General features: G+C 38.8%; 7 protein-coding genes and 1 pseudogene across 9 annotated transcripts; 3 read left to right on the top strand and 5 right to left on the bottom strand.

Moving 5' to 3' along the window:
* Positions 1-30,202: 30,202 nt before the first annotated feature.
* PYROXD1 (pyridine nucleotide-disulphide oxidoreductase domain 1) lies at positions 30,203-66,141 on the top strand. Of its 2 annotated transcripts, XM_010361366.2 has the most exons (12): positions 30,203-30,423; positions 33,288-33,368; positions 42,323-42,442; positions 46,325-46,453; positions 49,066-49,139; positions 52,488-52,648; positions 53,340-53,440; positions 58,328-58,457; positions 59,289-59,401; positions 60,032-60,154; positions 62,635-62,772; positions 63,718-66,141. In XM_010361366.2, exons 1-12 carry the CDS (start codon positions 30,340-30,342, stop codon positions 63,964-63,966), a joined length of 1,503 nt encoding a protein of 500 aa, XP_010359668.1. In that variant the 5' UTR covers positions 30,203-30,339; the 3' UTR covers positions 63,967-66,141. The 2 variants fall into 2 exon arrangements, with proteins under 2 accessions (XP_010359668.1, XP_030794825.1); XM_030938965.1 differs by lacking the exon at positions 49,066-49,139 and having other exon boundaries at positions 30,314-30,423; positions 63,718-64,132.
* Positions 44,246-44,585, bottom strand: LOC104660886 (annotated as a pseudogene).
* RECQL (RecQ like helicase) lies at positions 64,123-97,594 on the bottom strand. Its single transcript, XM_010361365.2, has 15 exons — positions 97,128-97,594; positions 95,495-95,555; positions 87,835-88,032; positions 86,504-86,683; positions 82,820-82,926; positions 79,350-79,548; positions 72,851-73,017; positions 71,952-72,033; positions 70,480-70,628; positions 70,272-70,389; positions 69,626-69,764; positions 68,370-68,461; positions 66,314-66,533; positions 65,874-66,003; positions 64,123-65,239 (listed from the first exon to the last, which is right to left on the bottom strand). Exons 2-15 carry the CDS (start codon positions 95,508-95,510, stop codon positions 65,087-65,089), a joined length of 1,950 nt encoding a protein of 649 aa, XP_010359667.1. The 5' UTR covers positions 95,511-95,555; positions 97,128-97,594; the 3' UTR covers positions 64,123-65,086.
* Positions 97,595-97,707: 113 nt separating this feature from the next.
* GOLT1B (golgi transport 1B) lies at positions 97,708-114,013 on the top strand. Its single transcript, XM_010361367.2, has 5 exons — positions 97,708-97,891; positions 102,825-102,916; positions 104,320-104,498; positions 108,174-108,255; positions 111,553-114,013. Exons 1-5 carry the CDS (start codon positions 97,867-97,869, stop codon positions 111,589-111,591), a joined length of 417 nt encoding a protein of 138 aa, XP_010359669.1. The 5' UTR covers positions 97,708-97,866; the 3' UTR covers positions 111,592-114,013.
* An 8,331-nt stretch (positions 114,014-122,344) lies between these two features.
* Positions 122,345-128,481, top strand: SPX (spexin hormone). The gene is made up of 6 exons (XM_010361369.1): positions 122,345-122,500; positions 122,900-122,980; positions 123,143-123,200; positions 123,711-123,773; positions 124,992-125,075; positions 127,128-128,481. Exons 1-6 carry the CDS (start codon positions 122,495-122,497, stop codon positions 127,184-127,186), a joined length of 351 nt encoding a protein of 116 aa, XP_010359671.1. The 5' UTR covers positions 122,345-122,494; the 3' UTR covers positions 127,187-128,481.
* Positions 128,482-132,335: 3,854 nt separating this feature from the next.
* Positions 132,336-208,494, bottom strand: GYS2 (glycogen synthase 2). 2 transcript variants are annotated; one of them, XM_030939928.1, is made up of 16 exons: positions 208,078-208,494; positions 180,031-180,212; positions 174,963-175,154; positions 172,863-173,045; positions 166,617-166,761; positions 160,537-160,654; positions 160,235-160,355; positions 157,461-157,567; positions 156,729-156,788; positions 156,172-156,250; positions 154,959-155,072; positions 142,838-142,964; positions 138,674-138,769; positions 136,597-136,760; positions 135,447-135,527; positions 132,336-133,295 (listed from the first exon to the last, which is right to left on the bottom strand). In XM_030939928.1, the coding sequence occupies exons 1-16, from the start codon at positions 208,196-208,198 to the stop codon at positions 133,200-133,202; spliced, it is 1,986 nt and encodes a 661-aa protein (XP_030795788.1). In that variant the 5' UTR covers positions 208,199-208,494; the 3' UTR covers positions 132,336-133,199. The 2 variants fall into 2 exon arrangements, with proteins under 2 accessions (XP_030795788.1, XP_030795787.1); XM_030939927.1 differs by having other exon boundaries at positions 132,336-133,347.
* Positions 208,495-215,553: 7,059 nt separating this feature from the next.
* Positions 215,554-217,971, bottom strand: LOC104660890 (programmed cell death protein 7). Its single transcript, XM_010361370.2, is given in 3 exon segments — positions 215,554-217,683; positions 217,686-217,709; positions 217,712-217,971. Coding segments are annotated over 3 exon segments (1,413 nt in total). The 5' UTR covers positions 217,920-217,971; the 3' UTR covers positions 215,554-216,502.
* A 20,764-nt stretch (positions 217,972-238,735) lies between these two features.
* Positions 238,736-262,184, bottom strand: LDHB (lactate dehydrogenase B). The gene is made up of 8 exons (XM_030938578.1): positions 262,062-262,184; positions 258,201-258,335; positions 250,117-250,234; positions 247,956-248,129; positions 245,331-245,504; positions 241,795-241,912; positions 240,446-240,569; positions 238,736-239,104 (listed from the first exon to the last, which is right to left on the bottom strand). Exons 2-8 carry the CDS (start codon positions 258,327-258,329, stop codon positions 238,937-238,939), a joined length of 1,005 nt encoding a protein of 334 aa, XP_030794438.1. The 5' UTR covers positions 258,330-258,335; positions 262,062-262,184; the 3' UTR covers positions 238,736-238,936.
* Between the last annotated feature and the right edge of the window lie 26,174 nt (positions 262,185-288,358).

Here is a 288,358-nt window from a genome sequence, read left to right on the forward strand (position 1 = left end):
TTTATAATTATAATTAGATCTTCATTCAGCAAGAAAAGAGTGGTATTCCTGCATAATGCCATGTTTAAAGATGAAAAAGAGCAATGGATTAGGGATTTTAATGTTAAAATAAAATGTAAAAAACTGTGAAAAATAAGAGTAATGTTAGGTTAAAGAAAAACTTTTTTTAAAAAGACAAAAAAAATAAGAAAATATAATGGAAAAAAATTAGAGTCTACTTCTTTAATAGTACAAATTTACACAAAGGGAAAAAATACCATAAATAAGTTTTTTCAAAAAATAGAGAACATGTTTGAAATGTATATGAGAGGTAAGCTTTATAACTCTAATGTAAAATAGAGAACTTCTACAAATTGAAAAGAAAAAGCAAACGTGGGTAAAATGTATGAACTGGGGTTTATAAAAGAGGAAAATGGCAAATAGACAAAAATTATTATAACCTTTTTATAAAAGATGCTAAATCTCACTGGTATCCAAGGAAATGTGATTGAAAAGTAGCACAATACCCTCATTTTTGCATATAGTAAATTAAAAAAATTTTTTGAAAGATTTATCACATACAATGGAATGGGGTGGAGAAGTGATGGGATTGTATATTGCAGTACACGATGTTTCTTCGTTCCACTTTTGGAAATTCATTCTGCAGAAATAGATATTCTTATCTAAGGGTTTATGGACTAACCATGATTTAGATATACATGCTGACCTAGAGGGATGTCCATAGTTCATAAATGATTACAGCAACAAGTCAAGATATGTATGTAATGATGATCCTATATTTGTGAGTAAAAGTTGTAGGGGAGCATATGTGTATAATTACATACATCATGTATGTTTTACATGAGCATAGAAAGAAATGTAAAAAGATATGTGCAAAATTGTTTTTTTATATACTCCTCTGTTACTTGGCTTTGAAAAAATAATGTTCTCATTTTTGAACTTTAATAGAAAACTAAAAAAAAATGTGTATATGTGAGTGTTAAGTGTGTAGCTATGTACGTTATAGACAACTAATGTTCTAAGATTTCTAGAGAGAGAGAGACATGTGAAGAACACGGGGCTTGATCAGAATTGGAACAATGGTTGTGGAAGAAATGGATAAACAAAAAGGGACTTTCCAGGCCAATGACAAGACAGGAGAAAAACAACATTATCCAGAATCATTTAGACATACTTCTAATGCTCCAAGCCACTTGTAACTACATATTTAAAAACTCAAAATGTAAACCTGTATCTGTGCATGCATAAACAAACAATATTATTATTACTGCACAAAACGAATCCTGCATTAAACAGAATTGTCATTGCTATAGGAATGTATAAACAAAATAATTAGAAAACCCAAAGAATCTTATAAGTAAGCATTAAATCTCCTTACATTTTTCCAAGTAAAAATGACTGAATTGCAACCCATTAAACTTCATTTAACCCAAATAAATGAAGGACTTTTACCTTAGCATTCACCAACATCACCATTCATTGTTGCTTCCATACTGTAAGATCATCGGATTTTTTAAAAATTACATATTGAGTAGCCAGTATGAATAAAGCACCTCAACCGTGTAAGCTGGAGCTTCTTGTTCATCAGAGAAGCAGAGTTGTAAATAAAAGGATCTTTGTTTACGTAAGTTTTAATCCTTTAGTTAAGTTTCTTTGGCTCTGATGGTTGCATAAAACAGGTTATAATCTTGGAAACAGGTTCTAAGATTACTGTACTCACTTGGAACCAGAGGCTCCTCCTTGCTTTTTTGTTTTCTTTTTTTTTTTTTTTTTTTTTTTGGTTGCTGTTTTTTTAAACAGTTCACTCTTATGTGGCCTTGGCTCCAATATCCTGTTGAAAAACCTCAGTTAATGGCACTAAACTTTGCTGAGCGTCAATTTTCTCAGATTCTTTTGTGATTAAGGTGACTTTAACAAGTCTCTTATAAATCAAAGACAACATGTTAATTTACTCATTGAGTCAATTGATACACATATATTTGAGCATGAGTTCAATTTTCATTGTAGCTGGATATCCAAGAAAAAATGACACCAAAACGGGAATGAGCTTGAAAACAGAGTTGATGTAGACAAATATATTAATTTCTATGGGATGCCACTGACATTTTTGAACAGTAGACTGAGATGCAAAAACCAGTGTCTACAGATTATTCTATCAGTAACTTTCTAGCTGGATGGGATAAGTAAAAGATTAGGGGCTATGTAAAGTAATTAGGTGGTCATATCCAGGTGTAATTTGTAATGGAGTGGATAAAATACTGGGATTGATTTTTTTTAATTTTATGGGGAAAAGAAAGAGAGATCAGACTCCTACTGTGTCTATATAGAAAGAAGTAGACATAAGAAACTCCATTTTGTTCTGTATTTGAGTTGCTGTTAATCTGTGACCCTACTCCCAACCCTGTCCTTGCAAGAGACATGTGCTGTGGTGACTCAAGGTTTAACGGATTTAGGACTGTGCAGGGTGTGCTTTGTTAAACAAGTGCCTGAAGGCAGCATGTTTGTTAAAAGTCATTACCATTCTCTTAATCTCAGGTACCCCGGGACATATACACTGTGGAAGGTCGCAGGGACCTCTGCCTAAGAAAGCTAGGTATTGTCCAAGGTTTCTCCCCATGTGATAGTCTGAGATATGGCCTCACAGGAAGGGAAAGACCTGATCGTCCCCCAGCCTGACACTTGTGAAGGGTTTGTGCTGAGGAGGATTAGTATAAGAGGAAAGAAGGCCTCCTGGTATAGCAGGACGAGCCACACACAAAACTCCTCAGACACCGAAATAAAGAAGGAAGGGGTTTATTCAGCTGGGGCGTCGGCAAGACTTCTGTCTCAAGAGCCAAGCTCTCCCAGTAAGCAATTTCTTTCCCTTTTAAGGACTCACAACTTTAGGGGTGCATGTGAGAAGGTCGTGATTGATTGAGCAAGCAGGGGGTACGTGACTGGGGGCTGTGTGCACCAGTAATTAGACCGGAACAAAATAAGATAGGGATTTCTATATAGTGCATTTCTATACAATGTCTGTAATCTATAGATAACAGAACCAATTAGGTCAGGGGTGGATCTTTAACTACCAGGCCAGGGTTCGGTGCCGGGCTGTCTGCCTGTGGATTTCATTTCTACCTTTTAGTTTTTACTTCTTCTTTCTTTGGAGGCAGAAACTGGGCATAAGACAATATGAGGGGTGGTCTCCTCCCTTGCTGGCGGTTGAGATAGAGAAAGACATCTGTCTCCTGCCCATCCCTGGGCAATTGAACATCTCGGTATAAAACCCGATTGTATGTTCTATTTACTGAGATAGGAGAAACCCGCCTTAAGGCTGAAGGTGGGCCCTGCTGGTGGCAATGCTGCTCTTTAAGGACTAAAAAGGTTTATGAAGACGTTTGCATATGCATATCAAGGCACAGCACTTTTCCTTAAACTCATTCATATCACAGAGATCTTTGTTCATATGTCTTTCTGCTGACCTTCTCCCTACTATGATCCCATTGTCCTGCCACTTCCCCTTTTCTGAGATGGTAAAGATAATGATCAATAAATACTGAGGGAACCAGTGCTGGCGTGGGTCTTCTGTATGCGGAGCACTGGTCCCCTGGGCCCACTTTTTCTTTCTCTATACTTTGTGTCTCATTTCTTTTCCCAAGTCTCTTGTTCCACCTAAGGAGAGACGCCCACAGGTGTGGAGGGACAGTCCACCCCTTCATAATTTTAGTTTATATTCCAGGATACATGTGCAGGGCATGCAGGTTTGTTACATAGGTAAACATGTGCCATGATGATTTGTTGCACCTATCAACCCGTCAACTAGGTATTAAGCCCCGCATGCATTAGATGTTTATCCTGATGCTCTCCTTTCTCCCTGCTCCCCAACAGGTCCCAATTTGTGTTGTTCCCTCCCTGTGTCCATGTATTCTCATTGCTCAGCTCCCACTATTAGTGAGAACATGCAGTGTTTAGTTTTCTGTTCCTGTGCTAGTTTGCTGAGGATAATGGCTTCCAGCTCCATCCATGTCCCTGCAAAAGACATGATCTCATTCCTTTTCATGGCTGCATAGTATTACATGGGGTATATATACCATATTTTCCTTATCCAGTCTATCATTGGTGGGCATTTGGGTTGATTCCATGTCTTTGCTATTGTGAATAGTGCCGCAATGAACACACACCTGCATATATCTTTATAACAGAATGATTTATATTCGTTTGGGTGTATACCCACTAATGGGATTGCTAGCTCAAATAGTATAGTATTTCTGGTTCTAGATCTTTGAGGAATTATCACCCTGTCTTCTATAATAATTGAACCAATTTACATTCCCCCCAACAGTGTAAAAGCATTCCTATTTGTCCACAACCTCTCCAGCATCTGTTGTTTCTTGACTTTTTAATAATCACAATAGGACTGGAATGAGATGATATCTCAATGTGGTTTTGATTTGCATTTCTGTAATGATCAGTGATGCTAAACTTTTAAAAATATTTGTTGGCCACATAAATGTCTTCTTTTGAGAAGTATCTGTTCATGTCCTTCGCTCACTTTTTAACGAGGTTGTTTGCTTTTTTTTTTTTTTTTTCTTGTAAAATTAAGTTCCTTGTAGACTCTGGATATTAGACCTTTGTAAGATGGATAGATTGCAAAAATTTTCTCCCATTCTGTAGGTTGCCTGTTCACTCTGATGATAGCTTCTTTTGCTGTGCAGAAGCTCTTTAGCTTAATTAGATCTCATTTGTCAATTTTTGCTTTTGTTGCAATTGCTTATGATGTTTTAATCATGAAATCTTTACCCTTGCCTATATCCTGAATAATATTGCCTAGGTTTTCCCATAGCGTTTTTATAGTTTTGGGTTTTACATTTGAGTCTTAAACTACCATTAACATTTTTCACTGAATTCGAAAAAAAAACTACTTTAAAATTCATATGTAACCAAAAACACAAGTATAGACATGTATAGCCAAGACAATCCTAAGCAAAAAGAACAAAGCTGCAGGCATCACCGTACCAAAACTCCAAACTATACTACAAGGCTACAGTAACCAAAACAGCATGGTACTGGCACAAAAACAGACACATCGACCAAGGAACAGAAAAGAGATCTCAGAAATAAGACCACACATCTGCAACCATCTGATCTTTGACAAACCTGACAAAAACAAGCTATGGGGAAATGATTTCCTATTTAATAAATGGTGCTGGGAGAACTGGCTAGCCATATGTAGAAAATTGAAAAGGACCCCTTCCTTACACCTTATACAAAAATTAACTCCAGATGGATTAAAGACTCAAGTGGATTGATATTTTAAAGGGAGAAACATGATGCAATGCTATGGAATGTTTAAAAGCACTAGCTGAACCTGGCACTAGCATTGACTAGCTGTTATCTTGGACAAGTTAATTAACCTCATTTTTAAACATATACCACAGGATAATCATAGCACCTACCTCAAAGAGTTGCTGATGTTGTTATTTCATTCAAGAAATACTTATTGAGCACCTATTCTATGCCAAATATTTCTAGATTCTAGAGATATTGTTATAAGCAAAAGAGTCGAAATTACTACTCATGGATTTTGGTCTGGTTGAAGGAAGAAACAAAATAAGTCAACAAGTAAGATTAAGAGGGAATCCTTTTCTTTTGCTAGATCAAATAAGTAAATATATTTAAAATGGGCTGTGTGTGTGTGTGTGTATGCATGTGCACGTGTGCAATGCTTGGTAACCAAATCAGAACTTTTTTTCTAAAATCCCTTTTAGAATTTCTCAGATGTTACTTGTACTGCTTCTCAGCTGCTGATGATGAGACTTCTTTCACTTTTTCCAACTATTTAAGTAGTTTGAAGAAAGACAGACAGAAATATATTTGCCGTAGTGAAGCTCTGTGGACAAAACCTGGGAACTGCTTCAAAAGTAAGGGGAGGAGCCCTGATCACTCCTGCCACCTCATCTGGAGTGGAAATGGACATTTCAACCTTTCATTTCTCTTGAGAAGCTTCAAGCGCAGGATTGTTTTATACTCTCTGGTAAAAATTAGAGTTAACATTTGTTGAATATTTATGATGTGCCACAGGTTATTCTAGGAACACAGGGCTGTTAACTAATGTAATCCTCTCAACAAATGTTTAAAATAAGTACTATTATTATCCCACTTTTACGGATAGGACACAGGTACAGATAGGCTTTATCATTCCCAAGACTTCACAGCTGGTAAGCAGAAGAATGGGAATTCAGTCAGCTTCAGAACACTACACTAAACTGCCTCTCAGTAGTTGATACTAAATTAGCAAATAGATGTGAAAGAGACTTAAAATAATTTTGGAGACAGCTGCATGTTCTTTCTCTTTCTTTTGTTGAAATATGTATAAACTCTTAGAATGTTGAAAATAGTGAAGAACCAAACCACAGAAAACATATGGTAGTCTATATATCCCAACTTTTCTCAAAAGAAAACATTTCTCAAAAGAAACCACATTGCCTATGTTCAAAAGCACCCTGGCTCCATGCCTGGCCCCCACCCACCTCCTTGTTTCACTTTTTCATCTTCTGTCAAGATCATCCAGGGCTTTTATGAAACAATTTAACAAAATAATTTCAGGAAGGCAAAAGTGCTATGAAGACAATCAAACAGAATGATGGACTTGGGAATGCCCAGGGGTTCACATTTTCGGGGTGTGGACTGGAAAGTTCCTTGATGAAATAATGCTTGAAATGAAATTCAAAGCATAAGAAGGAAAAAATGTGTGAATATCTAGAGACAGAATGCTTCAAGCATGGAGATCAACAAATGCAAAAGCCCTAGGACAGAAGGAAACAAGCTTGGCATATTTGATAAGAAGGTTGGTGTAGTTGGAGAAAGAGAGCTATCCTTACTGAGGGGAAAGGGGAACAAGATGCAGCTGGAGAGTTGAGCAGAGGCCAGGTCATGTACCGCACTATGCCCAGCAAGGAGTTAGGATTGTATTTATTGGAAATGGGAATCGATAGGAGGGTGTGAAGCAGAAAAACTACTTGATCACATTTGTGTTTTTAAAAGGCCTATTTGGGTCAGGTGCAGTGTCATATGCCTATAATCCCAGCACTTCGGGAGGCCAAGGAAGTCGAATTGCTTGAGCTCAGGAGTTCAAGACTAGCCTGAGCAACATGGCAAAACCCCATGTCTACAAAAAATACAAAAATTAGCCAGGCATGGTAGTGCGTGCCTGTAGTCCCAACTGCTCCCTACTCAGGAGGCTGAGCAGGAGGATCACTTGAGCTTGGGAAGTCAAGACTGCAGTGAGCCAAGATTGTGCTACTATACCCCAACCTGGGTGACAGAGACCCTGTGTTATAAAAATAAAAATAAATTTTTTTAAAAAAGCCTTTGGCTGCTCTGTGGAGACAGGACTGGCCAGGGAAGGAAGAGTACAGCCAAATCGCTACTGCAAAAGCCCAGGCAAGAGATGGTCAATGGGCGTAAGTTTGGTATCACTGACAGTAAAAATTTGCACATATTCGGAACTTATTTGGGAGAGAGCCTGAAAGGTTTACTGATTGAGCTTTTCTGGAAGGCTTTCTATAAGGGGAATATTTAGAAAATTCTGTGGCAACTCCTTGGATAAGGAGTTGTTAAGGAACCAAATTATTTTCCCTAGTACCTTAGTTACTCTGGTAAGTTTTTACACAAAATAATGTTCGTGGGACTTAGACGGACCTGTCCAAAATGCACAAAAATGCCTGTTTTATATGACAAACGAATTTATTAACCATGCATAAAGAGTTTCTAAAACACTGATAATGTCCCTTAGTCATAAAAACACATTCTTCCCTTGCTTCTTTGTGTCTATCAACCTCCCTTTTTTTTTTAAATCAGAAACAATACTCTTCTTTGAATAAATATCTACCCAAGGTCATCATCCCTCTCTCGCAACAGTGAAACATAGAGTCCTTTAAGTTGTCACTGTTGACCCTCACTCTACTCCCAATATTCAATACGATTTCTTAACTTTCAGTACCACTTTACCACATATAATGTTGTACTTAAAGACCTATGTGCATACTCCTCTTCAATTTGCCAGTGAGTCTACCAGAAACCTGCAACTGCCCAACAAAAAGTGTCCTAGTCCCCTTCTCTGTTGATGAAACTCAGTATCGTGTTGGAGACACTGGTCCTGTAAGCTGGCAAGTAAAAGTTCTAGACAAGCATATATATCAGGGAGGCAGCTATGAAGATGTTTGGCTGCCACATGCACGCGCGTGTTTGTGCGTGTGTGTGCACGCACTCACACACACATGCACTTATAGATAAGACAGAGAGTAGTCATGGCAAAAAGTGAGCTTGTTATCCATCCTAACAAATAGGATGGAGAAAATTGTGTCCAAAGACCACCAAAAATCCCCAACGCTCTTCTAAAACGACTTCCAAATAACTGGTAGAATAAAACTTTTTAATGACTGGTAGAATAAAACTTTCAAATTTTGTCCCAAACTTATAAATAGACAGGCAGCAGAGGTAGACAGAGTTTGTGGATCACCCTCAGAAAGGTTTCCTGGGTTTTAAAAGCGACCAAGTTTTAGCTCCCAAAGAAAACTGAGAATCTTCCTTTCAAATTCTGTTACTGTTTGCTTCTCATCTCAAATTCGGAACTCTGTAGATAGTGTCACTTGATAAGAAGTCTGTTGGAGGGACTCCTGTAGTGTGGATCCTGAGGTTTTGTTTCTTTTCATATTGGAAGATGAAGCAACTGCTGTGGTATAACTTATTAAACTCTAAGACATGGGATAAAGACGATCAAATCATATTGGCAAGCATGTTGTATTCATAGTCTGCCTCTGCAAGATACAAAGACCAACTATGGGATAGATAGTATAAAACTAGGTCAGTCTGTGAGTAGAATCTGGCCTGCCACCTGATTTTGTAATTAGAGTTTTATTGGAACACAGCCACGTTCAATTATTCAAATTTTATCTATGGCTGCTTTTGCAAACACAAGGCAGGTTTAGATATTTGAAACAGTGATATTATATCTAACAAAGCTTAAAATATTTGTAATATAATAATATATTTAGACCTTTACGGGAAAATGTTTGCTGATCTCTGGTGCAAAACAATGCTTCTGGTAGCAGTAGTGGCCAGTTTGTGGTAGTGTCTGCAGAAGCTCTAGTAAAAATTGGGACCTATGGCTAAACAGATGAATCCCAATGGAAAGTATTGGGTTGAATTCACGTGTCTATGGTGACACATCTACCGTTGTTGTCTTTGAAAACAACCTCTGAGATCACAGGCTTATATTTGAGCTGTATAGTACACAGTCTTCCTTCAGAGTCTGCACATCCTGTTATGTCACTATAAACATCAAACACATTAGGTGTGTTCTCTTCACCCCATTACACAAGTTCTTTCCTCTCAATGAGCATTAATTAGTCAGGTGTGGTGTCCCATAAATTTTTTCTGTGCTCTATTTTTTTTGTGTGCTCTATTTTTAAAATGTGGAAAGTAAGCTCTCTAGGAAATCCTTCATTTGGAGAATATGTTATTTAATGGCTCTCAGGAGCATAACATTGAATTAATCATAATCCTTGGATCACCCCCTTGGTCTCACCATTTTTCAGGCATGGTGTACTTTTATTTATGAAATCTAAAGCTTTGTCAATAAACTAAATCTAAGAGTCAGACTTCCCCCACCAACCCACCCCCTGTCTCCTCCAGTCTGAGGAAACCTCTACCTGAATCTTGAGTCCATCATGAATCTTCTGCTTATCACTCCCTTACTTTTAATTTTATACAGTTTTGCAATTGCATTTATGCATATTCCTAAAGAGAGAGAGAGACAGAGAGAGAGAGAATGCATGTGTGCCTGTGTGTATGTGTGTTTAATTGCTTAAAACTTTATATAGAGAGAGATTGAGGCTATATATAACTTGAAGGAACATTTTTCTCACTCGTTGCTATCATTCATCCATGTTGTAACTATCCATTCATCCACATTATTATATAATTCTCATTAATTTATGGTTATAGCTGTAGAATACTATAATGGGTGAATGCACCACAATGTAGTCATCTAATTTTACCTTTAATGAGCATTTGGATTGTTCTTTGGGTTTTGCTATTTAGAACAGCTCCTACTATGTAAGTGCAAAAGTTTCTTTTGGGACTAGACTTGTCTGTGAAACGGTGCATTAAATGGTGTGTTAATGCTCAACTCTAAGAGGCAAATCCAAACTGTATTCTAGTAGTGATACCAATTTATGCTCTCAGCAGTAATGTGTCAGTGTTATTTAAACATATTGGTATTTTCTAGGTTTTTATTTTTCTCAAATGGTTAGGTATAAAATTGTATCTCATTATTTCAATGTGTATTTTTCTGATCATTAAAGAGAGTAAACATTTTCTTCATATGTTTATTGGCTATTTGCATTTCTTCCCTCTGATGTGCCTGTTCATTTATCTTGTCTGTTTTTCTATTGGGTTATTTGTCCTCTTTTTATTAATGAGTAAAGATTCTCTGTGTATTATTAACTGTAACCTGTTAGTTTGGTGCATTGTAAATACTTTCTCCCACCTGTGTTATTTGTAATTTCATTCTTTATGTTGGCTTTTGATAAACAAAAATTCTTGTTTTTCAGTAGCCATCTTGGACCTGAGGAAGAAAAAAAAATCCTTGCTTTTAATACAGTCAAAATTTTAAATTTTTTTCTCTGTAGCCAATGCTTATTTGTTACAGGTTTAAGAAATCTTACCCTCCCTAAAGATGTTAAAAAACAAAACTCTAAATTTTTAAAAGATGTTTGAAAATGTTGTTTTTGATATGTATATCTTTACCTGGGGTTTATTTTTGTATACGATATGAAACAGAAATTCAATATTATCTTTTTCCATATAGATATGCTTTTTCCAGCTCCAATCTCTTTTCCTCCTTGATCTCTCATGCAACTGTGATCATATGCCAAAATCCCAAACACATTTCGACCTGTTTTTAGGCTCATTCTATTACACTGTGTCAATTTATCTATCCTTGCACTATTACCACACTGTGTTCATTATTATGGCTTTTTCATAAGCATTAGAATCCAGTAGGTAAAATCCCAATCCACCCCTCACAGACTTCCCTTTAGAAGTGTTCTGTTGGTGATCTTTTACTTGACTGTGTAAACTGGAAATAATCTTATCAAATTTTATGACTGTTACTTACTTTGAACCTACAGATCAATATGGGGAGAAATGTCATCAGTATAATTTTTTTGTTGTGTTTTTTTTTGAGACAAGGCTTCACTCCATTGCCCAGACTGGAGTGCAGTAGCACAATCAGCTCACTGCAGCTTTGAGGACCTCCTGGGCTCAGGTGATCCTCTCACCTCAGCCACGCAAGTCGCTGGGACTACAGGCGCACTCCACCATGCCCAGCTAATGTTTTGTATTTTTTTGTAGAGATGGGGTTTTGCCATATTGCCTAGGCTAGTCTCGAATTCCTGAGCTCAAGAGATCAGCCCACCTTGGCCTCCCAAAGCACTGGGACTATAGGTGTGAGCCACTGCACCTGGCCATCAGTATGATATTAAGTTTCATCCATGAACATGATTTATCTATTTAGGATTTAGTATTTTCTTAATATGTTTTTAAAAGTATTATAATGTTACCTATAGAGATATCAAATATGTTTTGTAAATATCTATGAAGACTGGGCACGGTGGCTCATGCCTATAATCCCAGCACTTCGGGAGGCCGAGGCGGGAGGGTCTCCTGAGGTCAGGAGTTTGTAGACCAGCCTAACCAACATGGAGAAACCCCATCACTACTAAAAATACAAAAATTAGCTGGGCATGGTGGCAGGCGCCTGTAGTCCCAGCTACTTGTGAGGCTGAGGTAGGAGAATCGCTTGAACCCTGGAGGCAGCGACCCGAGATCACACCACTACACTCCAGCCTGGTGACAGTGAGACTCCGTCTCAAGAAAAGAAAAGAAAAAAGGTATATCTATGAAGTATCACTTCATGGAGACTTATCAGGTCAAGATCCTTTTCCTTCTATTTCTAAGTTCCTTTGAATGTTTATCATGATTAGTTATTAAATTGTATCAAATGTTTATGAAATGGTATTTGTAGTCTATTAATGTGATTAATTGCACTTATGAATTTGTCTATTTTGTTAGGTTTTTAAAAGACCAAATACTTGCCTTTCTTCACCGTTGAAAGGTAAGAGTAAATTTGTCCAAGACTGATTCCCTGCAGGGTACCTCCTGCAGTGCTCCACTGGAAACTAGCTATTGTTTAATACTTAAGGCAATCAGTCTTGTAGAGTGTTACAGTGAAGGCCTCAGGTTCTAGAAGGTTTGAATTAAGATTCATACCTTAGCCCCTCACCATGACAAAGGAAGTACTAGTGTTTCCTCATTAATAAATGCCATGATCAAGGAATAAGGATATAGATAAAAATGTTGCCAAGTCACAGTGCTATGACCTGTACACTTAGAGTCCATCACTTCATATATCAGGAAAGGGACTTGTGCTTCCTTCACAGTCCAAAGCCAGAGGTCCTCTCCCCAAATCTGGTGTCCAGTTCTGCCAGATATATGTAGAATGCCTAGATGATAGGGGACCTGCTCACCTGTTAGAATTTCTATCCACCAAAGTATCCTTCAATAAATGATGTTCCAGAAATATTTGTGTGCCTCTTAATTTTATTTTTGTATTATTTTTTGTTGATTTTGGTATATATGTACACATATTCCTTTATTTCCATATTATTTGTGCTATTGTTTTGTGTTTATGACTTTAGATACCTAGTTTACTGATTGTAATACTTTCTTCTTTTCTTCTTTCTTTCTTTCTTTCTTTCTTTCTTTCTTTCTTTCTTTCTTTCTTTCTTTCTTTTTTCTTTCTGAGAAGGGGTCTCCCTCTGTCTCCCAGGCTGGAATGCAGTGGCACATTCTCTGTTCACTGCAACCTCCACCTCCTCCTGGGTTCAAGCGATTCTCCTGCCTCCTGAGTAGTTGGGACTACAGGCGCGCGCCACCATGTCTGGCTAATTTTTGTATTTTTAGTAGAGATGGGTTTCTCCATATTGGCCAGGCTGGTCTCAAACTCCTGGCCTCAAGCAATCCACCCTCCTTGGCCTCCCAAAGTGTGGCAGTCCAATTCTTCCTGACAATCCCATAGACAGGCCTGCATGACAGCCACACAGACAAGCCTGCATAGCACTCCAGTTACATGGACAAATTTCCACAGAGCTGCCTTAACATTGAGCAAATAATCGGTGCCCAGACATCAAAGCTAGAAATGCAAACATGGCCATCAGGAGCCTTGCATAGCCTTCTCCCTTGCTGGAGCAAGTCAAAACAAAAGAGACAGCCTTCCTAGTGCCAGGACCCGTCTTGGGTTGACAGTATCTGAGATGAGTCAAGGTAACAGAGGCAACTGTTTGAATAGATTTACTGGAGAGTCTAAGGCAGCTCTTTGGACCAAGCTGTAAAGAAGATAAGCTAGAAATAATCACTCTGGTACCACAGTAGACAGGCCTTGAAGGCACTGGGGCCCTCACAGCTTAATTGGATTTAGCAAGCATTTTTTTTCCCCCTCTGACCTTCTAGTTGAAACAAAATTAGTTACCTATAGATTTAGGCAAATGCTGTAGTGCACATAGGCACATAACCCCAACCTATATAAGCACTAAGAAAATTGTAACACTTTGAGTTGGTTTGGTGGAACTATCTCCAACCTTCTCCCTGTATTCAGCAATAGCAATAAATTCCCTTCTTTCCTAGTTTGTCTGCTTCTCGTTATTGGGCCAGGAGAAAATGCAGCCAGACCCAGCTCTGTTCTGAGAAGAAAAGTGTTGGAATTACAGGAGTGAGCCACTGTATCCAGCCTCTTTTTTTTCTCTTTCTTCTTTTCTAGTGTAAGTCCTTAAAGTTATAAGTTTCTCTTGAAGTACAATACACGTTGCTAAGTAGTGTTTTCTTATCATTTACTTCTAGACAATTTTTAATTTTCATATGATGTTTTCCTTAACCTGTGAGTTATTTGCTAATATTTTTTTAATTTCCAAATATGTGGAATTTTGTATTTACATTTTGCTATTAACTAACTTAATCACATTGTGTTCAAAGACTGGGATCTGAATGATGCTTGTTTTTTAAAATTTATCAGACTTATTTTATTGCCTGGATTCTGATCAGCTTTTGTAAATGTCTCCCATTTTCTTCAGAGAAATGTGCCATCTCTAAATGTTAGATGCAGAACAACTCTATATCTGCCTATCACATCAAGTTTGTTGCATGTATTGTTTAGGTATTTTAGTGCTTAGATATTTTCAATATTTTCAAACTGTTATACATTTAACTTACCAATAATGAAAGGATGTACTGAAATTTTAGTATAATCCTGGATTTATAAACATTTCTCTCATATTATTAATTTGGATTCATGTATTTTGAGGCTTAAAATTTCTACACCTCCATAGTGCATTTAATCCTTATTATTATTTGATGATATATTGTATTCCTAATCATTATTTTGTACTTTAAAGTCTATTTTATCGGATATAAATAGCTACACTAATTTTCATTTGGCTAACATTTGCCTGATGTATCTTTTCTTCATATTTTTGCTTTTGACCTTTAAATGTTCTTATCTTTTTGGTACACATTTGGATTATTTACTTATCAAACCATATCTTTTAACTGGTGAGTTCAGTCTAATTTTATTTTTTTAAATTGTTGATAAACTTAGACCTGCTTTTATTGTCTTAATTCATTATTTCAGTTTGTCCCACTTTTTGTTTTATATTCTTACTTTATTTTAAAATTTACATCTCTATTTCCCTCTTAATGAGATCAGAACTATCCTCTTGATTCTTACCATACTATCATTATCTAGACTTTCAACTTTGCATCTGGGTTTTTGGGGAGAAGGGGAGTTAGCAATTTTTGAAGCAGCAAATTTTTCAAACAGCAAATTTTTAAAACAGCAACAAATGTTTATTCTTTTAATCGTCTTTACCTCATACATTTCATGTATTTCCTGGATTTTTCTCTATTTTTATTTAAGTATTTTATCCAAAACTGTTTTTAGTAGGAGCTTTTGTGTGGCAAACCTGAGATCTTGTCTGCCTGAGAATATTATTTTTATATTATACTCTCATTTCTGAAGAACAATTTGGCTCACACTAAATTTAAGATCTCTTTCTGTGATATTTTTAAAATATTGCTTCATTTATTCTTGACCCGAGTGCTGCAATTGAGGAACCTGAGATTGATATTTTCTTGTCCTTTTGCATGTCAATTTTTTATTCTCTTCAGAAATTTTTATATTTTTTCTTTGTCTTTGTTAGTCTTGAATTTCACTATAGTATTTGTGTATGTGCTTTTCAATATTTCTCTTTTTTAACTTTCTACAAGCTCTTTCAATATGAAGACTTGTAAAATATTTTAATTCCAAAAAGTTAGCACTTTTCCATTTTCCTCCTCGTCTCTTGGCTTCTCTTCTATATTTTCTTACTTTTTGTTCTTGGCTTCTTCCTTCTGGAGGATTTTCTCCATCTGATATTTTCTTTCAATACTTCATTCCTCAAGCTTTATCCGTTCTGCTACTCATCCCATCTGCAGCTTTCATTATGCAATTATTTTTTATACATAATATCCTCTGTTCTTTTGGTGTTTTGCTGTTCTTGTCTCATATTGTTAGTAACTATACTTTTTCTCTTTTATTATGTTTATTACTTTAATTTTTTGTAACTGTTCTGATATTCTGATTCGGTTTGTATCTGTAACCTAATCTGTTATTTTTTAGTTCAAATGGCTGTGCTCTCAAATGTCTTTTTATTTGAGTCTGGGAGCTCATCTTACCTTGAAAATATTGGCTTATCTGTCAGGCAATGGTAGGAAGGAAGACCAGACCTCATTTTCTGTCAGTCACAATCAAATCAGGAAAGGGAAATAATGAACCTTTGGATACAGAATCTCAGGTACCCACACACACACACACAAAAGACAATAAATCACTCGTCCTCCCAAACTAACTCCACAGATCAAGTTTATATTTCAATTGTTGTTCCCCAAGTTTAAATATTATATCATTAGGAGGATTTTTTTTTTAACATTGTAATTCCCCAAACTTGAGAACCAAGCTAGCTTCATGGGTATGTGTGACCTGTTCATGCTCACTGAGGGTGTCATGCTTGGTTTAATTGTCTGCAGGCTGGTCTTGTTTAACTTTTGTGTTTTTTTTTAAGAGACAGGGTCTCATGGCATTGGACAGGCTAAAGGGCACTGACTATTCACAGGAGCAATCCCACTACTGATTAACACAGGCTCCACATTTTTTTTTTTTTTTTTTTTTTTTTTTTTGAGATGGAGTCTTGCTCTGTCCCCAGGCTGGAGTGCAGTGGCACGATCTCGGCTCACTGCAACCTCCGCCTCCCATACTTACACCATTCTCCTGCCTCAGCCTCCCGAGCAGCTGGGACTACAGGCGCCCACCACCACGCCCAGCTAATTTTTTTGTATTTTTAGTAGAGACGGGGTTTCACCATGTTAGCCAGGATAGTCTCGATCTCCTGACCTCCTGATCCGCCTGCCTCAGCCTCCCAAAGTGCTGGGATTACAGGCATGAGCCACCGAGCTAGGCCTGGGCCCCATATTTTTATTCAGCTGGGCATACTCATCACAAATGAAGGAGTCAACCAAGAAAAAAATACATCATTGAGTTTAGGAAACAAGCGCTCTTATTCAAATGAATGGAATTTCTGGAATGAGAATGAAAAGAAATTACTGTGCAGCAAAAATGGAGAGCAACAGTTTAATTGGATCAGGAGGATAAATGTCTCTCAAAAGGAAATTTCCAAGGAAAAATCAAAACTAGTATTTGTTGAATGTATTAAGCTGGAATGTTGAGTCTTTGAACTTAGTGATTGAGAATGTTGAGTCTTTGAACCTACTAATCTAGAATGTAAGGTCCGTGAATGCAGTAAGTAGCACACAGTGGTACTCAATGTATTCTTTTTCAATATTCCTGATATGACTTCACTTTTTCTGGCAGAGTTGGAAACAAAGTGATAGAAACAAAGAAAACTAAGTAAAGAAAAAAAGCAAGGCAATTTTAATTACAGGAAAAACAAAAAGTTGCATAAGAAATGTAATTATACTACAATATATGAATCAGCTATGAATAATATTTACATAGTCATAATTACATAAACATTGAATACTGATTTAATCAAAATTATAAGGAACTATATTGAGATGTTTTCAAAAGGAGTAATGAATATATGGGGAAATACGTTATTTAAGAAAGCTTTTTTTAAAAGTTACATCTTTCATAGTGTTTTAAAAACTACATCTTTCATAGTAGATAAAAAGCAGAAGGCCATTACTTAGATTTTCTTTTTAAAAAGAGGCAATACCAGAAGAAATGAAAAATATTGAAAATAATTGCCTTAAAAGAGGGGAATTTGGAAATGGGAAAAAGTGACAAAGGGGATTATTATTTTTGTTGTAAATCTTATAAAACTATTTTCAGGCAATTTATGCATACATAATTTATTAAAAGTCAATTTAAAATAAAACATAAAAATCCTATATGGAACTAATATACTCAATGACAAAAATTATATAGAAGATGGGATTTGGTGGATATCAAAAAGTTAAATCTCAAAGTTTCCTAAACTGTTTGGGAGAATGATCGAAACATTGACAAACTTTAGATCTTGTTAGAAAAATATAATGTACATATATATTAAAATGGAAAGAGAGTCAATAGAATTGTAGAAATAGAACACTGACCTTTGCTTCCAGTAATAGTTCAGAGGAGAGTTCTGCGAGACTTTCCCACTAAAGAACACAGCTTCTGTAAAGAAAACACACTTTTACAACACACCGTGGGTCTCTATTGAGGTAGGGGAGGTCTAAAAATATCCTAAAACTTTATATCTTCATCCCCACACCTGACCTGCACCTGGGTTGCTCTGAAGGGTGAAGACAAGAGAGCAACACTAGTATTTGGATACTATACCTTAAGCCAGAGGCAACAAAGGGAAGCTAAACATGAGACTTCTGCACTGAGCCAAAATCTAGAGAAAAGATTCCATGTCAGTGGTGCCCCCGGCTATCAACAGAAGCAGAAGAAAAGTCTTCCTGTCTGGAGAAAAATGTCCCTCAACTTAGGTATATGATTAAGATCAAATAATCAGCTCCAAAATAATGGAAAGACAAATCTTTTGAGAGAAAAGAAATAACAAACAGAATCAGATTACTGAGAACTGCAGGTATTAGAAACCTCAGGCACAGAGTGTTGAACAGTCATTGTATTAGTTCATTTTCACACTGCTGATAAAGACATACCTGAGACTGGGTAAGTTTTAAAGAAGAAGAGGTTTAATGAACTCAGTTACATGTGGCTAGGGAGGCCTCACAATCATGACGGAAGGCAAAAGGCACTTCTTAGATTGTGGCAGACAAGAGAGAATGAGAGCCAACTGAAAGGGAAAACCCCTTATAAAACCATCAGATCTCACGAGACTTATTCACTACCACAAGAACAGTATAACAGAAACCTCCCTGTGATTCAGTTATCTCCCACTGGGTCCCTCCAACATCACATGGAAGTTATGGGCGCTACAACTCAAGATGAGATCTGGATGGGGACCCAGCCAAACCGTGTCAGTCATGTATAAAAACTTAAAGAAGTAAGGGGGTTTCTGCTATTAGTAGTGATGGTCTAGAACAAGGGATTGGCAAACTATCACCTCTAGGCCAAATCTGGCTTATGATCTATTTTTGTATGGCCTGTGAACTAAGAATAGTTTTTACATTTTTAAATTATTGAAAAAATTTAAGAATAATATTTAGTAGCACACAAAAATTATATAAAATGCAATATGTTCCAGCTCTGGGAATATGAAATAGATATACTTTTCCCTATTTCTCCCATTATATAAGGCTAATAATTCAGGATATTACATATAAAATCAAACATAGGAAGATTCTGCTTACTATTTAACCCAGAAATACCAGTAAATAAAGTTTCTTTGGTTTCTTTAGCCAAAGGACCAGGAAAGGGGCAGTTTACCTGCACTGGAAAATTTTTTGGATAATAATCTCTCCACTCCTCCTAAAGACCACAGAAAAAAAACAGTGGTCTCACCCCCCTTAATGCCAACAATGGTGGAATAAGGGACCTAGATGTCTACCATTGAGAGGCTATAACAAGGCAGTCCAATATCTGCTTCCCACCTCCCTGCGGTTTTGTCAGAAGAGTGAAAGTAGGAACCAGGAACTTCATCCTTGCTAACCAGTATGAGCCCCCAGCCCCATAATGTCAGTGGAGATCACATGGTGAGCCTAAACTTCTAACTAACTCAGTACCTTTTCCTTACTGGGTGATGCCAGAAGAAGTCTAGTGAAGAGTCAGGACTTTCACCTTTGCCCAGTGGTAATGAAGCAGCTCCCACTGAAGAGACCACATAAAGAGCCAGAACACCCATCCCCTCCCAGTAACAAAGAGAAGGCCCCCACCTCCCACCCCAGCTAGCTACCAATGGAGGCCATGTCAAGAATTGGGACTTTAACTTTTACCTGGTACTTAAGTGGCAGTGTCATCCATTGCCCTATAAAAGTCATTGTCAGAGAAAGCCAGTTAAAAAGGGTTTAACTATTAATACATGCAACAACCAACATGAATATTCAGAACATTATGCTGAGTGAAACAAGTTAATCCTAAAAGGTTACTTGCAGTCTTATTCCATTTATACAACATTCTTTAAATGACAAAATTATACAAACAGATATTAGATAAGTGGCTACTAGGAGCTGAAAAGAGCACACAAGTGGGAGGGAAATGGACGTGGTTATAAAATAAAAACATGAGGGATCTGTATGGTGATGGAAAAGTGCTGTACCTCGCAAGTATGAATGTCAGTATTCTGGCTCTGTTATTGAACTAGAGTTTTTCAACATGTTACCAGTGGGGGAAACTGGGTAAAGAGTACATGCATCTTTCTGTATTATTTCTTACCCACTTCATGTGAATCTTCAGTTACCTCAATATAAAAAGTTTGGTTTCTAAAAGGCATGCAGAAATTATATGAAATTCAATTTTCAGTGTCCAAAAAACAAAGTTATGTTGGAAAACAGCCATGTTAATTCATTTATGCATTGCCTATGGCTGCTTTCATGCTTCAGTGATGGAGTGGAATCATTAGAAGGGATACCATAGGGTCTACAAAGTCAAAAATATTTACTATCTGGACCTTTTTAAGAAATGTTTTCTGAACTCTGATCTAGATAAACCAGACCAACCTTCTAACTGAAGTAGTAGTAAAAAGTTTTTTGTGTATGTGTTTACATATATTTAAATATGATAAATTTACTCACCAAAATTTAGCAGAAGATAAAATTAAATGTAGTCCCAACATTGAACAATGTTTTTGTCCAGAAGACATTTTTTGATCTAGAATAAATAACAGCAAAACTCATCTATTTCTGTGGATCATGGGGGCAAAAGGCTGACTCAAGTGGATCTAAGAGAAAAGAAGAAAAAAAAAATTTCTGCAAATGGTAAAGAAATTTTTTTCATGGTCACTAATGACTAGGGTGACCTTATGTTCAGTTTTTCCCAAGACATTTTTGTCTTATGCCTATGGTTTTACCATCATAATTAATACTCTCCCCCTTTCTGTTTTAGAAAGGTTAAGTTTGAATTATAACCAATATAGTCACCTTATCAATGACTTCTCCATTGCTAAATCCAGTAGATGTTTCTCACTGTTAACTTATTTGACTTAGTGGCATTTGACAAAGTCTATCATTCCCTTCTCCTGGAAACTTTCAACATTGGGCTTTTAGCACACCATACTTCATGGTTTTCCTACTATCTTACTGATTCCTTTTTTCAGAGTCTTTTGGTGGACCCTTCTCTTCCACAAGATCTTCGAACACTGGAATACTTCATGGTTCACTTCTTGGTCCTTTTCTCTACTCCATCTATATTTATTTCTTCAGTGATCTCAACCAGTCTAATGACATTTGAATACGACTTATAGGGTGACCATTCCCAGATCAATATATCGAGTCCGGACATTATTACAGAACTTCCATCACATGCTTACTCAATAGCTCCACGAGATCTCTAACGAACATACCAAACTCAACATACATAAAACAAGACTGTTTTCCCTCTTCTTCCCTCTCCCCACTGACTCTTCCCCCCAAAAAGAAGACCCAGTTCAACCTGCAGGTTTCCTTATCTCACTAGACGGCATATTATCTCTCTGCCTTCTTAACCAGAAACATTGGGACAATACTTACTTTTCCTTGTCTCTCAGCACTTTTTCTCTCAGCATGCAATGCTTCATTTGACCAGAGGACATTTTTCTGCTCTAGTACAAATAACTGCAAAACAATCTATTTATATGGCTTCTGGAGGCAAAGCCTGACAGAAGTGAATTTAAGAGAGAAGGATAGTAGAAGTTGTTCTGCAAAGAGGGGAAAATGTTCTTTTCAAGGGCACAAATGAATACAATGGGTTTATGTCCAGGACAATTCTGGTTTATGTCTCCTTTTTTTTTTTTTTTTTTTTTTTTTGAGACGGAGTCTCGCTCTGTCACCCAGGCTGGAGTGCAGTGGCCGGATCTCAGCTCACTGCAAGCTCCGCCTCCCGGGTTTACGCCATTCTCCTGCCTCAGCCTCCCGAGTAGCTGGGACTACAGGTGCCCGTCACCTCGCCCGGCTAGATTTTTGTATTTTTTTAGCAAAGACGGGGTTTCACTGTGTTAGCCAGGATGGTCTCGATCTCCTGACCTCGTGATCCGCCCGTCTCGGCCTCCCAAAGTGCTGGGATTACAGGCTTGAGCCACCGCGCCCGGCCCAATTCTGGTTTATGTCTCCTGCCTTGGCATAATACTTAATAGCATCCCTAGATAGTTTTAGAACTATCTAGTACAGATGCTAAAAATTGTATCATCAACCTCCTCAAATCCTGTTGATTGATTTTGTCTTCAAAACAGATTCAGAATCTAAGTGTTTGTCACCTGTGCAAGTCACCATCTCGTCTTACCTGCTGCATCTTCTCTCTCTCTCTCTCTCTTTTTGTTTTACGCTCTTTGGAGCATGTCACTCTTTCACTCAAAGTCCTACAGTGACTCCTTGTTTTATCCAATAAGTGCCAAAGTTCTTACATGGCCTACAAATGTCTATTTAATCAGCCCATTCCTTCCCTGATCTTCTCTGATGTCATATCATACTTCTTTCCCCATCATACACTCTGGTCCAATGAGATTGGCCTCCTCCATGTGAGAAAAGCTATCATTTTTAGACTGTTTGCCCACCACCCCACCCCTACTCACCATCTATAAAGTTCTTCCCCCAGACTCCACATGGCTTTCTCACCTCTATCATGTCATAGGTCAAATATCATCTTTTCAATAAAATCTACCTATTGATCTTATTTAAAATTTTCAACTCTGCACATATGGATCCCACTTTCCTCTTTCAAATTCTTTTCCATATTCTTAGCACTTTTTGACATACAACCCTGTGTATTCATTAATTTTTTTTAATTGACTGCCTTTCCTCTTGTACAGCAGAAATTTCTGTTTGTTTTATTCACTGATATATCTTAGGTGCACATAGCAGGTACTCAATAAATATATGTTGAATAAATTAATGAGTGAAAAGGTAACAATTTTAAAACTTTCAAATAACATTAGAATAGTCTTACTGATTTGCATTTGCAAGGCCCAAATGTAATTCTCTTAATTCGTTTTATTAGTTTTTTAATTATAAAATTAAAACATGCTTATTGAGCATATTTAGTTAATTTTGATAAATACAAACTTCTAAGAAACTGAGAAATGTATTCAGACTTAGAAAATTACCACATTAAATCATTAAATAGAAATCCATGGTGGTTGGGGAAAAAAGCAAAGCTATTGCCTTGGAAAAAGTTAAATTTGTATAACTATTTGATATCTCAATCACATACATAGATATAAATGTAGATGTAGACATAGGTGTAGATATGCCTATAGATACACACAGGTAATTAAATATGAGTTAGTTTGCACAGTAGCCTGCTTCCTGCTCTCTGCTAAGCAACCTCAATAAAGAAAAGGTGGCAAATTGGAATCTACATCTGATGAAATATATCATGCCTAAATTAAAAAAAATTAATTTGGACCAAGTATGTAGGAACAATTAACATGAATTGACACCAATATGGTCAAGTAATGGTATAAGGAAATCAAATGTCACCAAGGTTCCCAAATTATAAACCACGTCATGCCAACAGCAAAAGATTGCAGAAAAATCACACTGAGAAATGTCAGAATAAATCATTGAACTCTTTTGAACCAAAAGTAATTTATTTGGCTTTGCAAATGATACAGAATATTGCCTTCAGTTTTTTATATTTTCAAATAGTACATTGAAGAGAAAGCAGAGATGAGCAACAGAAATAAATATGGCTTGATCAAGCATAGGTGTCCTTAGGCAATTAAATAAAAGCAAACTCAGTATTATACTCAGTGACCACCACAGACAAGGAAGAGTGGATTAAACATATAGCAATTTGCCTCAGGGAATAAGAGTCCTGGAGATAGACAATCCAGATTTGTAAAAGTGGTTCAGTGAAGCCTTTAGAGAAGGATCACTCTATCTCTTCTCTTGACATCATTACTATATGTGCCTTTATCTTCATACTTGCCATCTCCTGGTTGTAAGACGACCGCTCTACATCACATCCACATTCCAGACAGGAAGAAGGAGGAAGAGAAGAGGTAGAACTAAAAGCCTCAAAAGAGCAAAAGCTTTCCCCAAATCCCTGGCTGACCATGCATTATTCGTTAGCTAGAACTGTGTCCCATGGCGACCTCAGTGAAAAGAGTCTGGAAAGACAACTGTTTTTGGATGGCACATTGTCAATTCAAACAAAATTGGGGTTCTTTTAGTAAGAAAGCAGGGAATAATGAATATTTGATAGGCAAGTAGGAGTAAATGTACTGATAAAGGACATATAGAAAGAGAAGAAAATTTGGTAAAGAAGATGGCTTTGAGAAACAACTACATTTAGGGGCAGGTAAAAAAAAATGAATAATCACAGGAAAGAGAAAAAAAATAACCAAAGATGTAAAACAAAAATAGGAATATTGTCAAAAAGTTATTCATGTTTTTGCAATATTATTAGGTTTGTAAAATGTTTTGACTTATTTCTCTAATTATCTTTGAATGTAAGGAAGGTAATTATGTTATAATTCTATAAGTCATGACCATCCAACAATTGACAGTTAACATTCCTCTTCAACAGGTAAGATTAATAAATACAGAAAAGCATAGTGTCGGTTCCTGAAGCAGACAACTGAGGCAAAAGAAAGTTCTTTACAGACATCTGATGCTGTAACTGTTAGTCAACTGACAAAAATTTAGATCATTTCAAATCACAACACAGTCAGCTGATGTGTCCATTTAAATAAATATTTCTTTTTATTGAGGAAAAAAAAGTTTTTTCCTTTGTGAATGCAATTTCACGGCCAAAAGAATAACTATTTTTGCTGTTATATCAAATATGTTTTTTAATTGCTCTTTTGCTAAATGTACTCTATGCACTAAATGACCTGACCTGAATCAAGCCAGAAATTTGTTAGACTTGTAACTCCAAAGTTTGAAGATGAAATTAGAATGTTTCTTTTCATTTGTAGCTTGCTGCTTTTGGTTAAGCATTCTCAATGTGCATCATTGTTAGCATAAATGAACTGATTAAAGATATTTTGATAGCTAAAACTGTAAAATCTCATGTAAACTTGAATATATTTTCAAAATTAAAAAGGAAAATTTACTTAAATGTTCATATACATATGTTTGGGGTTAATTTAAACTTTAAAAAGTTAATGTGTACTGCAATAATATTTGGAACAAATGTGTTTCATTTTTCTTTCCAGAACAAGTAAAATTAAGAGATAAAAACTCTTTAATTTCAGTACTGTCGGTCAACAGAAATAAATTAGCCACATTCATTTGACACCATAATTTAACATTTTACTCATTACGAATAAATTATGCTCTACTTTCTTTGCATCTTATTTTTTAGAAAACACAAGTTATTTTAATCAACAAAAATAGGAGTAGAAAGTGTTGCTTCTTCCTTTTTCTTTAGTATAATAACTAGCCTCAAAGCAGTTTATTTTATTTATTTATTTATTTGAGACAGAGTCTCACTCGGTCACCCAAGCTGGAGTGAAATGGTGCAATCATAGCTCATTGCAGCCTTGCCCTCCCGGGCTCAGGTGATCCTCCCATCTCAGCTTCCAGAGCAGCTGGAACCACAGGTGTGCACCACCATGCTTGGCTAATTTTGTGGTTTTTATAGAGACGAACTTTTGCCATATTGCCCAGGTTGGTCTCAAACTCCTGAACTCAAGCGATCCACCAGTCTCAGCCTCCCTCTCAAAGTGTTGAAATTACAGGTGTGAGTCACCATATCTGGCCTGATTTTATTTATTTATGAAAAAAAAAATCTGAAGTTCCCTGATCTTCTATGTAACTGATGTTAAAATGTTACCTGATATGTTAAATAGAAAATAATTAAGCCTCAGATCATTAAATAATAATTCTTTCAATTGCTGTCACAATAATTTTATATATGGAAAGCATAGCGATTAATGAATGAATGTCATGAAACATAAGTATGAATGTTTTTTCAAAACATCATGGAAGTTGTAAATCTATTTCTTTATGGAGGATATAGAAAAGTACATGCAAATTATCTTATAATATTTCATACTATGAAGGACATCTTTTAGAAGTTTTCATCATGATTCAAAAATTATAGAAATGAGATGTGGATAATAAAAAAGATTTTATATTTGGCTTTGGAATTTGTATACTTACAACTTAATAAGAGTATTTCCTGTTGATATGGTTTGAAACTTAAATTGAAATATCAAGCTCCATGGTACCACTTGTGAAGAGCTTAGAAATTTTAAAAACCTATCAAACAGCATTGGAAACCCAGGAGGAAAGCCTCTTATTGTAATAAAGAGCCTGATTCCATTGTTGATGTTTGACTGCTGGAAGTTTTCAAGCCTCATGACTCCCCTGTCCCTTGCTGCCCCACATCTGGGCAGGCTGAGAAGTTTCAGTATGCCCCTCCCTTGGTGCCCACGGGATTTTTCAAGCCATACAAGGCCTGGCCTGTATGTGCCAGAACTCTCACCCCAGCTCGATCACCTAATCTCATTAAAAACAGGGCCTGTCACCTTTCTCTGCTCTCCAAGCCTTTTTTGGATCAGCTTATAATCCTGTCCTATTCTCTCCAGAAAGCCTCATTATGTAAGTAATAAGCCTTTTCATTCCCTCATGGGGTGTGGTGTGTGTGTGTGTGTGTGTGTGTGTGTGTGTGTATGTGTGTGTGATCAGTAATCTTCACATCCAAATCAAATTTTGGATGGAGGTTCCTTCCTGATACTGTGAGTTCCTTCCTGATACTATGGGGTGACTGTAACATTTATCTACCTAGAACAACAGAGCAACCTGGTCTCAAAATATCATATCAAACTATTGAAAAAGGAACAGCAGTATCTCATAAGGCAAATTCATATTTCACAATCGTAGATTCAGCCATACTATGAAGCCTGAGTCTTTATAAGATTGTGCTTACTATGCTAATTATAAAGCCTTAAGAAACATTTACTGAATATATATTAAATAGCTGTGCTAAATTCTGGAATTAGGGGCATAAGCAAGAAAATCAAAGGTGAATAAAATGCATTCCCTTTTCTCAAAGAAGCCCAATAAGGACACACCAACTTAACATAAGAAACACTGCTCAATGCAGTAAAGTACTACAGATTTGGTCATTTCTCCCTGAGAGTGGTAGGTGGCATCTGAGCTTGCCATTCTTAGACCCATAGATTTCTATAGGCAGAGCAAGAAAGCCTGTAATGAAGGAAACCAAAATTTTTTTTTTTTTTTTTTTTTTTTTTTTTTTTTTTGAGACAGGATCTCACCCTTTCTCTCAGGCTGGAGAACAGTGGTACGATCAAGGCTCACTGCAGCCTCAACCTCCCCAGGCCCAGGTGGTCCTTCTACCTCAGCCTCTGGAGTAGCTAGGACCACAGATGCTTGCCACCACACCCAGCTAATATTTGTATTTTTTGTAGAGATGAGGTTTGGTCACATGGCCCAGGCTGGTCTTGAACTGGGCTCAGGCGATCTGTCCACCTCAGCCTCTCAAAATCCTGGGATTACAGGCAGGAGCCACCAAGCCCTGCCTGAGACAAGAATTCCTGATGCATTCAGGGAACTGGGAATGTTCCAGAAGCAGAAGTGGTCGAAAGGCAGAGGAACCACATTTCCCTTTTATAAGATTACTCTGACGGCAGCATGGAGGATAAGTTTAAAGACAGTGAATGGAGGAAGAAAGACCAATCAGGAACTCATTTTAACAGTCTAAGTGGGAGAAGAAGACCAAAAACAGTGCAGTTACATTCAAAACTGAAATGAGGGAACTAACTATACTTTGAAGTTGAGGGAATATCGTATAAGAAATGCATTCAGTTTTCTAGATGGTATAAGTTTAATATTTATAAAACAAACATGGTATATCATGGGGTTAAATGTGATTTTTCTGGTTAATTCAACTCCAAAAGCTTAAAACAATATGATAGGCACCAAATTGCCCAATGCCTTTAACACAAGGTACTAGACCACATAGGCAACACATGCTAAAAGATTGTAGAATTAGTTCTGCCAGCATTAGTCCATCACATTCACTCCCTGCTCCAACATGCTCACGAAGCATATGGGGAAGGGAAAGGGAAAGTGTTTCACCCCACCACCACCAATTCCCTGTCCGCAGCACAAGTGAGCAGGATGTTAAGGGAACCATTTAGAGAGCTTTACAGGTAGCCCCTGGAGTCTGAGTGATGCAGAAATTGATACCTCATTCCACTGAAGAGAAGGAGGTGTGGCTAGCTAGACATTCTGACAGCAGAGGAGAAGAGAGGTGCTCTGTCCGTTTGGTGTGCACTTTCAGGGTCTAGTGGGGACAAAGGATGAGTGAGTTTTCCAGAAGCCGATTGCGGACCCTGTGTCATCTTAAAAGGGACTGAATCTGGACAAGGAATGGCCCAGAAACTGTAGGTGAGAAATCCCCAGTGATATTGAGATTCTGATGTGCCCATAAAAAACCCCAGCAGAGAAAGAATCAACATTTGGAATCAGCCACACCAAGAAAAGAGCAATGCTAGATTATAACTAATGTTTGTGCGGGCAAATGTTTAACGACTGGCTGTCTCAAAAAACTGCATGTATAAATATATGCGTGTGTATGTATGTATACATAGGTTTATTATAAATTTTATTGAAAGATGCATAGCAAATATTTTACACATAATAATATACAATACTCTTTATGCAAATTCCATAGAGTCAACTGATTCTCACAGAATCCTTTCATTGATTTTTGCTGAATCCTTGTATTACCCAAACTAGAACAGCAATTGATGAGTGTAGTTTGAATGTTGCTTGACTTTTCTATTTACATTAACTAGTAAGATGGAAGTGAAACAAAGGAACTATAGGTTGCAATTCCACTTGTTTGTCTGATATTAGTGAGTTCTTTGCTAAATTGAATAGCAGCTCTCTGACAAAAGAAGCCCCTGTCACAATATACAGGAGGATCTTGACCCTGGACAATGAATCTAGAAGTCTTTAGAAGGACTTCAAGGCAGTTTCATACTGCACCAACTTTCTATTTCATTCAGCACATTTTTGTTGAATATATACTACCTACTAAACATTGGAGATACAAAGGGAGACAAAATAATCCCTGAGATTAAGTAAGGAGTTTATGGTGGTGGTGGGGTCGGGCAGTAAGAATTTACAATAAAGTGGGATAAGTCTAAATTTAGAGGATGACAAGGTGCTATAGGAACACACAGAGAGGACACCTAGTTGTCTTAAGGATGTTAGATAAAGTATCTTAGAGGAAGCAATGGCTTGATGAAACCAAAGGTCGATGAGTTAGCTAGGGAAAAGTAGTTGGGAAAAAGGTATGTGCAAAGGCTCAGAAAGAAATTGGCATATCCTGGGATCTGGAAGTGTAGTGTGGCCCGAATGGACCACAGTGTGAGGGAGATAATGTGAAAATAAGGTGAAGCAAGATTGGATCTAAATGGGCTTAAGGAATGTATTTCCTCCTCCTAGAAATGAATGCTTTGTTTGGCTGCTATACTAGTAACAGGAATTAGACACGTTTATTAAACCGCTTATCATTTAACTTGGTAAATCAAAGAACAATGATTTTTATGGGTATCAGTAAATATCTGTAATTAGATACGTGGTAGGCTTTCCTGTTCATATATAATGGTTATTCTCAGTGTTTAAAGAATTAAAGGGACACTGGTAATTACCAGTTTTAGAGTGAGCCATTTGAGAGATAATACCTTACCATCACAATAGTACCTTACCATTACCAATAGTAAAATAATATGAATAGTGAATAATATAGTAAAAACAGTTAGAAATAATTTAGCAATTTCTTAAAAACAATTGACCACCACGAAAAAAATTCACAATAAAACGGAGACTGGGAATGTTTCGTTCAACTTTCAAACATGCTGCTATTGATTGGAAATGTAAGAAATGTTCATTTGTTTTGACAAAATGGAAAGCAACTGTACATTATTACTGGAAACTTTAGCTGAGGTCAACGTTGTAAATGTAAAGGATAATTTCTTAGAGAACAATTCAGTAGTGTTTTGCCTTGTCATGAAGAATTTTTGTGCTTCCACAAACAAAAACCTTGGATTGTTAGGTGAACGGTGGCAATGAAGTGGTTTTCAGAAGACTGTTTCTTCATCTACAAAAATGACAGGAGTGGCGCTGTCATTCTGCCAATAAGACATTCTGCCAATAAGTGGGGCTCCTTCTGCCAATAAGAGAGAGCATGAGATCTGCGCCTCTAATTTCTCTCAGAAACAAATAATGAGAACTTCATACCAATTCATCTATTATAGGAAAGCTTTGTCCCGTGAGAATACTGGTCTATCTTTAGATATGTAATTTATCAAACTTCTTTGGGCAACCCATCCTCTTTACTTTTTTATTTTTTGGTCTTCTCTTTGTCAGATTTTTATGGAATAACTACATTCAGGTGTAGTAACAGTAACGCAAAGCTCTGAAAACCACGAGACAATTCGTTGCTTCCGAAACGCAGCGGGCAGCAGGCACTCGAGAAGACTAAATTGAGCTCCCGAGCACCCGTAGGTCGGATTCCGTGGATCAAGCACCGGAAGTGACCGCTTCTTGGCTGCTTCCTCTCCTGGAGTCCAAAGTCCCGGTGCTCCGCCGCGATATTCACTAAACAACTGGGAGTCAGGCAGCATGGAGGCAGCGCGCCCTCCCTCGACTGCAGGGAAGTTCGTGGTGGTCGGCGGCGGCATCGCGGGCGTCACTTGTGCGGAGCAGGTAGGGCGGTGCTCAGGTGGTTCCGCCTCTTTACCCCAAAGGCGGTAGCGCTGAAGGCTTTCCTCCCACCCCCTCCCTTTTTCTTCTTCCGGGTTCCTCTTTTGCTGGATCCTTTTCGCACTTACTGCTCCCAGATTTTAGAAACTGCTTGGTGGTCCTCATACGGCCTCACTAGCTTTCTCTCAGGCGCAGGGAGGAGTGGGAGGCAAATTATTGCCGAGAAACCAAAGCTGGCAGATCCGTACTCAGATCCTTGTAATGTCAGAGCAGACATGAGGACTTCGTATTTAGACAAAAAATTCAGCCCTCGTTCTTTTTTTTTTTCTTTTTATTTGAGACGGAGTCTCACTCTGTCGCCCGACCTGGAGTGCAGTGGTGCGATCTTGGCTTAATGCAATCTTTGCCTCCCGGGTTCAAGCGATTCTTCTCTTATGTCAGCCTCGCAAGTAGCTGGGATTACAGGCGCCCGCCACCACGCCCGGCTAATGTTTGTATTTTTAGTAGAGAAGGGTTTTCACCATGTTGGCCAGGCTGCTCTCGAACTCCTGGGCTCAAGCAGTCTGCCTGCTTCCGCCTGCCAAAGTGCTGGGATTACAGGCCTGAGCCACAGCGCCGGGCCCTCAGCCCCCTTTGTTAATTGTCATAGGTGACTGAGTTTAGTTTCCAGATAGTTGCCGAGTCTTTAGTGCACCTTAACTAATTAATAAAGAATCCCATACGTAAGTTTTCTATACTTCGAACTCCCAAGATAGAAGATACTTTATTTCTAGTAATGTTTTGTAAAACAATCAGGAAGGGATTATGTGCATGTAGGGCCTGCTTTCCTGTTGATACTGAATAGCCAGACCGTATATATTCATATACATGTGTGTATTCCAAAAAGTTCTAGGTTATTTTGTTGATATAAACATGAGCAATCGCTGAAGTCATAAGAAATAGTGCAAGAAACTGAAGTGTTTTCATTATTGGATGCGTATTTTTCATTTTTTCACTAAGTAAGCATATATGATGCAGGCACCGTATTTAAGGGCTGAGTGTTCAACTATAAACAGCATGGTATACCATACTAGGGACCCACAGCCTAGTGGAAGAGGCAATGTTGTATGTCTATGCAAGAGATATCAACGGTTATCTTAGGAGTGCCTGTGGAGTAGGTAGGGAGTGAATTAGGGAAGAGGAAATTTTTTTAATCGAAGGAGGTATTTTTAAAATCTCATTTTGAGAGAATGAGTGAAAGTTCAAGTATTCAAGAAAAAAAATGCCATCTCCAGTGGAAAAGGATGGATCATCAGCGAGCAGTAAAGCTTAAAGCATAGATCATAAGGAATCTTATAAATCATGCTAAGAACTTAAGAAGAATTTACAAGTAGTCAAATGTTTTTGAGCAGTGGAGTAACTTGATGATGTGAAAAGGTTTGAAAGATGATTAGTTACAATGTATTTGTGGCAGAGGCAGCTGGTTTATACGTGAAACTGGAGAGTCAATTTCAAGGTGATTTGAGTAGTATAAAGAAGTTTTGAGGACCTCATCTAGCAATGGAAACAAGGAGATAAATTACAGAATATACAAAGGAAAGAAAGATGGAGAGAGTAATAATATTGCCAAATATAGAAAGTTCAAATAGAATGAGACTAAGAAGAATCCCATGGGTGCTGGGCACCATAGCTCACACTTGTAATTTCAGAACTTTGGGAGGCCAAGTTGAGAGGATTGCATGAGGCCAGGAGTTCGAAGCCAGGCCGGGCAACATGGCAAGATCCCATCTCCATTAAAAAAAAGAAAAGAAATAATCCCTTGGATTTTAAGGATTCATAGATACCTCAAACATGCTGTTTTAGTGATATAGTAGGAATAGAAGCCACATTATTGAGGGTGGTGGTGTGGAGGAACCAGACTTTGAGATAAGAAAATGCTTTCAGGTACAGAGTGAAGAAAGAGGTTGTAGCTAAAGGAAAATAATGAAACATTAACAAGTTATACCTCTAAATTTTGTTGAAGCTATTGTTAAAATGGCTTTATCATCCCACAATATGTACTGAGTGGAAGAGGCAGAATAGGAGTGCCAAAGCACTTGGGGAAAGTCAGACCAATATTCTAAGTGTTTAATATTGAGGGTTTGCTTTGATTTCGTCCCATTGAAGACAAATGAAATATTATTTTAAGATAAATATAAGTTGGTTTAACTATTAGGAAAATAGTTTATTCTCATCCTCTGCATTATAACTCTAAATTGGTATACAAAATAGTTGAAGTAAATAACGGATACTTCTTTTTTTCTTTTTTTTTTTTTTTTTGAGACGGAGAGTCTTACTGTGTCGCCCAGGCTGGAGTGCAGTGGCGCGATCTCGGCTCACTGCAAGCTCCGCCTCCCGGGTTTACGCCATTCTCCTGCCTCAGCCTCCCCAGTAGCTGGGACTACAGGCGTCTGCCACCACGCCCAGCTAATTTTTTGTATTTTTTTAGTAGAGACGGAGTTTCACTGTGTTAGCCAGGATGGTCTCGATCTCCTGACCTCGTGATCCGCCCGCCTTGGCCTCCCAAAGTGCTGGGATTACAGGCGTGAGCCACCGTGCCCGGCCATAAAGTATACTTCTTTATATCACTTTTCTTGTTCAGCAGTTCTTTGTTAGTGTTTGCTGTAAATGTATTATTTTATCAGTATCAGAGTTTACCATTATTCACCATTGCCCCATAGATAAGAACATGACGGGGGATAATGGAGACCTTTAGATGAGGAGCAGTGGGTTTTTAATTTTCTAGATTAATTACATTATTAAAGTTGCATCATCCTCAACCCCAAACCATATATGCCAGTACTTAAAGTAATTTGTCCTAATTTTTTTTCTCTCTTTTTAAAAATAAGTTGGCTACTCACTTTCCATCAGAAGATATTCTCTTGGTAACAGCTTCTCCTGTTATTAAAGCAGTTACGAATTTCAAGCAGGTAAGAACCTTTGTATAACTTCTTAATATTAATTTGAAAAAATTGCAATTTAACTTGCATAGCGTTAGGGTAACTATTTTTTTCTTTCTTAAAAATGGACAAGTACAATTATATGCTGTACAACATGATGTTTTGATATATGTATACATTGTGAAATGGCTAAGTCAAGCTATTTAAAAATCTTTCCAATTTTGATGCCTTCTATTTCTTTCTCTTACCTAATTTAATTGCTCTAGCTAGGACTTTAGTACTGTGTTGAATAGAAGTGTTGAGAATGGACATCCTTGTGTTGTTCTTGATCTTGGAAAAGCTTTCAGCTTTTCACCATTCAATATAGTATTAACTATAGGCTTGTATATGACCATTTTTATGTTGAGGCACATTCCTTCTATACCTAGTTGTTGGGCTTTTATTATGAAAAGATGTTTAATTTTGTTGAATTTTTTTTTCTGTATCTGTAGAGATGGTCATGATTTTTGTCCTTTGTTCTGTTAATGTGGTATATCACATTTACTGATTTGCATATTTTGAGCCATGTTTGCATCCCTGAATAAATCCCCCTTGATTATGGTGAATTGATGACTTGTGTTTTATTGTTGTTGTTGTTTTGTTTTTTGTTTTTGTTTTTGTTTCTTTTTTGAGACGGAGTCTTGCTCTGTTGCCCAAGCTGGAGTCCAGTGGCGCCATCTTGGCTCATTGCAAGCTCTGCCTCCCGGGTTTACAACACTCTCCTGCTTCAGCCTCCTGAGCAGCTGGGACTACAGGCGACTACCACGACGCCCGGCTACTTTTTTGTATTTTTTAGCAGAGATGGGGTTTCACCATATTAGCCAGGATGGTCTCGATCTCCTGACCTCACGATCCACCCGCCTCAGCCTCCCAAAGTGCTGGGATTACAAGTGTGAGCCACCACACCTGGTGAATTGATTACTTTTAATATGCTGTTGAAATCAGTATGTTAGTATTTTGTTGAAGATTTTTGCATCTATGTGCATCAGGGATATTGACCTATAATTTTTTTTCTTGTAGTATCCTTACCTGGCTTTTGTATTGGGTAATGCTAGCCTCATAAAATGAGTTTGGAAATTTTCCCTCCTCTTCAGTTTTTTGGAAGAGTTTCAGAAAGCTTGGTATTAGTTCTTTAAATTTTTGACAGAGTTCAGCAGTGAAGTCATCAGGTCCTGGGTTTTTCTTTGATGGAAGACTTTTTATTGCTAATTTAATCCCCTTACTTATTACTGATCTGTTCAGATTTTCTGTTTCTTTGTGGTTTAATCTTGGTAGGCTGTATATAGGTATGTATCCACTTCTAGGTTGTCCAATTTGTTGGAGTGTAATTATTCCTAATAGTCTCTTATGATCCTTTGTATTTCCGTTGTATCAGTTGTAAAGTGTCCTCTTTCATTTCTGATTTTATTTACTTGAGTCTTGTCTCTTTTTCAGTCTAGCTAAAGGTTTCTCCATTTTTTTGTATTTTCAAAATAACATCTTTTTGTTTTGTTGATCTTTTCTATTGTTTTTCTAGTCTCTACTTCATTTGTTTCTGCTCTGCTCTTTGTTTCCTTCCTTTCCCTAATTTTGAGCTTAGTTTGTTCTTGGTTTTCTAGTTCCTTGAGATGTAACCTTAAGTTGTTTACTTGGTATCTTTCTTTTTTGATGTAAGTGATTATTGCTATAAACTTTGCTCTTAGAACTGCTTTTGCTGAATCTTGTAAGTTTTGGTATGTTGTGTCTCCATTTTCATTAGTCTCAAGGTATTTTTAATTAAAAAAATTCTTTCTTGACCCACTGGTTCTTTAGGAGAGTGTTGTTTCATTTCTAAATATTTGTGAATTTTCTGAAATTTCTCCGGTTATTAATTTCTGGTTTTATATCATTGTGCTAGGGAAAAGGTGCTTGATATGATTTCATCCTTGTATTTCTTAAGACTTGTTTTGTGACCTATTGTGATTTATCGAACGTTCCATGTGCACTTGAAGAGGATGTGTACTCTGCTGCTAAGTGAAATATTCTGTATGTGTCTGTTAAATCTGTTAGTTCACATCCAGTGTTTTATTTCCAATAATCTTTTCATTGTTGAAAGTGGGGTACTGAAATCCCCTACTCTTTTATTTTTTGAGACAGAGTCTCACTCTGTCACCAAGGCTGGAGTGCAGTGGTGCGATCTTGGCTTACTGCAACCTCCATCTCCCAGATTCAGGTGATTCTGCTGCCTCAGTCTCCCGAGTTGCTGGGACTACAGGTGTGTGCCACCATGCCTAGCTAATTTTTTTTTGTATTTTTGGTAGAGATGGGATTTCACCATGTTGGCCAAGCTAGTCTTGAACTCCTGACCTCAAGTGATCCGCATGCCTTGGCCTCCGAAAGTGCTGGGATTACAGGTGTGAGCCACCGTGCCCAGCCACCCCTATTCTTTTTATACTGCAATCTGTGTCTCTCTTCAGATCAGTTAATATTTGCTTTATTATTTAGGTGCTCGGATGTTAGGTGCATATATATTTACAGTTGTTATATCTTCATAATGAATTGTTCTCTTTACCATTTTGTAATGACCTTTTTTGTTTCATTTTACAGTTTTTTACAAATGGCTATTTTATCTGATACAGTTACATCCACTCTCTTGTTTTCTCTTTGCGTGAAATATCTTTTTCCCTCCTTTCCCTTTTCCTGTGTGTCCTTACAGGTGAAGTAAATTTCTTGTAGGTAACATGTAGTTAGACCTTGTTTGTTTATTCATTCAACCACTGTTTCTTTCACTTGAGAATTAGTCCATTGATATTCAAGGTAATTGTTGATAGGTAAAGACTTACTGCTGCCTTTTTTTGTTAATTATTTTCTAGTTGTTTTGCAAATCTGTATTCCTTTTTTCTCTCTTCCTGTCTTCCTTCTAATTAAATTATTGGTATCCTACTTGAATACCTAATTACTAATTGGTATCCTTTCCGTTCAGTTTGAAGAGCTCCCTTTAGCATTTCTCTAGTGGTAGCTTCGATTCCTTAATCTTTTTGTATTTAGTGTATGTTTTTGCTTTGTGGTTATCATAAGGCTTATGTAAAACAATTATAACGGATTTTTTTTTTTTTTTTTTGAGACGGAGTCTTGCTCTGTCGCCAGGGCTGGAGTGCAGTGGCCGGATCTCAGCTCACTGCAAGCTCAGCCTCCTGGGTTCACGTGATTCTCCTGCCTCAGCCTCCCGAGTAGCTGGGACTACAGGCGCCTGCCACCTCTCCTGGCTAGTTTTTTTTTTTGTATTTTTTAGTAGAGACGGGGTTTCACCGTGTTAGTCAGGATGGTCTCGATCTCCTGACCTCGTGATCCGCCCGTCTTGGCCTCCCAAAGTGCTAGAATTACAGGCTTGAGCTACCGCGCCTGGCTATAATGGATATTTTAAGCTGAAAACTACATAACTATGACCACATAAAGTAACTCTACACTTTTACTCTACTCCTCTGCCACATTTTATGTTTTTGATACCACAATTTACCTCATATTATATATCCCTTAAATTATTGAAGCTATTGTTATATTTATTAGTTTTGTCTTTATTTAATAGTTTTGTGTAAGCCAAACATGTAAGTGGCTTACACACCACCATTACAATTTTAGAGTATTCTCAGTTTGACTGTGTAGTTACTTTTACCAGTTAATTTTTATATTTTCACATGTTTTCATGTTACTAACTGGTGTCCTTTTCTTTCAGTTTGAAAAACTCCCTGTAGCATTTCTTGTAAGACAAGTCTGGTGGTGAAGAACCCCCTCAGCTTTTATTTGTCTGTGAAAGTCCTTATCTCACTTTCATTTCTGAAGGACAGCTTTGCCAAGTATTATATTTTTAGTTGGCAGTTTTGTTTTTTGTTCCTTCAGCACTTTGAATCTATGATTTATGTTAGGCCTTTCTTGCATTGCCATAAAGAAATACCTGAGGCTGGGTGATTTATAAAGAATAGAGGTTTAATTGGCTCATAGTGCTACATGCTGTATAGGAAGCATGGTGCCAGGAATGTGCTCAGCTTCTGATAAAGCCTCAGGAAGTTTACAATCATGGTGGAAGGCGAAGAGAGTAGATGTATCCCATGGTGAGAGCAGGAGCAAAGGAGAGAGTGTGAGGGGAGGTGCCACACATGTATAAACAACCAGGTCTCGCAAAAACTCATCATCGCAAGGACAGCATCAAGCCGTGAGGAATCTGCTCCCATGATTTAGCCATCTCCCACCTCCAACAGTGGGGATTACATTTCAACATGAGATTTGGCAGGGACAGACGTCCAAATCGTGTTATTTTTTCATTTTGTCCTGGCCTGTAAGGTTTCTCCTGAGAAATCTGCTGTTAGCCTTTTGGAGACTCCCTTATTGTGATTTGCTTTTCTCTTTCTGCTGTAATGGCCCTCTCCTTGTTTTTGATTTTTGACAGTTTAATTATAATATGTCTTGGTGTAGCCTTATTTGGGTTGAATCTGATTACAGACTTTTGACCTTCTGGTTCCTGGATATTTATATCTTTCTCCAGATTCGGAAAGTTTTTTATTGTTATTTCTTTAAATACACTTTCTACTCCTTTGTCTCTCTCTTCTCCTTCTATAACTCCTGTAACTCAAAGATTTGCTTCTTTGATGCCATCCTTTAAATTCCATATTTTTACATTCTTTTCATTCTTTTTTCTTCTTCCCTTTTGACTGTATATTTTCAAATAATCTGTCTTTAGATTCACACATTTTTTCTTCTGTGTGATCAGTTCTCTTATTGACATAGTCTGTTGCATTTTTTTTGTTTGTTTCATCCAGTTGCATTTTTCATTGCCAGAATTTCTGCTTTATTTTTGAATAACTTGTCTTTTTAAATTTTTTGTTTTGGTTGCTTATTGTTTTCCTGATTTAATTGAATTGTTTGTTTGTAACTTCTTGAAGTTCCTTCAGCTTCTTTAAACAATTATTTTGAATTATTTGTCAGGCAGTGGTTTTTTTTTTGTCTGTGTGCTTTTAGTGGCATGGCTTCTTGGTTTGTCATGTTTCTTTTTGCCATTTCTTTCTGTTCTTTTGGTGGCATGGCTTCTTGGTTTATCATGTTTCTTGTTGCCATATGTTGATGTTTGCACATTTGATGACACACTCACTGTTTTCACAAGTATGGGCTAGTTTTGCTGTGGAAAGACCTTCCCCTATGGGGAGGGCTGCTTGTTGGATAGGATGTAGCAGTACTGGCATCAGTGAGGGTCTATGCAGCTCTGTCAGCTGAGTTAATTGTTGAAGATTGCAGGGATCCTCAGCATCCAACTCTGGATGTCTGCAGTGGTAGTGAGGGTTGTTGGGGTTTTCAATGTCAGTGACTGCTAAGAGCCTCCTAATCACAAGGAAGTTGTGGCTTAGGGGATCCCAATTGGCACTGAGTCTGCCTTCAGGTTCAGTGGCAGCAGCACTGGTGTCTGATAAGTGGTACCTATTGGAACAGTGACAGAGCTGAGACCCAAAACACCAGCATACATGGAGGAACAAAAGCTCTGGGATCTGGGACAGTAATGACATTGTTGCCTAGAGGGCAAGTACCCATACTGCTGTATTGGCAATAGAATGTGCGGTGAGGATGCTTGTGAAGCAGCCAGGGAAACCAAGGATGGGAACACAGGTGTGCTGTGAAGCAGCCAGGGAAACCAGGAATGGGAACACAGGTGTGCTCAAAGTTGTAGCAGCTTCAGTGTCAGGGAAGGGCCTTGCTTTCAACTGTGGCTGAGCTAATGCCTGGATTTCAGACATGTGCAGTGAGGCTTGGTTGCAGGGCCCAAAGTGCACACTAGCTTACCATGATGATGGCTCTGGTGTCTGAGATGTAGGTGGGCCCAGTGCAGGCCGTAGACCCTGGGTCTGATATGTGGGATTGGGATTGGGACACCATGGGGTTGAGAGATGAAGTGACTCCTTTCCCAAAGCATCTTGACATTGGCCACTTCTTTGTGAAGACAAGCTGTGCCGCCATGTCTCCCTCTCTGGGGTTCCCTGGCAGGAATGGTTGTTGGATCGGTCACAGTAGCAAGGAATGCCAGTTTCCTCTGCAGTGCAGGCCACCATGGACCACAGTGCTCTCCACCATGTGACTGATACTGATGGCCTCCGCCTTTCTTTGCTCCTAGCCATTTCCTGGTTTCTCAGGTGTGCCAGGGTCATTATTGATTCTTCTTATGTGGCTATTCTCCATTTTCTTGCTCCACTGTGTTGCTGCAGATTGTTTAATGGGCCCTTGAGCCCTCTTTGGGCGATTTTGGCTTGTGAATAGTTGTCTATATTTGTTTTGTTTTGTTTTTTTTAATAGGGGAATGAAGGCTGGTATCTCCTACTTAGCCATCTTGATGACAATACCTCCATGCATTCTGGAGTGTTTTAATTGTATAAAATTACAAATACTCTTTTGACAGTCATTTGAAAAAACCTCAAGTTGAGAATTATTCACATAGAATACCAAAAGCTCCCAGAATTACACTGAATTTTTAGTCTTCTATTCTTTTTCTCAATTTTCCTTCCACTTAGAATTAGTTTTGAGAAAGTTTCCAATAAAAATTTTCCAGGAAAGATGCTCTGCAAATCTAAAATGGGTACAAATATACATGTAGATATTTATTATAAATATGGGTAGGGGTATGTGTATGTGTGTTTACAAATCAGAAAAGTACTTCCAAGCCAAGTTTATACTTACAGATAATTGGTGTTTCAGATATGTAATAAGCATCTCGGAATACTTTGTATTCCATTAATTTATATTCACATTATAATAGGAGTCTAAGAACAGTGGGGTCATAGTATAGAAAAGCCATCTCCGAACTTTTTTGATCCTGTAGCTCAACTGTTAAAATGTTTTGCCTTGACATCCCAATATATGTATACTAATAAATTATATGCATGAGCTATAGAACTACAATTATAAATGTTATAAAGCCTATGCAAAATAAAATTTATAAAATGGCGAAAAACATAGGTTCTATCTTTCTTCCCACCCTTCAGTGAAGACTACTACCATAGCCCTCCATTTAATACGATGTTTCTTGTAATATCCTGATAATGGAAAATATTTTTCTCATATTGTAAACCTGTAAGACCAAGGGTAGTTTAGTGGCATATACCATGTTGTCCCTTTATAACCTAAGCAGAGATACATATGATATCTTACTAGTTAGGTATAGCCAAAGAGTTATGGAGTTTGGGAGAAATAGAGGAAAAATTATAGCTATTAATCTTTAAAAGGTAAAAGTACATATTTAATGACAGGCTGAGACTGTATCCATAAGAGAAAGATGTGTAGCTGGGTCTCATAATTACCTTTCCAGAAGACCTAATTCAGTATCATAATCCAAGAGTTGTGAGACTTGAATTCAGTTTTTGCCAGTTTTGTAAGTTATGCACAATAGAAGGAAAAAACTTGGTTTCTAGGCCTCTTATTTACTAGTCGGGTAGCCTTGGAAGATCTCTGTAAGCTGCTTCTCCTGTAGTATTAATACTTTCCTTGCTTACTTCACAGGGTTGGGAGCTTAAATGTGCCAATAACAAATATACAAATATCAGCTATTCTGTGTACAGCAGTAGGAAATGGCATTATCTTTATGATTTATTGAGTACCTATGTTATATATTGCCAATGTACTAGGCACATAAGATACAGAGATTAAGGCCGGGCGCGGTGGCTCAAGCCTGTAATCCCAGCACTTTGGGAGGCCGAGACGGGCGGATCATGAGGTCAGGAGATCGAGACCATCCTGGCTAACACGGTGAAACCCCATCTCTACTAAAAAATACAAAAAACTAGCCGGGCGAGGTGGCGGGCGCCTGTAGTCCCAGCTACTCAGGAGGCTGAGGCAGGAAAATGGCGTGAACCCGGGAGGCGGAGCTTGCAGTGAGCTGAGATCCGGCCACTGCACTCCAGCCTGGGCGACAGAGCGAGACTCCATCTCAAAAAAAAAAAAAAAAAAAAAAAGGATACAGAGATTAAAAGTGTAGAACATAACACCAAAAAGTCACTAGTGCTTATCCTGAGGGATTATGGATGAGATTTGGAGAGGGATAAAGAGAGACTTTAACATTTACTCTCTATTATGTATTGTTTGTTTAGTGTTACAAAGAACATGATTCATGACTTGTATAATTTTTAAAGGAGAAAAAAGATTACTACTAATAATTCACATTTATTAAGTGTTTACCATGCACCAAGTAGTCTTCTAAAGGTTTCAAATATATGATCCTTAAATAACCCTAGAAGTAGGTTCTTACATAATTTGTAAGACCATAGAGGGGTCGTGAGACCAAAAGGTTTGAGAACTGTCAAGCCATGCAGTAAGATTTCCATGCAGTTTTTAAGGAGCAGCTGAGGTTGAATATCAATCTGTAAGGCTGTGTGGTCTTTCTGCAGCAAACTGGGCTTAGGATTAGAGCAAGTAGATAGTTTATACGGTTGGGGGTTTTCAGTTTTAACAGTTTAGGATAAGAGAGCAAGGAAGTGAAGGATTTAGGGAAAAGGTGAAATGATTCACAACTGAACTTCAACTGGACAGAAAGGAAAGTGAGTCTACAAGAATACTGATGGTTTTATAGAACAGGAAGGAAGAGTGCAAAGACTAGATGACCATAAGGTCTGCTAGTAAATAGAGAGGGAAAGCTTGAAGGATAAGGAAATAAATAAGCTGTTTGACTAAACTGTAGAAATGGAAGTGGTGTTACCCCTCATTTTACAGGTCAGTTCTTATTATTAGCTGGGAAACAATGGCTAATAACACCTGACTTGCCAAGGAGCGGCCAAGCAAATATTTAAGTCCCTAAATGCTGAGTCCAGTCCTCTTTTCACTCTATATAGTGCAGTTGGCTAACTTTTTTGTTTTACAAACACAAAATAGTGTATAAAAGCAAAGTATTTTTATTATTTAAGATTCTTGAAAGAAAATACTTTAAAAATATACATTTTTAATCTCTTTGATCTGTACAGATTTCTAAAGTATTGGAAGAATTTGATGTTGAAGAACAATCAAGTACCATGTTAGAAAAACGCTTTCCCAACATTAAGGTTATAGAATCTGGCGTAAAGCAACTGAAGAGTGAAGAACATGTAAGATCATTGTTTTCTTAATAACATTTTCCATTATTGAATCTTGATGAGGTTTTGCCTGCCTTCTTTTCACTCCAGCTCTACCACCACCACCATTTAAGTTTTTAATATATAAAGTTTAGTGACATGGATTTCCAGTATTATTATAAAAAATACAGTTTTTGTAAGTTTATTGGAATTATATAATTAGATTTGGGATTTTAGTCTTCACATTTCAAATTACATTATTGTTTATAAAGTGTCCACTGTGTTCTGGTTACTGCATTAGGTGCTGGGATGCAGTAGGGATAATACGAGGTGTCTGCTCCTAGGAACTGTCAGTGTCAAAGGGAATATGAACATGCGTACTATAATTATATTGACATATAAAAAACACGGTCACTGAAATACTGTCAAAGCTCTGATATCAGGGATTTAGGAAGACTTCACAGAGAGAGTAAAATGAGCTGGGTATTAACAGATGAGTGAAATTAAGAGTTCGCCAGGTGGAAAGGGGCATTCCAGGAAGAGGAGGTTGAATGTACAAAGACCCAAAGAAAGGAAAAGAAATATGAAGAATAGAGATGTCAAAGGGATTAGGGTATGGTTAAGTAAAGGAGATTGGCAATCAAGGCTAGAAGCTAAGTAAATAAGATCCTGAAGGGTTTTTAATGTCATCCTGTAAGAAGGTGAGTTTGTTTTATATTTGGGAGAAATTGTAAGGTGATTTTAAGAGCTGGGGCATCAATAATAAAATTGATTTTTTTTTTTTTCTAAGGAAGATGCATCTGATAGGAGTATTGAGAATGAACAAGTGACCAGTAGCCAACCGAATTAGAAGGTGGTTATGATAGTCAAATGTTATGTAAAGGGTCAGGAAATTATGTACAGGCTCACACCTATAATCCTGCACTTTGGGAGGCCAAGGCTGGTGGATGGCTTTAGCCTAGAAGTTCGACTCTAGCCTGGGCAACATAGCAAAAACCCATATCTACAAAAATACACAAAAAATTAATCAGGCATAGTGACGTGCACTTGTGGTCCCAGCTACTTGGGAGACCGAGGTGGGAAGATCACCTGAGCCTGGGAGTTCAAGGCTGCAGTTAGCTATGATTGTGCCACTGCACTCCAGCCTGGGCAACAGAGTGAGACTCTCTCAAAAAGAATAAACAATTTTTTAAAAAATTGATTTGAAAAATGATGTAAGGCCTGAACTGAGACAGGGACAATGTAGTTGTAAAAAATATCCAAGATTTGAGTGAGATTTCTACTATAAATTCAGTAGGACTCAGTAACCCTTTGCATGAGACTGAAGAAGGCAATCTGAGGAAAGGATGTTGTTAGATGATTTACAGTATCCTCAGATGAGCTTTAGGCAAGATAAGAAGTAGGTTTGTAGTTGTTTGTATAAGGCAGTTCTAATATATGAGGTCTGATTCATAAAATAGGGAGATATCCCTAAAGGAGATAAAACACATCCCACATTTGAAACACAAGTAATTTGAGAGAAAAAAGTAAAAGTACTGAATTTTATCAGGAAAAAATAAAAAATCTGAATCCCCAAACCAGTTAAGTTTCTAATACTTATAGTGGTATTGCATATTCCAAGTAATATCTTTGTCAATTTATTTTGTATTTGAGGTGGGCTCTCAAAATATGCTAAATGTATTGTGAGGGAATTTATGTGTTAGGGCATTTGAATGAATCAGGATGCCTCCCATTACCATTTGAAAAATATCTCACACGCAGTGCATGTCTGCCTTCTCTTATCCATTGTCCTTTACATTTTTGGTTTTTTTAACAGTTTATTATAATTTCTTTTATTTAACAATCTAAGAAGTTCACAGCCATCAGCAGTTCTAGTACTATATTTCAGGTGCAGTTGGGAGTTTGGGAACTCGGTGGCGCTGTTAGTGTAGCGAACTTTCTGTGTAAAATACATGCATACTTTTGATAGCACATGTGAAGGTCTCTCTCTACAGTTGACCTCATTGTTTTCTTTCTCAGCAAACTGACCTGGGCCACTCAACATGGCTTTTATGGCGTCTGATGTTAATGCATGTTCTCTTCTTACCGTAAATTCATGGCCATCAGATGATATCAGTTTCACATACTTGGCATCAGGGCCTTAACAGCCACCGTAGGTTTTCTCCTCTCCATCCATTTTTTTTTTTTTTTGCTAGAGACTGAGTCTTGCTCTGTCGCCCCGGCTGGAGTGCAGTGGCCCAATCTCGGCTCACTGCAAGCTCCGCCTCCCAGGTTCACGCCTTTCTCCTGCCTCAGCCTCCCGAGTAGCTGGGACTACCGACGCCCACCACCACGCCCAGCTAATTTTTTGTATTTTTAGTAAAGACGAGGTTTCACCGTGTTAGCCAAGATGGTCTGGATCTCCTGACCTCTTGATCCGCCCCGTCTCGGCCTCCCAAAGTGCTGGGATTACAGGTGTGAGCCACTGTGCCTGGCCTCTCTCCATCCATTTTGTTTTTATGAAATGCTACTGTGCTTCCCCAGGAACTTCAGTAGTTTCCTGATGAGGCGAGGATGCAGAGTGTGTCACTCACTTCCGTCTGGAGAAGTGTCCTTTACATATTTTAGTGAATTAGAGATAGTATGTTTTACTTTCACATCTCCTGGCAAAAATTTAGCAGTATGGAAAGAGTTTTTGTGTTTGTGCTGTTTGTTTTTACAGCAGCTAAATGCAAATTATTTTTTAAGTTTTGTCAGTGCCTATAATTAACTTTTGTTCTTGTCAGATAAAATTCTAATGAGATTATCTGAAAGACGACTTGTATAAAATTTCTATATGGCTTATGCTTATGCTTATGCTGGATTACTGGTTTTATGTATTTGTTTTGCAACTGAAGAGTTAATTTGGGTTATAAATGTCTCATTGGGTATTAAGTGCTATGATACAATTTGCCAAGGTTTGTAAATCAAATAATTGGCACAAACATGAGCGCTTAAATCATTCAAACAAAGTTGAACATCTCTCATAGTAGCATGCATTTATGTTTAAATGTTTTCTAGAGGCTACTATTTATATGTAGTTTTTCTTTCAGTATTAAAAAACGAAAGCAATAGATCTCTGATACGTAGTTTTAGACCCATTTTTGTTATTAAAAATTAATATAAATTTAAAGCCAATACATGCTAGGATTAAAGATTATCGTGTTCTTTACTTATACTAAAGTATACCCCAAAGGCATTTTGTTTGCTAGTAAAGTCATTATTTTTGCTTAAGAATATAAATACTGCTTTTTTTTTATAGCACTTACTAGTCTTTTTAGATTAAGAAGATATACCGTAACTTCTTGCACCACTTACTGCGTTTCCGTACTCATAATAGATACGAAGGTATGATGTGATTAGAATTACTAGGTCGTCTTACAGAAACTTCCCTTGACATCAGAAATCTTCATTAAGGCCTGTCACGGGTATAATGAGAATGCTTTTTTTTTTTTTTTTTTTTGTAGAGACGGGGTTTCACTGTGTTAGCCAGGATGGTCTCGATCTCCTGACCTTGTGAGAATGCTTAATTAAAAAATTTCTTGAAGTTTTGTTTTTAATCTGGGGTCAACATACCTTTTCAACCAACATGAGATTCCCTGAAGTTTAATGTAAAACTTTACGTGAATGTACCTTTTTATTCCAGAGGAGAAAGACCGGTTTTCATAAGATCTCAGAATGGTTCATGAGCTTAAAATGATTAAGAATAACTGGATTAGTGCAGGTATTCTCATGCTTAGTTTTGTAATTGCTGTAACAAAGAACTGAGTGCCACCAAGAGGCAACCTTAATGTATTATGTTTTGCTTTTGCCTTATTGAATTTTTAATTTAAAGTGAAATTGTATCCATGTTGGTTATGTGTCCCCCTTTTCTTTCATTGTTTGGTGTATTTACAGTGCATTTTAACAGAAGACGGCAATCAGCATGTATATAAGAAACTCTGTCTGTGTGCTGGAGCTAAACCAAAGTTGATATGTGAAGGAAATCCTTACGTATTAGGAATCCGTGATACAGACAGTGCTCAGGTAACATTTTAAGGTTGGATCATGGGAAGGAAAATAAAAGACTTTTCTACATTTGAATTAAAGTGTTCCACTTATGATTCCTAAACTACAATGGCAGAAGGGAATTTTGTTTCATGACCAATAAACCACAGAGTGGTTATGTTTTATTCCCACCAATTTTTCTTTTTTTTTTTTTGAGACGAATCTCCCTCTGTCACCCAGGCTGGAGCACAGTGGCGTGATCTCAGCTCACTGCACGCTCTGCCTCCTGGGTTCACACCATTTTCCTGCCTCAGCCTCCTGAGTAGCTGCCATTACAGGCGCCTGCCACCACACTCGGCTAATATTTTTCTGTATTTTTAGTAGAGACGGGGTTTCACTATGTTAGCCAAGATGGTCTCGATCTCCTGACCTCGTGATCCACTTGCCTCAGCCTCCCAAAGTGCTGGGATTACAGGCATTAGCCACTGCGCCCGGCCTATTCCTGCCAGTTTATTTATATTTAGTTGATACTATGTTTTTAAGTTCATGCTGATGTGTTATCAGCAAGAGATAACCCAGATGTAATGACTCCGCTGAATATTAACAACTTGCATTACACACACATTCATTACTCTACTTTAGGAATATGTGATTTGCAGCCTAAATAATATAACTCATACATACCACATTTGAAACACAAGTTTTTTCCGAAAAGGTAAAAGCAATTCAAAAATTATGCATCTTATTCTCTAGCAAAAAATATTCAAAAGATCTTTGTGGTACAAAATCATGGTAGAATCATAGAACAGAAAAAGTCACTTGGCTTACTGTTCTGCCCTAGATAAACTATCCCAGTAAGGTGAAACATCTGTATTTGGAGCATTATACAACTTCCTTTTGGTAATTTAATTCAGGGCTTATTAACACTTATTGCCGAGAAGCTCTTCCTGGTTTCACAATACTATGTCTAACCTCAAGTTTGTTGTTCTGTCTCATGACATGATGATTTTCATGAATTTATATTCTGAAAAATTAATAAGATTTTCTTTCAGCCTATTCTTCTCTTAATTAAATAATTAGGAATTGAGAGAAAATTTAAAGGAACTTGATTATCTTCTTGTAAGCAATTTAAGTTCATATTATCAGAGACTGAGCTCATAACTGTTTCAGCTAGGTCTGCTACATACATGAACTCATTGAATCCTTGTGATAATCCTGTGTGACGATTATTACTCCCACTTTACAAATAGGAAACTGAGAGATTAATTATGTGTCTGTACTAATTTAGCTATTAAGTTTATCAGATACACAATTTAAACTTGTGCTTTTCACTTCTAGGTCCAGTGCTCTTACAGGTCTTTCTTAAATTGCAATATCCTCAATGAAAGACAAACTAAAATAAACTTCAGTGGTTTTTTTTCTTGGAGAATTTCGAAGATATCAGCTTCAGTGAATAGTATAAGTTTGGAGATAAACTTAATAGAAACTTAGTAGGAGGGAGAATTTTTCTGTTCAGATGTCATTTTGAAGCAATAAGACTATTCTATACTTTCCAAAGTGCCCAAAGAATTACCACTGATAATTCCACTGGTAAATACCAGTGGTAATTCCAGTGGTAAAATACCACTGGTAAGCTCATTGTGGTCTTTTTTTCTGGAGAGTGGAGGCATCAATTTATCTGTCTTAGAATGTTAATAACATTTTTTGATATTATTGTGCACCTGCTACTCCTACCAGCTTTGTCTGTATCATCTCACGTAATCTTTACAGAAGCATCAGGATATATAGTCACTTATCATTTCTATTTATTTGGTTGTGTTTTTTTTTTTTTTTTTTTTTTTGAGACAGAGCCTTGCTCTGTCACCCAAGCTGGGGTGCAGTGGCGCGATCTCGGCTCACCGCAAGCTCTACCTCCTGGGTTCACACCGTTTTCCTGCCTCAGCCTCCTGAGTAGCTGGGACTACAGGCACCCGCCACCACGCCCAGCTAATTTCTTTTTGTATTTTTAGTGGAGACAGGGTTTCACGGTGTTAGCCGGGAAGGTCTCAATGTCCTGACCTTGTGATCCGCCCGCCTCAGCCTCCCAAAGTGCTGGGATTACAGGCCTGAGCCACCGCGCCCGGCTATCATTTCCATTTATAGTTGAAGGACCTGAGGTGCAGATAGGGTAAGCAACTTGCAAAGTCATTCAGTTAGTAATTGCTAGAGCCAGTGCTTCCAGAGTCTGCTCTTAACCGCTGTGCTGCTGAGCTTCTCATTCCTAGAAGTTTTGAGTGTTGAGTAACTCTGGGGAAACTGAGAGTCTAGGCAAAAAGAAAGAATAATTGATTTGGTCAAATAGTTGGGAATGTGGTAAGTTAATAGTGCCTCCTGCTGAAATTCTGAAGTACTGTAAATGTAATGACCTAAAAGGAAAGGAAAATCAGGAGAGGCATTGATATAAAAGCAGCTTGGGATAAAGTAGAAAAGGGAACTTTTGTAATATTAATTGAGAAGGATGTACCCTGATAGAGTGGGAAAGTGAGATTCATTTTTTTCTTTACAAATTCAATAAAATATTTACATTTTTCGAATATTATCATTGAAGCCTCTTATTTCAGATACTGCCCACTATTACAAAATACTGCCTCATTATTTTCTTTTTAACATAGGAATTTCAGAAACAGCTTACTAAAGCTAAAAGAATAATGATCATAGGGAACGGTGGTATTGCACTTGAGTTAGTGTAAGTATATATTTTTAAATATAACGTATTTAAATTGTTTAAAAATAATTTGTTTTTAAATTTAACAATTGCTTTGTGATTCATGTGATTTGTTGGCAGACTGGAAAATGTTTTTTATTCTGAAAATCAAAGATAAATATAATTTTCATATGTTTTCAAGGGGAAAAATTCACCTTTTTTTTTTTTTAGCTTTTGTGGACTCCATAATTGTAGAAATTTTATTATAAAATATATATGTTTTAGGAATGCTTTAGGTCTCAAGGTGGTTGGCCAAATTTGGCCCCTCAATGTGTTTTATAAGTATATTCTATGTTTAAAAATAATTTAAATATTTACGCCTTTTGAGATTTCTAGTGATAACCCTCACCACTGTTTTTTTTTTTTTTTTTTTTTTTTTTTTTTTTTTTTTTTTTTTTTTTGAGACAGAGTCTCGCTCTGTCGCCCAGGCTGGAGTGCAGTGGCCGGATCTCAGCTCCGCCTCCCGGGTTTACGCCATTCTCCTGCCTCAGCCTCCCGAGTAGCTGGGACTACAGGCGCTCGCCACCACGCCCGGCTAGTTTTTTTTTTTTGTATTTTTTTAGTAGAGACGGGGTTTCACTGTGTTAGCCAGGATGGTCTCGATCTCCTGACCTCGTGATCCGCCCGTCTCGGCCTCCCAAAGTGCTGGGATTACAGGCTTGAGCCACCGCGCCCGGCCCCCTCACCACCTTTTATTGCTTATATGATAAATCCTGCTTCACTCATTTATGTTAGCTGTCTGGCCAGTGTAACCCAAAATATTTGTGACTCCTGTTTTAGGATATGTGGTTCTTCCAGCTCTTGGTTTTTGGTGGCTTAGGAAGTATGAACACGTTAATTAATATGAAATATTTTCATCTTAAGATGACATTACAAGTTCAAAAACCATTGAGAAATATCCCGCTGTGGCCTGCAGAAGACTGATTCACTTCATGATTTTATCCTCTAGCAGATGATTGACATGACATAGTCTGGATCTTTTTCAGGCCGTAAAGTTGGATCAGACCACAAAGAGGACAAATTTGAATCAAAATAAGGACTCTTCCAAAGCCGTATCTCTACTCACTTGCATTCAATCCAACTCTCAGACTAGGTTTTTGCCCCTCTTTTAGAGGATGATCTGACCCAGTGGAAGCCTGTAGGAGTTCTTAAATTGTCTGAGTACTATGGGTAGCAGTCATTATTGTTGTTATGAAGTTTGTGGTATTGTATGTAGAAATACAGAGAAAGGGTCAAAACCAAAATGTGGGCCAAGAGGGAAGAGGTATAGATTTATTGTAAATGGTGTTTCAAATCCGTGTGTGTAATATATACATGACAGATTTTCTCCATCAGCTATCACCAAAGTATCACTATTATTGTAACTGTCATTATTTACATTTAAAAATTTTATGTTCAAAAATGTTCAGAGTCTTACATTTAATCCGATTCATCATTTTCTTTAAGTTGGAGATTGAAGACAGTATAATAGGATAAAACTTATAATTTTGTATTTAGTAAGCTCTTCTTTGATAATTAAAAATGGACCCACATAATGTTATTCTCTGACTTTAAGTCTGCTGAATGATTAGGTCTTTGTCTGTCATGAAACTTGGCATACTCCTACCTTTTCTACACTGTGTTTCAGTGAAAGTAATACTCATGTTCTTCATTATACATTTTTTTCAGTTATTATCTGTTTTCTTTTTTCTAAGTGTAAGTTAATCCTTTACTTTTCAAACAGATACTGTTTTTCATAACTTCACAAAACTGCAATACCTCATTGTCTGTTTTTGTAGAGTCATTTTAAAAATGAAAGCATATTTCCCCTCTGTGTGTGATGATAATCGTCAAACTTGTGCATCTTGCATAGTTCAAGTTAGGAAAAGAGGATTAGAAGGTGTCTTCGGAGGTAGAGCAAGTACTGAAGTTTCTTGTGGTTGCTTGTAATAACTTCGTCTGCTAGTCAGTCATCAGTATGTTAAACTGCACTGATAGGTGTTATATTGTAATATTACTTTAAATTTTAAAATGGTAATATAAATTCCCAGTTTATCAAAAAGAAAGCATTACATGATAATTGTATGTCTGTATGTAAATTGAAATACAAACTTTTTTTACCAAATGTGTGTGTGTTCCACTTTTCACTGGTCAGTAATGCTATATGACAGAGTAACATAAAATTGAATGTTCACCCACTAATCTGAAATTTGGTGATTAAATGTTTACTGACATAAGAGAGCTGGAAAAGTAAAGACTTATTAGATGAAGCAAGGAGCTCCTTATCACCATATGTTGAAAAGTGTGAATATCAAGTGACCTGGATTCAGATGTACTAAACCTTTTGTCTGTAATCTGTTTATTGGTTAGTTTTGAAAAGTTGTATAACCTAACTATGTTATATCAGTCTGCGAAATAAAGATGGCAATACTTTGTACAATAAAGAAATGTGAAAAATTAATACCTTAACTTTTTAATTACAGTATTTTATTAGTATTGCAAGTTTAGATAAAATCCTATTATGTTAGGATGGCCAATATGTCTTATTTGACTGGGATTGTCTCCATTTCCACCAGTTGTACCAAAAATGATTGTTAGTAGCAGATAGTATCCCAAGTTAGATGATAAATTATATGATCTCCTTAATTATAATGGACTTCAGGGACTTTGTGAAACGAATATTGTTAGGAAAACCACTTCTCAGTATCTAAACTTAGAATAAAATATCACATGCCCATTACCTTACATTAGTGGTAAATAGTAATAGAAGGTGGCTTATATATACCATGTCCATTCTTTCCTTCCTCTAGGATCCTTGATCTTGATCCTTAAGATTTTTAGCTTATAACTCTGATTCTCTCCATTTTCTATCTCCTTCCACAATGTGCTTTGAAGATACAAAAAGTCGTTAGCAAATAAGTGACTGATTCTCAATATTATAGCTATGTACCATCCATGCATTACTGATTACACTATAACCAGCGTTTTTAAAAAGCACTGCTTACCCCTGGGGGCCATTCATATAATAAGTGTGTTGTAGAAATTGAACATTTTCTAGTGATGTACATTGTAATGAAATTACATGTATTTGTCACTTAATACATATTCATATTCAGTACATGTATTTGTCACTTAAAGGTTCTTTCTGTAAACAGCTTTAGTTTCTTTTACTATTCTATTTTTCTTAGTATCTTTAAAGAACGTTAATATTCCTCTTTATAATCAGTTTTTCCCAGTTTACCTTAAAAATGTGTTCCCTGCTTTTGCTTCAGGAGATCATTATTTGCAAATGCAAAGATTTCTTATTTAGACTTTTGAAATTACTCTTAGTAACTTCAATATTGTTTTTAGGTATGAAATTGAAGGCTGTGAAGTGATTTGGGCCATTAAAGATAAAGCTATAGGGAATACTTTCTTCGATGCAGGAGCAGCTGAATTCTTGACTTCAAAGCTCCTTGCTGAAAAACCAGCGGCTAAAATTGCACAGAAAAGAACCAGATATACAACTGAAGGTAAGCGTAGCACCTAGCTCGTTAATTCTCATACAAAACTTTGTTTTAACCATATAGAAAAGGGCTACAAGAAAATTTAATAAAACAAATTTTGGAAATAGTAATGTGGGTATTTATGTATCTTTACATGAAGTTTTCAGATTTTCTATTATATATATTTTATATATGTATGTATTTTATATGTACAATTAAGAAATTTAAAATGAATTGAATAACTCAGTCCATCTGCATCTTTGCAAAGAGATGCTACATTTGGGCAACACCTAAAGAAGTTTTGTAAAAAATGCAATGATAATATAAACATATTTTTTAAGTTTGATGGCCTTAAAAAATTTTTAGATTATAAAATTAAATGAGTTTTGTACATTTTGGAGGTGCTAAAAATTGACAAAATTACAAAAATTTGAAGGCTAATTTTCTTACCCTTCAGATTAGCCAGTGTAACATCCAAAATGTAAGTTGAGTGTGTTTATATACAACTTACACAATTGAAAGAGTATCCATTTTGTAACTCTCCATCAGAAAAATATTAAAATAATGACTAAAATGATTAATAGAGATAACATAGTTTAGTCATGCTGTAATGTATGTATATATAGGAATCATTACATTGCCTAAATGAAAAACTTCAGAACACTTAACATATTTCTCTACCTGGTAATTTTTATATTATTTAATTTCATCTCTTTAGGAAGGAAAAAGGAAGCTAGAAGCAAATCGAAAGCAGATAATGTAGGCAGTGCGTTGGGACCAGATTGGCATGAAGGCTTGAATCTTAAAGGAACAAAAGAGGTATCTTTTCATATACTGACTGGACATGTCAAAATGTAATTTTAAATTCTTGAACCATTTATTAAAGACTGGTTATAGATATATAGTCAATGAACTGCTAAGTCACTTTACTCAAAATCAATAGTGTTAGGAAGAGACTTCCAATCCAGTTGGTCCATTTGGCCACCAAAGAAAAGTGAATGTCAAAGCATCTAAGACTGGCTCTCAGCCTACGTTTTAACTCTTGAGGTGTGATACTGTAATATATATACAGTCATTCCTTGGAGTATTGCAGGTTCAGTCCCAGACCATCACAGGAAATAAAATATCACAATAAAGTGAGCCACATGAATTTTTCAGTTTCCCAGTCCATACAAAAGTTAGATTTATAACGTACTACAGTCTATTAAATGTGCATTAGCATTATGTCTAAAAAATAATGCACATACCTTAATTTAAAGATGCTTTATTAATATGCTAGCAGTCATCTGAGCTCAGCAAATCATAATCTTTTTCTTGGTGGAAAGTTTTGCCTCAGTATTGGTGGCTGATGACTGATCAGGGTGGTGCTTGCTGAAGGTTTGGGTGGCTGTGGCAATTTCTTAAAATAACAAGGAAGTTTGCCCCATCAATTGACTCTTCCTCTCATGAAACATTTCTCTGTAGCATGTGAAGCTGTTTTATAGCATTTTGCCCAGAGTAGAAGTTCTTTCAAAAGTCAATTCTCTCAAACTCTGCTACTGCTTTGCCAACTAAGTGTATGTAATACTTTAAATCCTTTATCATTTCAACAAATACTCATAGCATCTTTACCAGAAGTAAACTCCATCTCAGATAACTACGTTCTTTGCTTGTCCATGAGACACAACTCCTTATCTTTTCAAATTTTACCGTGAGATTGCAGCAATGTAGTCTCATTTTCAGGATTCACTTCTAATTATAGTTCTTTTGTTATTTCTACCACATCTGCCTTTCTCCATTGAAATCTTGAACCCCTCAAAGTCATCCATGAAGACTGGAATAAACTTTTTCAAGCTCTTGTTAATGTTGATATTTTGACTTCCTCCCTTGAATCATGAATGTTGTTAATAATATCTAGAATGGTGAATTCTTTCCAGAAGGTTTTCAATTTACTTTTCCCAGGTCCATCAGATGTATCACCATCTGTGGCAGCTATAGCCTTATGAAATGCATTTCTTTAATAAGACTTGAAAGTAAGAATTACTCCTGGATCTGTGGGCCGCAGACTGGATATTGTATTAGCAGGCATGAAAACAACATTCATCTCTTTGTGCATCTCTGTCTGAGTTCTTGGGTGACCAAGTGCCTTGTCAATGAGTGTAATATTTTGAAAGGAATCTTTTTTTTTCTGAGCAGTAGGGTCTCAACAGTGGGCTTCAAATATTCAATTAACCATGTAAACAGATGTGCTGTGTATTACTTCATTCTCACAGTACTATAAAGAAATACCTGAGAGTGGTAATATTTATAAAGAAAAGAGGTTTAATTGGCTCATGGTCCCACGGGCTGTACAGGAAGCATGACTGGGGAGGCCTCAGGAAACTTTCAATCATGGGGAAAGGGGAATTAGGCACATCTTACATGGCCAGAGCAGGAGGAAGAGAGAGAAAGGGGCTGGTGCTGCACACCTTTAAACAACCAGATCTCATGAGAACTCTATCATGAAAACCATTAAGGATGGTGCTAAACTATTAGAAACTGTCCCCATGATCCAGTCACCTCCCACCAAACTGTACCTCCAACATTAGGGATTACAATTTGATAGGAGATTTGGGCGGAGAACCAGACCCAAACCATATCATGCTGTCATCCAGGCTTTGTTGTTCCATTTATAGAGGACAGGCAGGGTAGATGTAGTATAGTTCTTAAGGGCCCTAGAACTTTCACAATGGTAAATAGGCATTGGCTTCAACTTCAAGTCACCAGTTACGTTATCCCCTAACAGGAGAGTCTGCCTGTCCTTTGAAGCCAGGCATTGACTTCTCCATAGCTGTGAAGGTCCTGGATGGCATCTTTTTCCACTAGAAGGCTGTTTCATGTACACTGAAAATCTGTTGTTAAGTATAGCCACATAAATCAGTTATCAATTGTATTTTTTTGTTATAGAGATGCTTCTTTCCTTAAACCTCATGAACCAACCTCTCCTAGCTTCAACCTTTTCTTCGGCAGCTTCCTCAAGTCTCAGTCTTTACAGAATTGAAAACAGTTAGGGGCTTACTCTGAGTTAGGCTTTGAGCTAAGGGAATGTTGTGGCTAGTTTAATCTCTGCACACCACTAAAACTTTCTCCGTATCAGCAAGAAGACTGTTTCACTTTCTCCTCATTCATGTGTTCACTGGGTTACCACTTTAGATTTACTTCAAGAATGTTTCCTTTGCATTCACAATTTGGCCAACTGTTCAGTGCAAGAGGCCTGGCTTTCCACGTGCCTTCCTCAATAAACCTAATAATCATTGCTAGCTTTTGATTTAAAGTGAGAGATGTGTGATCCTTCCTTTCACTTGAACGCTTAGAGGCCACTACAGAGTAACTGATTGCCCTGATTTCAATATTATTGTGTCTCGGGGAATAAGGAGGCCCAAGGAGAGTGAGAGACATAGGACAACAGTTGGTTGATGGAGCAGTCAGAACACAGAACATTTATCGATTAAGGTCACTGTGTTAGATGGGTGTGGTTCATGACACCCCAAGACAGTTACAATAGTACATCAAAGATTACTAATCACAGATCACCATAGAAGATCCAATAATGATGACAACTGAAATACTGCAAGAATTACCAAAATGTGACAGAGACACAAAATGAGCACATGCTATTGGAAAAATGGCACCAATAAGACTTGCTTGATGTGGGGTTGTCACAAACCTTCAATTTGTAAAAAACACACTATCTGTAAAACAATAGTGAAGTGCAGTAAAATATTGTGCCTGCAGTTTTCTGGCACACAACTCCTAAACTTTTTGGCATCTCCGAAGTGTTGTGTCCTTTTGTATGCTAACGAGTTGACTGGTTAACCCCTAGGTAGCTTCAGAATGGGGACTGGTCACAGGAAAGACCAAGGCATGATTAGAGAATTTAGACTTTTCAACCCCCAGGAAAGGAAAGGGGTTGAAGGTTAAGCCAATCACTAGCAGCCAATGATTTAATCAGTCACCTACATAACACAGTTTCCATGAAAACTCAAAAGGACTGGGTTTGGAGAGCTTCTGGATAGCCGAACATGTGGAAGTTGCTAGAGGGTGGTCTATCTGGAGAGGGCATAGAAGCTCCATGCCCCTTCTTATGTGCTTCGCCCTATGTATTTCTTCATCTGTTTCCTCGTGACATCCTTGATAATAAACCAGTAAATGTAAGTAAAGTGTTTCCCCAAATTCTGTGAGATGTTCTAATAAATTAATTAAACTTAAGAAAGGGGCTCATGGGAGCCCCTTGATTTGTAGTTGGTTAGTCAGACGAACTGGTAAAACACCCAGGACTTGCAATTGGTATTGGAAGTAGAAGACAGTCTTGTGAGATTGATCCCTCAACATGTGGGACCTGATGCTATCTCCAGGTAGATAATAACATCAGAACTGAATTGAATTAGAGGACAGCCAGATGGTGTCCTGTGCAGAATAATTGTTTGCTTAGTGTGTAGAAAACACCCCACACATTTGGTCGCAGAAGTATTCTGTGTTGTGAGAGTATAGTAGGAGAAACTGAGTTTGTGTTTTCCTATATCCTCAGATCAGGGATAGAGCTCTCTATACCCAGACTGCAGTGAATACACCTGCCCTATTTTAAATTAATCTTTTCTCAAAGGTCATTTCAGATGCATGCAGTAAACTTATAAAAGTTATTAGATTGATTAGAAATATACACTTAATATCCTAATTGGATGAGGAGATGATTTGCTTTTCCTCGTTTTGTTAGATATTTTGATTTTGTAATAGTTGTTAAAAGGCTGTGGAAACTAAATGTTGTAAGAAGCATGTATGCAGTCCTTCGTTACTGTGTGTGATTTCTTTAGAGCATTGGTTTTTGGTTTTCAGTAGGTGGGAGGGGGGCTGGCTGCATGGTGTGTCTAATTTTTGTAATGGAAATTATACAAAGTCCCTTCTTTCTGCACCTTCGGATCCCAATATTAATTATATTTTTAACCTGAGAACTTCAACAGTTTAATTCAGTAAGCATTTATTTAGTACTTACTACCTACTTGGGACTTTATTAATGTTCGGGCATATAACAATAAGTCAAGACAGATCTGACCTGAATAAATTTTTATAGTCCATAACTGTTTTTTTTTTTGTTTTTTTTTTTTTTTTGAGACAGAGTCTTGCTCTGTGGGCCAGGCTGGAGTGCTGTGGTATGATCTCGGCTCACTGCAACCTCTGCCTCCTGGATTCAAGCGATTCTCCTGCCTCAGCCTCCCAAGTAGCTGGGACTACAGGCACACGCCACTAGGCCTGGCTAATTTTTTAATTTTAGTAGAGACAGGGTTTCACCATATTGGTCAGGCTGGTCTCAAACTCCTGACCTCAGGTGATCCACCCACCTTGGCCTCCCAGAGTGCTGGGATTACAGGCATGAGCCACTGTGCCCAGCAACTACTGTAATTTTTAAAAAAATATACTTGTAATCATCAATGAGGCCTAGACTAAAAAACATTCCCTCGATGCTGTCTGCTAATGCAGATACCAAATCTCTTAAGTTACTGAATGAATTTTCATTCACTCCCTTCATGTGCATAAAGAGACTTATTTTAGGGCACTCAATGTGTTTTCATTTGTATTATAAGAATTATGTTTTCTATATGTTTCTACAAGTATAAGTTTTTTCTTCATCATTAGTCACCCAGGTCATTCTTTCTGGAAGTATTATGCTAACCAGTGTTTTCTTAATTTTAGTTTTCTCATAAGATTCACCTTGAAACTATGTGTGAAGTAAAGAAAATCTACCTTCAGGATGAGTTTAGAATTTTGAAGAAAAAGTCCTTCACTTTTCCAAGAGACCCTAAGTCAGTTACAACTGACACAGGCAAGTAATGAAATAAGAAGAAATATATATAACCACTTAATTAAAAGGAAAACAATTTAATCCTGCTGTGTTGTATTAAACATAACTTCTTGTTTCCATATAAAATTTAAACATGAAAAGTAAAGACCATAATGTAATAACATTCACTTCATTTCACTATCCGTTTTCTAGTAAATTAAACTGTGTAGGGTATTACATCTTACATAGAGCTCATAGTGTTTTGATCAACAATCAGAATATATTGTAAATCAAAATAAAACAAAAACCTGCAGCTCTTAAAGGTGACATGATTTCACCCAAATTGGATTGAAAATGTATATTTTGGGGACTAAGATGCAGCTTTCCTAACTCCAATTCCACAATTCCTCTGAGAATTGCCACGATTTGAAGAAATACACTCAGTGAACTAGCATATGAAATATTCTGCTGTTCTGAATTCTTTGAATTTTTCCATAGGAAAGGGGAATTTGAATATGAATAGTGAGGGAAAACACCTAGTTGAACTAAACACGAAGTGGAGTGTAAAGTATTACGAAAGATTTTTAGAGAAGTAATTTAAATTTACTTTGTCAAAATGTATGTGTCCAAATTTGAAGGAAAAACATTTGAAATGCCATGGTTTTAAAATTATACCCAAATGAAATGATGTTAATTGCATTAAAATTGCTTTAGCAAATATGCCTCATAATAATTACTAAGGAGCGTGTTACAAAGTCATCTCTTGCCTTCCTTTTTCTTTCTTTCTTTGTTTCTAGTCATTGTAGTCACATGCACTGCTGTGGTGGTGGTTCCATTTGCAGATAAAGTCTGTTTTTCTTTTTTTTCTTAAAGAGATGTGGCCTGTCTATGTGGAATTGACCAATGAAAAGATATATGGCTGTGATTTCATTGTCAGTGCTACAGGAGTTACACCAAATGTAGAACCTTTTCTCCATGGTAACAGTGTAAGGTGAAACTTTTTTGTCCAGCTGTGAATATATCTGAAATATTTTTGTGAAGATCTTTAGTTCTCAAACATGAATAATAATTATTTTAGTATACAACTGTAACTTGATGTGGTTGAAAACAGTTTGGTTAAAACATTGTCTTGATTTACAGTATTTCTTACTGCTTAAAATCCTTACATAGTTACATCCTGGCATAAGCGTCATCAGTAATGGTTTATAATGTACAATTTGTTTATCTAAATGTTGGTAAGAGACCGACGCCTCCTGTGACTTCTCAGAAGTGATTCTTTTAGAGAAACCATCTTGTATTTTTTGCTTTTCAACACTTGAAACTTACAAAAAAAAAAAAAAAGAATATTCTTATAGTTATGGGTAGGGTAGCCAGATAGATGGTTATTGGATACTTTTCATGTTGAAATTCTAAGAATTTTATGGATCAATCTTAGTTGGAATTTGATCCATGGAAATTCGGCTGACGTGTCTGAACTTTGTGGCTATTTTTCATTTTCTCATTAAAGATGAGCATGCCGAAGTGTAACAATTTAATTTGTTTTTACTTTAGAATGGAAAAAATCCTGTTTTATTTATTTTTTTTTACCACTTACGCTTATGGGGAACATTGTTTAGTTTGATCTAGGAGAAGATGGTGGCCTGAAAGTGGATGATCATATGCACACATCCCTTCCCGATGTCTATGCTGCCGGTGACATCTGTACTACATCCTGGCAGCTGAGCCCAGTCTGGCAGCAGGTAAGCTAGCATATGTGATCATGTTTTTATCAGAGATTCTGTCTGAAAATAAAGTGGTTGTTACCAACAAATCCAACTTCTAGTTTTCCAACTTTGCTGCTTAAGTGGAAAGCTAGCACAGAGTTGTTATATATACTTAAAAAAAAAAAAAAAAAAACTAGAATATTTCCCTGTTTGGTAAGTTATTATAATGGTAGACTGGGCTATCTTTTACTTTAAAGGAAATTATGGGCTATTACTTTGTTTTTCATTCTTACATGCTTGTCAGCACTATCCAGGAGAACTTTTTGTGATGATGGAAATGTTTAATTCTGCACCATCCAGTCAAGTAGCCAGCAGTATGTGACATGAGCACTTGAAATGTGGTTAATGTGACTGAGGACCTGAATTTTTATTTTTACTTACTTTTCATTAACTTTAAATAGCTATATGTGGCTAGTGGCTACCATGTTGGACAGCACAACTTTAGATTAAAAAAACGACTCAGATTGCAAATTATATAGATAAAGCATTCTATTCCTGGATGATCCTATTCTGTCCCTGTGGTAATTATTACTACAAAATGTTCCTGGCCGGGAGCGGTGGCTCACGCCTATAATCCCAACACTTTGGAAGGTCGAGGCAAGTGGATCATCTGAGGTCAGGAGTTTGAGACCAGCCTGAACAACATGATAAAATCCTGTCTCTACTAAAAATACAAAAAAATTAGCTGGGCACGGTGGCATGCGCCTGTAATCCCAGCTACTCAGGAGGCTGAAGCAGGAGAATCACTTGAAGCTGGGAGGTGGAAGTTGCAGTGAGCTGAGATCACGCCACTGCATCCGAGCCTGGGTAACAAGAGCAAAACTCCGTCTCAAAAAAAAAAAAAAAAAAGAAGTTCCTGTCGTAAACACCTTTCCTGAGCCTTAACAAGTCCCAACTAGATCTAGACTTTTTCGAACCCTCACAGCTTTACCTACCTTCTAACGGTGGAACAAAAATACTAGAAGAAGATAAAGACAGTGACCAGAGGTGTGCAGAGGGATAGAGACCTAGGTAGATGTTTGAGATAAAGGAACCCTGCAACATTTATCTTTGTTAAAGACCAGCTCCACAATTAGGGACTTGATTCATTCAGATTAACTATGCAGTGTGAAGTAGTAGAAGAGCTAAAAGTATTTCAAGAGGCAGCACCATCATTTTGTGTTCTTGCAGACAGTAGAGACATCAGTCATAGAGTAGTTGCAGTCTTTTTGTTTCTAACCTGCCTCATTCTATGTCATTTCTGTGGCAAGACTATCACAAATTCTTAGAGTTGGAGTTTGTGGGTTTTTTTTTTTTTTTTAACATTTTTAATTCTCCGGGGTAAATTATATCTTAATGTGTTATAATCTGAAAGAGGGAAAAAAAATCCAAAACCAAACAGATGTCCCTTGTTTTGAGTGCACCTTATAGACCCCATAAGGATACTAATTAGTTTATGCAGTTCAAGATGCAAATTTTCAGGCCACTTCTATTAGCTGTTCTCTAGTTCCAGCTGTGCTCAGTTTTTTCTGACCCCCAGCCATAAACTGCCTTTCACTTTATCAAATCTATACCTTGTTTACAGAGGAGATTGAAAAAAAAAATCTGTATCACGTCTGCTAGAAAGACTTAAAGCTCATGTCTATGATTATGATATTATTTCTGCAAACAAAAGATAGCATTAAGTACATATGCACATACAGGGAGGTAGAAGGAAACCAAGTGCTTATTATAGGCCAATCTATTTAATTCTCTCAGTTGTTACAGAGTAGGTAGTGTTATGTTTATGTTTCAGGTAAATGAACGGAGGCTCAAGAAAAGTTAAATATATGTGTAGATCTGGTGATATTAAAATCCACCGTGACTTCCAAGGTCAGTGTTCTTTTATACCAGGGAGTCTCAAAACTTTGTAGAAATAAAATAAAAGTACAATAGAGGATAAATTAATACTGTCATACAAAACAATTTAAATGACTTCCCAGAATCAGTTGCTGAAATATTTATGTTATCCTGGGGTGAGGCACCAACAGTCTGTCTGACCACTGAGGTCAATAGCACGGCAAACCTTAACTAGCGCATAAAAGTGAAGGTTGCTGGAAAACAGAACAAATTCTTCAGTGATAATTTGACATCTCTATTAATGGTGATGACAAATTTTTGAAGAAGGGACTGGTTAATTAAAACATTTTTCTCACCTGGTATAGCTTAATATAGTTTCATTATATTTAATAGAAATGTTACTAAAACAGGCATGATTGGTACTATCTTTTAATTTTAGAGGCAGTAATTTAGATAGAATTAACAAATACCAAAAATCAGTTTGATTGGTTGTCCATTGGTGACTGCTTCTGTGGCAAAGATGACAGAAAGACTGTCCAACATTGAACTCCTTTAAGTGAATTTACGAGGTTAAGATAACATTTTTCAAATAATGATCATGAAAAATGACATTGTGTAACATTTTTTCATTATTTCAGATGAGGCTGTGGACCCAGGCTAGACAGATGGGATGGTATGCAGCAAAGTGCATGGCTGCAGCGAGTTCAGGGGACTCCATTGACATGGATTTCAGCTTTGAACTGTTTGCTCATGTGACAAAATTTTTTAACTATAAGGTAAGATAGTTAAGCATATTAACGCCTTCTCTGCTTGTTAGTCTTATGACTATGATAGATCATCTGATTTTCTTGCTTGAATAAAAATGTACATAGTTTTAATCATCTTACAAAAAAAATGACATTTTTCATTTCTTACAAACCAATACCTGGCATTATTGCTAGTCTTAATCCCTAATCATCTGATAATTATTATCCACCTTACCACTATTCTATTTTAGTTAAGAGGGGAAAAAATTTCTCTCCAGATCTGTTCCCCGTTGGTGCATTTTTAACTTTTACTTGTGATTCATCCTTTGTGAAGGGAACTAACAGCTATTGTACTCAAAAATAAACCAAGTGCCTTCCTGTATGTGTTATCTTACTCAGTCCTCTTTACATCACTCTGACAAAGGTTGTTTTGGGTTTTTTTTCCCCCCTAATTTACAGAGAAGGAGAAACATACTCAAAAGGCCCAGGGAAATTAAGTCACTTGTCCATGAAAGCTCTAATTCAGTTCCTTGCCAAATCTTTAAACCACGACCCCACATCGTTTAATGTATCCACATCCTACATATTTATATATTCACTATATAGTTTTAATGTTCATATAGATTGGTAGAATCACCTACCTATATTCACTAGATATTTTTAGTGTTAAAATACTAATTAACATTAATTACTAATATTAACATTAATTACTAATAAATAACCAAATATTAATATTTCACTACATTCATTCACTAGAATTTTTTAGTGTCAGTGTAGATTGTGTGGCGGTATCATCTGTAGAATTAATGTATGCTATTCAAACATTTTCTTTGGGACTCTCCCCAATAACATTTTTAGTTATAGAATTTTGTGGCATCATTTTTCTGCTGGCTATTCCAACATGACACAAAATAACTACCCATTACATTTTCTTTTTGATACTCATGACAATAACCTTTTTATCTCTATACATAGGTTGTACTGCTGGGAAAATACAATGCACAGGGCTTAGGTTCAGATCATGAATTAATGCTGAGATGTACCAAAGGACAAGAATACGTCAAAGTCGTCATGCAAAATGGACGAATGATGGGAGCTGTCTTAATTGGTGAAACTGATTTAGAAGAAACATTTGAAAACCTAATCTTAAACCAAATGGATCTTTCATCATATGGAGAAGATCTGCTAGATCCAAATATTGATATAGAAGATTATTTTGACTGAAAATGGAATTTCTTTAAGAATCATATAAAGTTCCAGATGACACCAGAAGAATCACAAGTCAATAAAATGAATGACTGCATTGAGTTAATGATGACCACACTGAAAATTACTGAAGTGATAATGGTATTAGTGGAAAAGTATAAAAACATAAATTCCAAGTTTGAAATCAGTTCAAATAGTTTATTTATAATCTTTCCAATACAGCACTGACTGCTTAGATAAAAATCTTAAGTTATTTATTTCTGTGTTCTAAACATAAATATGTTTACTTGTGATTTAGCTTTGAAGCAAATTTAGCTAAGTTATCTACTTAGCCAAATGTACTCCAGTAGACTAGAACCATTCTTTGTGAAATGTCAAAATATGACTGTGGTTTCAGGAACTTTAAAATTGGTTTTATTTTACTTTAAATAGAGATGTAGCAGTATCTCGTCTGCTAATATTTATATTGATGACTTACTCCTTTTTTGTTTGAATTGTACTTCTGGTTTTATAACCTGAAATCATCTTGTCCAACTCTAGCCCACAGGCCTAATGCAGCCCAGGACAGCTTTGAATGCAGCCCAACACAAATTTGTAAACTTTCTTAAAACATGAGATTTTCTTGCAATTTTTTTTTTTAAGCTCATCAGCTATCGTCAGTGTTAGCGTATTTTATGTGCGGCCCAAGACAATTCTTCTTCAGTATGGCTCAGGGAAGCCAAAAGATTGGACATCCCTGATCTACATATTTAACTTAAAGTATCACTCAGTGAGCCTGTCAGTATAATACTGCTTTCAAAAAGATAGTTATGTCAAAAGAAAAAATATAGCTAAGTATATAAAGGCATAAAAAACTTAAGACAATTATATGAACTTATTCTCAAATATTTTACATATAAAGTGTTTTACATAAAAATTTTTCCCTTGTATTATACTGGAAAATTATATAATTCATGATCTCTAATTTTCAAACGTTCTCAAAAGTTTAGATCTTCAGAGATAAGCTCTGAAAATATAGATCCATACATATAAAATATCAGTGAAATTGCTTTAAAAATTAAACTTTTGTCTAACTACAAAAATAATGGCATATACATGCATAAACCATCTTTAATTAGAAAATTTAGTAACATTCATTTCAGGCATCATCAATTTTTCTTTTCTTAGCTCCTGTATTCTTAGAACCCGATTGCTGAAGCATGTTTGCAGCCTTCTTCTGGAAGTTGCCTGAATTTTTTTCCTCCATCTTTTTATCACCTTGTTCAGAATGACAAGTTTGAGATGATTCAGCCTACGAAAACAATAACAAAGCAAGCACTTTGGTAAAAATTCAGCCATTCAGTTTTCTCATGAGATTAAAGATTTCAAAATATTCTTTCTGTATCAGTTGGCTTTTTAAGTATACAGGGATCTAGTTTTTTTTTAATCTGCAAATGTCTATTCAAATATGAGCTCTATTTTGCATAAAAGGGGCTACATTGTGAGAGAAGTTCTAAAGACCTCAAATGTCCTGAGACACAATGGCACCTGACATGCTTTTGCAGACTTGATAGTATTTGGTTTATAACAGTGGTTTTTAACCGCTGGAAGAGCAGAAACAGACTTCTAAACTATTAGTAATCACAACCAAATAAAAGCAGGTAGCATAACAAAATTAGATATTCAAATGGAGTCCTCCCATTCCAAGAGATTGGAAACCCCTAGTTTATGTTAAAAGGCCAGTCTAAATTCTTTCACTTATATCTTTACAGAAAACTATGTTTTCTCTCTTCCATACCCAGAAATCTAATCAGAAAACCAGAAATCTAATCAGAAAACTGGACCTAGGGAATATGACAGAAAAGCATCCCATAGGCTTTAATATACTTTTAAAATAAATATAATATACTTTAAATATATAAAACTGAAAATTAATAGCCAGTTACCCTGAAAGAGTTCTGCGTGGACTTTGTCACTTGCATAGTAATAGCATGTGCGTCATTGTTCAGAAGATTAGCTTTAGGTCCTATTTTCAAATATGAAATGGTAGCATAAGCTGTAAAACTGTAGTCTTCTCTGCATAAAATAAAGGCCAACAATAAGAAAGTTTTTGAAGGAATCACAGAAAACAAATTTATAAAAGAACTGCAATAATTTTTAACACATTGGCTTGAAATAATAAAACAAGAATGCAAATAAAGCCTTTAAAGAAAATATTTTTGTTAAATTTTTTGATTTATAGTGATTAAAGTTTGAGTGTTTTAGGTAAATTTCTATAGCATTTAAAAGTTCACACAAAATAACTGCAAAACCGTGTATTCTGTTGCAATTAAAAAGAAAAACCATGAAGACAACCTGAAAGGATAATGAATGGGTTTGTACATACTTAAGATACTGCTGTATTAGAAAGTGTGCAATAATCTTCTCCAGGTCTTCACGAGGAAGTGTGGGAGCCACAACACCTGCTACTCTCAGTTTTGCTGCACCCTTTCCCATCCAAGAATCAATCAGTTTCAATGGAGTGAGTTTTTCATTCAGTTCCTCTGCCTGCTTCAGGATCTTGATTAGATCTCTGCAGTACTCTGTTATATTCTTTCTTTCAAATGCTGTAATAAAACAAATATGGTAGTAGGTACCTGGGATTTAGAAATGAGGGCAAGGATAGGCTATCTTAAGTGGTTAAACTGGTTTAAAGCTGGTTATCAATGTGAGCCACCCTAAACACTGATTTTTAAATGTATTCTGAATGAAGACTAGGCTATTCCTCAAGTCTCTGTCACTAGACCAAGTTATGGTCTCTACATTGTGGGGTTTACAGTGATATTAAAAAAAAAAAAAAAGGTTATCAGAAGCCCTGCCATATACTCTAGAAATCAATGTGTCTGCCAGATGTGATTATTAAGTTACTAAGAGGTGTGCTGTATAGGAGACCCTGTCTAGTTATAGGCTCCTGTGCGCTCTGATTTAGCAACAAGAATGTCCTCAACTGATACCCCGATTATTAACAGACCAGTACTCTGATTTATATATAACACTCTTGTTATTTTATAAGATGGTTTAATAAACTCGTAAGTTTCTCTGCAAAGTTAAAAATGTAGTGGCTTCCACCTAACAAGGCATCAGAACTCAGTAAGGTCTTACCATGAGGTACTGGCTGGTCCAGATCTTCAAATACAACACACAGATGACAAAAAGTTAAAATACAGTGCCAAAATGATGCAGGCAAATCCCACAATTGGGACTCAGCCCAGGAGGGTTCCCAGTTTCATGCAAGAAAGAATCTGAGAGCAAGCCGACAGAGTAAAGTGAAAGCACAGTAAGTTTATTAGCAATAGAGTATAGAAAATGGCGGCTCCACAGACAAAGTAGGGCTACCCCAAAGGCAGAGTGGCACTGTAGATTGCTCACTAGCGATATTTACAGCTACTCCTTAGTTATATGCTAAATAAGGGGAATATTATTCGTGAATCTTCTAGAAAAGGGTAGGGAGTTCCTAGAACCATGTAACTTTCGGGCATTGTCATGGCATTTCTAAACTGTCATGGTGCTAGTGGGAGTGTCTTACAGTATGCAAATATATTTTCTAGTTCTAACTGGTTTGGGCCAGTTTCTTTGCTACATCTTGTTTGACCAGATCCTGTTTTGATCAGCAGGGTTGTGATCAATGCTCAGAAAACAAGTCCTGCTGATCTACATTTATAAGAATTTTAAGTAAATCTCCTATGACTAATTAGCCATTAACTGGATCAAAAATGATTCTCTATAATAGAGAATTTTGCACTAAATTTTCTTCTCAATTAGTGACTATAAAGTATTAGAGATTATCACATGGTTAGCGTTTTCTTACAGAATAGCATTTCTATTCAGAAGAATTCAAATATTTTCCTTAGTTTCTTAAAAATTTCACATCCTCGGTATAGCAATATAAAATGTGTGCATACACATAGGACTTTCCCTTTTATTCACCTTTGTTTCAAAACTTCATGTTGATACTTTTAATTCTGGAAAATCTGAGTCACACTTTAATCTTTTAAATCCATTTGGAAGTCTAATACTTCTCTCATGTCCCAGCTGTATATACAGTTTTGTGCCACATAATATTTTGGTCAGTGATGGACCACGTACATGCCAGTGGTCCCAAGAGATTATAATACCATATTTTTACTGTACTTACTCTATGTTTAGATACACAAATACTTAGCAATGTGTTACAGTTGTCTGCAGTATGCAGTACAGTAACACGCTGTACAGATTGGTAGCCTAGGATCAATAGGCTATACCATATAACCTAGGAGACTATACCATCTAGGTTTATGTAAGTACACTTTGATGTTTGCACAATGACAAAATCACCTAGTGATGCATTTCTCAGAACGCATCTCCGTCACTAGGCAATATATGACTGTGTTAGCCTATAAAGGTTTACAAAACAACAAACTCACCACTGTCTTTACGGCAGTTATCACACATTTTGTTACATGCTTCTGAGTTCCATACTTCATCAAAATGTTGAGCCATCAACACACGACGACATCTGCAAACACATTTAAAGATACAGATTATTAGAGGATATAATAAAGTTTTAAGAATCTCTTTCAGATTACACCATTATATACTGTATTCGCTTCCTATAACTGCCATAATATTACCATAAACTTAGTGGCTTTAAACAACACAGATTTATTCTTAACATTTCTGTAGTTTAGAAGTGTACTGTGGGTTTCACTGGATCAAAATCAGGGTGTCAGGTTCTTCTCACATCATACAATCTAAAATAATCTCCCGATTTTAAGGTTAGCTAATGAACAGTCTTAACTCCATGTGCAACTCTAATTTCCTCTTGCCATGTGAGGTAACATAGAGGTTAGGAATTAGGACATGAACATCTTTGGGGCACATTGTGCCCCCGACATAGGATTTTTTTCCCTACATATTCTTGATAAACACTTTAAAAAATTGTCTGAGTTCCATTTTTAAATTCAATGTTTTCCAACTATTAGGAGAATATTCTTGACAGTAAAATAGTTTCTTATATTTTTAAGTAGCAATATTTGAGTCGAAGCCTTAAAATATGCTTCATGAGAATCTACTGGGCTTTTAAAGACATTTTCATTTTCTCATTTCTTTCAACTAGATTATTGTAGCAGCTGTTGGAAAGAAAGAACATTTCTATCACTGTCTGTCTGCTATTTACCACCTCGACATTTCTGAGCACTTTTTATGTGATAGGCAATAAGAGCACAAAGATAACTATGACAAAAAGCTTTCAGGAAACTATATAGTCTAACTAAAGCCACCCTAAGTAGATTTAAACTTACTTCTTAAGGAGAAACTTGGTACTTCATTGACACATGAGCTAGCAGGATGGCACATGTTACTGAGCTTGACTCTCAAAATGCCTATCTTAACCATAGACCTTTTCAAGATTATTAAAGCATGTAACTGTACACCAGTGCCAGAGGAAAAAAAGGCTTCAACTGCTATCAGTGGGTCTCCAAAACCTTCAATTAAAAAAGTAGTTTTGGAGGATTATCTCAAAGATAGGGCATCTTTTCTTGATGCCCTACCTACCCTCCAACATCTGCTTTTATAGATCTGTACTTTGGTGTTACACCAATGTATTTAGTAAGAACTTAAAAATGATGTCATATACTTTCATATTTAATTGATAAAAGTTATAAAAAGGTATGTGGCTTACTTGCTTATGTTTTGACAGTATGATACCATCTCATAAAGCTTCTGCTGTCCCACATTTTCCATCACCACCATTGAACTGATTCTGAATATATCTCCAAAGCCATAGTACAAAATACAGTCTGCTTTCACGTCATCTCGACCTGTGGTGTGAGAAACCTTGAGATTGCAGAAACCTTGAGATTGCAGAATTACATTTAAAAATTCAAAATATGCAAAAATGATATATGTAAAATTAGCAGGCAGTGTTTTATACTACATCTAGAAATTTTAGAGATGTGGAAGTTAATTTGTAATGGGTACCCTCAAATTAAAAAACACTCTAAAGAGACATCAATAATCAGCTCTACTAAGTTAAAAAATGTGTCTATAATCCAGTTAAGTTACAGATTTGAAATCACTGATTAAAAATTCAGGAGGCAAAGATGAACATCAAATTATCCTAACACACATAAGAAGAAACAATTCAGATAACAACAGAACATAAGTAAAAATTTCTCCATATGCAAGTAAGTGTCAAACTGGTAAAAATACATTGTTCTAAAAATACTATCCAATAAAGATAAAATATACAGACTTACTAAACATTTATAATGTGTTTTTGGGAAAAGCTTTCTAAAAATTTACTTCTGGATTTGAGTCCTACATACCTGCACGTCCACTCTCTTGGTAATAATTTTCCATGGATTTACTCATTGAATGATGAATAACAAACCTCACATCTGGCTTATCAATTCCCATACCAAATGCAACAGTTGCCACTACTACCTGAAATATTTTAACATTTTATCAGTTAATTAAATCAAGTTTAAATATTTTAAATGTAAATTAGGCTTCCATGGAAGATTTATACCTAACCTGAATTTCATTGGCTGACCATTTTCTATGAACTGTGGTCTTATCTTCTGACTCCAAATTGGCATGGTAAGCACCTGCATGAATTCCCAGATTCTGCAAACTAACCGTAACTTGTTCAGAGTCTTTCTGAGAAAAACAATATATGATTCCTGCAGTAAAATATGTGCATTTGTTAGACAGATATGGTATACTCCTGTAAGATAATTTTCAACACACACATTCGGGACACTGATTAATACAGTGCACAGAGGGAAAACAAGAATTATGAAAAATTTCAAGGCCTTGTGCATATATTGACATTTTGGTATAATTCCAGACTTGAGCACCAGCTTGCTTTAAAGCAGAAATGAGCCTGAGCCATCAGTTTTCATTCCTGTTATCTCTTTTCTCTCTTTATTTCCCACTACACAGTATTTCTCAAACTGATGTCTGTAAGATGTTAACAAATGTGCTATGAATGCAGTGTTCTCTGGATTAATTCCGGGTTAATTTAGATTAATTTGCATGCAAATTAATTTGGAGAACATTGCATTCAACAAAGTTAAATGGGTGTCTCTATTTTCAGGGATGGTCAGAGCTTCTAGTCTGCTGATACACCCTGTGAATGTCCAGGCAGAATAAATACCTACAACCTTTCTCAAATTTATTTGACCCTAGAACTCCTTTACCCAGGACACCCATTACTGCCTCCTGAAAATCCATAAAACAGTTTAAAATGCTACTTTTACACAAATTCTTTGCTTCGGTAACATTTGTTTAGTCATTAAACCCAGAAAACCATGTATATATGGTTTACTGGTTATATGGTGACTTTAAACAACACAAATTTATTCTTAACATTTCTGTAGTTTAGATTTAGAAGTGTACTATGGGTTTCACTGGATCAAAATCATGGTGTCAAGTTCTTCTCACATCACACAATCTAAAATAATCTCCCGATTTTAAGATCAGCTAATGAACAGTCTCAATTCCATGTGCAACTCTAATTTCCTTTCGCCATGTGAGGTAGCATACAGGTTAGGAATTAGGACATGAACATCTTTGTTCATGTCCTAATCTATTCAGTACGTACTACTGGATTTACTTACTGCTTTAATGTGTCCTTTACTATAAGGGAGTATATTTTCTATCCCTTTAGAACATCAGTTGCTTAATCCACTATTTTGTACTCAGTGGATACGTACTAAATACGTGCTGTTGATAATTCATATTAAGTCATCAGGTCTATTCTAAAGCAAGTGTAAATAAGCAAAAATAGATGAGGCAATTTGATGACTCATAATCTATGGCATAAGCAAATGTCACACCCAATTTCTAAGATCAAGTGAATTAATTTTATCACACATTTTCAAGTATCTTCTGCTATACATTAATTTTTTTTGGTGTTATTCAGTTATCAGTATAATTCTCAATATAATATGAAGTCACTTTTTGAAAGTTATCTCTGTCTCCAAAGTTGGTTTTTACATTACCTGATTGCCCTTTGTATCTCCCATTAATGAGCTTTACAATATCCTCAATAAAATCTTCAGTATTTGAGGGCTTCTGCCGAACCTAAAAAAAACTTAACTTATTAAAAAGTAAATGAACGAGTACCATTCAAGTGGCTGTCTACTCACAACTTTCAGGATGCAGTTCTTTCATGACCATAGTGTTTTCTATTACTCTTTCACTTACTCATAGGATTCAACTCATCTGACTCATCTGTTCCTCCTCCCAGACTCTTCTTGATCTTTATTTTTTTAATTTACCAGAGAAGAGCAAGCACAGGAGCAGTGAATAACTTGTAAGGATGAAGACTTTTTTGTTTTGTGATGCTACTTTTATAAAAGCAAACCGTAACATAAATAACTATTGAATGAAAACTCAGAAAAACATTAAATCTATTCTTAAAAGGGTTTAGAAAGAAAAGACAGCTGTTAGGTTATTTTTCAAGTTTATCAAGTAAAATCTAAATAGAATTGGCAAATCTTTAATGGCATATTAATACTTCTATTAATTAGTAATTAATTTGAACAGAGATGTTATTAGGGTCCTTAGTATCACTCCATCCTTTCTCCCCATCTTTACACAAAAAAGAACATACAGAAATTTAACAAAGATATATAACTTACTCATATATTTTATAAAAAGTATCACCTAGCAAGAGTGTCTTCCGTTTAATGTCTTCCGTTTAATCTAACAAAGGATTATGTAGCAAAAGATACATGAATGAAGCCCTAATTACAGAATCTACTTATAATTACCTCCTAATGTTAAAAGTTTTTGTAAAGTATGTAACTGCTGCTCATGTAAACAAACATAATAAAAAGGTAGATCCTCTGTGTGTAATTCTTCACGAAAGTAATGAATGGACATAAAAATTACATACCTCATAATATAGATTTGGCCTATTAAAAGAAGCTGTAAAAGTAAAACACTTTTCAATGCACAAAATTTTCTGAGCATCCGTCAAAACGTGATTTGTTGCAGTCGCAGTCAGCCCAATTAGTGATGCGTTAGGGAACTGCCGCTTTAAGATACCAAGTGCCTTATAATCTGAAAAAACAAATAAAGTAGCCCTTTTTCTATCCTTTAAGAGTTAGAGTAAACTATACCTTTTAACATTATGCAGATAATCGATGACTATTATGATTTTATTTCCACAGCCATCTATAGCAGTAAATATGCAGTTCTGTGTTAGCCTCTTTGATGTGCAGGCTTTATTATATTTATTCCAGACATTATTCTTGGTCACAGTGGACTCAAGAGACAGCGGGTATAGCCACAGTGTTTTAATTTATTACAACTAACAAAAGATAAAACAGGCCATCAGACAAACCCCTGCTACCACCTAGTGTCATCAGACTAAATAAAGCTTGGTAAGGGCAGCACTGCTTTGTATATCACCTATTTCTCGGAAACCATTCTAGGCTCAAACTTGTTATATGCATCTAAATCCCTAGCTAAACTGTCCTTAATCTCCCTTAAGAACTTGAACTATTTGGGGGAAAGTGAAAAAAATGTGGTAGAAATTGCTTATAGGCTAAGTAGAGGACTACTATGAAAACACAGAGGACAGAACAGCTGCTTGAGAAGTGACGATTTCAAGGAGATAATACTTGAGTTATGTCTTAAGAGAATGAGCAGAAGTTCACTAGGAAGACACGAACATCACGCAGAGGAAACAGCATATACACTGCAAATACACTGGCATGAAAGTATGTTCAGACAACAGCAAGCAGTTCACTGGGGCTGTCACAGAGTCTTGTGGTGGATGGATTTATTGTCCAATCCATTAAGCTGGAAATTACATTTCCCAGAATCTCTTTCCTGTTCCAAGTTAGCGCTGACCCAAAAGAGGAACTTGTGCAAGATTTGGTGGCAGAAGTGAACCAGCTAACATTGCTCCTTCAAGGTCTTTACAAGCAGAGAGGATGATGGACAGATGCAGAAGTGCTCAGCCAGTTCTAGGTCATCCTAGTTCTTTTCCACTCCTCATTCAGCTGTTCCTCCCAACTGCAGGTCTTGCCAGTCAACAGCAGACCCACAGAGGCCACAGCTACTCACAGGAAGTAGCTTACCAGAGACCCTTCCACGACCTTCCCTTTAGGGGTCCTCTTTGCCACTGTACATGCCAGCTGCAGATTTCCCTACAGGCTCTGCCTCGTCCTCCTGCACCGGTGCTTAGGCATCAATCCGTTACTTTTCTCTAATCCTCCAACTCCCCTCTTCAGACCTTCACTTCCCCAGTTCCTCCCACAATTGTTCAAGATCTACTTCCTACAGTAAAACCGTTATCCCGTAACATTCATCGTGACTCTGCTTCCCTGCCTGAACCCTAACTGACACTGTTATGTAGAACGCAGGTGAGGAGGCCGAGGCTGGCGGATCACGAGGTCAGGAGATGGAGACCATCCTGGCTAACATGGTGAAACCCCGTCTCTACCAAAAATACAAAAAATTAGCCGGGCGTGGTGGCGGGCGCCTGTAGTCCCAGCTACTCGGGAGGCTGAGACAGGAGAATGGCGTAAACCCGGGAGGCGGAGCTTGCAGTGAGCCGAGATCGCGCCACTGCACTCCAGCCTGGGCGACAGAGCGAGACTCCGTCTCAAAAAAAGAGAAAAGCTATGAACAATTCAGCCAGTTGATTCTAAGCTGAGACTTTATCCTATAGGAAATGAGGAGTCATCATGTAATTTTTTTTTGAAATGGAGTTTCACTCTGTCACCCAGGCTGAAGTGCAATGGCATAATCTCGGTTCACTGGAACCTCCATCTCCTGGATTCAAGCGATTCTCCTGCCTCAGCCTTCCGAGTAACTGGGATTACAGGCATGCACCACCACATCCGGCTAATTTTTACATTTTTTGTAGAGATGGGGTTTCACCGTGTTGGCCAGGCTGGTCTTCAACTCCTGACTTCAGGTGATCCACCCGCCTCGGCCTCCCAAAGTGCTGGGATTATAGGCGTAAGCCACCAAGCCCAGTCCATCATGTAATTTTTAAAGACGTATGCTTCATAAATCATCTTTTGGTGATAGTGCAAAATATAGACTGGAATAGACAAAATACTGAAGGAAAACCAGCATGGCAGTAACAGACTAGAAAAATAATACAGACTATAAAATAAGACATGACATTAAGGACAAATCATAAAGAGTAAAGAGACATACATGAACCTACAGGTCCTAGTGACTACTGGGATATACAGGTGGCAGGGAGGAGGGAGAGAGTGCTAGATTTACCCATTCATCAGTAGATAAATGTTGAACACCTTTTTAATTGGGTGCCAAGCACTTCCCTAGGCACTGAAGATAGAGTGATGAACAAGACAAAAATGCTATACAAATGTGTCTGTAATTCAAGCAAAGAAACAAGACAATACAAAGAGTAAGCCAATAAATACGCCATTAGAGAGTGGTAAGTCAGGCCAGGTGCGGTAGCTCAAGCCTGTAATCCCAGCACTTTGGGAGGCCCAGACAGGTGGATCACGAGGTCAGGAGATCGAGACCATCCTGGCTAACACGGTGAAACCCCGTCTCTACTAAAAACAATACAAAAAACTAGCTGGGCGAGGTGGCGGGCGCCTGTAGTCCCAGCTACTCGGGAGGCTGAGGCAGGAGAATGGCGTAAACCCAGGAGGCGGAGCTTGCAGTGAGCTGAGATCCGGCCACTGCACTCCAGCCTGGGCGACAGAGCGAGACTCCCTCTCAAAAAAAAAAAAAAACAAACAAACAAACAAAAAAAAAAAACAGTGGTAAGTCTCATAATGATAAGCCCAGTATAGCTGGGGCTTAAGAAGTAAGAGAGGAAGAGTAGGAAATCAGGTAGACAGATGGGGGCAGATCACCTACTACCCTATGGGCCCCAGTTAAGAACTTTGGGGTTTTATGCTAAGTACACAGTAGCTACCGGCTAGTTTAGGTAGGGAAGTAACATGATTTGATTTATATTTAGAAAATATCACTGGTTGCTCTGTGGAGAATGAACAAAAAGGGTAAGACTGGAATCACAGACTACTTAGGAAGCTATTGCAGTAGACCAGTGGAAGGGAGCTCAACTGTATGTAAGACGTAGGTGCACAGACAAACTTGAGATTCATTTTAGAGGCAGAGCTGACAACACTTAGTGGTGGACTGGACCTGCAAAGGGAGCATAAATCAAGGACGGTATGTCATCCATCATTTTTTTGTCATCTCTAACCCTACCTTCTATACTCTGCTTTGGGATGCTGCACCAAGGGCTCTGCACACTATGCGTCAGCTTTGCCTGCTGGCCCTGCATGGAAGACTCCATGGCTGCTTCCTCCCTAACTGCTTCCTGTGGGCTTCTTGTGTTCCTGTGACTGCCACCCCAGCAAGGTTTCTCATCCCTGTAGCAGCACTTCTTTCCTTAAGAGCAACTAAATACAGCTGGCAGTTTTTTCAGCCTTTGGAGAACCAGCTGTATCACAGATGTACCCCACCTCTGGCTCTACCAAGAGGCTCCAGCACCAGGGAGCTCAGTTCCACAGGGGCCTCTCCTTTAAGTTTCTAAGTCTTATTTGTTCCAATCTTCCTGTTCTCCCAGCCCTACAGGTGGTTGTTGCTTCTTCCAGTTTTTAACTCCATGATATATTAGTTTTCTTTTTACTTTTTCAGTTATCTATGTAGCTACTTTTTACCTAGTTCACAATTCTTTATAAAAAATCCTCTGTGTTCAAATAACTGTCTCCTGACTGGAATCTAAATGATAAAGATAACTGCTACAATTTTGGCTTCAGCAAACATGTGAGTGAGTGGATGACTTTCTAAGACAGAGAAGACTGAAGGGGAAAATTGCTTGGGATTAGAGAGGAGAAAGGAGAAAGGAAAGGTGAAGAAAATAAAGTTTTTGGTTAGAATGTCGAGTAGAGTTAGGGGAAAATAGTGACTCCAAGTTGGAAGAAAAAGAGCAGTTCTCTTTGGGGGGAATTTAGTTTTGTTCATGCTAATTTATATACACATTTCTGATAAACAATTAGGAGTATAAATTTAAAGTTTAGAAGTTAGATAATTAGATATGGGAATAATGTTTTACACTTCGGCAGCAGATCCACAGAGACAACATAAGTCATGGTAATACTTAAACAAGGGTGATAATCGTAAGTGATCGCACCACTTAGGTTGAAAATAGGGCAAGAGTCACAAATCGGGTAACTTCAGTGGCCACCAGGTAACAACCATGTGGCACTATCTGGTTAAGAAAGTGGGGTCCTTAATAGAAAGGAGTATACATCCTGTTTAAGGCATTTAAATCCATTTAAAATATATAAATAAAAACAGGCCGGGCGCAGTGGCTCAAGCCTGTAATCCCCAGCACTTTGGGAGGCCGAGACGGGCAGATCACGAGGTCAGGAGATCGAGACCATCCTGGCTAACACAGTGAAACCCCGTCTCTACTAAAAATACAAAAAACTAGCCAGGCGAGGTGGCGGCGCCTGTAGTCCCAGCTACTCGGGAGGCTGAGGCAGGAGAATGGCGTGAACCCAGGAGGCGGAGCTTGCAGTGAGCTGAGATCTGGCCACTGCACTCCAGCCTGGGTGACAGAGCGAGACTCCGTCTCAAAAAAAAAAAAAAAAAAAATATATATATATATATATATATATATATATATATATAAAAACAATGCCCATAATAATTCTGTAGGTAGAGAATGCAGTCTTTGGGCTACAAGCTCACTATCCCTGGAGAAATGTAAGAAAGGGTAAAGACTGAGGTCAGAACCCTAGGGAACACTAATATTTAAAAGAAGACAAAGCAAGACGAGCGAAGGAGGTAATAATGGAAAGGAAGACACTGACCTACAGTAACCAAGGGAGTAGCATGTGGCAAGGTGAGAGGTGAATATATAAAATGCTATTGAAGTTAAGTGGGAAGAGGAATGAAAATGAGACCACGTGATGAAGCCACTGGGGGTGGGTCACCGATGACCTGTTTCAATAGTACGGTGGTGGCAGAAGCATATGATTCAATTAGTTCAGAATGGGTTAAAGGTGACAAATGGAGATGGTAAGCTAAGAAGTCTGATGGTGACAGAAAGAACAGAAAGAGGACAGTAACATTAAAAGGTGCAAAAGATCAGAAGGGTGTTTTAGTTTCTGTTTTTAGGGAGGGGACAAAAGAGACTCAAAGTGAAGGAGTGAGGAACTTGGCAGTGCAAGGTCTTAAGAAGGCAGGAAAGGATGAAACGGGAGGGGTCATGGTTATCCTTATAAAGCAGTGGTCTTTTCTGCCTTAACAAAAGAAAAAAACAAAACAAAGATTACTAATGTTTGAAAGTAGAAAGAGGAGCTTTTCATACCTGATGGCATCTATTTCCTGTGAAGCAGAAAGCATCTGCTAAGTACAAGTTAGGGCCTGAATAGAAAGTCAATGATACGAGACATTTGTTGGAAGGAATGTATAAAGGAGTTTAAATAGGGACAAGTATAAGGACAGCTGAGGATAATGAAAAGCTGAACAGAGTTATGCAATTTTTTTTTTTTTTTTTTTTTTTTGGATAATGTTTAGTAGCCAAGCAGCAGGAATAGGGAAAGCGGAAGTCTAGATGAATCCAGCGTCTCAGGCACAACACCTGAAGCAGACTGGCAGAATGGCCAGGCAGTCCAGGGCAAACATAACAGAAGTCAGGGGCAACAGCACAGTGTCTGGACGGGAAAAAGAGTGATTGCTATGTAGGGACGGGAGCCTGGATAAATAAGCAGGGAGTAAAAGAGGGATCCACCAAATCCTAATGAGTGTGAACAGCTTCAGAAGGAAAAGAGGTTGAAGCCAGGGAGTCGGATTTTTGAATTTAAGACTTTTTTTGCATATAACAATTCTGAGTAACTTACTTTAGGCTATGACTGTAGGATTAGGTGGTGGGGTGAAGAAAAAGGTCACTAAAATATCTCATCAAAGTTTAATGCTGAGGAGTTGCAGGTGGGTGCTAAAAAGACCCCCAGAATGATGACTAAAGATGACAACTTTGAAACAGATGCAAATTCCTCAACAAATGTGAAGGAATACCTAGATGTCATAAATGCCAAAAAGATGTCCACTATTGGCTAGAAAACATATGTGTTCATATTTGTCCGTAATTGACAAAGGCAATTAAACTACAGACTACAGAGGGGAATGAAACTAAAGATTCTGCTTCTCAGTCCTCCTCATAATGAGGCAAGATAAAATGAGTAATACAGGCTGATCATCCCAAATTCAAAAAAATCCAAACTTTAAAACCCTTTTGGTTCCAAGCATTCTGGATAAGGGATATTCAATGTGTAACTACTTGAGGCTGATTTTAATAGAAGCCGAGATTTCCATCATGCCAAGCTGAGTAAGGACACGGTCTATGACATCAAAAAGCTTTCTAGATAAAACATACATACCAGGTCTGAAATCATGTCCCCACTGACTACAGCAGTGAACTTCATCCACAGCAATTCGAGTGAATCTCCTTGCTTCATAGGCTTTCTCTAGTCTTGACATAAACATTTTGCTTTTTGCAATTTTCTCTGGAGTCACATAAATCAGCTTTAACTCGGAGTTTTTATTTACCATTTCAGCATGAACCCATTTAACATGCTCCTATTAAAAGAAAAAACAGACACAATGATAGTAAAACTAAGCTGGCAGACTGAAATACTGAGGTGGTAAATGAAAACGTTCATTTCTCCAAAGCAATAATAGACTTCGGCTCTTCTAGGAGCAGATGTTTGGTTCATTAAAACTGAAACCATGTCCCAGTACTAAACATCATGGCAGCTATGTAAATAGCATTCTAGTTATTTACTAACATCTACATTGTTGATGATTAAAAAAAAACTCACTTGACAAAAAAGAACAAAAAAAATGAACATGAACAGATAGTCCAATGAAGAGCATTTATTCTATAAAGGGATAATTCTAAATTGTTCATAATATATTCTCAAATGTGAGCTAGATGCAATTGTTATGGTTATAAAGGTGGGTTTTATTAATTTTAACATTATATTTATAATCCCTTTATGTATGTGAACAAAATTTATTATTTATTAACTTCTTAAATGATGCCATCAAATCTTTTAATCTCTTTATTTAAACATAAAGACCATGGGGTTTCACAAAGTATCACTCATTAAATTAAGATAATAATAAATCTTAAAAGCTAACATTTATTAGCTTCTTAGTACTCTAATACAATTCTATATAATACTTAGCACATTAGATGTCATTTTTTTCCTTCTAACCTAAAGAGGACCAAAAAAGTATAAAAACATGCCAGTGAATGGGATAGAAAGAGACAATCAAACTGCTTTCATCATCCCAGCAAAGCAGTTTGTTTTTTTTGAGACGGAGTTTCACTCTTGTTGCCCAGGCTGGAGTGCAATGGCACGATCTCGGCTCATTGCAACCTCTGCCTCCCAGGTTCAAACAGTTCTCCTGCCTCCGCCTCCATAGTAGCTGGGATTATAGGCATGTGCCACCACGCCTGGCTAATTTTGTACTTTTAGTAGAGACGGGGTTTCTCCATGTTGGTCAGGCTGGTCTCGAACCCTCGACCTCAGGTGATCCACCCACCTCGGCCTCCCAAAATGTGGGATTACAGGCGTGAGCCACTGCGCCCGGCTGCAGTTTGTTAATTCCTAGATATATTCTAGGATACAGATGTTCTTTTTATCTCTCTCCAACTTTTCAAGCAGTGGGGATATATCATGAACTTGTAATTATCTGCAACTTTCTAAACTACTTTCTATTACTATTATGTTCTTTTTCAATTTTAAGAAAGTACATTATTAGAAAGCAGTTTTCTCCACAGACTGATTTTGTTGAATGAAGGAGCAGTTATAATAGAATGACATGGAGTTTAAATAAAACAAAAATATATGGGTAAACTAAAGGAAGCAGGGCTTCTTAGAGGTATGGCTGACTCTAGGTCTGCACAAGAAATGCATAAAATGAACATGGATTATCTTACTGCAAAAGAAAGCAAGGAGCAGAAGCCATGGGGTTAAAAGAAAAGATTCAGGAACCAATTTAAAGAGGCTCTCACTGCCCAAGGACAGGACTATTTCAGCATTACATATATACTGAAATATATATGTAATAATATATAATTGTAATTAATATATAATGTGATTCCAAAGGTGAATCACATTATATCTCAAAATGTCTAAGTTTATAGTGATACTTGGGGGAAAAAAATACCTTAAAAATCTTGTTGACCACCTTTGGAGAATGCTAGAAAACCAACTCTGAAAACTGGTAAAGAAAGAGGAAAAAAAAAAATCAAGCATTTTCATCATGCAGAGTTAACGAGGAAGAAGTTCATTTTTGTAGAAAAAGTGTAGCTAATACGAAGAGTGACAGAATTAGGTATCACCATTTTGCACGTCCCTAATGAAATCATGGCTCTCACGGTGCCACTCAGTGGCTGCTAAAACCATTAGATGAAAAGCTGATAACCAGAGATCAGGCAGACATCACTTGAACCCACTGATGCTTAGCATCACAAAAAGATAACCAGGTACTATGTACCACTTGAGTGATACCACAGTAAGTATACTCTTGCAAAAATCAAAAAAAAAAAAGTTAAAGAAAAAAGAAAAATTCCAAATACAATCAGGCTTTTAGATCTAACAGGATCCAGTTACCTATGTAACAAACCTGCACATCTTGCACATGTACCCCAGAACTGAAAAGAGAGAGAGAGAGAGAGAGGAAAAGAAAAGAAAAGAAAAGAAAAGAAAAGAAAGAAAAGAAACAAAACAAAACGAAAAGAAAAGAAAACACCACAAGGATGCAATCAGGAAAATGTAGAAAGATACAGGACCATTAATGTGGTTTCTTCAACAAAGAATTTGCATGGGAAATACAAAAGAGATAAAGGGAACCTATGAGTATATCAACCAAATACAATACAATGCATGAATATTATCTAGGCTATATTTACAAAAAGAAAACATAAAAATGAGACAGAAATCTGAATTTTTCATAATTCTAAAGAATTGATATTAAAGTTTTTAGATGTGATTATGGCATAGCACTTTTCTTTAAAGTTAGAGATACATACTGAAGAATTTACAATTAAAATATGATGTCTGGAATTTGTTCTGAATAAATAAACTAAGGAGAAGGGGGTAGGGAAAACTGGAGGTATATAGACTAAAAAAAAGATTAGCCATATATTGGTAACTGTTGAAGGGGGAAATGGCTACATGGCAGTTTTTATGCTATTCTCTCTCCTTTTGAAGATTTCAATAATATGCTTTTTTAAAAAGAATAGCTGGGAAATGCTTTATTCTACAGATGACGGTAAAAGAGTCCATCCCTAAATAGAAGAAATTCCACAGGTATAGGGTAACTTCTTAGTAATTCATATTTCATATTTAATTACACTGCATAATTAGAAATTCTCCCTTTACTATTTTAGAATAGATAATACGAAACAGGTCAGCAAATGTTTCCTGTAAAGTACCAGACAAAAATATTAGGTTTTGTGGGCTATAAGGTCTCTATCACAACTACTCCACTCTGCCATTATACTGTAAAAGCAGCCACAGACAACATGTAAACAAATGAGCATGGTGGTGTTTCAATAAAACTTTATTTATGGATACTGAAACTTGAACTGCAAATAATTTTCGCATTTCACAAAATACTCGTTTTAATTTTTTTGGCCATTTAAAAATATAAAAACTATCCTTAATTCATGGGACATACAAAAATAGTGGGCCAGAAATGGCCAAGAGCAGTAGTTTGCAACTCCTGATATAAATAGTTAACAGTTTATAATTTTATAAGCAACTCAACTGCAGGTAAAGCTCTTACTTCAGTGAATTAGTTTATATTAAAAAAAAAAAAAGCCACTGAAACATACCTTAGAACTTGAAGCATTTAACATGGTTGCTGAAATTCCTAACTGTTTTAAAACCATTAATTGGTCTTCCATAAGAGAGATCAATGGGCAAATGACGAGTGTAAAACCTAAAAGAGAGAAAAAAAAAAAAAAAAAAAAAAACTATCTTAAACTTTACACCACCCTCAGAATCAGTTGCAAACCATTCACCTTTTTTTTTTTTTTTAGAGATGGAATCTCGCTCTGTTGCCCAGGCTAGAGTACAGTGGTGCGATCTTGGCTCATTGCAACCTCCGCCTCCGTGGTTCAAGCAATTCTCCTGCCTCAGCCTCCCGAGTAGCTAGGAGTACAGGCACCCACCGCCATGCCTGGCTAATTTCTTTTGTATTTTAGTAGAGACAGGGTTTCACTGTGTTGTCCAAGCTGGTCTCGAACTCCTGAGCTCAGGCAATCCACCCACCTTGGCCTCCCAAAGTGCTAGGATTACAGGCATGAGCTACCACGCCCAGCCCATTCACCTTATTAACTTGTGGGCACCGCCCATTAATTCAGATTAATTTCTAATGTAGCTTTAGTAAAGCTTACTTACTTCTTACTCTCATTAATTAGATATGAATAAATGACCAAACAAGGTAACTATAAGCCAAATAAACAAACATACAACTAAACAGAACTCTATCCTTATAAAAATAAAGACAGATGTTAACATTTCAAATGTTTAATTTGCTATCATTTTAAATAATCACTACTGGTAATTTCAGTGAGGTAACATATCAGTTCAAACACTAAACAGTTTCATCAGAGAAAAATTACTACAAAGCTTTCCCAAAAAAACAGTAATGTGTATAATTAAACATGATAGTTGCATGAGCATTCTTTTACTTTTTATACAAGATTAATTTATGCTGAGTAGAAATCAGTGAACAGTTTACTGTCTGAATGAAGTTATAGTAATATGCCCCCTTCCTTATAATTGAAACTGTTTAAAGTACAAAAGCTATTCTACAGTTAAAATTATATGGCTTTACGTTTCTGTAGTTTGTTTCTTACGACAACCTTTGGCAGAGTGCAGACGTGTTTAAAAAACATAATCAAATTAAGATCTTATTAGGGATTTTGCCCAGTCAGTTATTCTCTCTCCTATTATTTTCACTTTTCCTGACTAGCACCTACTCATTACATTTAAACATGGTCAAGTCTCTCTCATCTTGGAAAACACCCACTATGGTCTGAATGTTGGTATCCCCAAGGAAGTGATTAAGTAATGAGGGCTCTGCTTTCATAAGTGGGATTGATGCCATTTTACAAGAAGTTGAAGTGAGTGCCCTTTCTTTGCCACCATGTGAGGGTGCAGCAAGAAGGTGCCATCTATGAGAAACACCCCATCTCTAAACACCAAAATCTATTAGCATCTTGATCTTGGACTTCCCAGCCTCCAGAGCTGCAAGCGGTAAACTTCTATTGTTTGTTAATTAACTGATATAAAGCATTCTGTTATAGCAGCTGGAATAGACTAAGATAACACCTAATTTATGGCCCCCTCTCTTCTTCCCTTCATAGCCATTCTTTTCCAAAGAGCATCCCACACTCACCAGTTCCACTTCCTCAACTCCTACTCACTTCAAACCACTGCTATTTGGTCTCCACCCAGCCATTTCAATAAAATTGCTCTAGCTAAGGTCCTTTGTCATTAAACTCATTGAAACTTAATCCTTATCGTATTTGACATTTTGCTAACAGACATCACTATTAACCACTCCCTCATTCAAACACATCCTTCCCTAGGCTTCTAGTAACACCATACAATCCTGGTTATCCTATATGTTGCTACTCTTTCTCAGCCTTGTCTGCAAGCCCTCTTTCTGTTTATCCCTAAACTCTTGGTGTTCTGGTTTCTGTTCTAGGCCTTCTTCTCTTCCTATGCTGCTCTGTAATTCATTCCAATGGCTTCAGTGCCATCTCCATACTAACAATCTCCAACTCAGACCTCTAACACCAGGCTTTAGACACAAACATCCTCCTACTCAGGACAATTACATCTGGATGTCTTAAAGGCATCATAAATTCAGCATGTCCCAAATAAATTCATCATCTTCCTTCTCTCCATTCCCAAGAGTTCTTTCTCCAATGTACCCCATTTCAGTGAAGAACCTCACCATTGTCCAAGCCTAAAATTTGAGCATCATTCTTGACTATTCTTTCTCCTTTCCCCACAGACAATAAATACCAAGTCCCACTGAATCTATCTTCCAGATGTATCTGGAATTCATCTAACTGCTAGAATTATCCTTCTAAACCATGAAATAATGAGTCTCTTACCTGTGTAAAACCCTTCAATGGCTTCCTGCTAAAATAAGGAAAAGTTTTTAAAAATAAGACTCTTTCCACGTGTCTTACCACTGACTGCCACATAGGAATTCCTCTAGGTTACTGAATACATCATAATGTGAATGTTCTCTCTTGCTTTTGGATCTCACACATGTTGCTTTTCTGAATGAACACCCTTCCTTCCCTGTCCCTTCTGCCTACTCACCCTTCAACTTTTAGCTTAAACACCACTCCCTCAGAACAGTTTTTCCTGACAGCCCCTAGACTAGATCTTTGTACAGTCTTAATTCCCTATTAAAACCTGTATCCCAAAATTCTTATTGCAATTGCTTACAATTACCCGTATTCTCTAAACCAGGGATCAACAAAGTAAGGGCTGGTTGCCTATTTTTGTAAATTATTTTAATGGAACACAGCTACACCCATGTGTTTACACGTTACCTGTGGCTGCTTTTGTACTAGAATGGCAGGGTTGAAGAGTTGCCAAGGAGACCATATGGACCACAAGCCTGTATTATTTACTATCTACCCTTTCAAGGAAAAGCTCGCTGACCCCTTGCTACTCCCCAATCAGTAATATCAGTAGCACCAGCGAACTTGTTAGAAATGCAGGGTCTTTGGTCTCACATAAAATCAGAATCTGCACGTAATCAAATCCTCAGGCGATTCTTATGTACACTAATGTCTGAGAAAGTGCTACTCTACACTATGAGTTCTGTGAAAACTAAGACCACGCCCATTTTGCTCACTACTGTACCTCCCAGCGCCTAGCACCGTGGCAGACACTCAATGAAGATCTGGGACTAGAATTCAGGTCTACTGATTCTTCTTCTAGAGCTGCTTCTCCTACAACATTTTTGGGGGTTTTTGCCCGTTTTATTTTCTGTTCTAGTGTTCCATAGCGCTGTAGGGTGAATATGATAAACAATAATTTAGTATAGGGTTTTGAAAAGCTTAGAAGATTTTGAATGTTCAGTGCAATATGCTTTTAAATTTATGTTTCAGGAACCAGATAAAAGGATTCATCTCAGAAGTTTTAAAAATTCCCCCTTTAGGGAGAGAGGAGGGCAAGGGTTGAAAAGCTACCTATCAGGTACTGTGTTGACTACTTGGATGACAGATCATTAGAAGTCCAAAGCTCAGCATCACACAATATACTCATGTAACAAACCTGCACATATACCCTGAACCTAAAATAAAAAATAAGTAAATTCCCCCTTTGAGCAAAACTTTAAATTTCTATTAATATAGAAGAAATCAAACAAAAATGCACTTGATTTTTACATATGTATGATTAGAAATTATTTTTAAAAGAATTTAAAATGTATGATGACAAAGCACTTCTTCAACTCAAAATTAATTTTTATTAGTACACACCATCTGAACATAATGCTGGTAACTGGTAACATAAGCTCTTTCCACCTCCTGTAGGCATAACAAGAAATACCTCCTTTCCAGCCATTGTTACGTTAATAGTTTCAAGCTGAAGTGGTCTGAACTTCTGCAGTTTAAAGACATTTTGCAGAACATCTTTAACTTTACCAGACCATGGAAAATCTAGAAAAAGAAAGATAAGAATCAGACAAACATATAAGACTATTATAGAAGTTTGATAAGAATGAGACAAACATATATAAGACCTCTAATACTTATAGACCATTAAACTTTTATGATAATAATTCTGAGATTAACTCACTAGCTAAGCAAAAACAAATTAAATGATGTGTTATAAGACACAGTAGGCGTGCTGGCTCATGCCTATGCTCCCAACAGTTTTGGGAGGCCAAGGCAGGAGGATTACTTGAGCTCAAGAGTTCGAGACCAGTCTGAGCTCAAGCGATAGCAAGACTCTGTCCCTATAAAAAATTGTTAAAAGTAGCTGGGTGTGGTGCTGTGCACCTGTAGTCCCACTTACTAGAGAGGCTGAGGAGGGAGGATTGCTTGAGGCTGGGACTTTGAGGCTGCAGTGAGTTGTGGTTGTGCCACTGTACTCCAGCCTGGGGAACAAAGCCAGACCCTATCTCAAAAAAGACCCTATCTCAAAAAAAAAAAAAAAAAGTAATGAATGTAAAAATTTGCCAGTTGAGAATTAACCCACACAAGAGACGAAGATGTTTGATCAGGTATTTGAAAAATAGTCTCAATGTTGATCAGAGAATTCACAGCATCATCAAATACTCAAATATCAGGAACAAAGTGAACAATTATCTGGAATTTTTGGTGAAAATATCTTGTTTAGACGTGAATCATTGAAAAGCAACATCCACAAAAACCACAATTCCTTCCAGAGTTATTCTATTATAACTATCCTATTATAGTATCCTATTTATAATTGATAAACATGATGTTGGATAAGATCTTGGATCATGAAAGGTTTGTTCACTAGGGCAGGAAAATGATCTAAACTTTGGCAAGGAGTTTGAATTTTTTTTTTCTTGTTTGTTAATGTAGGTAAAGTAAGTATCTCATTTTCTAAGCATGATCAATGTTGCTAGAACAATAATTGGAAAAAAATATCTGAATAATAAAAGCTTAATTTAAAGACTACAGAACATAGGGAAAGAATGATCCACCTGCAAGTTTTCCATTCCACTGGAGAAATGGCCAGTTTCACCTCTAAGCCTACTGGAAAGCACTGACCCAGCAAGAATTCATTCTAGCTTTTTAAAAAATGAGAAGAAACAAAACTAGCAAAAAGAAAAGTTAACCTTCTTTATTCCAAGCGGCAGGTGAAGAATCATGTTCGTTGCTTGCCCCGGCATCCGAATCCTCCAAACACTGCTTTATTTTCTTTGTTAGGACTTTTTTTTTCTGAATAAGCTCTTGTTGCCTTTCCGTTAGTTCTTGAATTTGGATTTCTACTGCATGTAGCTCGCTGGTTATAGAATCCAGTTCCTCAGTCAGAGCTATGGGAGGCAGCGGGGATACAATGAATAGACAGAGTTAATTACAACTTTAGGTTTCCAGATTGATTTGTTGGTGTTCCCACAACTTTAGGTTTCCAGATTGATTTGTTGGTGTTCCCCGCCATATCAATTACAGATGAACCTGAAGTAGGATAGCAGAATGGTTAAGAGCATGTTTTTGAGTCATACAGACCTGAGTTAAATCTCAGGTCCTCCTTTTACCTGCTGAGTGACCTCAGGCAAGATACTTATCTGCATCCCCATTTCCCCTCCTGTAAAATGAGGATAATATCTAACTTTCATCATATTTTTATAAAGAGCTAGTGAGATAATATATTAAGAGTTCTAGACACAGTACCTGGTACACAGTCAAATATTTAATACATGATAATTTTTTTATTATGTTGTAGAGAAGTGGTCTAACAATCTCCTAAGTCATTTAAGTAAAACAGACTTTGAAGCAAAAGGAAGCTAATTCCCTAATTACTTTGCTAGTACTTTATTGAAGGCATTCCTATTTGGGCTCATTTGATGGTTGATAAGGAGTTGGTAATTATAAACAAGAGGATGTAGTAAGAGAAATCAAGTGTAGTATTCGAATTGGCATTTTATCTCCTTTGTAACTCATTTATAAAGAAACCTCAGGGTATGATTCTAATCAATCTAAGTATTAAAGTCAAAAAGTGAGATGTTTTTTGATACCACATCAATGGAAGCTAGAAAAATCTTAGACGTTCTTGGTGCATTCTCATATACCTGCCTGTATTAATCAGTATACAGGTTTAATGTGTCCCTTCATAGGATGTTGGGGTGCCTTTTCATTGTACCAATTGCCATTATCCCTTGTATCAACCCTTCCCTGTATGACTTTGGGTTAAGTTTGGCCACAAGTGAACTCTGCATGAGATTTAGAAGGCAGAAATAAAGCAGCAGCCAGTTTTACATTGGGATGGTTGGCCTAAGGCCGGTTGCTTCTGCAACTCACTCATGATATTAGCAATCTGCTACCTCACTTTGTTGATGTGGGGCAGAAACCAGCTCCCCCAGCTCCTGCTAAATCTTCTCGGTGGAGCAACTTGGCCCACAGCTTCTTTGGCTTCTTGGTCATGTTGCTGAGCAACCCTCTATGACAAGAACACTAGCTTTTCAGCAGGACACCAGCATCCTAACTTTGTCCTCATGAGTTTCAACTTATCCTTGCAGCTTCCAGCTCATCCATACCCTCCCACACTTCACACCCATCTTCCTTTCTCACTGCTGGTACTGCTGACTTCAGGACCAGAAGCTGACTCAGGGATAGCCGCTTAACCAGCTCCCATGATCACATAAGGTTTAATCCCCATAATAAAACTTACAGCACTCATAATGGTTCAGCATACCTAATTGAACCCTAACCAATATAGAATTTTGATCCACAAGAACAGAAACTTAATAGGTTCTCTGAATTGCTTCTGGGCCACATAGAATTGGTTTTCTGATCTGATTAGATTTCAAGGCATTAATAACCCTGTTTCTACTGATAAAGGGAACATAACTGTTCTATGTCACCATGCAGTGAAAAAAGTTATTTAAATCATCATCCATAGACACCAGTAGATAAATACTAGAGAAGGCAAGGCTGTGGGTGACAAAGTGTTTGCTATTACAAACGTTTTGGTGAGAATAATGGGGTTGACTGGTTGCTTCTAAGTGTGTGAAGAACTCAGGGGAAAAATGTAGGATCTGCATTAAGGGACCTCAAAGTTGCTATGACTGTCCTTAAAAAAACCTTATCCCCTATAGGTACAGGGCCAATATTTTGGAAAAAAAGCTGTAAGTCTAAATCCTGCAGATGGCGGAACTTCAGTACAAACTGAATTATCAACGTTGCAGGGACTCTTACTATAAAGTCAGCACACTGGCTGGGAAGGAGACTCTGAAATTTGGAGGGGAACATAAGGGCAGACTCCAATGAAGCAGGTTACCTTAAACCACTAAATTATGCCAAGTCTCTTCTACCCTGCCTCCCCTTTCTGAAACAATGTCCTCCTAACTGAAGTCCCCACAATGGTCCTCGTTGCCTTGTATGGGACTGCTAATCCTCCTAAGAATCAGCCTCTACCATCTTTCAGTGCTTTAAGATCCAGGAAGTCCTACAGGATAAAACACAAAGATGTAACCTGTCGAAAGACATGATATGCACCAAAAAAGCTGCATGTGCCAAAACATATCAACAGAAACTGTGTTCATCCATTTTGCATTGATATAAAGGCATATCCGAGGCTGGGTAATTTATAAAAGAAAATAAGTTTGTTTTCCTTATGGTTCTGTAGGCTATACAAGGAGCATAGTGCTGGCATCTGCTTCTTGTGAGGACATCATGACAGAAGGCAAAGGGGGGCAGGTATGTCACACAGTGGGAGATGGAGCAAGAGAGAGAGGAGGCAGTGCTAGCCTCCTTTAAACAACCAGCTCTCGTGTAAACTAACAGAGCAAGAACTCACTCATTACCATGGGGAGGGCACCAAGCCATTCATGAGGGATCCTGCTCCATGACCCAAACACCTCCCACTAGGCCCACCTCCAACACTGGAGATCACATTTCAACATGAGATTAGGAGGAGACACATATCCAAACTACATCAGAAACCTAGAGAATGTATATGGGAATAGATCATAAAGTACTGAAACAGGGTTTATGGAATACAATGTTGAATTAAGCTAAGCTTATTGATATGGGCTCACTAAGAAATTCTGGATTTAATGTTCTACATAGTGGCCAGGAGTGGCTGTAGTAATTTGCTTGGCTCATTGCCTGAAACCTGGCCTCAAAGATGAATGTCAGAAAACTAGGATGGAATAAAACAGGTGTAGCGTCCAGTGAGGCTGGACTTCTGGAATTTCCTGGGTATGCTCTAAAGGAAGGTATTCAGAGGCTTAGAGAGATAGTAGTGCCAGAGTGGATGATCAAATGGATTGATCATCCACTCCCTTGCTGTCCCCTAGAAGAATCCAGAGTCTCCTTTCACCAAGATGGTGAAAAATAGTCATGAGGGGAGCCCCAGCATCAGCGGAGCTCTTCAGGGATGCTGGGGCTCCCCTGGCTGTTCTCTGTAAGCTAGGAATGACAGTGGGAAATACCATCTTCCAAGTAGACTACCTGATTCAACAACAATGATGGATTCCAAGGTATGGGGGCTGAACAGCGGCAACCGAATTTATGACCAAAAATAAAGTGGATGGGGTTGCCATGAAGGGCAACAGAGCTGAGGCAGCAATCAGAATAGTCTGACCCACACGATCTTGGATTGGCTAGTTGACTCTGATGTCCCTGAAATGGAGATTACTTGATTTGTATATGTAGAATAAAAAGCTCTGATTCTGGTAAACAGAACCAGAAACACCACAACACAGCCCCAGCCTTCGACCAATTTCCAGAATTGAACCAACTTATAGAACCAGAGGCCCTTGAATAAGGCAGAGGTTGGAACCTCTTGGGGAAGGATTCTACCACACAACTAAAAATATATGTAATGAATCTTCCTACTAGTCTTCACTAGAGAAGTTTATTAGGGTAACTGTGCATTAGAAAAAGAGAAAAACTTCTCAGAAACTACTGGACATTAGCTGTGAACTGATGCTAATTCTTAGAAAACCAAAATGCCACAGTAATCCACCAGTCAGAGTAAAAACTCGACTTAAGTGAGGTAATCAATGCAATTTTGGTTGCCAGAGATTTAAAAGGTAGAAATAAAGCAATAGCCATATTTTCTGTATTTAAGAAAGTCAGTGTAAGGGCAGGCTGGTGATCTCATTGGCATGGGGGAGGAGCAGGCTCAAGTCCAGCGGCTGCTAGTGATATACAGCAGAACTTCTAATCTGCTATGTGATTATTTCCTCAGTTCCAGAATGTATACCGAGAACAGATATATTCAGCAAGTGGCAGAATCCACACATTGGTCTCCTGGCCCATAATTAAGGATTATCATTATAGGAAAGGTCAAGTGGAAGCCAGCAAAACTGTCTTTACCAACCAATACAGCAAACCAAAAATATTACTGCCTACATCAAGGGCTTGAAAGATGTAGGGATAATGACGACTTCCACATTGCATTCAGCTCACCTATATGGTGTACGCAGAAGACAATGGATTCTGGAGATTGAGAGTGAATTATGGCAAAATTAATAAGGCTGTGGCTCCAACAGCAGCCACTGTTCCCGCTGTAATTTCATTAATGAGACAGAACACATACCCTGGCATCTGGCTTCAGCTATGGATCTGTTGAATGTTTTATTCTCCATACCTATGTACCTTTTATTATAGCAGAGGGGAATAGTATAGCACAGTAAAAGCAGTTTGCTGAGCCAGCAATGTATCTTTACTCTCCCACCTCAGAGCTGTATCTACTCTCTAGCCCTAATCTAGTCTGCAGGGATCCTTTTCATTCCACTAGACATTACACTCACTCTCTGCATTGATGATATCATGCTTGCCTGACCTGCTGAGCAAGAAGCAGCAGTAGCAGCTACTACAGACAGATTGCTAAGAGAGACTCTTGCCAGAGGATGTAAGATAAATCCTATAAAAATTCAGAGGCCTGAATTTTTCTCACCTTGGTGAGAGTCAAAGGGTATGGAGCATGTTGAGCTATGTCTTCTAAAGTGAAGGATAAGTTTCGACATCTGGCCCCTCCTATTACTAAGAGAGCAGCACAGAGCCTAATGGACTACTTGAATTTGGGAGGCAACATACACCTAATTTACCAAGTAACCCCAAAACTTGCCTGTTTGGAGTAGGACCTCGAACAACAGGTAATGCCATGATACAATCTTCTCTTACCATTGAGCCATATGACCCAACAGATTTGATGGTGCTGTAAGTTTGTGATGAATGGGGGTGTTATATGACACCTTTGGCCTACAGATGAGTCACAACAAAGATGATTAGGATTTTGGAGCAAAGCTTAGAGAACTCTTACCCTTTTGGAAACAATTTCTGGGTTGCTCCCGGGTCTTGCAAGAGACTAACTGACTATGTCACCCGTGCTGCCTATCATCAACCAGGTGTCATCTGACCGATCAATTCATAAGGCAGACCTCCATCATCACAATGGAGCTGGTATATGCCAAAGGCAGCAGGTTCTAAGTGAAGGCATGAACAAGAAGTCTGAATGCTCACGCACCACGCTCCCCTTTGCCTCCTCCTCCTCAACCTGCACCTGTGACCTCATGGCGGGATCCCCTGTAACTAAGGAAGAAACAAAATGCAAGCCTAATTTATAAAAGATTCTGCATGATACATTGTCACCACCTGAAAGTGAACAACTAAAGCACTCTAGTGTCTCTCCAGAGCAGCCCTGAAAAACATTGGAGAGGGCAAATCCTTCCCGTCAGCAGTAAGCAGTTCACATAGTTATTTACTTTGCCAGAGGAAGACATCCACAGTATCATAGGCAATGGTTAATGATTAGCAGGATGGTTAGCAACCTGGAAGGCAGCAAATAGGAAAACTGGTGGCAGTGAGGTCTGAGAAAGAGATGTATGTATAGACCTCTCTGAATGGTCAGTGTGAAGGTATTTGAGTCCCATGTTAATGCTCACTAAAAACAATCTCCACAAAGGATAATCATAATTAATCAGGTAGACCAGATGACCTGGACATGGACCACACCTGTCCTTGCACAACGAAGTCAAGAACAAAGTGCCTTCTGCAACATGGACTGCCACTCACAAAGACCCATCTGACTACATCCATAGCTAAGTGCCCTACCTGCAAACAGCTCATATCAACCTTGAGTTCCAATGGAGGCTCCATTCTCTGTGGGGACAGTCAGATGCTTGATGGCAAAGTGACTGCATTGGAACCGTCTATAATGAAAGGCAGCACTTTGTTCTCACTGATACAGATGCTTACTCTGGATATGAATTTACCATCCCTGCCTGCAGTGCTCTATCATGTCCACCATCCATGAATTCAGGGAATTCCTACTGACTGTCATCGTATTCCCCAGCAAATTACTTCTGACCAAAGAACTCATTTATAGCAAACGACGCACAACAGAAGGCTCATGTTTAAGAAATTAACTGGTCTAACTGTGTTCCCCAACACCCTGAAGCAGCTGGCCTGAAGAAATAATGGAGTGGCATTTTGCAGACTCAATTATGCTGCCGGCTGGTTATCAGCACTTTAAAGACTGGACTAGTAGCCTCCAGGATATGGCATGCTATACATGAGTGAATAGTGCTGTTTCTCCCATTACCACAATTCACAGGAATCGGGGTTGAAATGGGAGTGGAGCCTTACCCTTAGTGATTCACTAGTGAAATTTTTGCTTCCCATCCTTGAAACATCGGACTCTTGCTGGCCTAGAGGTCTTAGTTACCAAGACAGAAATGCTTGTACCAGGGGAAAAAATAGTAGCTCCATTAAACTGGAAGTTGACTGCTACTTGGCCACTTTGGGTTCCTCATGCCAACAAATGAACTGGCAAAGAAGGGGATTACTGTACTGGCTGGGGTAAGTGATCCTGACTACTAAGGGGAAATCAGACAGCTGCCACACTATAGGGATAAGGAGGAGTATGTCTGGAAAGCAGAAGATCCTCTAGGGCACTTCTCAGTATTCCCTTATCTTGTGATTAAAATTAATTGAAAACTATAATAACTAAATATAGGAAACTACTAAGGCAAGTAGTCCCCACCAAGCAAAGACCCATTACCAACTGAGAACCAAGGAATATGGAATGGGGAGTTGAAGAAGGCAGTTGTAAAGTACAAGCTATGACCACAGGACCAACTGAAAAACAAGAACTCTAAAAGCTGTAAGCCATTCTTCCTTTTTAACATTTGTATCTAAACCAAGTTGGGGTTTTTCCTTTTATTTGGTCCGTCTCTGATACATTACAGTATTACCAAGGAGAACATGATTCAGCAAGAAGAGAAATGAGCATCACCCAAAGACGAATAAAGATAATTTGTACCTGCTCTTTTGGGGAAGGAGTCAGTGTATACTCAGCTGTAAGAGAAATAGGCAAAAGAATGATTCTGCTATTGCCTTTATTTTGGACACAAATAAGGTAAAATTAGACACGAAAGGACAAATGTTGTATGACTCCATTTATATGAGGTACCTAAAATAGTCGAGAAACAGAAAGTAGAATAGTGGCTATCAGGGATTAGGAGAAGAGAAGTAATGGAAAGTTATGAATTAATGAGCATAGAATTTTAGTTTGCATAGATGAAAATGCTCTGGAGATGGATAGTGTTGATGGTTGCCCAACAATCTAAATGCATTTAATGCCAATGAATTATTCACTTAATAATAGTTAGCATGGCAAAGTTTGTAATGTATATTTTACCTAAATAAAAAAGCTGAAAAAAATCATTTTATAATCAGAATTTTTAAAACAAACTTTTTTTTTCAAATATCATACAAATAGAAACAGAACAGAAGAAACAAGAAAATGTAATCATTGCTACTAACCTGAAACGGACGCCATTCTTTTTCTTTCCAAATTTGTTTCTAAAATAATCCAAATTTCTTTCTAAAAATAAAAGCACAACAGTGACAACAAGTTTTTAAAAATAGTACTATTAATGATGTTCACTCAACAGTAATCTGTCATTCCTAAGCATGGAAAATGTTAGAAAGTAAATTATATACTGCAGTGACTTTTCAAATAAGAACCACATGGTTCTTTCAACACTAATTTTTTATGGAAAACTCTCTATATTTCAGCTTAATAACTCACAACACTCAGAACAACTAACTCTCTAGATTTAAGAGAGGTGTCCAAAGTCACATAAACGCATACATGACAAATACAGTAGCAATAACACTTAGCAAACATCCACCAGATACAAAGTGATGTAACAAAAAACAGCAAATATTCAACAGTTCTAGCACCAATTGCTATGTGACTAAATTACTGTTACACAAAGTTACACATGCTGTTCCTCTAAGCCTCTTTCCCTACTTGTAAAACTGGGACGACTGCAATCTTATAAATAAATTGGATAGATTCAAGTGTACCAGATTAAGCAAAATACATCAACATAAATAATAAAATTAATCATCTAACATTTTATTGAGCACTTGCTTTAAAGAATTACAATATAAGTTCAATCTTAAAAGAGAAATTGGTATTCTATAGAAAAGCTAGATTTTAAAAGGAGAGAACACAACAAGGTTAGAGGTGGCGGGAGGGGGAAATGGTTTGTATTAATGAACTCTAAATATCTATGAATGCCTAAAACCTAAGCATGCATATAGACAAGTGGAAAATGGGGCTTGAGAGTAGAAACTTTAAATTCCCCATAATCCTAAAAACACCTCTTCTATCTCTCTAATATGGACACTTTCTAAAACTAAGATGCTCTCCAAAAGTCACTTCTGCAACACCTATCCTTAGACTGCTGACATTATGCCCTTTATACACAGAATTCTGAAGCCACCACTAGGCTGGAAAGATAGGCTGACTCTTTCTTGCCTTGCTAAAGAATGTGGAATAACCACACCATTAAAAGAAGGCTAAATAGGAGAGTAAACCAAGGACTTCTGATTCTTTATACAAACATCTCTTCACATAATGAAAATGTAACATTCCTTCCATAGACTGTAAGGTCCTTTAGCAGGGCTGGGGTTCAATCTCTTCACCTTTGTATCCGCACAGCCCAGCAAAATGCCTTGATATAGTGAGGGCTCAGGTTTGCTAAGGCAGCAGGAGCTCTTTCTACCCTTATGAAAAGACACAGTCTATATATCCAATTTCCCCCCACGATTTTAAATGACTCCTTTGATTATGCCGTTAAAAGACTGCTCCTTCCCAAAATGATGTGATTTGTTAGCAAAAGATAGCTCAACATAAAATGTATCCAGAAATTGAACTACAGCGGGTCTGTCACTCAGAAGTGTAAGCTAGGCATCCACAGGAAAAATGTTACAGGGTGACAGCCAGTCATCAATGTTGGAGGAAACGCCACTGAGGTACCATAGGCTAAATCCTCTCTCTCCCCACCACCTGCATTTAGAGGCAATAGTAACTGAATATTAATAGCGCCCTTCCTTCCGCTGCTGTGAAGCAGAGGATGGAAGAAGCATCCCCAGTAGTATTTACCAACAAATGGCAGCTGCTAATAAACAGGCTTCGGTGGCCAAGCCTCCTGCATGCAAAAGAGTGGGGAGATCAAAAGACCGGTCAGCAGACGAACTTGCCCCTAAAGGCCCGAGTTCTCGGAGCAGAGCAGTGATGAACGTTCCGGTTTCTCCTCCGCCAATGTGTGGGCGAAAGGAAGTGACCCGCTACAGACCGGCCTCGCCCTCCAGCAGGAAAGGGAAGGATCAAACAAGAAACGCACACCCTTGACCCTTCAAAGCTGTAACAGTAGTTATCCCAGAGCCTCTCCCCACTGAGGAGCCCAGTCTGACTCTCCGGTGTCCGACTCTCCTGTGTCCGACTCTACGATCTCCGACTCTCGGATCTCCGACTTCAAAGCACCCAGGCCTCGAGGCGATCTTTCCTCTGCTGGGGAGTAAAATCTTCCCGCCACCCAGCTGAGAGCATCCACCCTTCCGGGTCGGTCCGTTCAGCCAATCACAAATAACACCCTTCTCTAATTGGTCAAGGGGTGTGGTCACCATGAGCGTCACCGAACAACATTACGATTTATTGGTTGAGATTGGAAGCAGGTTTCGCCAATAGGAAGCGGTCTTAAAGCGGCAGTGAGGGTGGCTGCGTGTTTCCGGAAGACGTGGCGGCTCTCGCCTGGGCTGTTTCCCGGCTTCATTTCTCCCGACTCAGCTTCCCACCCTGGGCTTTCCGAGGTGCTGTCGCCGCTGTCCCCAACACTGCAGCCATGATCTCCTTAACGGACACGCAGAGTAAGCACTTGCTCCGGGGTCCCCGCCTCGAGCCGTACACACCCATCACCCCGCTGGGTCTTGCCCCTCCACCGGGTCAATGAATGAAGCTCCGGGTTGGGGGCGGCGGCCTGCGAGACAGAGCTAGGGCTGCTGGGACCCTAAGGGGATGCCTTGGGGATGCCGGGGTAGACTTGCAGTGGCGGACCTGACCTGGAAGAAGAGTCTGTGGGGCAGGGTGGGACGCCGTAGCTGGGGAGGGGAGCTTTAGCCGAGTCTGTCTCATTCCAGGGTCGCGATGATCTCCTCATCCCCAGTGAGATAGGCGCTTTGTTCTAGGGGCTCGCCACAAAAGAAAGTTTGCGTGGTGCCCACGGCCCACTCTCGGGATCGTTTATGCGCATGACACACTTCGGGTCCTCTACAAGTCCCTGGCTGGCTGGTTATTTGGGAGGCGGTGTTTTAAATGTCACCTACAGTAGGCTCTTTTTGAAAATGTGCTTAGGCTTAAATGTGGCGTTCTGAATATTCGCTTTTTGCCAGTACTGTAAGCAACCTTTTAGAAATCTCTTGAAACATTCTCACTTTTCTACCTGCTAAAGTTTCAAGCAGTAGAGAAAAGCCACTTTGTGTTCTATTAAAGGATGTATTTCGTTGGTATTGTATTTTGTGCTTTGTGGCTTGTTTTGTTATTTTAGCATCACTCTCTGCCTGCCACAGAGTTCTCCAGGCCTATTTCATCTCTAAAGCTAGCATTGATATCGGTTTCCTTTTCTTTCATTATAATATTTCCACTTTCCTGCTGCTTTTTGTTAATATTAATAATTTTTGTATTTATGTCTGCCCAAGCTCTATGTCTCATCTTTTGATGGTAGTAAGAGGAGTCTCTTTTTGTCTCACTTTGCTTTATCTGCCACGCCTTTCATTTCATTCCAGTTAACTGAGATTTTCAAGATTTTAAGACTTAAACAGTGTATTGAAGTAAAAAATAGAAGTTTATTTAAAATGCCCTATTTTAAAGTGGAGTCTTCATGTGTAAATTCAAGTCATGGCAGACCAACTTCACAGAGCTTCTAAGGCCTCCTACACACACTGCCACCCCCCAATCAGGCTATCTTCCCTCCTCAGGCTGGACTGCGGCTGCTCCTTGGGGCCACCTGCCCCAAGGTTGCCACCCACTTTGGTCCATTGACCTGGCCAATTCTGATCAAAGAAAATAAAAATGTAGTCTTAAGCGGGTAGGAATCTGGTGTAATAATAATTACTGGCAATTACATAAAGGTACTTTGTTTCAGTTTACCATGTGCTTTCATGTGAATCATTATGCATAATTATTACAAGACCCCTGTAAGGCAAACGGAAGCATGCCCCTTTCATAAGTTAAATGAGGCACAAAAGAAATTCAGTGCATGGTCATAAAAAAGTGACAGAAACAAAACTTGATCCTAGGTGTGCTGGCTCAGAAACCTTTTGCACTGTACCCCACTATCACCTAAGAAGACTTGATATAAACTTTATTTGAGATCAGAGAATAACCTGTGCATAGAAATTATATTTTTGAAGACAATATAGTAATGAGTGCCTGCTTTACATCCTTGCAAAAACAAGAGGGTGGCGTTGGACTGTGGGCATTCTCCCTGAGAAGCATTCGCCTCACTTCATTAAATTTTGTGAGAGCAGTGAAACTTCTCTTTGCTGTTCACTTGTCACATGTTTAGGTGAAACAGTGGATTGGAACATGAAACGATTAGTGAAACAAATGCATTTTGGATTTCAAATTGTGTTTATGTGTGAGTGTGTTTAACTGTAGGGATTGGCCATCATTCAAGTGATTTGTCAGGATTATTCTGGGATTTTGGTTTTTAGAGAGAGTGACCAAGCACCGATCAGAGTAGAATAAATGGAAATTCATGATTATTTTAAGGGATTCTAGGACTTTCCTCATCGCCTTCCCACCCGGCCCCAAAAAAAGGCAAGACTTATTCAGAGGGACAGAGGAGGGGCATGCTGCCTCTGAATCTTCATTTCATCACATTGTCTAAAAGTCTAGTGTGATAATTGCGTTCTCCAGTACAGTTAATGTTCAATTGAATTCTTTCTTGACTTCTGTTTTTCAAAGGGCATAGTAAGAAAGACAATGCTGCTTTTAAAAAATTGTGAATAAGATATCAAAATGCTAACAGTGTTTGCCATTAGGTAATGCATGTCTTTCCTTATAAAATTTCCACAGTATGCTCCTTATGTTAGACAGATTCGTTTTACTAAATTGTTTTTATATTTTTTTAAACTTGTGGGTAGTTTTTTAAACGTGGGAGGAATGAAGGAAGATAAGTTTTACTGGAAATGATTCTGGTGGGAAGAAGGCAGCTCTGTGCAGGGCTTTTGATAGCCAGAGGGCTTATGAATGCATAAGGATAGGGAAAAGGGGGATCCTGGAGGTGAGAAAAAGGCATGAGGCCAATTTGAGACTTTTGACCGGTGTGGATCAGGAGCTACTTGGCAATGTCATTGCCAGTGCCAGTTGTGGCAAAGATGTTTTGGGCAATGTCTCCTGCTGGACTGTACTGGATAAAGTAGTGGAATATTTTGGTTCCCATGTTGTAGTTGTAGGACCATTGTCTGTGGAGTGAAAAGACTGGTTGAATGCTGACTCCACAGACTGTTGTACCTGCCTGCATACCACCAGCACCCACACACACATTTTTGCTGCTTCTGTGATCAAGAACAAATTAACTTAATACCTCTAGGTCCACGGTTGCACATATGAACCATAGGACTAGTGCTACTTTTAACCTCACAATTTTGTTAAAGAAATTATAAAATTTTTGTATAAACACTTCATGACATGGTAAACCATACTCAGAGATTGTCCTTTTTCACTGCAGTTAATTTTTAATAGTTCTACTTGGCTATGTTAGATAACAAGCTAATATTAAACTTGAATCCCCTAAAAGACGCGCCCTCCAGACATTCAGTATACTTGTGTCCTTGAGTTTCATGTAACCAAACACCTTTAACCTAAAAACTAAACATTCTTTGGGAAGAACTATGGCATTAATGGTTAAGCACATGAGCTTTGGATTCAAAAGACCTTGGTTCAAATGCTTCATTAGAAGTGTGGCTTTGGGCAAGTGAAGTCAACTCTCTACACTTCATTTTCCTCCATCTTTGAAAAGATGTAATTATACCTGCATTCTAGTAGCACTGGACGTATTAAGTTTTATAAGGTATGTGAAGCACTTCATAAGGCCTAATTCCTGGTAAATTCTCAGTACATAGTAGGTGTCTTTCCATATACTTTCCTTTCTAAAAATGTCTCACAACGTTTATGTCATCATCAAGGTTGCTTGTGAAAATATAGAAATTAGTCATATTCAACTAACAAAGCTGCCGATGTTTAATCCTAACTACTAAATAGTTATTTAATAGAATTTTACTCGCTCTTTTGTCCATATTTTCACCTATGAAATTATGTCCACTATCCAAACAGCTAATTTGGTAAATGCTCTTAAGGCATTTGATCATGAAAGTATCAACCTCAAATTTTCATAGGAATGTGTGTTGAATGCACTTTACTGGTGTATTAATAGACCAGGTACCTGAATTATTTTAGACTAACTTTGAGAACAAAAGATGTCTGGAATGGAAGACACTAGTTATCAGGAAATTGAGCAGGTGGGGAATGTAGAAAAAGCTAAAATTGATACAAGTTTTCAAATTATCGGAACATTTTATCTGACTTAAGATTTTTCAGAGTAGCTGTGACCTAGATTTTAGCTTTCTGGAGCTGAGGCAAAAAAGTTAAGCAGTAGATCAGAAATCAGTGATAGGGTATTTTAAATTGTGCTTCTAAAAATACAATGGCTTCTACTCTGACTCATCTGTATGCAGATTGTGCTTCTAGCTAAACTATGGATTAGTGACTGTTTTCTAAAATCAAAACTAAAATGATCAAGGAGGTAACTTAGTGAATTGCACTTTATAACATTAATAGAAGAGTACATCTGTCACGTTAGATGTGAGATTTTTCATATTAAAAACATAAGACCTAGGGAATGCACAGTCAATATAAGTATTAATTTTATATGCAAGATAAACATAGACTTTAAAGTTTGCACCTCGTCTACCACTATATATTCAGTACCTGGAACAGTTCCTTGCATCTGGCAGTTGATCAACAATTCTTTGTTTTTTAATGAAACACTAAAAACCTAGAATATTAATATTAGGTAAAACAGGATTCTTTGAAACTTTGGAGAGGTGATTTTAGGACTCTAAACCAAATATGTAAGTGGATTTGTAGTTTGGGTAAATGTGTAGATAAGTCCATAATAAGTAATCAAGAAATTAAAAGTGACGCCTGACCTTGTGAAAATTTGATTTTGAGAAGACTGCTACCGTGATTTTCAAAATATTTCTTGTTGCCATTGTGACAAGCAGTGTATAATTGACTAAAGGATATTGTACTGACCTACCGTAACATTTCTAATGGAATAAAGAAGGAATTAATTTTAAGGAGAGTAAGAAGGAACTGTAGATATTGTGCATATAAATAATAATTATAGAATGTGAAAGGAGATAAGTAATTAAAGGAAACCTATACATTTATGTCTTATGTGAGAGAGCTTCTTAGGGGGAAAAAAACAAATTATATATATACAAAACCAAAGGTTTAGAATCCTGATTTATCTTTTTTTATTACAGCTATGTCTGAGAAATGCTATCTCCCATATAAGGATTAGAAATTTTCATTCATGTTTTAAATTTTGAAATAATTTGCTGATAATTAATTTGTTATAGAGCTAAATAAATGTCATTATGAAGTTAACCTGCAGTGTTGAGTACCTGTTTTCTTATATCTGTGAAAGGAAAACTGGAAAGTTTTCTTAGTTTACAGGGATGTTAATGTGAGTTTAATTTTTCTCTGCCCTTAACCATATAACTTATATTGCAGAAATTGGAATGGGATTAACAGGATTTGGAGTGTTTTTCCTGTTCTTTGGAATGATTCTCTTTTTTGACAAAGCACTACTGGCTATTGGAAATGTGAGTTTTTAAATACATATTTTAACTAAATTTATAAGGAAATTTTTACCTACAAATGAATTATTACCTGCTATTAAATTTGGGGAAAATAATTCACTATTACTCATAAGTAATTCCTGTTACATTCTCTATTTCCATCAGGAATGAAACCTGTCAGCTTTCTGTTTAAATAAAAGGTAAACACTTAATGAGGTTTTCTAATTCCATAACTACTCTGTTAAGTGTTTGTCATGAGATTTACAATACATTAAATGAAGGCTGCCTCTAAATAGGAGTTCAAAATAGATGACTTGGTAGTCTCATGTCTTGATAAATTCGCTAAAGTATTTTTACTTTAAACATCCAAGACTTTGCATTTGATTCAGCTGCATAAGATAGATTTTTTTTAACCTTTTAAAAAATATATCTCTATGTTAATGGTTGACTTGCTTAGAAAGGGATCTATGTTGTTTATTTGGAATGTGTACTATGCTATTCATGTGTGGAGGTTATGATCCGGAAATAAATAATAACGCTTCTAAGGCAGTGAAGACACTGTATACACACACACACACACACACGCACACACACACACATATATTTGGGCTTTTAATTGGAAATGGAAAAAGATAAAGGATAGCAAAATTGTTCAAAATTGATGTCTTAATAAATGATAATAGCATTGGTATCCTAGAATATGAAGCTTAACCATTAGGCTTAATATATATTTGTGTGAAATAGTTTTCACTAAAGAATGTTAATGGAGAGGGCAAGTATTTGGAAAGAAAACCTGGGGAAAGCAAGCTCTTAATACATCACCATTTCTTGTCCACAGAATACATTCAAAATATTTGAAAACACATGGTTGTATTTTTATTTCTGCTGCCACCAGATATTCTAGAATTTATAAAACTAGAATCTTCTTGGCTTCACGTTGTTTCTTCTGCTATCAACTTAGCCATGTCAATATTTCTCCCATCCATAGAAACTCCTGTAGCCTATGATGAATATTTCAGAACCAAGAGGAATACCCTTGGGTGACATATTTATGGGCAGCTTTCCTCTTTATGCCTTGCCAACTCATCTGCTTGACTAAGCCTTCCTCATCCAGCTAAAACTAGGAAAACTACTGCAGACACAGATGCCCCTTGGTAACGTCTAATCTTTCTTTGTTTCTCTTTTTCTCCATTTAATCAAGATAGAAGAGGAATGAGACAAGTGGAACAAAACTACAACTTTAACATGCATAACCCCCTCCTTGGTTCTGCTTCTTGGTTGTACATTACAGTTCTGTCTGGCCAGTTGCCTACGTTAAAAGCCAAACAAATGTGCTTCTTTTTTTATATTTAGCTTTGACTTTACTTTTAAAATTTATGCAGTGTGTTTAATTACCTTTTCCGTGTTGTATTTTTTTTCTCTTTTAGGTTTTATTTGTAGCCGGCTTGGCTTTTGTAATTGGTTTAGAAAGAACATTCAGATTCTTCTTCCAAAAACATAAAATGAAAGCTACAGGATTTTTTCTGGGTGGTGTATTTGTAGTCCTTATTGGTTGGCCTTTGATAGGCATGATCTTCGAAATTTATGGATTTTTTCTCTTGTTCAGGTAAGGTATATTATTGTCTCTTTCAGTAAACCAGTGCGTCAGATAGTTAGTACAGAAACTCAGATATTTACAGCACTTGGAGTAAGATGATAATCATTTCCTTAATTTTATTTAAGTTGAATCTTTTATTATAGTTTTAGATGAAGCAACTATAAAAATGTTTATCAAATGTAAATGATTGCCTAAGTAATGGTATAAATTATATTGTATTGTCAGCACAATAAAGTTCATTTTATTGGCATTTTAAGTCACCATCTTTATGTTTGATATTTGTATCAACTAAATAGTGGTTGGTGCCAGGTAGGTAGGTAGGTAGGTAGGTAGATAGATCAAGCCAGCATTTTAGTGTGTAGAATCTTATACTTCGTAGTTGCTACTACTTGATCCAAATTTATTTAGCACATATACATGTTAGAAGATTGTTTACCAAATACACTACTGTGGGAGATGTTGATCAGGTAATATTTTGTAAATGTCAATTAGCAGGTAAGCAATAGGATGTGTATCTATCTATGTGAAAATAACTTTGGCCGGGTGCGGTAGCTCACCCCTGTAATCCCAGCACTTTGGGAGGCCAAGGCAGGTGGATCACCTGAGGTCAGGAGTTCAAGACCAGCCTGGCCAACATGGCAAAACCCTATCTCTACTAAAAATACAAAAATTAGCCAGCTGTGGTGTGCGTGCCTATAATCCCAGCACTCGGGAGGCTGAGGCAGGAAAATTGCTTGAACCTGGGAGGTGGAAGTTGTAATGAGCCAGTCACACCATTGCACTCTAGCCTGGGCAATAGAGCGAGACTCCGTCTCAAAAAAAAAAAAAAAAAAAAAAAAAAGAAAATACCTTTAAGTAGGGTTGGGCTTAATTATTTATTCCAACAATGCATATCCTTTGTCTTCTATCTGCCAGGCACTGTATTACCCACAGGAGACATAAAAATAAGTACCACATCTGCTTTAGAAAATCTCTCATTTCTATTATGGGAAGTAGACTCTAAAAATACCAGTAGGATATAGTCATAATGCCATTATAAATGTATATGCAGAATATTGTAGGAGCATGATTAAATAATTAGTAAATTCAGGGAGAAGTAAGAAATGTTAACTGATAAACTGGGCTTTGAAGAATGGGTAAGAATTTATCCTATAAATGAGAAAGGGAACGACAGTTAACAGAAGGAACAGACAGGGCCATGAAAATACACAGCTTGTTCTGAAAAGAATGAATACTCCTATAGAACAGGAGCATATGATCAGTTCAAGGAGATGGTTGGTAATGAAACTGAAAATGAAGTCTGGAGCCAGGTTGCAAACTTCCTTTGATGACTTGTTAAGAAAAGTATATCTTAACCTGTAACCAAATTTGGGCTGGGGGAGCAGTGTTTGGAGAAGGTTGGGGTACTGAAGCACAGGTATTTTTAAGCCAGAGGTGATATACAGGGCAGATGTTTTAGGGAGGTTGTTCTGCTACCAGGATAAAGTAGGTATTAAAGAGAAAAACTGAAGTCAGGGGAGCCAGTCAAGAGGCTGTTAATACAGTACAGAGTATAGAGTGATAAGATTGCAATCTTGGGGTACTCTTGACATTTTAGGGTAGGCAGAGAAAAAGAAGAAAACACTGGAAGAAACGAGGAAAAGAAGTGCGAGAAGAACTAGGAGTAAAGCTCATAGTGGCTAAGAGAGAAGAGAGTAGAGAAGAGGAGTTTGTGTCGGCAGATGTATCTTGCAGCAGAAAACTTAAGCATCTTAAGAACTAAGAAAATCATTGGCTCTCTTAATTATGTAGGAATTTTAGTAATGAAGGTTAAAAGCCAAAGCTGATCTTTGAGATGAATAAAAAATGGGAAGTCTTAGTATCATTGACAAGCTTGGAGTAATACATAGGTTTCATGGTTTAGAGAGCTTTGTGGTATAAATACTAGTTTTAGTTCTTGGGTTTTGTTGTGTTCTGAGATATTCTGAGCTGGAGATTTAGTGCCAAGGGTCTTTGGCATTGTTTTTCTAGATATTTGTAATCCTAAATAATGGCATTTGAAATCACACATTTTTATGTTTTAAAACAATACTTAAAATAAAAGTGATCTTTTGAATTCATTACTACTAGAAAATAATTGTGATTTTCTTTGAAACACACACATATACCATCAACGTAAATACTTGTCTAACTTAAAAAATTCTACTTTCTGTTTAATTCTTTATTTTGACTTCTGCAGATTCATAACAGAATCTTATTGCTTAATTTCTGAATTCTATTCATTGTAGTATTTTCAAATCCCTATCTAACTCTGTGAAGAAAACAGCTTTTTTTCTGTACTCGTCTTACCACAATCAACACAGAAGACTGCTGTGACCAAATGTGTGGGGGGTTTTCCCCATACAGCAATCAAACAATTAGTTGTCTACAACAGACAACAGCTGAGTGTCCTCCCAATGTAGTTCTGACACTGTCTGCATGGAGATAGCTCCAGATCACACAGGTTGAGGGCTCAGTCCCACAACTGTCCTCTACTCCCAGCGATGCCAGCCACAAGCCACAGGTTGTTTTACCTATGCTTCTGACTGACCAGCTCTAAATTGGGGTTCCCACGATCCCCTGTTTGGATCTAATTTACTAGAGAGGCTCACAGAACTCAAAGAAACACTGATGTTTACTAGTTTATTATAAAGGTATTACAAAGAACACAAATAAAGAGATGCGTAAGACAAGGAAAGGGGAAAGGGTCGCAGATCCCCCCAACCCTCCCCAACCCACCATCCTCTGAGAACCTCCTTGTGTTCAGCTATCCGGAAGCTCCCTGAACACTGTCCTTTTGGGTTTTTATGGAGGCTTCATTACTAGGCATGATTGATTAAATTATTGGCCATTGGTGATCAGCTTCACCTTCAGCCCCTCTCCCCTTCGTGGAGGTTAGGAGGTAGGGCTCCAATTTCCAGCCCTCTAACCTTGCCTTGGTCTTTCTGGTGACCAGCCCCCATACTGAAGCTACCTAGGGGCTGTCACCCATTAATAACTCATTAGTATACAAAAAGACATCACCTTGTAGGGACTCTAAGTCTTTTAGGAGTTGTAAGCCAGAAAATGAGGTCAAAGACCGAATATATATTTCACAATATCACAGTTCATATTTTAACACCCAGGAAAAGTTGACTTTCTTTGCATTTTTAAAATAAACTATTTCATTCTCTGCCTATACTAAGGTAGCTTAACTGATCTACTGTTAATTTTAAACTGGTTAGAAGCTGTGTAACTTCTGTAGACTTGTATTTCTACCAAGAAAGAATGAGACAGATCAGTATCTGGCAGGTAGTCTCTTAGTGTTAACTAAATGTTTTGACCCTTAGTACTTATTTAGTAAATGATAGCTATTATTATTTTCATGGTTCTACACATATGGTCTCAACAGCCCCTTTCTTTTGATCAGTTTCACCCCACACAACTCATAGTTGGAGAAATCTTCAGCAGTTGAGCTAACTCATCATCTAAATTATAGCGAGGCCTCATGTATTTCTCACATTTTTACCAACAATCACAAAATTTTTAATTCAATTTGTAGTTATTTCTAAGTTTGAAGTCCCTCAATTGTTCAGAATTTTAACAGGATACTTTCTTTTTCCTTGGTTAGCAATTATTTTGAAAATAGAAAATGTAAATATTAAGAACCTTTTTTCCCTCTCCCAGGGGCTTCTTTCCTGTTGTCGTTGGCTTTATTAGAAGAGTGCCAGTCCTTGGATCCCTCCTAAATTTACCTGGAATTAGATCAGTAAGTAATCATGTATTTAGCAATATATATTTTAAGCCAACGGAATACGTATTTTATGCTTTTTACTTCTAGAAATTTGAGTAATTGAAACATGGTTAACTAATGAGTTTTGTATTATGATATAGTTACCTCACACAGATCATGAGTACCATGAAGACCAAAAAATGAATATTGCTAAACCTATAAAACGTGAAATTTTGTTTTACTATATCCATTTCTGGATCCATATTCTCTTTTTTAATGTTACTCAGATTTGATATGCTATGCTACCTTTATGAGAGTTCAGGGCATTTTTTATTTAACTTTTATATAATCTCTAATTTTAGTAGCAATAATGTAAAAAGGAAACCATTATTTCCTGCAAATATTTTCTTTCTCAGACTGTATCACCAAGTAGCCTAGATTAAGACAGTTAAATAAGGCTGGGTGTGCAGGCTGACACCCTGCACTTTGGGAGGCTGAGGTGGGTGAATTGCTTGAGCCTAGGAGTTCAAGACCAGCCTGGGCAACATGGCGAAACCCCATCTCTACCCCTAAAAATACAAAAATTAGCTGGGTGTGATGGTATGTGCCTGTAGTCCCAGCTACTCGAGAGACTGAGGTGGGAAGATTGGCTTGGGCCTAGGAGGTCAAGGCTGCAGTGACCCATGATTGTGCCACTGCACTTCAGCCTGGGTGGGTGACAGAGTAAGACCCTGTCTCAAAAAAAAAAAAAAAGAGTTGAATAAAGCAGTATTATACTGGGATTCAGATGGTAAGAGTCTGTTGCCAGCTCTGTTTACAGTTTGAACAAGCTTGTCAAATTTGTTTTCCAGTGTGTGCCTTGGTTTCCATCTTGATAAAATAAAAGGAATCAAATCAGACAAAGGTTAAAGAGAACATTTTCAAAATTAACAAATAGAGTTTCTTTCTTTTATTCAATATTCATTCCACAAATGTTTCATACTAAACTGCTACCTTGAAGGTAGTAACATCTTTTGGTGGAGCCTTAGAAGGCCATTCAGAATTCAGCTTGTTTTTTGCCACCTTAGGAAAATCTTTCCTGACTCCCTGTGGCTGGTTCGGGGTGTGCTGCCATAACATTCCTGTGCACAACTTTATTATAGCATTTACCTCTGTTTTTTTCTTTGTTTGTTTTTGTTTTTTCTTAGAGACAGGGTCTCACTATGTTGCCCAGACTGTTCTCAAACTCTTGGGCTCAAGCAATCCCCCATCTCAGCCTCCCAAAGTGCTGGGATTATAGGTGTGAGCCGCTACGCGCAGCCTTACCTCTCATTTAATTGTCAAAAAAAAAAAAAAAAAGCCTTCAGGCCATACATGGTTCACTCCTGTAATTCCAGCACTTTGGGAGGCCAAGGTGGAAGGATTGCTTGAACCAGGAGATCAAGGCTGCAATAAGCTATGATCACACCACCGCACTCTAGCCTGGGCAATAGAGCAAAACTTTGTCTCGAACAAAAAGGAAAAAAGAAAGGAAAGGAGAAAGGGAGGCACTTCCATGGAAAACTACAGTCCTTGAGGGCAGAGACTGATTGTATTTTAGTCATTGTTCTATCCCCAGTGACTAGCATAGTATCTGGCATATAATGGAAACGCAAAATATTTTCTGCTAAGCAAGTGAGTGAAGGATGGCATTTTGTTGACCTTAGGGAACTTGCTGAATTTCAAGACAACACTAGATGACTGTTTCTTAGCCTACCTCCTCAGTTTCAAAACTAAACAAAATCCTTAATTTCTAAAAGAATCTAGGTGATCTAGAATTCAGCTGAGTTGGCTACAATCCTTTTGGCTCTAGGTCCGACCCATATCAGAAGCGTTCATATCCTTCTTTGGATTGGTTTCATAGGTCCAACTCTTTCCTAAATAAGTAGGATAAAGTAGCTTCAAAGACCACAAGTTCCAACTAGGTTCAGGGAAGTTAATCAACTTTCTAAAGTTGTTCACAGATTTTTATAGATGTTTCGAGAGAGAAAGTTCATAGCATTTATTGAATTCTCAAAGAGCTAAAGAATGGCTTAACTATGGAAAAATAAGTACCACTATAAGCCTAATCCTATTTCCATCCCTAGGGTAATTTTAGGGTCAGAACCTTACAGCCAAGACAATCTAAATATTTCAAATTACCTTTGGGGAGAGATTGTTGTGCTTTCTCTCCACTTAAATTTACCTTAAAATTCTAATAAATCCATATATTCTTCGAGAGCAACTTTTAGTTTCAGTTGCCAGTCACCTGTTTGTGATAATATAACAAAACGTTGGAATGTAGGCTTATAGGGGTATACTCTGATTTCATTTGCATTAATCTGCAAATGCATACAGTAGTGAATGTTACTTATACCTAAAATGGCTTTTGAATGTACTGAAACTTCTAGTTACAGAGTCATAATCATTATTTGTGCCCTTAATTTAAGGATTCTCAAGAATTTGCATAAATGGACACCCAATACAATAGAATATGTTTCTTATCATTCATCATAAGTGTTTATGTAAAAATGTGAATTGTGAAATAAAATAAATGATCAGGTGATTGCTAGAATTTGATAGTATAACCACCTGGGTTATATAACTTTTAATGTCTCTACCAGTTATATACAATATCAGTCTTTACATCACCATCTGGAATGTTAAAAAAAAAAACCCAACTGCTTTATGTTTGGGGTGGAGTAACGAAAGTAAATAACCACTTACAGTAATGTGTGTTAAAATTTATATTCAATAATTATAAATTTATGCTTACATCATTAAATCTATCTTTAATGTCATTACCACTTTCAATCCAAAGTTCAGAATACACATTTAAAGTATTTTTAGTCAATAACTGTTGTTAACTATTGAACTTAATGGAGTTAAATCTGTTTGTTCAAAGACTACATAGGCCCCGAAGAGATCCACAGTAATGGTCAGTTGAAATATCTTATTGGGTTCATTAATGCATGAATGGCTGACATTTCAGTTTTTTTATGTTTCTATTTTTTATTTTTTGTTAAGCTAGCAGTGTTATCTTCATCTTATACAATTTCTTTATTCATTGTGTTGCATTTTTCATGTTGCACCCTTGAACTCATATGTATAACATGTCATGCAAAAAACAACTTTTAGAAAAAAAAAATGTTATACACATTTATGTATCAGAAGATGATGGTGAGTAGTACTGGATTAGCCATTGTCAGTCATACCTTAAATTTCCACAACTCTTCTTGTAAGGCTGGGTTTTTAAAATCAACATTTTAAATATTGACATAATGTTTTATAACATTCTGGACTTTCTTTAATTGTCTGTTTTTCTTCTCCTTACAGTTTGTAGATAAAGTTGGAGAAAGCAACAATATGGTATAACAACAAGTGAATTTGAAGACTCATTTAAAATATTGTGTTATTTATAAAGTCATTTGAAGAATATTCAGCACAAAATTAAATTACATGAAATAGCTTGTAATGTTCTTTACAGGAGTTCAAAACGTATAGCCTACAAAGTACCAGCAGCAAAATAGCAAAGAAGCAATGAAAACAGGCTTCTACTCAAGTGAACTAAGAAGTCAGCAAGCAAACTGAGAGAGATGAAATCCATGTTATGATGCTTATGAAACTCTTGAAGGCTATTTGTATTGTTTTTCCACAATGTGCGAAACTCAGCCATCCTTAGAGAACTGTGGTGCCTGTTTCTTTTCTTTTTCTTTTGAAAGCTCAGGAGCATCCATAGGCATTTGCTTTTTAGAAATGTCCACTGCAATGGCAAAAATATTTCCAGTTGCACTGTATCTCTGAAAGTGATGCATGAATTCGATTGGATTATGTCATTTTAATGTATTAAAACCAAGGAAACCCCATTTTTGGATTACTTTTTTTTTTGTAAACATGGTTAAAATAAAACTTTTGTGGTTCTTCTGAATCTTAATATTTCAAAGCCAGGTGAAAATCTGAACTAGATATTCTTTGTTGGAATATTCAAAGGTCATTCTTTACTAATTTTACTTCCCAAATTATAACTGACTAAGTTTGGTCAACAATATACTCCAGAAATTCTCATACTTCTTGGGAGTCTGCCCTCCTAAGTATCTGTTTATAGCATTCATTACATGTCAGTATTTAACAAAAAAGCATTCTTGACCGTGAATGAAGTAGTTTATTTTGTAGCTTGTCTCATTGAATAGTCTTGTTGGAGATACTAAATGATGCAAACCAAATGGATTTTTTCCATGTCGTGATGTAATTTTTCTTTCTTTTTTTTTTTAATTTTAGCAGTGGCTTATTATTTTGTTTTTCATAACTTAAAATAACTTTTGGTAATGTTTACTTTAAGACATTAACATGTTAAAAGGTTAAACTTATGGCTATTTTTAAAGGGCTTTTCATTTAATCTGAGTTTTCCCTTATTTTCAGCTTTTTCCTTTTAAGCATGACATATCCTTCATATGATCACTCGAGTTAATTAGAAAATACATGAGTTCACATGCTAAAGTTATTTCACTGTAATTAAACTGGCTATAGTTTCTTAAGAACATGACACTAAAAAAAAAAATGTGTTCTTTTTTCTACCATTACTGATTATTAGACAGTAGGAAATAGCTGTTTTCTTTAGTTTTACAAGATGTGACAGCTTTAGTGATAAATGTAGGGAAACATTTCAACAGCGATAGTACTATTTGTTTTACCACTGATTGCACTGTTTCCTTTTTTTAACAGTTGCAAAGCTTTTTAATGCATAAAAGTATAATTGAAATGTGTGGTATTTATTTACAAACATGTCTACAAAAATAGATGACAGCTTATTTTATTTGTAGTTAAATCTCTTGATACACAGAGAACTCCCAGTCTTGCTCATCTAAATAAGGAAAGACTTTGGTGTATAGTGGAATGCTTTAGTCTTGAGGATTACTGACATTTTTGGTACTTGGATTTGACTTACGATATGTCTGTGAAAATGCGGTAATGACAAATGGAGACTCCTACCTCAATAGTTAATGGAATAATAAGAGCCTACTGTTGTGTCTAGTGTTCTTCAAAAAAGTAATATCCTCACTTGGAGAGTGTCAAATACATACTTTGAGGATTGACTTATATAAGGTGCCCTGTAGAACTCTGTTACACATATTTTCGACCCATATTATTTACAATGTCTTGATAATGCTACCTTTTTAGAGCAAGAATAGTATCTGCTAATGTAAGGAACATCTGTATTTAACTCCTTTGTAGACATGAATTTCTATCAAAATGTTCTTTGCACTGTAACAGAGATTCCTTTTTTCAACAATCTTAATTCAAAAGCATTAGTAGACTTGAAAGGGTTTGATAATCTCCCAGTCCTTAGTAAGATTGAGAGGCTGGAGCAGTTTTCAGTTTTAATTGAGCCTGCAGTTAATATCAAATGTGAGTTTGGGACTGCCTGGCAACACTTATATTTCTTATTCAGAACCCTTGATGAGACTATTTTTAAACATACTAGTCTTCTGATGGAAAGCACTATACATCCTATTGTTTCTTTCTTTCCAAAATCAGCCTTCTGTCTGTAACAAAAATGTACTTTATAGAGATGGAGGAAAAGGTCTAATACTACATAGCCTTAAGTGTTTCTGTCATTGTTCCAGTGTATTTTCTGTAACAGAAACATATTTGGAATGTTTTTCTTTTCCCCTTATAAATTGTAATTCCTGAAATACTGCTGCTTTAAAAAGTCTCACTGTCAGATTATATTATCTAACAATTGAATATTGTAAATATACTTGTCTTACCTCTCAATAAAAGGGTACTTTTCTATTAATTGGTCATCAAGTATATCTTTATTATGAAGTTCTAAAAGCTAGTTTAGCATTGTGAAATAACCTCATTTTTTAAAAATTAACGTTATATGCAATTTTTTCTTATTTATCAAATGATCTTCACATCTTTCATTTCCAAGTTGTTGAAATGTACTAATGAATACAAATAGACTTCAAGTAAGCAAAAACATTCTTAATTTTGAAAACTGTAAAATAAAAGAAAGTCACTTACCTTGGGCAATATGCTATTTTTTAAAAATCAGACTCTTAAGTTTGTGTATTATGTTATTCAATAGACATTTTCTGAGTACCCCTTGAATACTAAAAGTCCTGTGTTGAATGTGGGAGACTGAGGAGAACAAGATGTGCCATATGCTCATTAATTGTTTACAATGTTAACATTGGTTGTAAATTCTTAGCCATGTCTCCAAACAACTTGTCCTGACTTATACTGCAAACAAATGGTGGTAGAAAAATTTGTGGTGTAAACACCCCAACCTCTTATTTTTCTCCCAGTCAAGAGTTGCTAAAACTATTCAACCTTCAGCTGTGTTTCTTTGTGGCGGGGGGGAAGAGAATTGTTTTTAATGTAGGCCTAGGGATTTAAAACTGTCACTGCTATTTGTGTTGTCCAGAAGCCTGCTACAGAATTTGTATTGCCACAGGCAGTTGGGACAGTTTTCTGAAAGCTGCTATGATTGCTACCATTAATTGCAAAATTTAAAAAGTGGTCAGGGAATTTAGAAATTAGAGAATTTTTCTCAGAATGGAAAGGATCTTAAGTCTTTGTCACCTAAATAAGACCACAACACCTGCAGTGTTTTGACTGTAAATTTTATTAAAGCCGAAAAAAACCACTGGCCAAGTCTACCACTTAAAATACCCAGTAAGTATTTGTTGAATTCACAAATTAAGCTGCAAATCCAGACTCTTGTTGGGTGAACGGGAAGTCTTGAATCTGTTGTTAAATATCCAGCTTATCTCTCTAATCTTGACCTGGGCCAAAAGGCCCCAACCTCAGTTCTTCTGTTACCTGTATCCATGTAGGAGATTGGACACCAGCAGCATGCCCGAAATTCTTCATTGATTAGTATGTTTCCATGACCTTCGCTTTACTCAGTTCTCAAGGCCTGATTAAAATGTCACTGCTATTATATCTTTCCTGACCAGTTAGGCCCAAACAGCTGTCCTTCCTTGTCCTCTCATATAACTTTCCACTTGCTTTGTATTGATTTGGTTATGGAAAAGATTCTTGAGGTTCAAAATCTCTTACATTTGTATCTCCAGTAAATGTTGGTTTAATGAGTGAAAGTTCATTCTGCCAACTCTTCTGTGCTGGCCCCACTGATCACTTCTGTTTGTTTGTTTGTTTGTTTGTTTGTTTGTTTGTTTTGAGATGGAGTCTTGCTTTTGTCGCCCAGGCTGGAGTGCAGTGGCATGATCTTGGCTCACTGCAGCCTCCACCTCCTGGGTTCAAGCAATTCTCCTGCCTCAGCCTCCCGAGTAGCTGGGATTACATACGCCCGCCACCACACCTGGCTAATTTTTGTGTTTTTAGTAGAGACGGAGTTTTGCCATGTTAGCCAGGCTGGTCTGAAACTCCTGACCTTGTGATCTGCACACCTTTGCCTCCCAAAGTGCTGGGCTGGGATTACAGGCTTGAGCCACACTGCACCCAGACTGATCACTTCTAATATGTTGAAATCGGCCTCTATCAGCCATAAAATTGAATCTAATGATCTGGCCCCCGCAGAAGTCTCTACCCTTCTGCTTCACATTCCTTAGGACTTTACCCAGTAGCTCATCAATGGAGAGAGGGATCATAGATGAAAGAAAGACCATGCCTACAGAGAGGCTGCCCTTCTTCACTGGAAAAGGGAGGCTGCTGGGGAAACGAGAAGCTACTCCTGAAGTTTTGAGGCTGGTGTGAATCACTGATTCTCAGTTTTCCTTTCTTTCCAATATGAAATGAAGAGTTTCTTGGGAGTTTTTTGTCGTTGGAGCTGGTATTATGAAGCAGAATTATCCCAAAGAGAAAATGAAATTTATTGCTTAAGTGACAAAAGCCAGAAATAATACCCTATGACAAGAGGGATCACTTGCATGACAGTCTTTTACATATATGAAATAATGCTGATAATAATGGGTAATTGAATCCCTGAAGAAGACTCTTCTGGTGTGATGTGATCCTGTGAGGTGACTCTGAGTTCTGTGGCGGTATAACGACCAGTCTTGGTGCTAAAACACTAACTCTACCATTTAGTGTCAAGTCAAACTCTTTGAGTATGCCCCTAAGTGAAACTCAGGATCTACTGCATGAATTTGGTATGAAAATTGAATGTAACAATGGATGTCAGAGGGCTTTCTCAAATTTAAAATGTTATGTTTATAACGTGTATTATTGTCCTGAGAGTATTTCCGGCCCAGTGATACAGATTAGAAGTAGGACAACTGACTATCCCATCTTCCTATTAATGATCACACCTGGCAACACCTGGTATTCAACCTCATTCACATTACAGGAATATGGGATCATTCTTCACATTTCTGAGCTACCAGTGTTTATAAGGCTCAACATTTCCAAAAAGCTATCAGTATTCGTGTTTTCTTGTTTGCATCTTTATCCAAGACCTTTTTGCTATATTTGTCCTCTGTCTTTGTGCTGCTCCTACATAATATACACAATTAGCAGCCATGTCTTATGAATCATCCTGTAGTAATGGTGGCTGTATATTAATTCATATTCACCATTCTGTCATTTTGGAAATGAATGGTAAAACATTTTAATCCAGAAGATAGTATGAAATTGGTGAACTTGAGTCTTCCCTGCTTCACTTCTATCTACCCCCAACCCCCTAAATAGTACTTATCTTAACTCTCCTCAGAAAACCGGTATCTTCATATTTTCTCCTTCCTCTCCCTATCTGTAGTTCTGGAGAAAGGATCTGAAATAGTCTGTAAACAAAGAATTGCAATATTATCTGCTTCAGGGTGTGAGTTCATTGGGAATCAAAGCCTTAAGTAAAAGAAAGCCTGGGTTAAAACTTTGGCCAATTGCCGGGCGCGGTGGCTCACGCCTGTAATCCCAGCACTTTGGGAGGCTGAGACGGGTGAATCACGAGGTCAGGAGATCGAGACCATTCTGGCTAACACGGTGAAACCCTGTCTGTACTAAAAAAAAAAATACAAAAAATTAGCCGGGCGTGGTGGCGGAAGCCTGTAGTCCCAGCTACTCGGGAGGCTGAGGCAGGAGAATGGCGTGAACCCGGGAGGCGGAGCTTGCAGTGAGCCGAAATCGAGCCATTGCACTCCAGCCTGGGAGACAGAGCGAGACTCCGTCTCAAAAAAAAAGAAAAAAAAAAAACTTTGGCCAATTAATGGGAAGTTTTATTTTGGATAGCAGGCCTTCTTAATGCCCCTAAAGCCCCTCCTAAAACTGGTAACCCTTTGGGGAAATGACTTCTTTCATCTGATTATGAGACAACTGGCCTAAGGGACTGAATGGAAGCCCTATAGAAGATTGAACTCATGTCTTTATTCATGCTATTCAACCCAAATTCTCTCTATTCTGTCATCAAAAAGTAATTTAGGCATTTTGTATCATAATAGCCATATTGTTCAGATAACCTTATCCAAGATAGCAGCTGTTTTCCTTGTGAACACAATAATCACTGACCTTGAAAGAATGTCATTTAAACAGTGACAGGTGATCATTTGTTAAATAGGGTCTGGGTACTCTACAGTCAGCTACGAGAATCCAGGTAACAGTGACAAATTCAAAACAGTCTTCATTGAATGTGCCTTTAAAAAAGGCTTAAAAGACCATTTGTTCAACATCTACTGCCTGGTCATACTGTCAGGAGAATAAAATTCAACGGCTTTACTATCTTGGTTTTTTCTCATTGTTTGTTTTGTTTTGTTTTATACCAAATATTTTAACTTAACCCATGTCTGGTTTTGGACCTGTAACAACCTTAAAAGCTTTGTGACTTAACAAAAACATTCTACTGGGGTTCAGTGCCCTTTGGAAATCCTTTTAGAAGTAATACATTCTAGCATGTTACACTTGATAAGACTGCAGTATTGATAATATGTCAAAACCATCCCCTCTTTTGTGCACATTAAACTGAAAATGGCAGCTTTGACGTAAGACATCTGCTTGTGAATTCATTAGCTAAACTGTTATCAGCAAAGCACATTTATTTATTTCTTCTTAAAATTGTAAGTTCAAAACACATTTTATTGGTGATTCACTGTCCTGCTCCTCTTCCCAAAACCTTTGTGTTTGGGGTATGGAAAGGCATTTTACTTATTTTTCAGGTAACCTAGTAATCAGGTTTCACGTGTGACTATTTAAAATATAAACACAGCGTATTTCACTTTTTTTATTGCTCTTTTTTGAAGGAAATTGCTACAATCCTTAGAAATGAAAATCCTAAAATCTCACATTTGAAGCATTATTAAAATAGCATCCACATAACCTTTTAGTCAGTTTTTATCTTTCTCCTCTCCTATGACAGTGGAAATAGAACATTACACTAATGCCTCTAGTTTTTTCCTGCTTTACTTTTTTCCTTGAAGACAGTAAAGAGTTCTCAAATTTCTACTCACATACTACTTTCTATATTCCATTCTCATTTAGTAACCAAACCTCAGTTTTCCTGTCTGCATATGACTGTCAAGTCTAAATATCAGCACCCAAACTCCAATCTCTTTTCCAAGTATTTGCAGGTAGATAGCATCAGCCCTTTAAACTTCAACCCCAAATGAAACTTACCAGTTCTCTCCTCAGAGTCCCTGCTATTTCTGTATCTAGCCATTCTTCCAGCCACACAAACTCTGAGGTTTAGTTTTCAGCACTTCTTATACTCCTAAATCTTTGTTACTCAAAATGTCCAAGGGTCAATAACATCTATCACCATCACCTGGGAGTTTATTAGAAATGCAGAAGTTTGGGCCCTACTCCAGGTCTACTGAATCAGAATCTGCATTTTAACAAATTCCCAGGTGATTCCCATGCACACTAATACATGAAAACCACTGCCCTGACTGAGAAGGAATTGTATGACCTAAATGTTTGTGTCCTACCAAAATTCATATGTTAAAATTCTAAACCTCAGTGTGATGGTAGGGCCTTTGCAAGATGACTAGGTCATAAGGGTGGAGCCCTCATAAATGGGATCAATGTCCTTATAAAAGCATTCCAAGTAGTTTGTTTTCCCCTCCCACCCATATAAGAACACAGCAGAGAAGACAACAGTCTGCAGTCCAGAAAAGGGCCCTCACCAGGACCCAACCATGCTGGCTGGTACTTTGATCTTGGACTTCCTTGAGTAAGGAATTTCCTTTGTTTATAAGCTACCCAGTTTGTTGCATTTTGCTATAGCAGCCTGAATGGACTAAGACAGCGACCACCTCTTTCTTTCATGGTAACTTAGTATGTGGTGGATACTCAGGTCCTTGTTCAATATCTGTCTGTGTATACAGATCTTTTAACTGAATATTGATACATTTTGAATCCTCTTGCCTTCTAAGAATTTCCTTTTGCTATTATCTTCCCTTTCTTCTACATCATGTATTTCTCCTTCCCTACTGATCATCCCCATCAACATACATGTCTTACAAATGGTTTCTTAGTTGTCACATCAACAGAAACCAACAAACATGGCTGATTTGGGCAAAACAAAGATTTTATTAAAAGGACACTGCAGCTGGCATCACCATTGCTGGAGCACTGGATGCTGGAACTTGCCACTAGCACTGTAGCTAAGACTACTCCAGAAACTCAATATTACTACAACCCCCACTTCACCTGAGCACTTCTTCCATCCGGGCATGAGATTCTCCATCTGAGCATGCTCATCTGATTGGTGAAGCCCATGTCATATGCCCACATTCTCCCTGATAGGGAGGCGAGAAAAGTGACTATCTGGCATTTTCAGTTTGTACAATAGAAGAAACACTCTGCCTCCCAACAAGATTCATAATTTCACAATTCGTGATTCAGGTAATTTTAGGAATTGCCTAGAAATGAGAGGTTTCAGATGTTACCTTAAGCCCAAAAAGTATAACAAATCTTCTATCTTATCTTTAAAAAAGAAAAAAAAAGATGTCACAGGCCAAGGGTGCCTATAATCCCAGAGGTTTGGGAGGCTGAAGTGGGAGGACTACTTGAGGCCAGGAGTTTCAGCCCAGCCTGAGCAACATAGTGAGACCTTGTCTTTCAAATAACAATGACACTAACAATAACAGTAAAAAAAAAATTCTCGTTTTTTCTTTTCCCTCTTTCATGACATCTCTTAAAGAGATGGTTTATTCTTGGCTTTAATTTATCATATCTTATTGACTATTCAACCGACTCCAATCTTGCTTCTATCCTCAAAAGCATCATATTCCTAATCCAGTGGATATTTCTTGGAGCTCATGTTGCTTGACCTCCCAATACTACTGGATCTTCACTTGGCTTCCATAGCATCAGGGTCCCCTGGAATTTCTTTCTTTCTGACTCTACCTCAACCTCCTTTTCTGGCTCTTCCTCTGTTCATTCTCTGTGCATTTGTTTCCATAGCTCTGTCCCTGCTCCTCTTTTTTTTTTTTTTCCTGCTCCTCTTCTTTAGTCCCATTCACTCCCTAAGTGTTGTGTTTAATCTCATCCCTTTACTGGTTTTAAAATTCATAGAATTCTTAAAATTCTTAAATTAGTCACTTCTGCCCCCCTCCTCCCAAAAAATCTGTAGGCTGGTGACCTCTTTACTGACCTCTATCGAGTTTTGTATTTCCAACCTCCTATTTTGTACTTGTACTTGGATATTTTTAATATGCATTTTAATTTTAATATGCCTATATGGCAAGTGTTAATTTCCCCCTCTTAACTGGCTTAATTTCAGTAAATTACATCGTAATTTACCCACAGTTTTATCCATAAACCTAAGAATCATCCTTGATTTATTTTTCTCACACTCTCAAATCCCTTTTATATACAAGTTCTATATTTTCTACCTCCACAACATGTATTCCAAATTCATTTACAGCTCTTCTTTCCCTGTGTGTACCATCCCAGTGTAAGCCATCATCATCTTTTGCTTCTAATCATATTTCCACATCAACTAGCCCATTTCTTCTTCTCCAATCTCATTTCAAAGCACCTCCCCGTCACCCACACAACTCTGCCTACATTGGCCTCTTTCCTAGTCCCCAAGCAAGACATACTCTTTGCTGTCCATATATTTTGCTTTTCTTTCTCCTATTGAGAATGCCTGGAATACTAATTTCTGCCCCAGCTTTTCCCATTACTTCACCTTATCCTTCAAGAGTACCCTCTGTTTTTAACTTTCCCTAAAGTAGCCCACCACTTATCCTATCACCTCACCTTGCTTACTTTTACTTAACGATTTAAAACATTCTGTAGTTACAGTAGTCCCTGCTTATCTGTGGTTTCACTTTCCATGGTTTCAGTTACCCATGGTCAACTACAGTCTGAAAATATTAAATGGGAAATTCCAGAATTCATAAGTTTTAAACTGTGAGTTTTAAATCTGAGCAGGGTGTTGAAATCTTTCACTGTCCAGCTCCAGCTCACCCAAGCCATGAACCATCTTTTTGTCCAGCATGTCCATATGTAAACACCACTCTCCTATTAATCAATTAGTAGCCATCTTGGTGAACAGATAAAAAAAAAAAAAAGCATAGCATACATAAGGCATATACATGTCAGTGGTTTCAGGCTTCCACTGTGGGTCTTGAAACATGCCCCCCGCCACACACACACACACACACACAAACACACACCTATGATTAAGGGGTAACTACTGTGTCTTATTTATCTATTCATCAGTTTACTGTGTACCTTAACTAGCAGGTAACTTTGATCAAAGAACAGACCATGTCTTTTCAGTGCATGGCTGTGTCCCTTGAAATAAAAAGATTGTGTGTCTCATAGTAGGCACTCAATAAATATTTGCTAAACAACAGAATGAATTGATAATTAAGTGAATGACTGATGTCAAATTCCATTGAGATTCCGAGACCTTTTCATACATCTTGAGCCATCAGTGATAGACTGATAGCTAGTTACCCAAGACGAGTTTTCTTACTTATTCTTTCACTTTTGATTCTGCCTTGGACTATCAATTGTTTTCATTAATAATAATAATAACACACTACTTTGGGCAGCTAGTAGGAAAAGCAAGGGCAATGATGCTGACACATTCTGAATGTCTCCTGGGTGATGCAATCAGTATTTAAACAAATAATTTCTGCTCATCAATCATTCCTCTACTTCCTGCAATGAAGCTCCCTGGAGGAGTCATCAGATTCTCAATCTTGCTTGAAGACTGACAAGATGTCCCTATGGACTCCCAAGCATACTCCAGATGGGGAGGGGTCCTTAACACCAAGATTTTAAAAGCTCCAGTTTCAGAGCAAGAGTGGAAAACTCACAGGTAAAGTTATAGTAATTTCAGGGTCCTGAAAAGACGCAGAACATGAAGGTCAGTAAAGACTTTATTCACTTGAGACTTCTTAGCTGTTTTTTAAAACGCTTTATAGCATTTTTACCTATTTCATGTTTAATAAGCATTTTAGAGTTTAAAGGATATTTGAAGATATGCCTTTAGAATAACAGAATCATTTGATTTTACTAAGAAAATAATTCATGTCTTATTCTTCATTTGGGTGAAGTAATACGAATAATATGCTTTTAAATACGTTTTTTCAAGTGAACTCTGTGAATTAACTAGAAGGTAGAAGGGAAACACCTCCAGAAAACTGAGTTTTAAAACAGAATATTGCGAGAAGTAAGGGGTTTGTAACTGTCCAGGCGTCAAGGAAGGAAGCAGAAGATCCTATTGGCACAGAAATGACCCTTTCTGGTTGATCGCTTTATACAGGTACTCAGAAGTCTGGCAGCAACAATCTTGGCTCTTTTCCTAGTGTTTTTTTTCCTGGGAAACTCCAGCTGCGCTCCGCAGGTAATCAAATGCAAAATAAATTTTTTTTTTAAATGCGCACTCTGTGTCCACTCTGCTCTTTCTTCTTCCTTCTTATTTTATTATCTTCTTTTTTATTTTGCTGTAATAGAGGACCGAGCTGCAATGTTTTATTAACTACTCTTCCCTTCTCCCGGATTATAGAGACCGTTGGAGAGAAGGAACTGGACTCCTCAAGCTATGCTCTACCTGAAAGGGGCACGTAAGTTCCAAATATTTTGCTCTTCCTACAATAATGGAAGACCCTTAGGAGTCATGAACACATAGATGGAGAGTTATGGAGAGAGAATAATGTCGAGTTTATTCCCTTAAATCATCGAGGCCATCAAAGAGAACGGTAGGTGAGGGAGGCGTGGGAGAGGGGAAGAGTCCCTGATTATTGGAAATCCTCCATCCTTATTAGAAATTCTCCATCCAAAACTGGAGGGTTGCTTGTCTTGGTCCAAACGGGAACTCTGGGGTTGCCTGGGAAATACCGCACTAACTCGGCGTCGGTCAGACGCGGGGCTTTGCTCCAGGTCTCCAGGGCGCCTGGCTCACCCTGGCGTTGCTCTGGGAGCGCTGGAAACTCGGCAGCCCCTCGCGACCCTGACATGGAGCAACCTGCCTCCTCCCCAGGCCCGGGGACTGCGCTGTGCCGGGAGGAGCTGAGGTTTAAGCCCGGGTTGTCCCGGGCCGGGCGGGCGCTGAGCCCCGGGTCTCGCTTTTGCAGAGGGTCGCCGCTTCATCTCCGACCAGAGCCGGAGGAAGGACCTCTCCGATCGGCCACTGCCGGGTGAGTGACCAAGGTGTCCGGGCGCTAGTCCTGCGCTTTTGAAATAGGATGGGGCGGGCAGGGCTTGCTCCGCGGTGGTGCCTACAGAAAGCTTCTCCTCACCGGAAAGACGCGGCTCTGATGCACCCTCAGATATAGTCGGCCCAAGGGCAGCCCAGGTTAGCAGCAGCGGCTGGAGGCCGAGCACCGGAGCTGGGAGCTCGCGCGTCCAGCCTGCGCCAATGCTGGCAAGGGCGGCCGAGGCTGGCGCTGCGGACTCCCCAAGCTTTATTGGCTTGCGGCTGTTCAGCCAACCCTCTGGCCGCCAGGGTGTGCAGAGGTCGCCAGGGAGTTAGGGCCTGAGGTTCAGCTCAGAGGGGTAAGGCGAGATTGGAAGAACTATGCAAATGCTTCTAGAAATGTATCTGCGTGTTTATGCAGGAACTTTACTCAGCCTCCTCTTAAACGCTGTTAGTACTAAAAAAGGAACTTACCTAGGAACTTCAAATGTATGCTTCTGTTTTACTAGAAAGAACTATCAAAGGTTCAAAATCAAAAGAGTAACATGCGGGCAGTTAAGGATGGGACCAGGGACTATTCTTTTCCATGCTAAACCTTTCCATCGTATTGTTTTAAAAAATAACAGTACAATTCGATAAAATTGTAAAGATTGAAATGCTAAAATTAAAAAGTATACTTACTTGGAAAAATACCAAACACCGCTGTTGAACACATAGTAGGTGCTTAAATTTTTGTTTAGGCTCTTCAAACATGCTGTGTAATTGAGCTTATTTATCTTATGAGGGTAAGATTTGTTTCTCAACTTCAGTTGCCCCAAATTAGAAATCACGTTTGGTGCTGAATCAGAACAATTTGTCTTTTTTCAACTTAGATTTGAAATAACTTTGAATTCTTAGCAGATACTCCTTCAGTCAAATAATTACCTTATATTTGGCCGAAAAGGTAAATTATTATCTAAACTTCTCTTTGGCGTATAGTTTAAAATTCTCTTCCATACCCTGTTTGTAAACTTGACATAACCAATTGTAAGTCATTTCCAAGGCAAGTGTGACATGTTTCCATTTATAAAAAATTAGTCTTCTGTGTAAGTAGTCCTTTGTTGAGGGCTCAAAATCTATTTCATAGAGGGTTTTCTAGTATTGCTGCATGTTAGAATAGGACTTATCTACATGAATATATAAATGCTAACAGAATCTGTATACATTTTTGTTTCTCCAGAAAAACGAAGCCCAAATCCCCGACTACTACCTATTCCAGAGGCAGCAACCATCTTACTGGCGTCCCTTCAGAAATCACCAGAAGGTACTAGCATACTGACCTATTTCACCTGCCTAACAGAACAGCTTTGCTTACTTTTGGGATTCTGTGTTGAGTGCAACACTCCTCTCCCAGAATTTCTTGGCCTTAGGCCCAGAGATTCAATTCTGTGCTGCTTGAGTGAGGCCCAAGAATCTCTGTCCTTAAGCCATTCTTCCACATTATTCTGATGATTGGTCAGGTTTAAAAACAACTGGAACTTCAGAGCCAGTTAATAAAAGTTGAAATCATGAGAATGGAGATACCTTCTAGGGCTTAGATGTAGTGGGAAAAGGGAAGACAATAAAACACCCAAAAAATCAGGGGAAATGGGGAAAATAGTACCAGTGAAGGGGACATTAAAAGGAGCAAGCAGAAAGATGAGAAAAATCAGAATAAGAGAGTATCCCAGAATTCATTCGGTAGTTGATGCTACTGATCACTCTCCTCTTGAAACTTTCTAAGGATGGAAACTATCAGAATGGTTACTATAGCAGAATGTTTAGTAAGAATACAGAACTCAGGGGACATTAACCAGTGTGTCACTGGACTTCCCCACACCTCCTGCCCAGTGGCACAGCTTGCTGCTGCTATGCCATATCTGAAACCTTGTTTACAGAATGTGATACAAGAAAGTAAACTGCAAAGTTAAGAGCAAGCAGGTCTGAGGCTCTGGAGAGCTGGCATGACTCTCAGAACTCTAGCAGTGAAAAGTTGTGAAATAGTTGAATAATGGGTAGAGGATGCTATATCCAAGCTGTTTAAAACCCAAGATGTGGAACCCAGCGATTTTTGAAGTCAGTATGAAAAGAGCTCTGATGGAGATTGGTAGATGGTGACGTTTTAGATTTGATCGTTGGGAAGATGTGCAGAGCCAGAAAGGAAAGTGACCTATAATGGACAAGAGAGAGCTAATTTTAAAGAGGAGAGGTATCTTCATTAGCAATTTGAGGAAAGGATGTGATTATAAGGTCCCCATCCCAAGTCTTTTTTGGAAAATAAATATGTATTTTTTTAATTATTGAAGTTTTCTAAGTGGATTGTCTCTGAAGATGAAATAACTAATTTTATTAGTCTAAATGTATTAGTCTAAATTTATAGAAAAGTTGTTGATTCCCATATGATAAATAAATCACTAGTCTTCTTTAGTATTTTTATTCTATACTCTCTCAATATTATTTAGAAAGCTCTTATTTAGCGAATTATGGTTTCAGTGGAATTTATACAGGGATGCGGTTCTGGTTTTGCTTTGTTTTGTTTTGCTTGGTTTTGTTTTGTTTTCTTCCTTCCCTTTAAAGAGAAACCCATTTTCTGCAATGGTTTAAAGTGTGCTAGAAATTCAGGTTAAGATGTAACCCAAACATTCAAATTACATTGCAACTAACTGAAAGTTGATCTTAGAAGAAATTAGATGCACTTTGCCCCTGGCCACTCCTTCTCCCTACCTTATTGTAACCTTTAGTCATTCTATCCTATTTTTAGAGTCCCAGGAACCTGCTATTGTCTAACTCTTCAAGTATCCCCACCTCAGATGTGATAACTCATGCTCTAAAGTTTCGCGATCCCACACAGCAAACGAGTGCCTCTTCTTTTTGTCTCATTTCCTCCCCAGAACTCTAGCTCCCCTAATAAAAGAACATTTGCAAATGTGTTCCCATGTCATCTTTCCTGAGTAAGATCCATTTTAACAGGAAATATAGAGACAGTCCTTTGATGCAAATGAATTATTTTAATGGTGGATATTTTAGACATAAGTCAATTTGTGAGAGCAAGACACATGGCTCTTGGAGATTTTTACCAGACATACCATACTGTAGTTTCAGTCATTATAGAGGTTCAGATGTAAAATATGAATTCCCCAATGTGTCCCAAGCTGAGAAGAAAAGATTTTAAACTGAACAAATCAAAACCCATACTGTTTAAATTTTTAGTAGCAGAGTCCATGAGTTAACATAGCTTAGAAGGCTAAGTGTTTATTTCCTGAGATTCTCTTTGTCTTACCTTTTCCTCTATTAAAACACAGAGTGTATATTTATTTTAAACATTTTTTTCTTACAGATGAAGAAAAAAACTTTGATCAGACCAGATTCCTGGAAGATAGTCTGCTTAACTGGTGAAAATATACTAGATTGTGTTTAATTATAGTTCTATTCTCTTTGAAAACATGAACCATGTGTATAAAACCTTTGGACCCTTTTATTCCATTTGTAATCCTAAGAACACACACAGATAGTTTTATTCTTTCAGAAACAAAATATATATACATGCTTAGCTGAGAACATCATCTTCTTTCATTGCTTCAGGTCCTGTTTAGGTGACCAAAAATGTTTTTAGATCACCTTGTGTCTTACTCTTGAGTTTGTGTTCTTTCCTTTTAATTATAGCCAGTACCTGTCTTGATCTTAGTAGTTGTTGTTGTTTTCATTTTGTTACCCACTTGCATTTTGTTTTCACTCAACAGAAATTCTCCTTCTCTGTTTTCCTTTTATCCCATCCCCAAGGAGGTGGGAGGAAGGCAAGAAGCATGGCAGGATGGGAAATAGGAGAGTATGACTCTCTATAACTCATCCAGGAGTGATCAATTAAGAAGATAAATTGGATGACTGGGGAGAAGCCCTGTGACAGGAACACTTCAGTGTGGTTGCTGAGAGGAGACAGTCATTGAGGTAGAAGGTTTGCCAAAGATCTAGAGCTTGGAGCTCCCTTTGTGCTCTTTGGGAATTACCTTGCATTCAGTTTAGAAACATGGATCTAAAAGTTACTGGGAAATAAGCAGATGGAGACACACTCTGTTGTTTATGTATTGGAAGAAGGGAACAAGCCAGTTTTGTTAGAGGTAACTCATTTTCCATGACCAAACAGACTCAACAGATTCAAGTACTAAGCTTACTCTAATTGACTAGACTCTAGGTTTTATTTGACATCATAGCATTACAGAAATCACTCTGATAACATAAGTGCACAGTAATATGCCTGATCTTCTCCTTTTTAAAAGCCAACTTGAGTTCAGTACTATCTGAATACACCCATGCACACATACACACACACGCATACACACATACTCCTGTGGCAAACATAATAATGTATTTATTTAGAATTATAATATGACCATCATGTTTTTTTTTTTACCTAATCCGAGTTGTTATTGACAAATGTCATAAGTGGAAAGCATTGTTAATTCTTATTGTCATCAGTATTTACCATTATTTAGTAGCTCAAGAATATCTTTATGTGAATATCTCTGTAACTTGGAATTGCAATTTAACTGTGTTAAGTCATCAGAACTCTGCTTATAAGATTTATCTGTATCTTGTTTCATGATTTAATAATGAAACTAAATTCAAGTTAATGTAATGTTGATCTCTGTCAAAAAATAACTTGTGAGCATTAAAATATCTGTATGGCATTATAATAGGCACCTGTCATTAATTATGACTTGATTTGAAAGTAGACTTACTAGGCAGTGCTTATATCCAAGTTATCAAAAATTGTTTCTGAAATCATTGTTTTTTATTTATACAGAGTCTTAACCACTTCACCATTAGGAGGGGTGGCACATTAAAAATTATTTACCCATCAGCCATAAACTTGTACATATTGACTATTGAAATAGTATGTGTATTCAAAGAACACTTTTAACATCTATCTTATGAAATAATTCTTCCCACAACTAACCAGAACAATCTCAAAAATGTCATACTAATCATTGTTTTAAAAGCTGTCTCGATGATCAATAGCTGTTAAAATATAGCTCCAAGTATTCTAAGTACTCAAATTCCTTGGATGTTCTTAGGTACAAATATGCTGATTAATTTAAAAGTCCCTCTTCCTAATTTTCTATAACTTTTCAACTCTCTTACGGTGTCTACATTCTATTTATTTCTAGATTTTTAAAAAACCGAAATGAACAAGTGATCATAGATCAGAAAACCTTCACATTATATGGCTTGTGTTTTAAAATTGGAAATTTTCTGCCTTCAACATGGATACATGCACGAGAATACCTCGATCTGCAGGCAGGGCTTTCAGTCACTTTCTGCACAATTCTCATTGCCCTTCCCTTTTTTGCCTCTATAGCCTACGTCGGCTATCTGGCCTCCATCCTGGGCTCTTAATTATTCTTTGTTTTCCAGTAGTTGCCTTCTCTCCCCCAATACCATCATTGTGTTCCTAAGAGAGGAGAGAAGAAGGTGAAGTGGCCCTGGCTTGTTCAGATTACCCTCCAGCTTGCATTTCTTCTTTCTTTAACTGGTTATGGATAAATGAAAATGTGTTATCTTATCAACCTTGAATTACATTATTTTATCTTGACCACAAAGAAAGGGAAGTTGGGAATGTAACTTCATTCTGTTCAGTCTCTTCATACTGGACTGTAAATTCCTTTAGAAAGAGCTCATTTTTAATATGATTTAATCCTCACAAACACTGTGTGAAATGGGCCATTTTATCATCCATATTACTCATAGACATTTGGGCTCATTCAATGAAGACTCTTTGGACCTCCCTAAGTAGACTTGATCAGTCCCTCTCGTGAGTCTTCCTTGTGCCCTGGAAAACTATTAGTATAACACCTGCAACATTTATGTTCTCATTTGCATATGTAAACTGTAGCAGTTCTGTTCACTCTAACCCTTACCACGGAAGGGACAGTAGTGTCTTGATCAGTTCAGGCTGCTAAAACAAAATACTGCAAACTGTGTGACTTATAAACAACAGAAATTTATTTCTCACAATTCTGGAGCCTGAGAAGTTCAAGATCAAGGTGTCAACACAATTAGTGTCTGGTAGAAAGCCCATTTCTCATAGATGGCACTTTCTTGCTGTGTCCTCATGTGGTGGAAAGGGCAAGGCAGCTCTCTGGAGCCCCTTTTATAAGGGCAGTAATCCTATTGATGAGGGCTCTGCCCACATGATCCATTCCCTTCCCAAAGGCTCTGCCTCCTTTGTGGATATCATCACATTGGGGATTAGGATTTCAATACAGACGGGCCCAATTTATAATGGTTCAATTTATGATGTTTTAACTTTATGATGGGATGAAAGCAACACACACTCAGTACACTCCTTGACTTACCATGGATTTATATTCTGATAGGCCCATTATAAACTAAAAATATCAGAGGGTTGGCCAGGCATGGTGGCTCACGCCTGTAATCCCAGCACTTCGGGAAGCTAAGGTGGGCGGATCACTTGAGGCCAGAAGTTCAAAGACCAGCCTGGCCAATATGCCAACACCCTGTCTCTACTAAAAAGAAAATACAAAAATTAGCCAGGTGCGGTGGCACATGCCTGTGGTCCAAGCTACTTGGGAGGCTGCAGTATAAGAATTGCTTGAGCCTGGGAGGTGGAGGTTGCAGTGAGCCGAGATCACACCACTGCACTCCAGCCTGGGTGACAGAGCAAGACTGTCAAAAAAGAAAGAAGGAAGGAAGGAAGGAAGGAAAAGGAAGGAAGGAAGGAAGGAAGGAAGGAAGGAAAGAACGACACGCCATACCCTCCCTCCCTAACTACCTCCCTCCCTCCCTCCCTCCCTCCATCCACTCCCTCCCTCCCTCCATCCCTCTCCTCATCTCTCTCTCCCTCCCCCCTCCCTCCCTCCCTCCCCTCCCTCCCTCCCTCCCTCCCTCCCTCCCTCCTCCCTCCCTCCCATCCCTCCCTCCCGTCCCTCCCTTCCTCCTTCCTGCCTTCCTTCCTGCCCCTTCCTTCCTTCTTCTTCCTTCCTACTTTACGTCTCCTTCATTCCTTCCTTCCTTCCTTCCTTCCTTCCGTCCTTCCTTTTGTGCCGGACTCGTTCCACCTCCTATCCTCCCTCCCTCCCCTCTCCGTTGGTTTTATCAAACATAACCCCATTGTAAGTTGAGGAGCACCTATATATGAATTTGGGGGGCACACAAACATTCAAACCGTAGCAGGTGGTACAATCCATAAAAAGAGTCTTTCTCTCAGCTGATCAGATACCACACATTTTTTCTATAGTTCTTGTCCTTCAACTTATGAATACATACATTCTTTAAAAGCAACAATTTTTTGAACCTCTGTGTCTCCGAGTAAGACCTTTTATTTATGCAACGATTATGTACAAGGCACTGTACTAGACACAGAGCCATCTGCTAACAATCTTATTTGCTTCTCCTCACCAGCTTTTGTCGGTCTTGGGGAAAAGGATGAAGAAATGACTAGAGTGGAGGGATGGAGTCACCTGGCAGCAGCTGTCTGAATAGGGGACCAAGTACAGGATAGAAGGTGATTCCTACACATGCTGTCAAAGCCAGGTGTTTGCAAGTCAGCTAAATTCCATGTGCCTTATCATTTGTACACACTTATTATCATCAAATTATTATTTCATTGACCAAAAAACACTTACATCTTCAGGTATTTTACTGTGTAGGCATGTTTTCAATAATAGTTGAACAACCAGTTACCAATCAAGAATATCATTTGAATAGACACTGTACGCTACTTTACTAGGGATACATTTTCATGGTTATTGTAACAGTGAACCCTCGTTTATCACAAGATCTTTCTGGTACTTCAGCGAATGAGCCTATAATATAAGTCCATCTCATATTTTTTCTACTCTCCAGTACAGAGCATTTCAAACTTCTCTGCAGATGCTGGGTTAATTGGCATCCACAGGTCATGTGTCAAAGGTTAGATTTTAGGTCAATTACTTCTCTTCTTTCTGGACATCTAAGTAAAGTAAATTTCCAGCCATCTTCCATTTTGGTCTGATTTGCTGCTTGTATCCAACAGTCTTCTACTTTTTTCTAGCTAATGGAGCAATAGGAGGGCGGAATTACAGTTTTCCAATGGTCTTTAACCATCTGACACCTTGTCATTGCTTCTCTTCCATTTTTGTCATCAATAATCCATCTCTGAGAAGACCAAAACTTTTTTAGAGCCTCTTCAGAAGACAAATTGATATGTCAATAAAGGAAGTCACTGTGAGTTAAATGGAACTCACAGTGAATAACTACTTAGTTTTGAAAAAAAGCAGTCCAAGAGTGTGATTTTTGTTTTTGTTTTGTTGCCAATTTAGACTTAATTATACTTAAAACATAAATCTGCTGAATTAATAATCGTTCAACTATGACTGTGCACATCACAGAATATGTTAAGAGACATTGTTGTTATTACAACTGAATAGATGTTCTAGTCTAACTAGTTTTAGAAAGATAGCTTCTATAGGAATTATTCATAATAGCTGCTCCCCACATGTTATTCGAATGTCTAAACAATTTTTAAACAAGGCATTATCAGTGAAAGTTAAGTTATTAAATATTAATGCATTTATTTACTTGGATTTAACAACTTATCATCTATGAAGATTGACCAAATTTTTAAAAAGTCTGTCTATTTAAACAACAGAAAAACGTTACAGTAAGATGTTGGTACCATGCACGTGGCAATATCTTCCATTCACATGGTAATATCTTCCACTAATTACAACATAAATTCTAGAGTTCAAAAGTGACATAAATGTGCATTAATATGCATCAAAATATGAACTTAGGATAGCTGTTCACACATGGATTTTGTCTCTTTAAAACTACATATAAATCATGGTTCTGATGCATGTGAAAAATGAAAATAATCAGTAAAAATCTAGCTATTTAAAATATGTAGGTAGTGCACATTCATGGGTAAGATCAAGGTTTTCAGGGGGGAAATGGGAAATTTGTGTGGTGGGGTAGAGAAGCTGCATAAATAGTAAGCAAAGGATTATGGTGATAATTTAAAAATAAAAAATCTAAAAAAGAGAAAAATCCTTACCACTTAAATTCACCATTTTAAAAACACTTTTCTATCTTCTGCCTTTAATGAGTGCTCCTCCTCATGCCTAACTTTTATGGGGGAAACAAGAGTTGGGGAAAATAACTTGGATCTTATTCTAAATTATGAAATTGTCATTCACTCAATTTCTTCCACTTTATAGGCAGATAATAAATTCCATTGTAAGACTTAGAAGGAGAAAATGAAATGTGTGGCATTTTTATTTTAAATAATTAGTCTTACTTTGCTTTTTAAAATTAGCTCTTCTTAGCACATGTAGAATTCAGTTCTTATATTCACCATGCAGCTTTTTCTTCCCATGAGGAACGTGGCTCAGTGCAAATGGTGACTTGATATTTAACCGATCCCTTTCAGCCTCCTTTTCCTCATCGTATCTCTCATCCTCCACTTCGTCTTCCACATCACTGCTCTGAGGACTGGAGGCCTGAGACCCTGAAGGAGAAGGTGGTACTGAGGAAGGCCTGGGATATTTGAATCCTTCTGTCTGCCAAAGACAAAAATAAGACATAAACATCCTAACAATGTATTGGCTTTCAATGATGTAAATACTATGCATCAACCATCAATTTTGTAAGTAGTTATCTATCTATTATAGTCTGGGTGCTGTTAAACTTTGATTCATTTTGATTTTGATACCACCAACCTCAAGAGGGAGTCATTAAATATATAGCTATTCTTTATTAAGTACTGAAATGTGCCAGGTGTTATATACATATTATTATCAGCTCATCTTTTAACAGCACTCTGATACATATGTTTTTTTCAGTACAGAAGAAAATGGAGGGTTAGAGGGGTCAACTAACTTGCCCAACATCACACAGCACATAAACGGTAGAGCAAAGATTTGTACCAGGTCTGTGATGACTCTAGAAACTTTAATGTCAACTGCCATCTTACACTGCTGATACTGTTAGTCTCTAAGTCTCAACTTTGCTCAACAGAGCTTTGGAATGAGGGTACCCTGGAAATGCCATGGACAGCCACCACTTGAAGGCATCCTGGAAGTCAGGCCACTTCACTGACCCTACAATTCCACCAGTTGCTGTTATTTCAGTTAATGAGAAAATACCACTAGACTTTCATTAATTTGCCCTTCTCCTTGAGATACTGAAATAACTTATTTGATAAACACATGCTGAGCACCAATTATGTTTCTGGCACAACAGTGCCACTAAAGAAACCAGATGAAAAAACATGATTGGAGTGCATATGATTGAATGGGGAGACAGATGTATAAAAGTGTTACAGTGCTCGTCACTCTGTATTTCAATTATTTTATACATTATTATCATGTCATACATGTACAGTCATTTTAAGGTTCAGATACTTTACCTGTTAGCAATACAACAAAAGAACTGAGTTCTGCACTTGAGACCTAGCTTGAAGTAGGTGCTCAATGCTTATTAGATATAATAACTGGATAAATAAGTAGATAAACAGATAAATGGATGAATATTGCTGAATTATCATTAAGTAGAATGACCACCTCTGAATAAGCTAAGCAATCAACTCTGAATGCTAGAATCATAAACATGAAAGTCAGAATTTGAAACTTGAGTGTTTAAGAAAACCTTGTCACCTTTTTCATGGGCAAATTTTACTTCAGGTTAACTTTCTAGATCTGTTCCACTGGAAACCTGATACAGGTGAGATATAAGTCATGTTATTAGGGATAGTTGTTTATAGTAACAGTGACCCCTGATTGAGAAACTATATCTGAACTGAAAAAACCTATAAATACCTGATGAGGAGCCAGAGTTTTTGGGAATCTCTGAATGATGACTCGTAATTGGGCATATTCCTTGCAGGGATCATGAAAGCTGGTTTGCAGGGATTTACATGAGATAGAGGCTCCTGTGGGACATGGAGCTACTAGCTAAGGTGATCTCATTTGCAATGGTATGGGTCTTATCTTCTTGCACCTAAGCCGTCACCTAGTGTGTAGAGGGCCAAAGATGTTTAGCTCTTGAATCACTCTGTGTAGACTACTGCAAGGACTAATTCCACTAAAGAGAAATGCCTGATGCTACCCTGCTTCAAGCAGCACCTCCTGTCTTCTACCCTGCTAAGTGAATCTGATGACAAATGTGGCCTATAGCAGTCTTATGAACATAAATGTCTAGTTGGATTTTAGAAGAAGACACCCTGGTGGGCATTGCTGAATGGAACATAAATGCTCATCTAGTTCAATTCCTGCGGGGGTGCTGAACTTACTCTATTTCACTCTTGCCAAGTGGTCACCCATATAAACACTTTCTTGGAGAGCAAATTCACTTTCGATTAAAGCAGTCCAGTTTGTTTTTGAACAACTCCCCAAAGAATGAATGTCCATCAGAACCATTTCGAGCATTAAGGCAGAGAAAGTTTTAACTCAGAGATGCTTCTCCAATGACACGAATCAACTGTCTTGAGAGCTTTAAGACAATCTGATTTGTGAGTTCCTCTCTCTCTTCTTTGGTTTGATTCAACATTATGAAAAAGTATCATAGCTTGTGTGCATAGCTACTTCCAAATTTAAATGTATTATTTAAACTTATAAAAAGAAATATAGCTTTCAAAACAAACAATACATTGAATATTTACCGTTGGTGGTGATGTTAGTTCCACATGGAATTTATCTGGAAAAGCTCTGCTTAATGTCAGGTGTCTGGCATGCTGGTAATACTATTGATAGAAAACCAAATCACAGATTAATAAAAACCCTTAGATATCTCAATAACCAAGTTATTAAATAAGGCCTTATTCTCCAGTTCTGAAACCTATGTATTTTTTAAAGTGACAGAATCTATGCACTCTAAGTTTGAGACTCAGGAAAGAAATTATGGTTTATAGTTTTACTATTTTTCAACCCATAGGCAAAGAAATACTATAAAATGCCGAAGAAGAACGCCCGTACTGGTCATACTGAGCTCTGAATTGAGCATTAAGGTGACTGAAAATACTGGTTTCATTCCACAGAGAAGCAGTGTGGCATGGAAAAAAAGATAGGGCCTGAATATTCAGATAAATTGGGTGTAAATCTGGCTTCAGACCTCAAGCAAGAAACATCACTTCTAAAAGTCTAGCGTATCTATTTTCATTGCAAGATGGAGATAGTAAAATTAATCATCCAGGTGGTAATGAGCACTGGCATTTGTGTGTGCAGATACTCAGCAAATGGCAGCATCTATCATTCGGCCAAAAGTGTTCAGCACTGTGCAAACAAACACATTATGTGAAGGCAAAGTCAATTAATTAATTATTAAATCACCACTGCTAAGCTATGTGAGCATCCAGGTGTTTATAAACCTATTGCATGACTGAGAGGAGGTATTTCCTGTACTCATCATTTTGAAAAACCATATTATTCCCATTACTCACTACAGTTGAGAAATATGACCACAATATTTCTCTAGAGAGAAACAAAGTAGGGACTTTTCTCTTGATGTTTTCTTCAACTTCATAAAATGTTTCCTCATACCAGTAACATATCAAGTGAGGCACTGACAATGGAATAGCTAGTAAGATTAGTGCTAGATCCTGATGGACTTGCTATTATGGATAGATTCAAACTAAACATGAAGAAATAGATTTAGGACTTTGTAAACTCATTAAATTTTTAAAAGTACGTGGAGACACTGAGGTTTTAGCAGTTATAATACTGGATTAACTTTAGAGATTATGACTAGAATCAACATGTTTATAGTCCAGTGGAATTTTTTAAGTGGTCTGCTGTTTATCAAAACTTGCTCACTCTGCCTAAGTATCTCCAATCCAGAAGATCTGAGAGCCTCTCAGTTCTGTTCCTCTGGATAATCCTTTGACGGCGTGACTGTTTGCAAAATCCATAAAGAAACTGAGTCAGCTGATTGCAAGAATCATCTGGAGAACGGAACCGCCTGTCAACGATGTAAATACCTGAAGAACACAAAAGCCAAAGCACAAGTAAAAGCAGGACTCACCTTAAACATTTGTTCTCCTATGATTTACTAACTCTTTGGTTCCATCAAAAACCTATGCATTATCTTCCCCCTGACTCAGGAATTACCCCCACTTTATTCTTTTCTAAGGCCCTCATTCCCTTCTAATGGTTTACAACCATCACTGAGATACAGCCAACAAAGTGGATCTTGCTGAAAAACACTCTGGCAGTCTAGGGATACACTGGATCAGTGATCCTCCATGTGGTTGCTCACTAACCAGAATTTCCAGGGCAGGGCCTGGATTTCTGTGCCTTTTAGGTTCCCCAGTGTTCCCACTGTGCAGCCGTGGCTGAAAACTCCAGCTCTAGCCTGAGGAAAGAGCAACAGTACGCCTAAAAAAAGGCTGGGGCTTGGTAGCTCACACCTGTAATCCCAGCACTTTGGAAGGTGGAGGTGGGTGAATTCGTTGAGCCCAGGAGTTCGAGACCAACCTGGGCAACCTGGGGAAATCCCATCTCTACATACAAAATTTAGCCAGGTGTGGTGGTGTGCACCTGTAGCCCCAGCTACTCGGGAGGCTAAGGCAGGAGGATTACCTGAGCCAGAAATGTGGATGCTACAGTGAGCCAGGATCAGGCCACTGCTCTCCAGCCTGGGCAACAGAGCGAGACTATGTTTCAAAAAAAAAAAAAGATCCAGGGAATTGGCAATGTACAGGCAGAGAATGTATCCCATTCTAATTTTTCTTGCTTCTAATCAATATGAACAGACAGATAATGGTACGCAGATTATTTTACCATCTTAACTTAAACAATTTAGGTGAATTTTGCTAACTTGGCATGGGCCTTTAAAATCATAACAGTAACAATAATAATAATACTAATATATGTACTCTCTATCTAATGACCAATATATGTACTCTAAGACCATAGTTATTGTAATACCACTTCTAGGCAGTAGAAGGGATCAAAATTCAGGGGGAAAAAAGGTAAAGAACAAAGTTTGTCCAAGGTTTGCATTCTTTTTGCAGTTTGCCTTATGGGCAATATATTAATATTAATAACATTCTTATGTTATTTGTGGACCACGCATTTAAAGCTACTTTTTTTTTCTCCACTTTTAGTTTAGGTTCAGGGGAAACACATGCATATTTGTTAGATGGGTACATTTCGTATTGCTGAGTCTTGGTGTACAAATGATCCCATCGCCCAGGTGATTAACATAGTGCCTGGTAGGTAGTCTTTCAACCCATGCCCCCTTCCCCCACTCCACACTCAAGCAGTCCCCAGGTGTCTATTGTTTCCATCTTTGTGTCTATGTGTATTCAATGTTTAGCTCCCACTTATAAGTGGGAACATGCAGCATTTGGTTATCTGTTCCCGCATTAATTCACTTAAGATAATGACCTCCAGCTGCATCCATGTTGCTGCAAAGGACATAAATCTATTTATAAATCTACTTTTTTTTTTTTTTTTTTGAGACAGCCTGAGGCTCTGTCACCAAGGCAGGAGTGCAGTGGCACGATCTCAGCTCGCTGCCTCCTCCACCTATCAGGTTCAAGTGATTCTCATGCCTCAGCCTCCAGAGTAGCTGGAATTACAAGTGTGAGCCACCATACTTGGCTAATTTTTTGTGTGTTTTTAGTAGAGATGGGGTTTTGCAATGTTGGCCATGCTGGTCTCAAACCCCTGACCTCAAGTGATCCACCCACCTCGGTCTCCCAAAGTGCTGGGATTATAGACATGAACCACCGTGCCCAGCCTAAATTGACTTTTAATTAAACAAGAAATATAAAAACATTAGTTTAATTATCAGGATAACTTTAGAGTTAGGCTCTGTAAAGAACCTGTGCTTTGTTTGGTTAGAGGTCACGAATCCCCAGGATGGGTTAATGATGAAGAAGCTCACCGTAAGCAGTAGGATCAGCCACATGCCCCTGCATGAAACAGCCAAACCCGGAGAGGTTCGTGGTCACACTGGGGATACCCATCACAGTGCATTCAGCTGCCAGGGGAAATAGACCAAAGCTCGGCTTCAGACCAGCGCCTAAATCCTTGGTATGCACTCAGAGGAGGAAAAGGCCCTCCTCCTAGTAATAGCAATGTTCACTTTGTGTCAGGCACAACACTAAACTCTTTACATGTCTCATTAACTTATTTAATCTCTCAGCAACCCTGTGAAGTGGGGCCATCATTATCCCCATCTTACAGCTGAAGAAATTGAGGCACAGAGAAATAACTCACCCACCTTCACAAGGCCAGGGTTCATGGTATAGCTGGGATTTGAAGTCAGGTATCTGGCTGCAGAACCCTTGTGCAGAACTGCCAGGCTCCACTGCACCTTCAATCCCAGCTGGTTTTGTTTTTTGCTTCTTTCTAGCCTGTGTTTCTAAGAACTTGGCAAGTTTATAGGGTAGATTAAATATGTTTAGGATGTGACCAGCTTCTTCCCCCATTTAAATCTCCCTTGGCACATATTCTTTCCACCGTCTTAGGAGCTCCATAAATGGATGATCTCTTTCGCTGCTCCCTCACCTTTTAATCAAATCTGTTTTCCAGGAAATAACTGATATGTCTTAAAAATTTTTCTAGTCTCAAGGATATCTGCATTTTTAGGAATTTATATTTGATCATGGAATTACCCTTGGTTGGTGAGTGGTGATGGAGGAAAAAAGATCTTCCCATTACCCATGCAGTAATACAATTTAGACAGCAACCTTATCTCTTGCTCTGCAAATGTTTCCTCTTGGTTTAGCTATATAGCCATGGAGTTGTGGTTCTCTAATTTTAGTGGCGGGTGGTGCAGAGGAGGAAAGTGGGATGGGGACCATCAGCCCTGTTGAGAGTCTGATGAACATTTTGGAACTCCTTTCCAGAAATATTCTCTTCTTTTTTTTTTTTTCTTTTTACATAATTTTATTTCCTCAGACTTCCTCCTGGATTCAGCTCCCCCTTCTTTGGGAGTTGGGAGTTGGAGACTATCTCTTTACTTTCTTTTTAAAAAAATTTTACTTTAAGTTCTGGGATACATGTGCTGAACGTGCAGGTTTGTTACATAGGTATACATGTGCCATGGTGGTTTGCTGCACCTCTCAACCCATCATCTAGGTCTTAAGCCCCGCATGCATTACGTATTTGTCCTAATGCTCTCCCTCTCCTTGCCCCCCAATCCAACAGGCCCCGATGTGTGACGTTCCCCCTCCCTGTGTCTGTGTGTTCTCATTGTTCAACTCCTACTTATGAGTGAGAAAGTGAGGTGTTTGGTTTTCTGTTCCTGTGTTAGTTTGCTGAGGATGATGAAGAGAAATATTCTTATACACATATGTATACAAAATTTTGTCTACAATGCCATGAAAGTTCACAGATCCTTAGTGTTTACTAAATGGCCATCAAATCACTATGCAGTAAAATTCCAGGCACCCATGAAGCTTAGTATATGTTCATTGAATTAATTTAATGAAGTAGGTCCTTATATTTATTTGGCTCTCTGAAAACACATTTTGTTGAATACTTTCTAGAGTGAGTTAGATCTAGTAACACGTAAAAAGATTATTCTTAAAATAATAGAGAGTTATCTAATATGCTAATGTTAAATGTATACCACCAGAAGTTGCATTCTTTCTGTAACTATAGGTTGGGGAAGAGTGACCAGCTCCTTTTGGTTAATGTAAATCACAGCATGACTCATTCACTATGGACTATTCCACAAGCTCACTTATTTGTCTATTTATAATATCCTTTGTAACATCTTCTTTGGCCTTTATCTTAAAACATTAGATATATCTCCTTTATCATTTTGGGTTGTTAAGTTTAACTTTGTCTTATAAAATGACACTTCGGTGGACAGTCGGCTGTTAGTTCTATTACATTTTCTTGACTTGACAGAAAGGACTTCCCACATTGCCTCAGTCACTCATGCATTTGGTTGTATGCTTCTCTATTCATGATACTTCCAATGGTAAATTGTTCTACTAGAAATAATAAGAACAAGGTCAAAAACAAAGTGTTAAGTTCATCAGTGAAACGTGTGCTTTATGTGTCTCAAAAGATGGTGTATTGCAAGCAATTTGTGATATTTATGTGGACATTTCATAAGTAAGAAGACAACACCTTCACAAAAGTAGTCCATTTTTAGATCTGCAAGAGAGACACGTGGAGGAGTTATATACAAATATTTTCTGTCATGTTTCAAGACAATCCTTTGTCTATTTTCCCCAAGAAATTTTAAAGTTTTCATGGCTGCTGGCAAATTATGCTTGGTGAAAGCTAGAACAATAGAATAGGACCTGATGACCAAACACGCACAGCCCTCATGTTGTTCCTGCTGTAAATAATACTGGATCCTATTTTTGTAGAATTTTAAATTCTGTATTTTAATTCTAGGATAAAGATGCAAATAATAGAAAAAATTCTTCCTCTTCATAATTCAGCCTATTATTCCCCCTCACCTTGGCCTCTGCTGCTCCTTACTTGAGCTTTATATCAATCATAACATTGAGATACAAAAGGCAACATTTATTATCTCAATTATAAATAAAAATGTTTTCTGAACTTTTTAAAAATCACAAGTGAAGAGGCCGGGAGTGATGGCTCATGCCTATAATCCCAGCACTTTGGGAAGCCGAGGCAGGTGGATCAGTTGAGGCCAGCAATTTGAGACTAGCCTGGCCAACATGATGAAAACTGTCTCTATCAAAAACACAAAAATTAGCCAGGCGTGGTGGCATGTGTCTGTAATCCCAGCTACTCAGGAGGCTGAGACACAAGAATCTCTTGAACCCAGGAGGCAGAGGTTGCAGTGAGGCAAGATCATGCCACTGCACTCCAGCCTGGGCAACAGAGTGAGACTCTGTCTCAAAGAAATAATAATAAAATCGCAAGTGAAATTTTATTTACATTGGGCAGAAAAATTTCTGATTATTAATAAGAGATGGAAAAGTTATTATTGTATTCTTTGCATTGGCATGTATTTAAAGTATTTGTTTCCCTTTTAATTAGACATTTCAGTACAAATACAAATTGATCACTTTGGATGCTAATGGCAACCATGCCAGTTGGGTCCAGAAAAGAAAAATACATAGTAAATCTGAGAATCTACCATCTGTTAAAAAATAAAATAAAATAATGAAGGAGGGTGAAGAAGGAGGAGTTTCTGAATGGAATGATGTCATTGTTGACAATACTTACTGAATTGCTAGCCTCTCTTAGTACCTTTTATTTTGAGGCACACGAATGTGAAAAAGACTTTTCACTGTACAACTTTTTATATTTGTTTCCCTAACCATGTGACTGTGTTACCTATTATATATTAAATACATTCATTAAATTTTAAAAAGAATTATTCTAAAATAATTTTTAAAGGACAACATTGCTAGACTATTATTTATTATATTAATCCTACTTACAGTCAATTTCTCCTTCACACTAATAAATGGGGCAGATAGAGATGGCTAGATAACATACAACCTTTATAACACATTCCTTTTTCTTTGGAATTCAATGAGGCAGTATCTCACATACCTTCTAAAATACGCCCAAACCGTGGTGTACTTACATAATCTTCATCCTTATTCTTTTTTTTTTTTTTTTTTTTTTTTGAGACGGAGTCTAGCTCTGTCGCCCAGGCTGGAGTGCAGTGGCCGGATCTCGGCTCACTGCAAGCTCCGCCTCCCGGGTTTACGCCATTCTCCCGCCTCAGCCTCCCGAGTAGCTGGGACTACAGGCGCCCGCCACCTCGCCCGGCTAGTTTCTTTGTATTTCTTGGTAGAGATGGGGTTTCACCGTGTTAGCCAGGATGGTCTCTATCTCCTGACCTCATGATCCGCCCACCTCGGCCTCCCAAAGTGCTGGGATTACAGGCTTGAGCCACCGCGCCCGGCCCATCCTTATTCTTAAGTAATCATCTACAAACCATAATTTGATCCCTGAGATGAATCCAATCAAAATTTTTTTAAAACTGAAGAATTGAAATCTCATTAGAAATTTAATGTCAACTTTGAATATTATATATATGCACATAAAATAATATACTAACAAAATTCAAAACATTCCACATTCTATGCATGACACGTACCTGGAGTATAACCCCAGGGTTCATAGTATGACGGAAATACTCCAAGATGACAACCTCTGACAAACTCTTCATAGTCCATGGGTAGTAGGGGACTGGTGGAGGATAGAAACTCTGGGTGCAAAATCACCTAAAAAAGGAAAATTCTAATAAAAAAAAAGAAAAAGAAGCAAGAAAAGTGAAAAATCTCCTACAATTTGATTATTTCAGTACTGTACTATAGAATCCTTATGTTCTAGATTCAGAAAGAAAAAAGAGATAAGACAAAAGAAAAAGAAAAAAGTCTTGGTGGTTTGTTCTCTCTCCATTTTGTAAAAGTGTCTACACTGCCTATTTAACTTGCCCTCAGGTTCCAAGGCTTAGCTTGAAGGATAAGGAGTTAGCATGCTCATTTTTGCTCTCACACTAAGCTACATCCTCCAGTCCAGCTTTGACATGCAATAAACATTATATTTGGTTTTCTAATTGCTCTCGTCTTTTTATCAGTTTGTTCCCAACTCAAGCAGGGAAGAGGGAGCTACATAACAGACCACTCTTACATGCCTTAAGCATGAGTTATTCAAGTGAAATGGAACTAAGGGACAGGGAAGATGTTCTAGGAATGCCATCTAGATTAAATCATGCTGCAGGACTTCATGCAAACCACCATCCTCTCTCACCAAGAGGCCATCACCTCCTAACATACTTGCCTGCCTCTTTCTGTTCCACTGGGGTCTCTATTCAACACAACTAGATTGATCCTTTAAAAATGTCAGTCATTCCCTTGCTCAAAGTTTTTCAGTGGCTTCCCATTTTACTCAGAGTAAAAACCAAAGTGTTTACCATGGCTTCTAAGCAGTAGTGTGCTGGTAAATATTTAAGAACTGAGACAGTGAAGTATAAATATATATTAGTACATAAATTTGTTGTAATTTTTAATGAGATGAATAATGTATATACAGTTACCAAACAATGAAAGATGTTATAACATATTGATGTTTATAACAACTTTATTCATAATTGCCAAAACTTGGAAGCAACACAAATGTCCTTCAGTAGGTGAATGAATACATAAATTGTGGTACATCCAGACAATGGAATATGATTTAGTGCTAAAAAGAAATGAGCTATAAAGCCATGAAAATAAATAGAGGAAACGTAAATGCATACTACTAAGTGAAAGAAGTTCATCTGAAAAGGCTACGTGATGTATGATTTCAACTGTGTGACAATCTGGAAAAACTAAAACTATGGAAACAGTGTAAAGATTAGTGGTTTCCAGGGGTCAGGGGTGAGGGAGGAATGAATAGGCAGAGTATAGACAATTTTTAGGGCAAACTATTCTGTATCATACTATGATGATGAATACATTTGTCAAAACCCATAGAATGTATAACATTAAGAGTGAACCCTAATGTAATCTATGGAACTTGGGTGGTAATTATGTGTCAATGTAGGTTCATCTGTTGGAACAAATATACCACTTTGGGGGATGCTGATAAGGGGGGAGTCTGTGCATGTGAAGGGGCAGAGAGCAAATAGACACTGTACTTTCTGTTCAATTTTGCTCTGAACCTAAAACTGTTCTAAAAAGCAAACTCTATTAAAAGTGGATATATACAAAACTCCTTATTGTGAATTCTATGTAGTCAATTAATTCTCATAATTTACTATTTTTAGGTTTCCAAAATTTTGTATTCATAACGAATTTATAGTTTCAATTGATGGCTGATTGTAGCTCTGACATAAATGTTGATTAATTTCCTTTGTTAATAAGTAGAAGGAGCTGAAATAACAGAGACATTTGCTGGAACTTCACGAGTTCATCAATAATGCAAGTGACTTCTTTGCTGGGTCAGATAGTAGTTTTTGAACATGGACAAAATATTTTTTTTGCCACTCACAATGTACAGGCTACAGATCCAGAAATCAATATGCAGTAAATGAAGCCATGATTTGTAGTGTTTGCCTATTTTCATTCTAAAAATATTCCCACTACCACCAAGGCCATTTTTAAGCTACCAATATGATGTTGCTGAATTCAGAGACAGGGAAAGCAGTAGCACATCATTATAAAGCTTTGCACCACAAAGATCTGACAGACATAGCCTCAAGTGCATAGGTCATAGTAACATGAAGTAAATAATTAGGATGTGATGAATTTTGAGCATTACCTTTCATTTAATATAGTTGACTTATTTTCAAATTTATATAATTTAATTTTAGCAATAGCTGTATTTAAAACTGGCTCACAAAGTTTCTGAACATTTAACTATTGGCTCTTGTGCACTTGTATGAGCCAGTTCTGGGCCCACACTGGAAAGGCAGAAACAAGAGCATGAACATTCTGTGCTTTCTGTTCAATTGTGTTATGAACCTAAAACTGCTCTAAAAATAAAGTCTATTAAAAATGTATATTTTTTGCCAGGCGCGGTGGCTCAAGCCTGTAATCCCAGCACTTTGGGAGGCCGAGGCGGGCGGATCACGAGGTCAGGAGATCGAGACTATCCTGGCTAACGCGGTGAAACCCTGTCTCTACTAAAAAATACAAAAACTAGCCGGGCGAGGTGGCGGCCGCCTATAGTCCCAGCTACTCGGAGGCTGAGGCAGGAGAATGGCGTGAACCCGGGAAGCGGAGCTTGCAGTGAGCCGAGATCGCGCCACTGCACTCCAGCCTGGGTGACAGAGCGAGACTCCGTCTCAAAAAAAAAAAAAAAAAAAAGTATTTTTTTAATAGATTCACATTCCTTATTGTGAATTCTATATAGTCAATTAATTTGCACAACGTGCTATTTTGCCTAGCAAGTTTTTGTGCGTGTGTGTCTGTGTGTGTGTGTTTTTCTTTTTGGCACGTATTTTGCCCAACATGCTATTTTATCCTTCTGGTTCCTACTATTCTCTCCATCTCTGAATTCAGTGATGTCACATTGGTAGCTTGACAATGGCCTTGGTGGCAGGGAGAGTTTTCATAGAATGAAAATAGGCAAATACCACAAATCATGGCTTGATTTACTGTGTATTGATCTCTAGACTCAAGAAAGTAATGGAAAAATATTAATAGTTCAGGTTTAGCCTTAAAATGTGTTGTATCTGTAACCATTACATTGTGAGTGACACAAAATATTACTAATGATGACAGCATGGCTATAATCGGAAAGTTGTGACTAGAGTAGCTATTTAACTTGCTAACCGTGTGAATGAATTGTCCTATTTCTCCCACTTACTACAGTTATCACTGAGCTATTATTAGATTATCTCTCAGCCTCACCCATACCTAAGGGGTTATTGAAAATAAGTGACATCTGATATAAAAGTATTGGGAATCCCACGTTTACAGAAAGTTCCAAGTACAATATGAAGAGAATTCATGTATTTTCAGAACCATTCATAAACTGCTGACTTGGTGCCCAGCATTCCCACGTACTTAATGTGTGTTTCCCACAAACAAGAGCATTCTTACATAATCTTACAAAAACAGAAAAGTCAGGAAATTAACGTTGATACATCACTACCGTATAATCCTTAAACCCCATTTAAGTTTTCTGATGATTAAAATAGTGATTTTTAAACCAAAGCATCCAGTTCAGAATTACATATTGCATTTAGTTGTCACATCCCTCTAGAGTCCTTTAGTCTGGAGGAGTTCATGGGCTTTTTTGGCTTTCCTGACTTTGATATTTTTGAAGACTATAATCTATTTATTTTGATGTATGTCCCTCAGTGTGGGTTTGTCTTATGCTTCTTCATAATTAGATTTAGTTTACACATCTTTGGCAGATATATCACAGAAGTGGTGCTGTGTTCTTTTCATTGCATTTTAATCAGGTGGTAAAGGTTTTCTATTTTTTTCATGAATGATGATGTTTATTTTGATCTCTTGACTAAGGCCAGGCCTTTTTGGCTTCTCCACTGTAAAGTTATTCTTTTTTCTCTTTGTTATTAACAAGTATTGGGACAGTTATTTTGAGGTTGTGTAAATATCTCATTCCTAATTAAATTTTTAATTAATATTTTTATTGGACTTCTGGTTCCTTGTGTCATTCAATGCATCCTAATTCCTTACTCTCTTTATTTATTTTGACACTCAAATTGTGCATGATTTGGCCAGTGGGAGCTCCTTCAAGTTTGTTTCTGTATATATTTAACAAGCCTGGCCGGGCGCGGTGGCTCAAGCCTGTAATCCCAGCACTTTGGGAGGCCGAGACGGGCAGATCATGAGGTCAGGAGATCGAGACCGTCCTGGCTAACACGGTGAAACCCTGTCTCTACTAAAAATACAAAAACTAGCCGGGCGAGGTGGCGGGCGCCTGTAGTCCCAGCTACTAGGGAGGCTGAGGCAGGAGAATGGCGTAAACCCAGGAGGCAGAGCTTGCAGTGAGCTGAGATCCGGCCACTGTACTCCAGTCTGGGCGACAGAGCCAGACTCCGCCTCAAAAAAAAAAAAAAAAAAAAAAAACAAGCCTTCATTGTTCCTTGAGCATTTCTTTGATTTTTGACACAAGAAGTTTCAGGCTCATCTTGTACTTTACCTGTCACAGTTCTAGAATCAGCCAATTCTAAAGGCAGCCCTGGTTCCCTTTAATAGCAAATAGTATTTAGCAATCAAGACCTGGCTACCAGGTGTGCTCATTGTCATTGGCCTATTACTTCCCCCAAGTGCTCTGAGTAGACAGAGATAAAGAACACACACACACACACACACACCCGGTTTTTGCTACCTTTAATTTGCTATGTATTGGATCAATCTTCCTCTGTGTAACTAATCTTTCTCCACACACTCCCTCACATGCACGGATGCCCTCCTCTCTCCACTCTGGCTCTGACATTGCTTTAGGCTGCTCCTCTTTGTGTAGACATTTCTCAAACTGCTTGGACTCTGATGCCTTTCTCTGGACTTCCACAGCACTCTCCCTGTTGTAGTGCAGATACCTACATTGTGTTGCCCACCAAATGGCTTTAGAACTGAATTGTTCTGCAAGGAAAAGGAAAGATAAAGAAAAAGAAAACAGGCCAGGTGCCGTGGCTCACTCCTGAAATCCCAGCACTTTGGGAGGCCGAGGCAGGTAGATCACCTGAGGTCAGGAGTTCAAGACCAGCCTGGCCAACATGATGAAACCCCGTCTCTACTAAAAGTACAAAAATCAGCTGGGCGTGGTGGCGGGCACCTGTATTCCCAGCTACTCGGGAGGCTGGGGCAGGAGAATCGCCTAGAACCTGGGAGGCAGAGGTTGCAGTGAGCGGAGATCGCTCCACTGTACTCCAGCCTGGGTGACAGAGCAAGACTCCATTTCAAAAAAAAAAAAAAAAAAAAAAAAAAGGGAGAGAGAAAGAAGACAAACTAGTTTTACACAAGCACACTACACTTTTCATGTTTATTCATGAAATAATAAGTACACATTCTTCAGAAGAGATTACTTTGAAGAAAAACGCTAATAGGATATATAACAATTATCATTATATTTGTAGAACATTTTATATATTATAAATATACATATTACCTCATTTAATCTTTGTGACATTGTGCAATTGGTAAAGAAGACATAAAGAGGGCCATTGAATTATCAATTTTAAATTGATTTTTATCACTTTACAATCTTATATACCAAGGATTAAAGTGGAGACTTTTACCCCTTGGATCCTCAAGGACATTACAAACATTAATTATATCTCAGCAGATCCATAAGTAGGAGAGAAGTTAAACTTAAGAAGAAATAAAGTAAGATATGCAAACCGCAGTACTTAAGAATTCAATCACAGAAATTACAAAATGGCAAAGTAAAAGTGAACACAGTATTTTCATTCATAGAACATGATTTGAGTTCCTATTATGTGCAAAGTACCTCACTACAAAAAAAGACAAAATTACAGATACTGTATCTGGGCGATCATCAAATTGGCAACCCATTGTACTCTCTTGGCAAAGAACAAGAAAGGGGGATTTGAAAAGCATTGTGTCTACTTTAGCGTTTCCAAGCTTAGGAAAAGTTGCACTCTCCAAAGTCCATTTTGGAACATGAAAACACCATGGTTCATTTGTTTTGCTCCCAGCCAAACAGAATGACAGCACAACTAAAATAAGAAAACAGCTGCTCTGGCCCTAAACCGGCCAACTGCAGAAGCCCAGGGATGAGGAAGGTATATTAGAGGTCAGCTGAAGGTTATAAAGAGGATTAAATGAGATCCTGTATACAAAAGCCCCTAGGAAAACTCCTGGCTCACAGAAGGCCCTACTTAGATAAGTAGGAAAAACAAAACAGAAACAGAGACAAAGACTTGTCTGACTCTTTATTTATCCCAGGACAGAAGTAAGGTCTCAGGAAGTTAGTTTATTTTTACACCGTGGCAGCCCACAGTCGACACGTGAAATCTTCAGCCTGGGCTTTCCTCACCATACCACGTAGCTAAGGCAAAATGATAAATAAATTCAAATTCAAAATCATCTGCAATGTTTGCTGAATCAAATAGGACATTCGTATCAAAAACTTATCAATGTACTCAGACAGTTTGCCACTCTATAGAGTTCTTTAAGCAAGCAGGTGATTAAACAGTTACTTAAATCAGCTCAGGCCTAAGTTATTGCCAAAGTTTTAAAGAATTGTTAATAAAATATAATGCCTAATTCTGAATTGATGGGAATTTTTCTCAGTGCCTTGAGTATATAGTAAATGTCAGGAAGGAGCTGTACATTTATTTTGGTGTGTCTGTGGCTGCCTTATGATAATAATAAATGAACATCTCAAAATATTCATGAGTTTAACTGTATAGACATAAATTATGAGCCAAACTTTCATCTCCACTCATCCTATGAAAGTCACGTGCTTTGATATCTCTGTGCCTTATCCTCTACTTTTTTTCTCTGCCTGGTGAGTCCTCTTTCCTGTTATTTACATGATGAATTCCTGATCATTAATCAAGATCTAGCTAACATGTCATCTCTTTTATAAAACAGTCTTACCAAATCCTGCAGGAGAAGATAAATCCACTTTCTTCAACTCTCACCAAACTCTATTCACATCTCTCTTCTAAAAATAATGAGTTCCCATCATGTGTCAGATACTGGGCTAAGAACTAAAAGAAGTGAATACTTAATATGTATTGACTATGTGTCAAGCTGTTAAATGAAGTACCTATTTATGAATTATTTTTGAGATGGGGTCCCACTCTGTCGCTCAGGCTAGAGTGCAGTGGCACATTCACAGTTCATTGCACCCTCAAACTCCTGGCCTCAAGTGATCCCCCCCACCTCAGCCTTCTGAGTAACTGGGATTATAGACAGGAGCCACTGCACGTGGCCTATGTCTAATTTAATCCTTACAGTTCTATGAGTGCGGGGTTATTTTATCACCATTCACAGATGAGAAGACTGAGGTACAGACAGATTCAGTGAATTTACAACATTGATAAGTGTCAGGGATTTAAATATAGTCTTCATGGACTTAGTCTGCTGCATTCTTTATAGATCTGCCAGCCCTGGAAATACAGCTCAGCTTTCCTTCTGGAGATCTTCGCCCCAGGAATCTTGACTGACAGCACCAATTGCAGCAGCTGCTCCTAACTTACAGGACTGGCAGAAAGAGTACCAGTGTAAAGTCGTTTCTGCCCAACAGGTGCCTTTAATGGGCAATTTTTGTTTGGGGAATCCCTATCCCTATTAATAGGAATCTGTATTCAGTTGCTCATAGAATCAGACATCTATCTGTCTGCCAATCTGAAACTATTTTGGTAAATGGGAGGTACATATAAAGGTAAAACAGAATGGAAAGGTTGCTGAATACAAGAAAAAGTTTTATGTAGTAACATTAACACTAATATATTTAAAATAAGTTAACAGTAAACCAATGTATACACACACAAAACACACACACATAAAATAGGCTTCTTTTGTATTAAGAAATGAAGCACCATAAAATAGTTCTGAATTTGTGTTAGCTGTAGACTGCACTATTGAAAACTATTTTTCCTATTTTTCTGTGTACATGTGTATGTATGTATTCCTTTCTTTCTTCCATTAACTGACAAGCCATGTTGAGTGGTTTTGGACCACCGCTTTTCCCCCGTGTGAGGCACAAGTGCTGCTGTGTGTGTATATTTTTTTGTATATTAGCCAATTTTTATCAATTCTTGTTTTTTATTGAATACATTGACTGTCCTTTCTAGGAAGGAAAGAAGGAAGGAAAGGAAAGGAAGAAGGAAGGGAAGGAAGGAAGGGAAGGAAGTACGGGAAGTAAGGAAGGAAGGGAGGGAGGGAAGGAGGAGGGGGAAAAAAGGAAGGCAGAAGAAGGAAGGATGGAAGGAGGAAGCAGAAGGAGGAAGGGAAGGGAGGGAGGGGGGGGATAAGCCTGGAAGCTGATGAGGGGTGAGGGAGGGAGGGAGGAGTCGTCGGAGGGGGAAAAAAAACTTAGAGGAAGGGGGAGAGAGAAAGGAGGGAGGGAGGGAGGGAGGAAGGACAGACTGAGGCATTTTTAAATCTGGGCTGCAATCTGTGGCTTTTCCTACATCATCCTTCCTTCCTGCTCTCTCTTCGTGGGTATATTGATCTGCAAGACCTGCATCTCCCTGCCTGCACTTGCTTTCAACCTCTTGGTCCTTCACAGGGCTTTCCTCTAATTAGTCCTTTGCATATCTAACCTCACCTTGGCGACTGCTTCTCAGAGAACCTAAACAGAGACAATACATATGAGATATGATTGCTGCCTCAAATAACTGAGTTCTTCTAGAGAAATGAACACATAACATTTTTAAAAATACAATTTGTTGTAATAACTCATACAACTATAGTAGAAAAAATGCTTCTCGAGAATGCAGATAAGGAAACAACTGTTCCCGTCTTGAGTAGAGGAATGTGTGTTAGGGAAAGGGGCAAGGAAATAATGACTTTTAGGTTGGAGCCCAGAAGAATTGTTAGAATGACAGATAAGAGTATTTCAGAAAGAGATGATAGCATCAGGAAGGACACAGAGGTATGAAAGTGTTACGTATGCTTAGGAAATAAGGTATTTTTCTATTCCTGGAAAATTGTTTCACTGATGCAAAACACTTTTAAAACACAGATCAGCAAGGCATTCTTCATTTAGAGCTTCCAATTTCAAGGAACCTTCCAGTCTCAGTCTTCCCAAGAGCAAGGGAAGCATAAACTACTGCCAGCTGCATGATCCATCCCTCCTTTTCCCACTTTCCTTCATCCCTCCCTTCTATCTGCATGTATTGTATGTAACATGTGCCAGGCAGCAGACAGATCCTTAGAAAAAGATATATAGATTTAGATAAAAGTGTGACACAAAAGGTTCTGAGAAAAATAGAAATCTACAGGGAAATAAAAGGCTTTCCGTGCCCCTACTATTTCCTTTCCAGGAGACAGAGAGAGAGAGAGAGAGAGAGACAGAGAGAGACAGAGAGAGACAGAGAGAGACAGAGAGAGACAGAGAGAGACAGAGAGAGACCAGCCTAGGTTAAACTATATGAGAATGAGGCCTAGTTAGTACTGACATCCTCTGCAATGAAGTATAATACTAAAAAGTGGTATTATAATACTAAATTGTGTATATAATACTAAAAAGTCTAAGGGATAGATTTCTCTATCTCTTAGAAATTATTTCTATCCCTTAGTATTATTTTTACCTTGATGGATACATTCCTGCATTCCCAGGGATGTAGCTCACTGATTATAGGAGGTGTGCTAGGTGCAGATATTTCAGAAATACAGAAGCACAAATAAGAAAATAAAAACCACTTACAATGAAAGTGGCCCCATTGTCCTATAGAAATAATACTTATGGGTTTTTAAATAAACATAGAAATCAACACTTCTGATCTTAAAACTTGAAATTTACATTTGTCTCATCTGAGTTCCTCCCTCAGGAAACTGATCCTCAGGTAAGGTACAGAAGCTCACCAGATCACCACATCCAGACAATGAGATGCCAGACCCCTCGTTCCTCCTGACTGCTTCTTTATCCTTTCCTAATTCCTGTTTTACGTTCCTTCCCCGCTTTTGTAAACTCCCCAGTTTTAGTCAGATGGGGAGATGAATATGAGGCTGATCTCTCATTCTCCTAGGCTGCAGCACCCGTACAGGGCTTCTTCCCTGGCAGTACTCATTTTCTCAGTGACTGGCTTTCTGCCTCACGAGCAAGGGGACCCAGATAAAAAACCTGGCATCTCAGTAACAATGCTATGGCCTAGGGCCATCTATGTGCATATGGATATGTTTGATATAAATGTTCCACAGCATGGAACATTTTATAAACTACTTGTGTTACTTAATGCTGTATCATGAAGTCTTCCTACAATTAAGAAAATTTCTCCTACCTCAATTTCTGAAATATTTTTCTTTCTGTTCTCTGCTCTTTCTTTCTTTCCTTGACTTTTCTTCCTATAATTTTCTCTTAAATCTTGAAGTTCCCTTGGACTGACATTTTTCTCTACTCATTCAACCTAGTCTTTTTATTTTTATTTTGTGTTTTTTTGAGACAGAGTCTCACTCTGTCACCCATGCTGGAGGGCAGTGGCACAATTGCTGCCTCTACCTCCCGGGCTCAAGGAATCCTCCCACTTATGCCTCCCTAGTAACTGGTACTACAGGCATGTATCACTACACCTGGCTAATTTCTTTGCATTTTTTGTAGAGACAGGGTTTCACCATGTTGCCCAGGCTGGTCTTAAACTCCTGGGCTCAAGCAATTCACCTACCTCAGCCTCCCAAAGTGCTGGGATTATACGTGTGAACCACCACCCTGGCCCTCAACCTGGTTTTCAGTGTGTCAGGGTCATCATTCCTTGATGTCCACTGCTGCCCATGCACCAATATCTCTCCTTCAAGGTTGCCCTCGTAAGCTCCAGGCCTATGTTTTCTCAGTGCCCATTAAACATCTCAAGTTGTGTATCTGACATATAACTCAAACTCAATTCATCAGAAGCCGAACTCAGTTCATGACATGACCCTCAAACCACTTTCTGCTAAAGACTTGTTTTGATTTTTAGGAAGCAGTGGTTAAATACTGAAGCCAAGAGGCTATTATTCTTGCATTTTCCCTCTTTCTTACTGCCAGTATCCAACAGTCACTAAGGATGACCTTTTCTACAAGCAACCATCTCTCCCATGGTTTTGTAAAAACATCAAAGGGAAAGAGGGTGAAGGCCAAATTTATTTGTTTGACTTTTTTAACATGGAGAAATATAAGAAATATTTATAGATAGCAAAAGAAGAAGCTAGTGATAAGAATGAAATGTACAACAGAACAGAAGGTAAAAAGATAAGGTAAGTTTCCTAAGAATGTGCATATTGAAATCTTAGAATAGTTGTAAGAACCTGAAGGAAAAAATGTAAGGATAGGTCAAAATCTATATTTGAGGCCAGCATAGGAGGACACTGAAGGAGTTCATAATTCATTTAATTCTCAATTAGGTCACCTGCTAAAAACAAAAGAAAGAGGTGAAAGTGGGGTCATTTGAAAATATTTGTTGTGGGCATTTGATCTTGAACATTAGTGGATGGAGCTTAGTAGAGGTAAGCAATTATCTGTTTGCATGTTCGTATTTGTGTTCTATATCCAGAACCATGCCTAGAATACAGCAGGCCCTCAGTAAATATCATATAGTTTAAGCTCCACAGTGGCAGAAACCAAGTCTTATTCATATAAATGTCCTCAGCAAGTAAAATTGTGCCTAGTCATTGTAGAAACTCAAGCCAAAAGAATGAATTGCTCTATAGAAAATTATATAAAAACATTATCAGCCACATTCTCCGAAACTGGAAGCTTCTCATATTATCCCCTTAAGTTGAACTTTATTAGAAAGAAACAAACACAATTCATGTTAATATCAACAATTCCTTCATTCAAATAATTCTTAGAATAATTTGTATCATTAAAAAGTAATTTCCTTATGCTTATTGGCAGTAATGTACAGTGGAAATAAATGCTAGAAGTATAGCTCAAAGCTATGAATATGCTTCAATTTTCAAGAATTATACCAAAATATTCATTATACTTTAGTTATCCGAGACAAGAAACTGAGCCACTTTTCCTTTAAAATACTTAAAATATTTCTTGTAGATGTAAAAACAACTAAGGAAAGCTCCTAATAAATTCTCAGAAAACATATTTTATGTAAGTTTCAAGTTCCCCACATAAACAATTAGTTCTACCTTGACTCTGTCTGTGCGGTTGTTGAAAAGTCCAATCCGTCTAATGGTGCTGAGGATGGGGTCGGTGGAGTCATCAATCATGTTGTGCGTGGTCACTGGGGGCAATGACTGTCGCTGAAGTATGAGAGGGAAGGAAATGTCAATTGCAGAAAGAATTAATAAGGGTGACTAATTTCAACAATAGGTCATTGACATTTCATCCAACCTTCACACCTTCAGTCTTTTGAGATGGCACTAATGATGATGACTAAGTCTTGTGTGCGTTGCAAAGGAAGATATGGGTTGAAAAATCTCCTTTGCATACTATGAACACATGAAGCTTTTGTTTTCCCCCTGCAGCTACTATATGAGAGACCTGGACTTCCTGACTGCTTCCAGGACTTATTTGGAATATAAAGGTGTCTTGAAGTCTTGACTTAAGATGAACTTTACTGATTTCTTTTAGCAAGACTGTCCTCCGGTACCTGATTCTTCCCTATTATAACAAGCATTTTGATGCAAGTCTAACACATTTGTTTTATCTCTTTTGTAATAATTCCACTCGACTAAGAAATACTCTTTTCTCTAATGTGACTCAAATTCTATATTTTGGAAATAGTTAGGACTTTTTTGTAGTTACTAAGCTATACACAATTTTTATATTGAATATATTGATTCAAAAATAATTTTGTAAGTGAGTGGAAAGACAAATTTCATGAGATTTTTTTTTTTTTTTTTTTTTTTTTTTTTTTTTTTTTGATACGGAGTCTCGCTGTGTTCGCCCAGGCTGGAGTGCAGTGGCGCGATCTCGGCTCACTGCAAGCTCCACCTCCCGGGTTTCCGCCATTCTCCCGCCTCAGCCTCCGAGTAGCTGGGACTACAGGAGCCCGCCACCGCGCCCGGCTAGTTTTTTGTATTTTTAGTAGAGACGGGGTTTCACCGTGTTAGCCAGGAGAGTCTCGATCTCCTGACCTTGTGATCCACCCGCCTCGGCCTCCCAAAGTGCTGGGATTACAGGCTTGAGCCACCGCGCCCGGCCGAGATTTTTTTAAGGAGTCCTTAAAACCACTAATGAAAAAATGTCCAAAGTAATCATTTAAGTGACTATGTAAGAATGTCTTTTCTAGCCTCAGGTCTAAAAATGTTCCAAATTAGCACATTCCAATAAATTAAAATACTGATTAGATAGAATTTTATAACTATGGGACATGGTAGGTGCTTTTTTCCTTATTACCTGAGTTGAAAAGATGGCTCTTTTCATAATTGTTAGATCATCTCGATCTAAAATATTGTTCATGTCAGGAATTTCTCCTCTGCAGGGAAAAAATGTTAATAACAAAAATAAAAACAGCTGGCACTAATTCAGTGATTCCTAAGCATCAGATTATATATTATACATTTCATGTATTTTAATAAATAATGTTGATTATTCTATTAAGTAAATGTGTTCATATAGACTTAATATTTAAGTACATATTTAATACACATTGTCAATATATATTTTGAATTAAAATCTCATGAAGTCTCCCTCAGCTTCAGACTGACATATCAACCCTTAATGAGTTCATCATTGAATTAGAACTTGCCTGCATATAACTGTGTTCCTATTTGTACAGCTGTTTACAAGTTTTGTCAAATGAAGGATAAGACACTGTTCACGTGACATAACACACTTTCAAAGATTAATTCCTTTATATTTGGAAGAAAAATAACAAGTTATGATATCTAAATTGTTAAGTTTGAATAATGAAGCCTTGAGTGATTGAAGTACAAAGCATTTCAAGCACCTACCTTAATAATGCATCATAGAGTTTTTTCCCAAACTTTTCCTTCACAGAATGTGCAATGTCCCTGTTTGAAACAGATTTATCATTTAAACAGTATGACAATGTTTAATCTTTATTTGTTATGGTAATGCTATTGTTTTGTTGACATTCTTTGATATTACATTCTTTGAAATTGCAGGTATCTTTTTTATAGTCTCTTCTGTTATTTTGTTGCTTGCCAATTCAGCTTAAGTTGACATCTGCAGAGCTGAGGCAACAGAACACCATGGCCAGCACAAAGTGCTTAAAATTTTTTTGGCTTCATGATGATCGGAATAGCATAGAGAGCAGAGAGGGGGAGTAGATAGACGTATAGATGTAACAAGACGGGAATTCATTGATCATTGTTGAATCTGAACTATGAGTATAGAGGGGGTCATATTACTAAGCTTTTTGCTTGACATGTTTTTAGAATTTCACACACACAAAAGTTAAAAAATGTTTGACTCATCTTTAAAGATTTCTACAGGGCCTTGTTCCTTCAACGGTAGCTCATTCCAAAATTTGTATAACACCTATAATGTTATAAGCATTATAATAATCTAAAATAGTAGCACGATGAAAAGAGAGTCAAGTATTATTTGTCTGTAATAATCTTAAGGAAAAAACAAAGTTCAAGGCGATACATGAGATATCATTCACTTAAAAGAAATCTTTTTACATTTATTGCTTGAGAACATTCACAGGACGTGATTACCACAGTTGTTTTCGCACTGCTTGTCCTTTCAGGGTTTCCACGTTGAAATTATTTGTCTTGGCAGGCATGATGAAAAACACCACCACTGTGACATCACTTTTATGCATCTGATGAGGAATTAGTAAACACAATAGAGTCAACTATCAAAGATTTTTTAAAAGTATGATAGATTGAACTTACACATAGAAAAGTAGTGTTTTAAATACCAGTAGATAAAAGGAATAGTTATTATGAGTCACAGACAAATTATATTCACCTTCCTGAGACTTTTTCAGAAATTTTAATTAAAATTAACATTTAATTAAACATTTAATTAAATTTTCAATTTTCAGTCAGTACTTGGCAATGAACAAATCGACTTTCTTTCTTTTTTTTTTTTTTTTTGAGACGGAGTCTCGCTCTACCGCCCAGGCTGGAGTGCTGTGGCCGGATCTCAGCTCACTGCAAGCTCCGCCTCCCGGGTTCACGCCATTCTCCTGCCTCAGCCTCCCGGGTAGCTGGGACTACAGGCGCCGCCACCTCGCCCGGCTAGTTTTTTGTAGTTTTTAGTAGAGACGGGGTTTCACCGTGTTCACCAGGATGGTCTCGATCTCCTGACCTCGTGATCCGCCCGTCTCGGCCTCCCAAAGTGCTGGGATTACAGGCTTGAGCCACCGCGCCCGGCAACAAATTGACTTTCAATCAGTATTTGTCAATTAACAGTTTGAAAATTCAAACAGATTATTTTCACGCCTTTGACAATCTAGAATAGATAACAATTGCTATTGATAACACTGCGCTTTTCTGTGGTTAAAAAAATAGCATGAATGAGAGCTAATATTACAAGACCAAAATTAATTCTTTAAAATTTCAGATTGGAAATTTGACGAAGATTTAAGCTTTGGTAAAAGCTAAAATAATATTTAAAATTTTTTGCGTATTCATGTTGATTGATGACAAATAGATTATTCACATTTTTCTGCTAAATGTCTTGATTCTCATGATGTTATATTTTGGTTTTTAGCCCTAAAGTAAAGAAACAAGCACATGCTGAGCACTGTGCTGGGGTGCTTTAAATATACTCCCAATAATCACGTATCATAGGCATTTCTCTCCTCATTTTATTAATGTCAAAAGAAAGGAATGAGAGGTTAAATATTTTGTCTGAGTTCCTACAACAGGTTAGTGCCAAAGCTGACATTTAAACTGCTGGCTTAGCATCTCTCAAAAGGAAATGACTTGTTAAAAAGCTATAAGAATGAAAGCATAAACTCACTTAAAATCATGAACCTCTAAGGAGGTTTATGTGTTCTGGAAATGACTGACTAGCTCCAGAGTGTGGGGCACTTTACCATCTGGTACGTAGCCTGGGCCCTCCAGGGTCTGACATTTTATTAGGGAAAGCTACTAAAGGCATACAATAGGAAACTCACACTAGGACCAGCCAATGTGCTATCAAAGAATAAATGTACTATGTGGAAAGAGAATTCCTTCTTTTAACTTCTCCAAGTATTGCAGTTATCTTTTATGTCTAGTATAATGGTAATCAGTCTTTTCTTCAAATCTATAAATAAAGTGAATATTTAATAATCATATAAATACATTTATTAATAATGTCCCTAAAGACTCTGTATATTTGATATAGTTGTGAGTCCATTATAAAGCTTGTTGAATGAACATATACTAGGAAAATATGAAGTAAGATTATTTAAGAATACTCTTTTCAGCCTTCAGTTCTATTTTGCAGAGTTGGACTTTATTAATGAATTGCTTGCTTATTAATGTGGCTTTAGTAAATTTTTTTAGCATATTTGACATAATGTCTGCTCTAAAGCAAAAAATTTATGTCCAAGAAATAAAAATTTAACTCGAGTGTAGTAGAAAACTCAGGAAAGTTTAGATTTTCTCATTAAAATTGAAATTCTACACTCCTCTCCTGTGAATATTTTCCTATTACTTATTCTGTATTTTTATGTGATTGGGATTGGTATATAAACCAATAGTTCCCATCAACAGCTATGACATGGTACCATTTTTTTATAGTTGCTTCTATTTATGCATATTGTATTGCTCAGTTAGTTGAGAACCCACTTTGTATCCCACCTTCCTGAGTGAAAAAATGATTTCACATTGTTGGGAGTAAGAACCTTCTTTTTCCTCCTTCATGCTTTCATGTGGTGTGACATCCACTAGTTCAACAGTTTAAGACTCTCAGTCGCAGGAAGGAGGTGTGGCTGGGGAGGTGAGTGAACCGAGTGTGTGTGTGTCTGCCCTGTTCTACAGAGAGTTAGAGATGTCTGGTTTGGCTGCCAGCTATGTGGCACATGCTTCAGTTGGGGGAGGAGAGTGATGGTCAGAGCTTCCTATGATTAAATGGCTAAGAGTAAAAACAAGGTTCAGTATTAGGATGCCTACTGCCGTGTACATAAGCCACATCTTCCATTATAGTCTTCAATAATTTTTTGAAAATTAATATTTTGCTCTCCATCACTTGATTTCTCTATATTTATTTTTCAATTGATTACAAACTCATGTGAGGGAAAAGGGATGTTATAATGACTTCTTAAAATATAGCATATATAATGGGATAAGCTTAAGCTTCTCCTAAAAAAATACGACGACATTATAGACAAATATAAAAGTCAACACTGTGGCAACTTCAATATGTAAATTGAAAGGCTGAAGCCATTTTTGGAATACTATTATCATTTATTCTCTTGAAAACTATTCTTCACTTCCCACAGAAGAAAGTTCTCCCTACAAGGGTGTTATACCATGTCCTAAAGCTTTCTTACCCTCAGCAGGAAATTTAGCCTGGATAAGGATTCTAGGAAGATGTCAGCTCCTTTGTTTGAAAACTCATACCTCCCAGCAATGAAAAGGAACAAAGTCTTTTCAAGATCAAAGTCCAGATGACTAAAACAAAACAAAACAGTTTCAAATGAAATATAGCAATAGTAACAAAATGTACACAAGAATTCTGTTAATGTACAAAGGGGGCTGGGAAAGATAAACATTTACTATTACAATTCTGTTTTCTCTCTACCAAAGATCCCTCATATCTGATGCTTCTTTTCTTTAATAAAGAAAATCATACCCATAGAAATGACCTCGAACAAAATCTTGGATTCTGGCCTTGTACATGGCATGTAGATTTTGAAACTCATGTACTGCTGAAAATTTCTTAACATTCAAGCCATTTGGAGTAACCACATCTAGAAAAGTAAAACAAAATTATTATTAAAATTCTCTTTTCAAAGAGGGTACATTGTAGAAATAAGTATCTTTAAAACTATAAAGCTAGATGCTTATTAACATTCTACTTTCTGACTACCATAAAAAGTAAAATTTATAAAACTTCCAGTTCATAAAAATTCACAACACATTTGGTCTATTGATTGAAATAGGAAATCAGAAACGCCTGACCAAAATAACAATGAGGGACTGGTACAATGAAACAGGTTAATCAATAGCAATAATAATTGTTATTATAGTATTCATTTATTGATTATTTAATGTGCACCAGGTTTTGCTTTAAAGGCTTATAGTGTAACTCAATCTCTTCAACAAACCAAAGGAGTGAGTGCTCTTATCTGTATTTTCAGAGGTGGAAACTCAGGCACAGACTTGTTCAAAGACCCTGTCCAAGAACACACGGCTGGTAAGTCGAAGCAGAATCCATGCAGTCTGCCCCAACATACTGTTTCCTTAACCCTGCACTAAACTACCTCCTGCCATCTTGTTTTCCACAAGTGTATGGGACACCTTTTGTACATTTGGAAAATTGGAAAAGGCAGCCTCTTACTTCTAATTTCTATTCTTATTTCTATTTCTTATTTCTAACGCAACTGATTCATTCTTCCCAGGAGATTCGGTTGCTCAGGCAGGAAGACATTCTTGGTTTTCCAAATATTGGTCTGTGACAAGAAACAGAGGGACCACTCATAGCATATGATGGAAACTACCTACTGAGTTGAATACATGGGTTATCACATTTAGTAGCATAAAAGTAAAAGCAAGAAAAAAGAAGCTATGTTAAAAAAATTTATCACAGGGCTATGAAGATTTTTGTAATTTTAAGAATCTTTTCCAGCCTGGCCAACATGGTGAAACCCCATCTCTACTAAAAATGCAAAAATTAGCCAGGTGTGGTGGCAGGCACTTGTAATCCTAGCTACTGGAGAGGCTGAGGAAGGAGAATCGTTTCAACCCAGGAGGCAAAGGTTACCGTGAGCTGAGATCGTACCACTGCACTTCAGCCTGGGTGACAGAGCAAGATTCCATCTCAAAAGAAAAAAAAAAATCTTTTACAGTTAACTGCCTATTTTCTTGATATGATTCCACAAAATCAATCCAGGCTTTTTGGTCATTTTTTGTGGAAAATAAAATCTTACTGATTTTTATGAGTTTTTATTAAGTAATCTGACATTTGTTATACTCTTTTACATGCATGGCCACTGTAGAATCAATTTTAAGTAGCCAAGGTTTCCAGTGAAAGCTTTCATGTGAGTAATTTCTAAATGAACTATATAATGTGATTCGTATAGTATGACAATTACATCTTAAAATGTATTTATCTTTCTACAGCAATTACGTAGGGCTCATTTTGTGCCAGGCCCTATTACATTTGACATATAATAATTTTTTAAAATCCCTATGAGGTAAGTTGTTTTCATTGTCCCTGTTTTACAAATGAAGAAACTGGCCTACAGAATATTAAGTCATTTGGTCAATGTCAAGTGAGTACAAAGTAACAGAGGCTGGATTTAGAACCAAAGCAGCCTGGCTCAGGAGTCTCTGCCCTTTTGACGCAGTGGTGTCATACAACTGTACCATACAAAAAGCTATAGACGGGCGGATCACGAGGTCAGGAGATCGAGACCATCCTGGCTAACACGGTGAAACCCAGTCTCTACTAAAAATACAAAAAAAAAAAAACTAGCCGGGCGAAGTGGCGGGCGCCTGTAGTCCCAGCTACTTGGGAGGCTGAGGCAGGAGAATGGCGTGAACTCGGGAGGCGGAGCTTGCAGTGAGCTGAGATCTGGCCACTGCACTCCAGTCCGGGCGACAGAGCGAGACTCCGCCTCAAAAAAAAAAAAAAAAAAAAAAAAAAAAAGCTATAGAAGGCAAGAATGTATGTGGATACCAGCTTATTATGGATTGTAATCCTCAGCAATTTTCTAAATTGTTTTGCAAACAATTATAAAAGCAGATCTGTGTCCTGAAATTGTCTGTTTATTAGCCTAAAGAGTTAGGCCAATGAGGTCTTCTAATATCCATATTAATAATAGAATATGCACAGGCCTATGTGCAGTCATATGCTGGTAAAATTTAACAAAAAGTACTCCAGGAAAAAGAGAGAAAAAGAGAAAGAAAAAGACAATTTCAGTATTTCCCTTTCTCCAAGGTGTAAATATTCCCATTATGACTGATTTCAAGCTACCAATGTAAGTGCAGAGTTGGGAAGAAAAGTGCAGTAACACCATTATAGTATTTCCATCCATGAAATATATATATATACTGATGTTAATGAACCATTATATAGGTTATAGGTTTTAGGTTATTTTTACATAATGGTGCAGTAACATATAATGGTATTACTGCACCATTATATAAAAATAACCTAAAATCATAGTAAAATGTAGTAAAATAACTAAGAAATGATGTTAAATTAGTTAAATTAATTTGATTAGTTAAAATTAATTAGTTCATATGATAGAATATGAATAGGTTTTCTCTGGAAAAGAGATCTTTCCCTGGAAGCAACATTGATCACCAATTTCTTACTATTGTTCCCAAGTAGAAGACAGTGTCAATGTTACCCACATTTCTGATGTTAGGCAACGCCAACACAAAGGAAAAACATTGACTAAAGGATGGTATTAGCTAGAGTTCATATTAAGGTATTAGCATGGGCTCAAAAATCAATAATTGCAACACTATTAATGACTATATTAAAGGGAAAATGACAAATTTTTTAAAGCAACAGGATATTTAAGGCATATGTTGTATTCAGTTTTGTATCTGTAATTAGTAAATTTATAATACTGCCTTCCCTCCAATATTTTTAAGAAAATATCACCTTTTCAACATCTTAAATTATTTTGAGTCAAATTTATGGCAAAAGCATAATGATACAGTAGTAAAAATAAGCTTTTGCCAATGATTATATACTGATATTTTGAAACATATCTGGCCCCATCTGTGTTTTTGATCTAGTCAATTTATCTCTTGCTCTGTAGTTGTGCCCTCAGCATTAAAAGTAATGGCTCTAGTTAAACTTTTAATTGGGGAGGACTTCAAGAAAAACCAAGGAATACAAAGTCATAGTTACTGTACGTGATCCTATTTTTTTCAGAATGCTCTCGGGAGGGTTTATATGTTTACTGATCTACTGAAAGTCCATTGACCTTCTTGAGCCACAAAATGTTCAGAGATTTCACAATTTCCACCAGAGCCACCACATGATTCTACTGCAAGTCTGAAGAAGACCAGATTGCAGTGTTTACAGTTTCTGGTAGAACTTCCAGGTAAAGCTAGTTTGTGGGCACTCAGTAATAGATGAGAACTTGGGGAAAATCTAGACAGTGATCCACACAAAATAATAATTGTTGATACTTTCTAAATCTTTACAATGGACCAGGCACTGAGCTGAGTTTTTTCCATATGTCAACTCTTCGAATCATTGCAACAATTCTAGATAAGAGAAAGGATTGATTTTTTTTTTTTTTTTTTGAGACAGAGTCTCGCTCTGTCGCCCAGGCTGGAGTGCAGTGGCCGGATCTCAGCTCACTGCAAGCTCCGCCTCCCAGGTTTACGCCATTCTCCTGCCTCAGCCTCCCGAGTAGCTGGGGCTACAGGGCCCATCACCACACCCAGGCTAGTTTTTTGTGTTTTTAGTAGAGACGGGGTTTCACCATGTTAGCCAGGATGGTCTCGATCTCCTGACCTGGTGATCCGCCCGTCTCGGCCTCCCAAAGTGCTGGGATTACAGGCTTGAGCCACCGCGCCCGGTCTAAGAGAAAGGATTATTATCCACATTATGCAGATAAGACACAGAGAGCTTAAGCAACTTTTATAATGTCACACAGCTAGTAACGTATACTCAACATAAAATCATTTTTGATGCTGAATACAGGCAGTTTGGCAAAAAGCTCATGCTTTGACCACTACTCTGTAGCTATATTCTTAAGAAAACAAAAATTTAAGAAAATAGTATATAGAGAAAGCAGGACCCAGAATACAATCTTGGAGAATGTCCACTTTGAAAAGTAAAAGAAAGTAGAAAAACGATTAGAAGCACCAGAAAAGTTTATACTGGAAAGAAACTAGAATGTGCAGTGTCAGGAAAAAGAATGGAAACAGATGTTCACCACCTTTAAATGCTAGAGAATATAAAGAAATATAAAAAACATTAGATGACCCTGAATTTGATGATTTTTGGAAAAGCAATTTTAGGCCAGAGTTGGAGGTTGGAAGCCAGAGTCCCAGGGGCGAATGAGTAAGTGAACCTAGCAATTATGGTTTACTCTTACAAGATATTTGGCAGCAGGAGAAAGGAGGAGATGGTATGACATTTGGCAGGGTAGCAACCTCAAGAGAAATTTCCATTTTAGAATAGGCAAAAAAAAAAAGAAAGTATTTCGGTGAGCTCAGGAAAAGATACTGTAGACAGGAAAAAGGAATATCCAAGAGAGAAATAAGCATATTGATGGAATAAACTCCCTAAAGAAGAATGGGAGTAGGAATCCAAGTGAATCCAAGAGAAAATCCTTGGAAAGAAAAATGCTACCATAGGTTTTAATGCTTCACTATTCAAATTAGTTGGGTTCTCGTTCTATCTTGTTTTTTATTTTTTTGTTTGTTTGTTTTAATCTAGCACCTTGAAATACCTCCTCTACACATTCTGCTATCTGAAAGAAGGACAACTGGAGACAAGACCATAGGAATTAAGCAAGGAGGATATATTAATTAGGATGGTTTGGTTGCAAGCAATATAGACCTACTAATGCTGGCTTAAGTATAATAACAAGGAATTTATTAGTAGGATGCCAGAGTGTCTCACGGCAAAGATTTAGCTGAGCCTTAGGAATGATTTTTAAAAGTGGTTGAAATTGGCCGGGCGCGGTAGCTCACGCCTGTAATCCCAGCACTTTGGGAGGCCGAGGCGGTTGGATCACAAGGTCAGAATTTCAAGATCAGCCTGGTCAAGAGAGTGAAACTCCGTCTCCACTAAAAATACAAAAATTAGCCGGGCGTGGTGGCAGGCGCCTGTAATTCCAGTTACTCGGCAGGCTGAGGCAGAGAATTGCTTGAACCCGGAAGGCGGAAGTTGCAGTGAGCCGAGATGGGGCCACTGCACTCCAGCCTGGGTGACAGAGCAAGACTCCGTTTCAAAAAAAAAAAAAAAAAAAAGTGGTCGAAATCACTGTGGAGAACCTAGAGTTCTCTGTCTCAGTCTGTTTTTGCTTCTCATAGCAATTCAGTGTAGTTTAATCTCTTTGCATCCAGTCCAACAGAATAGAAAAATAAACACTACCAATAGCTCAAAGCTGGCATTCTATCATATGACAGTGCATTCAGAGATTCGTTTGAATGGGAGCATTCTGATTGGCCCAGCTTATGTCAGATGTCTTCTTTGGGGCCAATCAGTTGTGGCTGGATGACAGGGCTATGTCTTGAGTATAAGTTCTTCACATTGCAAGCGCTGGTTGACTCTGCAGATAGTTCCTAGAAAAATTTGCAAGGAATTTAGGGATAGGTAAAACAACATGTTTCTACCAACACAGCACCAATGAGGCAACGTTACAAGACGTAGGACTGGGATAGTCTCACACAAATTTCTATTTTCTTGGCTTTCATTTTCTTAAAAGATTAAGAGTCAACTGAGCTTCCTTACACATACCAACTCATTATGACGATCCAGGTCATACTGAGGTTACTTCAAGCATAGCTCATTTATTCAACAAGCACAGATTGAACACTTAGCCATGTTCCAGATACAGCTTTGTGTTGGTTTCCCTGCAAACCTACTGAAATTGAGAATTAAAATACACTTAAAGAGCTGCATGGTAACTGGATGCAATTTTTCCTCAAACTTCACGATGGAAAAACAAAATCCTCATAGTCTAATGTCATTTGGGACTGAAAGATAGGTGATCCAGGGATAATAATTACCAGGCTTTCTCTTCAGCATATGTTCGGCCTCTATTGCTGTTATTTCAGAAACCGTGGTGAAAACATGAGCGCAATGAACGGAGGCTCGCTCCATGCAGTACCGGTGGTAAATCTGCCTTTCTCCAGCTTCTTTGTCTATGTTAAACTGTTAGAAACAAAAATAAAACACACATTTGCTAACACTAGCCCTTCTACACAAGCAAAACAAAATCACACATTTCACCAGTTGGCTTTCCTCAAGGCTATGTAAAATTTTATGACCACAAAAAAGTAATAAAAGCTTGAATTAAACCCATTAGTACAACATACACAAGAACTTACACTTTAAAAGACATTGTTTACTCCATTTCTCCTTCCAAACTGCTGTTTAACTCCCTAAGTAAATGATGTTTCTACCTTGCTGTAATCACATAGAATTCTTGAATTTTTGGCATTTTAATTACACTTTTACTTATTCTACATCTTGGAATACTGAGCTAATGCCTTTCTCCAAAGTATTTTATGTATTTTCCCATAAACAGTGAAACAAAGTTGACATTAAATTTGACATTGAAAATAAGAATAATTATTATAATGCTTAATTCACTGGAAGGGAACCTGAGAAAGGAAAGACAAATGCTTTTCCTTAGTTATAGATCTTCCCCTATATAATTGCAAAGAGTATACTCTAGTTACTCTAGTTAGATATTGTGCTAGATTATGCAATTATCTATACTTCCGGGTAGTTTAACTCTAAAAAAGTCAAATTCCCAACAATCACTTAAATAATCGGCAACTGTTGTGGGCTTTTGCCATTGTACTTAGTTACTGAATGTAATGTTTCACATAGCTGCATATGAAACTAGCAGTGTCTAAGACAAAAAGAATATGTAAAGTTTCTGACATTATATAAGTAGGGTGCTTTTCATAATGAAGATTGTTAGTAGCTCTTCAGCACTAGTGTCAGGCACTCCACTAAGCACAATGACATATTTAATCCTTGTAAACTACTGAGACACATATTTCGTCTTCATTTTATGGAGAAGGAAATTGAACCTTTTAGAGGTCAAGAAACTTGTTGAAGGTCACATTGCTATTAAGAATCTTAGTAGAAACCTAATTTGATCCCTAATCAGCCTGACTGATGAATGAATACAATCTTGTATTCATCTGTTTTTATATCATTTAGACTTCAACTCTATCAACAAGTTAGTCCCAATAATTATGGCATCATAGAGAGAAAAATACTGAAAAGAGACCCATTAGAGGAATCTCATGATTAGAACAAGAAAACTTCGGCCGGGCGCGGTGGCTCAAACCTGTAATCCCAGCACTTTGGGAGGCCGAGACGGGCGGATCACGAAGTGAGGAGATCGAGACCATCCTGGCTAACACGGTGAAACCCCGTCTCTACTAAAAAATACAAAAAACTAGCCAGGTGAGGTGGTGGGCGCCTGCAGTCCCAGCTACTGGGGAGGCTGAGGCAGGAGAATGGCCTGAACACGGGAGGCGGAGCTTGCAGTGAGCTGAGATCCAGCCACTGCACTCCAGCCTGGGAGACAGAGCAAGACTCCGTCACACACACACACACACACACACACACACACACACACACAAACTTCTAGAACATTCTTTCATGACTGTAATATTTGGAATCATCTCTCTGAAAATGTTTGAATCAGGTTGTATATGACATGCTTGGATTAGCAGAAGTTTTCTTAAAAGCTCTATGTGTCCAGTCTAATTCATGAAAGCAAATCTCTCATTTAATCAACTTTTGTGAGCAATTTATGTGTATCTATTACCTTTAAGAAACTTATAAATTAATGGAAAATGGGTAAAAAAAACAAGTGGAAATGAAATGAGTATGTGTCTGAATAAGTTACAGGATCAGAGCAGCACTGATTCACTCTGGCTGAAGGTAGGCAAAAGTATCTCATACTATGCAATAAGTGTAGTCAGCATCAACCCTACAAATGTAAGACTTTCAAGTGCAAAGACGAAGACTTACTCATCTTTATATTTCCAAACTGGTTGGATGAATAAAATGGCATTTGGACCAGGACATGAAAGTTTAATTCTGGGAAAGTTATTTTTAGCTGAAATGCTAGCCGCCCTAAAGAACAAGTATAGAAAATGCTATGGCATGTGCAGAAAATAGCAGCACATCTGATGTGACTGTAGCATTGGATGTAGAATGTAAGAGACAGAGGCTGGTCAGATATAATAGGGCCAGATCACTGAAATCCCTGAAGATGAACCTAGGAATTTTGCCTTTGTCCTATAAACAAGAAAAGCCACTCTGAAAGTGTTTGTTTACAGGTGTGGTAAAGACAGAGTCGATGTTTAAGAAAAATAACTCTGGAAAGAAGTATAGAATGTTTTCTATCCTTTTGAGTATTTTGTGAATTTCAAATGAGATAACAAACGTCAAATGTTTAGAAAAGTGCCTGGAATATGGAAAGTGCTCAATAAATTTAGCCATTGTTACTATTAATTATTATTATTGTTGTAGAGAATCACATGTCACAGATAAGACAGCATTTAACATTTGGGACATTTAGAGACGGAAAGATAGATTTTCTAAATGAGCAGGCTGAGTATGCACAAATACAGTGGCAGGATAGCAGGAGCCTGGAAACTCCGTGAGAGGCCTTGGGGAAGTCAGGCACTTGTGCATGCTTCTGCCTTTCCCTCCTCCCATGGGACACCCTTATCTTTTAGGTCTGTAGTATGTGTGGCCACACCTGTGGCTTTACAGAAACTCTATCCATTTACACATGTTGTCCACTCTTTATGATTGTATCTTAAAATCTTTGTACAATAATTCCAACATAGGACATATCTGGACCTGGTCTTTTTGACAATGGGTTTTTACTTTCTTGCATTTTAATATATCTCATAACTTTTTATTGAATTCTGGACAATGTATATAGAAAAACAAAAAATGGGTAAAGTACATATTAATCAATAAAACACAGTCCAGTGACACAGTGGGTAACCCTATAATTGAAGTTGACTAGCTCAAAACTTGATCAGAAGAAAGAGCTTAAATCCACCAAATAATTGTCCATAGCTTCCTTCCCCATTTTCTAATCCCAAATGGCATTGTCCTCAGATTTCCATCTAGGAAATTCCATTACAATTAAGAAAAAAAAAAAAAAAAAGGCCAGGCGTGGTGGCTCACGCCTGTGATCCCAGCACTTTGGGAGGCTGAGGCAGACAGATCATGAGGTCAGGCGATCAAGACCATCCTGGCCAACATGGTGAAACCACGTCTCTACAAAAAACACAAAAATTAGCCGGGCGTGGTGGTGCGTGCCTGTAGTCCCAGCTACTCGGGAAGTTGAGGCAGGGGAATTGCTTGAACCCAGGAGGAGGAGGTTGCAGTGAGCCAAGATCGCATCACTGCACTTCAGCCTTGCAACAGAGCAAGACTCCGTCTCAAAAAACAAAACAAAAACAAAAACAAAACCGTAAGAAAACTAAAGGCTTTAGGGAATAAAAAAGCATTTATTATGTAGCCATTAGAGTCGAGGGGATAATTGATCAATGACTGGACTTTAAAAAATTAGTTTGGAGGCCGGGCATGATGGCTCACGCCTGTAATCCCAGCACTTTGGGAGGCCGAGGTGGGCGGATCATGAGGTCAGGAGATCGAGACCATCCTGACTAACAAGGTGAAACCCCGTCTCTACTAAAAATACAAAAAATTAGCCGGGCATGGTGGCGGGGGCCTGTATTCCCAACTACCGGGGAGGCTGAGGCAGGAGAATGGCTTGAACCCGGAGGCGGAGCTTGGCAGTGAGCCGAGATCGCGCCACTGCACTCCATTCTGGGCGACAGAGTGAGACTCTGTCTCAAAAAATAATAATAATAAATGAATTTGGAGACATATTTTAGAGGTTCTCAGAAATTTCATATGCTGGCTGAAAATGGTTAAAATGTTATTTTAAATAATGAATTTTACTAAAAACTTAAATCAGCATTAGAGTTTTTGTAATTGGCTTCTAACAAGAATTGTTTTCAGTTAGCAGTAATTTGAGGAAAACAGCTCTAATCTTTCTGATTTCACAAAAGTTTAATTATCTTATTCTTGTTCTCATACTTGCCCTATTTTTATTTGTCTGAGTCAGAATTTACTGAAACTGATTCTGGTTCCTGCATCAAAGATTAAACTATGACTTATTCCTTATGCTGAATTTTTAAAAACCTTTCACGTATATAATTTGGTATTCTTATGTGTCACCCAAATTCCAAACTTAGTGTGAGCATGGGGGCTTCTGTTGTGAAAAATGATTACGAACTTAACCCAAAAGCTAGTTGTTGACTGCTTGTGGTCTACTAGTCATTTTGCTATATAGACTGGAATATATATTTTATATATAAAATGGATATAGCAAGAATATCCATTTTACTGGAAAGATGGGCAGGGGTCTGACTAAACTTAAGTATCTCAACCAGTGAGGGACTTTAAACTAGGGAGATATGTGATCATATCTGAAGAAAGTGTGATAAATACGGCCCTTTCCTCAAAAGGTAAAGCTGTCATATATAACTATATACTCTAATGTGTTTCTTCCTTAAAATCAAATAAGAATATCCTATGTATATTATTAGTAGCTTTTAAAATTATTTATTACTATATAAGATTCAAGAATTCCGAAGTGGGCCGGGCGCGGTGGCTCAAGCCTGTAATCCCAGCACTTTGGGAGGCCGAGACGGGCGGATCACAAGGTCAGGAGATCGAGACCATCCTGGCTAACACGGTGAAACCCCGTCTCTACTAAAAAATACAAAAAAGTAGCCGGGCGAGGTGGCGGGCGCCTGTAGTCCCAGCTACTCGGGAGGCTGAGACAGGAGAATGGCGTAAACCCGGGAGGCGGAGCTTGCAGTGAGCTGAGATCCGGCCACCGCACTCCAGCCTGGGTGACAGAGCGAGACTCCGTCTCAAAAAAAAAAAAAAAAGGTTTCCAAAGTGAAATACTCAATCTGCCACTCTGATATTTTCTCTTTCACTGAAGTCAAAGTGCACTCCTCTCCAGGAAGCATGCTTGTTCATCTTATCAGCTTATCACAGATGACTGGTTTGCCCTTATTAGTCCACCATTACTATGTGCAGCTAAGAACCTCCTATATCCCCAAGCTTTCTGAAATCCTTGGTGACTTTATTTTAAATGTACAGCTTATGTTTCTAGCTTGACATTTAGATTAGGCTGACCTTTTCATAGGGAAGGACTCATCAGGACCACTCATTGCTTTACAGATGTTAAAAGTTTTTCAGAAAGAGCTTTCTTGCGCTCTGAGTGTCTTTGAGACAGTAGTATAACTTTTCAGTAGCATTATCTGAGTATTATTTATGTATTACACACACATACACATTCTGTTTTATAGAACCCTAGAACTCTTTAAGCTGGGAAAGTTTTAAAAATCAACTTTCTAACTTTCTAATTTTCCTGATAATGAAACCGAACCCTAGAGTGCTAAATAGATTTGATTGTTAATACAGATACCAAATCTGCAAAACCTCTGAATTGATATTCCTCAAATGCTTTGTTAATATTATTAACATGATGATATAAAATACATACTTTCATTAATCTAAATTGACATATAGAAAATAGAAGAAATAAATCAAAACTGAATGGCTTTGGCAGGTCATAGAATCAGGTAACCTGCTAAGATTAGCAAAAATAACTTGTTGTTCACCAAGGACCCATATCCCTGTTTGCAATAACTTCTGTTTTACTTGATGCCACAAAAATGCCCCCTTTGCATTGCAAAGTTACAGGGAAAATTGAACCTATCAACCTATAATGTGGCTTTTAATCAATTGTTTACTTGGAGGATAGAAGAAATAGAGGAAGTAAGTCTCACAGTGCAAGTTTATGTGTCTCAAATCCCAGTTCTCTACCTGCCACTCAGAGCTGTGTGTAGATCCAGGGTGTTCACAGAACTTCCATAGCCTTTGGCTAGAACAAGGGCCCAACCCTGGGCCAACACTCCTACCATATCCCTCTGGAACTATTGTTCCACAGCGGGACAGAAATCAGGCCTCTCACCTCTATACTCTAGTGTACTCTGAACAAAGTTGAGCTATATGAGCTGTCTGTCAACCCAAGGGAAGCCTTGTCATGAATATTGATTAGCTAAAAGGGCATTTCTGCCATCTGGTTGGCAGATGAAATGTACAGATCAATACTTATCTTTCAGCTTCAGCAACCTGAAAGAAGGGTGAGTAAGAAGGAAGGAGGAAGGAATATTTACCTTATCAAGATGGTTGTAGAAATCAATATTTGCTGCACAGAGATACCTCCCGAGTAGTGTAGCGTGGGTTGTAAATATTGTGGCAATAGGAAGTTTCCTGGCTCGAGAAAGGATCAGTCCAATTCCAGCCTGCCATTCATGGAATTGGGCAACGACATGTTTACCATCTGCGTGATCTGTCACCTACATTAGAAAAAAAAGGCATTCAGAAAAGGTGTTGATGAAGCTTGATTGTGATCATGGTCCACATTATAAGTGGAGTTATGGTGTCTATAAAGTATTTTACAATTTAAAGGAGTATAAATATAGAGCATGAATATTTAGCAAGGATAAGTACAGGATTCAGTGGCATGTTCATTAACCCCATATATTTTTAGGTCTTAATCTTCTCTTTCAGTGATGGAGCAGATTTTTCGTATCCACAGAAGAATAAATACTAATATTAATGACAGGTAATGAATATTAATAAATAAATGGAATAAATGCAAAGTAGGCACTCAAAAAATATTTATTGACTGGATGAATAAATAAATTCTTAAAGATATCACTGAACAGCTGAATCAATTGGGACTACTCACTTACAAGTTTATTTTTTAAAAACTACTTGAATTATTTTTAATTGACTAGACTTGTGTTTATTTATTGTGTACTTTTTGATATTTGCTGAAGGAATGGCCAGGAAGAGACTTCTATAAAATATAAAAATGCCTTCTATATTTGTAGTGGCCCAATTATGGAAAAGCAAATGTTGCCTAAAACTATATAGCAATCATAACTGAAAAAAATGCATATGAAGAAAAAGTGACTTTTACAATATCATTTTTTTCTAATAAATAGTACTTGGATTTTCGATGACTTGAAAACTCTAAAAGCATACAATGATCTTCATATGTGTATTTGCATATTTGATTTTGAGAAACAAAGATAAAATGCCATTACATCATTTTAGAATAAATAATAAATGATTCCATGTTTTAAATTTATCTTATTTGGGTTTTCTTTTTCTTGAAGGCAACAAAATTTAACTGATATATTACTAAGAATATGGAATTAGAGAGAAAGAGGCTAATAAAAAACATGCCTTAAATCAAATAGCACCTTTGCAACACACTGAAGATCGGGGTCTAATTCCACCCCAGGGTCTAGTTCCAAATCAGATGGGCATCGGTCTCTTTGCCTTACAAAGAGACAGCTTATTTTGTTTGCCCTTACAAAATATTAACATTCACACTGACTCCACTGTGAGAATTCATTTCCTTAATAGAGAAAAGAGCAAAACACCGACATTCAAGAAGGCTGAGCAGAGAATTGGGAAGTTTGGAGCGTTAACTTAAAACAGTGGTTATCACATGTAGTATACATTAGGATCACTTGGAGAGCTTATTAAACAAATAGCTTATTAAGCTATTTGCTACTCTTAAGATTCTATACTTCATATTTTTCTTGCATATATATTAAGTATCATCTATATATCGGGCAATATAATTGGGTGTTTGATACACATCATGCCATTTACATTTGACATGAGGTAAATAGTAATAAGTATCATTATTACACTGTTCCAAAGGCTGGCATTTAATTTGCAGAATGCGGCCGGGCGCGGTGGCTCAAGCCTGTAATCCCAGCACTTTGGGAGGCCGAGACGGGCGGATCACGAGGTCAGGAGATCGAGACCATCCTGGCGAACACGGTGAAACCCCGTCTCTACTAAAAATACAAAAAAACTAGCCGGGCGAAGTGGCGGGCGCCTGTAGTCCCAGCTACTCGGGAGGCTGAGGCAGGAGAATGGCGTAAACCCGGGAGGCGGAGCTTGCAGTGAGCTGAGATCCGGCCACTGCACTCCAGCCCCGGCGACAGAGTGAGACTCTGCCTCAAAAAAAAAAAAAAGAAAGAAAAAAAGAAAAAAAAAAAAAAAAAGAAAAGAAAAAAAAATAATTTGCAGAATGCTCAACATTTCCTCAGATTTCTTTCAATTGTATTAGGACAAACCATAATGGCATCATCTCAAAATTTCCTTCATTCAAAGATCATGGGATCATTTTTAGGCACTGAAAGCAGTTGTGCTATTCCTCTGTTGTATCACTATATAATGAACCATACCTCTTTTAAGAACCAGGCAGTTAAAGATCCAAATATCAGCATATCATTGGCTTCTCGGTCATGATAAGGAATGCCAACACTGCATGCTTCCCAGAGGTCACCCTTCCACCTATCCAGATTCCAAGCTGAATAGCCTATGTCAAAAAGTACCACATAAGGACTTCCTTCTATCAGCCATCTTCCAAAATGCACCTGTCATATAAAGAACACATAGCCATGTAGTGATATTAAGTCATGCAAGACAGGACAATGTATTTGCACTCCGAGGATATAAACTTTATGTAGTACTCAATGGCAGATTAAACAGGCTACTTAAAAAAGAATACTGATAACATATAGCCTCTGCTGTTTGAGCCGCAAGCTGCAATGGGCATAAATCCATTCTTCTAGAATCTCCAAATTCTTACTCTTCATTAAATTTAAAAACAATGTATCTAGATCATGTAATCTCTGTTCATCTATCTCTAGTTACTCGCTTGTGACCTTGAACTCATAGGGTTTAATATTACAGTCTCTGCTTTTATGACAGAGCCATGAAATGCTTTGTATCTCTGAAAACCTGGGTAGTTGGATATAATGGCTCCAGTGTCACTTATTTTCTTTTATGGAACAGGACTAACAATATTTCCTGCTAGAAGAAAAAGCTATTTCTGTATACCAATATGTATGATTTATCTGGCTATTCCTATCAAAAAAAAGTGATGAAAAATGTTTCCCAATATGGTTGCCGTCAGAGGTTTAACTAAACACATTGCCTTAGATACATTATCTCTTTAATCTAGCAGCTCAAAGTATAATTCTATTATAATCTTCAAATTGATGTTGATTCCTAAATTTTTTTTTTTTTTTTTTTTTTTTTTTTTTTTTTTTGAGACGGAGTCTCGCTCTGTCGCCCAGGCTGGAGTGCAGTGGCAGGATCTCCGCTCACTGCAAGCTCCGCCTCCCGGGTTTACGCCATTCTCCTGCCTCAGCCTCCCGAGTAGCTGGGACTACAGGCGCCTGCCACCTCGCCCGGCTAGTTTTTTTTGTTTGTTTGTTTTGTTTTGTTTTGTTTTGTTTGTATTTTTTAGTAGAGACGGGGTTTCACCGTGTTAGCCAAGATGGTCTCGATCTCCTGACCTTGTGATCCTCCCGTCTCGGCCTCCCTAAGTGCTGGGATTACAGGCTTGAGCCACCGCGCCCGGCCAATTCCTAAATGTTTTATCTTCTGCAAGTTTTAATGGATTAGCTCTCTCATTTTTTGTCCCAATTGTGTGTATATCATCACTTGAATATCCAAGTTTTAACTCCCTTTTTTGTCTCCATATTTCTACAGCAATTTACCTGTTCTTTTGTCTTAATTTTTATTTTATGTTTATTCTCCTATTACATGATATACAACCTGATAAACCACTTCAAACCGTTTCTGGAACTCAGCAGAGGCTAAGAGTCTCTTTGAATGTGGATCCAAGCTTCTCTAGAAAATGGCGGGGCGCGGTGGCTCAAGCCTGTAATCCCAGCACTTTGGGAGGCCGAGACGGGTGGATCACGAGGTCAGGAGATCGAGACCATCCTGGCTAACATGGTGAAACCCCGTCTCTACTAAAAAATACAAAAAAGTAGCCGGGCGAGGTGGCGGGCGCCTGTAGTCCCAGCCACTCGGGAGGCTGAGGCAGGAGAATGGCATGAACCCGGGAGGCAGAGCTTGCAGTGAGCTGAGATCCGGCCACTGCACTCCAGCCTGGGCAACACAGTGAGACTCCATCTCAAAAAAAAAAAAGAAAAGAAAAGAAAATATATTCATATTGGCACTTATGACTCCACCCATGGCTGAATTTTGCAGGACTTCAAAGCCCAATTTGATCATTTCCTACCAGGGGACCCAGACATGTGTGGGGATGCTTCTCACCCATCTGTTCCTTGGTCAACCTTGAAAGACCCTCATTATGTTTCAGTTGTTTCCTTTATAATTCAGTGTTTATCATGCCACTGTTTCCTTTCAAGATGAAATTTTCCTGAGCCCCAAACAACTTTTCAATAGTTTTTCTCCTTGGGAAATTCATTGCTTCATGTATTTTAACACTGTGAATAACATGTAATATTACTATATAATGTTTACTGACTGCCTAATATGTGCCAGATGATACATAAGCTAAGATTATAAAGAAGAGTTGAAACTATTACACAAATAGAGAATGTAAGCCAATTGGTACTGACCTCCAGTCAGTTCTTGGCTGCAACACAAAAATATCCCTACACTAGAAAGCCATGTAGTCTTGAGACCAGTCAGTTCTATTGTGTTTCTCATCTACCTCCTCCTTTACAAGAACTTCAAATGCAAGCCCCTTCTAATATCTCCTTTATTTGCACCCTGATAGTACAATAGGCATTGTTCTATCACATTTCTAACATTCTCTATGCTGCCTTCACTAAGAAATGCTTTCGGTACTCTTTGGGATCTCACGTTCCCTTGTAAATTATACATTCCACTCCTTAAACCTTGCGTGCACCTCCTAGACACTACTACCCACACAGCATCTCAAGTGAAGACTTCGCATTTTTTCACCCCCAGAAACTATATTCCTGGGATGAGTAGGAAGGAAAGGTACTGATTTTTAAAATTCTACTGAAACTTTTAAAGCCTTATTCTTTATTTACATATAAAACACCTTTGAAATGTATGCTATCCAAAAATATTACCTTTCCTTGCTCAGCAAAGATAAGGTTACTTTTTGACCTTATCCTAAGCAACTTCAAAGGCCATATTTTTTATCCTGCACACTTAACCCCATGGTTACTTGACCTTATGAACTTAAATTTCATGTCAATCTGCTTTCAGCTACTCAAGATCATGACTGTATTCTTTCCTTGTCAAATCCCAAATTGTTTCTTCTCTAAAATATTCCACTTCGGCATTCTGCTACCCAGTTACAACTCTTGTACTTCCATTTCTGTCACTCTGTTTCTGCCAGTGTATATCTTCTTTCTTTCTCCCCTTTAAGATCTCCAGTTCCTATAACCCTCCATGTTGTCCTACATTACCATCTTCTTTCTGGCTTTGCTTACTTTCCTGTCTATTCCTTATTTAACTCCTTCCTTTTCTATATATTCTAATGCAATGGCCCATCAATTAAACTATTAATTCAATCACTTTCACAATTACCTTCTATGCTTGGGCTACTTTGACCCATTGTATGAATGGTGAAATTAAACAACACTGGATCTTCATCTATTCTGCTTCCTGCACCGTCACTCAGACTGTAGATCTCTCCTGGACTAAGTCAGACCCGTGTGTATTTGTGCCACTATAAAGTCATGACTACATCTCAAACATGTCCAAAAATTCCTTGAACACTTTTTCAGAACTTCTTTCTTGAACTTCCCTAGTTTCTACATTTGCCTCTTAATTCTCATAAAATGACCTTTAACACTTGCTTCAGTAAGATCATCAAAAGCATTGGGTAAGATTGTCCTGAATTCTTCATTAACTTGTATCTAGTATTTACAGATATTCTTGTTTCCTGTTTGAGTGAGACAAGTGAAAAATGATTCTTTCAGTATTGCTTTGGATCTTGTTCCCTTCCCCATTCTCAGTGACTTTACTCTCTTCAATCTTCCATTTATTCTGAGCTTTTAGCTTTTCCCTGTCTGCTAGGTATTTCCCTTTTGCAAATAAACATGCTCAAGTCTTACCCATATTTAATAACACACCAATTCTCAAAACCATGTCATTCTGCAACTACTTTATTATATTTTATCTTCACAGAAAAATCTCATAATCACAACTTCTGTATCTTTTTTCTTACCACTTGTTTATTCCTTAACCCATTGAAATGAGATTTAACCTTCCTTTCTCTTCTGAAACTGTACTTACCCATGTTACCAATGGCCCAAATGTTACCAAACCCAGCAGACCCTGGATCAATCCTTTGTTGACTTAATCCTTTCTTCATACTTAAAATTCTCTCCTCCCTTGATTTGACATCATGATTCCTATTGTAGCTGTAACAAATTACCAGAAGCCTAGTGGCTTAAAACAAATTTATTATCTTATAGATATTGAAGTCAGTCATTCAAAATAGACTAAAATCAGTGTGTTGACAGAGCCACATTCCATGTGTAGTCTCCAAGGAAGAATCTATTTTCTTACTTCTTTTTTTTTTTTTGCAACCTCTGCCTCCCGGGTTCAAGTGATTCTCCTGCCTCAGCCTCCCGAGTAGCTGGGATTACAGATGTCTGCCACCACACCCTGCTAATTTTTGTATATTTAGTAGAGACAGGAGTTTCACCATGTTGACCAGACTGGTCTTGAACTTCTGACCTCAGGTGATCCATCCACCTTGGCCTCCCAAAGTGCTGGGATTACAGGCATGAGCCACCATGCCTGGCCGCCTTTTCTTACTTCTATAGGCCACCTATATTCCTTGTGGCCTCTTCCTCCATCTACAAAGTAGCTCCCTTCAACCTCTGCTTTCATTGTCACATCTCCTGCCTGATTATAATTCTACAGCCTCCCTCTTATGAGGACCCTTATGTTTACTTTGGGCCCACCTAGATATTTCAGGATTATCTCCCCTTCTCAAAATCTCTAAGTTAATCACATCTGCAATATTCCATTTGCTATAAAAGGTAACATATTCACAGCTTCTGAGGATTAAAACGTGAACATCCTTGGTTCCACATCATTAGCTTTGCTTCTACATTCGCAATATCTAGCTTCTTTTAATATAGATGCCCTAACATGCTGACATTCCACAAGGTTTGGTTGAAGACTTTTGCTCCATGTCTAAACATTTCCACTGAATAATTTTAACAACACTCATGACTTCAGTTTATGTACAAATGACTTCCTCAAAAACATGTTTACACTATAGCTTCTGCTGAACTCCAAACCAATTATCCTTCCTCCTTGGTTTTCACAAGGTGTCTCAAATGCAATCCATTTAAAAGGAAGTTCATCATCTTTCTCACAAACCTACTATTTTTCTCTAAGTAGGTGAATGGTCTTCTCTTGTGAGTTCATGTTAATTGCAGTCTTTTTTCCCATAAGTTTACTGAGAATTGCCAAGTAAAGTGTCAGTTCCTTTACCTGGCAGCCATGCTTATTCATTGCGTCCACTGCTCTTCTGACAGCATCATTTACAGGTTCACACTGTTCCACCTGAGTCTTCATATTATGCTCAAAATATGGACCTATCAGAAAATAGTTGTCTCCCCATTCATCTGCTGTTGTTTTGGCCTTTGTCTGAATCACAGTATAGATGCCTCCAACTGTTAAAAGGAAAAAAGTTTCTATTATCATTCAGGTTAGCGATTCATTCAAAGTGAAAAGGGATGAAAATGAGTTCAGATTTTTAAATTAGCATTTAGGATCCACTAAGCCCAAGGATTTATTTACCTTTCAAAAAGAATAGTATTTAACATATTGTTAAGGGACACCAATGAACGGTTACTACTTTGTTCAATTCTGGGCGTATTTTAAGGTCCCTTCCAGGTACATGTGAAAGAACAGCAGGCTGGCAGCAGCAAAGAGGTAAAATACTTCAAAAAAAAGTCTGAAAAGACAATTGTAGCGAAACACTACTTGCTTAAAGCTCCAGTCACTTTGTAGTGTCAAAGTTAGGACAAATACCCGTTGTCATCATACATGCCTTCAGCATCAGAAATCACTTTCGCCCCTCTTCCTCCTTCTCCGACAGTGGTCCAGAAGGGGCTCAGGCATGTTCAAATAACAACTTCTGTGGTTTTCAATTATGAGGAAATCTCCTAAGCTAAATAGTCATTTATCTTTTAAAGCACCAACTAAGGTACCTGTTGATAAGGAGAAAGTGCTTATAGATGTTCATAGAAGATGCTTGGTCCAACCCTGATGTCAAATCCAATAACACAAATACATATTTCATTCTCACATGGTATTTCTCCCTTCCTAGTAAGGGAGGAGACCACCTCTCATATTGTCTTATGCCCAATTTCTCCCTCCAAAGAAGAAGTAAAAACTGAAAGGCAGAAATGAAATCCACAGGCAGACAGCCCAGCGCCGCACCCTGGGCCTGGTTAAAGATCGGCCCCTGATCTAGCCTGTTATGTTATCTATAGATTCCAGACATTGTATGGAAAAGCATTATGAAAATCCCTGTCCTGCTCTGTTCCATTCTGATTACTGGTGCATGCAGCCCCCAGTCATGTACCCCCTTAGAGTTGTAAGCCCTTAAAATGGACAGGAATTGCTCACTCAGAGAGCTCGGTTGTTGGAGATGTGAGTCTTGCCAAAGCTCCCAGCCTAATAAAACCCTTCCTTCTTTAACTCGGTGTCTGAGAGGTTTAGTCTGCAGTGTTGTCCTGCTACCCTAGAATCATTGCTTTAAATGTACCCTCTGATATTGCTGCTACCTCTATTAAAACACAAAGCCAGAAAATATGGATACATGTGGAAAATATGCACACCCTTGGATCCAGCAAGTCCACATCTAGGAAATTGACCTGGGGGAAAATTAAGGAGAGTGTGAAAAGATTGTTTACTGAAGCATTATAATGGCAAAAAATTAGAAACAACTTACATTGAACTAGTCAACTTACTTAACTGACAGAAGTCTCAATTAGCTCCTGTGGCAAATGGGGGTAAAATAATATTTAGCTTGGAGGGAAAGACAGGCTTTAAAAGAGAATTAAAAATTAGACTTGGCCTAGGCAATGAATTTATGACCAAGTCCTCAAAAACAAACACAACAAAAGCAAAAGTAGACAAATGGGACTTAATTAAACTAAAATGTTTCTGCACCACAAAAGACCGAATCCACAGAGTAATCTATATCTATATCTATGTCTATGTCTGTCTCTATCTATCTATCTACCTACTACCTATGTTTCTCCTATTTGTTCTGTCTCTCTAGAGAACCCTGACAAATACAGTGAGCTCAGGTCCTGAGCAGACATTTTCCAAAGGAAGACATACAAGTGGCAAATAAATGTGAAAAAAATGCTCATCATCACTAATAATCATAGAATGCAAATTAAAACCACCATGTGATACCTCCTTATGCCAGTCAGAACGGCTATCATTATAAAGTTTAAAAACAGCAGATGTTGGTGAGGATGTGAAGACAAGAAAATGCTTATACACTGTTGGTAAGAATGTAAATTAGTACAAACGTTATGAAAGGCAGTATGAAGATTTCTGAAAGAACTAGAAACAGAACTACCATTCGATCCAGCAATCCTGCTATTGGGTATGGACCCAAAGTGAAAGAAATCATATTTAAAAAGATATCTGCATTAGTATGTTCAAAGTAGCACTGTTTCCAATAGCAAAGATGTGGAATCAACCTAAATGTCGCCGGGCACAGTGGCTCAAGCCTGTAATCCCAGGACTTTGGGAGGCCGAGACGGACGGATCACGAGGTCAGGAGATCGAGACCATCCTGGCTAACACGGTGAAACCCTGTCTCTACTAAAAAATACAAAAAAGTAGCCGGGCGAGGTGGCGGGCGCCTGTAGTCCCAGCTACTGGGGAGGCTGAGGCAGGAGAATGGCGTAAACCCGGGAGGCGGAGCTTGCAGTGAGCTGAGATCCGGCCACTGCACTCCAGCCCAGGCGACAGAGCGAGATTCCGTTTCAAAAAACAAACAAAAAAAAACCTAAATATCTATCAGTGGATGATCGGATAAAGAAAATGTGGTGTATATGTATGTATTTATATATGTATATATTAATGTGTTAACATATATCTGTTACTCAGTCATAAAAAAGAATGAAATCATGTCTTTTGTAGAAACATGGATAGAACTGCAGGACATTACCTGCAGTGAAATAACTCAGAAACAGAAAGTCAAACACAGTATGTTCTCACTTAGTGAGAGCTAAGTGGGAACTAAACGATGGGTACCCATAGACATATAGAATGAAATAATAGATACTTGAGACTAAAGAAAGTTGGGAGGATAAGAGTACGGTGAGGATTGAAAAACTATGGATTGGACACAATGTTCACTTTTCAGGTGATGGTCTACTAAAAGCTCAGACTTCACCACTATGCAACATATGTACGTAAGAAACCTGATCTTGTACCCTGATACAGCTTGGCTGTGTCCCCACCCAAATCTCATCTTGAATTGTAGTTTCCATAATCCTCACATGTTGTGAGAGATATTTGGAGGGAGGTAACTCAATCATAGAGGAGGTTACGCTCGTACTCTTCTCATGATAGTGAGTTCTCACAAGATCTGATGGTTTTATAAGGGGCTCTTCCCCCTTTTGCTTGGCACTTCTACTTGCTGCTGCCATATGAAGAAGGACATGTTTGTTTCTCCTTCTGCCATGATTGTAAGTTTCCCGAGGCCTCCCCAGCCCTGTGGAACTGTGAGCCAATTAAACGTTTTTTCTTTATAAATTACCCAGTCTTGGGTATGTCTTTATAAACAGCATGATAATAAACTAGTACATACCTTCTAAATATATATAAATAAATTTTAAAAATATAAAATAAATTAGATCTGATTGGAAAGGCAAAAATTGAGCAAGTAAAATGTCACTTAATGGGGTAATTACAAAGGGTGAAGAAATTGGGCAAATGGATGTCATGAAGAGGAATTTTTAGGCAGAAGTAATGGTTAGAGCCCAGGCTGTAAGCTGGAGTAGAGTGTGCAAGGAAAGAGTAATAGGATTGAAAAGGATAACCAGATAGAAGGATATAGGGAAGGGTAAGAGGAGGAAGACCTTAAGCAGCATATTTCCCGTGACAGCACTAAACAATAATCACATGTGAGAGTCTGTCAATTACTTGAGCAATACTTTGTTCACGAGCTAGAGCAACGAAATGACTCAAGAAGTCCTTTGTGAAATCCTGGAGGTAATAAGATCCTGGCATCAATCTTCAACTCAATTGCAAAGAGCAATTTTATTACTTATATATTACTTCTCATTTTTCACTGCTGTCTTTCAAAACATATTCCAATTCATCAGACTACAGGTTTTGATAGCTACTATAGTTCTTAAATGTATTATTCCAGTAACTTATACTTTACATAGTAAATCTTAACAATAGTCACAATCAGCGGTCACAAGGTAGAACTACATCTGGAGACATTACTTTAAGCCTGAGCCATGCAAAATATACTTTTTGGAAAATTGCCCTTTGAAAGGTGAGACACAAAAGGCAAATGTTGATGCTATTATAAGGTACCATAGGATTCATTAATTTATAAAAGAAAAGAGCTAATGTAACTCCAAAATCCAAGCGATTTTCATATGAGTCTACACAAGCTAGTTCTCCTTAAGCATTTCATCTTTAAGGAAAAGTTTTTTACTGTATCAAAAAAAGTTTAAACTGTCATTGAGCAGAGTCTGATAATAAGGACACTACCAAATCACAGTTTAAATGCCACATGATGAGGACAGAACAGAACACTTGAAGAGGATATATAAAACTTGCAAGCAGAAACTTCTAGAGTGGACAAGAACAGACATGATTCACTTAACCATCCAACAATAAATCTAAGTTAACATAAATTGATGTTATCTACTACACCTAAGTATTTCCTCAAATTCTGGACAATTTTAGAAACCATCAAAATTATTCGCTGAGGAAAAATAAACTTAGCCAATTTACAAAGGCAACTAAAATGAAGAACTTTTCTTTAAAGTGTGGGAGTCACATCTTAGCAACATATTTAAATATATCTAAGCTTTCTTCAAAACCGCTATCCACAAAAATGCAAAATTTCCAAAGAATTTATCTACAGAAGAGTAGACTTATTTTCTTCATCTTCTCCAGGAGAATATACCATAAGTTTCTGATGGTACATGTTTATTAGATGTTTTATTTACATGCTTTATCCTTGAAAACTCTTTTTATTTGCAACTATGCATCTTGCTCAGAGATCTTAAAACATTCTTGTTTGCTAGATTATGTATTTCAAATTCATATACACTTTGGTAGATGCTAACATTTTTATTTACTAAAGAACATAAGGGGGAAATAGAAATTCTTTATTTGAAGAAACAAATGATTTGATTTGGGAAATGAAATGAAAAGATAAACATTGTTAATTAATTTGCTACTTCTTTTACTCAGCTAAGGCCTTCAGATAGTTCCCTGTATAGCCTTAGAGTGTGTAAACTATGATTATGCTCTCTCAGTCTATTAGAAATAAAAACATATAGCTTTAAAAATTTCAAGGGAAGGGGCTTCAAGATGACTGACTAAAGGCATCTGATACTTGCCTCCTCCACAAAGAACCAAAATAGTAAGTAGAAAATCCCACATAAGAGAGAATTCTGGAATTCAACAGAGAAGTGACAGGAAGCATCTAAGGCAATGAAGGGGAGGGAAACAAGGAAGCCTACCCAGTAGGTATCCTCTGTGAGGCCAGAGAGGCTCCCCAGTTCATGGAAAGGTAAGTGACCGACTCCCAGTGGTCCACATCTGCATTATGGACTCCAGGAATCCTACCCACAGGAGAGTTCCTTGACCATGCAGGCCTTGAGACTAACATAAGGAATTGCCCAGCAATCACACAAAGGCATTGCTCCAGAGAAGGAGCTCTCACTGGGTCCCACCCCTGCCATCCCCATTTCTGAGCAGCAAGGCACCATTTTGAGAGCCTAAACCCCACCTAGATGACATCTTTCCTCAGACCCCAACATCATCTGCATCTCCACATCCCTGAAGCCCTGTTGACATTCCCCACCCATAGCTGAGTGCTATTGCTGGCTGCTGTCACCAGGGATAAAATGTGTGTCATTAGAAGTGGACTCCTCCACCCCCAGTAACAGGGCTGTTACACATTTATAAGCTCCCAAAGAAAATGCTACCCCACTTGCAACCACCATCTAGGGCTGAAACACATGCTCACAAGCCACCTGTTTATGGCTGCTGCCACTGAAAGCAACATACTCCGCACCCTATCAAGAGCAGGGCAGCAATGCAGTAGCTACTACTTCACTCAAGCATTCTGCTGGGGGCCTGAGGATCACTGCACTCCAGCCTATGACAGCCAGTGTCCACATACACCATTGAGTGGCCTGAGGACAGGAAAACCCAGTCTGGTTTTGCCTTCCTCAATGCCTAAGCCAGCAGTCTGGGAACCTTTGGTAGATGCCAACTACATCTACCAAAGACAGCCTTGTCCCATCCACCACAACTAGTACCTAAACACTCCTCCCAGAAGCCTGATGATGGGCCTACCCAATCTGCCATTGCCATCACAACGGGCACCAGCTGCATGTGCCACCTGTGGGTCTGAAGACTGGCTCATCCAGCCCTTGCAGCCACCAGCAACACCAGCACAGACTGCTTGGGAGCCAGAAAGTTGTCTTGCAGTTGCTACAGCCATCACCCACACCACACCCACTGCCTAGAAGCCTGAGGATCCGCACACCAGCCCAGCCTACTGTGGCCACTACTGGCACCCAAGCAAACTGCCTGAAGGCCAAAGAATCAACCCAACTATACTCATTACCATCAGTGCCAGTGTACACAGCCCTGAGGCCCAAGGACAAGAATGCTAGGCCTACCACCACCACTGGGGCCAAGGACTGGCCTACCTGATGTTCTCGTCTCCAGCACAACTTCATCACCACCTTCACTAACAACTGCACCCTAAGCCACTGAAAAAAATCACAGATACTGCTGATACTGTTGGCAGCTGAAACAAATAATATGAAGACTTTGCTACTGTATGCACCTAGAAATCAAAAACCAATGTGTCCTACTCAATCAACACCAAGATATATCTTCAGGAAAAAGTCTTCCCCTACAAAAACAAATTTACAAAATTGGAAGCAGCAATCGTTACACCAGATGCATGGATGTCAATGCAAGAACAAAATAAACATAAAAAGGTGAAGGAATATGACACCTCCAAAGGAATTTAATAATTCTTCAGCAACATATGCCAGTGGAAAAAAAAGACATTTATAAAATTCTGGAAAAATGAATCCAAAATGTTGATATTAAGGAAGCTCAGTGAGACACAAGAGAACTCAGATACACAAAAAGAAATCAGAAGAACAATTTAGGGTATGAAAGAGACATTGACCCAAGAGATAGATACAATAAAAAAAGAACCAAACAAATTCTGGAACTGAAGAGTTTATTGAAAGAAATACAAAATGCATTCAAGAACTTCAACAACAAATTAGATCAAGCAGAAGAAAAAATTCAGAACTTAAAGACAGGTCTTTTAAAATTCCCTAGTCAAATGATAGAAAGAAAAAAAAAAAGAATGAACAAAGTCTATGTGACATATGAGGCACCATAAAGTGAACAAATATTCAAATTTGCAGTTTCCCAGAAGGTAAAGAGAAAATGAAAGGTGTAGGAAACCTACTTAACAACACAAGAGCTGAAAAGTTTTCAAATCTAGCAAGAGATTTAGATATCCAGACACATGAAAGTCAGAAATTCCTAGGCCGGGCGCGGTGGCTCAAGCCTGTAATCCCAGCACTTTGGGAGGCCGAGACGGGCAGATCATGAGGTCAGGAGATCGAGACCATCCTGGCTAACACGGTGAAACCCAGTCTCTACTAAAAAAATACAAAAAACTAGCCCGGCGAGGTGGCGGGTGCCTGTAGTCCCAGCTACTCCAGAGACTGAGGCAGGAGAATGGCATAAACCCGGGAGGCGGAGCTTGCAGTGAGCTGAGATCTGGCCACTGCACTCCAGCCCAGGCGACAGAGTGAGACTCCGTCTAAAAAAAAAAAAAAAAAAAAATGAAAGTCAGAAATTCCCAAATAACATAATGCAAAAAGCTCTTCTCCACAGCACATTATAGTCAAACTGTCAAAAGCCAAACAGTAAGAATTCTAAAACAGCAAGCAAAATGTCTAGTCACTTGTAAGGGAACTTCCACAAGATTAACAGATTAACAGCAGATTTCTCACCAGAAACCTCATAGACCAGGAGAAAATGGGATGATATATTCAAAATACTGAAAGAAAAAAATAACAACCAAGGATGCTACACCCAGCAACATTGTCCTTCATATATGAAGGATAAATAAAATCCTTTCTGGGCAAGAAAAAGTTGAAGAAATTCATTATCACTAGACTGGCTTCACAAGAAATACTTAAAAGAAGTCCTACACATGGAAGTGACAGCACACTGCCATTATGAAGACACAAAAGGATATACAACTAACTGGTAGAGCAAAACGCAAATACAGAAGAGAAAGAACTCATATGTTACCACTATAGAAAATCACCAAACCACAATCATAAACAATAAGAAGAAAAAGAGAGAAAGAGAGAAAGAGAGAAAGAAAGAAAGAAAGAAAGAAAGAAAGAAAGAAAGAAAGAAAGAAAGAAAGAAAGAAAGAAAGAAAGAAAGAAAGAAAGAAAGAGAGAGAGAGAGAGAGAGAGGGAGGGAGGGAGGGGAAGGGAAGAAGGACAAACAGGAATCAATTAATAAAATGGCAGGAATAAGCTCTCACATGTCAATAATAGCCTTGCAGGTAAATGGATTAAATTGTTACTTCAAAGACATAGACTGGCTAAATAGATATAAAACAAATATATGACCCAATTATAAACTGCCTATAAGAAACTCATCTCACTTGTAAAGATAAATATAGACTGTAAGTAAAAGGGTGAAAGATCTTCCATACAAAGAGAAACCAAAAATGAGCAGAAGTAGGTATACCTATAGCAGATAAAATTGACTTTAAATAAAAAACACTAAAAAGAGACAAATGTCATTCCATAATGATAAAAGGAACAATTCAGCAAGAAGACATAATATAAATTCTAAACATTCATACTCAACACCAGAGCATCCAGATATACAAAGCAAATATTTTTAGATATAAAGGGAGAAATAGAATCCAGTACAGTAATAGTTGGGGATTTCAACATCCTAATCTCAGCATTAGATAGATCATCTAGACAGAAAATTAACAAAGAAATGTTGGATTGAAACTTGACTTTAGACCAAACGGACCTAACATTTACACAATATTTCATCCAACAGCTAGAGAATATATTTATCTCATCAGCATATGAAGCATTCCCCAGGATACGTCATATGTTAGAACACAAAACAAGTCCAACTAATTTTAAAAATTTGAAATCATATTAAGCATCTTCTCACATCATAATGGAATAAAACTGGAAATCAATAACAAGAAAAACTTTAAAACCTATATATACACATGGAAATTAAACAACATGCTCCTGAATGAACATTATGTCAAGAAGAAAATTAAGAAGGAAATCAAAACTTTTTGAAACAAATGAAAATTGAAACACAACATACCAAAAGCCATGGGATACAGCAAAGGCAGTGCTAGAGGGAAGCTGATCAATAAACACTTACATTAAAAACTTAGAAAGATTTCAAATATATAATCTAATGATGTACCTCAAGAAACCAGAAAAGCAAGAACAAACAAAACCCAAAACTAGCAGAAGGAAAGAAAAAATAAAGAACAGAAACACTTAATGAAATAGAGAAAGACAACAACAGCAACAAAAGCAACAACAACAAGGGATTAACAAAATGAAGTTGCTATTTAAAAAAGGTAAAGGCCGGGCGCGGTGGCTCAAACCTGTAATCCCAGCACTTTGGGAGGCCGAGGCGGACGGATCACGAGGTCAGAAGATCGAGACCATCCTGGCTAACACGGTGAAACCCCGTCTCTACTAAAAAAAAAATACAAAAAAATAGCCGGGCGAGGTGGCGGGCGCCTGCAGTCCCAGCTACTCCGGAGGCTGAGGCAGGAGAATGGCGTCAACCCGGGAGGCGGAGCTTGCAGTGAGCTGAGATCCGGCCACTGCACTCCAGCCTGGGTGGCAGAGCAAGACTCCGTCTCAAAAAATAAATAAATAAATAAAAATAAAAAAGGTAAAATAGATAAATCTCTAGCTAGACTAACCATGAAGAAAAGAGATGAGACTCAAATAAAGAAAATCAGAAATAAAGAAGAAAACATATTACAACCAATACCACAGAAATATAAAAGAGTATCAGAGACTTTTATCAACAACCATACACTAAAAAACTGAAAAATCTAGAGGAAAAAAATAAATTTCTGGACACATACCACCTACCAAGATTGAATTAAGAAAAAACAGATGTCCGGGTGCGGTGGCTCAGGCCTGTAATCCCAGCACTTTGGGAGGCCGAGGCAGGTGGATCACGAGGTCAGGAGATCAAGACCATCCTGGCTAACACGATGAAACCCAGTCTCTAGTAAAAAATACAAAGAAATTAGCCAGGTGTGGTGCGGGCGCCTGTAGTCCCAGCTACTCAGGAGGCTGAGGCAGGAGAATGGCATGAACTCTGGAGGCGGAGCTTACAGTGAGCCAAGAGGCGCCACTGTACTCCAGCCTGGGCAACACAGTGAGACTCCGTCTCAAAAAAAAAAAAAAAAAAAAAAAAGAAAGAAAAAAATAGAAAACCTGAACAGACCAGTAATGAATAATGAGATTGAATCAGTAATTAAAATTCTCCCAACAAAGAAAATTTCAAGACCAGATGGCTTTACTGTCAAATTTTACCTAACTTTCAAAGAAAACTAACAAGTCTCCCTAAACTCTTCCAAAAATTAAAGAGGAAGGAATTCTCCCTAACTTATTATCTGAGGCCAGCATTATCCTGATCAGATAACCAGACAAGGATGCAAGAAAACATAAAACTGCAGGTTAATATCCCTGATGGAACATAGATGTGAAAATCTTCTAACAAATACTAGCAAACTGAATCCAACAGTACATCCAAAAGATAATACACCATGATCAGTGGAATTTATACTAGGGATGCAAGAACAGTGCAAATCAATAAATGTGATACATTACATCAACAAAAAGAACAAAAACCATATGATCATCTCAATAGATACAGAAAAAGCATTTGATAAAATTTAACATTCCTTCATGAAAAAACTATCAGCAGCCAATCATAGAAGGAACATATCTCAATATAATAAAAGCCATATATGACAAATCCACAGCTAACATCATACTGAACTGGGAAAAACTGAAAACCTTTCCTCTAAGAACCAGGACAAAATAAGGATGCCCACTTTCATCACTCCTATTCAATATAATACTGGAAGCCCTAGCCACAGCTTTTGGGCTAGAGAAAGAAAGAAAGAAAAGGTATGCAAATAGGAAAAGACAAAGTCAAATTGTCCGTCTTTCCAAGATGACATGATTTTATATCTAGTAATACCAAGACTCCACCAAAGCACCCTTAGCTCTGATAAATAAATTCAGTAAAGTTGTAGGAGACAAAGTCAGCATATGAAATAAGCAATGTTCCTATACACCAATAATAAACTAGCTGAGAAGAAAATTAAGAAGGCAATCCCATTTACAATAGCTAAAAATTAAAATATTTAGAGATAAATTTAACCAAGAAACTGAAGAATCTCTATTAGGAAAACTACAAAACACTGATAAAAGAATTGAAAAGGACAGAAACAAATGGAGAGATATCCCATGCTTATGGATCAGAAAAATTAATATTGTGAAAATGGGCCTACTACCCAAAGCAATCTACAGATTCTATATGATCCTTATCAAAATAGCAATGTCATTTTTCACAGAAATAGAAAGACCAATCTAAAATTTGTATGAAATTAAAAAATAGCTCCAATAGCCAAAGTCACCCTGTGAGAAAAGAACAATGCTAGCGGTATCACACTACCTGATTTCAAAGTATATTACAAAGGTATAGTAACCTAAACAGCATGATATTGATATTAGAAGACATTTAGACCAATGGAAGAGAATAGAGAACCTAGAAATGCATCCACATATTTATAGCCAACTGGTTTTCAACAAAGGTGCCAGGAATATACATTGAGGAAAGGATACAGTCTTCAAGAAATGGTGCTGAAAAAATTGGACATCCATTAGATATCCATGTGCAAAAGAATAAAACTGGACTCCTGATATGATTTGGATGTTTGTTCCCTCCAAATCTCATGTTGAAATATAATCCCCAACTTCTTAGGATCTTGGCAGATGGGAGGCAGGACTAGATTGCAGCTCCAACTCAGACAGACACAGCAGCATGTGGAGGCTTGCATTGTGAATTTTAGCTCCAGATGGAGTGCAAGAACAAATCAGCAATCCTGAGAGGACCCACAGACCCTCTGAAGGAAGTAGACTGCTCCTGCAAGACCCCCCAAATACTGTGAGTGCTCCAACTGTGGAAATGGGAAAGGGAGATCCTACTCTCCTGAACACATGCCCCCACTGGAGAAACTGAAGGTCCGTTTGGGGGAGAAGTTTCCGACCTTACCTGGAGTTGAGTTAATTTAGAGAGCCGAGCAAAACACAGATGTAGAGGAAGCAGTGAGAAAGGCCCTGGGAACTCACTGGGTCCCTGAGTAGGCCATTCCTGCCTGGCACCACAGGGATCCATCAGGAGGGCAACCAGAGGAGCAGGGAAAAATACCACAGAGAGAAAGAAATCTCCAGCTGAGCTTCATAATTTGAATGCAGCGAGAAGCCTCCTGGCCAGAACTTGAGGGAGGGTGTGAATTCCCAAGCTCTTGCAGCTAGGAGGCAGGTAGCCTGGGGCAAGCTCTCAAGCCCAGCTTGCCCACCACCTAAAAACAGGCTTGGGGCTGTTAGTGGTGGCATGGTGGGAGTAAGACCAGCCCTTGGGTTTACATGGAAGCTGGGTAAGGCCTGTGACTTCTGGCTTTTCCCCCACTTCCCTGACAACATGCATGACTCAGCAGAGGCAGTCACAATTCTAGGTACACAACTCCACTGACCTGGGAACCTCACACCCATCCCCCACTGCGGCTGCAGCAAGACCTACCCAAGGAGAGTCTGAGCTCAGACACACTTAGCCCTGCCTCCACCTGATGGTCCTTCCCTACCCACCCCGGTAACTGAAGACAAAGGGCATGTAATCTTGGGAGTTCTAGGACCCTGCCCACTGCCAGTTTCTCTCCATACTACCATGGCTGATGTTCTCTGGAAAGCTCCACCTCTGGCAGGAGGTCAACCAGCACAAAAATAGAGCATGAAACCATCAAAGGTAAGAACTCTCACAAAGTTTATTTTGCCCCCCTGCCACTTCCACTGGAATAAGTGCTGGTATCCACAGCTGAGAGACCCATAGATGGTTCACATCACAGGACTCTGTGCAGACAACCCCCAGTACCAGCCTGGAGGTGGGCAGACTTGCTGGGTGGCTAGACCAAAAAGAGAAACAACAATCACTGCACTTTGGCTCACAGGAAGCCACATCCACAGGAAAAGGGGGTGAGTACTATATCAAGGGAACACTCCGTGGGACAAAAGAATCTGAACAACAGCCTTCAGCCCTAGACCTTCCCTGTGACAGAGCCTACCCAAATGAGAAGGAATCAGAAAAACAACTCTGGTAATATGACAAAACAAAGCTCTTTAACACCCCCAAGAAATCACACTAATTCACAGCAATGGATCCAAACCAAGAGGAAATCCCTGAGTTACCTGAAAAAGGATTCAGGAAGTTAGTTATCATGCTAATCAAGGAAGCACCAGAGAAAGGTGAAGACCAATGCAAGGAGATCCAAAAAAAGATGCAAGTAGTGAAGAAAGAAATATTCAAGGAAATAGATACCATAAAGAATAAGCAAACAAAAATTTAGAAAACATTGGACACACCTATAGAAATGCAAAATGCTCTGGAAAGTCTCAGCAATAGGATTGAACAGGTAGAAGAAAGAAATTCAGAGCCTGAAGACAAGGTCTTTGAATTTACCCAATCCAATGAACACACACACACACACAAAGAATAAGAAAATATGAACAAAGCCTCCAAGAAGTTTGGGACTATGTTAAATGATCAAACCTAAGAATAATTGGTGTTCTAAGGAAGAAGAGAAATCTAAAAGTTTGGAAAACATATTCAGGGGAATAAATGAGGAAAAGTTCCCCAACCTTGCTAGAGTCCTAAACATTCAAATACAAGAAGCACAAAGAACACCTGGGAAATTCATTGCAAAAAGATCATCACTTAGGCACATTGTCATCAGGTTATGAAAGGTTAAGAAAAAGAAAAGAATCTTAAGAGCTGTGAGATAGAAGCACTAGGTAATCTTTAAAGGAAAACCTATCAGATTAACAGCAGATGAACTCCGACAAGCTAGAAAAGATTGGGGTCCTATCTTCAGCCTCCTCAAATAAAACAATTATCAGCCAAGAATTTTGTATCCAGCTAAACTAAGTATCACATATAAAGGAAAGATGCAGTCTTTTTCAGACAAACAAATGCTGAGACAATTTGCCCCTACCAAACCACCACTACAAGAACTGCAAAAAGAGCTCTAAATCTTGAAACCAATCCTGGAAACACATCAAAACAGAACCTCTTTAAAGCATAAATCACACAGGACCAATAAAACAAAAATACAAATTAAAAAGCAAAAACAAAAAAACCAAGGTACACGGGCAACAAATAGCATAATGAATACAATGGTACCTCACATCTCAATACTAACATGGAATGTAAATGGCCTAAATGCACCACTTAAAAGGGATGAAAAAAGGCATTTCATGCAAATGGCCACCACAGTGAGTAGGCAAAACAAACTTTAAAGCAACAGCAGTTAAAAGAGACAAAGAGGGACATTACATAATGGTAAAAGGCCTTGTCCAACAGGGAAATATCACAATCTTAAACATATATGCACCTAACACTGGAGCTCCCAAATTTATAAAACCATTACTAATAGACCTAAGAAATGAGATAGACAGCAACACAATAGTAGTGGGGGATGTCAATACTCCACTGACAGCAATAGACAGGTCATCAAGACAAATAAACAATGGATTTAAACTATACGCTGGAACAAATGGACTTAACAGATACATACAGAACATTTCACCCAATAACCACAGAATACACCTTCTAGTCAACAGCACATGGAATTTCTCCAAGATAGACTGTATGATAGGCCATGAAATGAACCTCAATAAATTTACTAACAGACCAATAACAGGCAGTGAGATTTAATTGGTAATTTTAAAAGTACCAACAATAAAAAGTTCAGGACCAGATGGATTCACAGCAGAATTCTACGAGACATTCAAAGAGGAATTGGTACCCATCTTTTGACACTATTCCACAAGACAGATAAAGAAGGAACCTTCCCTAATTCATTCTATGAAGCCAGCATCACCCTAATACCAAAACCAGGGAAGGACATAACCAAAAAAGAAAACTACAGACTGATGTCCTTGATGAACATAGATGCTAAAATCCTTAACAAAATACTATATAACCAAATTCAACAATATAACAGCAGGCTGGGGGCGGTGGCTCAAGCCTGTAATCCCAGCACTTTGGGAGGCCAAGATGGGCGGATCACAAGGTCAGAAGATCGAGACCATCCTGGCTAACATGGTGAAACCCCGTCTCTACTAAAAAATACAAAAAAAAAAAAAAAACTAGCCAGGCGAGGTGGCGGGCACCTGTAGTCCCAGCTACTTGGGAGGCTGAGGCAGGAGAACGGCATAAACCCAGGAGGCGGAGCTTGCAGTGAGCTGAGATCCAGCCACTGCACTCCAGCCTGAGCAACAGAGCGAGACTCTGTCTCAAAAAACAAACAAACAAACAAACAATATAACAAAAAGATAATCCACCATGATCAAGTGGGTTCCATGCCAGGGATGCAGGGTTGGTTTGACATACACAAGTCAATAAATATGATACACCACATAAACAGAAATAAAAACAAAAATTACATGACCATCTCAATAGATGCAGAAAAAGCATTCAACAAAATCCAACATCCCTTTATAATTAAAATGCTCAGCAAAACTGGCATACAGGAGACATACCTCAGTATAATAAAAGCCATCTATGACAAACTCACAGCCAACATAATACTGAATGGGGAAAAGTTGAAAGCATTCCCTCTGAGAACTGGAACAAGACAAGGATGCCCACTCTCACCACTCCTCTTCAGCGTAGTACTGGAAGTCCTAGCTGGGGCAATCAGACAAGACAAATAAATAAAGGGCATTCAAATCAGTAAAGAGGAATTCAAACTGTCACTTTGCTGATGATATGATCATTTGCCTTTAAAACCCTAAAGACTCCTCCAGAAAACTTCTAGAACTGATAAAAGAATTCAGCACTGGCCGGGCACGGTGGCTCAAGCCTGTAATCACAGCACGTTGGGAGGCCGAGATGGGGGTATCACGAGGTCAGGAGATCGAGATCATTCTGGCTAACACCGTGAAACCCCGTTGCTACTAAAAAATACAAAAAACTAGCCGGGCGAGGTGGCAGATGCCTGTAGTCCCAGCTACTCGAGAGGCTGAGGCAGGAGAATGGTGTAAACCCAGGAGGTGGAGCTTGCAGTGAGCTGAGATCCGTCCACTGCACTCCAGCCTGGGCGACAGAGTGAGACTCCGTCTCAAAAAAAAAAAAAAAAAAAAAAAAAAGAACTCAGCAAAGTTTGCAGATACAAGATTAATGTACAAATATCAGTAGCTCTTCTATACACCAACAGCAACCAAATGCAGAATCAAATCAAGAACTCGGCCAGGCGCGGTGGCTCAAGCCTGTAATCCCAGCACTTTGGGAGGCCGAGACGGGCAGATCACGAGGTCAGGAGATCGAGACCATCCTGGCTAACATGGTGAAACCCCGTCTCTACTAAAAAATACAAAAAACTAGCCGGGCGAGGTGGCGGGCACCTGTAGTCCCAGCTACTCGGGAGGCTGTGGCAGGAGAATGGCGTAAACCCGGGAGGCGGAGCTTGCAGTGAGCTGAGATCCGGCCACTGCACTCCAGCCTGGGCGACAGAGCGAGACTCCGTCTCAAAAAAAAAAAAAAAAAAAAAAAAAAAAAAAAAAAAGAACTCAACCCCTTTTACAATAGCTGCAAAAAAATAAAATACTTAGGAATATACCTAACCAAGGAGGCTAAAGTTCTCTGCAAGGAAAACTACAAAACACTGCTGAAAGAAATCATAGATGACACAAACAAAGGGAAACACATTTCATACTCATGGATGGGTAGAATCAATATTGCAAAAAGGACCATACTGCCAAAAGCAATCTACAAATTTAATGCAATCCTCATCAAAATACCACCATCATTCTTCATAGAATTAGAAAAAAAATTCTAAAATTCATATGGAACCAAAAAAGAGCATGCATAGCCAAAGCAAGACTAAACAAAAAGAATAAATTTGGAGGCATCACACTACCTCATTTCTAACTATATTATAAGGCCATAGTCACCAAAACAGCATGGTACTGGTATAAAAAATAGGCACATAGATCAATGGAACAGAATAAATAACCCAGAAATAAACCCAGATACTTACAGCCAACTGATATTCAACAAAGCAAACAAAAACATAAAGTGGAGAAAGACACCCTTTTCAACAAATGGTGTTGGGATAATTGGCTAGCCACATGTAGGAGAATGAAACTGGATCATCTTCTCTCACCTTATACAAAAATCAACTCAAGGTGAATTCAGGACTTAGACCTAAGACCTGAAACTATAAAAATTCTAGAGGCTAACATTGGAAAAACCCTTCTAGACATTGGCTTAGGCAAGGATTTCATGATCAACAACACAAAAGCAAATGCAATAAAAACAAAGATAAGTAGTTGAGACTTAATTAAACTAAACAGCTTTTGCATACAAAAGGAACAGTCAGCAGAGTAAACAGACAACCCACAAAGTGGAGAGAAAAATCTTCACAATCTATACATCTAACAAAAGGCTATTATTCAGAATCTACAATGAACTCAAACAAATCAGTGAGAAAAAATGAACAAATAATCTCATTAAAAATGTGGGCTAGGCCCGGCGCGGTGGCTCGGCTTGTAATCCCAGCACTGTGGGAGGCCAAGAAGGGCAGACCATGAGATCAGGAGATCGAGACCATCCTGGCTAACATGGTGAAACCCTGTCTCTACTAAAAAAAAATACAAAAAAATTAGCCAGGCATGGTTGTGGGTGCCTGTAGTCCCAGCTACTTGGGAGGCTGAGGCAGGAGAATGGCGTGAACCCTGGAGGTGGAGCTTGCGGTGAGCCAAGATCACGCCACTGCACTCCAGCCTGGGCAACAGAGCAAGACTCCGTCTCAAAAAAAAAAAAAAAAAAAAAAAGTGGGCTAAGGACATGAGTAGACAATTATGAAAAGAAGATATAAAAATGGCCAAAAAACATATGAAAAAATGCTCAACATCACTGATGATTAGGGAAATGCAAATCAAAACCATAATATGATACCACCTTACTTCTGCAAGAATTACCACAATCAAAAAACAAAAAACAGTAGATGTTGGCATGGATGTGGTGAATAGGAAACATTTCTACATTGCTGGTGGGAATGTAAACTAGTACAATTATGGAAAACTGTGGCGATTCCTTAAATAACTAAAAGTAGAACTACATTTGATTCAGCAATCCCACTAGTGGGTATCTACCCAGAGGAAAGGAAGTAATTACAGGAAAAGATACTTGCACACGCATGTGATAGCAGCACAATTCGCAATTGCAAAATCGTGGAACCAACCCAAATGCCCATCAATCAACGAGTTGATAAAGAAACTGTGGCGTATGTATACATGAAATAATACTACTCAGCCACAAAAAAAGAATGAATTAACAGCATTTGCAGTGACCTGGATGAGATTGGAGACTATTATTCTAAAAGTAACTCAGGAATGGAAAATCAAACATTGTATGTTCTCACTGATAGGTGGGAGCTAAGCTATGAGGGTGCAAAGGCATAAGAATGATGCAATAGACTTTGGCGACTTGCAGGCAAGGGTGGGAGGAGGGTAAGGGATAAAAGACTACAAATAGGGTGCAGTATACCGCTCAAGTGATGTGTGCACCAAAATCTCACAAATCACCACTGAAGAACTTACTCATGTAACCAAATATCACCTGTACCCCAATAACTTATGGAAAAATTAAATATATATATATAATTTTTTAAAATTAAAATATTTCATATAAGTCTCAAAAAAAAAATGCAATCCCCAATGTTGGAGATGGGGCCTGTCAGGAGGTGGTTGGATCATGGGATAGGATCCCTCATGAATGGCTTAGCATCATCTCCTTGGTGATAAGTGAGTTCTTGCTCATTTAGTTCACATATCTGTTTAAAAGAGTCTGGGGCCAGTTGTGGTGGCTTACACTTGTAATTCCAGCACTTTAGGAGGCCAAGGTGGGCAGATCTCTTGAGGTCAGGACCTCAAAACCAGCCTGGCCAACATGGCGAAATCCCATCTCTACTAAAAATGCAAAAATTAGCCAGGTGTAGTAGTCTCAGCCACTCAGGAGGCAGAGGCATGAGAATCACTTGAACCTGGGAGATGGAGGTTGCAATGAGCCAAGAGTGTGCCACTGCACTCCATTGTGGGCAACAGAGTGAGACTGTGTCTCAAGAAAATAAATAAAATAATAAAAGGGAGGAAGGAAGAGAAAGAAATAAAGAAAGGAAGGAAGGAAGGAAGGAAGGAAGGAAGGAAGGAAGGAAGGAAGGAGGAGGGAGGGAGGGAGGGAGGGAGGGAGGGAGGGAGGGAGGGAGGGAAGGAGAAAGAAAGAAAGTCTGGGATCTTCCTCTTGTCTCCTTTGCTCTTTCTCTTGTCATGTGCCTTCTCCTGCTTTGCCTTCTGATGTGAATAAAAGCTTCCTGAGGCCTCATGAGAAGCCAAGCAGATGTAGGTGCCATGCTTCCTAAACAGCCTGTGGAACCACAAGCAAATTAAACCTCTTTTCTTTATTAATTTCTCAACCTCAGATATTTCTTTATAGTGATGCAAAAATGGCCTAATACAACCCCTATTTCTTGCCATATAAAACATTAACTCAAGATGGATTAAACACTTAAATATGAGACTCAAAACTATAAAACTACTAAAAGAAAACATAAGGCAGACACTTCAAGACATTGGTTTGGGCAAAGATTTTCTGGCTAAGACCTCACAAGCACAGGCAACAAAGCAAAAACAGACAAATGGGACTACATTAAGCTAAAATACTTCTGCGCAGTAAAGGAAACAATCAACAGAGTGAAGAGACAACCTGTTGAATGTGAGAAAATATTTGCATACTATTCATGTGACAAGGAATTAATCTCCAGAATAGACAAGAAACTCAAACATCTCAATGGTGGAAAAACAAATAATCTCATTAAAAAATGGGCAAAGGATATGAATAGACATTTTTCAAAAGAAGACACACAAATGCACAATGGGTATGGGGAAATGCTCAACATTACTAATCATTGGGAAATGCAAATCAAAACCACAATGAGATATCATCTTATGCCAGTTAGAATCTCCATGGTTTAAATAAATTAATAAATAACACATGCTGGCAAGGAGGTGAAGGAAAAGGAACTCTTAGGCACTATTGGTAAGAATACAAATTAGTATAGCCACTATGGAAAACAGTATGTAGATTTCCCAAAAAACTAAAAATTGAACTATCGTAAGATCCAGCAATCCTGTTACTGGGTATTTATCCAAAGGAAAAGAATTTAGAATAATAAACAGATACCAGTACCACACTGTTTATTGCAGCACGATTCACATTAGCAAAGATATGGAGTCAACCTAAGTGTCCATCAATGGATGAATGAAGAAAATGTGGTATACACACAATGGAATATTATTCAGTCATAAAAATATAAAATCATGTCATTTGCAGTAACATGGATGAAACCAGAAGTCATTACATTAAGTGAAATAAGCCAGGCATAGAAAGACAAATTTTGCATGTTCTCACTGATATGTGGGAGCTAAAAAGTTTAATGTCATGCAGGTAGAGAGTAGAATGATAGACACCAGAGGCAGAGAAGGGTGTGTACGTTGTGGGAGGAAGGGAGATGAAGAGAAATTGGTTAATGGAAACAAGCAGGCAGTTAGATAGAAGGAATATGTTCTGATGTTCAGTAGCAAAGTAGGGTGATTATAGTTAACAACAGTATATTGTATACTTCAGAATAGTAGAAGAGAGGTCTTGAAATGTTCCCAACACATAGAAATGGTAAATACTTGAGGTGATGAATACCCCAAATACCTGACTTGATCATTACACATTATACGCATGTAACAAAATGTCACATGTACCTGATAAATATAAACACATGTTATATATCAATAAAAGAAAGTCCATCTCATATTGGTTGAGGCCTGATTGTAAATGAATCTTTGTCCCTCCAGATATTTCCCTGTATAGTCTTGCTATGAGGAGCTTCTTTTACTGCTATTTCTTATGTTCCAACACCATTTTAGCCTTTTTTTCTCCCTATATTTTTCCCTCAGTTTTTACTGTTTATATAGTACACTTTGTGCTACAGGTTACCTCAGTTTTTACTATTTACAAAGCACACTTTGCTCCAAACTTCTCTCTTAGCAAGCTAGAATACCAGTGAACGCAACAGCATAGAGACAGGGTCATTCCTATTTTCAAATTCGAAGTATACAACAAGGAGATTTACATACACGTTTTTTTTTAATCTGCAAATAAATAGTTTTATTCTGACATTAACAAAGAAAACACTTAATATCATTAATGAATGATCATTTTACCACAGCATAGGTCATTGAATTTGAACTTAACCTTCAATTTCAAACAAGTACTTTGTATTTTATTGATCTCTATTTTCCTGGAACAACATGGGGGCTATGTGTAGTGTGAGGACAAAGTATCACACTTTTCACCTGAAATAAAAGATGAACTACCATGGTACATATAACAATGAGGTTGTTAAAACCCTAAGTCGGCATCTGGCAACACTGCCAATTTACTAAAAATCACAATTCCAAAGAAGTGTAGAATAGATATCAACCAAAATAAGGATCTCTCTTTCTGCCTCTCTCTCGCTCTCTCTCTCTCCCCCATCTCTCTCCATCTCTGTCTCTTTATATATGTATACATGCATATATACATATTATATACATATGGAGAAACTTCACTATTTAGTGTATGCTTAAAAATTACAGACTTTGGAAGTGTATGACTATTTCAGTGTGTGTGGCTACTAATCTGACCCTCCTGTTCCAAAACACAGTTGCAGAAGCAGAGGAAGTCATTATACAGTTAGAACATCATTTTATAAGGCAGCGGGTCTGGTAGGAAGGAGATTAGGTGCTACTTGTGACAATGGTCAGCAAATATTTGTGTTTCCAGTACTTTTCTAGATAGTTAAAATCAAAGCAGCTGCAGTCTTGGCAGTGGAAGGTGATACTCAAACTTTGAACAAGACCACCTGCACTGCCACCGATTATACCTACAATGGCAGCTCCAAATATTTTATATGAAAGGGGCCTAGACACTGCATGCTGAATGAAAAGGAAGTGAGTAGACTGGTGCTTTCCTTGAAGCTGTGCAACCAAGCATAGTTTTTACATAGGTTGTGTGTTTCACATGGTGTGATAACAGCTTGAGATGCCACTGACATAGCCCACTGGCTTATCCACACCAGTAATTAGGGCAAAGAAATCCTAATTACTATGTATCCCATGATTGAAGTAACATTGGTGTATATATATTTTTTCATATTCCTTCTGCTTTTGTGTTTAAAAATGCAATTATGGACTCATTCAAAGTGAAAGCTGGTATGACAATACATGAGCTAACTTCCTCATATTATGAATACATTTTATAAAGAAATAAGCTAATACCCACAGAGTGTTTATTAAATGCTAGGCACAGTTCTGAGTGATTTACAATTGGTATTTCTTTTAATTTTCACAACATTGTTACAGGTGGATGGTGTTATCTTTATTTTACAGATGGAGAAACTGAGGCACAGAGCGGCTATGCAAGAAATCTCAACTTCACCTAGGTGATGGTAGAGTTGGAATTCCAAATCAGGCAGTCTGACTTTAGAGCCCATAGGCTGTAGACAGCCAGAGAGTAAGTGAAGGAATGGAGGAACAAATTGATGGATCTTTTTGCTTTTGTTTGTTTGTTTGAAACAGGGTCTCACTCTATCACCCAAGCTGGAGTGCAGTGGCGCAATCTTGCTCACTGAAGCGTCACTAGAACACCTGGGCTCAAGTGATCCTCCCGCTTTAGGCTGTCAGGCAGTTAGGACTACAGTTAATTTCTGTAGAAACAGGGTCTCCCTATGTTCCCCCGGCTGGTATCCAACTCCTGCTCTCAAGCAATTCTCCCGCCTCGGCCTTGAAAAGTGTTGAAATTACAGGTGTGAATCACCGTCCTGGGCCTTGATAGATCTTTGAAAGTGGTGGGTGGGTGGGAGAAAAAGAGGAAGAACAAAAACGGTATCACAAAAGATAAACATCATTACGTCTTGGGAAGGATGGAACCCTTTTTATTCTGCTCTGGAGAAAACCATTTGGAAAACTTCTGCGTTAACCAAAAAGAGCCCCGTGGCTTAGTAGTAAACTTTAGAGCAGTTGTTCTTTACAGCAATCACAGGGGCCTTCAGGAAACTGATGAAAGTATGAAGTCCTCTTCTCTGAAAAAAAGCACTTCTGTACACATGCACCTAATTTTTAGATAGATTTTCTGAAGGTTTAGAAACTCCTTGGGCGGACGCGGTGGCTCACGCCTGTAATCCCAGCACTTTGGGAGGCCGAGGCAGGCGGATCACAAGGTCAGGAGATCGAGACCACAGTGAAACCCCGTCAATACTAAAAATACAAAAAATTAGCCAGGCGCGGTGGCGGGCGCCTGTAGTCCCAGCTACTCGGGAGGCTGAGGCAGGAGAATGGCGTGAACCCGGGAGGCAGAGCTTGCAGTGAGCCGAGATCGCGCCACTGCACTCCAGCCTGGGCGGCAGAGCGAGACTCCGTCTCAAAAAAAAAGAAAGAAAAGAAACTCCTTGAGTTCACTTATATCAAAGTCCTCACCTTTAGAACTCCTGTCTTAGAAGAGTGGATTCATGATTATAATTTCTTCCATAACCACTTTGACTACAGTTTTCTGAATTCTTCCCTGTGCCACTTGTACCATTTTATTCAGAGGTGTAGTGTCCAGTTTCAGGAGGAAGCAGGTAAAGTATTATGTCCAGCAATAAGTTGGCTTAAGCAAAAACAAATTGTTTCTAGTCCATTTTAAGAAGGAAGCATTTATTTAGGGACTACATTGCGCAAGTCTTTACAACTCTTAAATTAACTTTCATTATGTGTGACCATATTTACCAAACTTTTTTAATGATCGTAAGTATCCTTAACAAGATAATTTCTCCATAGTCTGTAATGTTCTGAGCAAGTCTGTGCAGAAGAAACGATTGTAGTAAGACCTGGGCAAAGGAGAGAGTAAACATTTTTCACCCCACATTTGGGCAAAACTTTCCATCCTAGGTCACACTACAGTCTAATTTCCCTACTCCCCTCTCCCTCGGTTGGTAACAGTGCTTCTTCCAAAACACATCTGACTACTTAGCACTTCCCACTACTATGCATAGAATTTCAATGACTCCCCATTCATTATTCATAGCCTGGAGACAAAACTCCTTAAGGCTATTAACTCCCCCTGAGTTTCACAATCTAGTCCCTGCAGGTCTCTCCCATCTTCTCTCATACTCCTCTCCTTTTCCCTCTCTGAGCCCCTCTCCTATCTTCGAACAGAGAACACTTCTGCGTCTTGGCATATATAGTTCTCTCACATAGAACGCTTTCTCCCCATTAGCTATTCATCCTAACAGTGAGTTGACACTGTTTCGAGTGTCAACTCAAACATCTCGTCATTAGAGAGGCTTTTCCCAAACCTCTAGGTAACTAGGTTAGAAACCACTACACGGTACACTGTGTAGTCTTAGGACACCTGGTTCCCTTAGTCTCACACTCCTCACATTTGACTGTATTGTATGTTCAATGTCTACCTTCTACAAATCTGTAAATTCTTGAAGATGAAGAATCAGTTCTGCCGGGCACAGTGGCTCACGCCTGTAATCCCAGCACTTTGGGAGACCGAGACGGGCGGATCACGAGGTCAGGAGATCGAGACCATCCTGGCTAACACGGTGAAACCCGTCTCTACTAAAAATACAAAAACATCAACCGGGCGCGGTGGCGGGCGCCTGTAGCCCCAGCTACTCGGGAGGCTGAGGCAGGAGAATGGCGTAAACCCGGGAGGCGGAGCTTGCAGTGAGCCGAGATCGCGCCACTGAACTCCAGCCTGGGCGACAGAGCGAGACGCTGTCTCAAGAAAAAAAAAAAAAAAGAAAAAGAATCAGTTCTGTATTCTTAACTCTATCTCCGTCACCTCTCGGTGCCTGATACCTAATAGACACTTGATGAATCCTTACCGAATAATAAAATGGATTAATGAATAAAAGCAATAAATTTCAAGATTAAGATTAACAAAAGTTATTTTGAGGAGTGAGAATTAGTACCCAGAACTAACTGTGACTGTCTCGTCTGGTAAGTTTTTCACATTTCCATTGTTCATGGACAAAATTCTGGCAGCAAGGGATTTTTCTCCTAAGAAACCTCTTGTTTTCTTAGATGTGAATACACTTCCTTGTTTGCCAGAAAACATGGTAAGAAAACTGGAGAATATAACATTCATTTTATTTATGAAGACACTGTTATTCAACTTAAGGGGTTCTTTTTCAAAAACTTTCAGAAATCCACGACCTTTGACTGCAAGTTCTGTGTTCTTTCATCTATAGGATATTTCCTTTGAAAACCGAGGTTATAATATTTAATTTTTACATAATAGTAAAAAAGTGAATTGGCCTTGGAGAAGACCTAAATCCTGGTCCTAACTCTGCTATTTGCTTGATCATTAGATGCCTCTATGAATCAATTTTCTCTATAAAGTGGAGGAGTGGGGTGCATGATCTCTAAGATACCTCATATCACTACCATGAAATGCAGGGAAGTAAAAATTCAAACCATTAAATTTAAAGAAACTGCAGTGGCAATGCACTCTTAGGAATAAACACAATAATTATCCATCTATATGAAAATCTCTAACCATACCAGGCTATGACAATACTAAAATAAAGATATATTGAAGATGATACCAACTTGGGTAAATCACATTGTGGGAACCTCTCCGCAAAAACACTTCCCTTCCCCTTGAAATGGAAATGATAGAAAGTAAGTATTAAAGGCAGCTTAGGGATTGAAAAATAAATGTCTTCCTTTATTCAAAAAAATCCATTGAGCATTTTCTATGTACCAGGCACTGTTCTAGACCCTGAGATCAGCACACATGCTACTGATTATAAGATCCATAAAATAACTTAGTTTCACTGGCGTGTTCCCAGTGCCCAGGAAACAGTGCTCCATTAACGTTTGTTAAATGATGAGAAAAGAAGAGAGGAGAAGGGGCTCTGTTAAGGTGCGGAAACTCGTGCAGATTCCCAGTGTTAAGAGTCGCCCTCCAGTTTCTTTTTTTTTTCTTTTTTTTCTTTTTTTTGAGACTGAGTCTCGCTCTGTCGCCCGGGCTGGAGCGCAGTGGCCGGATCTCAGCTCACTGCAAGCTCCACCTCCCGGGTTTACGCCATTCTCCTGCCTCAGCCTCCCGAGTAGCTGGGACTACAGGCGCCCGCCACCTCGCCCGGCTAGTTTTTTGTATTTTTTAGTAGAGACGGGGTTTCACCGTGTTAGCCAGGATGGTCTCGATCTTCTGACCTCGTGATCCGCCCGTCTCGGCCTCCCAAAGTGCTGGGATTACGGGCTTGAGCCACCGCGCCCGGCCGGTTTCATCCACCGATAAGCTATGTCCTTGAGCTCCTGCCCACTCTCTAAAGAAAACTTTTATTTCAAGGCATACTGTGGGATTCACATGTAATAGAGATAGTTCTGTTCCCAGGAACCTTGGGCATATTTAAAAACTGGACTGGAAAAATTTGGGACTAGGAAAAAGACATTAAAAACAGGTACTCATTTCAGGATAAAGATTTCTGAGGAAAAGAATAAAAAATAATTAAAAAGAAACAACAGAAACAGGTACTCATAAAATACTTCACTTCTCTGTAATAACGTTTCTGTCCTCCTAGATTTTTTTCTCACTAAACTACAAAGAAAAAGACTGTGCTTTGTTCTCTTATATGCATTCTGTCCACTTCTACATAGGCAAAATTGACTTGTAATTTTGATTTTATGAATGTATACACACGAGAACTTTGAACAGTTAGTATAAGGTGAAAAATCAGAATGCGTGCCATGTATAATGCCTTTAATTTTGAGATTACGCTGGCTCTGATTAGCCAAAAGAAGGAAGTAATGGAAATAACCACATTCTGGTTATTATTTCAAATCCTTTAGGGTACCGTAATAGACATGTAATAATAAACATAAAATGAAAAATAAGCATGTTATATATCACAACACATGTCATAATTTCAGATCCTTTAAATCACACAGGTCATCACTGCCATTTACCCGGCAATCAGTTGGCTTGATTCATCAAGATCTTAAAGAACTCAGTCTTCAAAACCATTACTTTTTCTTTGTTAATGTTTCTTCAATAGTGTTGACACTTTTAAACTAGAGAGTATAAATCCACAAGGAATTGTTTTTATAATTTTACAGATGTCTTTATTTTAAAAATCATTTACATTGTGGTTCTCTACCTTGCCTTCTCTTACCCAGCACAAATGAGGTTATAGCTCACTTGCAAATTGGTTTAATTTTATCAGTTTGATTTTCTTTATTTTATAATTCCTATGTAAGCATAGCATTGAAGAAAAAATTACTTTCATTCTGAAAAGGAGCACAGTATTTTGCCTTTTGAGAAGCTCCTGAATTAAAATTTTAATTCCAAGCTAATTGTGAATTAGAAACATTATTAAGCATTTCACATGATCACTAACAGAATGTAGAGTTAAAGTTTCCAACTGGTTCTAATCACATATACATCTTCCTAAAATAAAATGTTTAATTATACTATTTTGCTGAGGAAAATTTTAAAACAAAAAAAGTAAATATTAACTTTTTATTTCTATTTTTGTCATAATATGGATTTTAAATTTTAATTTAAATGCACATTCCATGGCAACGGTTAATATTTTCAACTTTCTCCCTCTTCAACACACAGCCAAGTCTGTATTCATAGCCTGTTGTAATAGACAAGGTTGAATGTAACTTAAATGTACATTCCATTTAAATGCTTTCCTCACTCACTGGCAATTGGTTATCACTAGAGAGTCATCTGTGAAATCTTACTCTACATTCTTCAATCACCTAGCAAATATCCACCTTCAGGAGCAGTACAAACCTCTATTGGTCACCTCCCAAGCAACTTCAAAGAGCAGTAACTCCTCCACAGGAAGTTCTTCGACTTCCCACCGGGGAAGCCCACTCAGGGATGTTACAGACAGGGATCGGCCTCGAAGCATTCTTCTTACAGTCCTCTGAGATTCCTTTAAATCCCTGGTTCAATTAGTTGTAATCCCAGGAGAAGTGCACTTAGAGACACAAAAGTTAGAGTTGGTAGTTACCAAGCTTTGGTAGCTTCTCTTGGGAATAAACTAGTAGCGTGAAATCCTATGTGCTTCCCAGAGAATTCCTGGTGGAAGGAGGAATTTTTCCTCCTCTTTCCCGTCTTTCTGGGCAGGTATTGTTAAGACAGTTTCTGCCCTACCAGTATCTACCCAAACAATCCAGAGCTGTCAACAGAAAAATCCTCTGATTCAGGACACAGGTTAGCACCTCCTGGGATAGGCAGAGCATGACCCAAGTTCAGCCTTTTAGCCCTTGTCCTTTTGACCAGACTCCTAGATTCATACAGTTACCAATGCTTATTTCACCATTTCCAAAGTGATCCAATATTGGCAACTCCCTTCATAAAGTTTGCAGGCCTCCTTAGATTGCATGGAGACTGATTGGGATGTATTTTTATGCTTTAAGTCCTTTTGGATTTCCTAAGTATTCTTCTTTCTTTTGATTCCTATTTCTAGAGCTTTTAAAACATAATCCTAGTTATTTTATTCTACACTTACAAATTGAATCTTGGTGACAGTCAGAGATCTTGATTTGCCTTTTCTTAATTACTCTTCTTAAAACTTTCCCTATGAAAAAGCATAAATTTCAGTATGTCTTCTGGTGTAACATGAAAAAAAAATGTAATTTTGACTGGTCAATAATCATCAGTCAATAATTTTGATGAGGTAGTAAAAATTGATCTTTGTCATGTTTATACATTTCCTTCAAATATCATCAAATTGATAAAGAATAATTCAGTCGATGTAAATGTTCAAACATGGGAAGAACATTGCAAAAGAAATTAGATTCTAAACTATCACCAGGATCGGATTGCAGATAAATGGCATATGTTTGCTTTTCCCTATGTGCGTAAATCTATATGTTCCAATTTATTTCCACATCCATACAGACATATCCTATATTGTACCTACAGAGAGTTGGTGCATTCACAAGCAAGCTTAATTTTGAGACATCTTTACAGATTTAGCTAAAATCAATATTTTACATTATTATTCTCTAGAGAAGCAGAACTGAAGCTCACACAAAATATCCTTCACGTTAGAATTACAGTCAGAGTTGTCAGTAATTTGTTACTTGATAATACTATTTTAGTACCTCTTATTAGGTTTTAAATTATTTTCTATCTAGTTGGTCTTACTGACTTACACTTATTTTAATGACTCAAGATGGGCAGAACCACATTTCATTATATTATATTAATAAATCTATGTAAGTCAAATAGATTAAATATGTCAGGCTGATGTGGTAGTACACACCTGTTGTCCCAGTTACTCATGAGGCTAAGGGGGAAGAATCACTTGGGCCCAGGAGTTTAAGGCCAACCTGAACAACCTAGTGAGACCACATCTCTTAAAAAAATAAATTAATTAAAACAAAAATAAATAAATGTCTTCTATGACTTTGTGACACATTTGATTATGTTTGTCCAGAAAAGTACATTTAAGTACATAGTTTATTATCCATTTGTTTGCATTGTGAGAAAAAGATTATATGACTAATAAAAAAAACAAGCACTAAAATAGAAAACATATGAGTCCAAATGATCAAAATGATTGTCTCCTTTATAAAATGGTTTGCTTATGTTAACGTAACCTCTGAGAGTCCCGCAGGTACACATTCCAGTAAAACCAAACCTAAGGACATGTTGACAGGAGTGAGAATGGGATGACAGTGTGACGATAGACTTTCACGTTTGCAATTTTCTGTCCCAGCAGCCTTGAGATTGGTTCGTCCAGTGTCACACAGGCCACACAAGCACACTGATCCATATTCTCCAGCTTACACGTTAAGGCTGCTTTATTTATTTACAATCTGTTCCAGGTATCAACTGCTTAGTTGTGAGTTAGTCGCCTGTTGCATCGCTTATCTGCTGTATAAACTTGAGCCAATTTCTTACCTAAGTTTTTGTTTTCTTGATAAAATGGGGATGAGATAATCTATATAAGTCACTTAACATAGTGCCTGGTACCATGACAACCACTTTAGTAATCTCAGCCTTTTTTATAACACATATGATGGTCTAGTAAAAGCTTTTCCTAATGGCAGAGGTTAACCATTGAAGAGGAAAGAGGTAAAAATAAGACTTTACTTTTCTTTCATTTTTTTTTTTAACATTGTACCACCTGTGTATATTACCTGATCAAATGCTTAATTAGAGAAAATATTTTTTTCAGAAAAATGACCTTAAGATCAATGGATATATTTTGTAACATCCTAAATGAAAATAAGTAGGATGTAAAATAAAACAAGTAGTATGACTGATGCAATTTTGTGAAAATGTACTATATACCTCTGTTCATGAAGTATATGCAATAGAAGGCTGGAATAGACATAAACAAAAGACGGGAGGCTACATGCAAAAACTTTTACAATAGTTGTCTTTAACTGGTAGTAATTTTGATTGATGTTTATGTGGTACTTTTGTTTATTTGTGTTCTACACATTTTCTGCAATAAACGTATACATATATACACGCAATATATAGGATGAGTAACACAGTTTTCAAAAGTTTAATCATATAAATGAATTAAACACACATGATTGTTTCACACATTTACACTTGTTATTCTGATTTTTTGAAATTTCTAGTCTTTAGTTCCCATTTGACGTTTTTGTATCAAGTACCAGCACTCTCAGCCACACGTCATCTCCTAACAATCCCTCATAGTAGACTTATTCTCTTGATCCTGTTATTCTCAACATGAGAACATCCTTTGCCAATTCTTTGCTTGTTAATAGTAAATACCATTTTCAAAGTTATTCGTTAGGTTAAGTGAGGTAAAATAAATGGAACCCTATGAAGTATATCCTTGAGATGGATATATCTTCATCTATCTGTAGTATCTGGATGAATTCCCTTCTTTCAGATATTTGTGCAGAGAAAGGCAGTCATTTGTGCAATAAGATATGAAGAGGAATCAGGGAAAGTTCTCTTCCTACCATGTCCCTGAACATTCTCCTACAACGTTTGTGCTAAAAGCACAAATTGATGAGATGGGAGCAAAAAGAGAACAGTCATCCAGACAGAAAGGGAGATGGGTTTTCTCCAAGTTGGGAGAAGCACTCTCAAAAGTCCCTGATACCAAATTTTATACTTAGGCTAACATTTTATCACCCAATGAAAAGAGGTGAGAGGGCAAGTAGGAACAAATGAAGACTTGTATCTGGTTCCCTTGGTAAGTATTCCAGCAGAGGTCACTAGATACATTTAGAAAACCACACATTTGCTTTGACATTTTGGAATCTTCTTAGAAGTCTTCCAAAAAGCCTTTAGACTTCAAGACTTGACTATCCTGCAGCTGCATATCCAGAATAACTTAGTTAGCATATTTATGAGGTCGGGCGCGGTGGCTCACGCCTGTAATCCCAGCACTTTGGGAGGCCAAGGCGGGCGGATCACGAGGTCAGGAGATCCAGACCATCCTGGCTAACACGGTGAAACCCCGTCTCTACTAAAAATACAAAAAATTAGCCGGGCGTGGTGGTGGACGCCTGTAGTCCCAGCTACTCGGGAGGCTGAGGCAGGAGAATGGCCTGAACTCAGGAGGCGGAGCTTGCAGTGAGCCGAGATCGCGCCACTGCACTCCAGCCTGGGCGACAGAGCGAAACTCCGTCCCCTCCCCCGCCAAAAAAAAAAAAAAAAAAAAAAAAAACATATTTATGGAGCACCTACTATGTGCTACTATTCTCATCACTGAGAATATTTTCAATAAACAGTAGACAAGTCTTTTCCTTTATATGGACACATAGACATTAATCTTATAAACAAATTATGTTATTTCAAATTTTGCTAAATTTCTGGAGAAGAAAAACTGCAAACAGTAGTGACTGCTATTGGATAGAAATGAGTGCTTTAGGTGGGAAAGTCAAGAATGACCCTTCTGAGGAAGTGATATTTGAGTTAGGATATAAATGATGAGAAAGTGGCCACATTTGACGATCTGAGAGAAGTGATAGCAAAGCCTTTAACTCTTGCAGGAACAGAAAGACCAACGTGGCTGAAGCCAAAAGCATAATGAATGAGGGGAAGCCTGGAGGGGATGAGGTCAGAGGAAAGTAGGAAATGGATCATAGAGAAGCTGGTCAAGAGTTTGGATTTTATTTTGGTTGTAGTAGGAAGTCATTGGAAGGTTTTAAGCAGGGGACTTTGTGCTACAAAAAATAGAATGTTGAGAAGTGTAAGGGAGGAGGCTTGGAGACTGAGGTTATGAAGCTTGCACATCAGTCGTAAATTCTGGAATGTAAAACTTTATTCATTTGGTAGATAATCCCTATATTCTTCTGAATGTCATAAAAGCAGAAATGAAAGTTAGTTATTTAGCATTTAGTCTTTGCCTTTTAAGGTTAGAGAGAGTACCTCTGTTTTCCCACATAGTATCTCTAATTGTATTTTCTTATCTGGACATTGCTTGTATGTACTTTATTATGTGTGTAGTGATGTTGTTACTACAGAAACTGGAGAATTAAAAGCCATACGTCAGATACTGTGATCATGATTCTTGCTCTTATGAAGTTTACACTCTAGCAGAGAAAGCAGGTATTAAACAAGTAACTAAAAGACTTTGGGGGTGGTGAATGGAATACAGAATCTATGAGAGCACGTAACAATAGAATTAACTCTATATGGAGTATTAAGAACAATGTCCCTGAGATAATAATATTTATATTGAGATCAAAAATGGGAAAAGCTAAGGAAGAGGGGTTCCAGGCAGAGGAGCTAGTGCATGCAAAGACCAATAGAAATAAAGAATGTGGTAAATTCAAAAACTGAGAGATCAATACATTTAGATTCAGCAAACTTGAGGTAGAAAGTGATACAGGAATGAACCTGGAGAATTGGGAAGGGGCTGATAAGAATTTTGAATTTATCTTAATGATAAGGAAAAGTAATGATAGAATTTGCATTTTTTTTATAGTTTTAACTTTTAAGTTGAAGTGGAACAACACATAAATAGCAAAGTGTAGAAATTATGTCCCAGTGAGTTAATACAAAGCAAACACTTTTGTTTTACTATTCCATAAAAAAAAGGAACAAACAATACCAGAGTGAATTTTTTTTCAAAGAACTGATTCCATGGTATGACATATTTCAAATAGTGGATCATTCTAAATATTTGCATTTTCCAAAGATCATTCTCACTGCATAACTGAGAATGAGTTAGGATGAAACTTAAGGTGAAGTGTCTGTAGCATTTTGGAGATGTATTATGTGAACATTTAACTACTGAATATTGAATTATATCGGCTAGACAAAGAGAAGATAGAAAAAACAAGAAATAACACTTTAAATAGCCTGGAATAATTTACTCAATGAAGAGACAGGATGCCCAGAATGAGGTGCCACTGGGAGACTGCGTTTTTTTACAGTCGGTCTTCTCAGAATCTGAGTGTCTCACTGGCTGAATGTGGTGAAGGGTTAACACACACATTTTGACCAGAATCCCTACCTTATATGCTGGCTTTAGAACCCAGCATCAGTTAAAATGACTCCAATGTGTCTAGACAAGAGAAGGTGGCTGGTTGCACAAGAATGATGGCAGTGAGATTAGAGAAGTGAGTAGTGAGATATGTTTGAGGTAACAGTTCATGGAGTTGATTGGTTGTGGGGAAGGGTTAATGCCTAGGTTTCCAGTTTGGACAACCAAGTGGATGGTCATGCAGTGTACCACAATAAGAAATATTGAGTGTGGGAGGGAAACAGATTTGCTTGAGAGATTAGAGAATGACTTCTGTGTCCAATGTGGTGAGTTTGAGACACCAGCCAGATGCTCAGTAGGAAGTTAAATATTATGCCTACTAAGAACCTGAGATGAGAGATCTGGGACACAGTTGGTAACTGAAGCCATGGGAGTGGTGAGTTCTGAGGAAGAGGAGGTACAGGGTGGATAGGGTAAACTACATGAAGCAGAGCTCCAAAAGGGTCAACTTTTAAGGCAGAGGCCACAATATGGTGTGATGAGTTTACACTGGTATGTGCAATGCTCCCACAAAAGAGTCAAACATCTCTCAAAAGAGATTTCACATAAAGCTTTGGATTTCTCTTTTCTCTTCAAAAATCAAATCTGGCCACTCTGGATTCTATTTGCATGCCTTCATGAAATAACCAACTGGAGCTGGGTAAATCTCTCCTGAAATCACCACAGTCATCTCAGTCTCCATGGGCCTACATTAACTGTCAGGTTTCTAGAAACACTTAAGCTCCTGAGTTAATTTTTTTCTATACACATTTGGAGCTGCTGATCAGGAAGCAGCCAAAGACAAACCAAGACATTATCCTTAAATTAAACTTAAAATCTAAGCTGACAATGCCCATCCATCACATTGAAGATTGTGACAGAGATTTTTGATCTTGACTGTTGAGATTATCTTAGTATAGACTGAATTTTACCCATATACTCAGAACTTGTTCTTGGAATAGAGCTTTTGGTTTGTTGATCCCTCTTCTCTAATTTTATTTTAAACTCTTCTTTTAAGTTTTTATGAATTACTAGTTCAATACCTGCCACAGTTCATTACACCACAGGTGCTTTGGGGAGGTTCTAGAACATACATATGAAATTAGGAACTTTATATTGATTGTGTAAAATATTAGAGATCACCTCAACCAAAATGCACATTTAAAATAAATATTTTTTGTCTCCTTCGGGGAGGAGTAGTGAAGTTTGTAGAATAACAAGAAGAGGAAGTTATTGTCTGTTCTAGACATCTGTTTCATTCTCTTTGGATTTTTTTTTCTGAGGGCTTCAGAAGATTGCAATGGCTAGAATTTTACTCTTCTTATGGTGGTAATTATTTACCAAATTGTATTTTTGAAAAACATCCTCATGGAAAATTGGCCTCCTTATATCTGACCAGAAACTGATCAGCTTCTGGTGCGATTAATTCATTCTCTAGAGGCAACATAGCAGACAGAAATTGGACTCATTAAAACAAAATTCTATGAGGAATGCTGCTCATCTGGTTTATTGTTGAAAACTCCAAACGGCAGAGGCTGGAGTGTAATTCAGGAGACTTTCACCCAGTTAACACATTTAATGCATAATAATCTTTGGAGAATTTTGCTAATTTAGAATTGTACGAAGAGTACATGATTATTCACATAAGAATGAATTCACATTGAATAATATGAACAAGTTTTTTTTTTTTAAATAAAATGATTTTTATTTAGTTTTTTGGAAATATAACAAAATAATTGGCAAAAACCAAATCAAAACAGAACCAAAAAAATGACATGTTATATGAGATCATCTCCAAGCACAACAGCATTTATTAATGAATATAAAAAATATATTTTATTATTTGTATTTGCTTTTCCCCCAGATTTGACTACATGGATAGTTTTAGAAGCTTGAGTTCCTAAGACAATTCCACAGCTACACTGGCTCCTACAATGTGACTGAGTGAGGTTAGGGAAATATCCTTGGGGATTCTGAACAACTAGACCCTTAGAAACTTAAAAATAACAGGTGCTTTCATTAGGATCCTTCTAACATGGAAAAAATACAGCCATTGTCCATTAAAACACAATGCAATTTGGGTACTCTTCAGGTTTTCTAAGTACCCCACCTGAATAATAAGACTAGGCCACCATATTTTCTGGCAACTCAGCCTAGTCATTGCCATCTTCCTAATTAGCAGCCTCCCAAGCTGCACTAAAACTGGGATTAACAAAACCGAAGATAACATGTTTTTGACCTTTCTTCCTAGAAGTAACCCATTTTTGACCTTTATTCCTAGAAGTCAAAGGGCTCTTCAGGTAGGAAAGGTCAGGAGGTTTTGCATCAAGCTTGCCTTCACACTCAATATTAGTGGAAGGGCTGTGAAATCTACCCATCGCACACCTGTATTCAGTGTTTGAGTGTACTTACCCTTCAACACACAAGGAAGTTAGAATAAATTAACAAGTCACTCTGGACCAAGCCCCCCAAAACAGAGGCAAATCTGGTGAACCAAGGTCATTCACTGCCTGTGGTAAAAACCTCAGTTCACCTAAGTCCTTTCTTGAAGAACCACATTAATCTGATTCAAGAGGCACCTCTGGCCAGCACAGAGCACAGAAGGAAAGCATAACTTCAGGGTAGGGAAATGCCACATGGAATTCAGAAGTTGCAGTTTAGTCTACAGCAAAAGATGGCACCATCGCTAATATTTAGAGCTGGAAAGAGCGTTGGCTGGACCACACTCCTGGAGCATCCTTACTAATGCAGCTTAACAGCAGTTGCCCAGATGTCGTTGCTGGGGAGCGGGGGAAGGACCCATCCTTGGGGAACGAAGTTGCCTTTGGGATGATCGGATGGCACCAGGTACTGATCCCAATCATGCCTGATCTGGATGAGCGCTGGTAGGGAGTGCTCAGCTTGGAGGTAATATTGTCGGAAAGGCTCCAAGAGGTGAGCGAGTGGGAACTCGTCTGGATCCCCAAACAACTTGGACTCAATTTCACGTTTCTGAAGTAAAATTTTCTCTTTTTCTTTTCTTTGTTTCTTTTCTAATTCTCTTTTCCTCTCTTCCTCTTGTTCTCCTTCCAGCATAACTCTGAGGGCTCTCTCTTCAGCTTCATATAGTTCAGAGCGCTTTTTAATGAGTTTTCTCAGTCGCTGAAGATGATGCTCAAAAGTCTCATCTGCTGAGGCTGGAGGACAAACCCCTTTCCTTGCTGCAGCCTCTTTCCTCAATTTCCTCAATTTCTCCAAAGCCCGAAGAATGTCCACCATTCTTTTGGTATCTGCTTGTTTTTTCCTCACTTCAGATAGTACGCCATCAGCGGCTGCTTTGAGTTCCTGCTCCCGCTTCTTCTCCTCCACCTCCTGCACACACTTCACCCTCCAGCGGTCAATCTCCTCCTCGCGTTCCACTGCCCGCGCGGCCTCTGCCTCCCGCTCGGCCTCGCGTTCCCGGGCCCTCTCGCGAAGCCGCAACCGGCGGCGCCTGACCCTCTCCAGTCTCCTCCGCGCCTCGCCCACATAGGCAGCCTGGGTCAACGGCTGCAGCCGCTCGGCCAGTTCCGCGCGCAGCGGTATGGCCTGGGAATACAACAAGGCCCAGGCCGCGCCGTCGGCTTCGGCCTCGCGCAGGGTCTGGCTCAGGCCGCGCAGACGTCGCACCAGGCGCAGAGCCCCGCGCAATCGCGCTCGCACTTTGCCAAGGCTGGGCCCAGCGTGCGTGCGCTGGGGCACCGGACAGCCCGCCCGCCGCGGGGTCCCGAACACCGCCTCCAGCCACTGCCGGTCGCGCAGGCGCTGGAGGGCCGCATCCCCGAGCACGTCGGCCGGCGGCGGCGGCGGCGCCTCAGGCCAGCGCGGGCTCCAAGGCGGCCCCGGGCCGGGAGGCGGCGGCCGCGGTCGCTCGCCGGCGTCAGTCCCCGGGAAGGGCCGGCACTGGGAGGCGGAGGAGGCAGCGGCGGGAGGCTTCCGCGGAGGCTCGGGGCTGCAGAGCCAGCGGAGGCTGAAGGAAGGGGGTGGAGGCCCCCGGAAAAGGGCCGGGCCGCTGGGGGAGAGGAGGCGGGAAAGCCGGGGAGGGCAGCGGCGGTGGCAGACAGCCGAAAGGAGCAGGAGGCGGCGGCTGCGGGGGCGGCGGGCCTGGGCGACCCTGGCCGAAAAAGGGTGGCAGAGCCATGTTTTCGACGGAGATGCTTGGAGAAGTGACAGCAATCTGAGTGGTTCCTCAAGAGAACCTTCCGACGGAAGTGCACAAGTTTTAAATAGTTAACTCAGGCATAATCTATGCAGCAAAACACAAATGATAGTTCCATTATCCATTCCTAGTTTCTTCCTTGCAAGGAATCGCAGAAAGCCCTGACCTGGAAGCAACTGAGAGAAGATCTTTCTTCACACCATTTCTGAACGTCTTTCTTTTTGGAGTTGCCCAGATTTTTATTGATGCTTTTCCTAATGTTTCCTGGCAATCTGTCTGTCTCATGCCACACCCTCCTGGGAATTGTTATTTTCATGTCAGAGTCCTTTATTGGTACTTCCAGTTTTTTCATTCGGCATCTGGAAATGTTCACAGTTTATGCTCTGAGTTGTACTGATTTTCTCTTAAATATATCTCAAAGGAGTCCATTTGCCCTCACTACCTGTGCTGCCACCGCGATCCAGCCACCCCTATCTATAACCTATCATTATAACTTATCATAACCTTATTTATAAGGCAGCCTTAGCCTTCTGACCCCTTCTAACTAGACTTCCCCCTTTTTCTTAGCTCTCCCTGCCACAAACACACACAGTCATTTCCCACATAGCAGCCAATGTAATCATTTCGTAGGAAACTATGACCATATTTCTACTGTACTTAAAACATCTCATCTAATTCCATCACTTTTGGGTAAGTCCAACACCACCAAAACAACCACTGCCCGCCTTCCACCCCACCCAAAGAAAAACCCAAAACATCAATTCTGTTTGGCAATTCAAGTAATTTTGTGCTGGGAAGAATAGATATCTTTATGACATTGTCCTACTACCCAGGAATATAAAATATCTATTCTTGTCTTAGTTAATTTTTATTATTTTCTTTGTATAAGATTTCACTTTTATCATTTAATTTGTTCATAGATATTTTAGAGTTTTTTTCATTAGTGTAATATGTGAAATGAGATTTTTTTTCAAGAAACAGGGTCTTGCTCTGTTGCGTAGGCTGGAGTGCAATGGCACATTCATAATTTACTGCAGCCCTGAACTCCTGGGCTCAAGCGATTCATCAGCCTCAGCCTCTCTCTGAGTAGCTAGGACTACAGGCTCACGCCATCATGCCCAGCTACTTTGTTTTTGTTTTTGATTTTTGGTGGAGACAGGGTCTCACTATGCTGCCCAGGCTGGTCTGGAACTCCTAGCCTCAAGTGATCCTCCTGCCTCAGCCTTCCAAAGTGCTGGGATAACAGGTGTGAGTCACCACCCCAGACTTAAAATGAGATTTTTGAATTGCAATTTTTAATTTCTCTTTATAAAAGGAAAGTTGTTGATATTTACATAGTTATCTTGTATCTGCCGTCTTATTGTATTGTCTTGTTAGTACTGATAGATTTTTAACAATGTTTTCTGGATTTTTTTCTTTTTTTCTTTTTTTTTTTTTTGAGATGGAGTCTCACTCTGTCTCCCAGGTTGGAGTCCAGTGGTGTGATCTTGGCTCATTGCAACCTCTGCCCCCCGGATTCAAGCGATTCTCCTACCCAGGCCTCTATAGTAACAGGGATTACAGGCACCTGCCACTGTGCCCAGCTAATTTTTGTATTTTTAGTAGAGACAGGGTTTCACTATCTTGGCCAGGCTGGTCTTGAAGTCTTGACCTCCTGATCCACCCACCTCGGTCTCCCAAAGTGCTGGGATTACAGGCATGAGCCACCGCACCCAGCCAGATTTTTTTTAGGTAGCCAGTCATCTAAAAATAGTAACTATATCTCAATGTTTATAACGTTTCATTTTTGTTTGATTACAATAACTAGAATATACCAAACATTGCCAAATAATAATGATAAGCATTCATAAAAGTTTCCTGGCTTTAATGAGACTGTTTTTAGTATTAATATTTTAGTATAATGTGTTCTATTGACCTCTAAAACAGCTGTTGTAGTGTTTAGTAATTTTTCTTATTTTTCTCCTATTTTTACTTTTTCAATTGTATTCATTTTGTCTATTTGCTAACTTCAGATGTGGAGTTTAATTTTCAAAAATTTCTTCGCTTCTTCCATCCTTCCTTCTTTCCTTCTGTCCTTATTTCCTTCCTTCCTCCCTTCCTTCCTTCCTCCCTCCCTTCCTTCCTTCCTCCCTTCCTCCCTTTCTCCCTTTCTCTCTTTCTCTCGTTCTCTCTCTTTCTCTCTTTCTTTCTTCCTTTCTGTCTTCCTTTTTTACATCAATCTCCTACATGAATCCTTAGGCAGAGAGAAACTGTATGTCTTGATCACTTGATATTCCTGCACCTAACGAACTGCCTGACAAATTACAGGCACTCCACAAATACATGGTGAAAGAATGGATGAGAGAGTCTCAGTAGCTTCCTGAAGGGGCTGCTGCTCATTCCTTATTGTCCAAGAAACAGTTTCTAATCTCGTTTTAACGTCTGTGCTCTGTGGTATCCAGGCGGCTATTTGGTGCTCAGCAGTCCCTGACAGCGCTGGGGTTGGCGGTTTTTGTTTGTTTTTTCAGACAGAGTTTGGCTCTTGTTGCCCAGGCTGGAGTGCTGTGGCACAGTCTGGGCTCACTGCAACCTCTGCCTCCCGGTTTCAAGTGATTCTCCTGCCTCAGCCTCCAGAGTAGCTGGGACTACAGCCGTGCACCACCACGCTCGGCTAATTTTGTATTTTTAGTAGAGATGGGGTCTCACCATGTTGGTCAGGCTTGTCTCGAACTCCTGACCTCAGGTGATCCACCTGCCTCAACCTCCCAAAATGCTGGGATTATAGACATGAGCCACCATGCCCGGCCCATTCTTTTGTTTTGAATTCCTTTTTGAAGGGAGAGTAATTTATTCATTTAGAGCTGACCTGAAAAAAAGATTTTCCTACTGGGCAAGAACATAATCTCTTCCTGCAGATTGTTACTAGAGTGTAATAATTTCTTGTGCTTAAATGAATAATTTTAAATGGATTTCAGCCATGCTTGAGTACAATGGATTTAATTCCTGACAATCTTCCTTGGCTCCTCCTTCTTCTCCATCTACACTCTTCATATCCAGTCTAATAGCGTCCAACATTTCTACAGCACTCACATGTGCCAGGCAATGTATTAGGTGCTGTAAGTCTGTTAAGCATTTAGTCCTCACAACAATCCTGGGAGGGAAGTGCCACTATTATGTCCATTTTACAGGTGATAAGACCAAGGCAAAGGTTAATGGATGGGTTCAAAGTCACACAGCTAACAAGGGTCAGGGCCATGACTTATACCAGAGGGTCTGACTCTAGAAGCTGCACTCCTAACTACTGGGACCTAACCACAATGTTTACACTTAGGTCTTATTAATTTAGCTACATAAATATCTCTAGAATTGTCCTGTTTCTCTACTTCTCTGCCACCACCACCCTAATTAAATGACAATCAGCTCTTGCCTGAGCTGGGTAATGGTTTCCATAGATCCACTCTTGCCACTTGACAAATAAAGTGCTTTCTGAAAAATGCAAATCTGATCAAGTCATACTCAAACTCAGAATATCCAATTGCCTCCAAATTTTCTTAGGCTTAGGATTAAGGCCTTTTTACCTGGCTTACAAGATACCACAGAAGACAGTATCTGTTTCCGTCTGCAGCTTCTTCTTCACTCTTCTTTTTTCCCCTCTGAGCCCCAACCACACTGTCTTTCTTTCAATTTCTTGATTACACCATAGACCTTTCCACCACAGAGCCTTTGCACATGCTGTGCATTCTGCTTTGAAGACTCCTCCACTTTTTCAGCTTCAGATCAAATGTAATGCTCCCAGTGGGAAGCCTTCCACGATTTCTCAAAATAGGGCAAGTTCATCTATTAAAGGTTCTTGTTAGCACCCTGCATTTTTCCCTCATAAACTTAACACAGTTTGTAATCATATATACCTAGCTGTGTGATAATTTCACAAGTGTCTTTTTCCCCACTGCTCTTCATGTCTCTTTGCCTTCCACTCATTCACTGACACACATCACATGTCCCAACACTCAATCAAAATTAATTACTAGGCCGGGCGCGGTGGCTCAAGCCTGTAATCCCAGCACTTTGGGAGGCCGAGACGGGCGGATCATGAGGTCAGGAGATCGAGACCATCCTGGCTAATACGTTGAAACCCCGTCTCTACTAAAAAATACAAAAAACTAGCCGGGCGACGAGGTGGGCGCCTGTAGTCCCAGCTACTCGGGAGGCTGAGACAGGAGAATGGCGTGAACCCGGGAGGCGGAGCTTGCAGTGAGCTGAGAGCCCGCCACTGCACTCCAGCCTGGGCGGCAGAGCAAGACTCCGTCTCAAAAAAAAAAAAAAAAAAAAAAAAAAAAAAAAAATTAATTACTAGATTCATGAATGAAAAAAATCTGTTTCTGGAAGTATAGGCAGAATCCTCCGTACTTACGTACTTAAAAGCAATATCAGGCAAATTTAAATCATTAAGCATGAGTAAAGTGTTGAAATGTCACAGTTAAAAAAAATAGTGGAGTTTTCTTATAAGAGAAAAGAGAGAACATTTGGAAAGAATTAAGGAGGGAAAAGAGAAGAAGAAAAAGGACAATGTAGAGACACATTCAGTGCTTCACATGCACCCCCTAGCATGTAAGACGGTTGAAAACATTTTGTCAGGGCAATCTCATCCTTCCAAAAGAAATCCCTTCCTTCTGGAGCTGATGCATTTCTGTCTTGAGTCAAGCATCTCCATATGTAACAGTATCATTAGCAGTTAATTTTCAAGTTAAGGAATTGAGGAAGAGGAGAGACAAGATTAAGTTTTATAATGAAATCTATTTGTCAATTAATATCTTGTTTAAGAGTTTACTAGGTCTACATTTTTCAGAAATTTAATAATGCCGAAAAATCCTGATTTTCAGGCAGCCTAGTATCGTTCGCGTTCACCGCAGCTTTCGAGGTGCCAAAACGACTTGTTGCTCCGCAACAACTTTGCCTCTGAAATAGACTCTGTGGAAGGAGGTCCTCGCCACCTGCCCCAGCCTTATCATCTAACCCTCAGAACTAAACTGTGATGCTCCAGTGGCGTCACAGCCCCCACACCATGCTGTGATTTGCTTCTCTTCCAGTGCTGATACCGTCCCTTCTTCCGGAATAGTCTGTTGCTTATTCTGTACTTGGGCAACTCCTCTCTCATCCTCTATGACTCAATCAGGTGTCATCATGCCAAGGATTCTTAAGCTCCCACTCTCACAGGTCCTGTTAGATATTTCTCCATAATTCTCCTTTAATGATCTATGTATATTTATGATTCCATTTGTCATACTTCTTTTCATAATAATTTTCTGTGTTTGCATCTGTTTCTCCTCTCTACACAGCCCGATTAAAGTGGAATTGTGTTGTTTTCATCTTTGAGCCCCAGGACCTAGCACAGTGTTTGGCCATCAACGCTCAATAAATGTCTGCAGGTTTTGCTTGCTGCCACTTTTGTGTAGTTTTATTTATTTAGAGTCCACCTTTTTTAGACATTATTTGAAACTATTTACAACTATCCACAGGTTAGTGAGATGGTAGCACAATTTTGAAGTAATGTTAAAAAAAAAAAAAATAACAACAAGAACAGGGATAAAACTTAACCAGGGCCGGGCGCGGTGGCTCAAGCCTGTAATCCCAGCACTTTGGGAGGCCGAGACGGGCGGATCACAAGGTCAGGAGATCGAGACCATCCTGGCTAATATGGTGAAACCCCATCTGTACTAAAGAATACAAAAAACTAGCAGGGCGAGGTGGCAGGCGCCTGTAGTCCCAGCTACTTGGGAGGCTGAGGCAGGAGAATGGCGTAAACCTGGGAGGCGGAGCTTGCAGTGAGCTGAGATCTGGCCACTGCACTCCAGCTGATTTGCTTTAATGCGACCCCCAGAGAAAAATGCCAGAGAAAAGGCAAGTAGGCAAGGCAAAAAAAAAAACTTTATTTACAAGCCAATGTGAAGGAGGGAGCGAGGTTCACCGGTCTCTGGCAGTGGAGGCCCATGAAGTCGCTCCGGCAGTTCTCGGGCGAGGTTCCTGGGTCCCGCCTACGAGGAGGGGCCAAGGAAGTTCGCACCCACATTCTCGGGCGAGGTTCCTGGGTCCCGCGCACGAGGAGAGGCCGAGGAATTTCGCTCCGGCGTTCTCGGGCAAGGTTCCTGGGTCCCGCGCACGAGGAGGGGCCCAGGAAGTTCGCTCTGGCGTTCTCCCATGAGGTTCCTGGGTGCCGCGTACGAGGAGGGGCCGAGGAAGCTCGCACCGCGCGCCGGCCGGGAGCAGCTTTTATGTCCTGGGCCCGGGAGTGGGCGGGCAGTGGGCGGGACATAGGCGGGTCGGGGGCGGGGCAGTAGGCGTGGCTAGGCGGGTTCCGGTTTTTCTTCGTCGGAGGTCGGGTTGCGCCTGCGCAGTCAACCCGGTGTCTTTCCCAGGCACGGGAAAGTTGACGATGAAGAACCCGGAACTGCGCCATCTTGCCTCCGTTTGTCCAAACACCAGCCTGGGCGACAGAGCCAGACTCTGTCTCAAAAAAAATAAGTAAATAAACTTAACCAGGAATGAGGTTGAAGCTGAATATGAATTTAGCTCAAATCCCTTAAAAATCGGCCTCAAAATTTGCTAATTTTTTATTAGTCCACTTGAAACAAGATATCATTTATTTATTCCATTCTCAACGTTCACCAATAAAATCAATTTCTTAGTAGATACTGCTTTTATCTGCTTAGTAGATACTGCTTTTTCAAACAGAATTTTGGGTGTCCAAATGCATTTTTATTACTAAAATTCAGATGACCTTACTATTTATTACTCACTTTGAGGCACCTGAGAAAAGTGTTTAAAAGTCCTTTAATTTTACTTATTTTTTGAGACAGGGTCTTGTTTTGTTGCCTAGGCTTGAGTGCAGTGGTTCAACTGCAGCCTTGACCTCCCAGACTCAAGTGATTCTCCTGCCTCACCCTCCCAGGTAGCTGGGACTATAGGCATGTGCCACCATGCTCACCTAATTTTTGTATTTTTTGTAGAGACAGGGTTTCACATGTTGCCAAGGATGGTCTCGAACTCCTGAGCTCACGCAACTCAACTGCCTTGGCCTCCCAAAGTGCTGGGAATACAGGTGTGTGCCCCCATGCCTGGCCTAAAAGTCATTTAATTTTAAGGTGATATATAAATACACTATTTTTTAAAATTATACTTTAAGTTCTAGGGTACATGTGCACAATGTGCAGATTTGTTGCACATGTATACATGTGCCGTGTTGGTTTGCTGCACCCATTAACTCATCATTTACAGTAGGTATTTCTCCAAATACTATCCCACCCCCATCCCCGCACCCCACAACAGGCCCCGGTGTGTGATGTTCCCCAGCCTGTGTCCAAGTGTTCTCATTGTTCAATTCCCACCTATGAGTGAGAATATGTGGTATTTGGTTTTCTGTCCTTGCGATACTTTGCGCAGAATGATGGTTTCCAGCTTATCTATGTCACTACAAAGGACATGAACTCATCCTTTTTATGGCTGCATTGTATTCCATAGTGTATATGTGCCACATTTTCTTAATCCAGTCTATCATTGATAGACATTTGGATTGGTTCCAACTCTTTGCTATTGTGAACAGTGCTGCAATAAACATATGTATGTATGCCAGTGTCTTTATAGTAGCATGACTTATAATCCTTTGAGTATATACCCTGTAATGGGATGGCTGGGTCAAATGGTATTTCTACTTCTAGATCCCTAAGGAATCGTCACACTGTTTTCCACAATGGTTGAACTAGTTTACAGTCCCACCAACAGTGTAAGGGCATTCCTATTTCTCCACCTCCTCGCCAGCACCTGTTGTTTCCTGATTTTTTAATGATCGTCATTCTAACTGGTGTGAGATGGTATCTCACTGTGGTTTTGATTTGCATTTCTCTGAGCAGTCTGTTGGCTGCATAGTTGTCTTCTTTTGAGAAGTGTCTGTTCATATCCTTTGCCCACTTTTGGATGGAGTTGTTCATTTTATTCTTGTAAATTTGTTTGAGTTCTTTGTAGATTCTGGATATTAGCCCTTTGTCAGATGGGTAGATTGCAAAAATTTTCTCCCATTTTGTAGGTTGCCTGTTCACTCTGATGGTAGTTTCTTTTGCTGTGCAGAAGCTCTTTAGTTTAATTAGATACTATTTGTCTCTTTTGGCTTTTGTTGCCATTACTTTTGGTGTTTTAGACATGAAGTCCTTGCCTATGCCTATGTCCTGAATGGTATTGCCTCGGTTTTCTTCTAGGGTTTTTATGGTTTTAGATCTAACATTTAAGTCTTTATTCCATCTTGAATTAATTTTTGTATAAGGTGTAAGGAAGGAATCCAGTTTCAGCTTTCTACTTATGGCTAGCCAGTTTTCCCAGCACCATTTATTAAATAGGGAATCCTTTCCCCATTTCTTGTTTTTGTCAGGTTTGCCGAAGATCAGATGGTTGTAGATGTGTGGTGCTATTTCTGAGTCCTCTGTTCTGTTCCATTGGTCTACATATCTGTTTTGGTACCATTACCATGCTGTTTTGGTTACTGTAGCCTTGTAGTATAGTTTGAAGTCAGGTAGCATGATGCCTCCAGCTTTGTTCTTTTGGCTTAGGATTGTCTTGGCTATATGGGCTTTTTTTTTGTTCCACATGAACTTTAAAGTAGTTTTATCCAATTCTGTGAAGAAAGTCATTGGTAGCTTGATGGACATGGCATTGACTCTATAAATTACCTTGGTCAGTATGGCCATTTTCACAATACTGATTTTTCCTATCCATGAGCATGGAATGTTCTTCCATTCGTTTGTGTCCTCTTTTATTTTGTTGAGCAGTGGTTTGTAGTTCTCCTTGAAGAGGTCCTTCACATCCTTGTAAGTTGGATTCCTAGGTATTTTATTCTCTTTGTAGCAATTGTGAATGGGATTTCACTCATGATTTGGTTCTCTGTTTGTCTGTTATTGGTGTATAAGAATGCTTGTGATTTTTCACATTGATTTTGTATCCTGAAACTTTGCTGAAGTTGCTTATCAGCTCAAGGAGATTTTGAGCTGAGACGATGGGGTTTTGTAAACACACAATCATGTCATCTGCAAACAGGGACAATTTGACTTCATCTTTTCCTAATTGAATATGCTTTATTTATTTCTCTCGCCTGATTGCCCTGGCAAGAACTTCCAACACTGTGTTGAATAGGAGTGGTGAGAGAGGGCATCCCTGTCTTGTGCCAGTTTTCAAAGGGAATGCTTCCAGTTTTTGCCCATTCAGTATGATAGTAGCTGTGGGTTTGTCATAAATAGCTCTTATTATTTTAAGATATGTTCATTCCATAAATACCTGGTTTATTGAGAGTTTTTAGCATGAAGGCTGTTGAATTTTGTCAAAGGCCTTTTCTACCTCTATTGAGATAATCATGTGGTTTTTGTCTTTGGTTCTGTTTATGTGATGGATTATATTTATTGATTTGTGTATGTTGAACGAGCCTTACATCCCAGGGATGAAGCCAACTTGATCTTGGTGGATAAGCTTTTCGATGTGCTGCTGGATTTGGTTTGCCAGTATTTTATTGAGGGTTTTCACGTTGATGTTCATCAGGGATATTGGTCTAAAATTCTCTTTTTTTGTTGTTGTATCTCTGCCGGGCTTTGGTATCAGGATGATGCTGGCCTCATAAAATGAGTTAGGGAGGAGTCCCTCTTTTTCTATTGATTGTAATAGTTTCGGAAGGAATGGTACTAGCTCCTCTTTGTACCTCTGGTAGAATTCGGCTGTGAATCCATCTGGTCCTGGACTTTTTTTGGTTAGTAGGCTATTAATTACTGCCTCAATTTCAGTGTCTGTTATTGATCTATACAGGGATTCAACATCTTCCTGGTTTAGTCTTGGGAGGGTGTATGTGTCCAAGAATTTATCCATTTCTTCTAGATTTTCCAGTTTATTTGTGTAGAGGTGTTTATAGTATTCTCTGATGGTAGTCTGTACTTCTGTGGGATCAGTGGTGATATCCCCTTTATCATTTTTTATTGTTTCTATTTGATTCTTCTCTCTTTTCTTATTTATTAGTTTTGCTAGTGGTCTGTCAGTTTTGTTGATCTTTTCGAAAAACCAACTCCTGGATTTGTTGATGTTTTCAAGGGTTTTTTATGTCTCTATCTCTTTCAGTTCTGCTCTGATCTTAGTTATTTCTTGCCTTCTGCTAGCTTTTGAATGTGTTTGCTCCTGCTTCTCTAGTTATTTTAATTGTGATGTTAGGGTGTCAATTTTAGATCTTTCCTGCTTTCTCTTGTGGGCATTTAGTGCTATAAATTACCCTCTACACACTGCTTTAAATGTGTCCCAGAGATTCTGGTACGTTGTGTCTTTGTTCTCATTGGTTTCAAAGAACATCTTTATTTCTGCCTTCATTTCGTTATTTACCCAGTAGTCATTCAGGAGCAAGTTGTTCAGTTTCCACGTAATTGAGCGGTTTTGAGTAAGTTTCTTAATCCTGAGTTCTAATTTGATTGCACTGTGGTCTGAGAGACTGTTTTGATTTCCATTCTTTTACACTTGCTGAGGAGTGTTTTATTTCCAACTATGTGGTCAATTTTGGAATAAGTGTGATGTGGTGTTGAGAAGAATGTATATTCTGTTGATTTGGGATGGAGAGTTCTGTAGATGTCTATTAGGTCCACTTGGCGCTGAGCTGAGTTCAAGTCCTGGATATCCTTGTTAACCTTCTGTCTTGTTGATCTGTCTAATATTGACAGTGGGTGTTAAAGTCTCCCATTATTATTGTGTGGGAGTCTAAGTCTCTTTTTAGGTCTCTAAGGACTTGCTTTATGAATCTAGGTGCTCCTGTATTGGGTGCATATATATTTAGGATAGTTAGCACTTCTTGTTGATTTGATCCCTTTACCATTATGTAATGGTCTTTGTCTCTTTTGATCTTTGTTGGTTTAAAGTCTGTTTTATCAGAGACTAGGCTTGCAACCACTGTTTTTTTTCTTTTTTATTTCCATTTGCTTGGTAGATCTTCCTCCATCCCTTTATTTTGAGTCTATGTGTGTCTCTGCACATGAGATGGGTCTCCTGAACACAGCACACTGATGGGTCTTGACTCTTTATCTAATTTGCCAGTCTGTGTCTTTTAATTGGGGCATTTAGCCCATTTACATTTAAGGTTAATATTGTTATGTGTGAACTTGATCCTGTCATTATGATATTAGCTGGTATTTTGCTTGCTAGTTGATGCAGTTTCTTCCTAGCATCAATGGACTTTACATTTTGACATGTTTTTGCAGTGGCTGGTACCTGTTGCTCCTTTCCATGTTTAGTGCTTCCTTCAGGAGCTCTTGTAAGGCAGACCTGGTGGTGACAAAATCTCTCAGCATTTGCTAGTCTGTAAAGGATTTTATTTCTCCTTCACTTATGAAGTTTAGTTTGGCTGGATATGAAATTCTGGGTTGAAAATTATTTTATTTGGGAATGTTGAATATTGGCCCCTACTCTCTTCTGGCTTGTAGAGTTTCTGCCAAGAGATCCCCTGTTAGTCTGATGGGCTTCCCTTTGTGGGTAACCCAACCTTTCTCTCTGGCTGCCCTTAACATTTTTCCCTTCATTTCAACCTTGGTGAATCTGATAATTATGTGTCTTAGAGTTGCTCTCCTCAAGGAGAATCTTTGTGGTGTTCTCTGTATGTCCTGAATTTGAATGTTGGCCTGCCTTGCTAAATTGGGGGAGTTCTCCTGGATAATATCCTGAAGAGTGTTTTCCAGCTTGGTTCCACTCTCCCCATCACTTTCAGGTACACCAATCAAAAGTAGATTTTGTCTTTTCACATAGTACCATATTTCTTGGAGGCTTTGTTCATTTATTTTTATTCTTTTTTCTCTAAACTTCTCTTCTGGCTTCATTTCATTCCTTTGATCTTCAATTACTGATACCCTTTCTTCCACTTGATCGAATCAGCTACTGAAGCTTGTACATGCGTCACGTAGTTCTCATGCCATGATTTTCAGCTCCATCAGGTCATTTAAGTGCTTCTCTACACTGTTTATTCTAGACAGCCATTTGTCTAATCTCTTTTCAAGGTTTTTAGCTTCCTTGCAATGGGTTCGAACATCCTCCTTTAGCTTGGAGAAGTTTGTTATTACTGACTTTCTGAAGCCTGCTTCTGTCAACTTGTCAAAATCATTCTCCAATCAGCTTTGTTCTGTTGCTGGTGAGAAGCTGCGATCCTTTGGAGGAGAAAGGGTGCTCTGGTTTTTAGAATTTTCCGTTTTTCTGCTCTGGTTTCTCCCCATCTTTGTGGTTTTGTCTACCTTTGATGTTTGATGATGGTGACCTACAGATGGGATTTTGGTGTGGATGTCCTTTCTGTATGTTCATTTTCCTTCTAAAAGTCAGGTCCCTCAGCTGCAGGTCTGTTGGAGTTTGCTGGAGGTCCACTCCAGACCCTGTTTGTCTGAGTATCAACAGCAGAGGATGCAGAAAAGCAAATATTGCAGGACAGCAAATATTACTGCCTGATCCTTCCTCTGGAAACTTCGTTTCAGAGGGGCACCTGTGGGGAAAAGAAAGAGAGATCAGCCTGTTACTGTGTCTATATAGAAGGAAGTAGACATAAGAGACTCCATTTAGTTCTGTATTTGAAATGCTGTTAATCTGTGACCCTACCCCCAACCTTGTCCTTGCAAGAGACATGTGCTGTGGTGACTCAAGGTTTAATGGATATTGGGCTGTGCAGGATGTGTCTTTGTTAAACAAGTACCTGAAGGCAGCTTGCTGGTTAAAAATCCTGCCCGTCCCTGGGCAATGGAACATCTCCGGGTAAAACCCATTGTGTGCTTTGTTTACTGAGCAAGGAGAAAACCGCCTTTAGGAATAAGGTGGGGCTTGCTGGAGCAATACTGCTAAAAGGCTTATGGAGATGTTTGCATATGCATCTCAAGGCACAGCATTTTCCTTTAAACTTATTCATGTTACAAGGATTTTTGTTCATATGTCTTACTGCTGATTTCCTCCCTACAATGATCCCATTGTCCAGACACTCCCTTATCTTTTTGATGGTAAAGATAATTATCAATAAATACTAAGGGAACTCAGAAGCTGGTGCCGGTGTGGGTCCTCTGTAAGCACAGCACCGGTCCCCTGGGCCCCGCTTTTCTTTCTCTATAGTTTGTCTCTGTGTCTTATTCCTTTTCTCAAGTCTCTCGTTCCACCTAACGAGAAACACCCACAATTGTGGAGGGGCAGGCCACCCATTCAGGCACCCGGCTGTATGAGGTGTCAGTTCACCCCCACTGGGAGGTGTCTCCAAGTTAGGCTACACGGGGGTCAGGGATCCACTTCAGGAGGCAGTCTGTCCATTCTCAGAGCTCAAACACCATGCTGGGAGAACCACTGCTCTCTTCAGAGCTGTCAGACAGGGACATTTAAGTCTGCAAAAGTTTCTGCTGCCTTTTTTCAACTATGCCCTGCCCCCAGAGGTGGAGTCTACAGAGGCAGGCAGGCCTCCTTGAGCTGCGGTGGGCTCCACCCAGTTCAAGCTTCCTGGCAACTTTGTTTACCTATTCAAGCCTCAGCATGGCGGACACCCCTCCCCCAGCCAGGTTTGCTGCCTCGCAGTTAGATCTTGGACTAGCAGTGAGCAAGGCTCCGTGGGCATAGAACCTGCTGAGCCAGGTATAGGATATAATCTCCTGGTGTGCCGTTTGCTAAGACCATAGGAAAAGTGCAGTGTTTAGGTGGCAGTGTCCAAATTTTCCTGGTACAGTCTGTCATGGCTTCCCTAGCCTAGGAAAGGGAAATCCTGACCCCTTGCACTTCCCGGGGAAGATGATGCCCTGCCCTGCTTTGGCTCTCCCTTTGTGGGCTACACTCACTGTCCAACCAGTCCCAGTGAGATGAACCAGGTACCTCAGTTGGAAATGCAGAAATCACCCATCTTCTGTGTAGATCCCCCTGGGAGCTGCAGACTGGAGCTGTTCCTATTCAGCCACCTTGGAATCATAAATACACTATTGAGCTTACAACATACTCAAAATTAACATATAGTAAAAAAGTCTTCTTATATATCTATATGGATATTACCTAAATATAATACTTAGGTTTAATGTTGGCTTTTTAATCTCAAAATATGTTCTGTTAATGTATAATTTATTAAAAGACTGCTCACATCAAGCACTGTGCTAGCAATTCTCTCTCCAGTCCCACCACATACTAATATTAGGGATGGAAACAAAGTGTAATACATTTTTAAATTTTAAGTAAGCAGCTGGCAGTGTCTCCTTGCAAAGCCCTTGGGTAATCTATATGTGTTATTTTTGTCACTGTTAAAAATATCCTGTGCATTGTTCTAAGGATTACGTAACTGATTAGAAATGACCATTAAGTTTTCAGCATGACATGAAAGCACCGGCTGTCTAATGTCAGGTGGGAGTCACAATTTCCAGGTGGCCATCGAGTTTCTCACTGCTATGAGGGTGTGCCCAGCAACCATGAGTGCTTTGGGATGCAAGCGGCCAAATACAATGTCAATAGAACAAACAAGAGACAGTCTGGGAAGTGAGTTTTCATCACCTTCTGATTGTTCATTTTATTTTGGAAGAAAAAATTTCTATATTATGAAACCCTTCTACACCTTAGGCTTTTCTACATTTATTAGAAAGTTGCTTTAACCCCACACCATATTCATCTCTGAATAATCTTATCGCTTTTAGAAAATGTTTAATGAACAATTTGTTCAGTGGATCCAAAAGCCATAAATTATAAAAAGTATATCCTAAAATGTTCTCTTGCATCTGCTTAGGTTTTACCATGCTTCCTCCCACCAACCACCACCCCCTTAACTCTAAAAAAGTCCACAGACTTTTTTCTGTCTTATAGTTTCTTATTGTTTATACAATAAAATATGAAGTATGTTATTTTTCTCCCTCCATTTTTCTGCATGCTACTCTTTTCATGGGCCAATACATCTTTCTGTAATGATATGTCGAGAAAGCATGCTCATTCTTTTACACAGTGGAGTAGCATGCCATTAAATGAATAAGTATACTTTTTTTTTTAACAGTCTTCTATGGATAGACATTTCCATTGTTTACTGTCTTTTGCTGTTATAAGCAATGTGGTCTGACTAAAGTAGAACATACATCAAGTTGTTCTTGTGCTACTAGTAGGATTAATTCTCAAAAATGGAATTTCTGAGTCAAAAGGCACGAACCTTTTCATTTTGATAGATGTTGCAAAATTCCCATCCAGAAAGGTTAGACTAATTTATGCTCTTTCCAGAAATATATGAGTTTTATTACTCCACAAAGAATAGAGTGTGTTATCAAACATATATATATATATATATTTCCTATTCTCTTTGGTGAAAAATGGTATATCAGTATATCCTTTTAATTTTCACTTCTTATAAATGGAGTCAAGGATTTTTCACATTTAAGAATCTTTTACATATTTAATAGCAATTTGCTTCATTTTCAATGAATGTCTATTTATCTCTCTGATTTTTTTTATGTGACATTTAAAAAATCAAGGCCGAGGCCAGGTGCATTGGCTCATGCCTATAATCCCAGCACTTTGGGAGGCCGAAGTGGGCAGATCACTTGAGGCCAGGAGTTTGAGACCAGCCAGGCCAACATGGTGAAACCTCATCTCTACTAAAAATACAGAAATTAGCTGGGTGTGTTGGTGCAGCTTGTAATCCCAGCTACTCAGGAGGCTGAGATAGGAGAATCGCTTGAACCTGGGAGACAGAGGTTGCAGTGAGCTGAGATTGTAACATTCATGACACTTTATCCTGGGTGACAGAGTGAGACTGTGTCTCAAATAAATAAATAAAAAATAAATAAATAAAGGCCAGGCACAGTGGCTCATGCCTGTAATCCCAGCACTTTTGGAGGCTCAGGAGGGAGGATGGCTCAAACCCAGGAGTTTGAGACCAGCCTGGGCAACATAGCAAGACCTTATCTCTACACAAGTAAAATTAGCTTAGCACAGTGGCACACACCTGTGGTCCCAGCAACTTGGGAGGTTGAGGTGAGAGAATCACTTGAGCCCTGAAGTTGAGTCTTCAGTGGGTTATGATCGAGCCACTGCACTCCAGCCTGGGTGGCAAAGTGAAACTCTCTTCAGATTAAATAATAATAATGATAAATTTAAAAATCTAAGGATTCTTTATATATTATGGAGGCTCATCCTTGGCCTGAAATATGAGTTGATGTCTTTTTCTCCAATTTGTTGTCGTCCTTTGACTTTGCTTGTGTTATGTTTTCAGGTAAGAAGTTCTCTTTTTCAGTGGTTAAATTAAACCAATCCTTTCTTTAATGGCTCTAGATATGAAGACAAAAAGGTCCTCCTAACCTCAAGGTAATAACAAAAATGTACCATATTTTCTTTTAGAATTTATGCAGTTTTTTTTTTCTGCATGTAAATCCTTGATCTATTTAGATTTGTTCTGGTTTAGGGTATGAGGTGTGTGTATTACATTTTTTTTTCTAGTCACGCATTTGGGTTATTTATAATCATTTCCACTCAAATCCTGTCTTCTAAATTGTCTCCATGAAATGTCTCTCAGTTCACAAAGACTGACCTTTCAGAAACCCTAGGCACTTGGAATTTTACTACTATACTGTTTTTATAATAATAATGTATGTGTGTAGGGCTTGACAACTTATAAAGACATTTTCTACATATTATTTCATTTATATCCTTACTTATTACATTTTAAAGTAAAGAATCTGGCACTCCGATCACATGGATTTGGAAAAAAAGAGCTATGACATTAGAAATGTAACTCTTGAGCACAAGTATAGAGCTCTGTCTTCTATACTAAACTTACAAATGCCATGTTGGTACACATGTGTAGTAGGCCATTCTTGCATTGCTATAAAGAAATACCTGAGACTGGGTAATATACAAAGAAAAGAGGTTTAATTGGCTCACAGTTCTGCAGGCTTTTCAGGAAGCATGGTGTTGGCATCTGCTCAGCTTCTGGGGAGGCCTCAGGAAGCTTATAATCATGGTGGAAGGCAATGTGGAAGGAGACATGTCACATGGCCAGAGAAGGAGCAAGACAGAGAGTGGCAGGGGGAGGTGTCACACACTTTTAAATGGCCAAATCTTATGTGAACTCAGAGCAAAAGCTCACTTATCACCAAGGGGATGGCCCAAGCTATTCATAAGGGATCTGACCCTGTGATGTGATCACCTCCCAGCAGACCCCACCTCTAACATTAGAGATTATATTTCAGCATTAGATTTGGGTGGAGACGAATATCCAAATTATAGTGACATTAATATGTTTTGTTGCTGTGAAGACCTGGACTATGTTCACTATCTTCTCACCATAACAACTAGAAGAGTTACTTATACCAAACAGATACTCAAGCATTTGTTTGTTGGCTAATTTAATATGTTATGGCTTCCTCTAATAATTGTCTGCTTAATTTTACTCATATAGAACTCTTTATTCCAAAATAGGATAAGAATTCCTGCTTTCTATTCATCTCTCAGTTTTCTAATGCAATGACTAGTATTTCTATGTGGGAGCTCCAATAATAACAGGAATCAGTTTGAGCCAGATAGTAGAATGGAAAAGATAGAGATTTTCCCCTGAAAGATCTGCATTACACCTAAAAACACTTCACTGTGTCAGAACCCAGATATAACTGGAAGCATTTATTATATTGCTGTTGGAAGACACTGATGCCAGGCAGTAAAACAGGTCATGGAAAAGACTACTGATCTGGTGTCAGGATTTGAGAATTCCAGTTCCAGCTAGCCTTGAGAGATGACATCTATCTATCTATCTATCTATCTATCTATCTATCTATCTATCCATCCATCTATGTATCTATCTATCTATCTTTAAAAATCACCCAGTTCTATTTCCCCTCCAATGTCTAGAAATGTCTTTAATTTCTTCTGGGATTCATCCCTTCCACTACTCTCAATTCATGGGCTTCGACTCCAGAAAAAACAAGTCATCTATCAATGACAGCAGTGCATTGCTCAGGCCATTGACATAGGTTCAATGATGTACATCTTACTCAGTCAGAGCCAGTAAGATGCAATGAGATGTTTTCTGGAGTTTCTAGGAAAGAAGAGGACAGTTTTCTATTAGATCTGAACAAGAGAAGATACAATTTGGGAGTTGCTACAGACAATTTGCTACTGTATAGAACCTAGAATTAAATAAATGTACAGAGGAAAAAAGTTAAAGAGTTGGAAAAAAACTGCATACTTCTGACTACATTGATTTTTTACCCTTGAATATGGTGCTGGTTAATGTCAGTTCCATTCCTAAGCTTTTCAGCTAGTTGCACCAATAAATTCCACCTTTCTTTGTTTTAGCCACTTTGCTTGAATACTCAGCAATAGGTCCACAAAAGTACTTGGGTATCGTTTCTCTTCTGTAAAATAACTTGGACAAAACTCACTTCCAGTTGTAAAATCATATGAGATCAAAGTACCTTTATGGATGAACTATCAATGTCTGTCACCTTCAGTACATCGTTTTTGCATTTTGGATATTGACCCAGGGAATATCTGGATCCATGTATTGACTAGTCAGGTGTTACTAGGCCTCTGCTCTATTCCTAAGGAATGTTATTAATTCCATTTTTCATGTTTCCCCAGACGATAAGAAAATAACAAAAGTGCTCGAACTGAATGTGTGAGGATTCAAGTCTTTTTCTTGTTTTTATAGCATCTTATTTTGTTATTTATCATTCATGTCCTCAGTTAGATAAAAAGTTATCTAACAGGTACTATGCCATGTAGTTGGAGACGATATCATTTAGAATTAATTGGTTAGCTGAGACAGATACCTAAAATGACAGTGATAGGAGTTTATTTTCTCCTAATATAAAAAGCAATTAGGAGGCAGGCAGTCAATAGCTGGTACAGGCAACTGCATGCAAACTGAGAGGCCAGCCTTCTTCCAGCTCTTGGCTCTGCCATCCCAAGGGTTCTGCATTTCTGTCCATGGTCCAGGATAACTGATACATTTGAGATTGTGGTCTTCTTATTATCTTGGCATTCAAATGTCTTTTCTTTTGTATGATGGTAGAAAATGGGTAGTTTTTTCTCCATGTGCTTATTTGGCAAAATGAAAAGTTGGCAAACTTGTTCATGCTTCTTAACCTACACACGTCTATTCCCCCTTTTAAACAAAGTTTAAACAATTCTAAACTGATCCATGAAATTCAAGGTTGGAAACTATTGGCTTATTGTAAATTCAACATTCACATAGAAACTGAAACAATGAAATAGAAACATATGCTAAATTAACCCTCCTCCTTACATCTAGATATGATCACCATACCAACAGATTAACTGGAAATATATGAAAAAGGAATTTAATAACTGTGGCCATCTCCCGTTCTGTAATATAGAAATAACAGTAGCCGCATAATATGCTGGATCATTAAAGAATTTCAATATTATTCTAAAAAGATGTAGAAATTTGACAATAAGTTTTTCTGCATTATAGTACACTGTGCTTAAGAGAAAGGATTTTTTTTTCCCCCAAGATGGGGTCTCACTCTATCGCCAGACTGGAGTGCAATGGCACGATCCCGGCTCACTGCAACCTCCGCCTCCTGGGTTCCAGAGATTCTCCCACCTTAGCCTCCCGAGTAGCTGGGACTATAGGTGCGTGCCACCACATCCGGCTAATTTTTGTAATTCTAGTAGAGATGAGGTTTCACCACGTTGGCCAGGATGGTCTCGATCTCTTGACCTCATGATCCACCCACCTCTGCTTCCCAAATTGCTGGGATTACAGGCGTGAGCCACTGCGCCTGGCCAAGAGAAAGGATTTTAAAGCTAATTGCATAGGTTGAATCCTGGTACTGTTATTTAGTCGCTATTATCTGAGTGTCTCAGTTTCCTCATCTGTAAAATAAGGATACACACTTTAGATCAGTGGTTCTCAATCAGGGGTGATTCTCTTCACCCCCTCCCAGGGGACATTTGGCAAGGTCTGCAGACATGTTTAGTTACACCTTGTGGGCAGGGGTGTGAGACTGGCATCAGCTGGGTAGATCAGGGATGCTGCTAAACAGCTTACAATGTGCAATTCAGCCCCCACTATACAGAAACATTCAGCCCAAAAGGTCAATAGTGTTGAGGTTAAGAAGCACTACCTTATAGGACCGTTGGGATGATTCAGGTAAGTCAACATCTATGAAGCACTTGGAATAGTAAGCACTACTTAAATGTTGGCTACCATGATGACCAAGCTATGTGCTAAGAGTTTTATATAATGTTGTCATTTAAACAACCCATATTGAAGTATTGTTATCATCACTGTCTCATAGGTGACGAAAATGAGAATTAGGAGTGATTAAGTAGTTAACTTGACTAAAATAAACCCATGTTTTAAACACTACTTAAATTGACCCCTACATAACATGTAAATTTATAACACTGTTAAAGGAAGTCTACCTAAGTTTCCCTGTAAATTCACGTTATGCTATCTCCAAGTAGCCTGAATCTGAATAATCCAGACCAAACTTTCATCTTCCTTCATTGTGAAATAGAACTAATTCTAACAAAATTTCCATTTTAGGCGTTCTTCCTTTTAAAATGGGCTTCCTTATAAATGTCATACACATTGACATCCGTTACAGCTTCTTCAGTTATAACCTTAAAATGATAATCATATTCTCAGGATAACAACAACAACAAACCATGACACATGTTGCAACAAAGAATTTTTGTGTCATTCAGAGGCAGGAGTGTAGATGATGTTGCAATTTAGGGACATTTATAATGTGTGGTAAGAATGACTTGACAGATTGACTGAAATCTTTCAGAAATCATTAAGGAAGGAATCCCAGAAATAGAAGCACACTACAATAGTTAATTTTATTTGTTCAAGAGCTCATATTGCAAGCATTAAACCAAGCATAGGCTTTGATTCTGTGAGCCCAAATTCACATATTGAAGAAGATCAAAGCAAACTGCGATCCATGTACACGGATGAAAACTAAAGGCTCAGAGTTAATAACATTGTAGTTTTTAAATTTCTATAGCCTAGAGCCCAGTAGTCACAGGTCTTTTAAGTCCTTCTGGATGTCCCACAGGGTATCTGCACTTTTCTTGAGCTGAGCAACTTCATCATCCTTTAGCTTCTGGTTGATAACGCTGGTTAATCCTCGGGCATTGAGGATACACGGAAGGCTCAGGAAGACTTCATTCTCGATGCCATACATCCCCTGCCAGAACAAAGCATTGAGATTAAGACATGGAACTGTAACTAAAAATGAGCAAAGACAGGAGGCTGAGGCGGGAGGACTGTTTGAGCCCAGGAGTCTGAAGCTTCAGTGAGCTACGACAGTAGTACTACTCTGTAGCCTGGGTGACAGAGCAAGAACTCAACTCTAAAGAAGGGGAAAAAAAAAAATCAAAGGTCTGATGTTTCAACAGAAAGAATTGTAGGAAACTTGATAGGCATGAACTCATTCCCTCATCTAATTTTCATCACTTACAGGTCCACATTTCCCCAATACTTATGTTTTGAATTAGGTTTTATACATAGAATGTGCAAACATACACTATGAGAAAATTAGATATTTGTAAATAACAAGTACTTATTTAATTTTATTATATATGTATTTTATTGAACACTGCTCTTCTACTTAAAAACACTTTAATAAATTTTGATATATGAGTCTTCAAATTAAATTGCTTTTAATTGTGGTTCTTAATGGATTACTTTTTATGACATTTTAAGTTGCTTAAAGACTTTTAGTTAGGAAGAAATTTCAGGTGGTAGCCAACCTATGAGGTCCTGGGTAACAAACAGTTAAAGACCATTAAAAGGCAAGATGCTTGGAACGCCCAAGAATTGCAGAAACAAACAAAATTTCCAAAACACTTTACCAGTATGTGTGGGCAATTTATTCAGAGTCAATTTAACTATATAGATATTAAACATACCTTAACGTAAGTTTTTAAACTTCTAATTTCCAAAATTTTGTACACACACAAAACTAGACAGAATAAACAAATTCCTATATTTGTACCCGAAGACTCAGTAATTAGCTAATTATTGACACACTTGATTTACACTGACTTGTGGAAAATGACTCAGTTGTCTTACAAAATATTTTAATATACTTTCAGGTTTGTTTAAAAAATAATTAACTTCTACCTGTTTTGTGCATTTGCTCCACAGCTTTTGAATTAAACTGTATTTGCTAAGATACTAAGTGCTATATGAAAGGCAATCTAGAGTTTAGTACACCAACTTTAAATGAAACTCTATTACGCTTATTCAAATGATCAATACTTTAAGAATGTGCTAAGTAAAGATCCAGAGTTAATATTAATTATATAAAGAATGACAACAATCTATTGAATGTCTTAGATTCTGTAAGTTTTCCACCCTTGTTGTCCAAGACTTCTGTTGGAAAATGAGAATAGTTTACATAAATCCTTTAGAGACAGAAATAACCAAGAACTATGATTTTATCCAGTCTGGGTGTCTTTAAATGAATCTTTTTGTAGAATACAATGCAAGAAATCATATTATATTTTGTAGTAGTTTGTCTTACCTTTACCATTGTTGACACGGGATGAATCCTGGATAGATTTTTCAACATGGATTCAATAAGATCAGCCACACTTAATCCAATAGCCCAGTTGGTATATCCTTTTAGCTTGATGACTTCATAGGCACTTAAAAAAATTATAACAGACATCACTGAAATAAGACTCAATCATTACTGAAACCAGACCTGACTTTGACACCTGCTCTGTCTCTAACTATAATCTTGGGCAAATTATTTACCCTTTCTTGCCTTAGTGTTCCCTTCTTGAGTGTTAAATGAGTGAATATATATGTAAAATGCTTAAAACTGTAAGCACTACATGGTAAACACTATATAAATGCTTGGTAACTTTATTGTATAAGATTTATAAAGTCACTGTGGTAAAAATACCCATTTTCCAATCATTATTAATAAATTTGTAAACATATTTCCAAACACATAAAACCAGGAAACAATAAAAGTGAATGGACAAAATATATCTCAATTGTGAGGTCCCACTTGCCATTGTCACCTACCGTATTATAATCAACTAACTAATAAAAGTGGTAGGCCGGGCGCGGTGGCTCAAGCCTGGAATCCTAGCACTTTGGGAGGCCGAGACGGGCGGATCACGGGGTCAGGAGATCGAGACCATCCTGGCGAACACGGTGAAACCCCATCTCTACTAAAAAAATACAAAAAACAGCCGGGCGCGGTGGCTCAATCCTGTACTCCCAGCACTTTGGGAGGCTGAGACGGGCGGATCACGAGGTCAGGAGATCAAGGTAAGCCATAGTTTTCTCACTTGTAAAATAAAGGGCTACATTAATTGAAATTATAAAGACTCTTTCAACTTTTTTATGGTTCTTTTTCTTCACATATAGGTCAAATTCCGGGAAAAAAAAAATTACTAAAATTGAACAAAATCATTCTGTAATTGAGACATCAGTTAGTCTTGTTATTAAAAACTTAAACACTGTTAGCAATCAGCCAGCAAGTTTATTTATTTTGGCCAATTATGAAACCAATAGTGTCTAAGTTTACTTTTCTAAATAAATCAACCTTATTTGTTGAGAGGAGGCAATCTGAAGACTCCTCTCACTTGTTAATTCCACATTTTGCTCCTCTTACCTCTACAATAGTTTTGCTAGAGAAAACATTTACTTTCCCTAGGGAAACTGGCATAACAAGTTTGACCAGTGTAAAAGTCTTATCAGTTTCAAAAGCTTTCAAAAAGCTTTCAAAAAGTTTCAAAAGCTGCATAATTACTACATTAACAGTTTATCTGAGCAGACAGCCATGGAAAATGTTTATAATTCTATTTAAAGTGGAGCTGAAATTAATCATCTAAAATCAAGCTCCCTTTCACTTACCTTTCAACCACCATCTTATGCACTTCCTTCCAATTTTCACTATCATTGTCAGTTCCCATTTCTGGATTCAATTCCTGGAGAGAAACACCTGCCACATTCACGCCACTCCACACAGCCACTGTTTTTAAAAAAAAAAAAAAAAAAAAAAAAAAAAAAAAAAAAAAGGCATTGCAGATATTTCTGACATTATTTTAAAAAAAAAATCTTTTCTTCTTTTAGTTCAATTTCAGCTATGATGCAAGTTACTGAATATCAACTGGAACTGCTCCAATAAGTGACTCTCCAGTAGATTCCAGTATAATACTCCCCCAAAAGGCTGACATTTGTCTTCAAATAGCAACACGTCTGACCTTTTAACTGTCAAGTATTTTAGTGCAAAGCAGAATTGCTGTGTCAGTTACAGAGAAAATAAAAATCTTTGCTTCTCTCTAGGTGTGTGAAATCACAGGGATTCTAGTTGGGGACTATGCTAAACTTTTGGTTTGAGGAATGTTTAACTTTTCTCCTCCATATTTTTCTAATATATGCTCCTTTATTCTAGAGTAAAGAAAAAAATCCTAGAATAAAACTCAAATAAAGCATAATTATGAAAGTGGGGTAAAAATTACAATTAGGAGTCTACTTAATTTAAGGGAGAAGAGTATCAGAAAGAACTACACAAAACAGGGCTTTGAATTGGCCCTTAAACCCTAAATTATACGTTCCTTGGAGACCTTTGGAGAACACTGTAGACTCTGGAAATAAGAGCAAAAGTGTGGGGTAGAATCTAGTATGGTTGAAACAGATATGAAGGAAAAAGCTATTTATAGCTAAATAAGATCCCCTTTTAGTCCACAACTTCTGGCAAGTCAGGGTAATTGGATATTTTCACAATTTTTGATGAAAATTGTGAAATCAGCATAATCATGTCTAGTGAGCATGGTTTAATTCTCTTTTCATTTTACGTACACAATATAGATCAACATGAAAATTTTAAAAAAGATGTTTTGGGAAAAATAATAGCCATAACAGAATAGAACATTAGACAGGAATCAGAAGACATAATTCTAGTTGTAGATATGGCATTAACTAAAAGATCTTCAATGGCTACTTAACCTACTTTACCTTTTTTTTTCTCACTAAAATTAAACTTGAACTAGAGAACACGTAATATCACTTCTTATCTATAGGCCTAACAATGTATAAACTATACCCAGCATTTACTGAACTTTTGCTGTACACCTGACATTGTACTAAGTACTTTTTATATAGTACATAGGTGGCATAATTATCTTTATTTTATAGATGAGGAAACAGGTTCAGAGAAGTTAAGAACTTGCTAGTCACATTATCTTGTTAAGATGGGAGAGCCGAACTTAAAGTCACGGAGCCGACTTGCTAAAACCTTTCCATGCTCAAATTAACCTGATCAAGAGAGACACATAGGACCATTACAATTTAACCAGACAAAAATTCAGATGAGTCCTTGGAGGTAAAGAATTCTTGAATAAAGTGATATGATGTGTCAGAAAAAAAGTCAGCATTATTATATAAAAAAGCAGAAATAAATTATGCTATAACTTCAAGAACAAATTCTTATAACACCAAGATAAATCCTTTACTAAAATTGCATTTCAAACTCCCACTGAATTCAAAGGAAGATTTATACTTTGAGCTTATTGGGAGAAAACATTCCTTTACATATATGGCAGAAATGAATTCAGTCAAATAAAAGTATTATTTATCATCATTATTAACAAAATATTTTAAATTATTAGTTTCAATATTGCATGATTTTATTATTTTTTTTTACCATGAGCTTATTCAATATATTGTGGATAATAGATTTAGATCTATGAAACAGAATCAAAATTGTTCAAAAACAGTTTTACATAATATTGTTCAAAATATAAATATTAATTTAAATGAGAAAAATATTAATTTAAAACATTTATAATATAGTTTTTGTCTCAACACGAAGCACTAAAAAAAGTGTAATGTGATTTTAATGTTGCTCTTTTTGATTTACTAATTTATGTGTAATTCTTTAAGTTCCTAAAGAAAATATTTAGTTTTATCGTACAGTTTCTTACTACTTAAATAATTGATAGTTAAAATTAATAGTTCATTAAAAACAAAATTTCATTTGAGATAAGGTTTATTTTACTTATAGAAGAGTAGACACAAGTTATTTATAAGCTTTTGTTACGTAATTCATTCCTCCTTCAGCAAACACAATGGATGTAATAGCTCTGTCTACTCAAAGGGCCTACAAGCAAAGATATACCAGTAGCACAAGCACACCTATGCCCTAATCTTGGTTTCTAATGAGCATTCCTCACTAAAAGGAAATAGGGCTCGTTAGGGAAACAGCTGACTCTAGTGCTGGGCAGGGGAAAGTTCAAAATGAGACTGGTGCAACTTATTGTGCAAGAAAGTTCTCAAAAAATGATGGGAAACGTTAAGAAAAAAAAAAGACATAAGAGTCAGTTTGAAAAGCCTGGGACAACTTGAGCATTACAAATGATAGCGACAGAATATTTTGGACATGAGATAAAAATCTGAGGCCATACTGATATCAACAAATGAATAAATAAAGAGGGAAGAAGAAAAAGTTATGTCTTACAGTAGAGTGCAACTAATCAACATAGAATAAATGATGGAATTAGTAGATCATGTTTGACAACTACCATGGTAATAATTTATTCAACCACAAATCATTAATAGATGCTAAATTTAGTAGAGAAAAATTGATGAGGAATCATTTTCCTAGTCAGCATCAAAACATCTTCCCACAAATTACTCATAAATTACAAAGGAAAAGTAGTAACTTCACACAGAGTAACCTGGCAAAATACAACCTTAACTGAGTTATCACAATTAGTGCCACCAATTGTTGGCCACACTGACATTACATGACTTTGGATGTGATGCCATGAGAAAGCCAGAGGGTCATTTCTGTGGTATGTGCACCAAAAGTTCATAGCTCAACCTAATGATAAAGAAACAATTGGACAAATCTAAATTGATGGGCATTCCACAAAATAACTCACCTAACTTTTCAAACAGAGATAGACTGAGAAACTGTTCCAGAATGAAGGAGGCTAAGGAGATACAGCAGATGTAATGTGTGAGCCTAGAATGGATTCTGAATTAGGAAAAAAGCTTCAGAGGACATACTGAGACAGTTGGTAACATGTGAATAATGGACTCTGGATTAGATGGTATTGTTTCAGGGTTACATTTCCTGATTTTGGTAAGTGTACTGTGGTTATGAAAAAGAAAACCTTTGTTTTGAGGAAATACACAGTAAAGAACTTATGGAGAAAAAGGTGAGGGAACTGATTTATGCTTAATTGATCAGGGTAAAGATAGATGATAGATAGGTAGATAGATGAGAGAGTAAATGATAAGGCAATATGCAATATAACAGAAAAGTAACTACTATTTTTGCAACTCTTCTTAAATACAAAGTCCATAAAAATAAAATTTGAAATAAAATGAAAAATTCAAAATGATAAAACCAATATCGTAAGTAATTTTTTCTTTTCTTTTACCACTTGAGTCGCCATGTTCCCCCAAAATCCACCCATGGCAGCTGCTGGGATGAATGCCAAGTTTTTCAGCCATAAGGTAGCGAAATCTAGCAGAATCCAGATTACATCCACTTCCAATCACGCGGTGTTTGGGTAATCCACTTAGTTTCCAGGTAACATATGTAAGAATGTCCACTAAAAATTTTGGAAATAGTATATGTAAGTAAACCAAAACCAGCTTCGACTGTTAGGCAGCTTGGGGTGCCCTGGCTTCCCTTTACCCACTTCCCCATTCCTCAAATGAGATGTGGCCAGAAAGACGTAAATACTTTACTTTTCATTGTTAGAGGGAACAGGAACGAGAAAGACAAAAACAAGCTTTTAAGCCTTATATGAAGATGGCAAGACATGAAAAATGCAATACTGTGCTTTCACATTTGCATTATTATGTGAAACAAGAATACATAAGAACCTTGCAGATTCATTAACTTCAAGTTGAAAAAAAGGAAACGGGTTGAACCAGGTTGTCAGTTAAGTTTCCAACAGTTGTAACATTCTTAATTATGATTGTCATCATAATGATTACTAAACTTTCAAATCTTGCTACCATAAATTTTTCTGGGCATGAGGAATTCTTCAGTAAACAATTATGATAATACATAGTATGAAACATTTCTATTTAATAAAATAACATCTATGTCAGAACCTTTGCTCCAGCGTGGCATAGCCTTAAAACCACAGAGATAAAACTTCTGCTGATCCAGATAGGATCACAGCACTTGCAGGCTAAGATGTAAAAAGTAAAAAATGTGCACACAAGGAAGGTGAAGAGCTGAAAAGTTAATGCTGCAGCCTCCACCCCACACTACTCTGTAGACAATGGCTATGATAGTTCAAGGACATTTGGTACTGGATAACTTTTCCTTGCCAACTTTGGTTCAGTGGAAGTGACTCCCTGGAAAATCCAGCTGTGAAGCTATATCTACAAAGTTGCATAATTATTTAGTGATGCCTGCCTGAGGCACAGGATGCAGAACTTACTATGTGCCAGCTACTTGTCATTCCTACTCTACATCTACCTGGTGTGTGTGTATATATACATATACATATACATATATATATATATGTATATATATATATATATTTTTTTTTTTTTTTGAGACGGAGTCTTGCTCTGTCGCCCAGGCTGGAGAGCAGTGGCGCCATCTCGGCTCACTGCAAGCTCCGCCTCCCGGGTTCACGCCACTCTCCTGCCTCAGCCTCCCGAGTAGCTGGGACTACAGGCGCCCGCCACCTCGCCCGGCTACTTTTTTGTATTTTTTAGTAGAGACAGGGTTTCACCGCGTCAGCCAGGATGGTCTCGATCTCCTGACCTCGTGATCCGCCCACCTCGGCCTACCAAAGTGCTGGGATTACAGGCTTGAGCCACCGCGCCCGGCCTGGCACATATGTTTATGAGAAGTTTTATATATAAGACTGAACCATTTAATAAACTCTAATCTTGGTTTGCAGAGAATAAAAATATAGAAATAACCTCTGTACTCGCTGACTCTCAAGTCTCAATACTCAAGACAGGCTGGGCGCAGTGGCTCAAGCCTGTAATCCCAGCACTTTGGGAGGCCGAGACGGGCGGATCATGAGGTCAGGAGATCGAGACCATCCTGGCTAATACGGTGAAACCCCGTCTCTACTAAAAAATACAAAAAACTAGCCAGGCGACGAGGCGGGCGCCTGTAGTCCCAGCTACTCGGGAGGCTGAGACAGGAGAATGGCGTGAACCCGGGAGGCGGAGCTTGCAGTGAGCTGAGATCCGGCCACTGCACTCCAGCCTGGGCGGCAGAGTAAGACTCCGTCTCAAAAAAAAAAAAAAAATACTCAAGACACTGGGGAATTCCCCTAGCTCTTATTCACAATGTTTCGCTATGTGAAGTGTAAGAGATAATCAGTCTAGTTTATTTACTATTCTCTCAATGCACCCACTATGCTCACCAACATGCAGTAATTTTGGTGGCAAACTATAGACAAAAGCAGTATCAAATAGAGCACATTTTAGCTGTTAAGGCTAAAAAAGTGCATTCTTTCTAGTCAGAAGGTTTAATGTTCATCCTGTAGATGTTAAGTTAGCAAGGAAAGCAATTTTTAAGTCAGAGCATTTGGTGTTAGCATAGATTTGTCCATCAATTCAGTCTATTTCTATCTTTAAACCAGAATTGTTTAATGGCTTTCTTATATACTTCTTTTCAAAGGTGATCCGTTTCAATTCTGTATAATGGGATTTTCCAGAAAATGAAAGGTCAAATATGTTAGAATGTTTCTTATGAACTGAAACTACATTCGAATGCTTCATTCTCCATCCCAGGATAATCTTTTTAAAAAAGTTTTAAAAGCCTTAGAATCTATAACCAAGCCAGATGAAGCGAGAACATGACATTGCTTTACATAAAACTCTCATCACATTTTTTGAACATTTGGCCTGGGACAGAGGCATTTGTTTTGCAAACACCACTATTTAGGGCCAATAAAAGAAGACATGTAAATTGCTTCTGTAAATGAATACTGGGACTGATTTTAGTCCAAAACAATAACCACAAAAACACCAAAACACTGAACTTAACAGAACAGAGACTTAAAGTGTTACAATAATACCTGGGTTGGAAACCACAATTATGATGCAATCAGGACTGTACTTGACAATCTGAGGAATAATGAATTTGAAGACATTAACATTTCTCTGCACCAGATTGAGTCGACTCTCCCCTTCTTGCTGACGGACTCCTGCAGTTACCACTACAATCTTAGAATTGGCAGTCACAGAATAATCTTTAAAAAGAAAAGGCAAAAACAGGTACTTTAAATGCAACTCTTCATTAAAACATATCCTATATGACATGCTCTAAAAGCCTAACCATACATAAGCTTCTAGAACATATATGTGAATTAAGTTTTCTGTATTGTAAGGGCTTGAAGTTCAATGTTCCTGTGGCTTGTTTTTTCTCCCTTGAGCTACACTGCAATAATCCAAACACCAAACTGCCTCAGAAAATAAAGGAAATAAAGATGACCCCAAAGTATGGTTTTGGCTACGAATTCAATGAATTGTCAGGAATAAAATGAAGTGTAAACAGTGACTCCAATAGGTAGACATCAAAAAAAAAAAAAAAAAAACCAACCCAAAACCAATCAATTTTAAGTTACTTTTATTTTATCTTAAAAAGTTAAATTTAGGGCTGGGTGCGGTGGCTCAAGCCTGTAATCCCAGCACTTTGGGAGGCCGAGGCGGGTGGATCACGAGGTCAGGAGATCAAGACCATCCTGGCTAACATGGTGAAACCCCGTCTCTACTAAAAAAAAAAAAAATACAAAAAACTAGCCGGGCGTGGTGGCGGGCGCCTGTAGTCCCAGCTACTAGGAGGCTGAGGCGGGAGAATGGCGTGAACCCGGGAGGCGGAGCTTGCAGTGAGCGAGATCGCGCCACTGCACTCCAGCCTGGGTGACACAGCGAGACTCCGTCTCAAAAAAAAAAAAAAAAAAAAAAAAAGAAAGAAAGAAAGAAAGAAAAAGAAAGTTAAATTCAGGAAGGGAGGGAAGGCACTCAAGTGTTTGGTTTGGTCTGGAAACTAAAACTTGGATTTCTAATAATATTTTTTAGGAAGCTTATTCGCTTTTTAGCACTGCAAGTTCCCCTAGAGATTTCATTTTTTGCTTAAGTGTATCCTTTTTCAAAATACATGGATATCACGATTTGATGTGGTCATTTGACTCAACAGCTATGGATGATTTGCATAATTAAACTGGGTTACAATGTGGCTTTTGATGGTTAATACTTTGTCAGGTTCCTCTCCCTAAAATGGAAGTAATTATAGTCCCTACATTTCCTAAGGTTGTTGCAAAGATGAAGATGAAATAATATGTGCAAAGTGTTTCACACAGTACCCAGAATGTTACAAATTTATAAATAATAGCTACTATTTAGTTTATTCAAGGCATTGAAATTACTTTATACCAATACTTTTGGGGTCTAAAACATGCTGGTTCTCAGATACATACAATAAGCCGTTATAATACAATAGCCCAAAATGTTACATATCAAATGTGTAGAAGGTATGTGGGAGAGGGTTACCAGAAGTGATACTTGAGTTTAACCTTGAAGATAAACTGGACCCAGAAGAAAAGAAACTGCCAACACCAGATTCACCAGGATGGGAAGACTAATTTTATAATAGAGACTGAAGGGAAAGCATCTGCTTTAGGATAAAGATAACTAGTGTGGCAGTGTGGAATACATAACCATTTTCTACATATACTTCCAATGGGAAAATGTCAATTTGCTACGTGTACATTTTAGTAGTAGCAAGTGGGTTTCTAGAAATGGATGAAAGAAAATTGGCCTATAGAAGTGGTAAAATAAGCCAAACAATGCTATAAATCCAATTTGTTATTTCCTGTTGGTGACATATCAGTGATCATTTCTGGCTACCAAACTCATTTTAGGTAGCTGTCCATTAATAAGCAAATATAAAATGTATGAGAAATAAAAAGTAGAATATGGTAGACAAATAAGAAGAGCAATAAGAGCTTTTAATAAAATGAGGGAAAAGGGGGAAATATTTTATAATTATATAACAATTTTGCAATAATTTGAATTTACTAAACTAGATTATAAATATCTTATTGACAGTTATTGAAATAACTGTTCCAAAACTTTTCCTACTTACAAATAAATCTATTATGCTGTAAGATGCATTCCAAGTGTGTTTTTGGGGGCATGAAAAAATATTAGATCACTTTAGGCATTAAGTGAAATTACCTTTATCTGCCACAATTTTAGGCGTCTGAAGAAATAAGCTCCCATGCTGCAGATCCATCATTTCTCCTTTAAGCTTATCTTCCAAAACATCCACAAGAGCAAGTTCATCAGCCAGAGACTGTAAACGCAAAAACAGGCATTAGAACCCTAAGCCACTCTAGGATGCCTCAGCTCACAATCTAACCCAAAGAAAGATCTTTAACATGCCTAAGCACCAAGGTCTAAACATCTTGGGAATTTTACCATGAACTTAGATATTCAACAAGGATTCAGTTCACATGGTACAAACTATACTTTAAGATCACGTAGACTTAAAGATTCATTAGGAAGCCAGCTTCGTTCAGGAGTAGGCCTACTGAATACAAGTCTATATATTAAGCGGGAGGGAATGGTGAAAACAAAAATACACTGAGGCCCAGAAACAACCTTGGGCAATGTGTCCATCCTTGAGGTCACCCCAATTTGGAGGCTTTCTGAAAGGGTAGATTTGGCTTATATCACCGGGATTTGAAACCCAGGCTAAAGCTTGGAATTTTCAGGGTGGCTCTAATCCACTCAAATGTCTTGGTGGGGAAAGGAAGGAGAGTTTTATGGGCAGAAGAATCTAGCACTGGGAGGTTTCTTCATGAGATCACTCCAAATCTGTGCCTGAGATTTGTCCAGTCTCAGATTTCTTTTGTTTTCAATTCCAATTGTCATTCTCTGTACCCCACTCAAAATACAATCTAAAGTAATGAATATACTATTTAATCTTGATCTGGAGTCATAATTTTTTTTTTTTAGACAGAGTCTCACTCTGTTGCCCAGGCTGGAGTGTAGTGGTGCAATTTCAGCTCACTGCAATCTCCACCTCCCAGGTTCAAGTGATTTTCCAGCCTCAGCCTCCTGAGTAGCTGGGATCACAGGTGCATGCCACCATACCCAGTTAATTTTTGTATTTTTAGTAGAGATGGTGTTTTGCCCTGTTGTCTAGGCTGTATTGAACTCCTGACCTCAGTCAATCCACCCACCTCGGTCTCCCAAAGTGCTGGGATTACAGGCCTGGCCTGGAATAGGCAGCGCTGGGCCTGGAATTATTAACTTTTTAAATGTTCTCAGAATGTCTACATAAAAGTGAAAGAAAAAAAGGAAAAAAAAGGTGGTTGGTTTACACGCATCTAAGCAACCTTTCATCTATGAAATTCCATTATCTTATGGAAACTATAATTTATGAACTATTTATAAAATGGTTATCCCTCCTATTGAAACATCACCAGAGTCCTTGCTTTTACTGTTGTTATGGCTGTTAGCAAAAATATCAGCTAAGTAAAATATTTCAATTCTGGGTCCCAGTTTAAAATGCCATTACAGTCATTCCTGAATATATGATCCTCAAGGGATTGGTTCTAGGACCCCCGAGTGTACCAAAATCTGGGCATAATCAAGTATACAGAAAGGACAGTACTCACAGGATGCAAAAGACTCTCTGTATATGTGGGTTTCGCATCCCCTGAATACAGTATTTTCAATATACTTTTGGCTGAAAAAAAAAATCTGCCTGTAAATGAACCAGCCCATGCTGTTCAAGGGTCAACCTCTTCTAAGAATAGTAGTGTGATCAGCTACACAGGTGAAGGGTATTAATGGAGAAGTGGGGAACGGGGGTGTGGGGGGCGGGCGGCGGGTAAGTAACTGGAGTTCAGGAAGCACTTTGAAGAATAAGGTGGAGTAGCACAGGCGGCAGGGGCCACCAGAGGGAGATGCAGCAGAGAGTTGGGAGACAGCCAATAAGAAAAGTTGACCTACTTAGCTTGCTAGATAAAGCAAGTCTCGCTCCCGGTAGGACAATGAATAAACACTGTCCTCTGTTGCTAAAATGTAAGTGGCTGCCTGGTCTCATGAAGTAAGTTACAGTGGGCTTGTTTGTGAGGGTTTCTCTAAGACTGAGGTCTCCCAATGATCGAATGTGTCCTTAACCCTGAGCAACCAAATTACTTGCATATTTTTGAAATGACCACTCTGTGAGCTGGGGATCAGGTACAAAACATTTCCTCATTTCCATGTATATCAAATACTGGCATGAATTTTTATCCATTTTTCCTTAAAGACGTTTTGACACCTTTAAAGCTGCTTTTGTTCTTTGCAATCTCTGATAAGAGCACACAAAGTTCTCATTTGTGTTTTTTAGGTCCTAAATTAATGCAATACAACTTGATAATATCTATAATGATTCTATTAAGGTACTGAGCACTGGGAATATCACTCTTATTTTAGTAACATCACATGCGTGCTGCTGAAGTCAACAGGGCAAAACAATTTAGTGCTTAAGTAGAAAAGGATGTCACAGGATCTCAGATCCTGTCTCTTTGTTTCAGTGGGTGTAGAGAATTGCCTGAGAAGTGCATTCGCGGCTGAAAAGGAAGGAAGAGATCCAACACTTAAATAATAATTGTTTAACACTGAATTTAGCTGCATCTGCAGCACTGAGTATCACCCAAATCCAGAGGCGTGCAAATAGAAGATGTGTGCCTAAGTACTCGTTGTATTGTTTGGCTTAAATAAATCTCCCTCTGTATTCACACATTTATAAAATGAATTGACCATACATATATTTCACTTAAGCTGTAAGTGTGTTTATAATGTTTGAAATTGTAAGGTTTAGATTAACTGCAAAATCAGTATTCTTACTATGGATCAAGGTCACTTAGATACCAAGAATACCACTGTTGAAAGCTTGCTTAATATATCACTAAAATGGTGTGGTTTTTTTGTTTTTTGTTTTTGTTTTTTTTTTCTTTTTGAGACGGAGTCTCGCTCTATCGCCGGGGCTGGAGTGCAGTGGCCGGATCTCAGCTCACTGCAAGCTCCGCCTCCCGGGTTCACGCCATTCTCCTGCCTCAGCCTCCCGAGTAGCTGGGACTACAGTCGCCCGCCACCTCGCCCGGCTAGATTTTTTGTATTTTTTTAGTAGAGACGGGGTTTCACCGTGTTAGCCAGAATGGTCTCGATCTCCTGACCTCGTGATCCGCCCATCTCGGCCTCCCAAAGTGCTGGGATTACGGGCTTGAGCCACCGCGCCCGGCCTAAAATGGCTTTTAAAAACGTATTTATTTTTACTCTACTTCTGTGACAGACTTAACAAAAAGGCTAAAGTCCTGTGTGGACCCGACACAGACATATATTCTCCCTCTTCCACTACCACCAGTGCCTTAATATTTGGGATAGTTTCATTTTTACTTCTAAGTGTTGGCCAGGTGTGGTGGCTCATGCCTATAATCCCAGCATTTTGGGGGGCCGAGGCAGGCAGATCACCTGAGGTCAGAAGTTTGAGACCAGCCTGGCCAACATTGTGAAACTCTGTTTCTACTAAAAATACAAAAATTAGCCGGGCATGGTGGCATGCACTTGTAATCCCAGCTACTAGGGAGGCTGAGACAGAAGAATCACTTGAATCCGAGAGGCAGAGGTTGCAGTGAGCAGAGATTATGCCACTGTGCTCCAGCCTGGGTGACAGAGTAAGACTCTCTCTCTCTCAAGAGAAAAAAAAAATATATATATATATCTCCTCCAAGTGTTTATTTAGTATGCATACAATTTTGCGGGAGGAAAAGGTATAGCCTTTCTCAAATAATTAGCTAAACGGATAAGTGCCATTTATTCAAGTTTATTTCTTCCTCTCTGAAATGCTACTTCTACATTATTATTAAATACTATTTGAGCATGTTTCTGGCTGAAATACCAAAGGTGGGTTGTACAAATACCAAATTTTCATTATGTTTTACTTTTAAGCCAAGTCTTGCATTGCAAAAACTACTTTGCAATTTGTCGTTGTACCTACCTTGCTCCTCTTAAGAGCTTTGTTATACTGTGTTTGTCCACAAGAACATGGCTACAGTTGACTGAAGCAAGGCTAAACACTCAAGCCAAAGACAGACTTAGAAGCTAAGGATTTATGATAATCTTGCCTCAAAGCTCTTCCTGACCCCTATGACATGATGAGTTCGACATTCAGATCCTCCTGTCTTGGTGGTTAAAATGCAGAGTCTGAGATGGATAATGGGGCAAAAGTAAAGTCTGGCAGTAGAAGATAAAGCCATGACCAAAGTTTGACAAAATATGAGTGCAGTTTACAAGTAACAGCAGAAGTATTCATTTATTTATCATTTAAGTGCCTGGCATTATCCTGCTACTCAAGTATACAGTTACCATAAAGTCTCTGCTGCCATGGAATGTATCAGGAAGGAAATAGGAATTAAACAACAAATCAGGCTAATCTCTGAAGGTAGAAATGCTCTTAAGAGCATAAGGCAGGAAGATGTTGAAGCTACTGGGAAGGAAGTTTACTTTTATATCGGAAGGCAAGGACGGCCTGCCTGCACAGGCATGCATTTGCAGTAAGATCTGAATGATAGGAAGGGGTCAACCCTGTGGCCTAGGGAAGAACATTCCACGTGAAGGGAAATACAAGTAAAAGAGTTTAAGCAAAAATGAGATTGGCATTTGGGCGGCAGAAGAAAAATAGAAGAGATGAAGTCAGAGACAGTACCATCACGTTGCACTGGCAGGTCTGCTGCCTCCCTGTGTATGGTGCCCCTGGAGTTGTGTGTTCCATTGCTTTGCTCTGAGAAACAGGCAGGGAGGGATCTGTGAGGCCTCATGGGATTTTATGTTATGTGCGTAGCATATGTGCACTGTAAAATGACTGGAGAGTTTTAAGTAGGGGAGCCACTAGTTTTATGAAAGCTCTCTATGGTTATTATATAAGCAACGGGCTGCAGAGAGTGGGCAAAAGTAGAAGCCAAAAATAACGAAGTCTTCGTACGGTGCGACACTGTACTAGGGAGCCTTAGTGGGCTTCCAGAATCTAGCTAATGCGTGTCCCTCCTCAACCTCTCTGATGCTATACTTTTATTTAATGTCTGGGGGCAAACTACACCATCTATGAGCTCAAAAAGGCCAGATGTGGCATTTACTGTCTGTGTCATCTTGGGTGTTTGGTTTTTGTTTTTTTCAACCATACGATATAGATGACAATATCCTCTGACAGGTTACAGAAAGGAATAAATGAAGTAATATACAAACACCCACATGCAGAGTTATTTTCCTTTCTCTATTAAGCTAGTGGGATTTCTAATCTTTACCACGTATTAACACAATTTTGAACCATTAAAATAATATTTAGACATTTTTAATTGGTAAAATCATCTTTCAACAAGTCAGTCATTCTTTCCTGTACTTATAGTTTCAAAAATATTCTTTGTTAGATAGTCTTCACATAATTTCTAAGGCAATGTACTCCATTTTGCAAAAGATAAAGGGAAAAGAATGCTAGGTTGAAAAACAGAAATCTGGGCTGGGTGCGGTGGCTCACACCCGTAATCCCAGCACTTTGGGAGGCCAAGAAAGGCAGATCATGAGGTCAGGAGTTTGAGACCAGCCTGGCTAACACGGTGAAATCTTGTCAGGAGTTCGAGATCAGCCTGGCTAACACAGTGAAATCCTGTCTCTACTAAAAACACAAAAAATTAGCCGGGCGTGGTGGCATGCGCCTGTAGTCCTAGCTACTCAGGAGGCTGAGGCAGGAGAATTGCTTGAACCCAGGAGGTGGAGGTTGCAGTGAGCTGAGATCCCGCCACTGCACTCCAGCTTGGGAGACAAAGCGAGACTCTGTCTTAAAAAAACAGAAAGACAGAAATCATAGTCTCTGAATCTGAACATCCCAACTGTGGTAGCAGCAGGGGCTATTCTCTCAAGCCCTCGAGTTGAGCCAAAGTGTTATATAACTCCAGGCACAGTCTCAATTAAATTATTTACTGAAGAGAATTTAAAATTTATGATTACAACATCATAGAGGTACTTCTTACAGAATCATGATAGCTCAGATATAGTTTCCTGAAAGGCCCAAATTTTGAGATTAACAGAAGGAAAGAAAAATCTCTAGCTAGTATTTAATGAATACATTTATTTTTTTCTAAATGCCCCAACAGTAGCATTGAATAAAATGAAAATTGTAGAGTCACTATGGTGAAGACTTCAGAGCCCTGGGTTCAAAATACAGCTCCACCACTGCCACATGTGACACTGTGGACAGGATCGTTAAGCATCAGCCATCTCATCCAACAGCAAGTATATGAACAGTTCCTCTCTCCTAAGGTTGTTTAAAATAAAGCATTTTATCTCTGAACATGGCACATACTCAATGTTTTTTTCAAAAGGATGTAAGCTGGAATACTTTGTTTTTATTGGCATGAACAGTGAGCATGAAATTGTGGTTATTTCAATTCCCTGTAATCTGAGGGAGCTGCTATCCTAAATGATAGTTACCTAGTCAATTGAAACTAGCTAGAAGGAAACACAAAAGGATAAAATGTTCATTGGTGTGCACTACGTTTTTTAGCTTATTTTTTTAGTAAGTGTTTCTCGGTAAAGATTCAGTTTGCTGCTTTAGAATTTAAACTTTGAAAACAGAAATGTGCTTGGTTAGGGGTTATTCAGGCAGCCTTTACATATGATACAAAGGGACAGTGTGTTCTCCTGAAGGCAAGGCAGCATTTTTGTTTTTGTTGTTCCTACATTTAAGGCAGCCATCAGAAGAAATAAGGAATCAATTCAGTGAGATAAATAAGAAAAGGGCGTCTTTCCTCAAAAGTCTTTGACAACTAAAGAAAGCTTAACTGTGGTTTGAACTACAAAGGATACATATGAGGTAAGGCAAAAAGCCTATGGAGGTATATAAGAAAAACTGAAGTGGAAGGTGATAACAGTATAGTATTAGTGTTAAATCTCCTGATGTTGATAATTGCACTTATTATCTCAGAACATGTTCTAAGGAAATGTACTCTAAAACAGGGGTCCCCAAAACCAAGGTCACGGGTCAGTACTGAATCTAGAGAATCTAGCTAATGCCTGATGATCTGAAGTGGAACAATTTCATCCTGAAACCATCCCCTCACCCCACATCTGTGGAAAAACTGTCTCCCACAAAACTGGTCACTTGTGCCAGAAAGGTTGGGGACTGCTGCTCTAAAGGACTTGGAAGTAAAGGGCATAATATCTGCAATTTATTTTCAAATGGTTCAGAAAAAAAGCCATCTATAGATTCAGACACATATATCGTGGACATCTATATCTATTTCTATAGATCTCTGTATCTACAAATCTATCTACCTATGAGCATATATATATATATACACACACACATACACATATGTGTATGTATGTATATATGGTGAGAGAGCATAAATAACAAAATGTTAAGAACTGGTAAATGTCGGTGAAGTATTTATGAAAGTTTTATTTTTTTACCATTCTTACAAATTTTCTGTAAATCTGAAATCATTTCAAAATAAAACCAATAGGTAAAACTTTCAAGGGCTTAACAGAACATTCCCACAAGCTCACAAAGCCATGCATGCACAGAGTACTTATTAATTAAAGGAGGGAAAGGGATCTTTGCAGTAGAGAAGGCTTGCTGTGACCACTTGAACCAGGGGATTAAGTTCAGCAGTAATGAGACAAGTTGAACATCATGTGTCTCCTGACTGTCTGCACAAAGGAGGACATGACATCACCTAGTTCCAATCCCACCCAATAAATTCAACCCGAGCTGAATTACAAGAAAACATCAGACAGACAAACTGAGGGACATTCTACAGAACTCACCTGGATGCTACAAAAATGTCAATGACAGAAGAAACAAAGAAAGGTTGAGTAACAGTTCCAGATTCAAGAAGAAGAGACATGACAAGTGTATGAAACACATGATCTCGCACTGAAGTGAAAATAGCTATAAATGGCATGATTTTGAGATTTTTGACAACACGGAGAATTTTAAATGTTAATAGTGTATGCTGGATGATCGTATTGCATCAGTGTTAAATTCTCTAAGTGCAGTCACTATTACGGTCACATAGGGAGAATATAATTCTTTTAGGAGATACATGCTTAATTAAATATTTAAAAGTGAAGTGGGATTACATCTACAACTTCAAATTGTTCAGGAAAAAAAGAACTATTTTAGAGATATAATAAAATTCCAAGGTGCCCAAAGAAACTGTGTACACATGCTGAACTTCTCTATCATCTATGGTGTTCTTGAAACATACCTTTCCCAGAATGCTGATAGCACACGCCATACCAACTTGTCCAACACCCACTACAGTGATCTTATTGTTTGGGACTGTCGTCTCTTCTTCCGCAACTGGTGCAATGAGTTTTTCCTTAAGAGTTGCCATTTTGCACTGCAAGAATCAAAACATTACACATATATCTGCATATGAAATTCAAATAGAGATCATCCTTAAAATGATACTGTTGCAATTTTGAACTCAAGTACAACTTAAAATCCGCCTAATGATATTCTAGAAAGCAGAATGTATTTTAAAGAACCATGAGGCCGGGCTGGGCGTGGTGGCTTTTGCCTGTAATCCCAACACTTTGGGAGGCAAAGGCAGCCGGATCGGGAGGTCAAGAGATTGATACTATCCAGGCCAACATGGTGAAATCCCGTCTCTACTAAAAAATGAAAATTAGCTGGGCATGGTGGCGCACGCCTGTAGTCCTTCCTAACTACTGGGAAGGCTAAGGCAGGAGAATCACTTGAATCCAGGAGGCGGAGCTCGCAGTGAGCTGAGATGGCACCACTGCACTCCAACCTGGCCACAGAGCGAGACTCCGTCTCAAAAGAAAAAAAAAAAAAAAAAAAATCATGAGATCCATTTAATGGAAGAATTCATTTAGCTAAAAACTTTCATGAAGCCCATTAGAACTGGATTTCTTCCTTCACCCTATGAGTCCATGCATTTAGTAGGTTGTTACTATTTCTGGCTAAAAACCTGTGAATATTTGTGTGTAAATGAGCTAATTTGCTTCCCCTATGAAGAATGTATATGTAACTATTATGTAAACTAAGTTTGGGTCTAGTATTAACTCATATTTAAGCTTGGATAAAAAGAATAAATGGCCAATTTTGAACATAATTTCCACTATTAATGATTATTATCATTCTTGGAAGACAGGGATTGATTCTTCTACTTTGTCTCACATAAAATGTGTTACAGTGTACTGGACATGGAATGCATACTTAATGCATAGTGACTGTAAAATGGCAATGAATAATTTTTATGCAAAGTCTGCGAAAACATCAACCTGAATTCCTTTTAGGGTACCTAAGAAGCTTCTTGGAAAGTAGACATCGTCCTTTCAGGGGATCTCATTAGGAGACAATCAGTCTCTAAAACAGTTTCTGTCTAACCATCCAAATTAAAGACCCCCAAAATGTAAAAAGAAGAAAAAAAGCCCCGAAACCTGTTGGAAAATGAATGATCTGCACAGTAACAAATGTTATCTGTGCCATCGGATAACCAGATGTTTTCTAAGTAACTGAAAAAAACAGCAAAACTTACAGAAATAAACATCAATTCCATGGCAATTTATAGTACACTAAATATATACTACCCTGCCTTCTTGAACAGAGAACACAGATGGCAAATAAGCCTTTTCTTCATAATTATTACTTATAATTTTAGTAACCCATTGTAATGTCCATTATTTTCACTTGGTTTTTACTTTTTATGTCAGACTCTGTCGCATCTGAGGCCACCATACCCGTCTCAAACTGTACCAGTGCTTCCCAGTCTAGTTTTTAATTCTAATCTGCAATGGACTAAGCAATAAGCCTAGTTTATTAACTGTATATGTAAAGTAAGAGTTAGCAGGACTGAGTTGGAATAAAGTATCTGAATTTGGAGACAACTGTGTAACAACTATTGTCTTATAGCTACTTTTTTTCCAAAAAATATTTCCTCCCATCTGTAAGGATAAATTAAAACGAGATTCTTCCGCCTTTACATATCATACTTACAGTTTCCTAGTGGATGCTAAAGAGAGAAGAAAGATGCAATGTTGTGCAAGTGTCTCCACAAATAGATGACCTTAAAATGAAATAAATTCAGCCAGGGCCTGCATTTTAAGCAGGCTCAGAAGAATGCTGCATCTCTTCTTGAACGAAGGACACACATGGATAGTTGTTCTGCCCTTAAATTTATTGTTGTTAGATGGTCTGTTTACGATGATTTTGGCATATAGGGGGCTCAGGAAACAGTGGAAAATGAAAATCCAGAAACGGGCCGGGCGCGGTGGCTCAAGCCTGTAATCCCAGCACTTTGGGAGGCCGAGACGGGCGGATCCTGAGGTCAGGAGATCGAGACCATTCTGGCTAACACGGTGAAACCCCGTCTCTACTAAAAAAACACAAAATACTAGCCGGGCGATGTGGCAGGCGCCTGTAGTCCCAGCTACTCGGGAGGCTGAGGCAGGAGAATGGCGTGAACCCGGGAGGCGGAGCTTGCAGTGAGCTGAGATCCGGCCACTGCACTCCAGCCTGGGGGACAGAGCGAGACTCCGTCTCAAAAAAAAAAGTAAAGAAAATCCAGAAACGGTGGCTATCTAAATAGATTCGTTGTTCTGACAGACCTTTTAACTTAGAAAACTTCAGGAAGTACAATTTAAAGGCTCAAGTCAGATTTTCTTTCAGATATTTCTGGAGAAGGTGCTTTTCTTTAATTTTTCCTTAAAAGGAGTTTTAAGAAATGAGAAGAAAATGGTCTGCATGATATACATGCCTGTGCCAACATCAGAGCGCAGGCTGTAAGGAACAAGAACGACAAACGGGCCAGGCGCGGTGGCTCATGCCTGTAATCCCAGCACTTTGGGAGGCCGAGGCGGGCGGACCAGGACGTCAGGAGATCGAGACCATCCTGGCTAACACGGTGAAACCCCGTCTCTACTAATAATACAAAAAAAAAAAAAAAAAATTAGCCAGGAGTGGTGGCGGGCGCCTGTACTCCCAGCTACTCGGGAGGCTGAGGCAGGAGAATGGCGTGGACCCGGCACGCGGAGGTTGCAGTGAGCCGAGAGAGATCGCACCACCGCACTCCAGCCTGGGCGACAGAGCAAGATTCTGCCTCAAAAAAAAAAAAAAACAAAACAAAAAAAAAAGAACGACAAACGGTAAAAATTTGTCTCTGAGTCTTGGTCCCTTATGTCTCCTCACTGCGGTGGATATAAATCATAAGAAATAAACGAGTGCCTTAATTTCAGGAACAAAGATCTTCTTTGCAGAATCTTTCTCACTGTAAAGATTCAGGTTTTGCTTTTGAATTCCTCCCCTCCCCCCATCCCCCAGGCCTTTACTGCAGCTTGTACTGCTCGCGGCGCGCACAAACCATCTCCTCCTCAGGGCACAGGCAGCAAACAACAGCAGATCACAAGGGCAGGCAGAAGGTAGAGATTTCCCCGAGTAAGGTCTGTGGGGACAAGTCTAGGACTTCTTTACTTGGAGAACCCAAGGCTGGTAAAGTAAACGAAGCACCTAAGCATCAAGAAAAGAGGCCCTGCAGGAAAGAACTGGCGCACAGCTCCCGGAAAGGCTGAGAGCCGGGTAAAGATAAGTACAGCGCCAAACGTGCTGGTCATCTAGGTGCCTTTCTCCTCATCCCAGCGAGTGCAGGGGCATTTCTCTATTACCTTGGTAGTAGATTGAAATATTCGAGGTAAATATCGTCCAGCCTTCACAGGCCACCTGATTCCGTCCCCCTCCCCCAGCTACTCGGGCACGTGTCCCGACTCCCGCCAGCAGGCCGTGGGGGTGATGTGGCCGCCATGAACCCACCAAGGACAAGCAGGGCCCGGTTTTAGCTGCAAATGCAACAAGTCTCTCCCCTGATAGAACTCCCCTGAGCCGCCGCTGCTACCCTCTGCCTTTCTGCTCCTCCGCTAGGGCACGACCCGCCCTGCGCCCCAAACCGAGCGGCAGAGTCAGGGCCCGAGGCCGGATGCTCAGAGCTAAAGGCCACGGAGGAGAGATGTGCTTCTTCCTCCTTCCCGCGGCTCCCCACAGTTACTCCCCCGCACGTCCCACCAGCTTGTCTGTGAGCCAGAATTCAGGATCCTGAGCCGAAACCTACCAGGAGAGGGAAGGCGCTGGAGACCTCTGTAACAGCAGCACTGCGGAGAAGACAATGTGAGCTGCGTGCGTCTCCTACGACGCCGGCTCTGCAAGGAGGGAGGAGGGGGCGGGGCCCCACAACCTCCGCAGCCTCTTAGGTTTCTCCATTGTGATTGGAAACCCGAGCACCGCCTACCCCTCCCCTCGGCTCGCTCAATCCCCTTCAAGGACGAGGGCTCAAGTGTGCACACTCTCTCCCCCACCCTCGAGATAAGGGGGTCACCTTCCAGAGGCCTCCGCTCTTAGCTGGTCTCACATCTCGCAGGCTCTTCAATGCGGAGGCCACGTTATTTCTAAAACTTGCCCATCCCCGACTCCTCTAGATATTAACAAAATCGATTAGATTTTGTTCGATTAGATTTAGTACAAATAGAAATAAATTTCTATGTTGCATTTCAGTTAAACTTTAAAGGACTTAAAAAATACATCTGAATTTAGATCATCTCCGTTTTAAAGTTCATTTGGTGAAGATGACTATTTTTTTCAACCTGTTTCAACAAACACGCACTGATTGCTTACTCCTTGCCTGACAAGACCAATGAGGCCTGGTCCCTGACTTCTGAAGTTCCCCTACAATTCCACCTGGTCTCAAGGTCAGGCTTTGCCCTCTAGGGGAAATGGTGGGAACATTAAGTGAGATGCACTTTCTTTTTTAGTCCCTGATCGACTCCAGAGCTGGATGTTGTCATTCATTCCGTCTTCCACACTCAGTTAGTGCTTGGTACCTAAATATATAACATTGATGAATAAATGAATGAATGATAAACTGGAGGAATTCTGAAGAGTCTGGCTTCAGTTCTGTTTTCTTATAATGAAAATGCTTTCAAATATAGCCATCTCACAAACTACCTGTATGTGAAAAAAAATTTTGTTTTGTAAACGCATATTTCTTGTATATGACCACTAATTCTATAATTATTGCTTCAGTTTCTTCTCAGTGCCAAGCATTGGTAAAGACATAAATATAACAGTATGCCCTTTGAGGTGTTCCTAGTCCAATGGCGATAGACAAGTAGGCAACCTATTTTAATTACAATACAATGTGATAAGTGGCGAGAGAAATTTGGTTAAATTACAATAAAAATTCAGAGTAAAGAATCACTAAGAGAAGGGTTTGTTGAGAAGAATTCATAAGCCTCAAACTCTTCAAATCATTCAGCTAGTGGGGACTTTGAATGACTGAAGATACAGTCCAATTACAAATTAAAATGTGATGGTGAGGGAAAGAGCTTGGAGGATAATCTCAAAAGTATTACATTAACCCTAAATCCAAGTTTGGAGCAAGAATAGCCAAGTCAGCCTAGCAAGATATCTAGAAGCCACCCTAGATTTCTTTTTCACCTACTTTGCAAGTCAATCACCAGGCTCTGCAGACATTACTTCTAAATATCTCTCCACTTATTCCTCTTCTTGACGTCCCCATTACTGTGTAACTTTGGAGATGAGGTAGGAAAAAATGAAAAGAGGTATCTATTTCCTTCCTCTACCCTCATTTCCATTCCTCGCCACAAGGTGTTCTAAACTGACTGAACAAAGTGAATGCTCTAGTATATAACTCTAAATGCCAGGAAAGCATGCTACCACCCTCGAACATTTGAGGATTATATACCCTGGCAAGCTGTCTTTCATGCATAAAAGACAATTTTATATATACAAGATCCAGAAAATATATTCCTCATACCATTCTATTTTGAAATAAATCACTGGGAAACTACATGCCAACATATTGAAAAATAAGCAAAATTAGGACTGTAAGAAAGGGGGAAATTATGGCATAAAAACATAGGCAATGATGGCTAAACCAATTAATTTAGAGATAAGGACAAAAAATTCCCAGAAATGTAGTTATAAAACTGAATGTTAATGTTAAAAATTGTCAAAGGAATGTTTGTCGCCGGGCGCGTTGGCTCAAGCCTGTAATCCCAGCACTTTGGGAGGCCGAGACGGGCAGATCACGAGGTCAGGAGATCGAGACCATCCTGGCTAACACGATGAAACCCCGTCTCTACTAAAAAATACAAAAAATTAGCCGGGCGAGGTGGCGGGCGCCTGTAGTCCCAGCTACTCGGGGAGGCTGAGGCAGGAGAATGGCTTAAACCCGGGAGGCGGAGCTTGCAGTGAGCTGAGATCCGGCCACTGCACTCCAGCCTGGGTGATAGAGCGAGACTCCATCTCAACAACAACAACAACAACAACAAAATGTTTGTCATGAGAAACATACATTCCAGTGGAGGATCATAGATAATAAACCAGTCAATAAATTTTAAAATGATGAGATAAAGGATGTAAATGTAACAACATACAAGTTCCCTGTCTGGGCTTTTCCAGTCTGTGGGCTGTTGTCAACAATATTTACGATGTTGCAGAAGATGGAGTAATTCACTCCTATGGTAAATGACTCCATTCTGCTGTGTTTTTTGACTTCTTGTGCCTTAAAAAGAAGTCTCCTGTTATCAGATTGTGAACTGTTTTAAAACTGTATTCATAGAATTGGAGAACAAAATAGGAACTTTAAAATAATCTAATCCAAATGAATACCTAGAGTTTGAGCGACTGGCCTCAAATTACTCTGTTATTTAAGAATAGAACCAAAAATAGTTTTGATCTTGCTGCTATCTGTGTGCTTTTCTGTGGGAATTCTTTGTTAATTCTATTTTGCTGTCTTTATACTTCAGTAGCTACAAAACCAGATTAGCTAATATTATTAGGACGGTAAATTCTTTGAGGGTACTTTATTCACTTTTATATCTCCAAGTAACATAGTACTTCTGACAAGGTACGTTTATATCTCCCAGCAGATACCTATTAAACTTGAGGCACAATCTGAGTAAATGAACCCTGAGTTAGGATTTGAAAGACATTCATCCATACATAGATTCTTTTACATCATTTTCTTTGCAATTTTCCTTATTTCCTAATTCTTAGGAATAGTTTAAGGAGTTGAAGTTCCTTGAACCTGAGTTTCAGATAGGTGAGGTATTACTATAATAGCAATATATGCTTGTAAATGGAGAGCAACTGGCCTTGGTGGGTATCTCTAACAAGAAGAAGGAAAAGGATCCAGGGAGAGAAAACAATACTAGTAGGGGGAAAGGAGAACTGAGGGTTTAATGTCTCAAAAAGCAAAATAATTAGATTCTAATTGTCTAGCCCTTCATTAGATAGTTGTAACATAGAGTACTTTTTTTCCATTTACATGATGTTAGCTGTTCTTTTTAGAAGACAGGTAGTTAAATTCTAAATCATACTAGTAGCTGTGAATTCTCATTGCGATGTCTACTTGGATATAGACTAGTGTATGCTAAACAGTAAGTCCCTGATGTGCTTGAATGACAGATGTTTAGAAGTAGTTTGTCGATAAAAAATGCGTAGGCTTAAAGCCATGAATATGTGTTGATTTTTATCTCTTGCTCTTGCAAGTTGTTTTCTCTGGGTATCTGAAAAACGTCATGGAAAAAACTTTGACTGTATATATTCTACTCATGGAAAAATGCCTTCTTGCTGTCTCCTACTGGGGGACATGATAAATCTGTGAAAGGCACCTCAGGCAGGTAAGCCTTTGACTTGCTAAGGGTTCAGCCTTGCTAGAGTTATACAGAGAATAAAATACCCATGTATAGTGAATTACACACCAGATTCAATTTCAGTTTTTGCCTGAAAATGAGCTTTCTGGCAGATCAGCTGAAAGAACAGCGGAGCCCATTAGAAACCGGAACTGCCCCCACTGCTTTCCACATGGTGTTCTTGACATGGTCTGGGCGCTGCTTCTGGGAACAGAAGCACCTGGTCTACATTCTCTGGGCATTATGTGAAGTCGTCTGATGCCATCTATATTTCTCCTTCCTGGAACCATGATCTATTACCCTTTCTGGTGCCAAGGACTGCAGTTGCAAATACTTCTTTTCTTTTTTACTTTTTTTTTTGGTTTGAGACGGAAGTCTTGCTCCGTCGCCCAGGCTGGAGTGCAGTGGCCGGATCTCAGCTCACTGCAAGCTCCGCCTCCCGGGTTTACGCCATTCTCCTGCCTCAGCCTCCCCAGTAGCTGGGACTACAGGCGCCCGCCACCTCGCCCGGCTACTTTTTTATATATATATTTTTTAGTAGAGACGGGGTTTCACCGTGTTAGCCAGAATGGTCTCGATCTCCTGACCTCGTGATCCGCCCGTCTCGGCCTCCCAAAGTGCTGGGATTACAGGCTTGAGCCACCGCGCCCGGTCAATACTTCTTTTCTTATACCAGAAATCCTGAAGGAGATATTAGCTTTTCTATGCTCTAGCTGTACACATTTCAAAACATAGATTTTTATTTTATTTATTTATTTAGTTTATTTTTTTAGCAAATAAAAGGTTAAGAATCAGAATGCAAGTGCTGGTAATAAAACAAACTGTCCCGGACAGTCTGTAATCCCAGCACTTTGGGAGGCCAAGGCAGGTGGATCACAAGGTCGGGAGATCGAGACCATCCTGGCTAACACAGTGAAACCCCGTCTCTACTAAAACTACAAAAATTAGCTGGGCGTGGGCTGGGCGCGGTGACTCATGCCTGTAATTCCAGCACTTTGGGAGGCCGAGGCGGGTGGATAACAAGGTCAGGAGTTCGAGACCAGCCTGGCCAAGCTGGTAAAATACCATGTCTAATAAAAATACAAAAATTAGCCAGGCACGGTGGTGGGCGCCTGTGATTCCAGCTACTCAGGAAGCTGAGGCAGGAGAATCGCTTGAACTCAGGAGTGGAGGTTGCAGTGAACTGAGATCCTGCCACTTCACTCTGGCCTGGGCAACAGAGCAAGACTCCATCTCAAAAAAAAAAAAAAAAGTTAACTGGGCATGGTGGCATGTGCCTGTAGTCCTAGCTACGCAGGAGGCTGAGGCAGGAGAATCGCTTGAACACAGGAGGCGGAGGTTGCAGTGAGCTGAGATCCTGCCTCTTCACTCTGGCCTGGACAATGGAGCAAGACTCTGTCTCAAAAAAAAAAAAAAAAAAAAAAATTAGTTGGGCGTGGTGGCATGTGCCTGTAGTCCTAGCTATGCAGGAGACTGAGGCAGGAGAATCGCTTGAACCCAGGAGGCAGAGGTTGCAGTGAACCGAGATCACACCACTGCATTCCCACATGGGTGACAGAGTGAGACGCCTTCTCAAAAAATAAAAAAATAAAAAAAAATTTTTAAAAATTTAAAAAAAACAGTCCTCTGCCTCTCTCATCCCCAGATCCCCAGTCCTGATCCTCAGAGCAACCACTTATTCTTTCTGACTTCCTGAATTGTAGTCCGAAAGTCTAGCTGCTGTTTCCTTTCTATCCCTGTGCTCATTTAAAATATGAATGAGTATATAGTCCTTTAAATAAACATTAATTTGTGAGGTGGAAAGTGTTATTACTGAGACTTTTTTGCTAGAAAACCCTAGAGTTCACTTGCCTAAAGTTTCCTTAGAGTCCTGCAATGCAATACACATCCAGGAATTTGTATTACATGATTTGCATAAAGCTTTCATTTATCGAAAATAGTACTATGTGCCAGGCATGCAATGCATTAACCGCATATAATAATGTGCTCACGTCGGCCGGGCGCGGTGGCTCAAGCCTGTAATCCCAGCACTTTGGGAGGCCGAGACGGGCGGATCACGAGGTCAGGCGATGGAGACCATCCTGACTAACACGGTGAAACCCTGTCTCTACTAAAAATACAAAAACTAGCCGGGCGAGGTGGCAGCGCCTGTAGTCCCAGCTACTCGGGAGGCTGAGGCAGGAGAATGGCGTGAACCCGGGAGGCGGAGCTTGCAGTGAGCTGAGATCCGGCCACTGCACTCCAGCCTGGGCGGCAGAGCCAGACTCCGTCTCAAAAAATAAAAAAAATAAAAAAATAATAATAATAATAATAATGTGCTCACATGAATTAAGTACAAGTAATACTTACTTTACTTATATTAACTTACATAATCCTCATTTCAACCCTATATGGTGGGTACTTTTATTTTTCTTATTTTAAGGATATGGGGAAACTGAATCACAGAAGGTCAGTAACCTGACCAAAATCACACAACTAGTGAGCAGACTCTCTCTCTCTCTCTCTCTTTCTCTCTCTCTCTCTCTCTCACTGTGTATTTAAATTTTGGTATTACTATTATTATTTTTTTTTTGAGACAGGGTCTTGCTCTGTCACGCAGGCTGGAGTGCAGTGGTGCAGTCTCTGCTCACTGCAACCTCCGTCTCCGGGGTTCAAGTGATTCTCCTGCCTCAGCCTTCCAAGTAACTGGGATTACAGGTACCCACCACCATGCCTAAGGGGAAAGGAAAGAACAGACTGTTACTGTGTCTGTATAGAAAGAAGTAGACTCCATTTTGTTCTGTATTTGAGATGCTGTTAATCTGTGACCCTACCCACAACCTTGTCTTTGCAAGAGACATGTGCTGTGGTAACTCAAGGTTTAAAGGATTTTGAGCGGTGCAGGATGTGCTTTGTTAAACAAGTGCCTGAAGGCAGGATGCTTGTGAAAAGTCATCACCATTCTCTTAATCTCAAGTACCCAGGGACATGTACACTGCCGAAGGTCGAAGATCGCAGGGACCTCTGCCTAGGAAAGCTAGGTATTGTCCAAGGTTTCTCCCCATGTGATAGTCTGAAATATGGCCTCCTGGGAAGGGAAAGACCTGATCGTCCCCAAGCCTGACACCCGTGAAGGGTCTGTGCTGAGGAGGACTAGTATAAGAGGAAAGAAGGCCTCTTGGCAGTTGAGATAGAGAAAACCATCTGTCTCCTGCCCGTCCCTGGGCAATGGAACATCTCGGTGTAAAACCCGATTGTACGTTCTGTTTACTGAGAAAGGAGAAAACCACCTGAGGGCGAAAGGTGGGACTTGCTAGCACAATGCTGCTCTTTATGCACTAAAAAGGTTTATGGAGATGTTTACATATGCATATCAAGGCACAGCACTTTTCCTTAAACTTAAGTCACAGAGATCTTTATTCATATGTCTTACCGCTGACCTTCTCCCTGCAATGATCCTATTATCCTGCCACTTCCCTTTTTCTGAGATGGTAAAGATAATGATCAATAAATACTGAGGGAACTCAAAGACCGGTGCCGGCGCGGGTCCTCTGTATGGTGAGCGCCGGTCCCCTGGGCCCACTTTTTGTTTCTCTATACTTTATCTCTGTGTCTCATTTCTTTTCTCAAGTCTCTCCTTCCACCTAATGAGAAACGCCCACAGGTGTGGAGGGGCAGGCCACCCCTTCACATGCCCAGCTAATTCTTGTATTTATAGTAGAGACAGGGTTTCACCCTGTTGACCAGGCTGTTCTCAAACTCCTGACCTCAGATGATCCTCCCGCCTCAGCCTCCCAAAGTGCTGGCATTACAGGCCTGAGCCACTGCGCCAGCCGGAATCATTCTTAACATACAGAAATATACAGATTTGTTTCCTTTTAAAAAATGGTTACTAAATATTCAATCATCCAGAAACATCATGATGTATTTAATTGTTCCCATATTTTGAGACATTATGCTTTTTACTATGGTAAATAACATTGTATAGCTATCAATGCGCATTGTAGTCATTTATATGTGTCATTGCTTCTGTAGGTCTCTGAAAGTGAAATTTCTGGTTAAAAGAGTAAAACAGGCCGGGCGCGGTGGCTCAAGCCTGTAATCCCAGCACTTTGGGAGGCCGAGACGGGCGGATCACGAGGTCAGGAGATCGAGACCATCCTGGCTAACACAGTGAAACCCCGTCTGTACTAAAAACACAAAAACTAGCCGGGCGAGGTGGCGGGAGCCTGTAGTCCCAGCTACTCGGGAGGCTGAGGCGGGAGAATGGCGCAAACCCGGGAGGCGGGGTTTGCAGTGAGCTGAGATCCGGCCACTGCACTCCAGTCCGGGCGACAGAGCGAGACTCCGCCTCAAAAAAAAAAAAAAAAAAAAAAGAGTAAAACAGTTTTTCAGAAGGGCTGCAGCCTTTAATTCCAAACCCCATCTGCGTATGTCTTACTATACTGTCATCATATTGCATATCATTATTATTTTTTTTTTTTTTGAGACGGAGTCTCGCTCTGTCACCCAGGCTGGAGTGCTGTGGCCGGATCTCAGCTCACTGCAAGCTCCGCCTCCCGGGTTTACGCCATTCTCCTGCCTCAGCCTCCCCAGTAGCTGGGACTACAGGTGCCGCCACCTCGCCCGGCTAGTTTTTTGTCGTTTTTAGTAGAGACGGGGTTTCACCGTGTTAGCCAGGATGGTCTCGATCTCCTGACCTCGTGATCCGCCCGTCTCGGCCTCCCAAAGTGCTGGGATTACAGACTTGAGCCACCGCACCCGGCCCATATTGCATATTATTAAATTTTATTTGTCCAGTTTGTCAGACGAAAATGGTATTTCATTCCCTTCTGTAATTCTAGAGGCAGTAGGGGGAAAAAGGAAGTGATATTTTGTTATAAATTTGTATAACTATGATTATTGCTTATGCATACTTTTACATTTTTAAAACTTTTCATTATCTGCTCATCTACCAAAGTGAACATTCTTCTTGTTTTGTTTCTCTACTTAGCACCTATTCACTTTACTTCTGAAAACAGTCATGGGATTTTCTATCCTCTCATCTCTTCCTCACCTTAAATACATTGAAGCTTCCCAAGGATAAAACCTGTCTAAAACTGGAGCCAAACAAGGGGAATAAGACGAGAGACAGCAAAAGAGAAGCCAGTGATGGCATTAGAGTTCCTGCATCAAGAGCAACATAAACCGGGCTCCGTGTCTCAGGCCTGTAATCCTAGCACTTTGGGAGACCGAGGAGGGCAGATCACAAGGTCAGGAGTTCAAGACCAGCCTGGCCAATATGGTGAAACCCCATCTGTATAAAAAATATAAAAATTAGCCGGGCATGGTGAGTGGTGACAAGCACCTATAGTCTCAGCTACTCTGGAGACTGAGGCAGGAGAATTGCTTGAACCCGGGAGGCGAAAGTTACAGTGAGCCGAGATCGTGCCACTGCACTCCAGCCTGGGCAACAGAGTGAAAACTCCAACCCCGTCTCAAAAAAAAAAAAAAACAAAACCAAAAAAAGGCAACATAATCCAGCCTTGTCCCTAGGCTATTTTAGGTAAGCAAACCTCACTGATGATAGACGAGGTCCTAACTGATGTATTATTTTGACCACTTTGAAATCACAATGTCATTGTTATTTCAATACTGATAAAAGAAAAACTTCAACCAAATTAAATTTAAAGGACTTGAATTGAGCAATGAATGTTTTGTGAATCAGGCAGCCCCTTTAAATCTCAGCAGATTCAGAGGCTCCAGCGGCCGCCACATGGTGGAAGAAGACTTACAGACAAAAAAAGGGAATGACGTACAGAAATTGGAAGTGAGTTACAGAATGGCTGGATTGGTTATAGCTCGGTGTTTGCCTCATTTGAACACAGTTTTAATACTCAGCAGTGTATGAATGGTTGAAATATGGCCTCTGGAATGGCCAAGACTTAGCTATAGTCACAGAAGTTACATTTTCAATTTTGTCTGACTATTAAGCTAGGTTACAGTTCATCCACAAGGACTCAAATATAGAAGTATGGAGTCCTTCTTAGGCCATATTTAGTTTGCTTTAATAATATCAAAATACTAAAAGTAAGGGTGATATTTCGTGTTCATTTTAAAGTCATAAAAAGTTGCCAAAATTGTTATGTATCAGAAAATTGACACTGGTACACGACTGTAAGCTGAACTAGGGACCTTATTCAAATTTTATCAATTTTAATATTAATATGAGTATTTAAGAAAATACACATCTCTTCATGTTAAGCAGTTTGTGCAATGTGGATAGATTGCTTTGCTAACTAGAAAATAAATATTAAAAATACTTAAAATTATATCAAGCACTACCTAGGTTTTTTAGGCAATATTAATGGACTCAGGAGCTTATTTTACTTTTAGAGTAGAAAACGTTGGAGAGAACATTTGCCTCACGCATTTGGAGAGTGGATTGAGCATTTAGGTTAATTATTATGTCTTACTCATTATTTAAGACAGGTTAAAATGTAACTTCTTGCAGTGTTCTCGTGTACCATGAAGGAATTTGTTCCTACCCTCATCCATCACCAGTGGTTGAAATCGGTCAGTTTAATGGGTTTCTAAAAGCCATTTCCAGGCAGCTGTGTTTACCCTTCTCTCCAAACGCTCACTGGTGCTTCCTAAGCAAAAATATGACAAGGAACACTTCACTCATCTGTATTTAAATATAAAAGCCTTGTATATATAAATATAAAAGTTTAGTGTCTCTTTTTGTTTTCTCTGATTTTGGCCTATGGCAAAAAAGAAAATAAAAAGCAATAACAAACAAAAAGCAATTTGAAAACAAATGGAGAGGTGAACCAAAAGCAACCCCTAAAATTCAGAGTTCTGATGTTGTAGTTGTTTTTTTGTTTTCTGTTTTTCGTTTTAGGGATGGGGGTCTCTCTATGTTGTCCAAGCTGATCTCAAACTCTTGGCCTCAAGCCATTTTCCTGCCTTGGCCTTCTGAAGTTCTGGGATTACAGGCGTGAGCCATCACTCTCAGCCCTGATATTACTTAAGTGAAATTTTTAAAATAAAAAATAGGTGCCACTGGGGAGTGGAACATAAGGGTACTAATATTTATTCACATCTACTATGGCTAGATTCCATACTAGGTGCTTTGAATAGCTCAGTTTAATCTTCATGGTGTAGTCAAAGTGTACTCATGATGTTGACCTTGAGACAAATGTCTAATAGTATTTAATGAATAGAGATGACAGTATAATGGGGCAAAGAAGCATTGTAAAGCCAGAGGCAGAAGGTACAATCCAACTTCTGGCTAATTAAGTGATACTGTACTGTCAGATCCTCTCTCTTTAATTATCTTAATTTTATTCTCTAAATAATTTATGATTTTTTATAAAGAATTGAAAAAATATGGGGATGTGTAAGAAAGCAAAAGTCCTTACTTTCCCCATACCCCGATTCTTCTCCCTAGGGATAATTGTCATTAACATATTAATGTGCATCCTTTCTGTCTCCCACAACCTAAATAAAATATATAGTTGAAATTTTCTTAGTAAACAACAAGATTCTAATCAATCCTTTTCAGATGTAAATTACTTATTGTTCATAATGATAGCTTTACTTTTGGCAACTTATATTTCCTAATTTCAAATATTGAATCTCTTAGATCATATGAGGAATAATATGCCATTGTATATATATTTTTCTTACTGGTTTAGAACCTAATAAAAATTGTTAAAATTTACTGAGTTTAAAAGTTACTAAAGTTTATTACTGTGTGCTAGCTTCTTTGCCTATATTATCATATAACATGTTTTTCTTCATGAGAACCCTTTAAACTAGGTGCTAAAACTCTTCCTATTGGACAGTTGGGAAATTTGAGGCACCGAGAGCTCACATAAATTGGCTAAGACCACAAAGTTACTAAGTCGTGATGCTAAAATTCAAACCCAAAAATAAGGTTCCAAGATCCAAGAACCAGAACAATTAACCACTATGCAATAATGAAGATATTCAGCTAGTAAAAGACCATGGTCAATACACACATGCACACACACAAAGCTGGTAATAACCTAGAAATCACAGTTTTGCTCCCAGGGACAAGGAGATTTTCTACTTTCTTTTGTTTTTTTTTTTTTTTTTTTTTTTTTGAGACGGAGTCTTGCTCTGTCACCCAGGCTGGAGTGCAGTGGCCGGATCTCAGCTCACTGCAAGCTCCGCCCGCTGGGATCACGCCATTCTCCTGCCTCAGCTCCCCCAGCAGCTGGGACTACAGGCGCCGCAACCTCGCCCGCCTAGTTTTTTGTATTTTTTTAGTAGAGACGGGGTTTCACCGTGTTAGCCAGGATGGTCTCGATCTCTTGGCCTCGTGATCCGCCCGTCTCGGCCTCCCAAAGTGCTGGGATTACAGGCTTGAGCCACCGCGCCCGGCAGATTTTCTACTTTCTATGAAAAAAATATATTTTATTGTTTTTTTTTTTTTGGCAGAGAGGTTTAGAATGAATTTGACTGAGGGTCACAAGGCAGAAAAAGAGACCAAAGCAAGTTTTAGAGCAGGAGTAGAAGTTTATTAGAAACCTTTAGAACAGTAAGAAAAGGAAGGAAAAAAGGCCCGGCACAGTGGCTCAAGCCTGTAATCCCAGCACTTTGGGAGGCCGAGGCGGGTGGATCACGAGGTCAGGAGATCAAGACCATCCTGGCTCACACAGTGAAACCCTGTCTCTACTAAAAATACAAAAAACTAGCCGGGCGTGGTGGTGGGCGCCTGTAGTCCCAGCTACTCGGAGGCTGAGACGGGAGAATGGCGTGAACCCAGGAGGCAGAGCTTGCAGTGAGCTGAGATTGCGCCACTGCACTCCAGCCTGGGCAACACAGCAAGACTCCGTCTCAAAAAAAAAAAAAGAAAGAAAGAAAAGGAAGGAAAGAAAGGAAGAAAAGCACAATTGGAAGAGGACCAAGCAGGTGACTTGAGAAACCAAGTGTGCCTATATTATTGTTATTCTGATCTAATAAAGTTGATGTTTTCTCATGAGTTTGGATCATAATCCTGAAAGACTTGAATACCATAATCCTGAATGTTGAAATCCCGCAAGATCAAAACCCCTAAAGTCCAAATCCCTGAAGTCTAAAATTCCCCCAAAATCACAATCACATGATAATTACATCATGTTTGGTGGAACTATTATCTTGTTATTTTCTTGTTTGAAAATTAGGTATGGGTGATTAAGGAGATCCATGTGGGTGCCAAGTTGACAAGGGGTGGACTTGTGGACTCAATTTTAGGAGTCAACTTGACCGAATTAAGGGATACCAAAAAAGCCTGGTAAAGAATTATTTGGGGGAGCATCTGCAATATGTTTCCAGAGGAGATTGCTGTGTAAGCCTGAGTGGTGTTAGGTGGGGAATATCTGCCCTCAATGTTGGCGGCACCATCCAATCTGCTAGAGACTTGGAGAGAATAGAGAAAGTAAACTGGTCTCTTTGAGAGTAGAGACATTTCTTTTGCTGCCTTGGACATCAGAACCCCTAACTTGCTGGCTCTTGGACTCCAGAACTTACATCAGTGGTCCCTCAGGTACTGATGCTCTCGGACTGAGAGGTACATTTGCTTCCCTGGCTCTCAACATAAAAACAATGAAGCTTCCTCAATAAATGAAAAGACGTCCTTCTTGTACATCTGCATTTGTGAAAGATAAAATTTCACAAGATCTTGGCTTGTTATGCCCAGATTGTTTATTCCCTAAAGAAGACCACCAGAGTCCAGAGTCAAAGCCAAGTGGCAAGGATCTTTACTGCAAGTTCGAACTTGGTCCCTCCGCTTCACAGCTTGCAAGAGGGCCCTGAACGATGCGTGCGCTTGCTTTTTATAGCCCGATGTAAATAAGATATGTAAAGTTACAGAGGAACAAGGGAACTCTTTTGGTTACAGCATTACAATTGGTTAACATTTTAAGTTATATATTTAGCAGTTTTTTTATTGGTTCCCACGCTTTTAGTAAAACCACACGGCTGTGACCTTATCGGGGGCTCTCCAGGTGGTGTTTTTCTAAAGTTGAGATATATGGTTGTCTCTGAGTCGAAAGATGTGTTTGTACTGGGCTCAGGAAGTTGAGAGATATATGGTGGGATGTGTTTGTACTGGGCCTGTTTGTGTTGAGCCCGGGGCTGAGGAATGTGCCTGATTTATTTTATTCCCCCTTTCAGGCTCTTTGGGATACTGCAAATGCTGTGGCAACCCATCACAATCTTTCATTGGTCATGTCAAAAGACTTATGTTGTCCTTCATGGTACTTCAGATGACTACAGTTACAAAACTAAGTGCACACAATTACCCACCATGGTGACATGCATTTATGCATTTTGCTTTTTGACCTATTTCTTTACGAATACGGTTTGTCTGCTCATAACTGTTGTACCCATGAGACTCTAAAGATGAGTGTTTATGCTTGCAAAAATATGCATATTTTACGTATTTTATTGTGTAAAGTTGTCTATACAATAGACCTTTACACAATAATAACAATAGACCTTTACATAATAAATATATATGTGTGTGTGTGTATATATATATATATATATTTTTTTTTTTTTTTTTTTTTTGAGACGGAGTCTCGCTCTGTCGCCCAGGCTGGAGTGCAGTGGCCGGATCTCAACTCACTGCAAGCTCCGCCTCCCGGGTTTACGCCATTCTCCTGCCTCAGCCTCCCCAGTAGCTGGGACTACAGGCACCCGCTACCTCACCTGGCTAGTTTTTTGTGTATTTTTAGTAGAGACGGGGTTTCACTGTGTTAGCCAGGATGGTCTCGATCTCCTGACCTCGTGATCCACCCGTCTCGGCCTCCCAAAGTGCTGGGATTACAGGCTTGAGCCACCGCGCCGGGCCTCCAGAATTATATTTTCAAGATTTTGATCTTTTTTAAGTTTTCAACAATTGGAATTATGGCATGTAGGATTGTTTCTTTCAGAATTATTATAGGCTTCCATTATCCATAACTTTTACGGTTTTCTTTCCTCTTCTGTTGGCCTTTGGCAAAGCAAAAACAAAATAATAACAAGCCCTTTTCTCTCTCTTAGTGGTATCTATGCTTGGAATGTGCAGATTTATATCTTGTGGCCCAAGAGTTTTAGCCTTCATTAGATTATTAAGTGACATTTCCATTTAATGTCCAGTTTCAACAGTCAGAGCCTCTATCCCATAAGACCAATGAGATTTTAGTCATTTTTCCACTTTTCTGCTTTCCAGCTCTGTTTGGGAACTCCTAGGTAATGCATACAATGTTCCGCAAATCAGTCCTGGTTATTGTTCCCTGTCTCCATCAGTGGTAGGGCTTCAGTCCATTGCTTCATTCTCCTGCAGGTCCCCTCTTCCATTTTGAGACCAGCTTCTCCCAAGTGTCACTTGCTTTTCCTTGGGAGAAGGATGATAACAGATTATTCTCTCCAGTGGGAGCAGACATTAGGTTATAATGTTTATTAAAATTTATCAGATAGTTTAAGAAGAACAGAAGGGAATTGTAACACAGAAAGCCTAAAACTGGAACCTATAGATAGCCATTCCAGAGTCCACAGATGCAGGCTCCTCTGCAGATGTCACTCTTAGCTCTGGACCCAACTACAAATTGTAGGGTACTGCTTCCCTCCAAAAAGGAGTAGCCTTGAACACAACAAGGCCACTGATTCAGAGTCCAGAGAAAGGAAGGTGTTTCCTCTTCTACCCTGTCTAAGCTGAGCCCCTAAAGTCCCCATTTCCTGCCCTAATTAATTAGGGAATAATTGCAGGTGGGGATAAAGTCTAATTGGTTGACAGAGAGCCCTCACCTCATCCCCCACTCTTATAGGGGTATGGACTTGCTCTTTGGAATCCCCAGACCATTGAGATGCAACAGTGCATTCCTCAAGCATGCCGTTGTTTGGTCTTATGTGACTCCATGTGTAACTTCAACAATCCAGACTTGTTTAGATGCTTTTTAAACTATTTTGTTGTTGCTTTATTGCACTGGCACTTTTATTAAGCAGCTGTTAGGAGAGTAGACATCTATCTCTTGTTCCCAATCTAAGGAGAAAGCCCTTAAGTCAGTATTAAGTATAATACTGGCCGGGCGCGGTGGCTCAAGCCTGTAATCCCAGCACTTTGGGAGGCTGAGACGGGTGGATCACGAGGTCAGGAGATCGAGACCATCCTGGCTAACACGGTGAAACCCCGTCTCTACTAAAAATACAAAAAACTAGCCGGGCGAGGTGGTGGGCGCCTGTAGTCCCAGCTACTCCGGAGGCTGAGGCAGAAGAATGGCGTAAACCCGGGAGGCGGAGCTTGCAGTGAGCTGAGATCTGGCCACTGCACTCCAGCCTGGGCGACAGAGCAAGACTCCGTCTCAAAAAAAAAAAAAAAAAAAGTATAATACTAAATTCAGTGGGGGTGCTTTTGTTTTCATTTTTATTTTTGTTTATTAAGAATAGGTGCTGAATTTGGCAAACACCTTATCTGTATCTATTAATATGATGATTTAGTATTTATCTTTGATTACACTTGTCAGGCCTCTGAGTCCAAGCTAAGTCATCATATCCTCAGTAACCTGCATGTATATATCCGGATGGCTGAAGCAACCGAAGATCCACAGAAGTGAAAATAGCCTCAACTGACATTCCACCATTGTGATTCGTTTCTACCCCACCCTAACTGATCAATGTTCTTTATAATCTCCCCCACCCTTAAGAAGTTTCTTTGTAATTCTCCCCACCCTTGAGAATGTACTTTGTGAGATCCACCCCCTGCCCCCAAAACATTGCTCTTTTAACTCCACCGCCTGTCCCAAAACCTGTAAGAACTCATGATAATCCCATCAACTTTGCTGACTCCTTTTTCAGACTCAGCCCGCCTGGACCCAGGTGAAATAAACAGCCATGTTGCTCACACAAAGCCTGTTTGGCGATCTCTTCATATGGACACGTGAAACATTTGGTGCCGAAGACCCGGATCAGCGGGACTCCTTCGGGAGACCAGTCTGCTGTCTTCATCCTCACTCTGTGAAGAGATCCACCTATGACCTCGGGTCCTCAGACCAACCAGCCCAAGGAACATCTCACTGATTTTAAATCAGGTAAGCGACCTCTTTTTACTCTCTTCTCCAACCTCTCTCCTATCCCTCAACCTCTTTCTCCTTTCAATCTTGGCACCACCCTTCAATCTCTCCCTTCTCTTAATTTCAATTATACAAGTTTCCACTCTCGCCTGACCTAAAATCTAGGCGTCTTATTTTCTTCTGAAATCCCGCTTGACCCCAGTACAAACCCGACAGTAGTTCCAAGTGGCCAGAGAATGGCACTTTCGATTTGTCTATCCTACAAGATATCTGGATAATTTCTGTCAAAAAATGGGCAAATGGTCTGAGGTGCCTGACGTCCAGGCATTCTTTTACACATTGGTCCCTCCCTAGTCTCTGCTGCCAATGTGACTCATCCCAAATCTTTCTTCTTTCTCTCTGTCTGTCCCTTCAGTCTCCACCCCAAGCCCTGAGTCCTTTGAATCCTCCTTTTCTGCGGACCCATCTGACCTCTCCCCTCCTCCCCAGGCTGCTCCTCGTTAGGCCAAGCCACGTCCCAATTCTTCCTCAGCCTCTGCTCCCCCACCCTATAATCCTTCTATCACCTCCCCTCCTCACACCTGGTCTGGCTTACAGTTTCCTTCCACGACTAGCCCTCCCCCACCTGCCCAACAATTTCCTCTTACAGAGGTGACTAGAGCTGAAGGCATAGTCAGGGTACATGTGCCTTTTTCTCTATCAGACCTCTCTCAGATCAGTCAGCGTTTAGGCTCTTTTTCAATCAGACCCCACTAAATATATACAGGAATTCCGGTATCTAACTTTGTCCTACAATTTAACCTTGCGTGACTTAAATGTCATCCTAACTTCTACCCTCTCCCCAGATGAAGGGGAAAGAGTTTTTTCCTCTAGCCCAATCTCACGCCAATAACCACTGGTTTCATGAGCCAGACCTCCAGGAACACATTAGAGCAGTTCCCCGGGAAGATCCCCAATGGAACTATCAGGCAGATTCCCCAGGTATAGCTAGGCGAGATTACATGGTTTCCTGCCTAGTTGCAGGGCTTAAAAAGGCAGCTTACAAAGCTGTTAATTATGACAAACTTAAAGAAACTACCTAAGGTAAAGAACCCAGTCCAGTACATGACCCGCTTAGCAACAACCCTTTAGACGCTTTACCGCCCTAGACCCAGAGGGGCTAGAAGGCCGTCTTATGCTCAATATGCATTGTATTATCCAATCCCCTCTTGGCATTAGAAAAAGCTCCAAAAATTAGATTCCGGCCCTCAAATCCCACAACAGGACTCAATTAACCTTGCCTTCAAGGTGTACAATAATAGAGTAGAGGCAACTTATTTCTGAGTTGCAATTCCTTGCCTCCACTGTGAGAGAAACCCCAGCCACCATCTCCAGCACACAAGAACATCCAAACGCCTGAACCGTATTGGCCAGGTGTTCCTTCAGGACTTCTTCCCCCAGGAATAAGTGCTGGAAATCTGGCCACTGGGCCAAGGAATGCCCGCAGCCCGGGATTCCTCCTAAGCCGTGTCCCATCTGTGTGGGACCCCACTGGAAACTTGGACTATCCAACTGGCTCAACTCTGACTGACTCCTTCCCAGATCTTCTCGGCTTAGCGGCTGAAGACTGACGCTGCCCGATCGCCTCGGAAGCCTACAGGACCATCATAGATGTTTTTGGTAACTCTTACAGTGGAGGGTAAGTCTGTCCCCTTCTTTTTTTTTTTTTTTTTTTGAGACGGAGTCTCGCTCTATCGCCCAGGCTGGACTGCAGTGGCCGGATCTCAGCTCACTGTAAGCTCTGTCTCCCGGGTTTATGCCATTCTACTGCCTCAGCCTCCCGAGTAGCTGGGACTACAGGTGCCTGCCACCAAGCCCGGCTAGTTTTTTGTATTTTTTTTTTTAGTAGAGACGGGGTTTCACCGTGTTAGCCAGAATGGTCTCGATCTCCTGACCTCGTGGTCCGCCCGTCTTGGCCTCCCAAAGTGCTGGGATTACAGGCTTGAGTCACCATGCCCGGCCGTCCGTCCCCTTCTTAATTAATACAGAGGCTACCCACTCCACATTACCTTCTTTTCAAGGGCCTGTTTCCCTTGCCTCCATAACTGTTGTGGGTATTGACAGCCAGGCTTCTAAACCTCTTAAAACTCCCCAACTCTGGTGCCAACTTGGACAATATTCTTTTATACACTCCTTTTTAGTTATCCCCACCTGCCCAGTTCCCTTATTAGGTAGAGACATTTTAACTAAATTCTCTGCTTCCCTGACTATTCCTGGGCTACAGCCATACCTCATTGTTGCCTTTTGCCCCAGTTCAAAGTCTCCTTCACATCCTCTCCTTGTATCTCCCCACCTTAATCCACAGGTATAGGATACCTCTACTCCCTCCTTGGTGACAAATTATGCAACCCTTACCATCCCATTAAAACCTAATCACCCTTTGAAGGGGTGTCCTGCCCCTCCACACCGTGGGCGTTTCTCCTTAGGTGGAACGAGAGACTTGAGAAAACAAATGAGACAGAGACAAAGTATAGAGAAAGAAAAAGTGGGCCCAGGGGACCGGCACTCAGCACACAGAGGACCCGCGCCGGCACCGGTCTCTGAGTTCCCTTAGTATTTATTGATAATTATCTTTACCATCTTAGAAAAAGGGAAGTGCCAGGATAATAGGATCATCATAGGGAGAAGTTCAGCAGTAAGACATATGAATAAAGATTTCTGTGACATAAGTTTAAAGAAAAGTGCTGTGCCTGGATATGCATATGTAAACATCTCCATAAACCTTTTTAGTGCATAAAGAGCAGCATTGCACTAACAAGTCCCACCTTTCGCCCTAAGGCGGTTTTCTCCTTTTCAGTAAACAGAGCATACAATCGGGTTTTACACCGAGATGTTCCATTGCCCAGGGATGGGCAGGAGAGAGATGCTTTTCTCAACTGCAAAGAGGCCTTCTTTCCTCTTACACTAATCCTCCTCAGCACAGACCCTTCACGGGTGTCAGGCTGGGGGACGATCAGGTCTTTCCCTTCCCACAAGGCCATATTTCAGACTTTCACATGGGGAGAAATATTGGACAACACCTAGCTTTCCTAGGCAGGGGTCCCTGCGACCTTCGGCAGTGTACGTGTCCCTGGGTACTTGAGATTAAGAGAATGGTGATGACTTTTCACAAGCATCCTGCCTTCAGGCACTTGTTTAACAAAGCACACCCTGCACAACCCAAAATCCTTTAAACCTTGAGTCGCCACAGCACATGTCTCTTGCAAGGACAAGGTTGTGGGTAGGGTCGCAGATTAACAGCATCTCGAATACAGAACAAAATGGAGTCTCTTATGTCTATTTCTTTCTATATAGACACAGTAACAGTATGATCTTTCTTTTCCCCACACCCTTCCCCGCTCAACACCAGTATCCCATCCCACAGCACGCTTTAAAAAGATTAAAGCCTGTTATCACTCACCTGCTACAGCATGGGCTTCTAAAACCTGTTAACTCTCCCTACAATTCCCCCATTTTACCTGTCCAAAAACTGCACAAGTCTTACAGATTAGTTCAGGATCTGTGCCTTATCAACCAAATTGTTTTGCCTATCGACCCTGTGGTATCCAATCCGTACACTCTTTGTCCTCGGTACCTTCCTCCAAAACTCACTATTCCATTCTTGATCTTAAAGATGCTTTTTACACTATTCCCCTGCAACCTCTGTTCCAGTCTCTCTTTACTGTCACTTGTACTGACCCTGACACCCATCAGGCTCAGCAAATTACCTGGGCTATACTGCCACAAGGCTTCACGGACAGCCCCTATTACTTCAGTTAAGCCCAAATTTCTTCCTCATGCATTACCTATCTTGAAATCATTCTTCATGAAAACACAGGTGCTCTCCCTACTGATTGTGTCCAGCTAATTTCCCAAACCCGAACCCCTTCTACAAAACAGGATTTAAATCTTTTTTTTTTTTTTTTTTTTTTTTGAGACGGAGTCTCACCCTGTCTTCCAGGCTGGAGTGCAGTGGCGGGATCTCAGCTCACTGCAAACTCTGCCTCCCGGGTTCACACCATTCTCCCGCCTCAGCCTCCTGAGTAGCTGGGACTACAGGCACCCGCCACCTCGCCCGGCTAATTTTTTGTATTTTTAGTAGAGACGGGGTTTCATCGTGGTCTTGTCTCCTGACCTTGTGATCCACCCGCCTTGGCCTCCCAAATTGCTGGGATTACAAGCGTGAGCCACCATGCTGGGCCACAGGATTTAAATCTTAATTACCATACAAAGGTCCGACCAGACCTAGGAGGAACTCCCTTCAGGACAGGATGATAGATGGTTCCTCCCAGGTGACTGAGAAAAAAAAAAAACCCAATGGGTATTCAGTAATTGATAGGGAGACTCTTGTGGAAGCAGAGTTAAAGAAAATTGCCTAACAATTGGTCTCCTCAAAAGTGTGAGCTGTTTGCACTCAGCCAAGCCTTAAAATACTTACAGAATCAAAAGCCTATCTCAATCCTGACTCAAAAGATTAGCTACACCTTCTCTGAAATGAATTTGCATAAGAACTGTTGTTTACAGGAATTGCATCTTGATGGGGCAGCCGGGTTGTTATGAAACACTCAGGAGCCCAGTCCAGCTCTAGGACTCTCCCCTGACCTCACAGGCAATATTGGGCACACTGGTAAAGGACCACTAGAATCCAGCAGCCTGGACCCCTTTCTTTGTGGTCAAGAAAGGCAGGAAAAGGGGTGCAGGACTGCTACATCGGTGAGCGTAAGTAATCCGATAAGCAGAGGTCCACGGTGGGGTTACGCATCCTGGAAAGGAATAAGCATTAGGACTGTAGAGGGCGCTCTGTGACTAATGCTCATCGGAAATTGACTAAGGGTGCTGGCATCCCTATGTTCTTTTTTCAGATGGGAAACGTTCCCCCCAAGGCAAAAATGCCCCTAAGGTATTCTGGAGATTTAGGACCAATTTGACCCTCAGACGCTAAGAAAGTAACGACTTAATATTCTTCTGCAGTACCGCCTGGCCACGATATCCTCTTAAAGGAGGGAGAAACCTGGTCTCCTGAGGGAAGTATAAATTATAACCCCATCTTACAGCTAGACTTCTTTTGTAGAAAGGAAGGCAAAAGGAGTGAAGTGCCATATGTACAAACTTTCTTTTCATTAAGAGACAACTCGCAATTATGTAAAAAGTGTGATTTATGCCCTACAGGAAGCCCTCAGAGTCTACCTCCCTACCCCAGGGCCCCCTTGACTCCTTCCCCAACTAATAAACACCCCCATCAACCCATTTGATCCAAAAGGAGATAGACAAAGGGGTAAACAATGAACCAAAGCGTGCCAATATTCCCTTATTATGCCCCCTCCAAGCAGTGGGAGGAGGAGAATTTGGCCCAGCCAGAGAGTATGTACTGTTTTCTCTCTCAGACTTAAATTAAAATAGACCTAGGTAAATTCTAAGATAACCCTGATGGACTCCTTTCCTTTGTAGACGTGGTTAGGTAATTCCGCCTTTGGATACCTAGTTTTACCATCCTGACTAAACCATTTTGTAAGCTCACAAAAGTAAACCTAGCTGACCCCATAGATCCTAAATCCTTTCCCCGACTCCTCTTTCCGTTCCTTTTGTTGTTGTTGTTGAGAGGGAGTTTCGCTCTGTCACCCAGGCTGGAGTGCAGTGGTCCGATCTCAGCTCACTGCAAGCTTCGCCTCCCGGGTTCCGGCCATTCTCCTGCCTCAGCCTCCCGAGTACAGGCGCCCGCCACCACGCCCTGCTAGTTTTTTTGTATATTTTTAGTAAAGACGGGGTTTCACTGTGTTAGCTAGGATGGTCTCGATCTCCTGACCTTGTGATCTGCCCGTCTCAGCCTCCCAAAGTGCTGGGATTACAGGCTTGAGCCACCGCGCCTGGCCTCTGTTTCTTAAAAATAGCCCTAGAAGCTGCCCCCACACTAGCTCTCCCTAACTCATCCCAACCCTTCTCATTACACACAGCCGAAGTGCGGGCTGTGTGGTCGGAGTTCTTACATAAGAGCCAGGACTGCGCCCTGTAGCCTTTCTGTCCAAATGACCTTACTGTTTTAGCCTAGCCCTCATGTCTGCGTGTGGTGGCTGCTGCCCCCCAATACTTTTAGAGGCCCTCACAATCACAAACTATGCTCAACTCTCTCTCTACAGTTCTCATAACTTCCAAAATCAATTTTCTTCCTCACATCTGACACATACACTTTCTGCTCCCTGACTCCTTCAGCTATACTCACTCTTTATTGAGTCTCCGACAGTTACCATTGTTCCTGACCCGGACTTCAATCTGGCCTCCCACATTATTCCTGATACCACACCTGAACCCCATGACTGTATCTCTCTTATCCACCTGACATTCACTCCATTTACCCATATTTCCTTCTTTCCTGTTCCTCACCCTTTACACACTTGGTTTATTGATGGCAGTTCCACCAGGCCTAATTGCCACACCAGCAAAGGCAGGCTATACTATAGTATCTTCCACATCTATCATTGAGGCTACTGCTCTGCCCCCTCCACTACCTCTCAGCAAGCCGAACTCATTGCCTTAATTCAGGCCCTCATTCTTGTGAAAGGACTACGTGTCAACATTTATACTGACTCTAAATATGCCTTCCATATCCTGCACCACCATGCTCTTTTATGGGCTGAAAGGTTTCCTCACTACACAAGGGTCCTCCATCATCAATGCCTCTTTAATAAAAACTCTTCTCAAGGCTGCTTTACTTCCAAAGAAAGCTAGAGTCATTCACTGCAAGGGCCATCAAAAGGCATCAGATCCCATTACTCAAGGACAACGCTTATGCCAATAAAGTAGCTAAAAAAGCAGCTAGCATTCCAACTTCCACCCCTCATGGCAGTTTTTCTCCTTCTCATATGGCCACTCCCACCTACTCCCCCGTGGAAACTTCCACCCATCTCTTCCCACACAAGGCAAATGGTTCTTGGACCAAAGAAAATATCTCCTTCCTTTCTATGTTATCATCATTTCATAACCTCTTTCATGTAGGTTATAAGCTGCTAGCCTGCCTCTTAGAACTCTCATTTCCTTTTCATCGTGGAAATCTGTCCTCAAGGAGATCACTTCTCAGTGTTCCATCTGCTATTCTACTACTCCTCAGGGATTGTTCAGGCCCCCGCCCTTCCCTACACATCAAGCTCCAGGATTTGCCCCCACCCAGGACTTTCAAATTGACTTTACTCACCTGCCTCTAGTCAGGAAACTAAAATACCTCTTGGTCTGGGTGGACACTTTCACTGCATGGGTAGAGGCCTTTCCCACAGGGTCTGAAAAGGCCACCATGGTCATTTCTTCCCTTTTGTCAGACATAATTCCTCAGTTTGACCTTCCCACCTCTATACAGTGCAATAACAGACTGGCCTTTATTAGTCAAATCACCCAAGCAGTTTCTCAGGCTCTTGGTATTTACTGGCTCCTGGTTGTACCTCAAACTGCCACCCTTAAGTCTCTCTTTAAGTGGATAGAAGATCATCAGTGACAAAGCACACGCCAATACTTTCACCCTGATGAAGTCCTATTCTTTACTTTTATACTTTCTCTTAGTCTCGTTCCCTTTTTATGCCACCCTCTACCTCTCCCCAGCTATCTCCATCACACTATCAAACTCACTCTCTCCTAGCCGTTTCTAATCCTTCTTTAACAAACCATTGCTGGCTTTGCATTTCTCTTTCCTCTGAAACGCCAAGGCCTCAACTTACTCACTACTAAAGAAAAAAAGAGGCGGGGAACTCTGTTTTTTTTTTTTTTTTTTTTTTTTTTTTTTTTGAGATGGAGTCTCGCTCTGTCGCCCAGGCTGGAGTACAGTGGCCGGATCTCAGCTCACTGCAAGCTCCGCCTCCCGGGTTCACGCCATTCTCCTGCCTCAGCCTCCCGAGTAGCTGGGACTACAGGCGCCCGTCACCTCGCCCGGCTAGTTTTTTGTATTTTTTAGTAGAGACGGGGTTTCACCGTATTAGCCAGGATGGTCTCGATCTCCTGACCTCGTGATCCGCCCGTCTCGGCCTCCCAAAGTGCTGGGATTACAGGCTTGAGCCACCGCGCCTGGCTCTGTATATTTTTAAACAAATAATTTTGCTTTTACCTAAGTCAATCTGGCCTGGTATATGACAACATAAAAAAACTCAAGGATAGAGCCCCAAAACTCACCAACCAAGCAAATAATTACGCTGAACCCCCTTTGATACTCTGTAATTGGATGTCCCGGGTACTCCCAATTCTTAGTCCTTTAACACCTGTTACTCTCCTTCTCTTAATCGAACCTTGTGTCTTTCGTTTAGTTTCTCAATTCATACAAAACCGCATCCAGGCCATCACCAATAATTCTATATGACAAATGCTCCTTCTAACAACCCCACAATATCACCCCTTACCCCAAAATCTTTCTTCAGTTGAATCTCTCCCACTGTAGGTTCCCACACCGCCCCTAGTCCTGCTAGAAGCTGCCCTGAGAAACATCGCCCATTATCTCTCCATACCACTCCCAAAAATTTTCACCGTCCGAACACTTTACCACTATTTTGTTTTATTTTTCTTAAGAAGACAGGAATGTCAGGCCTCTGAGCCCAAGCTAAGCCATTATATGCCCAGTGACCTGCACGTGTACATCCATATGGCCTAAAGCAACTGAAGATCCTCAGAAGTGAAAATAGCCTTAACTGATGACAATCCACCATTGTGATTTGTTTCTGCCCCACTCTAACTGATCAATGTACTTTATAATCTCCCCCACCCTTAAGAAGTTTCTTTATAATCTCCCCCACCCTTAAGAAGGTTCTTTATAATTCTCCTCGCCCTTGAGGATGTACTTTGTGAGATCCACCCCCTGCCCCAAAACATTGCTCTTAACTTCACCGCCTATCCCAAAACCTATAAGAACCAATGATAATCTCACCACCCTTTGCTGACTCTTTTCGGACTCAGCCCACGTGAAATAAACAGCCATGTTGCTCACACAAAGCCTGTTTGGTGATCTCTTCACATGGACACGTGAAACACTTGGAGTAAACCCTTCTTGTGGGGCCACATGGTAGTATTCTTTTAGTATATGGTTGGATTTCACTTGTTAATATTTTGCTGAGAATTTTTACATCTTAGATCTCTAGAATTAGTCTGTACTTTTCTGGTAACTTTTTGATGATTTTGGTATTAGGCTAATGCTGGCCTTAGAAGATGAGTTGGAAAGTATATCCTTCTCATCTGTTTTCTGAAAGTTAAGTGTCTGGATTTTACTGTATTTTATAGAGTGTGGAAGTTTGTTTGACAGACATTTAAGTTACTTGTGGATCAGCCAGATGCTATGGAAGCTTGTTTTTAAACTGTTAGAGCAGGTCTAGAGTGGTCTTACTCTATGGTTGGTTTATACATATTACCAAGGTTTACACTTCTGGGCGATGTACTGAAACCCTGGGTCTTCAACAGGATCCCTACACAATGACTGACCCGAGTTTGAATATCTCCCATTCCCTTCAGGTTCTGAGAATCATTTTGTTTACAGCTTCTCTCAGTGGTTCTTTGCTGCTCTCCTGTCTTATGTGCACCCCACACATTCCAGCTGCCTGAGCTTTCCTGAACTCCAGTCCCTGTCTTTTCAACTCAGTGAGACTGTAGTGTTCTGCTTGGACTTGTATGTCCAATGTGGTCCAAAAAATCCCTTC

Source organism: Rhinopithecus roxellana, chromosome 10, assembly GCF_007565055.1.
Source record: "Rhinopithecus roxellana isolate Shanxi Qingling chromosome 10, ASM756505v1, whole genome shotgun sequence".
NCBI lineage: Eukaryota > Metazoa > Chordata > Mammalia > Primates > Cercopithecidae > Rhinopithecus > Rhinopithecus roxellana.

What these genes read in the sequence shown, in the direction of transcription:
- PYROXD1 (XM_010361366.2), top strand. Translation starts at nt 30,340, where the DNA reads ATGGAGGCAGCGCGCCCTCCCTCGACTGCAGGGAAGTTCGTGGTGGTC. An exon ending in ATCTTAAAGGAACAAAAGAG is followed by an intron (nt 53,441 to 58,327) that starts GTATCTTTTCAT and finishes TCTTAATTTTAG; the next exon opens with TTTTCTCATAAGATTCACCT. An exon ending in CAAAATTTTTTAACTATAAG is followed by an intron (nt 62,773 to 63,717) that starts GTAAGATAGTTA and finishes CTCTATACATAG; the next exon opens with GTTGTACTGCTGGGAAAATA.
- RECQL (XM_010361365.2), bottom strand. An exon ending in CCAAGAGAGTGGACGTGCAG is followed by an intron (nt 69,765 to 70,271) that starts GTATGTAGGACT and finishes CTCACACCACAG; the next exon opens with GTCGAGATGACGTGAAAGCA. An exon ending in TACTGTCAAAACATAAGCAA is followed by an intron (nt 68,462 to 69,625) that starts GTAAGCCACATA and finishes ATGTGTTTGCAG; the next exon opens with ATGTCGTCGTGTGTTGATGG.
- GOLT1B (XM_010361367.2), top strand. Translation starts at nt 97,867, where the DNA reads ATGATCTCCTTAACGGACACGCAGA. An exon ending in CTCCTTAACGGACACGCAGA is followed by an intron (nt 97,892 to 102,824) that starts GTAAGCACTTGC and finishes CTTATATTGCAG; the next exon opens with AAATTGGAATGGGATTAACA. An exon ending in ATTTACCTGGAATTAGATCA is followed by an intron (nt 108,256 to 111,552) that starts GTAAGTAATCAT and finishes TTCTCCTTACAG; the next exon opens with TTTGTAGATAAAGTTGGAGA.
- SPX (XM_010361369.1), top strand. An exon ending in CTCCGATCGGCCACTGCCGG is followed by an intron (nt 123,774 to 124,991) that starts GTGAGTGACCAA and finishes TTGTTTCTCCAG; the next exon opens with AAAAACGAAGCCCAAATCCC. An exon ending in CCTTCAGAAATCACCAGAAG is followed by an intron (nt 125,076 to 127,127) that starts GTACTAGCATAC and finishes TTTTTCTTACAG; the next exon opens with ATGAAGAAAAAAACTTTGAT.
- GYS2 (XM_030939927.1), bottom strand. Translation starts at nt 208,198, where the DNA reads ATGCTTCGAGGCCGATCCCTGTCTGTAACATCCCTGAGTGGGCTTCCC. An exon ending in TCTACAACCATCTTGATAAG is followed by an intron (nt 166,762 to 172,862) that starts GTAAATATTCCT and finishes TGTTTCTAACAG; the next exon opens with TTTAACATAGACAAAGAAGC. An exon ending in TATGCTGAAGAGAAAGCCTG is followed by an intron (nt 160,655 to 166,616) that starts GTAATTATTATC and finishes TTACTTTTCTAG; the next exon opens with ATGTGGTTACTCCAAATGGC.
- LDHB (XM_030938578.1), bottom strand. Translation starts at nt 258,329, where the DNA reads ATGGCAACTCTTAAGGAAAAACTCATTGCACCAGTTGCGGAAGAAGAG. An exon ending in CTATCAGCATTCTGGGAAAG is followed by an intron (nt 250,235 to 258,200) that starts GTATGTTTCAAG and finishes TTGCGTTTACAG; the next exon opens with TCTCTGGCTGATGAACTTGC. An exon ending in AATTGTGGTTTCCAACCCAG is followed by an intron (nt 245,505 to 247,955) that starts GTATTATTGTAA and finishes CAAAATTTTTAG; the next exon opens with TGGACATTCTTACATATGTT.